The sequence below is a fragment of the Moschus berezovskii genome, chromosome 9, assembly GCF_049115385.1.
Source record: "Moschus berezovskii isolate FMDL1 chromosome 9, NW_MosBer_1.0, whole genome shotgun sequence".
Taxonomy (NCBI): domain Eukaryota; kingdom Metazoa; phylum Chordata; class Mammalia; order Artiodactyla; family Moschidae; genus Moschus; species Moschus berezovskii.
Genome location: NC_142468.1, coordinates 45,029,931 through 45,287,656, shown reverse-complemented (window position 1 = coordinate 45,287,656; position 257,726 = coordinate 45,029,931). Strand labels below are relative to the sequence as shown.

At 38.5% G+C, this 257,726-nt stretch overlaps 1 protein-coding gene and 2 pseudogenes across 1 annotated transcript; 1 reads left to right on the top strand and 2 right to left on the bottom strand.

Moving 5' to 3' along the window:
* Positions 1-50,740: 50,740 nt before the first annotated feature.
* On the top strand, positions 50,741-214,560 carry DMXL2 (Dmx like 2). Its single transcript, XM_055436246.2, has 44 exons — positions 50,741-50,964; positions 76,001-76,126; positions 78,857-78,928; positions 82,095-82,173; positions 82,989-83,124; positions 83,782-83,848; positions 130,487-130,665; positions 132,365-132,548; positions 135,010-135,184; positions 139,092-139,331; positions 140,040-140,311; positions 141,154-141,850; positions 142,186-142,307; positions 148,385-148,474; positions 150,891-151,008; positions 155,104-155,223; positions 159,211-159,438; positions 161,605-163,281; positions 166,257-166,367; positions 169,755-169,924; positions 171,821-171,918; positions 172,349-172,514; positions 173,744-174,008; positions 178,948-180,029; positions 180,431-180,622; positions 183,672-183,748; positions 185,738-185,865; positions 188,252-188,500; positions 192,575-192,753; positions 197,199-197,329; positions 197,789-197,874; positions 198,284-198,485; positions 199,493-199,610; positions 203,563-203,625; positions 204,419-204,505; positions 204,589-204,710; positions 205,887-206,025; positions 206,690-206,750; positions 206,841-206,968; positions 208,654-208,731; positions 210,035-210,126; positions 210,794-210,846; positions 212,223-212,440; positions 213,110-214,560. Exons 1-44 carry the CDS (start codon positions 50,878-50,880, stop codon positions 213,317-213,319), a joined length of 9,174 nt encoding a protein of 3,057 aa, XP_055292221.2. The 5' UTR covers positions 50,741-50,877; the 3' UTR covers positions 213,320-214,560.
* A 37,207-nt stretch (positions 214,561-251,767) lies between these two features.
* On the bottom strand, positions 251,768-252,199 carry LOC129563008 (large ribosomal subunit protein eL27 pseudogene; annotated as a pseudogene).
* A 271-nt stretch (positions 252,200-252,470) lies between these two features.
* Positions 252,471-253,844, bottom strand: LOC129563321 (TAR DNA-binding protein 43-like; annotated as a pseudogene).
* Positions 253,845-257,726: the final 3,882 nt, after the last annotated feature.

The window sequence follows — 257,726 nt, the reverse complement described above, 5'->3', positions numbered from 1 at the left end:
CTTGCAATCAGGGTCGTGGACATCATAGTCCTAACCTCCCAAGTAAATGTAACCTCAGGGACCAAGTGCCTTCTCTGCCTGTGCACCTGTTAAGGAAAGCTAGATAACCTTAGGCAAAGCGTTCTGCTTTGAGATTATTCTGGGATATCTTCTCCAAAAAGTCCTTTCCATTCCACCTCTATACCTAAAAGACAGATATAATTCTTATATTCTTAGAAAAGCTGTGCCTTTTGTCATTTGGGTTGACATACCAGGGCTCTCTTAGTGCTCTTGTCTCAGCTCTATGGAGTCTTTTTAATTGGGATATTTAGGGAACATTCTTTCAAATAGATTGCTGCAACACAGTCACTCTCCTAGATGCTGAAACAGAACACACACATCTTTGCTTGTTCCCCTAAGAGTGAATATTCTCAACAGTCAGGGGTAGGTGAGCAGCAGGAGGAGCCAATTTCGATAAAAAAAAAAAATTCCCTTTCTCACCATGGGAAACCCCTCTTCAAAGAAAGAAAGGGGAAACGGGGGCGGGGGGGGGGGAAGCTGCACTTCTGTAAAATTCTTCTGTGGGATTCAATTATGTCTAAGAACTTGGTCGTTCCAAGGTTCCTTGAAGAGACAGGATAGTCATGAAAAGCATTTTTCATCATAACCAGGTCAGGGAAGTGCTTCCTGTATTTTGAGAATATTTCCAGAAGCCTAAGATTATTGCATGAAAGGAGCTAGCAAAAAAGACTTTAAAATAATGAATACAAGCAACACTAATAATGTGAGCAGGGTGCTGAGTAAGTTGTTTAGTCTCTGAGTTTTAAACAGATCTTGGACCCTTTTCTTTGGACTGTGGCATGCTGGGAACTAGTCTGAATAATGACCACAGAGAAGAATTCAGCACAATCAGGCCTTTGATTTCTGTATCCCTGCTTTTCAAGGAGCAAGTTAGTTGTTCAAGTACCTAAAAATAAACAAACAAGCAAGCAAGCTAACAAACAAATCTCCCTCGTTCCGAAGGGTTTTGAATTTGGATATCACTCAAATACTTTAAGAATCTAAAGAGTACTTTGGATCTAGCACATACTTTAAACAAATAGTTGTCAAGAGACAGTAGTGCAACCTTGGGTGCAGGGTCCAGGTTCCCCCTCAAGGGAAACACATAATATATTTGAGATTTTCTGTAGAACTAAAACCCCCACCAAATTGAAGATGCTAACTACTTGAGGGAGCGCTCTTCATTCGAGAGAAGGTCACAGTTCTCCCATCATCACCTTATGTCCCCTTTGCCTGGCAAAGCAATAAAGCTATTTTTTTCTACCTTACAATAAATAAAGAAAGCAAGCAGTTGTTTCTTGGCAGTAATGACATAACATTAGTATCCTAGTAGGCCGCATTTGAAAAAATTAAATCTCCCAATTTAAAATCCTATCCAAGTGAAGGGTAAATTTCCTTATTTTCTTCTTCTTTAAAACAGAGGTGGCAGGCTCTGTTTACCTTGCAATGTAATTGTGGAGAACAGGTGAATACACATCTTTATCAAATCATTTTTTTTTTTTTGTTTTTTTAACTTCACAGTGTGGCATGTGGGATCTTAGTTAGGGATCCAACTCCTGCCCCCTTCTTGGAAGCACAGAGTCTTAACCATTGGACTGCCAGGGAAGTCCCTTGATCAAATCATTTTATACCAGGAATGTTTTGACACAGCCTAAAAATAAGTCATGAAGTATTTTTAGCTTTTAATAAACATTACCAAAAATTTGGTGAAATAGCCATTCATGGAGACTTACTCTATCGCTGATCTAATCCCTCAGCTTCACTCTATCCTATGTCCCATCCTTTAACTTGCCTCTCCTCACAATGTATGTTTGCAGAAGGAAATGGCAACCCACTCCAGTGTTCTTGCCTGGAGAATCCCAGGGACGGCGGAGCCTGGTCGGCTGCCGTCTATGGGGTTGCACAGAGTCGGACACGACTGAAGCGACGCAGCAGCAGCAGCAGCAGGATACAACTAAGGTAAGGGATGGCTATTGGACTTCCCTTGTGGCTCAGCTGGTAAATAATCCACCTGCAATGTGGGAGACCTGGGTTTGATCCCTGGGTTGGGAAGATCCCCTGGAGAAGGGAAAGGCTACCCACTCTAGTATTCTGGCCTAGAGAATTCCATGGACTGTATAGTCCATGGGGTTGAAAAGAGTAGATCGACTTTCACTTTCATGGCTATTGAGGACATTGCATTGCTTGCCAAAAATGAAAAAAGCATTTGGCTTTTCCCTGTCGTTTGCACTCAAAGTGTTAAATCTAAGAATGTGTTATGTTTCTGACCAAATGAACTGTGGAGCATGGGGTAAACTCTAAGGCATAAATTAATTTACATTTCTCAGTCTTATGGATGTTTTTTTACCAGACTCAGTATAGGTCTATGAATAGAGTAATCCTCAGTTTCATTTATTCATTCATTCACTTAAGGGTTATTTATTGAGCATTCAGAATGTACCAGGTATTAAGATAATTGCTGAGTATACAAAGATAAGTAATATATAGTCACTGCTGGTTTTATAGACTGAGAGAAATGACTGTGATTATAGCAAGCACCACTGCAACTATTTACTGAATGCTTTTCATGTGCTACACATTGATGTCACTTAAATATAAGTGAACAAATAAACACAAGAGTGTTTATGGGTTCCCTGTTGTATATGCAGAGTTCAGGTGCAGTGCCAAAAATGGAGTGAATGATCAGGAAAGGTTTCAAAGAGAAGATCTCTTGTCTCAATCATAGAAAGATTAAAATATTCAATTGTTATGTATAAGCACACCAGAAACATTGAATAATATAAACAAATATATGTTGAAGTTGCAAGACAAGTGTCATTGAAGCAGATCAGGTGATTGTGAAATAAACAACATACAAGGCACAGTAACTTCATCAGTGTTACACATGGATTGATCATTCACTGTAGAAGATGCCTTTTGAGCTTAGTCTTGAAGATGGAGATATTTGAAGTTGTTTAGAGGAAATTTTATATTATTATTGCATGTTGTATTGTAGAAAGTCTCATACAAACACAAAAGGAGTAAAAATATTGAAACAAACTCCATGAATTCATTACCCAAATTCAATAATCATTAACTCATGACCACTGTTTTTATTTTATATTCACCTGTAAAAGTCCCAAACTTCATATCATTTCACCCACAAGCATATCAGTATGTTTACCTAAAAGATAAGGGTTCTTTTTTCCTAGCATTGTTGTAATACCTTTATCATATCTCATAATAATAATACTTCACTATCATCAAATATCCAGCCAAAGTTCAGATTTCCCCACTTGCCTTATAAATATTTTTACAGATGGTTTGCTTAGGTCAGAATCCAAACATGGCCATACATTGTATTTGTTTGGCTTGTGAAAGACACATATCAGTATAAGATATTGCAAGGTTTTCATTTCCCAAGACATGTTAGTTGCTTCTTTAGAATACTGTGCACACTTACAATGTAGCATGCGTCTTATTGTGCTGCTCTTTGTACATGATTCTTTTCATTTCAAAAATAATAAATATACATTGAAGGAAAAATTCTGAGAATACAGTAAGCTAAAAGGGGAAAAAACATCTGATAGGGATAATCCCTGCTAACTTCTGGAATATCTCCTTTTGGTGCATGTATTTCTAAGAAAATATTTTATACATATGTTTATAAAATATCATTTCTCATTGTATACATATCTGTCTATCCCACTAATCTATGAACTCTTCAAGGGGAAAGGTCTTATCTTGCTCACCCTTCATTTCTCAGCCCTTCTTACAGTATCTGGAAATCTATTTGCTTAAGTAAATGAACAAAGTGAAGGAGGCTTGTCTGTTTACCTTTGCTCTTCAAATGCTGAGACCATGATGCCTGCCCCAAATTGAAGGATCATGACAGTGTTGCAGTTCCAGGAGCTGCCAGTTCCTTCAGGAGCTGTTAGCCACTCTGTCAGCATGATTATCCACTCAGCATTTTCTTAACAAAGAAGTAGTCTTGCAGAAGAGTTATTCACGAATGGACTAAGAACAGAGAGACAGAGCTGGCAAAAGCTTTTACAGCTACAGTTATAGGCATGGATTCATTGCTGTTGAAAAGACTGACACAGGATGCCAACACTAGAAGTGGCTGTTGGTGTGGCTCAGATGAGAAATGTGGAATCTGGAAGTTCACCATGAGATGGAAGTTGAAGTAATCAAGGATGATGAAAATGAGCAAATAAGACAACTGAAACAAGTGAGGACTTCCCTGGTGGTCCAGTGGTTGTGAATCTGCCTGTCAACAGGGACATGTGTTCCATCCCTGGTCTGGGAAGATTCCACTTGCTGCAGGGCAAATAATCCTGTTCGTCATGACTACTGAAGAGCCTGTGCACCAGAGAGAAGCCCTGCCGTGAGACGCCCACCTCATTAGTGAAGGGTAGCCCTCCTTCTCTGCAGTTAGAAAAGCCCGAGGGCAGCAGTGAATACCCAGCACAGCCATAAATAACTAACACCAGGAAAGTGAAAGCATGGAAATGAAAAACGATATGAATATGAATAAAGAAAATGGGTCCAAATGACAAAATGTGATAGGTCACCTACAGAGAGCAAAGTGCCAGCACTGAATTTGAGTGGGAAGGAGGAGAAGGTGGCTGGATGGCAAAGTTTTCTGTTGTTTGCTTACCTTGTTTGTATGATGACTAAACCAGATTGGGTCAATCATTTGCTCCAGTGGTCATGGGAGGAAGAAGTGAGTCATACAAAGGCTTTCTCCAAAAAAACAATGGTAGAGCAATTTCCCAGAAGGAATAGGGTGAGCGAGTAAGGCAAACAAAACAACAGATGCTCATTACATCACAGAACGTAGTATTTAAGATAGATTAAACATTCCTGAGTAAAAATATCAAGTTTCCTGTTAGCAGTATGATTCTTATCATAAAAAGTTGTATGCCTGTGTACATGTGTGTGTTCATAAATAGTGACTTGAAAATTTTATTTCCCATTATGTTTATCTCATTATGTCATTCCTAAAGGAAATCAGCCCTAAATATTCATTGGAAGGACTAATGCTGCAGCTGAAGCTCCAATACTTTGGCCACCTGATGCGAAGAACAAACTCATTGGAAAAGACCCTGATGCTGGGACAGATTGAAGGCAGGAAGAGAAGGGGACAACAGAGGATGAGATGGTTGGATGGTATCACCGACTCAATGGACATGAGTTTGAGCAAGCTCCGGGAGTTGGTGATGGACAGGGAAGCTTGGTGTGCTGCAGTTCATGGGGTTGCAAAGAGACAGACATGACTGAGCAACTGAACTGAACTAAACTGATTATGTTTAAAGTGGTTGCCAGGTTAGGACTTTTTCTTTGTTATTTAGGCAGCTGTAAATTCCTTGAATTTTCAACATGTGTATGTACTGGTTTTATAATCAGAAAAAAACTCAATAAAGCAATATAATCTATATAAATAATTTTATATACTAAAAGATATTCTATTATGTTTCAGACAATTTAAACGAATTATCTTCTGGGATGTGAAAATAGAACATGATAAGGTCAGCAAAAGGGAAATGAAAATTCATTGGGAGGGTTTTTTGTCTTTTATTCTGCTACTACTCAGTGCCATTCTAGATGATTTTCACAGTGTACGGTCATTGTTCGTATTTTCTTTCTATTGTGACCTCTTGGAGAGGAGTTGCTGATGAGGCCTCACCTTTCTATCTTAGTGCCTAGGGTACTGTAAAGGAGTCAGTTAGTGCCTGTTGAATAAATTTTATCACCTTATAAATCTAGCCATAGCAGTTCCTCTTACATGAGACTTGACACCTTTTCCTAAGCCACATGTATACCTCAAGTAGCCCAACTTTGCCAGACATCATCCCTCTCCATCAGTCCTGCTAATCCCCTCCCTTTCCAGGGGCAAAACTGCTAGCTGGTCAGGGTCATGTCTGAGGTGGGATAAGGCTTCCCAAGGACTCCTCAGGTTAGTGTCCGTCCTACGCCCTCCCAGGTCCTGCAGCTGGCTTCTGTGGCACCAGGATTTAGGGTTGGGGGTCATCCAGGCTTTCTCCCTGTTCTGTAGTGCAGGTTTGGGGTTTGTGGGAAAGGAAGATAAAGGATACAAACCGGGATTCCTTTCTATATGGTACATTCTAGGACTTGCTGAATTACTGAGAGCCTGTGCTTCCTTGTGGATCTTCAAAAGGTACTAGCTGTAGCATGTGTTCAGCTGGCATGAAGTCCAGGCCAATCTTGACTTCCACAAACACAGCAGGCCTACTTCTGCTGCAGAGCCTTTGAACTTATTTTCTCTTCTTGGAATGTTCTTCCTCCAAATAGTCCCAGGGCTTAATCCCATAACATAGATCATATCTTTGCTAGAAGTCATGGTCTTGGGAAGGCCTAGTGTCTCAGGTTGAGTTCCCTAAAAAACAGACTCTGAAATGGAGATTAGCATGCAGGATAGTCTCTGGAATCAACACTTATGGAAGGGGAAAATGAGAAGGATTTGTCAGTGGAAGAAAGTGAGCCATGACATAAAATCAGTGGAGGTTTTAGCCAACCCTGCAGGAGATCTAAAGATGAGATGATCCTTCAGAGCTGTCTGGAGTTGGGGCAAGAGATGTAGGCTTTTATACTCCTGAATAGATCAGTCATTGAGTATAGGCCTTACCAGGAAGCAGTCCGGACCCTGGATGAGGTGGTTCTTTTCAGCAGTTGCTGCTGCTGCTGCTAAGTTGCTTCAGTCGTGTCCAACTCTGTGAGACCCCATAGATGGCAGCCCACCAGGCTCCCCCGTCCCTGGGATTCTCCAGGGAAGAACACTGGAGTGGTTGCCATTTCCTTCTCCAATGCATGAAAGTGAAAGTGAAGTTGCTCAGTCCTGTCCGACTGTTAGCAACCCCATGGATTGCAGCCCACCAGCTCCTCTGTCCATGGGATTTTCCAGGCAAGAGTACTGGAGTGCGTTGCCATTGCCTTCTCCATTTCAGTAGTTGGGGGAATAATATTTTAAGTTCTGAAGTGGCATCTGAGCAAGGCATCCCAACCTTCACCACACATACCCTGACCCCCTTGTTTAAAGCTGTAGCCTCTGCCCCTGCATTCTCCCTGCCCTTCCTCTGCCTATATTTCTCCATTGCACTTACCACCTAACATACTGTATAATGCACTTGTTGATTTTCTTTGTTATCTTTCTCTCCTAACGAGACTGTGAGATTTTTGTGGACAGGAATTTTATTATTATTATTATTTTATTGCTGAATTCAAACACCTAGGATAGTGTCTGACATGTAGTAAGTGTGCAACCCATATCCATCCCTGGAATATGCTTTAAAACCTCAGGAATGAGAATTCCCTAGCTGTCCAGTGGTTACAACTCTGCACTTTTACTGTTGAGGGCCCTGGGTTCAATCTCTGCTGGGAGAGCTAAGATCTGGCAAGTCACTCAGTGCAGCCAAAAAACAACAAAAACAACAACAAAAGCCAAAGCAAAACCAAGATCAGGAAAAAATATATAGCTAGATTAAATAGAAAAAATAAGATTGGCCATTAATTGATCATTATTGAATCTGGGTAATGAGTACACATATACAGATTAAATATACTAATCTCTAATTTTGTATATGCTTGAAATTTTTCACAATAAAAAGCTTTAAAAGAAAAGGGTTATTTTTTATACAAGCAACTCCTGCAGCTCAATTCCAGAAAAATAAACGACCCAATCAAAAAATGGGCCAAAGAACTAAACAGACATTTCTCCAAAGAAGACATACAGATGGCTAACAAACACATGAAAAAATGCTCAACATCACTCATAATCAGAGATATGCAAATCAAAACCACAATGAGGTACCATTTCACGCCAGTCAGAATGGCTGCTATCCAAAAGTCTACAAGCAATAAATGCTGGAGAGGGTGTGGAGAAAAGGGAACCCTCTTACACTGTTGGTGGGAATGCAAACTAGCACAGCCACTATGGAGAACAGTGTGGAGATTCCTTAAAAAACTGGAAATAGAACGGCCATATGAGCCAGCAATCCCACTCGTGGGCATACACTCCAAGGAAACCAGAATTAAAAGAGGCACGTGTACCTCAGTGTTCATTGCAGCACTGTTTATAATAGCCAGGACATGGAAGCAACCTAGATGTCCATCTGCAGACAGAAAACTGTGGTACATATACACAATGGAGTATTACTCAACCATTAAAAAGAATACATTTGAATCAGTTCTAATGAGGTGTATGAAACTGGAGCATATTATACAGAGTGAAGCAAGCCAGAAAGAAAAACACCAATACAGTATACTAACACATATATATGGAATTTAGAAAGATGGTAACTATAACCCTGTATGCTGCTGCTGTATACTAACGCATATATATGGAATTTAGAAAAATGGTAACTATAACCCTGTATATGAGACAGCAAAAGAGACACAGATGTGTAGACCAGTCTTTTGGACTCTGTGGGAGAGGACGAGGGTGGGATGATTTGGGAGAATGACATTGAAACATGTATATTATCATATGTGAAATGAATCGCCAGTCCAGGTTCAATGCATGATACAGGATACTCGGGGCTGGTGCACTGGGATGATCCAGAGGGATGGGATGGGGAGGGAGATGGGAGGGGGGTTCAAGATGGGGAACACATGTACACCCGGGGCGGATTCATGTCAATGTATGGCAAAACCAATACAATATTGTAAAGTAATTACCCTCCAATTAAAATTAAAAAAGGGTTATTTTAAATTTACTGACCATCAGTAGAGACAGAAATAAGAGAGATTGTTCTTCTTTCTCCTAAAGGTGTATCTGAAAATACAATTAAACATCTTTCTTAGTGGAGCAGAAAATCAATAGCTTTGCTCTGGTGCTCCAAAGCCCATCCTCCAGCTGTCCCTGTAGGCATGCTGATGTCATGGGGACCCTGGATGACTTGGTTGCCCATGCACCTGAAGTGTTAGTGGTACAATTTCAGGTTTCTTCTCTTCAGATATCAGCATTTTATAGACATTGGAGAATGAGGCCAGTATTTTCTGCTTGTCAGACATCGCATAAACACAATTAGACAGGACTCATGCATTCTGAGAAACTAAAAGTGATTACTGGATTTCCCCTCCCATCAATCATGGAAGAGTGGGCACTAGGAGTGCTACCTCTCTCTAAAGTAGAGGGTGGGTTGACCCACAGAGGAAAGCAATTCGCTCTTCTCTGCCCCTTCTACTCTAAACAAACCTGCAAGGAAGCTCTGAATGGTCTGACTCCTGTAGCTCCCTGACCTTATTCCCTTGCATTCACCCCCAAGCCCCTGAGCTCAGTCTACTCTGGCCTCTGCTGTCAGGTACAGTCAGACATGCCCTCACATTGGTGCCTTTACAGCGCCTTCCTACTCTGCCTGGAATATCCTCTGCATGGCTAATCTCTTTACCTCCTCCAGACCTTGGGTCAAGTATCACCTTCTCTGTGACAGATTATTTATTTATTTATTTTTACAGTTCATAACTTTTATAAATAAAATAAATTAAATGTACAGTGAATAAGTTCTCTGAAATATTTCAATATTTCTGCAGGTTTAGTAACATCGTAAAATACATTTCAACTAAAATTCACAAATCTAAAAACCTGTTAGGCATTTTTAGGCGTTTTAAGATGGAAATGAAGACCAATGTTACATCGTAATATGCCAATTACAAATAGTACTTCAAATAGCAAATACTACAGTTTGTCCCAAACTTTAAAAACTATTCATGAACTCAACACTGAACTATTGATGGCTATGAGAATTGTTTCCTAGCCTTTTTGAAAATTTCAACCCATTTACATTTAAGGTAATTATTGATAAGTACGATCCCGTAGCCATTTTTTTATTGCTTTGTGTTCAAGTTTATACACTCTTTCTGTGTATCCTGTCTATAGAAGATCCTTTAGCATTTGTTGGAGAGCTGGTTTGGTGATGCTGAATTCCCTCAGCTTTTGCTTGTCTGTAAAGCTTTTGATTTCTCCTTCATATTTGAATGAGATCCTTGCTGGGTATAGTAATCTGGGCTGTAGGGTATTTTCTTTCATCACTTTAAGTATGTCTTGCCACTCCCTTCTGGCCTGAAGAGTTTCTGTTGAAAGATCAGCTGTTATCCTTATAGGAATCCCCTTATGTGTTATTTGCTGCTTTTCCCTTGCTGCTTTTAATATTTGTTCTTTGTGTTTGATCTTTGTTAATTTGATTAATATGTGTCTTGGAGTATTTCGCCTTGGGTTTATCCTGTTGGGGACTCTCTGGGTTTCTTGGACTTGGGTGATTATTTCTTTCCCCATTTTAGGGAAGTTTTCAACTATTATCTCCTCAAGTATTCTCTCATGGTCTTTCTTTTTGTCTTCTTCTTCTGGGACTCCTATGATTCGAATGTTGGAGCGTTTAACATTGTCCCAGAGGTCTCTAATATTGTCCTCATTTCTTTTAACTCGTTTTTCTTTTTTCCTCTCTGTTTCATTTATTTCTACAATTCTATCTTCTAGTTTGCTTATCCTGTCTTCTGCCTCTGTTATTCTACTGTTTGTTCCCTCCAGAGTGTTTCTGATCTCATCTATTGCATTATTCATTGTATATTGACTCTTTTTTATTTCTTCTAAGTCCTTATTAAATCTTTCTTCCATCTTCTCAATCCTTTTCTCCAGGTTATTTATCTGTAACTCCATTTTGCTTTCAAGATTTTGAATCATTTTCACCATCAAAATTTGAAATTCTTTATCAGGTAAATTCCCTATATCTTCTTCTTTTGTTTGTGTTCGTGGGCAATTATCTTGTTCCTTTACTTGCTGGGTATTTCTCTGCCTCTTCATCTTGCTTATATTGCTTTGCTTGGGGTGGCCTTTCACTCTTCTTGCAGTTTGTGGAGTTCTCTTTATTACGTAGTTTCTTCGCTGTGTGTGGGGTTGGACGGGTGACTTGTCCGGGTTCCCTGGTTAGGGAAGCATGTGTCGGTGTTCTGGTGGGTGGAGCTGGATTTCTTCTCTCTCCTTTAGAAGACAATGGGCTGCTTTTCTGGGAGCCTGATGTCCTCTGCCAGTATTCAGAAGTTGTTTTGTGGACTTTACTCCGCATTCAAATGTTCTTTTGATGAATTTGTGGGGGAGAAAGAGGTCTTGCCATCTTATCCCTCCGCCATCTTGTTCCTTCCTCCCCAGAACACTGGATTCTTATATTCCACTTGGTCGTGGAGTATCTCTTCCCAGCTGCTCCAGCAAGGCACAGCCACTGTACCTTACCTTGGACGAGGGGTATCTCCTCAAGGCCGCGCCTCCTGCTTTGAATGTAGATCAGCTCCTCTCGGCCCTCCGGTGCCCAAGCAGCCACCGCCTCCTGAACGTGGTACAGCTCCTCTCAGCCACCACCCTAACCCTGGGCGCGGGGTAGCTCATCTCAGCCACGATTCTGCACGTGGTCGGTTGCGCCGAGCCCGGCGTCTCCCGCGTCTGCCTGTGACAGATTATTTAAAATTATACCTACGTCTGCCACCCCTGTATCCCTACCCTATCACCTTGCTCTACTTTTTCATTATTTCTTGCCACTTTTCTGTTTTGACATACTATTTAATTTTTGATCTATCTATCCTGAATACCTAAAATAGTGCCTGGAATGTAAATAATCATCGAAAACACTGAATGAACGAATGAATGAGTGGAGCTCAGAGTCATGTGTTTCTCAGCCAGTGACCATACGTTAAAGATTTTCAAGGCAGTCCTGGTTTTAACTCTGTTCCTGATAGGATTTCTCTGCTTGCCATCATCTTTCTCTATAACTACAAGCCTTGAATTCATATTTCAAAACAACTAGAGTGATTTTTTAAAAGTTTAGGTCAGGGCCTTCCCTGGCGGTCCAGTGGATGAGTCCACCTTCCAGTGCAGGGGATGCAGGTTTGATTTCTGGTCAGGGAATTAAAATTCCACACGCTATGGGACTACTGATTCCATACACTCTGGAGTCTGTGGGCCACAGCTAGAGAGAAGCCCGCACATGGCAACTGAGACCTGACACAGCCCCCCAAAACTAAAAGTTTAAGTCTGATCAAAGGTATGGGTGGGGCTTGGGCAGAGCAACATGGAGAGGTGTAGTAGCCTGCACCTGGTCACAGGTGGGAGACATTACCACTAAGGCCTGAGCCTGGTGTGACCTGATAGGACTGTGGCCTTCGGTAGAGGATGCAGCCGAGAGGAGACAATCTATTAATAACAGGGAGGGAGCCAAGGAAATAAATCTCTTGGCACCACCTTCCTTTCTTCCAGTCATCTCCTACAAGTGTCCCCAGTGGCTGAAATCAACCAGAGACCAGAGGGCAAGGGAGTCACCAAGACAGTCCTTGGAAGTCAACTTTCTTGGGTACAGAGCAGGGCACACAGTGAATCCAGGGCAGGGGCGGGGGGAAGAAAATTGAAAATATCCATTTTATGTCTTCTTTCATGTTGCTCCAATCCTATGGCCCTTCACATTGTTCCCAGAACACGGCAGGGTTTCCCTTGACACAGGACTTTTGCACTTGCTTCTTTCTGGAGTGCTCCTTCACAGCCCCAGCTCCCTCTCATCCTGGTAAATGTCCCTTCCTTAGACAGGTCTTCTCTGATCAGTGTCCTCACTCAGCTGTCTCCTGCTACACCATTCTGTTTCTTTCTTAGCATTTATTACAACCTTTAATAAGTTTGTCTCATTGTCCATCTCCTCGTCCAGGCTATGCAAGCTCAGTAAGGGCAGGAATTTTGTCTTTCTTCTATTCTAACAACCGAAACACAGTCTGGCATCTAGTAGGTGCACAATAAATATTTTTTTAAATGAACAAAGAGATAACCAAGAAAATTCTAAAATAATATGAAGGGAAATGTCTTACACATACTAAATTATAAAGCTTCTGTAACAAGAACATTTTGACCCTGGCACGGGAATACAACACCATAGTCCAGAAATAGAACCACTGCAATAGCTTCCTGACTGTTTCCCCTGCAATATGGTGATTCATTATATGATAAAAGTATCACTTAAAAATCAGTGGGGAAAAGATAATTCATTCATAAATGATGTTGGGATAATTCACTAGCAGTATTTAAAATGATAGATGTATTCCTTATATCTTCACTGAAATAAGTTGCCTATAGATCAAAGATTTAAATATGAAAATATGAAAAATTGTGTGACTACTTTTATGATCTTGAGAAGAAAAATGCTATTCTAAATATTATAGACAAAACAAAACATAAAGGAAAAGAATGATACATTAACTACCTAATTAATTTTTTTATAAAGTATGTTATAACAAGTTTGAAAGCTGTGGAAAATACTTGCAAAAATAAATTTACATAATGTATAAAAAGTTCTTAATAGCCAATAATAGAATAAAAGAGGGCAAAGGACACAAACAGGAGCTGGCTTGAAGTAATTCCCAATTACAAGCTCACAACAATTTTAGCATCAAAATAAAGACACAGGAAAATTAAAAGTAACACACATGACAAATAAGCCGTGAGTCTAACAGATACTTAGAAAGGCATAGGAGGAGTTGAAATCCTTCTTTACAGAAGAACACAAGCTAACAAATTAGAAAAGAATAGTAGAACTAGAAAATCATCATTCTGCAACCTCATACTGCAAGAATTATCAATGAATTCTAAAACAATTAGGTGAGGACATTTCCAGGTTTCTAACATATTACTGCACAGATTACTTGCTAATGCAAAGAATATGTTTACCTTTAAGATGGATTTATTTGGTAGTTACCAGTTTAATTTGGTGATGAAACTTAGCATCACTCATTATGGGACTTGACATTATATGCCTCTTGAAGGGATGTAAAATTAAGTACACAAGCACCACCATCAAGTGTTCATACTATTTCTAAAGATGCTGATTTATTTTGCCTTGAGTAGAATCTGAACATTGGCACTGTAAGTGTTTAAAAATTTACTGTAGTATGCAATCAAGTTAGACAGAAAATCACTAAATATTCGAAAGGTAAATATTGATCTCTCTATGAATTATTTTGGAATTACATATGAGAGTCCTAAGAAGAACATTAGCGCAATGGAAAATCATCTTCCTGATTTTTGCAGAGTTTCTCAGTCAATTTATCTTTTCCAAAGATCATCTCTCTCCTCTTTTGCACTATTATAAGCTTTTAAATGAATATGAACCTTTATGTCATAAAAAGAAATTACAAGAAGTTCTATAGATCAAAGATTAATGTTATTAAGGATTTTTGACATAGTATTTTAATTAAAAAATGTGTGCATCTGTCCTCTCACTGTCTAATATGAATTTAAGTAATATTTGATGTGACAGATTACTTGCTAGTCATGGGGAAAGGAAGGATGCATTGTACTATGCAAGAATCTGGATGTCACCACATAGAGTGTGATTCTACGTGAAGTGCCTAGAATAGACAAATCTATGAGACAAAATAGACTAGTGTTTGCCTAGAGCTTGGGGCTGGTGGTGACTGGGAATTGGGGAGTGACTACTAATAGGTAGGGTTATCTTTTGGGGATTATGAAAATTACCTGAAAATCATTATGGTAATAGTTATACAACTCTGTGAATATACTAAAACCCACCGAATTATGCACTTTAAGTAGATAAACTGTTTAGTATATGAATTATATATCAATAAAGCTGTGATATTAAAAAAGAATCAGGCTGTTATTATCCAAATCTAGGAATAAATCTTAGCATCACAAACAGTGGAATAACCACGCATATGAATACTCTGTTATGATACGATTGGAAGTATCTCTGACATAGTCTTGGAAAAAATGGAAAAGGTGTTTATTTGAATCTAGTCAAGCTTTTAGATCTAAATTCTAGGGGATCTTTAATTCTAGGAATAAATTCTATATTTCCATGAAGAAGCAATGAGACACACCTAGATGGAGAAAAATTCTATCAGAAAACTCTTCTAGCCTCCTCAGCAAGTCGTTGTTACGGAAGGGAAAGTGGATGGAAATAGTTTCAGATTTCACAAGACTTACAACATGTAACAAATGCAATGGATGCTATTTTGAGCAAAACAACTAGGAAGAAGATTTTTGATACAATTGAAAAATTCAGGAATAGAATGGGTAGTTTATCATGTAAAAAGAAGAATATTACTAATTTGTTAGAAATTGTGGTTATATATACTTAATTTTTACACATGTCCACTCTAGTATTTAAGGAGTGAATGCCATAATGTCTGTAATTTATTTTTTTAAATCAGAAAAAAAAGATAAATATGGCAAAATATTTACTGTTAAATCTAGGCATGTATGGGGACTTCCCTGGTGGTCCAGTTGTTAAAACTCCAAGCTTTCATTGTAGGGGGCCTGATCCCTGGGTGGGGAAACTAAGATCCCAGAAGCTATGCCGCACAGCTAAAAAAGAAAAAACATTAAGTGTGTATATGGGGGTTCATTTTACTAGTTCCTCTGTGTTCCATTTGAAAATTGTCATTAAAAAACTTTTAGAGCCAGGAAATTGTGAAATCTGTAATGATAAGGCAAAAGAATTATCCAAAGATTTTTTTCTCAAGAAATATTTGAATAAGAAGTATAAATATTTTTTAGCAATTCTGAATTCTGTGTTAAAGTACAGGTGGTTGGGACTTCCCTGGTGTTCTAGTGGTTAAGACTCTGCTTCGAACTTTCCTGGTGGCACAGTGGATAAGAATTTGCCTGCCAATGCAGGGGACAAGGGTTCAATCCCTGATCTGGGAAGATTCCACATGCCATGGAGCAATAAGCCCATGTGCCATAACTACTGAAGCTGGTACACCTAGATCCTGTGCTCTGCAACAAGAGAAGCCACCCACAAGAAGAAGCTAAGGCACCGAAAGGAAGAGTAGCCCCCACTCACCACAATGCCCTGCTCGCTGCAACTAGAGAAAGCTCTCCTGGCAACAAGACCCCGTGCAACCAAAAATAAATAAAAATTTTAAAAAGGACTGTGCTTCCATTGTGGAAGGCATGGGTTGTTTAATCCCTGGTTGGGGAACTAAGATCCTGCATGCTGTGCCTCTCAGCTAAATAAAGTATAGGTGTTGTATCAACTTCGGCGGTAGACATGTACGTACAACCCAAATATTATTGAAATTTGTATTGCATTTCATAGAATACTGTTATTTTTTAAGTAAAGGGAATTTAAAATTTATGTAACTATGTAAAACTTCCATGCACATAAATTCACATACCAGGAAATGTCCTTTATCATATTATGATCCCTACATTGGGATCACAAAATACGGCAATGTTAACCACATGTTAAAAGTTAGAAGCACTGTATTCTTAAAATTTCAGTAGGAGTCAGCAGACAACAGTAAGAAAAAAGAAACTTGTTAATTTCTTCAGGTACTGATTTAGGGTTCCATAGTCCAATTGCTTCCCCTGTGCTGTCTACCCAAAGATTTCTGTCTCATTTCTGGTCTTTCTCTTATTTTTGGTCATGTCCTGTGGCTTGGGGAAACTTAGTTCCCTGATCAGGGTTTGAACCCGGGCCCTAGCAGTGAAAGCACAGTGTCCTAACCACTGGACCACTAGGAAATTCCCCATTTCTGCTGTTTCTTGTCATTTGGGTGACCTCGGGAAAGAAGAGGCACATAGATTCTTTCAGTAGGGTCAACAGCAAATCATAAACAAATAGTTATTTTTGTCCTACTTCCAGTCAAGCCATTGTTAGTTACACTTAAGGACAGATGAGGTGTGAAGCTAGTGAAGCATGCTTAAACTTGTACAAACTTCTTCTGAGGAGAACACCTTTAGCTTTTGTTCACATGCTGTGTTTAGTCTCAGTCGTGTCCCACTCTTTGTGACCCCATGGACTGTAGCCCACCAGACTCCACTGTCCATGGGATTTCCCAGGCAAGAATACTGAAGTGGGTTGCCATTTCCTTCTCCAGGGGATCTTCCTGAGCCAGGGAATGAACTAGTGTCTCTAGTGTCTCTTGCATTGCAGGTGGATTCTTTACCCGCTGAGCCATCAGGGACGCCTGATTTTGTAAAAATCTGAACGAGTTTTAAAACACAATTGGTTGAGACCTTTGTCTTTTTCATCAAACTTCTCCTCATACTGCATGTTGGGTCAGTGGCCATGGGCATTTCTGAAAGTCAGAGAAATAATTAGTAGTAATTCCTTATTATCATCCAATAAAGTCTTGCACAAAATGTGATGTGTGGGTTACTATGCTGGTCCATAAACTACTACTACCTGTCTGTGAAGAAATAAGTAAAGAAATTGAGAATAAGCATAACAATTTCATAAGATAATTTTATGTCTGTTGACTCTAATAATAATAAAAACTACAGACATTTGTTGTACATCTTTCTTTCACTTCATTTTTCTAGTAATTAAGTTTTGTTTTATTTTACAAATGAAATGGTCTGCAATTTGTTGGGCAAAAAAACTTAACTTGAAGAAACACTGATTAATACCCAGTCTATATTTAAATTTTCCCAGATGTTCCCAGTATGTCTTTTATGGTTGATTTACTCGAATCATTTGATTATTATGTCTTTTAAGTTTCTTTAATCTAGAGTATCCTCTTCTTCTTTTTTCATATCATTGAACAATTGCCTTGCAAAATTACAATCCCCCTCCTTTCTGATTTGTCTGATTTCTTTCTCAGCATTTTTGTTTTCCAATTAGTGATTTGCTTTTCCATTTTCTTAACAGTGTCTCTTGAGAGGCAAAAGATTTTAATTTTGATTAAGTCCAATTATGGATTTTTTCTTTTATAGTTTGTGATATTGGAGTTGTAGTTAGATAGGTATGGGTAAAATATAATAATAATAAGAACAACAACACAAAAAAACTCAAAACATAAATCCTTGAATCTCACATAGCTTAAAAAAGTTAACTCAAAATGGATCACAGAACTAAATGTAAAAGCTATAACTATAAAAATTTCTTTTGTTAGCTCCTTTAAATCTTTTTTAAAATTTTGTATTGGGATATAGCAGATTAACAATGTTGTGATGGTTTCAGGTTGACAGCACAGGGACTCAGCCATACATATACATGTATCTATTCTCCTCCTAACTCCTAGTTTCATCCAGGCTGCCAAACAACATTGAGCAGAGTTCCCTATACTATACAGTAGGTCCTTGTTGGTTATCCATTTTAAATATAGCAATGTGTACCTGTCTACCCCAAGGTCCCTAACTATCCCTTCTCCTCACCTTTCCCCCTGGCAAGGATCATTCTCTGAGTCTGTGAGTCCCTATTTTATAAGTAAGCTCATTTGTATCATTTTTTTTTTAGATTCCACATAGAAGAGAGATCATACAATATTTCTTCTTCTCTGTCTGGCTTACTTTACTCAGTATGACAATCTCTAAGTCTATCCATGTTGCTGCAAATGGCATTATTTCATTCTTTTTAATGGCTGACTATTATTCGGCCATAATAATATACATGTAATCATTTAGCCATTATCACATACACATAATTGTATATGTATACCACATCTTCTTTATCCATTCCTCTGTTGATGGACATGTGGGTTGCTTTCATGTCTTGGTTATTATAAATAGTGCTGCAGTGAACATGGGTGCATGTATCCTTCGGGATCATATATTTTTTCCTAGATATATGCACAGGAGTGGGATTTCAGGGTCATATGGTAGCTCTAATTTTAGTAAAACTATAAAATTTGAGAAGACAACATAGAGGAAAATCTTGGTGGCCTTGAAGTTGGCAAAGATTTCCCAAGGTGATTCCAATGTCCGGGCAGGATTGAGAACCATCAGTAATTCCATTCCTGATAACAAGCCAGGTCAGTGTGAGTTAAGGGGAAGTATCTCAGGCTACAGTGGTTCTCAAATTTTAATGGACATACAAATCACCTAGTTACTTAAAAAAAAAAAAGACTTAGTAGATCCCAAATTGTCTTCCCTTTGGTCTTTTAGTTATGTGAAAAAATATGTTATTTAAAGTTTAAGCCACATTTTGCTGGGTATACTGATGCATTGCCTGGAGGAGAGCAATGGCAACCTACTCTAGTATTCTTGCTTGGAGAATCCCATGGACAGAGAAGCCTGGCAGGCTACAGTCCACAGGGTCTCAAAGAGTCAGACAGACTGAAGCAACTTAACACAGCATAGTACTGATGCATTTATCTGAAAGTATCTTAACAGTCCCACTTTTATAATCTCATTTTTAAAATTTAAAAGCAGACACAAGTCATAAATGAACCACAAGTGTATGGAGCTGCTCAAAATAAGGAAATGTTATTTTACACTCTTCTAATATCAGTGTGGTACTCAGATTAGTTCTACTTTTCTTGATTATTTCACATCAAATTATTCCAGTTTTTGCCTTCTTAAAGTGGACATGGAAAAACAAGAACTTATGTAAGGATAATGAAGAACTTAAATGGAAAATTTAAAGATTGGAGAGACTTTTTTTTTTAATAAAGACTTACTCTTTAACAACTAAATTAAAATATTGGAAGCATTACCATTTAGACTTACTTTGTATAAGTCTAAAAGACAAAATGACCCAAGTTATTCAGAGGTATAATTTGACATCATATAACTGTAAGCATTTTAATGATTAGAGCTGTTGAATGATAAGAGTTGCTCTTGTGAGAAAGAGAGAACTCCCTGTCTTTGGAGTATTCAAACAGAGGATGGTTGTCTTGCTATGAGGAATATTGTAATAAAATGGAAAATCACAGGAGATGACCACTAGGGTTGCTTCAACTTTGAGATGCTCAGCTTCAGAGTAATTTTGCAGCTCCACCTCCATGCTGTGAGAGGCTCAGAGCTTCCTCAGGCTTCACACGGATGCCTTATTCCAGGTGCAGAGGGGACTGGGCAGCAACATCTCTCAGCAGCTTTTAATCATCATGGTAATGAATCAGAGCAGGTGTCCTCCAAGGTTATTTTTAGCTGTAGCTTCCATGGTAACAGTAATATTCACTGCTAAACATCCTAGAGTGAAATGAGATTACCAGTTTTTCAAAAGGATGAAACTCAGGAATAGCCAAATGGAAGAGAAATATAGGTCAAGGAACCGGGAAAGAGTGTGAAGCTTCCATGCTCTCTGAGCGCACCACTGTCTCCAAATCTCCACGCATTCACCAAACCAGAAGCTCTTATAATCTCATTTTTAATATCTACTTATTGAGTGGACATAAATTGGGTGTATCATTTTTTTAAAAAATATTAACACCGTGATTCCATAGCACTTTATTTAATTATTTACGGCTGCCCTGGGTCTTGATTGCTGATCGAGGACTTTCTCTAGCGGCAACGAGTGGGTGGCTACTCTTTAGTTGCAGTGCATGGGCCTTTCATTGAGGTGGCTTCTCTTGCTGCGGAATGCAGGCTTCAGTATTTGTGGCTCATGGGGCTCTAGAAAAAGAACTCGGCAGTTGTGGTGTGCAGGTTTAGTTGCTCTGAGGCATGTAGGAATCTTTCTTGACTACGAATGGAACCCACATCCCCTGTACTGGCAGGCAGATTCTTCCCTGGACCACCAGGGAAGGCCCAAGTATATAATTTTTTTAAGGATTTATTTTCTTGGTAGATTTCTAGGAGGGAATTTTCTGAGTCAAAGAATATGAATATTTTATATTGCCAAATTTCTTTGCATCATACAACCTGAAAACTACACTGTCTGGACATGAAATACAAATTAATTTAGGCTAAAATTTCTGATGTAATGAAAAGCAAATAATGGCATATTTTTCATAAATGACACGATTGTGTATGTAGAAAAACCAATGGATTTTGCTTTTGAAAAATGGAATAAGCGATGTTAGCAAGGTTGTTTCAGAAGGCAAGGTCAATAGTTTAAATGCTATTGTATTTCTACACACTTGTAACAGCTAGATAATGATTTTTAGAGGGCCAAATTTTACATATCCTTTATTCAAGTCAGTTAAGTCATCCAAATATTATTCTTAACTTTTGAGACAGTCTTTTAAACATTGAGACTTCTTTTATATCCAAAGATTATTTTAGAGAAAGAAAAGCCATCGTGCTTAAAGCTGGTGGAGTGAGCTCAGCTACACGTGGACTTCTGTGATACAGAGGTGACCTTTCAAGTACCAAGTCTGGTGTCTTTAATCCTTTCTCACAGTATGAAGTGATGGGGTACCTTTACCCAAGCCAGTACTGAATGTGTGTGTGTTCCTTGCCAGATGCTGGCGCAATTTTAGTTATAACATTTCTGCTAAAGTCTTTCTTTAGAATAATTAGAAATGAGCAATTCTGGTTGTTGTAAATGAACTAGACCATTCTAAATAGTAAGGTCCATATCCGGTTGTCGGCTCAAGATGCAGCTCTGTTCTCTCAGCAGGATTTGTTTGGTTTTATTTATTTATTTATGGTGTAAATAACTGACATAAAACATTATATTAGTTTCAGGTGTACACTACAAAGATTCAATATTTGTATACATGGCAAAATGATTACCGTGATAAGACTGGTTAGCACTCATCACCACACACAATTACAGAAATTTTTTCTTGTAAAGAGGACTTCTAAGATTTACTATCTTAGCAACTTTCAGACTGGCAATACAGTGTTATTAATTATGGTCACCAAGCTGTACATTAGATCCCCATTAGTTATTTATTTTACAACTGGAAGTTTATACTTTTGGACTCCCTTTACTTGTTTTACCCTCCCCACTCCCTGCCCCCGGCAATTACCAATCTGTTCTCTGTATCTTTGAGTTTGGTTTAGGTTGTGGTTGTTTAAAGACTCTACATATAACTGAGATCATCCCATATTTGTATTTTTCTGACTTATTTCCCTTAGCATAATGCCCTCAAGGTCCATCTATGTTATCACAAGTGACAAATTTAATTCTTTTCTAAGGCTGAATAATATTCAATTTGTGTGTGTGTGTACATGTATATATACTACACCTTCTTTATCCATTCATTTGTTGATAGACACTTAGGTTGTTTCCATATCTTAGCTATTGTAAATAATGCTGCAATGAATATGGGGATGCAGATATCTTTCCAAGTTAGTGTCTCTGTTTTCCTCAGGTAAATACTTAGAAGTGAAATGCTGGACCATATGGTAGTTCTATTTTTAATTTTTAAAGGAAACTCCATACTGCTTTCCATAGTGGCTGCACCAATTTGCATTTCTACCAACAGTGCACAAGGGTTTCCTTGACTCCACATCCTCTCCAACACTTGTTTTTTAATAATAGCCATTCTAACAGGTGTAAGATGATATCTCATTTCAGTTTTGACTTAAATTTCCCTGATGATTGGTAATGCTGAGCAATTTTTCATGTACCTGCTGGTCATTTGTTTGCCTTTGTTGGAAAAATGTCTATTCAGATCCTCTGCCCATTTTTCAATTAGATTATTATTATTTTTTTGTCACTGAGTTGTATGATTTCTTCATCTATTTTAGATATTAACACCTTATCAGACATATGATTTGCAAATATTTCCTTCTATTAAGTAGGTTGCCTTTTCATTTTATTGATGGTTCCTTTTGCTGTGCAGAAGCTTTCTAGTTTGATGTAGTCCTATTGATTCGTTTTTGCTTTTTTTATTTTTACTTTTTATGTTAAATTCAAAAGATCATCACCAAGACCACTCTTCTACTAGGAGTTTTATGGTTTCACATCTTAACATTCAAGTCTCTAATCCTTTTTGAGTTAATTTTTGTATTTGGCATAAGACTGTGGCTCAGTTTCATTCTTTTGCATGTTGCTGTCCAGTTTTCCCAACACCATTTATGAAACAGAGTATTCTTTCCCCATTGTATATTATTGGCTGAGATGTCAAAATTAATTGACCATATTTATGTCAATTGTTTTTGTTGTTATTCCAGAAAGGAATATAATATGCTAACAGATTATATTAATAAAAAATATATGATTTTCTCTATTAAAATTTTTTTCAATTTTTTAATGAGAAAAATTAACATTACAAGCTTTTAAAAAGAAGCTATTTGTTAAAGCAAGCCTCAAAATAAACTTCTAGAAATACCATACCACTGTACTGACCTAGTAAGCTTTTTCTGAAACAGTCCTACTTCTTTCCACTCATGTGACACTGGACAACACTTTATAGTATTAGGTTTACATGGAAAGTACTCTTGAAATAACAGAAGGTACTTATTTCATCCCAGATAATCTACCCAACATTTAGGAAATACTGCCACCCAGTGGACGGTAGGAATTTAGTTCCTGTTTCCCGCAATTTCGCTCCTGTTGCTTTGCTCGTGCTCAGTCACTTCAGTCGTGTCAGACTCCAGGCGACCCCATGGACCACCGCCCACCAGGCTCCTCTGTCCATGGGATCCTCCAAGCAAGAATACTGGAGTGGGTTGCCATTTCCTTCTCCAGTGATAAAGTATGAAGTGAGTGAAGTGAAGTCTCTCGGTCGTGACGGACTCTTTGCGACCCCATGGACTGCAGCCTACCAGGCTCCTCCGTCCATAAGATTTTCCAGGCAAGAGTACTGGAGTGGGTTGCCATTGCCTTCTCCGCCTGTTGCTTTAATTCTGTATAAAAGTCAAAAGACCAAAGGCTGTGTGTGTGTATGTCTGTGGAAACTTCAGAGACTTGGGTTGAACGAGGAGGGTTAACTCAAATAGCTGCTCATGTACTTACTTGTGAGCCAAGGAGGAAAGATGAAATCCCAACTAGAAGGGAGGCTGAAGTGGGAATCTTCAGGGGTTCAAGGGAATGAATTGTACACTGAGTTTACTGAGGAATGCACATAGTGCACTGAGTAATGCATCTTGGTTCCAATTTTAGAATCTATCCTAAGGAAATAATCATGGATGTGCAAAGATTTAATGTTGGTGTTTATAGTTTTTTTATAACAAGAAAGATAATGCATAGTCCTATAATTGAGGATTAATTGAATAAATTACAATACACCTCTGTAATTAAAGTGATCATTAAAATGACATTAAAAATGTGCAGAGACAAGATATTGAAAATCTATTTTTTAGTGAAAAATGCAGATCACAAAGTAGCATACATCACATACAGGTAACAGACCACAAATACATCAACATTTTAATAATGACAATAATAATTAACATATATTCGGTGATTAGTATGTGACAGGTAGATTAAAATAACTACTTTGGACCCACCTACTTTTTCTTTCTCTAACTTAATCCTTCTAATGCTTCTCTCTAATTCCATTCCTAGCCTTGCTGGGGCCCTCGAACTCTTTGGTAGCTTGATCAAGTGTATGGACTCCAGAATAATGTTTTTAAATACATAAAACACATTGTATTAAACAGGAAACAAGTTACTTTGAAACACAATTATTAAAGTATCTAAAAAACAAATTATGATATAGTAACATGTATATATATGTATAATATATATTTTATATTAAATAATATATCAATGTTATATATGTTTATTTATCAACATATTAAATGAGATGTAGTAGAAGGTATGGGCTTCCCTGGTGGCTCAGTGGTAAAGAATCCACCTGCATGGCAGGAGATGCAGGAGACGTGGTTGGATTCCTGGGTTGGGAAGATTCCCTGGAGGAGGGCATGGCAACCCACTCCAGTATTCTTGCCTGGAGATTCCTATGGACTGAGAAGCCTAGTGGGCTACAGTCCATTGGGTCACAAAGAGTCGGACATGACTAAGTGACTGAGCACACACACACACGTTACTAGAAGGTATAGTAATAATTTTCTAAGTGGAAATAGTAATGTGATATTTCAAGATAATTACAACTGTAATTTGATATGAAAGTATTTGGGATTTCTATTGGTGACAGTCATTGTGTTTTGTTGGTTGTTTTCATAACTGAAGGAAATGTTAAACTGCAGTTACAAACTAGCCATTGGGATGTACGGTAAGAACCTGGTCTTCCAGTCTATTATCTAGCCAGCTTCAGATCATATCAGTCCATTTTCAAACTCGCAAGTGGCTTCCCATCTCATTTAAAATCTTTACCCCAAGAAAATCTGGCTTCATAGTTTCCTTCCTGACAGCATTTCCTACCAGTCCCCTTCTCCTCCCCTGCCTTCCAGCCTTGTGTGCAATTCTTTTAAAAAATTCTTTACTGAATTTGTTGCAATATTGCTTCTGTTTTATGTTTGTTTTTTGGGGGAGGGCCCTGAGGCATGTGGGATTGTAGCTCCCCGACCAGGGATCCAACCCAAACCCCTTGCATTGGAAGGCAAAGTCTTAACTAACCACTGGATTGCCAGGGAAGTCCCCTGTGCAGTTCTTGGATTACAGTCAACCTCAGTCCTAGCCTGGTTTCAAATAGGGAAGGGAGTATGTCAAGGCTGTGTATTGTCATCCTGCTTACTTAACTTATATGCAGAGTACATCCTGAGAAATGCTGGGCTAGATGGAGCACAAGCTGGAATCAAGATTGCCGGGAGAAATATCAGTAATCTCAGATATGCAGATGACACCACCCTTATGGCAGAAAGCAAAGAAGAACTAAAGAGCCTCTTCATGAAAGTGAAAGAGGAGAGTGAGAAAGTTGTCTTAAAACTCAACATTCAGAAACTAAGATCATGGCTTCTGGTCTCATCACTTCATGGCAAATAAATGGGGAAACAGTGACAGACTTTATTTTTTGGGCTCCAAAATCACTGCAGATGGTGACTTCAGCCATAATATTAAAAGATGCTTGCTCCTTGGAAGAAAAGTTATGACCAACCTAGACAGCATATTAACAAGCAGACATTACTTTGCCAACAAAGGTCTGTCAAGTCAAAGCTATGGTTTTTCCGGTAGTCTCATATGGATGTGAGAGTTGGATAATAAAGAAAGCTGAGTGCCGAAGAATTGATGCTTTTGAAAGTTGTATTGGAGAAGACTCTTGAGAGTCTCTTGGACTGCAAGGAGGTCCAACAAAGTCCATCCTAAAGGAAATCAGTCCTGAATATTCATTGGAAGGACTGATGTTGAAGCTGAAACTCCAATATTTTGGCCACTTGATGCGAAGAGCTGACTCATTGAAAAAGACCCTGATGCTGGGAAAGATTGAAAGTGGGAGGAGAAGGGGACGACAGAGGATGAGATGGTTGGATGGCATCACCGACTCAGTGGACATGAATTTGAGTAAACTCCGGGAGTTGGTGATGGAAAGGGAGGCCTGGTGTGCTGCAGTCATGGGGCTGCAAAGAGTCTGACACGACTGAGTGACTGAACTGAACTGAACAGTCCTAGACTTTGCTTCTGCCATTCTCTCTGCCAAGCATTATTCTCATACATATTGGCAGTGCTTGCTCCCTTAGATCAAGGATTGACATTTTCCATAAAAGGTCAGAGAATCACTATTTTATACTTTGTGGTCCATATCATCTCTGTTGCAACTACTCAACTCTGCTGTGATAGTGCAAAAGCAGTCATAGACAATACATAAATGCATGGCTCCAATATATCTTTGTTTTGGACACAAATTTGAATTGCTTATGAATTTCACATATACAATATTTTTCCAAGAAGTTTTAAACCATTTACAAATGTAAAAACCAGGCCGTTCTTTACCACTGGCACCACCTGGGAAGCCCCTTAGCTCTTTGAGCTGTATAGAAACAGGCAGCTAGCTCATCAAATTTGACTCACAGATTGCTGACTGCTTCCTTACTTCTATCTACCAGATCTCTGTTCATATGTGCTTCTCTGGAGAGCTCTTCTCTGGCTATTTCATTCCACACAGCCTTCCCCATCTCTATTCGTTTGCTTTGCTTTGCTTTATTTTTATTCCTTGAACTCCTCCAGACCCAATATATATTTTTATTTGCTTATTTCCTATCTTCCTTCTAGAATATAAGCACCGTAAGGCAGGACCTTGGTCGGTTCTTTTTTTCAGAACCCCTGACAGTATGACAGAACCTGAAACAAAATAAACACTCAGTACTTCCTGAATGCATATTTTAGTGCTGGTTTAATATTGTAACTTAGGGAATCACCAATGGCTCAAGCGGTAAAGAATTTGCCTATGTGCAGGAGATGTAGGAGATAGGGGTTTGATCCCTGGGTTGGGAAGGTCCCCTGGAAAAGAAAATGGCAACCTACTCCAGTATTCTTGTCTGAAAAATTCCATGGACAAAGGAGCCATGGACAGTCAGTCCATAGGGTTGCAAAGAATCGGACACGACTGAGCGCACACACACACAACACACAGTAAGAAATAAATATTTGGTCTTCATTCCTGGTTTCTGGCACAGAGCTCCTGAAACTTGGAATTTCTTAAGCAATAAGAGTGACTAAAGTATCTATTATTATGTTAATAAAGTGACTTTAGGACTTAGGGTGTTGGTAGCCAGGAGAACCATGTGATTTTAAGGTTGGAACTTTCATCTCCACTTCCCACACTGACCCTTTTCCACAAGGGGGTGGAAAAGGGGCTGAAGTGTGAATAAATGTTCATGGCTAATGATTGACTCAATCATGTTTATGTAATGAAGCCTCCTTAAACCCCCCAAAAAAGATGTCTTTGAGAGCTTCTGGTTTGGCAAACAAATGGAAGTTGAGGAGCATGGTGATTCTCTGTGCCCTTTCCCTATACCTGACTGTATATATCTTTTATCTGGCTATTCCTGAGTTTTATTGCTTATGGTAAACTGGTAATCTAGTAAGGAGACTGGTTTCCTAAATCCTGTGAGCCATTCTAGCAGATTAATAGAACCCAAGGAGGGAGTCATGGAAACCTCTGATTTCTAGCCATTTCCAAAGCACAGGTGGTCTTAAGACTGGTCTCTGAAGAAGGGAGGAAGTGCCCTCATGTAGAACTGAGCCCTTCACCTGTGGGGTGTGATGCTATCTCCAGGTGGATAGTGTCAAAATTGAGTTGAATTAAAGGACTCTCACTGGTGGAGAAGTACTCGGTGGTGTGGGAAATCCCCTACACACATAGACACACACACCAGAATTGGGGGCAGAACCCTTAGCTGGTCATCTCTCTATGATATTACTCATTAGAATTAGAATTTCTTGTGGTGGTCAGAATTAGAAATTATTCTTAGATATAGTCTGAATCAATGCAGAGTAAAATAAAATGATGTTTCTATTAACACAGTGAATTTTTATAAAGCTGTATTCAAATGGAAATTATGCAAAATCAGATTTCTCTAAACCTGTACTTGTGATTGATGTTTTTTGGACCTCTGTTGAATTTTCTATACTTACATTGTTGGTTTGGTTTTGTACATTAGTCTGTTTAAATTATTTTGTACTTTGATAAGCCCTGCATCAGCTATCCTGGACAGCTACAAGTCTGACAGTGTTTACCATGTTCCTCCAGATAACGCAGAAGGGGACTGATTCTACATGACTCTTTCAGGTGGCTGGAGCGCCATTAACCCAACCTATGGGAAAATCTTGTAAGTGGTCCTTTAGGTCAGGATTACAGGAAAGTCCTCCACACATGAATTAGGAGTGGAGGGAAGGGGGACTTCAGATAATTCAACCAAAAGTCAATAGCTGAGGTATTCAAAGCATAGGAAATGTTCGTTGCTGTTTTTGTTCAGTCACTAAGTCATGTCTAACTCTTTGTGACCCCATGGGCTGCAGCACACCAGGTTTTCCTGTCCTTCACTGTTTCCTGGAGCTTGCTCAAACCCGTGTCCATTGAGTTGGTGATGCCATCCATCCATCTCATCCTCTGTCACCCCCTTCTCCTCCTGCTTCCCTGGTGACTCAGAATCCCTTGGGTAAAGAATCCGCCTTCAATGCAGGAGACCTGGCTTCAGCTCCTGGATTGGGAAGATCCTCTGGAAAAAGAGAATCACTACCCACTCCAGTATTCTCGCTTGAAGAATTCCATGGACAGAGGAGCCTGGTGGGCTATATAGTTCATGGGGTTGCAAAGTGTCGGGCACAACTGAGTGACTAACACTTTCAGTTTCAGGAAATGCTTAATATCAATATTAATATGTCTAAAGAGAGGATGTGTCTATCATAAGGGTGTGGAATCAGCTGTGGAGAAACAAAGGTGATCCTTGAGACCAATATCAGCCTCACTTCTCTAGCCTTCTGTGAAGCCTCCTGATAGAATATCTCTGTTCAAAGTTGGATATTTGGATCCCTTAACAAACTCTCTTTGTTATATCTGATTCCACATTCATATAGACACATTTTGAAGATTCAGCTACTCATGTGATAAACCCACAGGGAGAGAATAGGCTGCTAAGATTGACCCTACTCTATGGGCTTTTTTTCTGTGTGTAATTTCAATATAGCACTGTTAAAATGACAAAAAGCATTTGGTTTTAATCAGTTTCTCAGGGATTTTGTAAGCAGGAAGAGATCGAGTTTCTGAGTGAGCCAGGCTGAAGGTCAGAATCTCAACAATGGTGAATATACCAAGGGACTTGCCATTTTGCAGAGGCCAGTTTGGGACATTGATCAGCATGTGTATTTTGGCCTGATAATCCAGTAAGGGTTTTGTCAAATTTCCCTCTGAAACAAAATAAGTTATTTATGGCATTAGTTATACTGTTGAAAAATGAACATTAAATAAATTTGACATGATTTGTTCTTAGTGCGTGCCTGCTGGCTCTTGATAAATATATTCCTTTAAATAATTGCCACAAGATGTTTCAATATCTATTAAAGACTTTTCCAGGTTTACTGGTTTGAAGTTTTTGGTGTCTCTGCTACCCTCTTTATTTTATTTATTTGGCTGTGTCAGGTCTTGGTTGTGGTACTCAGGATCTTTAGTTGTGGTGAACTCTTAGTTGCATCATGTGGAATCTAGTCCCCTAGAAAAGGATCAAACCTGGGACCCCTGCATTGGGAGCATGGAGTCTTAACCACTAGACCAGTAAGGAAGTCCCTGAAGACTAACTTTGAAACACCATGCTCTGTCCTTGGATAAAAGGTGGTGAGGGGTGAGAGGTGGAGGTAGAAGGATATAACTGCACTGTTTCTCTGTTTAAAATGTCTGTGTGTTTATATCATGAAAAAAAGATATCAAAAAGTTCTAACTAGTTTATAGTAGTGTCTAATGTGTTCTAGATCCTAAACACTTATATTATTATATTTCATCCTTAAATCATATTTTTAGAGGTGTGGTTTTATTATTCAGATGAAAACACTGAAGATCAGAGAAGTAACCTGCCTAAAGCTAGCAGAGGCACCAAGTCCCTTTGATTCTAAAGCCTGTGTTTCTGATTGATTGATTGATTTTTTAAAAAATTTTATTTATTTTTGGCTGTGCTGGGTCTTCGTTGCTGTAAGGTCTTTCCTCTAGTTGCGGTGAGTGGGGGCTACTCTTTGTTGCAGTGCAAGGGCTTCTCATTGCTGTGGCTTCTCTTATTGCAGAGCACAGGCTCAATAGCTGTGGCGCACAGCTTTAGTTGCTCCTAGGCATGTCACCCTGCTTATTTAATTTATATGCAGAGTACATCATGAGGAACTCTGGGCTGGAGGAAGCACAAGCTGGAATCAAGATTGCCGGGAGAAATATCAATAACCTCAGATATGCAGATGACACCACCCTTATGGCAGAAAGTGAAGAGGAACTCAAAGGCCTCTTGATGAAAGTGAAAGAGGAGAGTGAAAAGTTTGGCTTGAAGCTCAACATTCAGAAAACAAAGATCATGGCATCTGGTCCCATCACTTCATGGGAAATAGATGGGGAAACAGTGGAAACAGTGTCAGACTTTATTTTTTTGGGCTCCAAAATCACTGCAGATGCTGATTGCAGCCAGGAAATTAAAAGATGCTTACTCCTTGGAAGGAAAGTTATGACCAACCTAGACAGCATATTAAAAAGCAGAGACATTACTTTGCCAACCAAGGTCCGTCTAGTCAAGGCTATGGTTTTTCCAGCGGTCATGTATGGATGTGAGAGTTGGACTGTGAAGAAAGCTGATCGCCGAAGAATTGATGCTTTTGAACTGTGGTGCTGGAGAAGACTCTTGAGAGTCCCTTGGACTGCAAGGAGATCCAACCAGTCCATTCTAAAGGAGATCAATCCTGGGTGTTCATTGGAAGGACTGATGCTAAAGCTGAAACTCCAGTACTTTGGCCATCTCATGTGACGAGTTGACTCACTGGAAAAGAGTCTGATGCTGGGAGGGATTGGGGGTGGGAGGAGACGGGGACGACAGAGAATGAGATGGTGGATGGCATCACTGACTCGATAGACATAAGTTTGAGTGAACTCCGTGAGTTGGTGATGGACAGGGAGGCCTGGTGTGCTGTGATTCATGGGGTTGCAAAGAGTCGGACACGACTGAGCGACTGAACTGAACTGAACTGAGGCATGTAAGATCTTCCCAGATCAAGGGTCGAACTCGTGTCTCCTGCATTGGCAGGCAGATTCTTTACCACTGAGCCACCAGGGAAACCCTTGATTGATTTTTAATTGATGTATAGTTGAGCTACAGGAAAACCTTTGTTCATACCTACATATTATATCAATCAAACAAGTTCTGGCCTATTCTTAAGATCATTTATTCCTCAGTGAGTACATCTTGAATCAGAGAAAAATAGAGCTGAGTGACATTTCCATTTCTGGTATTTTTTACAAATTTGAAATGTAAAACAAAATTATATTCTGTTACTCATTTGTTTAAGATCGTAACTCATCCTTAAGTTCTCTAAACCCCATTCATTAGTATCTGGATGTTAACTTGAGCCAGAGGAACCAGCAGGAAATTCTCCATTTACAAATCTGGAGAGAAGAAAAAACAAGGGAGTTTCAGTTCTACAGCAAAAATGTTAATTAAGTATTTCTTTTAGTATCAGGCATAGATATAATAGAGGGCTTCCCTGGTGGCTCAGTGGTAAAGAATCTGCTTGCAATGCAGGAGACATATGCAGAAGACATGGGTTCAATCCCTGGGTCAGGAAGATCCCCTGAAGGAGGGCATGGAAAATCATTCTAGTATTCTTGCTTGAAACATCCCATGGACTGAGGAGCCTGGCAGGCTACAGTCCATAGGGTCACAAAGAGTCGGACAGAACTGAAGTGACTGAGCATTTACACATGCATAGACATAATAATATAGTTTACAATGTCCCTAGACCCTAGCTAAACCCAGTGAGGGCAGAGACTGTGCATAATCCAGCTGCTTCACAGAGGTCCTGGGCCAAGCAAGGAGCTCAAATAAAGTCTGTGGAATGAATGAATGAATAAACAAAAGGCACTTACAAATCACAACAGATAAATTCAAATTGACAGGAGACTTCTTTACCCAACTGTAGCAAACTAGAATCAAGGGGTATCTCTTAATGTTTATGAGGTTAATATAGGCAAAATAAAACAACACTAGGTAAAATGAAAATAAAACAATGTAGAATTAAAACAACAACAACAACACAGAATTAAGAACAAAGCAAATCTAACCCCAAAGCCAAAAACAGTCCCTGGCCCTCCAGCAGCACTGAATCCAGTCATGTCCGACTCTTTGCGACCCCATGGACTGCCGCATGTCAGGCTTCCCTGTGCATCACCAACTCCTGGAGTTTAATCAAACTCATGTCTATCGAGTCAGTGATGTCATTCAACCATCTCATCCTCTGTCATCCCCTTCTCCTCCTACCTCCAATCTTTCCCAGCATCAGGGTCTTTTCAAATGAGTCAGTTCTTTGCATCAGGTGGCCAAAGTATTGGAGTTTCAGCTTTAGCATCAGTCCTTCCAATGAACACCCAGGACTGATTTCCTTTAGAATGGACTGGTTGGATCTCCTTGCAGTCCAACAGACTCTCAAGAGTCTTCTCCAACACCACAGTTCTAAAGCATCAATTCTTCGGCACTCAGATTTTCTTATTGTCCAACTCTCACATCCACACATGACTATTAGAAAAACCATAGCTTTGACTAGACAGACCTTTGTTGGCAAAGTAATTCTCTGCTTTTTAACATGCTATCTAGTTTGGTCATAGCTTTTCTTTCAAGGAGCAAGTGTCTTTTAATTTCATGGCTGCAATCACCATCTGCAGTGGTTTTGGTGCCCCCCAAAATGAAGTCTGTCACTGTTTCCCCATTTATTTGCCATGAAGTGATGGGACCAGATGCCATGATCTTAGTTTTCTGAATGTTGAGTTTTAAGCCAACTTTTTCACTCTCCTCTTTCACTTTCATGAAGAGGCTGTTTAGTTCTTCTTTGCTTTCTGCCATAATGGTGGTATCATCTGCATATCTGAGGTTATTGATATTTTCCCCAGGAATCTTAATTCCAGCTTGTGCTTCTTCCAGTCCCAAGGAGAGTGTTTATAAACAGCATTAAGCAGGGACTTCCCTGGTGGTCCAGTGCACTCCCAAGACTCTGTACTCCCAATGCAGAGGGCCTGGATTTGATCCCTGATCAGGAAACTAGATCCCATATCATGCAACTAAGAGTTCAAATGCCATAACTCAAGATCCTGAATGCTGCTGCTGCTGCTGCGAAGTCACTTCAGTCATGTCTGACTCTGAGTGACCCCATAGACAGCAGCCCACCAGGCTCCTCCATCCCTGGGATTCTCCAGGCAAGAACACTGGAGTGGGTTGCCATTTCCTTCTCCAAAGCATGAAAGTGAAAAGTGAAAGTGAAGTCGCTCAGTCGTGTCCGACCCTCAGCGACCCCATGGACTGCAGCCTTCCAGGCTCCTCCATCCATGGGATTTTCCAGGTAGGAGTACTGGAGTGGGGTGCCATTGCCTTCTCCGCCTGAATGCTTCAGTGAAGATCCAAGATCCCTAGTGCCACAGCTAAGCCCTGGAGCAACCAAGTAGATAAATATAAATGGATAAATGAATGAAAGCCATTTCCCTTATTATTATCCTTAAAAAAAATGGATAGAGCAGGTATTTCATGGACATCCAGAAAAGAAAAGGTAATGGGCCACACACGATTAGCACTTGATGGAAGTACAAGGCCAGAGTCTATGAATTCCATCGCTAATACTTCCTATTGCACTTTACTTTGTTTCCTGGTTCTCTGTAGCCCAGACTTTTGGGTTCATTTAGACATCATTGTTTGGCCTGCTCTTGTGCTCATGTCAATCCTATATTTACAAGACCTTTTAAGTCCTATACCCATCATGATTCAGCTCAGAGGCTCTATGTCCCAAGTTTACATTCCCAGCTAAAAGAATCTGATCTGCCCAGCCAGCAGATGTCGGTTCTCATTTGAATAGGTGTGGAACCCTGATCCAGCTAGCTTATGTAATTCTGCCTTTGTGGCAGTCAGATGGGACAAGAGTCATCAGTTAGTTTCCTTCTTTCAACAGAGAAGGTAGATGGAGACAATTTCAAAGAAGGGGTGTGGTTTAGATTGGCATCCCCAAATACGTCTGTTATATTTGGCACAATTAATTATTACTATGTAGTTCCTATTACCATTATTGCTTTTGTGTGACTATGTAGTTTTTGTATATTTTTCTTACTTCATTAGACTCTCAGCTCCTAGAGGGCAAGATTTAGCACTGTGTGACCTCAGTGTGCTTTGGTTTCCTCATCTATAAAAAGGGATTTGTTGGGGCCCAGGACAGTCTGCTCCAAAATACTCCTCAATGGCCTATTGATTATTTTTGAACTAAAGTTACTTAAGAAGTGATCAGTGCAGGAGGGACTTTGGTCCTCCTTGCTGTCTCCTGAAAGTAGGAAATAAATCTCTTATATGAAAGGTGCACTCTCTACTTCTGGAGTGTTGACTGAAAGAAAAAAAGTATAGCCTGCAAGTTGGGAATTATATTTTATTTGGTTACCTTAGTGAGGACTGTAGCTGGGATGGCAGCTTCTCAGACAGCTCTGAGGAATTGTTCTAAAGAGGTAAGGAAGGAACCAGGCTAAATAGGGGTTCTTGCTCAAAACAAAACATGCAGTCAAACATCAAAAGATTACTGCTAATTTCAAAAAACCAGCATCTCAAGTTAATGATTTTAGTGCTTCTCTATGTAGAGGAAGATGTAAGAGTCTGGACTTACTGAAATCATTCCTTAATATGCATCTTAACTTCTAGGGCCTGTATCCAGTTTTTCTCCATCCTGAATTCCCCTCAGGGCGCACCATCAGGGCCAACTCCAGTGATGGCTTTAGGACCCACAACATCTTTTGTTTACTGAAATGGCAGACAAACTTGAATATAAACAAACCTTCTTCTTTTAATTTATTACCCCAAGCCCAAAATTTGTTTAGATGCTTCACTGATGAAGCATTCAAAGCCTGATTTATTTATTCTGTTAATTCCTCAGAAATGTATTATTTCTTTGTCTAAAAAATATAAAAGCTGCCTGCTTTGAGCACTTCTTAGGTCCCAGTTCTGGTGCTAGTCGTAAAAGAACACACCTGCCAAAGAGAGATATGCAAGTGTTGTGGGTTTGATCCCTTGGTTGGGAAGATATCCTGAAGGAGATCATGGCAACCCACTGCCGTATTCTTGCCTGGAGAATCCCATGGACAGAGGAGCCTGGCAGGCTCCAGTCCATAGGGTCACACAGAGTTGGACACGATCGAATTGACTTAGCACTTCTGTACACACGAATTAAATTTGTTTCTTTTTCTCCTGTTAATCTTTCTTGGGTCAATTTTATTATTAGTCTAGCCACAAGATCTCAAGAGGCAGGATGGAAAATTTCCTCTCGTTCACAGATTCATAAAAGTATCTAGGTCATTAGGTGCTTGTAAGGGTTAAAGATAATGTGCTCAGTAAATATTACCTATCAATATTGTCTCCTCTTCTTTGTAGCTTCTTCAGTTTCCCTGTTCCCAACATACCAATGGTGAGTGGCATTCAAAAATTTGTGTGTGTGTGTGTTTGTGTGGTTGGACTGAATTCTTCTTTGGGAAATCACGAGTGGATTTTGCCTCAGGAATGAGTGGGATCACTTCTTTCTTAAGAATAATGCCAATTGTGCCTTTTCTTTCCCAGTTCTCTCACTGTTCCACTTTGTTGATATTGCAGATCAATTTTCCTCAATAATATAGCTCTTTTTTTGCCCTCTTTGACTGTGCCACACAGCATTAGTTCCCTGGCTAGGGATCAGACCCACACCCCCAGCACTGGAAGCCTGGAGTCTTAACCACTGGACTTCGAGAGAAGTCCCAACCATATAGCTCTTATATATTGTACATAAATTATCTGCTTACATATGTTTCAGTTCAGTTCAGTCGCTCAGTCGTGTCCGACTTTTTGTGACCCCATGAATCGCATCACGCCAGGCCTCCCTGTCCATCACCAATTCCCATAAGCTAAATACATTGCTCTGGGAAGATACTTTTCTGCCTTTGTGTCACATTTGTATCTGTTAAAATCTCTGCTTGGAGCTTGGCACAAAGGAGCTCAGTATTGAACAAGTATCTGAAGATCCAGCTCTGAGCTCTTATTCTAGCAGGCCTGTAGACAGATAACCAAGTGATAAAGTGTCAAGAAATAGTCAAGACTTGGAGATGGTCAAAAGAAATGATAGGATGTCCTTTCAGTAGAGTGTTGGGCATTGTCTGGGGGAACCTTAGGGATTATCTTATTCTATTTTACTGATTTTTCTATTGACTAGGCTATTTTAAGACTATGAGAGTAGAAGTTAAATTTTAGGAAGCTAATAGCAATACAAATAATTCACGTTCCTAGCAATGCAAACGAATTTTACCAGGCGGAACATATAAATCTCTCAGTCAAAATGAATTTGCTTTAACATCTTACTGGTTTTCTCATTAATGAGTGGGTTGAATAAAATCTTTGGCACAGTTTCATTTTGTATTTGCATGGGGATAGTGATTTTAAGTCTTTGAAAAAGTATACTTTAATAGAAATAATGTGATAAGTCCTGTAAAGGAGGCACAAAGACTGGGGAACACAGTGTGGGATCTATTTATTTGCCATCACTGGGGAGGGACGATTTCACCTAGGAGGGGACTTTTAAGCTGGAGTTTGAAAGAAGAGTTGTGTTGAGGTGAAATTGTAGTTGGGTGAGAAGATGGAGGGAAAGAAAAACTGCAGTCAAAACAAAATAACTGTGGGGTCTGTTGAGGGATTCCCCTTGGCTCCCAATGCTTAATGGAAAAAAAAACAAAGACTAGAGATATAAACCTTTATTTCACAATTTTGTCATAATTCACTTTTGAATGAGACATGTGCTGAGGACAGTTTAAAATACTGGGAACGTGAGATGCTGAATGTCGTCCAGGCAGGAGCAAAGATGAGGTCACGCTTGGGGCCTCAGGCAGCATGGATCAGATGCACCAGTGTTGTCCAACCCCAGTTTTACTTAGAGCCACCTCCTTTTTTGAGGGCCATTAGTCCTCATTTCATGCCAAATTTTCACAAGAGGCTTCCTATTCTTCCAAATGAGCCTTAGAGCTCTCACTGGCTCTTCAACCACTTTTCAGATGTGGGGAGACCTTGGAGTTAGCCCTCCTGATACTGTGGTATCCCATGGAAGTCATCATCAGCTCCAGGATCAAAGGGTCAGTAGGGGTTTGACCCCTTTAGGTCAACACACACTTTATGTAGATTTACTGGGGATTTAGAGCTTGTTGTTCAGTCAACAAGTCATGTACAACTCTGTGACCCCATGGACTGCAGCATGCCAGCTTTCTCTGATCTTCACTATTTCCTGGAGTTTGCTCAAATTCATGTCCATTGAGTCAGTGGTGCTAACTAACCATGTAATCCTCTGCTACCCCCTTCTCCTTTTGCCTTCAATTTTTCCCAGCATCAGGGTCTTTTCCATTGAGTTGGCTCTTCGCATCAGGTGGCCAAAGTATTAGAGCTTGAGCTTCAGCATCAGCATCAGCCCTTCCAATGAATATTTAGGCTTGATTTCCTTTAAGACTGACTGGTTTGATATCCTTGCAGTCCAGGGGACTCCCAAGAGTCTTTTCCAACACCACAATCAGGACTTATTCAGGATTTAGAACTGAAATGCTAATCTTCTTAACAAATTTAGACATATTTTTATTCATATTTGAAATTTTGTGTGCATGTGTACAAATTATTATATTTTAAAAATAGTGAAATATATCCCACAACCCCTTATTCTTATTGAAAATTTAAGTCTGCAATAGGAAAGCTGCCACAGATTAACTACATAATATTAATCATGAGCATGGTTTCCTAATTAAATCTATATTAGACTTGCTGCTGCTGCTGCTGCTAAGTCACTTCAGTCGTGTCCGACTCTGTGTGACCCCATAGACGGAAGTCCACCAGGCTCCCCTGTCCCTGGGATTCTCCAGGCAAGAACACTGGAGTGGGTTGCCATTTCCTTCTCCAATGTGTGAAAGTGGAAAGTGAAAAGTGAAAGTGAAGTCGCTCAGTCGTGTCCGACCCTTAGCGACCCCACGGACTGCAGCCTACCAGGCTCCTCCATCCATGGGATTTTCTAGGCAAGAGTACTGGAGTGGCTTGCCATTGCCTTCTCTTCTTAAATGCCATCAATTATATTTTTTCTCAATATAAAAAAATGCATGTATTCATTGTGGAAAAATTGGAAAAAAATGTGCAAAAAGATTAAAATTAAACTTGTTTTTCATAATTCTACCAACTAGACACAAGAACTGTTAATATATCTTCCAGGATTTTTTCTTTGTTCACACAGAGTTTGTTTTTTTAATTTACAAAAAAATGGCTACTTCTGTCTTTCAATTTTAAAAATCAATGTGAGATTCACACAACATAAAGTTAGCCATTTAAAAGTGAACAGGTCTGGGGATCTTGTTGCAAAACATTTTCATCACCACAAAAGGAGACCTGGTACCCATTAAACAGTTACTCCCCATTCCATCCACTCCCACCCCCTAGCTACTGCCAATCTGTTTTCTGCATCTCTGGATTTACCCATTCTGGCTACTTCATATAAACAGAATCATACAATATGTGACCTTCTCAGTCTGTCTTCTTTCACTGAACATACGTTTTCTGAGGTTCAGCACATTACAGCGTGTATCAGTACTTTATTCCTCATTGTGGCTGAATAGCATTTGAGTGTATGTATATATCACAGTTTATCCATTCCTCTGTTGGTGGATGGCTATTTCTTTTTATAATCTGCTTGTTAAAGTACATAATAAAACTTTAATACATCCTGAACATTTGTCCTTGAACAGTTTTTACAGTCTTGCTCCACAAGAGGTCACAGGAACACGCCTATTCAAATGCAAAATTTAGAAATAGATTAAAAGAGTTAAGTTAGAACTTCAGGCTTTGGATTAATACCTCATGCATATCAGTACACCCCCACACTGGCAAACACATACTGTGATTACCAATATCATTGGAGCCAGACCCTCCTGAGTTTCCTTTTTTGTTTCTGCCTTCAGATATGAATTCTTTCTTGAAGGAGGGGATATTATGAGGAAGTGCTGATTTCTGTCCACTGTCACCTCTCTTGAGGGGTGTGTTGTTAAGAGGCCCAGCCTTTCAATCATCTTGGCCCATCCCTAAGAGTGCTGTACAGTACTTGGTGGTCTCAATACCCTGCTGCTGCTGCTGCTGCTAAGTGCCTAGCTATTTGCATGATTGTATTCTTTTCCAGCAACCAGAAGAACATACTCAGTTCATTTCGTTCTCTAACTCTAGGACCAGATTAGTCCCTATTTAAACACCTATTACTGCCTATTTAAACACGTATTTTCTCAAGCCCCATGCCAGCAAACTCAATTCATTTCTCCAGAGGCATAGAATGGTCTGTGTATTCCTCAGCAGGCCACATCTAAGTTTTGCTAACTAATTTCAACTATTGTTCCTCATCTCAGAGCCACTGGCCTTTAGCCCCCACAACCACCATCTACCCCTCCCCATAGGATGGGGTATTTTGTTTTCTGAGGTCTTAGAAAGATATGTGAGCTCTATATTTGTCAAATTTTTACAAACTCAATTTACATAATGTACCCCCAATCCAGCTAATAACTACTTGGCTTAATAAACATTTCTTGAGTTCCTACTGTGTTCTAGGCACTCTGCCAGGCTTTAGGAACTAAAATAAAAGAGCTAAAAATATGAGTTAGGATTTGAAACAATTCTAACAGCATTCACAAAAAATAGTGGCTTAAACAAGACATATCTTTATTTGTCTCTCATGCAAAAATCCAGATGTAGAAACCCGAGGCTTGAAAGATGGCTCCACAGTTGTCTGGGACTGAGAGGAAAGTGTCCAACTTTCTACTCTGCCATCCTTGGGGCTGAGCCTCATCCATATGTGCCAAGACAGAGCTCCAGCCATCACATCTATATCCTAGAGGAACAGGAGGGAGGGAGGAAGGAGAAGGCATAAAGGCTGTGATGACTACCTTGTAAGGAAAATTTCCAGAAACTGCTGTACATCTTGTCTTCAGTTTATTGTTGTTCAATTGCTCAGTTGTGTCTGACTCTTTGCAATCCCATGGACTGTAGCACACCAGGCTTCCCTGCCCTTCACCATTTCCTGGAGTTTGCTCAAACTCATGTCTATTGAGTTGGTGATGCCACCCAACCATCTCATCCTCTCTTGTCCCCTTCTCCTCTTGCCTTCAATCTTTCCCAGCATCAGGGTCTTTTCCAATGAATTGGCTCTTCACACCAGGTGGCCAAAGTGTTAGAGCTTCAGCATCAGCATCAGTCCTTCCAATGAATAGTCAAGGTTGATTTAGGATAAAATATATCCTTGCTGTTGATGGGACTCTCAATTGTATTCTCCCACACCGCAGATCGAAAGCATCAATTCTTTGGTGCTCACTCAGCCTTCTTTATGGTCCAGCTCTGACATCCATACATGACTACTGGAAAAACCATCAGTTGAGTTCAGTTCAGTCACTCAGTCGTGTCCTACTCTTTTCGACCCCATGAATCGCAGCATGCCAGGCCTCCCTGTCCATCACCAACTCCCGGAGTTCACCCAGACTCATATGCATCGAGTCAGTGATGCCATCCAGCCATCTCATTCTCTGTCAGCTTTGACTACGTGAAACTTTGTAGGCAAAGTGATGTCTTTGCTTTTTAATATGCTGTCTAGGTTTGCATAGTTTTTCTTTCAAGGACCAAGTGTCTTTTAATTTCATGGCTGCAGTCACAGTCCACAGTGATTTTGGAGCTCGAGAAAATGAAGTCTGTCACTATTTCCATTATTTTCCCATCTATTTGCCATGAAGTAATGGGACCTGGACATGAGTTTGGGTGAACTCCAGGAGTTGGTGATGGACAGGGAGGCCTGGCGTGCTGTGATTCATGGGGTCGCAGAGAGTCGGACACGACTGAGCGACTGAACTGAACTGAACTGAACTGAATGGGACCTGATGACATAATCTTCATTTTTTGAATGCTGAGTTTTAAGCTAGCTTTTTCACTCTCCTCTTTCAAGTTCATGAAGAGGCTCTTTAATTCTTCGCTTTCTGCCATGAGGGTTGTGTCATCTGCATATCTGAAGTTATTTATATTTTTCCCAGCATTCTTGATTCCAGCTTGTGCTTCATCCAGTCCAGCATTTTGCATAATGTATTCTGCATATAAGTTAAATAATCAGGGTGACAATATACAGCCTTGATGTATTCCTTTCCCAATCTGGAACCAGTCCATTGTTCCACGTCTGGTTCTAACTGTTGCTTCTTGACCTGCATACAGGTTCTGCAGGAGGCAGGTAAGGTTGTCTGGTATTCCCATTTCTTTAAGAATTTTCCACAGCTTGTTGTGATCCACACAGTCAAAGGCTTTCACCTAGTCAATGAAGCAGAAGTAGGTGTTTTTCTGGAATTCCTTTGCTTTTTCTATGATCCAGCAGAGGTTGGCAATTTGATCTCTAGTTCCTCTGCCTTTTCTAGATCCAGCTTGAACATCTGGAAGTTCTTGGTTCATGTACTGTTGAAGCCTAGCTGGAAGGATTTTGAGCATTACTTTGCTAGCCTGTGAAATGAGTGCAATTGTGCGATACTTTGTGTCTTCAGTTAATATCCTATTTGTCAGAACTTTGCCACATGACCAAATAGCAAGGTAGCAGGCTGGGAGATGTGGGCATCTATTTTCCAGGTATAATGTGGGATTCTAGTGAGGAGAAAACAAATAATGGCGAAGGCACTCAGCCATTTTGTCATCAAGACACAGGACAGACAAGAGAAGGGATTACCTGTTGGAGTGCATGACAGAAGGATCCAATTCACTCTGAGCACAGCTCTCCAGAGATGAACTAGAGCAAACTTCAGGAGATAGAGAAAGACAGGGAAGCCGGGCATGCTGCAGTCCGTGGGGTCACAAAGAGTCAGACACTATTTAGTGATTAAACAACAACTGAGAAGGGAGAATAGAAACTAGTCAGGCAAAGGGTGTGTTGGAGGCGATGGTGACTGTGGTGAGGGAGTTTCTAGATGGGGGAGGTAGCCAGTTTCCAGAGGCTAGAAAAATCAAAGGAGTTACTAAACTGTCAGTGTGGTTGCAACATATACTTAGAGTTCAGAGCATCAAAAAATGAAACTAGAAAGATAAGCAGGGGTCAGTTCATGTCATGTCTGGTGTACTTCACATAGCAATTATTTAAATGGAAAAAACTAAAACCAAAAATATTAGTTTCCCTGTAAGCTCTCATTTAAATGAGTTTATGAAACATTGATATTTAAGGAAATAAGTTTTGTTTATAGAGCATTTTATTATTCACAGTAGAATCAAACAGTTTCTGCAAAGAAATGAACCATTTACTATAATTCCTCTAAGATGATGTGTCTTCTCAAATCCTAGCAACAAAAGAATCCAAGTAGATCAAAACTTACCTTATTCAACTGCTTATAAGATTCATCCCTATTCTTCAAAAAAGTGTTTAAAAATTGCCCTGTGTTTAATGTGGGGTTAGTGGTAAAGGCCCCACCTGCCAGTGCAGGAGACATAAGAGACTCAGGTTTGATCCCTGGGTTAGAAAATCCCCTGGAAGGAGGGCATGGCAACCCACTCCAGTATTCTTGCCTGGAGAGTACCATGGAGAGCCTGGCGGGCTATAGTCCATAGTCTTGCAAAGAGATGGACATGACTGAAGCGACTTCGCACACATGCACTGTGTTCAATGCACCCATATGAGAGATAAAAAGCTGAAAGCATAAGGTATGAGTAAATAACTAATATTCTGAGATACAGTCACCAAGAAGACAATAATTTGATGCTGCCTGGGCTTCCCAGGTGGCATTAGTGGTAAAGAACCTGACTGCCAATACAGGACATGTGAGTCGTGAGTTCGATCCCTGGGTTGGAAGATCACCTGGAAAAGGGATTGGTAACCCACACCAGTTTTCTTGCTTGGAGAATCCCATGGATAGAGAAGCCTGGCAGGCTACAGTTCATAGCATCTGTAATGGGGAATCAGGGCTTGCATTGCTATCCACCAAAGAAAATAGCATATTAATGTGTGTGATAAGAAAACTGTAAGGTCCCTGAAACTAGGGTAAACATTTAAAAATATGGGTATCAGACCCCTCAAACAAATGGACTCACTTGGCAAATTCAATATTTAAAACATATGGATAGTTCACCAATAAAGAACGGATAATAGGACTTCCCTGGTGGTTCAGTGGTTGAGAATCTGCCTGCCAATGCAGGGGACATGGGTTCAATCCCTGGTCCAGGAAGATTCCACATGCCTCTGAGCAACTAAGCCCATGCACTCTGTGCTCCGCAACAAGAGAAGCCACTGCAATGAGAAGCCCTTGCACTGCAACTAGAGAAAGCCCTTTGTGTAGCAATAAAGACCCAGTTAAGCAATAACGAGCAAAAAAAAGAACTGATAACAAACATATTAAAGATCAGCATTATAACACTCTAGGTTTACAAGTAGAAATTCCAGTTACCTCTGTAGGTAAGAATAAGAATGACAGAAATGATGCCCCCTAATGTTTGAAGAGAAAATCCTTGAGTTCCATGGCATGGTAGTCAGCCCCCAAGGTGGCACCCAGTGATTCTTATTTCCTGGTATTCACTGTTTTGGAAAATATTCTCCCACACCAAATCATGGTTTGCCTGTGTTTCTAATAAAATATGGTGGAAGTGATGGTGTGTGACTTCTGAGGCCAGGTTATAAAAGACATTGCAGTTTCCACCTTGGTCTCTCTCGGATCACTGGCTCTTGGAGAAGCCAGCTGCTATGGAGCGGACAATGCTATGGAGAGGACTGCATAGCCAGGAACTGAAGCTCCCCCGCCCCTCAACCATGGAGCCACCAGGATCAGATTGCCAGCCATCAGAGTGTGCTGTCTTGGAAGACGGTCCTTCAGTTTCAATCAAGTCTTCAGATGACTGTAGCCCTGGCTGACACTTCTTTTTTAGGATAGCTTTATGAGGCTACAGTTTATTTATAATAAAATTTACTCATTTTAAGTGTACAATTCAATGATGTCTAGTAAATTTACAGAGTTGTGCAACCATGACCACAGTCTATTTTTAGGATATTTTTGTCACACGCAAAGAAACCCCATGCCCATTAGCAGTTACTTCCCATTCCACCACCAGCCTCAGGCAACCATGAATCTTCTTTCTATGTCTATACTGCTACTGCTACTGCTAAGTCACTTCAGTCGTGTCCAACTCTGTGCGACCCCATAGACGGCAGCCCACCAGGCTCCGCCATCCCTGGGATTCTCCAGGCAAGAACACTGGAGTGGGTTGCCATTTCCTTCTCCAATGCGTGAAAGTGAAAAGTGAAAGTGAAGTCGCTCAGTTGTGTCTGACTAGTAGCGACCCCATGGACTGTAGCCCACCAGGCTACTCTGTACATGAGATTTTCTAGGCAAGAGTACTGGAGTGGCTTGCCATTGTCTTCTATGTCTATAGATTTGCCTTTTCAGAAAATGTAATCAAAATGAATCATGCAATATATGGCCTTTTGTGTCTAGCTTCTTTTATTATCTGGCTGACACTGGAGAACTAGAACCTCCCAACTAAGCCACTAATGAATTATTGAGGCACAGAAACTGTGTGTTTATTGTTGATTTTAGGGGTAATTTGTTACACAGTAATGGGTAGCTAGTGCACAAGAGTATGTGATTACTGCTGGGAAACTAAGTACCTCAGACAGCCAATATTCCATTAAACCCTAAAGGTACAGTATTTTTATTATTAAAACTTGTAGACTTATAGTTATGAAATAAATAATCATGTAAATGAAATGTACAGCATAGTGACTAAAGTTAATAATATTATATTGCATATTTGAAGTTGCTAAGGGAAGAGGTCTTAAAAGTTCTCATCAAAAGAAAAAGAATTTTTGTAACTATGTGAAGCCATGGATATTAGCTAAACTCATTGTGGTGATCACTTACAATGTGTATAAGTATCAAATCCTTATGTGTGTATCTGAAACTAATATGTCGATTATACTTTAAAAAAAAAAGCCAAAACTTGTGGACATGAGAAGCCATAACTTATAGTTGTATTGAAATATTTTGTTAATGTTACAAAAGTGATACTTTTTCTAATTTTTTTAAAAAAGGCATTCAGTTCAGTTCAGTTCAGTCGCTCAGTCGTGTCCGACTCTCCGCGACCCCATGAATCACAGCACACCAGGCCTCCCTGTCCATCACCAACTCCCGGAGTACACTCAAACTCATGTCCACAGAATCGGTGATGCCATCCAGCCATCTCATTCTCTGTCGTCCCCTTCTCCTCCCACCCCCAACCTTTCCCAGCATCAGAGTCTTTTCCAGTGAGTCAACTCGTCGCATGAGGTGGCTAAAGTATTGCAGTCTCAGCTTCAGCATCAGTCCCTCCAATGAACATCCAGGATTGATCTCCTATTACCAGATCAGAATAAGAATCCCCACTTTATTTTCAGGTCCATGCAAAAGGTTGATGAACTATGAAGAACTGACTGTAGACAATTAAAATGTAGTAAAGCTGTCCTAGTGGGTGGGCTACTAAGGAAACTTGCCATATTAGTCTAGAATGAGTTTTGATTGATCATATTGGACAACAAAAGGCTTGGCTGTGATTCTAGGAGACTTAACTAACCAGTTCCAACTTGAAGATGTTGCTTTGGTATTATGAAGTCATTTAAAGGATCCGTGAGGGAAAAGTAGAACAGGTGGATGCAGGCTTCAGATTTTCAGTTGATACCAAAAGGAAGAAGGACAAGGTCTCCAATCTCACAACTGTGTGACTAGGCCAAAACTTCATGGGATGTTGTAAAATGAGGCCAAAACTTCATAGGATGTTGTAAAACGAGGCCAAACTTCATGGGATGTTGTAAAACAAGAGCCATGGAATGTTGTAAAATGAGAGCCAATTTAAGCCAAAATGGTTTAAATACTGTGAAATTAAAAATGCTCTTGAAAATCCGAGTACAAGTTTTTGTTAGATAATGGTTTTGACTCATTATTTTTCTTTCTGGGCCACACTGCACAACTTGTGGGATCTTAGTTCTCTGATCAGGGATTGAACCTGGGCCTTGGCAGTGAAAGCCATGAGTCCTAACCACTGGACTGGCAGGGAACTCCTTGACTCAGTTTCTAATGCAGTGAAAGTTGAAGATTAAGAGATTCAACTAAAATCCAGTAGCAGCAATGGTTTCAAGCTTCGGAAATGTTTCTTTAAGTTTTGAGGGTGAAGATTAAAAATCTTTATGACACTTAGAAACTGTTCATTTCTTAGTATATAGCTATCATTCACTAAAACACTAGCTTCTATAACACATATTAATTTTCCCTGTTATTCAACATGTATTACTGTTTAGTAAAATATTTGCCTTATGTATGAACATAATGTTTGGATTTCTTCAAACCTATTAATCTGCTTATATTTTGTTCCAGTTTTTATGGAAATATTTGTCTCCACATATTAAACCTTCTTGTAAAGGAATTTATTTAAATTTACTGTATTTAGCTGCTTGCCTTATACCAATTCTTACTACTACATACTGTATATATAGGAATTATCCCAAATGTATTTGATACTGTGGCATGCTTTTCAGTTGCTAGTACCAAGATGCAGCACCAGTATTTGCCTTTATAGTACATCATGCATAGTACTTCATTTTTTGTGTGTACATTTTGTTGTCTGTGATATTTTCCCTTTTTTTAAAAAAAACGTGGCTTATTTCAGGGCTTTCTTAGTGGCTCAGTGGTAAAGAATCTGCCTGCAACTCAGGAAACGCAGATGTCATCCTTGGGTCAGGAAGATCTCCTGGAGAAGGAAATTACAACCCACTCCAGTATTCTTGCCTGGAAAATCCCATGGACAGAGGAGCCTGGTGGGCCACAGTCCATGGGGCTGCAATAGTTGGACATGATTTAGAGACTAAACAACAAAAACAACACTTATTCATGGTTAGTAATATACGGTTAAACATTAGTAAACGTTAGTAATATACGGTTAAATCCTATGATTTCCTGGAACCCAACATACTGTACATGGTATATGCTATTAACATGAGTATGTTATACTTCCACACAACCATTGAAAATCATTTAAACACTTTTCATTTCAGTTCAGTTCAGTTCAGTCGCTCAGTCGTGTCCGACTCTGCGCGACCCTATGAATCACAGCACGCCAGGACTCACACAAATAAATACATGTATACTGAAGTGAAGTGAAAGTCACTCAGTTGTGTCCCATTCTTTGTGACCCCATGAACTATACAGTCCATGGAATTCTCCAGGCCAGAATACTGGAGTGGGTAGCCTTTCCCTTTTCTAGGGGATCTTAACAACCTAGGGATAGAACCCAGGTCTCCCTCATTGCAGGCAGGTTCTTTACCATCTGAGCCACAAGGAAAGTCCAAGAATACTGGAGTGGGTAGCCTAGTCCTTCAACAGTGAAACTTCCTGACCCAGGAATTGAACTTGGGTCTTCTGCATTGCAAGTGGATACTTTACCAATTGAGCTATCAGGAAAATCCCATGTATAGTGACAAATACTTTTTTTCAATCACTATTAATACTTTATCTAGAATTATAGTAGGCATGGCTGATCTTCATATTTAAGCATTTTATTTTATTTTTTTTCACTTCAAAGATTGATTGATTTTTGGCTGTGTTGGGTCTTTGTTGCTGTACAGGGGCTTTCTCTAGTTGCAGAGAGCACGGGCTTCTCATTGCAGTGGTTTCTCTTGTTCTGGAGCACAGTCTCTAAAACTCTGACTCAGTAGTTGTGGCACAAGGGTTTAGTGACTCTGAGGTATGTGGGATCTTCCTGGAGCAGGGATTGAACCTGTGTCCCTTGCATTGGCAGGTGGATTCTCAACCACTGGGCCACCAGGAAAGCCCCTGACAGGTACTTTTTTATCCCATAAATTTTTCAGGAAAAATTGGGTTATCTTATTCACTTTAAAATCTTGTGTTTCAGCACAAATACAATACTATGACTCAGGCATCAAGAACATAGAGAAAATAAGATACTGATCCTGAATTGAAGTATCTACAACTCTAGTAGAAGAAACAGACACAAACCAAGACTGAAATCCGTATGTGATACATGTCTTTCAAGAGGGAGAAGCTTCAAGGTGTTTGGAAATAGACAAGAAAGGTTTTGAGGAACCGACTTTTAGGTTCTGGTTTGTCAGATCAACAAGGGGAAGGAGCAAGTAAAGAGCATGAACCCAGAAGCTTAAGAGAACCCAGTATGCCCCAGACACAGCAAATAGCTCTGTGGGGCTGGAGCATAGTGGGTGTGAGGGAACAGCCAGAGATAAAATAGGAAGATTAGGCAGAAGCTGTAGAAAGTGGAGATTTTAAGCAGAGGAATTTTTCCCTTAAAAAGGTTTCTCAGGCTGCAGAGCTGTGGATGGATTGGAGAGCATGGAGATGAAAGGCAGTCAAACCAGTTAGGAGGCTTTTAGAGTAATTACTTGAGAAATGATGAGGTAAAGGGCAGCAGGGATGATGAAGGGCATGAATTAGGGACCCGGAAAAGTGATCCTTGGATATGGACAAGAGAGAGAATGGGAGTGAAATTAGCTTGCAGTTTCTAGTTTGGATGACTGGGGGAACAGTTATGCCATTAAATGAAAATGAAAATAAAAGGCCTTAGGTCACTGGGAATTATCTTTTGATTCGTTTCACTAAACAGATTACCAACTCTGGCCAGGTTTTTGCCTGCAGTCTTCCCCAAACTTCTAATTATGCTCACAGTGATAACAAAGTCACCTTCCTAAAGAAGCAGAGGTTTATACATTTCTGCATTTGAAGCATTTTATGGACACTCCCATCCCCACCCCGCGAGATTCCCAGGTGGTTCAGTGGTAAAGAATCCACCTGCCAATGTAGGAGACAAGGTTCATCTCTGGGTGGGGAAGATCCTCTGGAGGAGGAAATGGCAACCCACTCCAGTATTCTTGCCTGGAGAATCCCATGGACAGAGGAGTCTGGCGGGTTACAGTCCGTGGTGGCAGAGTATGACTCGATTGAGTAAGCACACATTCCCCGCCCCACCCCCCACCCTCAGCCACACACACTGCAGGCAGATTGAAATCTAAAATCTAAACTTTTTAGTGGAACATTCAGGACTGCACGTTGCTCAGGCTGGCCACAAACTAACAACTTCTTGGAGGTATCCATCTCATGTTAACTACCATTCCTTTTCCCCACCCTATATATTTCAGACTTAAACATCAATCTAATCTTTGTTCCTCTAACCTGCCGGCTGCTAGGTCGCTTCAGTCGTGTCTGACTCTCGCCGACCCTATGGACTGTAGCCCACCGGCTCCTCTGTCCATGGGATTCTTCTGGCAAAAATACTGGAGTGGGTTGCCATTTGCTCCTCCAGGGGATCTTCCCCGCCCAGGGATCGAAGCTTCATCTCTTATGTCTTCTTACATTGGCACATCCTGTCACTTTACACTTCTAAGCCTTAGCTCAGGTTATTTCCTGTATTTGAAGGCAGTGTTTATGTCAGCCTCTTCCTAACACCCATCCTCTTCTGTGGTACATAGACTTTTGTGTCTCAATCCTAACACTTTTGGCGTTCTGCTTGGTTTTATAGTTGTATCTTGATCCCGTCTACCTCCTTGCCTCAGTGCCTTAAATTGCACACACAGTATAGGCTGAAAACCTTGTGACGGACAGTCTAGAAAAGTCAGGGAATCCATGACATCATTAATGAAAAAAAGAGTCTAGAGGAGTCACTCATCCCAGGGGGCCCCTTTCGATGGTCTAGAACAAACTCGTGACGAAAAGGGGGAACAAAATAATCTGCTGTTAGACGGCTTCTCTACATAGTTGCAAGATATTTTTACTGTTTACATCAAATAAAATATCTAATGCACTGTACTTTTAAAAAGCACTAAGGAATTTAGATTTACAGAGGTGAAATTTCCTGGTGACGGGTGTCCTCCTGAGGGCAACTGCACTGACCATCATGCAGTGTGCTTGGTAATGGATTAAAGACTCAGAGAAGGAAACACACCAGCGGTGCGTCTGCTTGAGGGATTGGGCCTGGGCCAGGAGCGGCCTCCGCCCCGCCCCGCGGCCACCCCGGCCCGCCCCCAGCGGCCACAACCGGGAGGCTCCAAGGGAACTCCCGCACGTCTGCGCGCGCAATCCCGGGACAGGGGTCCGCGAGGCGCCCGCTGTTGCCCAGGAAACCTCTGCGCGCGCACGCGCACAAGCGCGGCGTGAAGAGAAGGACCCTGCTGAGGGCTTAGCAGCGGGAGGAGGGGTTTACCCTTCCCCTCGTCCGGCGCTGCCCAGAGGGTGGACGCGCGCGCCGCCCACCTCCCTCGCGCGGAGCGTCTCTTCCAGCACGCGCCGGGCTCGCGTTCTCCCCCACCCCTTACTCCTCCCCCTCCCGCACACTCGCTCTCCTCCCGCATTTGTGCGCCGGTGCAGCAGGCGGTGGGAGCATCCGGGCATTTCCGCAGTCGAGCGGCGATCCGGGTGGCGGCGGCCGAGGAGCGCCTATGGCTGGGACGACGTCGGGGGGAGACGAAGGGGGGACGAGGCCTTAAGCCAGAGCCGCAGCGGGGTGGGTCCCGAGAGAGGCGGAGCGGCAAGCTCTCTCGCGGCCGGAGGAGGGACGCGAGCAGGGCTCTCTGCGCTCCTCGCGCGTTCGCCTCACCAGCCGGGTCTCCGGAGATGCATCTGCATCAGGTCCTCACCGGAGCTGTCAACCCTGGAGACAACTGCTACTCCGTGGGCAGCGTCGAGGATGTCCCTTTCACGGTGAGCGGGAGTCCGGGAGTCTGAGGGGAAGAGGCCGCGGGCTCGACGCGGGGACCGAAACACGTCTCCCGAGCCCACGCCTCCTCGGTAGGCTGCGAAGTGTTGGGGGGCCCCGCCCGCGTCCTCTTTGCACCCCAGCTTGGGGGGCGGGCCGTGGGACTGTGAGTCCTGCGACTGCTGAAGGAAATTACCCGTCTGGGGGAAGGTTTAGGAGCCCACCGTGCTGTCCGTCCTCAGCAAGCGGGCCTCTGGGGGTGACTGGACTAGAAGGTTCCTCGCCTAGGATGGCCCCCGGGTCTGCGGTGGAGGAAGGTGAAACCACTGAAAGCCCAGGGCGCCCGTTTCGCACCTGCTCTTGAAGGCGCAGAGACTCGGTCTGTCTCGGCGCGTGGAGGCGATGCTGCACCTGGCTCCCCCTGCCCGCGGTGTTAGGGCAGCGAGGAGCCGCTGGAGCCGGTGGCTTTAAGCCCGACCCTCTGCCTCCTGATATGCAGAATTCCCACACGAAAATGGAAAAATTAATTCTCTGCCACCGAGAAATTTAGAATAGAATAATTAGAGTGACAGAGGCCTGGAGAGCTGTTATTTATCTCAAGATCACGGTTTGGTAACCTCCCTAGATAATATTTTAATCCGTTTGCCAGGTAGGTTGGTTTGTTTGTTTATAAGATAAGGCAATGTGCACATTTTATGACAGTCTTTTTGTTTGTGAGGTTAAAGTGTATGTAAACAGTAATGTGTTAGAACCTCTTAAAAATCTGGGTGAAACAGATATGTTTCTCAAGGAGCATGGCTGAATTAGTCCCTTTGAGAATGGGATGTTGTTAGTATAGCCAATTCAAACCAAGCCCTGGAGCTTCTTTTATCCGTAGAGAGACTCCCATGGATTAATATGAGTTTTTTGTATTAAATTCGTCCTCTTCAGAACGAAATGTAGACGATGAGACCTTGACTAAATACACATTGTTATTAATAACCATTCTGCTTGGTAAAATTGGAAATAGTATAATGGTGTGCTTTTAATAAAAGGGAAACACTTTGCTTTCCAGAAGCATGGTTTTAAAGCTGCAGAAATAAGAAAAGCTCCTGCAAAACTGCAGAATCATTATGTAGCACAGTGCATTCTGGAGCAGAAATTATCTATTTTTGTGATGCATTAGAGATAACCCCATAATATTGCTTTTTGGGCACTTTAATTGTAAATGTAATCAACTTGTCTTTGTACCAGTTTAGAATGAACCATTAGAAAATATAATTTTCCTATGTTGTTATACCTCTCCCTGTCAATGTTGTCATCTGTGTTTTGTGTACTGGTGACCTAAAAGATCCATACGGTGTTGAACTTGGGGTTTAAGTGTGTAGACAGTTTGGGGGATGTAGAAGATATTTCCTTCTCCCCTCGTTTTGTGGCTGGAGAGGAAGTTCACCGGGGTTAGAAGAGCAGGCTTTCTCCGTCAAGAAACCAATCTGGAATCTTGGCTTATGGGGTATCTCTATAATATTGTGGTGGTGGTAGTTTTTAGTTTCTATCTAGAATAGAGCGGTGTCTTATTGTGAGGCTGGTATATAGGGCTAAACAGGTTCAGGTTCAGTCAGGAAAAGCCAGTTAATGCTGCACAGGTGTGGTTATACTGTAGGCCGCCCATGACCAGGTTCGTGGAAATCATTTTCAAATCTTTTTCGTCCTCCCTTGTTAGTCTGTTACCAAGTCTAGTTGACTCTCTGCAGCTCTCTGACTATCAGATTTACCCCCTTTCATGTCCTTAGCTTATTGTAGAACTTAATTTGTATTACTTAAATATTAAGGATTTCAAAACTGGATTTCCTGACATCTCTGATCACTTCAGTTCATCCTCCACAAAGCTGCTGGTATAATAATCTTCAGATACCGTTTTACCCTATTATTTTTGGCTCAGTAATACTTAGTTGTTCCTGATAGCTGTATTGTGAAATTTAAACTTGTCAGATATTCTTCTGCCCTCTTTGACTTTATATTTGAGTGTGTAGTCTTTATCTTGGCCCCTCTGCTACAGACATACTAATCTTCTTACTCCAGCTTGCATTTTTATGTTGCAACAAGAGAATCCTTTTTGTTTTTCCAAATAATGACTCACAATTTACCTGGTTTAGGATGGCTGCCTGTGACACTGGTCTTTTGGAATTTACACTCTTGTTGTACACCATCTCATTTTAATATCTTGGTTTTAAATGCACTGATCCAGCTATAATTTTGCCTTGAACTAGAAATGACCTTTTGGGCTCTGTAAAGAACAGAGTTGCTTGAAAAAAATGAGAACAAGCTATTTTCAAGTACTCAGGAATCAGCTACCAGTTATTTCAATGCCAGTGCTAGTACAGGGAAAAATGAAATTTAAAAAATTAAAAAATGAAATTAAAAAAACAAAACCTCCTTTATGTTAGTATGCCATTTGATTTGTACAGGAATCAGATGAAACAGCTCTAGTTCTGAGTCAGGTGACTACAAAGGGGACCAGCCAGGGCTGTAATGGAAGTCTTGTGACTTCTCATCTGGGGGGCTTTTTTCCTGTAGTATGTTTCTTTCCTGTCGGAGTGCTTGCTCTGAAGGGTGTGTTTATGTGGAAGGCCTAGACGTGGCTAGTGTAGAAGGAAAGACCGTCTTGGAGCTAGCCAGTAGTAATCTGAGGACCTTTTCAAAATTGGGCAGATCAATTATATCAGAGTCCACACACGAAATTTTTGAAAAAGAATTGTAAAAGAATTTTGATGTGTTCATGACATTGTAATTGAAAAGCAGTCATCTGTATGTATTGCACTGTGTGTGGTGGCTGTGTTGTCAGGGCATGATCTCTGCTCTGTTGACATGGTGGTGCAGTTTGTAGTGGACAGTCCCAGTGATGAGTGTACTTTTTAGTGCTGGCATGTGGGCTGTGATGCTTTTCACTTGTGTTTTGACAGTTTTTAAAACACTCCATTGTAATTTTATAAATACGTGAATGCCACCTTTAAATCGTTCTTTTCCTTTCAATATAAGTTCTGAGTTCGGAAATATTGTTATCTTGCAATAAGTCAGGTCCCAGATAGTTAAGGGTTGATCTTCTACCATGTATGAGCTTTGTTGTACTTTTATGATGCCATCAAGACATTTCCAACTACCTTGTTATAGATAGGTAGGTAGGTGGATGTTTAAGGCTTAATGCAGCAGATAGTGTAAATTTCTCCTTATTTAGGTTGTTTATTACTCTCTGAAAATAGTCTTTAGTTTTTTAATTTTACTTTTCTGTAAGTCTAGTCAAGGCTATGGTTTTTCCAGTAGTCATGTATGGATGTAAGAGTTGGACTATAAAGAAAGCTGAGCGCTGAAGAATTGATGCTTTTGAAGTGTGGTGTTGGAGAAAACTCTTGGACTGCACAGAGATCCAACCAGTCAATCCTAAAGGAAATCAGTCCTGAATATTCATTGGAAGGGCTGATGTTGAAGTCCAGTACTTTGGTCACCTAATGCGAAGAGCTGACTCATTGGAAAAGACCCTGATGCTGGGAAAGATTGAGGGCAGGAGGAGAAGGGGACAACAGAGAATGAGATGGTTGGATGGCATCACTGACTCATTGGACGTGAGTTTGAGTAAACTCTGGGAGTTGGTGATGGACAGGGAGGCCTGGTGTGCTGCAGTCCATGGGATCGCAAAGAGTCGGACAGGACTGAGTGACTGAACTGAAGCATTAGAATATTAATTAAAATAATGATGGTACATGATGATTATTAATATTAAAATATTTTTTCACTTAAGGGGTATAGTCTATATTTTCAGACATATAGGGGGTGTTGATGTTATTTATTCCATTCTGATATGAATTCAACACACTGAAAAATATTAACAAAAATTAGCCATTTCTAGCCTCAGGGAACTTAGACTGGCAGAGGTAAAAATGATGTACATAATTACAATATAAGGCAGATGAAAGGGATTACATGTAGTTGGGAAGATAAAAGATTTATTGGAAGATTGATACTTAGAAAGACAGAGAGTGGTATTAAGTGTTTCTGGGTGGCAAGAGCAACAAATGCAGTGCACGGGACATGGGTTCAATCCCTGGCCCAGAAAGATCCCACATGCTGCGTGTGACTAAGCCCGTGTGCCACAACTACTGAGCCCATGCACCTAGAACCCACGAGCTGCAGCTGCTGAGCCCGTGCTCATGACAACTGGAGAAAGCATGCGGGCAGCAGCGAAGACCCAGAGCAGCGAAGTCAAGGAGTGGTTCAGTATAAATGATGTACTTGTTTAGTTGCTCAGTTGTGTCTGACTTTTTTGTAACACTGTGGACTGTAGCCTGCCAGGCTCCTTTGCCCCTGGGATTTCCCAGGCAAGAATTCTGGAGTGGGTTGCCATTTCCTCCTCCAGGGGATTTTTCCCAACCCAGGGATTGAACGCGTGTCTCCAGCTTTGGCAGGTGGATTCTTTACCACTGAACCACCTGGGAAACCCAAAGGATGCATTATTGGGTGACTGTTCTTTAAAAAAGTGGTTAAAAAACAAAACAAGACTTCTTTATTAAATAGCAGATTCAGTTAGACTTTTGAGAAAAAGGATTTGCAAACATTACCTGTGGCTTTTTAAATTTCTTTGCTGCTCTGGGTCTTTGTTGCTGCCTGCGTGCTTTCTCTCGTTGTGGTGAACATGGACTGCTTTTCTAGAGTGTGAGGGCTTCAGTAGTTGAAGCTCATGGGTTCTAGGTGCATGGGCTCAGTAGATGTGGCACTTGGGCTTAGTTGCCCCACAGCATGTGCGATCTTCCTGGGTCAGGGATTGAACCCATGTCCCGTGCATTGGCAGGCAGATTCTTAACCACTGGACCACCAGGGAAGTCCTTTACTGATAGCTTTTTAGGAAAATGTATTTTCTGACATTCTTGACTTTTATTATTGTTTTTTTCCTAGTAATGAAATGAATGAAAAAAACCTTTATTTAAAAGTTAGAAGATAATATTATGTAATTTTTTTTGACATTTCAGTCGCTCAGTCGTGTCCGACTCTTTGCGACCCCGTGAATCACAGCACGCCAGGTCTCCCTGTCCATCACCAACTTCTGGAGTTCACCCAAACTCATGTACATTGAGTCAGTGATGCCATCCAGCCATCTCAGACCCTGTCGTCCCCTTCTCCTCCTGCCCCCAATCCCTCCCAGCATAAGGGTCTTTTCCAGTGAGTCAACTCTTCTCATGAGGTGGCCAAAGTATTGGAGTTTCAGTCTTAGGATCAGTCCTTTGACATTTAGATATATTTTAATTCTACTGTAGCAGCAGCAGCATAATAGTATTCTAGTCCTAGAATTACAGCAACACCAAACTTTGAAAATAATCACCTTGTTTATACATTTAACAGATATTTGTTGAGCACATGGGTGTGTGTGGCTCTGTGGAGATTTAAAAGAACAGAACATAGTCCTGATTTCAGGGAGTTTATTAAAAAGTGTAAGAACCTGGTAATCTACCAGGGGACTTAAGACATATACTTCACCACAGCAGGCCAGCTGTGTGGTATTGTGAGGTATTTAAGTTCTTGCGGGAATTCAGAGGAAAAAGAGATCACTTTTGGCCAGGGGAACTGGGAAGTTGGACAGAAAAACTGCTGCTATACTGACTGGTTATCAGCATGTATTAAGGACTTTACCTGTGCTGAGAATAAAGGGAAAGACAGAAATCAAGAATTTAGAGTGAACTTGTTTTCCAAGAGAAATTGGCCCATTTATTCTGGGAGAGTAGTTTCTTGTGTGTTTAAATTGATAGCTTTTAGAGTTTGTAGCCTTGTATTCTGGAGAAGGAAATGGCAACCTGCTCCAGTACTCTTGCCTGGAAAATTCCATGGACAAAGGAGCCTGGTGGGCTGCAGTCCATGGGGTCGCGAAGAGTCGGACATGACTGAGCGACTTCACTTTCACTTTTCACTCGCATGCATTGGAGAAGGAAATGGCAACCCACTACTGTGTTCTTGCCTGGAGAATCCCAGGGATGGGGAAGCCTGGTGGGCTGCCGTCTATGGGGTTGCACAGAGTCGGACATGACTGAAGTGACTTAGCAGCAGCAGCTTTGTATTCATCGTTAGCCTTTAGGTGAATACGAGGTTCTATAAGTTTTTACTTATGTCCCTGTGTAGATTGTTAATTAGCCTGCCTTTTAGAGAAGACTCTTAGCAGCTACCCTGAAACTCTGGTACAGCCCCAACTAGTGCCTCCCTAGAAATGGGAAGTCAGAGACCAACTACTCATAGGACCCTTGGTTAATTAATTCACTGAAACTTTTTTAGGGTTATCATTTGTAGAATGAGGTTCTTAAATTAGGTTCTCTTTAAGAATTCAGACCTTGGATGGCATTATATGAGTCTGACACGACTGAGCGACTGAACTGAACTGAACTGATAGAGATTGCCAAAGGGCAAAGAGAAAATGGAACCAGAAACATAATGTAACTGTGGTGAGGTTGTGGGACTGGAGTCTGTGTATGCTGCCCGTCCACTTGTATGTATGTACGAGACTGTTGGTCACACTTCACAGTCAGGGAACCTGGAGCTCCATTCTGGCTCAGAGAGTAAGCCATACAGAGCCTCTGTGAAGTAGTGGGTCGTCTTTGGGCTCACAGTTGAGAAGGAGGTTCTTGTTTATGATTGTATCCTCAGTATCTGGTCCATGGTACTGTCAGTGCAGGGTGGAATGGGAGACGGGGCCAGGGTGATGGTGTTCAGGGTCTTTATCCCGCTAGATAGATTTACTCCTTTACTTTTCTGTTCTTAGCTTTTTGGGTATTTAAAAGATGACTTTAGGAATTATCTCAAAAGATGATATAAATGAACTTATTTACAAAACAGGAATAGATTCATTTAAAAAACAAACATGGTTATCAAAGGGGATAGTGGGGGTGGGGGAGAAAAATAAGGAGTTTGGGTTAACATATACACACTACTATATATAAAATAGGTGAACTGGAAGGGCCTACTGTATAACACAGGGAGCTATACTCAACATCTTACAATAACCTACACGGGAAAAGAATCTGAAAAGGAATGCATACATGTGTATACACGAGTCATGTTGTTGTATATTTGAAACTAACATAGCATTGTAAATATGTAAATACTTCAACAAAAAAATTTTAATATCTTTTTAAACTTGGATCTTGAGACACTTAGAATAAATCAGTTTCAATATTTAATCATCAAAAAGAGTATAGGATGTTGGGTTACAGCCTCAAAGGCGCAGTGGAAAAACAAGTCATGCCTGACCAATTTAATTTCCTTCTATGATAGAATGCAAAGCAGTTTTTAAAAGGGGATACTAATAGAGGATATCTGTAATTCAGATTCAGTAAGGGTCTTCTAACTTGTGGCTTATTTTTTAAACAAGTTTGGAAACCAAATATTTTAATATTATGAGAAGTTTCAGGGTTTTCAATCTTTTTGAGTTTGTAGAATCCTTTTTCATTGTATTTTTGCTCTGAAATGCGAATTCGTGATATATTAGGACCGGTTATTGAGGAAGCAGGTGCAGGCTACACAGGTGGTGTGACTATAGCTCACGTAACCCTGGTGCTTGATATGTAACACAGGAAACCAATTGACTGTGCTTTTATTCTTAGTCTTTCTCATGTTATGATTGCTAAGGGCTCCTTTAATGCTCCCCTTTCCCTCCGTCCTAAACACAAAAAAATTATGGTTAGCTTACATCTTTTTGATGGAGAAGTCACTCAGTATAAAGGGGTCACTGGATAGAACCAGGCTCCTTTAAACATGGTACATGATAATTTGGTGTGGTGATTTGAAAGGCATAAATGACATTCTCTTAGATTATCTTTGGATATATGTTCCTTTAGGGGTATTCCTCTAACAACTGGACCCTTTCAGGAATAATGGTTTAATTCATACTAAGTCATGTTTTCTTCTGTGGTTTTAGAAGAAACCTAGGAAACCTGAGACTATTTGGGCATTATGCAAGGGGGCATAGAGAGACGCCCCCCCCCCCCAAAAAATAAAACTTTTGGCTCAGTCTGAATTCAGAGACACAGATAGCTTATATGGTAACTTCAGTTCAATAATAAGGCTGATATTTTTCTAGGCGTAATGACTTTGGTTTTGTGATATGCCAGTAGCCTCCTCATGTTTTCTCTGGCCTTGACTATGCCTCTACTTAAGAGAATCTAATCAGAAGGAGATATTCAAATTATTATCATGTACTCTAACCATAGCATCTTTTACATGGATAAATTGTCAGTGTTTCCAGCAAAGGCCAGTTCCTCTATTGGTACCGATGATCTTAAGTTGGAAATGATTTTACTCCACGTAAGGCATTTGGCAGTATCTGGAGATGGGTTGTTGGTAAGGTTGTGGGGGAAGGACTAGCATCGAGTGGGAAGATGCCAGAGATCCTGATCAGTATCCTATGCTGTGCATTACAGCCCCCACCCCTCTGCCAATGAAGAATTAGCCTAAATTGTCAGTGCTGCTGCCATTATGAGAAACCCTGGTTAATATCCTAGGTCCCATTTCCTCTTATCTACTCGAGGGTATTGCTTTAACAGTTTTTCTTTTGCTGTCCTATAAAATTGCTTTTTATTCTTCCTTGAAATAGTTTCTTCTCCTGGTTTTCTTTTACTTCCCTTAAGTACTTCTCAGCCTGATTCCAGATTGTTGTAACTAGCTGTTTGTTTGATATCTCCCTCTTGAGTGTAATAGCTATCTGATAATATTCTCCTCCTTCAACTTTCTCTAAGCCAGTAAATGACTGCCTTATCTTTTTTCCTCCCCCAGTTCCCTTGGAATCTTTTCGTTCATTTCCACCCGAGACCTAATGTTGGCAATTTCTGTTGGCTGTTCTTCAAAATGCATCCAGAATCTGCCCACTTATCACATGTACTGCTCCCACCCTGGTCCAGGACACTACCATCTTTTCAACAATTATGGCAATAGATTCTTAATGGCTCTCCTTCCTTGTTTGCCTTTAGTCTTATCCTTATTTAGTTTATTTTCAACATAATATTTGGAATGATCCTATTACTGTATAAATCAGATCTTGTTAGTTTCTTGTTCAAAATTTTCAAATGACTTTTTTTTTTCCCCCCAGAGAAAAGACCCGAGGGCCTTCAATGCCCTTTATTACTATTTCTTTAAGCCCACCTAGAACAAAAACTTGTTGGGAATAAAAAAAGTACCCAATAAGTTAATAGATGAAAAAGGACACCTTGGTATAATATGAAACATTCTTAAGTAAACGTGACCACTTTTATAAGATTATTTTATAATACTTTTGATATAGGTCAATGGCAATTAGGCCATATTTATATAAATGAGTTATAGGATGGGGGCAAGGAAAGCTCAGAGAATACAATCCAGGTATAAATCATTATTTATTGGTCTGGTTTAATCTGTGTGTGTGCATGTGTGTACTCAGTCATGTCTGACTCTTTGTGATACTAGGTACTATAGCCTTCCAGGTCATCTGTCTGTGGGATTTCCTAGGCAAGAATAGTGGAGTGGGTTGCCATTCCCTACTCTAGGGATCTTCCCAATCCAGGGATCAAACTTGCATCTCTTGCATCTCCTGCATTGGCAGGCAGATTTTTTACCCTTGAGCCACCTGAAGCTCCTGGTTTAATCTAAGGATGCATATTAATGTATTAAGAGGAACTGACAGATTTTGTGCCCATTAAGCAGTTCTAAAATTTTCACAGTTGTGTTTTTAAAAGACTCTAATACCTAAAAAATTAGAGATTAACCTAATACCTCTGTAGGGATTCTGTATTTTAAGTTACAGGTTTTAAAAAATAGCTGAGGTGGGGTGGGGCCTGAAATAGAAAATTGAGGAGTCCAACAAAGACTTGATTGAGGTGGTTGCCCCACGTGGTGGTAAATTGAACTCAGCCAAAGAAGTATTTCCGATTAGAAACAAGATTTTCCTTAGAAAGTAATTTTAAGAATGTTGGGAATTCCCTGGCGGTCCAGTGGTTAGGACTCCATGCTTTCACCTGGTTGGGGAAAGCCTTGGGGCACTGCCAAAAAAAGAGAAAGAATGTGCTAATAAATACACTCATGGAACATTTAAACATGGCTATCATTTTATGCTGAAAAAATTTTATATAGTCAACAGCCCAGTTTGGCCATTAAAACCAAAAGCAAACAAAAATCATTAAGAACTCGATTTTTTGTTTTAACATTATTAATATGGTATCTAGTGTTAAAAACTCAACAGTGCAAACAATGATGAAATATAGAAAGTGGAAAGGAGAGTTTCCTTTTCCCAGTAGAATGTTGTTTAGCCTAACCTCCTGGTTATCTTTGATTGAAAAAATGTTTGAGTGCTTAAGCATTGTGCGTACCCTCTAAGGCAAACCAGCTATTAAAAATGCACTGTTGTATACTGTTGGTGTGTATTGTTATAAGTTGTAAACTAGTAAAATTGCTAAAGTAGTTGAACAGTAGCTCTTCTTTCTGGCAATATTTAATAGTGCCCGTTGTATGTGGTTGATATATAGAAACAATTTTTTTTGAAATGAAAGGATTAATATTCATCTTGTATGTTAAAGTGGTATATGAAATGAAACATTTTACAATTTAGATCTAGTATAGGAATTTTGAATCTCAGAATTAAAGAATTTAGTCAAAGCCACACAGCAAAACCTGTGGTAGGATTAAGACTGGAACCAGTAAGCAGATGAGATCTAATTAAACTTAAAAGCTGTTGCATAGCAAAGGAAATCATTAACAAAGGGAAAAGACATCCTGTGTAATGGAAAATATTTGCAAATGATGTGACTGACAAAGGATTAATGTCCAAAATATATAGGTTAAAAAAAAATCAAAAAACAAACAACCCAATAAAAAAATGAGCAGAAGACCTGAGTAGACATTTTTTATCTATTTTTCCCAAAGAAGGCATACCTTCCAGAGAAGGCTAACAGGTACATAATTATCAATGCTAAGCAATTTTTTTTTTAATCAGAGAACTGCAAATTAGAACAGCAGTGAAGTATCATCTCACATCTATCAGAGTGGCTGTCATCAAAAAGTCTACAAATAATGAATGTTGGAGAGGATGTAGAAAAAAGGAAACCCTTGTAAACTTTTGGTAGAAATGTAATGATGGTATGGGTACTATGGAAAACAGTCTAGAAGTTCTTCAGAAAATTAAAACTATCATATAGTTCCATGCCAAAGTATATATCCAGAAAAAATGAAACACTAAATTGAAAAGACAGCTTCACCCCGATGTTTGTTTATATTATAGCTGGGATATGGAACAACCTAAACGTCTATCAATAGACAATGGATAAAGAAGACGTGGGGTATGTGTGTTTGTATTTATATATATACATATACATACACAATAAAATAGTATTCAGCCATAAAAAAGAATGAAGTTCCACCAGCTGCAGCAGTGTGGATGAATATTATGCTTAGGGTTGTTGATGTTTAGTTGCTAGTTGTGTTCCACTCTTTTGTGACGCCCTGGGCTGTAGCCTGCCAGTCTCCTCTGTCTACAGGATTTCCCAGGCAAGAATACTGGAGTGGGTTGCCATTTCCTTCTCCAGGGGATTTTTCCTGACCCGGAGATGGAACCCATGTCTCCTGCTTGGCAGGTGGATTCTTTACCACTGAGCCACCTGGGAAGCCCCATGTTTAGTGAAGTGAGTCAGGTAAAGATAAACACTTCATGATGTTACTTACATGTGGAGCCTAAAAAATAATGTGAACAAATGATATGCAAAAATGAAAACAGAAGCAGACTCAGATATAGAAAATAAACTAGTGGTTACCAAAGGGGAGAGGTAAGGGGGGAGGGGCAAATTAGGAAAACAGGATTAAGAAATAGAGTACTATATATATTGGGTTACCCAAAAAGTTTGTTTGGGTTGTTCCATAACCCAAATGAACTTTATGGGCAACCCAATAGAATAGGTAAGCAGCAGGGATATATTGTAAAGCACAGGGAATTATAGCTATTTATCTTGTAATAATTTTTAATGTAGTATAATCTACAAAAATATTTTTATATTTGCTGAAGAGACTCTTCTCTATTGTGTATTCTTGCCTCCTTTGTTGATCATTAATTGATGGTAGGTGTACGGAGAAGGCAGTGGCAACCCACTCCAGTACTCTTGCCTGGAGAATCCCAGGGACAGAGGAGCCTAGTGGGCTGCTGTCTATGGGGTTGCACAGAGTCGGACACGACTGAAGCGACTTAGCAGCAGCAGCAGCAGTAGCAGTGTCAGTTTATTTCTGGGCTCTCTCTTTTGTTTCATTGATGTATATGGCTGTTTCTGTGCCAATACCACAGTGTTTGATTACTGTAGCTTTATAGTATTGTCTGAAGTCCGGGAGGATTCAAATTATGTTTCTCCTTGATTCAGTTTTGGCAGGCTATATGTTTCTATAAACTTGTCCATTTCTTCTTGGTTGTACATTTTTATTTTTTGGCATTTAGCTGTTAATATTTTCTTATGGTATTTTGTATTTCTGTGATTTTGGTTGCTATTTCTCGTTTTTCATTTTTTATTTAGTTTATTTGGCTCCTCTCTCTTTTCTTCTCGGTAAGCCTGGCCAGAGGTTTATTTTTGTTTTTCTTTTCAGAAAATCAGATCTTGGTATTATTGACTTTTCTATTTTTTAATCTCTGTTTTATTTATTTCCTCTCTGATTTTTATTATTTCCTCCCTTCTATTGACTTTAGGTTTTATGTTTCATTCTTGAAAGACATTTTTGCTAGGTTGAGGATGGCACTATTTTCTTTTTAGCATTTTGAAGATGTCACTCCTTTGTCTTCTGGCCTCCACTGTTTGTATTGAGAAGTTAGCTGCCAGCCTGTTGCCCCTTTGGAAGTTGTATTTTTGCTTTTTTTCCCTCTAACTGCTTCTAAGATTTTTCTTGTCTTTCTGGAGTTTAACTGTGTTGCATCTAAGTGTGCCATTTTTTTTTTTTAAATCTTCTTTGGGACTTTTGAGATTTTTGAACCGGTGAGTTGATGTGTTTCATCAAATCTGGAAGTTTTTCAGCTAATAGCTCATTGAGTATTGTCTCTGCCCCATTGCCCTCATGAGACTAATATATTAAATATATATTAGACTTTTAGTTCTGTGTCTAAAACTATCTCTACTGTATTTTCATTGTTTTCATAAATTGTTTTTTTCTAAATCCATTTGCTAATCCTAGCTTGAGTAATACCTAATTTGCTCTACTGTACTTACTGCACTGGCTAGTCCTAGATTTTGTTTTTTGTATGTGCATTATAGGATTGAAAAAAATGTTCCTTTTTTGCTGAAAGTTTTTATCATGAAGACATCTTGAATATCATCAAATTTTTTTTCACTGCATGGTCATGTGATGTTTTCTTTAAGCTGTTAGTGTGATAAGTTACTTTGTGATATTTTGCAAATTGAAGTAGCCTTGTATTGCTGATATAAATCCCAGTTGGTTATGGTGTGTATTATCTTTTTTATATAGGACTGGATTTGATTTGCTAATATTCTGTTGAGTGTTTTTGCATCTATGTTCATTCTTGACCCATCGTCTTTTCCCCTCATATTTTTTGTTTAGTTTTGATATCATTGTAATGCTGGTTTTGTAAAATGAGTTTGTGTTTCTTCCTTTTCTATTTTCTGCCAGGGATAAGGTAGAATTGATATCATTCTGTAAGTTCTTTAACAGTTAAAGAACTATTAAGGTAATTAATTCATCTTGGGTGTGTTTTTGTAGTTTCTCATTTTGGAGTAATTAGTCTTTTCTTCTATTTCACTGTTAGATTTATGTGTATGGAGTTGTTTACAGTATTTTATCTTTTTAATGTTTGCAAGATTTTTACTGATATTCTTTTATTCTTGATATTTGTAACTTACGTCTTCTTTTCTGTGTATACTTCTAGAGGTTTATAAGTTTAATTGAACTTTTTCAAAGAACTGTATTTTAAAAAATAATTTATTTTAAATTTAAGGATAATTGCTTTACAATATTGTGTTGATTTCTGTCATATATCAGCATGAATCAACATAGGTATACATATGCCCCCTCCTTCTTGAATCTCCCTCCCAGGTCCTACCCCATCCCTCTGGGTTGTCAGAGAGCCTCATTTGAGTTCCCTGAATCATACAGCAAATTCCCATTGACCATCTATTTACATATGGTAGTGTATATGTTTCCATGCTATCCTCTCCATTTGTGCCTCCGGCCCTGTACCCACAAGTCTGTTCTCTATGTCTGCATCTCCATTGCTTCCCTGCAAATAAGTTCATCAGTACTGTTTTTTTAGATTACGTATATGCATTAAAATATGATATTTGTTTTTCTCTTTCTGACTTCACTCTATATAATAGGCTCTAGGTTCATCTGTCTCATTCAGTTCAGTTCAGTTGCTCAGTTGTGTCTGACTCTTTGTGACCCCATGAATCACAGCACGCCAGGCCTCCCTGTCCATCACCAACTCCCGGAGTTCACTCAAACTCATGTCCATCGAGTTGGTAATGCCATCCAGCCATCTCATTCTCAGTCGTCCCCTTCTCCTCCCTCCCCCAACCTTTCCCAGCATCAGAGTTTTCATACTAGTACCATACTGTCTTGATGACTGTAGCTTTGTAGTATAGTCTGAAGTCAGGTTATTGACATTTCTCCCAGCAATCTTGATTCCAGATATGCAGATGACACCACTCTTAGGGCAGAAAGTGAAGAGGAACTCAAACGCCTCTTGATGAAAGTGAAAGAGGAGAGTGAAAAGGTTGGCTTGAAGCTCAACATTCAGAAAACAAAGATCATGGCATCTGGTCCCATCACTTCATGGGAAATAGATGGAAAAACAATGGAAACAGTGTCAGACTTTATTTTTTTGGGCTCCAAAATCACTGCGGATGCTGATTGCAGCCATGAAATTAAAAGATGCTTACTCCTTGGAAGGAAAGTTATGACCCACCTAGATAGCATATTAAGAAGCAGAGACATTACTTTGCCAACCAAGGTCCGTCTAGTCAAGGCTGTGGTTTTTCCCGTGGTCATGTATGGATGTGAGAGTTGGACTGTGAAGAAAGCTGATCGCCGAAGAATTGATGCTTTTGAACTATGGAGCTGGAGAAGACTCTTGAGAGTCCCTTGGTCTGCAAGGAGATCCAACCAGTCCATTTCAAAGGAGATCAATCCTGGGTGTTCATTGGAAGGACTGATGCTAAAGCTGAAACTCCAATACTTTGGCCACCTCATGCGACGAGCTGACTCACTGGAAAAGACTCTGATGCTGGGAGGGATTGAGGGCCGGAGGAGAAGGGGACGACAGAGAATGAGATGGCTGGATGGCATCACCGACTCGATGGACATGAGTTTGAGTGAACTGTGGGAGTTGGTGATGGACAGGGAGGCCTGGCGTGCTGTGATTCATGGGGTCGCAAAGAGTCGGATGCGACTGAGCAACTGAATTGAACTGAAGTCAGGAAGGTTGATTCCTCTAGCTCCATTCTTCTTGCTCAAGATTGCTTAGACTATATGGGGTCTTTTGTATTTCCATACGAGTGGTGAAATTTTTGCTTCTAGTTCTGTGAAAAGTGACACTGGTAATTTGATAGGGATTTCATTGAATTTGTAGATTGCATTTGGTAGTATAGCCATTTTCAGAATATTGATTCTTGCAACCCAGGAACATGGAATATCTCTCCATCTGTTTATGTTGTCTTTGATTTCTTTAATCAGTGTCTTACAGTTTTCTGTATGCAGCTCTTTTGTCTCCTTAGGTAGATTTATTCCTAGGCATTTTATTCTTTTTGTTGCAGTAGTAAATGGGATTGAGTCCTTAATTTCTCTTTCTGATTTTGTTGTTAATGTGTAGGAAGGAAGTGATTTCTGCGTACTGATTTTGATTCCTATGACTTTACTGTATTCAGTGATTAGCTCTAGTAGTATCTTTAGGGTTTTCTATGTATGATATCATGTCATCTGCAAACAGTGTGAGTTTTACTTCTTCTTTTCCAATCTGAATTCCTTTTCTTTCTTTTTCTTCTCTGATTGCCATAGCTAGGACCTCTCTGGTGTTCTTGCCTGGAGAATCCCAGGGACGGCGGAGCCTGGTCGGCTGCCGTCTATGGGGTCGCACAGAGTCGGATACGACTGAAGCGACTTAGCAGCAGCAGCAGCAGGACCTCCAAAACTGTGTTGAATAATAGTGGCAGGAATGGGTACCCTTGCCTTGTTCCTGATATCAGAAGGAATGCTTTCAGTTTTTCACCATTGAGAAAAATGTTTGCTGTGGGTTTATCATATATGGCCTTTATTATGTTGAGGTAAATTCCTTCTCTGCCAATTTTTTACAGTTTTTATCATAATGGATGCTGAATTTTGTCAAAAGCTTTTTCTGCATCTATAGATTATCATATGATTTTTATGTTTCAGTTTGTTAATATGGTGTATCACATTGATTTGCTTATATTGAAGAATCCTTGCATCCCAGGGATAAACCAAACTTGATCATAGTGTAGAAGAGAGTCACCCAGTCGTGTCCGACTCTGCAACCCAATGGACTATACAGTCCAGGGAATTCTCCAGGCCAGAATACTGGAGTGGGTAGGCTTTCCCTTCTCCAGGGGATCTTCCCAACCCAGGGATCGAACCCAGGTTTCCCACTCTGCAGGTAGATTCTTTACCAGCTGAGCCACAAGGAAAGCCCAAGAATACTGGAGTGGGTAGCCTATCCCTTCTCCAATGGATCTTCCTGACCCAGGCATTGAACTGGGGTCTGGTAGATTCTTTCCCAACTGAGCTATGAGGGAATCCTGATCATAGTGTATGGTCTTTTTAATGACTTGCTGAATTTTGTATGCTAGTATTTTTTTGAGGATTTTTACATGTATGTTCATCAGTGATATTGACTTGTAATTTTCTTTTTTGTGTGTGGTGTCTTTGTCTGATTTTGGTATCAGGTTGATGGTGGCCTTGTAGAATAAGTTTGAAAGTATTTCTTCTTCTACAAGTTTTTGAAAGAGTTTTAGAAAAATAGGCATTAGCTCTTTAAATATTTGATAGAATTCACCTGTGAGGCCATCTGGCTGTGAGCTTTTGTTTTATGGAAGATTTTTGATTTCAGTGCTTATAATTGACTTGTTCATAATTTCTATTTCTTCCTGGTTCAGTCTTGGAAGGTTGAACTTTTTTGAAAATCTGTCCATTTCTTCCAGGTTGTCCATTTTATTGGCATATAGTTGTTTGTAATAGCCTCTCATGATCCTTTCAAAGAACTAGATTTTTATTTTGTTCATATTATATATTGTTTTCCTGTTGTCACAGGACAATGATTTCCTGTTCATTGATTTTTCCTTTTATCTTTATTATTTCCTGACTACTGCATGCCTTGAATTTGTTTTGCTCTTTTTCTAATTGATTAAGATGGAAGCTTATATTACTGGTCTGAGGATATTCATATTTCTTTGAGCATTTTTATAGTAGCCACTTTAACCATCTATGTGTGATAATTTCAAAATCTGTGTCTGTAGATTGTCTTTTCGCATATGAGATTTTCACAGCTGTTTGTATGCTGAGTAATTTTGCATTGAACCTGGGCTGTTTAAAATATTGTGTTATGAGACACAGTATTTAGGTTTTGTGTAAATTCTGTGGAGGATGTTACCTCAGCAGGCAGTCAGCTTATTTGGGTTCATGCCAAAAGGTCTGACTGGCCTCCTATAGGTTGTAGTTTCAGTGTGAGTTCCATTTTCAAGGGCCTTGCAGTGCTATTTGAAGATAACCTGTGTATATGCAACAAGTGGCCAGTAAAGTAAGACCTGGGAAGTGGTCTTGCCAGTAGTTCAGCTCCCCAGGGTGTTTATTCTGCTGTTTTAGGTATGATCTATGCATGTGCTGCCCAAGGATGAGCCCAGAAATTTATAAAAATAAACATTGGATTGTTCTTCCGAGCTCTTCCCTTTTTGTGATTTCTCTGTTACTTTCAGAAAACCAAGATCATGGCATCAAGTATATTAAAAAGCAGAGACATTACTTTGCCAACAAAGGTCCGTCTAGTCAAGGCTATGGTTTTTCCCGTGGTCATGTATGGATGTGAGAGTTGGACTGTGAAGAAAGCTGATCACCGAAAAATTGATGCTTTTGAACTGTGGTGCTGGAGAAGACTCTTGAGAGTCCCTTGGACTGCAAGGAGATCCAACCAGTCCATTCTAAAGGAGATCAATCCTGGGTGTTCATTGGAAGGACTGATGCTAAAGCTGAAACTCCAATACTTTGGCCACCTCATGTGGCGAGTTGACTCACTGGAAAAGACTCTGATGCTGTGAGGGATTGGGGGCGGGAGGAGAAGGGGACGACAGAGAATGAGATGGCTGGATGGCATCACTGACTCGATGGACGTGAGTTTGAGTGAACTGTGGGAGTTGGTGATGGACAGGGAGGCCTGGCGTGCTGTGATTGATGGGGTCGCAAAGAGTCGGACACGACTGAGCGACTGAACTGAACTGAAGGCTTACCTTGGTGGTTCTCTGGCTGGAAAGTTGAGAGTTTAGTTACCCTGCTCTGTGCTTCCTGTGACTGTATTTGTGTTCAGTGCCAAGTAGCAGTAGGACAGAGAAAGGAAAGTACCAGGGATTTCCCCAAGTCTTGTGGGATTATAGTTCCTCCTGTTGGAGCTCCAAGATTGCTTGGGGGCTGATATATGAGAAAATGGAGAAAAGAACAGAATAAATGGGGAATTTTCTCTCCCTGTCTTGGAAAATTGAGAGTCTCTTTTCCTACTTCTTGAGCCCAAAGTAAATTGATGCTCCTGGAGCTCTTTTTATTTGTGTGTTTTGCTTTCATCCTTACTTTAAACTCTCTGCTAGTACAGTAAATTTCAAATTTTGTTCTTTCCTAGTTTACCTGCTATCATTTACTTTTCAGAGTTTTAAAATATTTATTCCATGCATTTTGTCCATGTTTTAATAACTGCATTCAGTGGGAGAGACATACTGACATCCTTACTTGGACCTGAAACTATGATACTATTTTTCATATCATCAGAAAATATCAAGATCAGCAATAGATCTAATAATACATGTATAAGATTTCTGTGGGTAGAATTTAATAAGACTTTATTGAGGAACCTAAGTCACAGGAGGTAGATGCCATGTGTATGGACTGGGAGAATCAGTACTGTAAAGGTATTGATTATTTCCAAGCTGATTTATAACTTTGATGTATTCCCAGCCAAAAATTTAAGAGGATTTGTGAGATTTGATGAAATGATTCTAAATTTGATTAAAATAGATAGGGCCGAGGATGGAAAAGTCTTTAAGATGAAAGGACATCTGCCAGCCCAAGATTTATAAAGTGGTAGTCATTAAGGTAGTGTGGTGTTGGTAGTCTAAAAATATACCAAAGTAACAAAACAGAGCACCAGAAGCAGACTCACACATTCCTTGGTGCTTTTTTTTTTGGACCATGCTGTGTGACATGTGGGATCTTAGTTCCCCTGTTGGGAATCAAACCTGTGCCCCTGTGCATTGGAAGCTGTCTTAACCACTGGACCACCAGGGAATTCCCAGTTGATGCTTGATTTATGTCCAAGATGGCATGGTAAAATAGTATAGAATGGTTGCTTGTCTTAGTCAGTAGTACAGGGACATTTTCTTATTTATATAGGAAAAAAAAGAAACTTGGCCTCTATCTCACCCCATACACAAAAGTGAACTCCAGGTAGGTTACAGATCTAGTCTGAAAGACAGAACAATAAAGCTTTTCAGTTCAATTCAGTCGCTCAGTCGTGTCTGACTCTTTGCGACCCCATGAATCATAGCATGCCAGGCCTCCCTGTTCATCACCAACTCCCACAGTTCACTCAAACTCATGTCCATCGAGTTGGTGATGCCATCCAGCCATCTCATTCTCTGTCGTCCCCTTCTCCTCCCGCCCCCAATCCTTCCCAGCATCAGAGTCTTTTCCAGTGAGTCAACTCGTCGCATGAGGTGGCCAAACTATTGGAGTTTCAGCTTTAGCATCAGTCCTTCCAATGAACACCCAGGATTGATCTCCTTGCAGTCCAAGGAACTCTCAAGAGTCTTCTCCAGCACCACAGTTCAAAAGCATCCGTTCTTCGGCGATCAGCTTTCTTCACAGTCCAACTCTCACATCCATACATGACCACGGGAAAAACTATAGCCTTGACTAGATGGACCTTGGTTGGCAAAGTTATGGCTCTGCTTTTTAATATACTATCTAGGTTGGTCATAACTTTCCTTCCAAAGGCTTTTTTTTCTATAAATTTATTCATGACCTTCAGGCTTCAAAAGATTTCTTAAATAAAACACCAAATATACCACTGCTGCTGCTGCTGCTAAGTCACTTCAGTCGTGTCCGACTCTGTGCGACCCCATAGACGGCAGCCCACCGTCTGGGATTCTCCAGGCAAGAACACTGGAGTGGGTTGCCATTTCCTTCTCCAATGTGTGAAAGTGAAAAGTGAAAGTGAAGTCGCTCAGTCGTGTCCGACCCTTAGCGACCCCACGGACTGCAGCCTACCAGGCTCCTCCATCCATGGGATTTTCCAGGCAAGAGTACTAGAGTGGCTTGCCATTGCCTTCTCCGAAATATACCACAATTGTATATAAATAAATTTATTTTTTGATATGAACCAGGTTTCTCATTATTGAAGAAGGGAGTTAAAAATATGTAATGTTGGAAGGCTAGAATGAAACCTGTGGTGGGTATAATCTGATTAGAGGTGTCAGTGGGACCTCATATGTATATGTGTGTATCCATATATGTATATGTTATGTGTTTATAATGTGTAAATTTATGTATATATTTATATATATTTAGAGAGCAAGAGAGGGAGAGAGCATTGATATATAGGTATAGAGACATATAGGTATGGTGGGAATGTGTGTATGTCCTGGATGTCATTGCTTCTAAACCTTTCAATGGAGAGTTGAAAATGTATGTGGGTGTCTACATATGTACACACGTGCGTTTATGAATGTAAGCATGCATACACAGACATATCTGTTTCCTAGTCTGTCAGCTGAGAGGGGCCTGGATGCAGTAGATACTCCAGTAGCAGAAATGACTGGCATCCAGATCTTGGTTTCTAAATGCCATTTTCCACTAAGAGGAAACAGCGTTGGAGAAACATCTGATTCTAGATTGGATGATAAGCCTAGATGGAACCTGAAATCTCTTATGCCAGAAAGTAAGGAATTGCTCAAAGAATGGTGAGAATATGTCAAAAGAACGCAGGGCTAGCTTGAAAGATTCCTACTGGCCAAGTCTGGGACAACTGGAATATGAAAATAAGTGATGGTAGTAGATTATCACCCTTTGAGTGAGGTAAGAATCCATGATCTTTAATAAGTGCAAAAATCATCAGGAAAACTCAAAGGGAAGAGATAAATTAGGAATTTGGAATTAACATATACACATTACTATATATGAAACAGGTAAATACCAATGTCCTACTGTATAACACAGGTATCAATATCTGGTAATAAACTTTAGTGGAAAAGAATATGAAGAAGACTATATGTATGTATAACTGAATCACTTTGCTGTACACCAGAAACTGACACAGTGTTGTAAATCAGCTACACTTTAACTGCGGTTCAATTAAAAAAATAAGAGGAATTCCCTGGTGATTCAGTAGTTAAGACTCCATGCTGTCACTGCCAAGTGCCTAGGTTCGATGCCTAGTCAGGGAACTAAAATTCCATAAGCTGCTCAGCCAAAAAAAGAAAACTCTTCCTTGTAGAAGAAAGTCAACTAATAAACAATGAAATGATGGAATTAGAAAATTACCATTAGACAGCCATCATATTTAATAGTAATAACTGTTTAGGCAAGAATCATCAAAGGGATGCTTGCGGGAAGTGTCTTGCAGGAAGATATTTTGAGGTTGGAAGGAAAGTTATGACCAACCTAGATAGCATATTAAAAAGCAGAGACATTACTTTGCCAACAAAGGTCCGTCTAGTCAAGGCTATGGTTTTTCCTGTGGTCATGTATGGATGTGAGAGTTGGACTGTGAAGAAAGCTGAGCGCCAAAGAATTGATGCTTTTGAACTGTGGTGTTGGAGAAGACTCTTGAGAGTCCCTTGGACTGCAAGGAGATCCAACCAGTCCATTCTAAAGGAGATCAGTCCTGGGTGTTCATTGGAAGGACTGATGCTAAAGGTGAAACTCCAATACTTTGGCCACCTCATGCGACGAGTTGACTCACTGGAAAAGACTCTGATGCTGGGAAGGATTGGGGGCGGGAGGAGAAGGGGACGACAGAGAATGAGATGGCTGGATGGCATCACCAACTCGATGGACATGAGTTTGAGTGAACTGTGGGAGTTGGTGATGGACAGGGAGGCCTGGCGTGCTGTGATTGATGGGGTCGCAAAGAGTCGGACACGACTGAGCGACTGAACTGAACTAACTGAGGTAGGACCAAGCAATTTGCATGTTTAACAAGTTTCCTAGGTGGTTTTGATGAAGCCAGGTTTGAGAACTGTTGCAGTTCAGGAAGATGGCAAGATTCTCTACTGCTAAGGATCATGGTGCATGTCCTGTAGTAAAGGTCAGGCAGTTATGGCCATATGCTGCTGCTGCTAAGTCACTTCAATCGTGTCCTACTCTGTGTGACCCCATAGATGGAAGCCTACCAGGCTCCCCCGTCCCTGGGATTCTCCAGGCAAGAACACTGGAGTGGATTGCCATTTCCTTCTCCAATGTGTGAAAGTGAAGTCGCTCAGTCGTGTCTGACCCTTAGCGACCCCACAGACTGCAGCCTGCCAGGCTCCTCCATCCATGGGATTTTCTAGGCAGTAGTACTGGAGTGGCTTGCCAATGCCTTCTTCGTAGGGAGAAGTAAAAATCCTCTTCAGTGACTGAGCAGCAGGAGCCCAGGTCCGGAGCAGCAGTTGCTGGGGATGGCCCATCTTCCAGAGAAGCAACTTATCTGAACTATTTCACGTCTCTTTGACATGCCATGTAGGGAAAAGAAGATAAGAATTATAAGGACACGAATTTGAGTATCTTCTACTTACTAACTGTATAATTTTGGGCAAATAAATGAACTTGAATCTTTATTTGTATAATGATAATCTCTTCCTTTCAGGTTTGTTGCAAAGGTGTAAGAGGGAGTGACCTAATGTTTATTGAATGCCTTTTGTCTTCTGTGAGTAACTTAACACATCTCTCTCTGTTGTGGCAGTTCATCCTTTAGTTGTGATTGGTGATTCACTAGGTGATCTTCCCATTAGACTCACTGGGACCACATCTTGGGTTTTTGTATTCCCAGTTGCTAGCCCAAACTTGGGACATCAGGCACTGTTTTGTTTCTTTAATGAGTGATGTGTACTAAGCACTGTAAATAGATTTTCTACTTTAATTCTGTTATCCTATGAGGTAAGTACTGTTTCTTCCATTTTACCACAAGGAAAAGCTCAGAGAACTTTGGTAACTTGCTTAACATCACGTAGCACTGCAGAACAAACATTGAAAACCCTGCCTGTGGTGATTCCAATCTCTGTCAGGTTTTGCTCTTACTATCAATCTGCTTTGCTGAGGTAATGCTATAAAGCACTTTGGAAATTGTGAAATGTTTAAGGGTAAGATTATTTTTGTTATTTTAATAATGTAAGTGTAAAGACTTTCTGCCTATACTATTACCAATCAGTTTAGCTTTCTTGAATGTATAGTGTAGCAAATCTGCTTTGGGAGTGTATAAGTAGTTATTTCCTCCTGTGAGTGATTTTTTTTTCTCTCATGTTTCCTATGCTTAAAAATCTGTTTTTGTTATTCCATTTGGGAAACTTTTTGGTACACGTAAACACAGGAGTTGAATATAGTTTATAGAAGTTAGAGAAGGATTTTGGTAACATTGGAAGTTTTGGTAACAGGTAGAAATAGTGTCTGTCTTTCTCTCTGGTCTTTGCTTTGAGTTCCCTCTTTCATTAACAGCCGTATATGGACCTCACTGGCTTAGATGTTAACAGATGTCAGCCCTGGCTACTGGGTATCTGTATTTTGCAGGCTGTGACCATATTGCTTAAGGCTGTAGAAATAGTGGGAGGGGGGTGGGCAAACACCTCATAAACCTTATATTTATGGTGCTTTTTAATTTGAGAACTATCTTGTTAGGTGTTTTGAATATTTACTTGTAAAGTTGAGTTTGGAACAAAAAGAAAAATGTCCCCATCCTCTGCCCTTTGTGTCATCATAAAATTCATAAAGTTGCAAAACAGGAATAGCACACACCAAGAAGTGTGGCAATAGGAAGAAATATGTGGTTTTGCTCAGTATAGTTCTGTTGAACAAGGGAATTTTCCAGGAACTTGACTTTGTGTTTTGTTTTCCATAGCAAATATTTGTCACATTTTATATATTGGTTTGTTTTTCATTTTGTTTCAACGTGTGTGTGTGTAGCCGCTTTGAATTGGTTTCCTCCCTGTCTGTGTGTCTCTGTCTCTCTGTGCCTCTCTCTCTCTCTCGCTCTATCTATTGTGCTTGAGGGGAGGGGGCAGGCAGGCTTCATTATGGATTTATTTAGGCAGTTGAGTTTGCTTAGTGTTTGCCTGTAGTACATGTAATTCTGCCTGGGGGGGGTTCATGTCTTTTTAACTAGCTCTTTAAGCCATGTGGAATTGTGTTGGAAAATGCATCTGATTTCTGTCTTGATCTTCCTGAAGCCTGGTTTGAACACTGGGAACACAATTGCAGCCTTCAGTGCCTTATTTCTCTCAGATGAAGGTTTGATTTTTTCGGGTCTCATCTAATCTCTGAGATAAGCATCAGAGAGAAATTCCAAACAAAAGAATTAATGAGGTATAGAGGCTGTAATGTTTAAGACCTCGAAGAACCTTTTTTCCTGTTAGTAGCAGTTATTGAATGATAATGTATGGTGTATCATTCATTTGGTGTGACTTTTAATGTTCTGATTTGGAAATTGATATTTTTAATATTACGTTAACTATATTTGTAAGATATGTCATAGTATCCTTTGCAATAGCAACAAAAACTAAGATAAACTAATAATAATTCACAAGTTACATATTTTACATAATATAAAACTTTTCTTTTTAGGCGTATGGATCAGGCTGTGATATTGTTATTTTGGCAAGTGATTTTGAATGTGTGCAGATCATCCCTGGTGCTAAGCATGGAAACATCCAAGTCAGCTGTGTGGAGTGTTCTAACCAACATGGAAGAGTAAGGAATTTATTTACGTTATTAAATATCATCTTTTAATATATTTAACTATCTCAGAGAATATTCTTATGCTTCTATACATGGCTTGCCTACGATTTCTAATTATGTAGTATACCTTGCTTAGATGGCTACTAGTAGGAAAGGGTAATGATAGGTTGTATGCAAATTATGAAGAACTGTTAAGCTGATAAGTGATAATTGTTCTTCCTGTATATACTGTCTTAAAAGATCTGCAGGCTTCACATTCCTGTACCTATTGATATTCTGCCAGTTGATAATTCTGGCAGCTCTTATGCCAGTAGCAGGAAAGTAAACTTTTATCTTCTATACCTGACATACTGTATCTCTCTCAAATTACAATAATGTCAGATTTTTAGCAAGAAATATAGCAAGTTGTTAACATCTACTATAATATTTGTCATATAACTGATGCTTTGTAAAATTTCTGTTAATTTAATGAAACTGTTGTTTGAAGAATATTAAAGCTCATTCATTCAGATGTTGAACAGAGAATTTATTTTAAAATTACTCAAATTTCATCATATTTTGCTCTTCCCCCAAATTTCAAACATGATATACATCAAATTTCGATTATATGTAAAGTAAATATAGCATTTTTGCTGTATATTCTAGCAGTTCTTCAAGGCCAGTGTTGTGTAGCAGAGTTAAATGTTTTTATGAGAATATAAGAATGATATTTTTCCTGTAATAGTTTTAGTGTTCTAGAAATTTGTATTTACTGAGTAATAATAAATTTTGTTAAGTATATGTTTAATCAGAATATTTATGGTGCTACATAGTAATGCAAATTTATGCCAAACAATAAATTACAGTTATTGTACCGTTTCTACCCCTGCCCACCTGCTGGGTACCCACATCGTCCTACCTTCCTGTTTGTATCAAGCTTTAATATTTGTATGAATAATATGACAATCCAATAAAAAAAAAAATTGGCATAGTATAAAACACTGAATTTCCTGGTGTTTTCTGATACTTGTTTCTTGCTCTTCTGACTTTTTTCCCCGTTTGTTCTCCTTAAGTATTGTTTACTTTTTAGAAAACACTCCGTGTCAGATTTCTCATTAATTTTTCATTGTGTATCTCCCTATGCCAAGTGTGGTAGCTTTAAACCTGCCTAGAGCTTTTATGACAGTTGTCAGAGATGCGTTTTAAAAAGTTATTTATGTGCTGGTGATAATAAGAATAAGCAGATTCTCTGGAAGCAAAGTTTTTTTTTTTAATATAGAAGACCTTGGTTTTCATAACTGTGTTTTTACTTTTTCTAACGTGGTTGGAGGTAAAGAAGACCAAGTTGGGACATCCCTGATTCATTGTCTTTTATTGCCATCTTTTAAAATTTTCTTTATCCCTGTCCTTGTGATGGTTACTCTCATTTTAGTACTTTGTATTAGCCATGATAATCATTCGTTCATTCATGCATCTACATGTTGAATGTGATCATTCATAACACTTTCACCTGAGTGTTACCTTAGCCAGGCATTTTAAGTAGCTCTCCTCCTACCACTGTGGAGGGAAAGTTTTTTCTTGAAAAGAGTGTTAGATATTAAATAACAATTAAAATAACTTTTTTTTTTTTTTTTGCATTAGAGTGCCCTGAAATAAGAGTGGATCTTTTTGGTTGACCTTAAAAACCAATACCTAATTTAGCTTTATAGGTTAACTCATAGACCCAGAGGTGTGAGACGAGAGGGTTTTTGGTCTGTTCCCTGCAATTGATTCGCTCTTGCCAACAGGAGGATAAACTGGGAACTGGCTTTCAAGGAATTACTAGAGAACAGGCACTGATAGCTCATAGGGAAAGAGCAATTTGTGTGTCTTCTTCTTAGTTGTGTGACCTGGAATAAAGTCCTCTTGGCCCCCAGACCCTTGGCTTAAGTTCATTGGAGATGTCCACATCAGTTGTTTATCTTCTAGTTGCAGTGAATGTCTCTCTGGTTTCTCCCTAGTCCACTTTTTCTATTCCTTCTTCTCCATGGTGTTCCCAATTGGTAACTTTTTTTTTGTTTGATGATATCAGTTCAGTTCAGTTCAGTCGCTCAGTTGTGATCGACTCTTTGCGACCCCATGAATCACAGCACGCCAGGCCTCCCTGTCCATCACCAACTCCCGGAGTTCACTCAGACTCACGTCCATCGAGTCAGTGATGCCATCCAGCCATCTCATTCTCTGTCGTCCCCTTCTCCTCCTGCCCCCAATCCTTCCCAGCATCAGAGTCTTTTCCAGTGAGTCAACTCTTTGCATGAGGTGGCCAAAGTATTGGAGTTTCAGCTTTAGCATCAGTCCTTCCAATGAAGTTCATGTCATTTATTTGATATATTTTTAATACCTGTTGATCTTTGATGTCTTTTTCTACTTCTCATGGTTTTAATAGTATTTTCACTAGACTGTAAGGTTTCTGACAGATGTACCATTGAAATGTATCTTTGTTAGTAAAATTTTTTTCTGTATTTAAAAATAAAATTTTTATAGGAAAAGATGATTTCTTTGAATAGGTCAGCCTTATATTTGATATGTGAAATAAAGCCTACTGAATTTTTGAACAGAGAAGAGATTCTTAAGTCCAGGACTTTTCCAGTTATATTTATGGAAAAGAATAAACCATGAATACTGTGTTCAGATCGCATGTAATCAGTTTACACATTATTGTAAAAAGGAAGTTATTTTTTTCTTTTTTCCATAAATATTAATGCTTTGTTTATTCTCTTTTAGATTGCAGCTTCATATGGTAATGCTGTTTGTATTTTTGAGCCCTTGGGCATAAATTCTCATAAGAGAAATTGTGTAAGTATTAAATGGTAATAGAAGAGTTTTATAATTGAGTTTGGAATCCAGTTGACAGCAGTAAAGAGCTCCTTAGGAGCAGGTGCTGAAGGTGGGCTGGAATATCAGTGTGAAGTTAGTCCGGTGATTTATGGTAAGATCTTTTACATTCCCTGGGAATATATCCCTAGGCCTTTTAGAAACTCAGTTCTCTAGAATATTCCTAATTGAAATTGCCTTGTTAATTGGGATCTACCCTAGTTGAACTCTTATTTATTATTTCTTATCTAGATAACTAGACTAGTCTCTTATCTAATATCTATACCCATTGCCTCTTCTCTTAGCGGAGTAGATCATGACACTTTTCTGCTAAAAACTCTCTTATGGCTTCATATTTCTTACAGTTAAAGCCAGAAATTCTTAGAATGGACCACAGTCCTTCCTCCATCCCTTGTCTTGCCCCCACGTCTGTACCCATTTATTACCCTTCAGAGCTCATCTCCTATTTTTGTCCTCTCTGGTAACTCCAGCCATAGTGGCATTTTCACTGTTCTTTGGATAGTTGCCCTCCCAACTCAGGGCCTTTACATTGGTTGTTCTTTTGTCTGGAATGTCCTTCTTTCTCTAGATAGCTCCAGGGTCAGCTGTTACAGACCCTCTAAATTTTTGTTCAGTAGTACCTATTCAGTGGGATGTGCGTTGACTGTCCTTTTAAGAATTGCCACTTGCTTCTCCCACCTTCATTCTAACCTGCCAATCCATTTTTAACCTTTTTTCCATCGCACTTAACCTTGTTTATTTATTTATAGATTACCATTTAGTAAATAATGTAAGCTCCATGTAAGCTCCGTGAGGGTAGGGAGCTTTGTTTCTTTTGTTCACTGATGCCTCTCAAGTAGTTAGAACAGTATCTGGAACATTACTTCTACTCTCTGGGTACTGAATTATATTTTATGTTATTTAATACTCAGAAAATCCAATATGGGTAGAATGCTTTAAAAAATTAAGAATTACTATATGCATTGGGACTTCACCATCTGAGACATATTTTCAACTGCCAGTGTAAAATCTGAATGCCAGGATTTCACTTCTTGACATATTTACCAGTAATTAAAAAAATATTATTAAATGCAGTAAATAAGTGGTTTTGATATTTTTCATTAAATGTATGTATGTGAATATTACATTTCTTTTCAGAAGTACAAATTATATCAGTCTTTTCCCTCTAATAGTGTTATGAAATACATATCAAAGTTTTGGGTACTTAAGAGTCATTTAGAGTACATATTTAAAAATTTAGATTAAGTGAATAAATGATACAAATGACCTTATTTACAAAACCGAAAGAGAGTCAAACTTCAAAAACAAACTTACGGTTACCACAGGGAAAAGATAGGGGGAAAGTATAAATTAAGAGTTTAAGATAAACATCTGCACACTAATCTATGTAAGATAGATTATCAGCAAGGACCTACTGTGTAGCATAGGGAACTCTACTTAATATTCTGTGATAACCTATATGGAAAGGAATCCGAAAAAAAATATGTATAAGTGTAACTTTGCTGTACACCTGAAACTGACACAATGTGGTAAATAACTGTACTCCAATATAAAATAAAAATTAAATAAAAGGAAAAAGATTCAGATTCCAGACCTCACTTCCAAAATTTTTGCTTTGTAATTGGTCCACAGGTTACACTCTGAGGAAATATTAAAGGAAAGAATATTAGGGATAGCTCCAGTTTTGGGAATAATTTAATTAATTATTTTTAAATAGATCTGTTGAGTAGTATTTAAAATACTATTGTGACTTGTTGGGTTAGTAGAGATAGGGTTTAAAAAATAACCTTTTCCCTAATTAAAAAATATAAAATTATTTTTATATACTGAAATTCAGGTTTTGTAGTTGTATTTTAAAATTCCACTTCTAGATAGTCATGAAATCTTGAATAAGTTATTGTTACAAATATTTTTAAGGTATTATAATTAGAGAGGGTATTATCATTTATTAAGTTATTACTTGCCAAACAATTAATTTATAACTTGCCTAATAAAAAGCCTTGACATGGCTTTACGTTGAACCATACTTTCACAAAAGTACATTTTATGTTTGTCTACTGCAAAGAAATAGCTAAACTTTTTTATTGTATTTCATGTGAAAGGCCTTTGGCTTTTAAATTTATACTTTAGAATGAACACAGTGGGAAATTGGATGCAGATTACTCAAATATAATATATGTCAGCTTTGTGGGTTTTATGTATTACATAGTTTAAATTTGTTGACTTTTTGGAAGGTTGAAAGAAAAAGTGAAAGTCGCTCAGTCATGTTCGACTCTTTGCGACCCCATGGACTGTCCATGGAATTCTCCAGGCCAGAATACTGGAGTGGGTAGCCTTTTCCTTCTCCAGGGGATCTTCCCAACCAAGGGATCGAACCCAGGTCTCCCACATTGCAGCTGGATTCTTTACCAACTGAGCTATCAGGGTAGATCTAGTTTTATTTTAGACTTTGATGCCAGAAGATTATGTTAATTTGCACTTCATTCTAACGTGCATTTGCTTTGTTTTTGCAAATATTTATTGAGCACCTGTGTACTAGTAATTACCACATAGTCATTACCACACTCAGTACACAAAGCTCATTATGGCGTAATTCCTGCCCATCAATACCATGGTGCGTGTGCGCTAAATTGCTTCCGTTGTATTTGACTCTTTGCTACCCCCTGGACTGTAGCCCTCCAGGCCCCTCTGTCTGTGGGATTCTCCAGTCATGAATTCTGAAGTGAGTTGTTACAGTGGTATAATGCAAGTAAAAACTCCTCTGAGTGCTGCCAGAATGTCAGAAGAGGCTTCACTGGAGAGGTAATGGGTTAGCTAGATATTGATGTAACTGTAGGAGTGTGCAGGTAGAGAAGAAAGGATACCCTAGGAATAAGAATGTGTTTATAGACAAGGAAGGAAGCCTGGGAGACATGCTTTGACTGGGCATAGCAAACATTTTTATATGGTAGAATAGTAAGTGGAACCACTGGAAATGATTTTTAAAACAGTATTTTGAAAATAGTAGTGAAATATTTATATCTTTGTTTCAGATCATAAAGTCTTAAGTGGAAGAAAATGATAATATAGTAGTGTTTGTGGATATTATTTTGAAAATGTGTCTTTTCTTTTTCTTTATATATTTCAGCAACTCAAGTGTCAGTGGCTTAAAACTGGGCAGTTTTTTTTGAGTTCCGTGACTTACAATTTAGCATGGGACCCTCAAGGTATTTAGCAATTATCTTTAGAAATTATGGAAAGTTAATTGTTTTAAGTGTATGATTACAATGTGATATAGCCTCCCACAATAAGAAAATGATCAGTAATATTCTTTTTTTTGCTACTGAATGAGTGTACTCTTTTCTTTTTCATAGACACTGCTTTGTATAGTGCTTAATTTACTATTAGTTCTGTGCTTCCTCCCCCTACTTTTGAATGTTTTGTTCCAGGAAACAATGATGATTTGTTTCATTAGTTAATGTGCTGCACTTTACTCTTATTGTATTTATTAAGAAATAAAATCAGGAATAAAACAAGATAAAAAAAACCTATCTCATTTTGTTATTTGTATTTCAAGAAATTATGGTCTTTAATATTGAAAGATTAGAAACTTCTAATAATAATGGTTATTGTCCCTTTTTACCTTCACAGTTAATGAGGATGATTTTGATAGTCTGTGTAGAAAAACAAATTTTATTAATCTTTAGTTATGTCTTATAGCCCGATAATATCCTGTGTTGTATATATCAGAGTTTTTTTGGATTTGTTTGTTATTCTACTTTGCTGTTATTTTTCTTCTTCTAGATTTTACCCGATAGACAATGTCTCTGTAGGCTTTTTTTGTTGTTGTTGTATTTCTCTCAAGTTTTCTTATCTAGTGGATTCATGCAACTTTTTAAGTGGATATACTCTACAAGTGTTTTTCATAGACAGTTTTGCTTATTTTTCACAGAACAGTTTAATAGACTGAAGTAGATGCCCTCATGTGCATTTTTTTCTCCAGATAATCCTTGCTTATTACAGAACATTCTTTAATTTTCAGATAACAGATTGTTGACAGCAACTGATTCTCTTCAGTTGTGGGCTCCTCCAGGAGGTGACATTCTGGAAGAGGAGGAAGAAATCAATAATAAAATTCTTCCTGTTTTAAATGATTGGAAGTGCATCTGGCAGTGCAAGTTAGTGTCTAACTCTGTTGTTCATTAATTTAAAAAGTGCTTCCTAAACAAAATTGCCTTTCATAATGATCTTAGAAGCCTAGAAGATAGACTTTTTCTAACCAAAACCCATTATAACATCATCCTCTAATGTGTGCTACAATAGATTGTTTAAAAAAAAGAGATTAAAATATTTTCATAGTTAATAACCTCAGGACTTGGGTTGAGAAGTTTGACAGAAAGAATTATTCATTAACGCATAAACTATAGATGGGATAGGCAGAGGGAAGATGTGGTGAAAGGATGACTGTACCGTTGACAACACAGATTATATGAAGGGATGCAACTAGCCAGGGAAAGTGACGAGCTTAGTTTTTAAAATGTTGCGTTAAGATGTTGGTGGAGCATGTAGGTTGTGATATCATTTAAGCATGTTAATTGCATTCTTTGGATCCCCACAGTGAACCTTGGGTTAGTTTTAATGAGTTAATTTGTATTTTTAGGGAGGTGAAATATTTAAACTTATTTTTAGAGAGGTGAAAACACTCTTTGTTTTGATGATGTTATGAAAAATCTTATTTTGACCATTTATATATATATATATATGCACATATATATACGCATATAAAAGGTGTTTTAGATTTTAAAAATGCTAACTGTTTAACTTTGTCTTTTTAGAACCTCAGTATCTGTACATTTGATGGAGTGGTCCCCTGATGGTGAATATTTTGCTACTGCTGGAAAGGTAAAAGACCAAACAATACATAAACAGGAAAAAACAAAAGAATTAGAAATATTCCTCACTCATTCTCATTTTCAGATCTTTCATCTGTAAAATTGGAAGGATACTACATTACAAAGCTGGCCTGAGGAATAGGTGATAGCTTTGTAAAATATCTGGTATGTCTCCCATAGGCAGTTGGCATTTGGGGAATAGTGGCTATAATTTTTATTCTTATTTGACCATTGCAAAAATTTACTGTTTTTTAAAATAATTTTTATGTTTAAAAATAGCATATATGCATAATTTAAAAAGTAAAATAATGCTTCTAGATTTGCAATGGAAAGATGCATTCCCTTCTTCCCACTCGTAATTCCTGTGTCCTAGAGGCAGTGATTTGTAAAACTGCATATTTAAATACTTCTTTCCATATTCTTAAGTAACTTGCTTATGCGCCCATTGTTTAATTTTTTTTTCTTTTTGGTTTTATGTGTCATCTCTGGCCTCGCTACTATGGAGGCTAAGACTGGTTCTCTAGCTGATGTCCCCAGCTCCATTGCGACTTAACCACACATATGTGTATTCACTTCCCTTCCTCCTATCTTTCTGCTCTAAGTGTCTCATAATGTTTGGGAAAACCAGTATTTATTATTCACATTATTAGGAGTATGTAAAAGATTCTTTATGGAATAATTACTTTGATGTTAATAATTATTATGTTTTACTGTTTGCATAGTTTTCTGTGTACCTAATTCATCCCTCACATCTCTGACGTTCTTTTTTTTTTTTTTATTGGAGGCTAATTATTTTATAATATTATATTGGTTGGTTTTGCCATGCATTGACATGAATCCGCCCCGGGTGTACATGAGTTCTTCCTCCTGAACCCCCCTCCCACCTCCCTCCTCCCTTTATCCTCCCTCTGGGTCATCCCCGCACACCAGCCCCGAGCATCCTGTAACATGCATCGACCCTGAACTGGTGATTCGTTTCACATATGACAACATACATGTTTCAATGCCATTCTCTGACGTTCTTTGAATCTCCTCTCAGTATAATTCCCGGTAGAAGGTATCCTGGAAATGTGTATTCTCTTTGCTCTGGCTTAGTTGCTCAGTCTTTCTTAGTTGCTCTTGGAGTCTAATATAGAGCTCTCTGTTCAGGATTTTCTTTTACCAACCTCAGGGGATTCTCTGCCCATCTCCTTTGTTAAATTCTCTGTTTCTTAGAATCGTTTATCTTCTTTCCTTCTTTTGATGGAGATATCCTCTAGTAGGTTCCTGAGCAAAGGCGAATGGGAAAAAAACATGTTAGAGGCCTCTCAAGTCTGAGCAATTCTTTCTTCTGCTGTTATGCTTTATTTGATTGGGCATAGAATTTGGTGGGAACTAATTTTCCTTGCAGGGAGATCCAACCAGTCCATTCTAAAGGAGATCAATCCTGGGTGTTCATTGGAAGGACTGATGCTAAAGCTGAAACTCGAATACTTTGGCCACCTCATGCAATGAGTTGACTCACTGGAAAAGACTCTGATGCTGGGAGGGATTGGGGGTGGGAGGAGACAGGGAGACAGAGAATGAGATGGCTGGATGGCATCACCGACTCGATGGACATGAGTTTGAGTGAACTCAGGGAGTTGGTGATGGACAGGGAGGCCTGGTGTGCTGTGATTCATGGGGTCGCGAAGAGTCGGTCACGACTGAGCAACTGAACTGAACTGAATTTTCCTTGAGAATTTTAAATGTCATGGTTCTGTTGCCTTCCAGCTTCCAGTGTTGCTATTTGAGAGGTACAGTGCCATTAAGACCCTGCTCTCCCAGCTCCATCCAGCTTGTAGAGGTTTTAAGAATCTTCCCCTTATCCTGGTGTTCTGAAATGTCAAGATGTGGTGGAATGGGTCAATCAGCTGTAAATATTTACATACAAATATATATATATATATATACACACATAAGGGATACAGACTCTTTTTGTGTAGGTAATTTGATGTACCCATTCAGTCTGAAAGCTCATGTTCTTCCGTTCAGGGGAATTGCTTTATATTATTCTTTTTGTGTTATCTCCTTCCTTTCATGTTCTCTCTTCTCTCATTCTGAATCTCCCCTTATTCAGATGTGGATCCTTCTATACTGATCCTCTAATTTTCTGTGGGACCCTCCATTGTTCTTTTGTTTGTTTAAATTCTGAGTTTTTTTTCAGCTTTAAGTTTGAAGTAATTTTCTCCTACTGTCACATTTTTTATTTTCAAGAGTTTTTTTCCCCTAATTCTATGAATGCTCCTTTAAATTTATGTAGTATTTCATAAGTATAAAATGATAATTAAACACATGCAATGTATTTACTTGTATTCAGTTGTGTATGGAATTAAAATTTCCATATTACACTTCACAAGGCAAGGATAGGTTTTTCAACAACATCAGAATTCACCCAAGGCTCTTTGAGTTAATCTTTAGTTGTAGAACACTCAACTGTTTTGTGGTTGAATAATTATTTGGCACAGAAGTAATTAGTTGCTCAATAGTTGATGACATTATAGACAGGAAGACTGCATAACATAGGCAGAAAGACTGCAATTGTGTGCAGTTTAGCAGTAAACTAATAAATAACTATTTCAAAGAATATATGTAATAGTAAGACATCTGTGATTTCTTTTAGACACAAAGTCACAAGTACCGTTAATACCATTTTGGTATGTTGTTTATACTCATAACTGAAATTTAGCATTTCCTTCAGTTTGCAGTTATGAAAATAGAGAAGTAATTATTTTCCCTGACTCAAGTTCCTGGTAACTCTGGATCTTGGTTTTCTTGGTTTCTCAAGAAGCAGCCTCCCAGACAAGGATTCTAGTTCAAGTCATTAGTATGGGTGGTGCTCACAAAGAAATATACTGGATTTGAGGCAGGGAAGTAAAGGTGCTTTAAAAAGACTGTGTTTACAGGTGATTAACAGGCTTAAATCTCTGGGTAACTCTGGGAGCCAGCGCTTCTTGCAACATTATGTTCTTCACACTCTTCACACACATCGCATATACACACATTAGTTAAAGGCTAGTGAGGGCAGAACATTGGTTCTCAGCTTTTATAAACAGTTTCTGAAAAACTCAGGCAAAGTTATGTAGATACTGTCAATTGGAAATGGCTCACTGAAATGCTAAGGCATGAGAGGATACAGTTGATGTATCAAAAATACTTTTTTTATCTTGAATTCTATCCGCAGGTGCCTTGGGTTGGAAGACCTCAGAACCTCTGGTCTAAACCTGGATATTTTATTAATTTTTAATTGAAGGATAATTGCTTTACAGTATTGTGTTGGTTTCTGCCAAACATCAACATGAATCAGCCATAGGTATACATATGTCTTCTCCCTTTTGAACCTCCCTCCCACCTCTCTCCTCATGCCACTTCACTAGGTTGTTACAGAGCCCTGGTTTGAGTTTCTTGAGTCATAAAGCAAATTCCCATTGGCTATCTATTTTAAATATGGTAATGTAAGTTTCTATGTTACTCTCCCCATACATCCCACCCTTTCCTCCCCCCAACCTCTGCACTGAGTCCATAAGTCTGTTCTCTGTGTCTGTCTCCATTGCTGGCCTGCAGATAGTTTCATCAGTACCATCTTTCAAGATTCCACATGTATGCATTAGTATACAATATTTGTTTTTCTGACTTACTTCACTCTATATAATAGGTTCTAGGTTCATCCATTTCATTAGAACTGACTCAAATGCATTTCTTTTTATATCTGAGTAATATTTCATTGTATATATGTACTGTAGCTTCTTTATCCTTTCATCTGTCAGTGGACATCTAGATTGTTTCCATGTCCTGCTGCTGCTAAGTCACTTCAGTCGTGTCCGACTCTGTGACCCCATAGATGGAAGCCCACCAGGCTCCCCCGTCCCTGGGATTCTCCAGGCAAGAACACATAGTGCTGCAGTGAACTTTGGGGTACATGTGTCTTTCTGAATTTTGGTTTGCTCAGAGTATATGCCTAATACTGGGATTGCTGGGTCATATGGTGGTTTTATTTCTAGTTTTTTAAGGAATCTCCATACTGTCTTCCATAGTGGCTGTATCAATATACATTCCCACCAACAGTGCAAGTTCAAGTCGACCAGTCATGTCTGACTTTGCAACCCCATGAACTGTTTGTAGCCTGCCAGGCTCCTCTGTCCATGAATTCTCTAGGCAAGAATACTAGAGTGGATAGCCGTTCCCTTCTCCAGAGTATCTTCACAACACAAGGATCGAACCCAGGTCTCCTGCATTGCAGGAGGATTCTTCACCATCTGAGCTACTAGGGAAACCTAAAAGTACTGGAGTGGGTAGCCTATCCCTTCTCCAGATCTTCCCCACCCAGGGATCAAACCAGGGTCTCCTGCATTGGAGGCGGATTCTTTACCAGCTGAGCTACGAGAGAAGCCCAACAGTGAAAGAGGGTTCCCTTTCTCCACATCCCCTACAGCATTTATTGTTTGTAAACTTTTTGATGATGGCCATTCTGACTGGTGTGAGGTGATATCTCATTGTAGTTTTGATATGCATTTCTTTAATAATGAGCGATGTTGAGCATCTTTTCATGTGTTTTGGCCATCTGTATGTCTTCTTTGGAGAAATGTCTGTTTAGGTCTTTTGTTCACTTTTGGATTGGGTTGTTTGCTTTTGTGGTGTTGACTTACGTGAGCTGCTTGTATATTTTGGAAATTAATCCTTTGTCAGTTGTTTCATTTGCTTTCATTTTCTCCCATTCTGAGGGTTGTCCCTTCATCTTGTTTATAGTTTCCTTTGCTGTGCAAAAGCTTTTAAGTTTAATTAGTTCCTATTTATTTATTTTTGTTTTTACTTTCATTACACTAGGAGGTGGGTCATAGAGAATGTTGCTGTGATCTATGTCATAGAGTGTTTGGCCTATGTTTTTCTCTAAGAGTTTTATAGCTTCTGGTCTTACATTTAGGTCTTTAATCTATTTTGAGTTTATTTTTGTGTATGGTGTTAGGAAGTGTTCTGATTTCATTCTTTTACATGTAACTGTCTAGTTTTCCCAGCACCACTTTTTGAAGAGGCTATCTTTGCCTCATTGTATGTGGTTGCCTCTTTGTCAAAAATAAGGTACCCATGGGTGTGTGGGTTTATTTCTGGGATTTCTATCTTGTTTCATTGGTCTGCATTTCTGTTTTTGTTCCAGTACCGTAATGTCTTGATGACTGTAGCTTTGTGTTACAGTCCGAAGTCAGGAAGGTTGATTCCTCCAGCTCCATTCTTCTTTCTCAAGATTGCTTTGGCTATTCAAGATCTTTTGTGTTTCCATAAGAATTGTGAAATTTTTGCTTCTAGTTCTGTGAAAAATGACATTGGTTATTTGATAGGGATTGTATTGAATCTGTCGATTGCATTTGGTAGTGTAATCATTTTCACAATATTGATTCTTTCAATCTACGTACACAGAATATCTCTCCACCTGTTTATGTTGTCTTTGATTTCTTTAATCAGGGTCTTAAATATTTTTCTGAATACAGCTCTTTTGTCTCCTTAGCTAGGTTTATTCTTAGATATTTTATTTTTGTTGCATTGGTGAATGGGATTGATTCCTTAATTTCTTTGATATTTTTCATTGTTATTGTATAGGAATGCAAGTGATTTCCATGTATTGACTTTGCTTTGCTAAATTCACTGATTAGCCCTAGTAATTTTCTGATAGTATCTTTAGGGTTTTCTATGTACGGTATCGCTTCTCTGGTGGCTCAGACAGTAAAGTGTCTGTGTGCAATGCTGGAGACCTGAGTTCGATCCCTGGGTCGGGAAGATCCCCTGGAGAAGGAAATGGCAACCCATTCCAGTACTCTTGCCTGGAAAATCCCATGGACAGAGGAGCCTGGTAGGCTATAGTCCATGGGGTCACAAAGAGTTGGACACGACTGAGCGACTTGACTTTACTATGTACAGCATCATGTTGTCTGCAGAGAGGGAGAGTTTTACTTCTTTTCCAGTCTGCAGACAACCTGATACTGTACATAGTAAAGTCAAGTCTTTTTCTTTTTCTTCTCTGATTGCCATAGCTAGGACTTCCAAAACTATGTTGAATATTAGTGGTTAGAGTGGGCACCTTGTCTTGTTCCTGATCTTAGAGGGAATGCTTTCAGTTTTTCACCATTTAGAATAATGTTTCCTGTTGGTTTATCATTTATGGCCTTTACTGTGTTGAGAATTCCTTCTATGCTCATTTTTTGAAAAGTTATGTGTTTTTTTAAATCAAAAAAGCCTTTGAGTTTTGTCAAAGGCTTTTTTTCTGCATCTGTTGAGATAGTATATTAAAAAGCAGAGACATTACTTTGCCAACAAAGGTCCGTCTAGTCAAGGCTATGGTTTTTCCCATGGTCATGTATGGATGTGAGAGTTGGACTGTGAAGAAAGCTGATCACCGAAGAATTGATGCTTTTGAACTGTGGTGCTGGAAAAGACTCTTCAGAGTCCCTTGGACTGCAAGGAGATCCAACCAGTCCATTTTAAAGGAGATCAATCCTGGGTGTTCATTGGAAGGACTGATGCTAAAGCTGAAACTCCAATACTTTGGCCACCTCATGTGACGAGTTGACTCACTGGAAAAGACTCTGATGCTGGGAAGGATTGGGGGCGGGAGGAGAAGGGGACAACAGAGAATGAGATGGCTGGATGGCATCACCGACTTGATGGACATGAGTTTGAGTGAACTGTGGGAGTTGGTGATGGACAGGGAGGCCTGGCGTGCTGTGATTCATGGGGTCGCAAAGAGTCAGACACAACTGAGCGACTGAACTGAACTGAACTGATTGAGATTATCATACGGTTTTTATCTTTCACTTTTTTAGTGTGGTGTATCACATTGATAAAATCTGGATATTTTATTTTTTGTCATCCACATTTAAATCTAAAATCCATGTACAAAAATTCTGTGGTTTGAGGAAGAGGTCAGGTTTCACTTTTTCCATATGGATATCCAGTTGTGCAGATAATTCATGGAAAAGCCTCTGTGTTGCCACCTTTGTCAAAAGCAAATATCCAAACTAGTGTGACTCTGTTTCTGAATTCTTTTCTCTGGTCCATTGGTCTTTCCTTGTAGCAATGCCACCTTCATTTCTATAGCTTTTAAATTGTTTTGATGTGTGGTAGAACATATCTTCACATCTTGTTTTTCTTCTTCAAGATTATCCTATCTACTTTTGGCCATTTATATTTCAATATAAATTTTAGAATGAGTATGATAAATTTTATAAAACCAACAGAAAACCTCTTGTGATTTTGATTGATATTTCATTGATTCTGTAGATCAGTTTTGGGAGAATTGACATCTTTACAGTTGAGCCTTCTCATCTATGAACATAACATAGTCTTTCTTTTAGATTTTTTTACTTTTCTCGGTAATGTTTTATAATTTTTTGCAGCAGTCCTAAATATCTTTTGTTGGATTCATTGCTAGGTATTTGATATTTTTGATGTTGTAAATGATATCATTTTATAATTGTATGTAGAAGTGCAATTAATTTTTGGTTTTATATCTAGCAGTGTTAATAAACTCAATACTAACAAGTCCTCTGTAGATCTTTCTGTATTTTCTGTGTGCATAATTCTATTATTTGTGTATAATGACAGTTTTATTTCATCTTTCCTATCTCTTAAGTGTTTTAATGTCTTTTCCTTTTTTTACTCTAGTATCTAGAACCTCCAGTATAGTGTTGAGGAAAGGTCTGAGAATGGTTATCTTTTCCTTGTTCCCAATATCAAAAGGATACCTTTCACAGGGTCACCATTAAGTATGATATTTACCATAGGTGCTGACTATACTCTTTTTTAGATAAAAGAAGTTTCCTTCTTATTTGTAGATTGCTAGAATTTTTAAAATAACAAATGTTGAATTTTAACAAATACTTTTTCCGCATCTAATGATATTGTCATTATTTTCTTATTTTCTTTATTAGTGAGATGAAATTTGTTGGACTTATTTATATAAGTCTTGTGTTTTTGAAATAATCTCAACTTGATTGTAATGTGTTGTCCTTGATGGATTTTCTTTGTTAATGTTTTATTTAGGATTTAGGAGAGCTTTCTGTTAGAGTGAGACTTGGCAAATATTTTTTCCTTTTTTGTACAGGTATACCTGGTTTTATTGTGCTTGGCTTTGTAGTTAATGTGTTTTTTAGCACTTTGAAGGTTTGTGTCAACCCTGTATTGTCAGATGATGATTAGCGTTTTTAGCAATAAAATATTTTAAAATTAAGCTGTATACATTTTAAAAGATGTAATGCCATTGCACACTGAATAAACTACTGTATAGTGCAAATGGAACTTCTGTGTGCACTGGGAAACCAAAAAATTCGTGTGGACTCCCTTTATTGTGATAGTGTTTGCATTATTGTGGTGGTCTGGAACTAAATCTGTAATATCTCTGAGATGGCCTGTAATGATTTTGATTTCAGTGTCATGCTGGCCTCATAAAATGAATTGGATATATATTTTTAAAATATAGTCTATAGAATGGGTTTCTGCAAGGTTGGTGTTTTATTCTTAAATGTACTGGTGAAGCCATCTGGACCAGGAGTTTCCTTTGTGGGATTCAATTTTTTAAATAGTTAAAGGGCTATTTAGATTTTATATTTCTTTTTTATGTCAGTTTTAGTAAATTATATTTATATAGAATTTGCCAGTTTTAACTAAATTTTCAGATTTATTGGTATAACATTGTGCAAAACATCTTTTTAATATCTGTAATATATATGTGATGATTTTTTTCATCTTATAAAGAATTTATCAATTTTATAAATCTTTTCAAAGAACTGACTTTTGGTTTTGTAGGCTTGCACATTGTATGTCTGTTTACTCTTTTATTAATTTGTTTGGTTCTGTTTTTTTCTCAAACTTTTTTAGATGGATGTTCAGCATTTTTTATTTCTTTGCTTTTTTCAGCATTTGTTGTTTCTAACGTGTACATTTAACACTGTAGATGTCCCTTTAAGCTTAGCTTTATCCCATAAGGTTTTTTATTCCATAATTTTTGACATGTATTATTTTCATTATTATTCTAAATACAGATTTTTCTAATTTTCAGTGTGATTCATTTTTTGACTCATGGGTTGTCCAGAGTATGGATTAGAGCCTGGTTCAGTTATGTTGGGTGGTGGTGGATGGTATAGAAGTGTTTTCTTGGTGGTGACAACTTTTATTTTGCATTACTAAGTAAACTTTAATTGGTTGTTAAAAAACTAGTGATAGTGTTATAATAGCGACTACTAGCAGTTGACAGTTATGTACCAGAAACTGTGCCTTCAAAAGCTATGGGGCAAGTGTTTTACAGAAGGGGAAACTGCAGTTTCACAACTTGCCTGAGAATACAAAGGTAGTCAGAAGGTAGAGCTGGGATTTTAACCCAGATGTTCTGGATTTCATACCCAAATCAGCTGGCTTTGTATTTCATGAACAAATACTTATTGCAAGTGCATTTGTGTGGATGCTTCGAGGCTTGAGTTAAGTTTGCATTCTTCTAGGAAAGGTGTGTATAGTTTCTACTAGGTGCCTAGGAAGCGAAAGAAAGTGTTAGTCGCTCAGTCATGTCTGACTCTTTGTGACCCCATGGACTGTAGCCTGCCAGGCTCCTCTGTCCGTGGAATTCTCCAGGGCATGGGTTGCCATGCCCTTCTCCAGGGGATCTTCCCAACCCAGAGGTCGAACCTTGGTCTCTTACATTGAACACAGATTCCTTACTGTCTGAGCCACCAGGCACCTGGGGACATGCCCAATTCAAACTAAATTCTCAGCTTGGCAGTCTTACCATACAGTGTGTGCTTGGGTCTCATGAGACCTGTTTTGTGGGTGCAGATGCCCAGCAGAGACTTCGTCCTCCACTCAGAGTCCAGGTGCAGGAGAATCCTTCCTTACCATACTCCTTTTCAGAGAGGGTTTTTTCTTGATTTTACCCTTTCATTTAGGGATAGTCCTTAGGGTTTTTTTTTTTTTTTTTTGTCCCTTTCTTTCTTTTTTTTTAATGGTGTTATGAAAGTACCTCTGGTCTGACTTCTCACCTTGCATGTACACTATGTGCTGTCTCTGTGTAGCTACTGTATTTTATTTTTAAAATTTATTTTTAATTGAATCATAATTGCTTTACAATATTGTGTTGGTTTCTGCCATAACAGCATCGTGAATCAGCCATAAGTATGCATTTGTCCTCTCCCTCTTGAATTGCCCTCCCACCCACCACCCCACCCCTCTAGGTTGTCAGAGAGCACTAGATTGAGCTCCTTGTGTTATATAACAGCTTCCCACTAGCTAGCTATTTCACCTACAGTAATGTATATGTTTCAATGCTCCTTTCAATTTGTCCCACCCTCTCCTTCCCCTGCTGTGTCCACCACTCTGTTCTCTATGTCTGCATCTCTATTCCTGCCCTCTGTAGGTTCATCAGTACCATTTTTCTACATTTCATATATATGTGTTAATATACAATGTTTGTTTTTCTCTTTAACTTATTTCATTCTGTGCAACAGGTTCTCTATTCATCTACCTTGCTACAACTGACTCAGATTTGTTCCTTTTTATGGCTGAATAATGTTCCTTTGTATATATGTATCATAGCTTCTTTATCCATTCACCTGTTGGTGGACATCTAGGTTGCTTCCATGTCCTGGCTGTTGTAAATAGTGCTGCAGTGAACATCGGGGTACATGTTTCTTTTATATTATGGTTTTCTCAGGGTTTATGTCCAGTAGTGGGGTTGCTAGGTCATATGGTAGTTTTATTCCTGGTATTTTTAGAAACTGTTATATTGTTCTCCATAGTGGCTAGATCAATATACAGTGCAAAGAGGGTTCCCTTTTTTCCACATCCTCTCCAGCATTTACTTTTTGTAGGTTTTTTGATGATGGCCATTCTGACTGGTGTGAAGTGATACATCATTGTAATTTTAATTTGCATTTCTCTAATAATGAGTGATATTGAGCATTTTTTCATGTGTGTATTTGCTATCTGTATGTCTTATCTGAAGAAATGTTTAGATCTTCTGCCCTTTTTTCGATGGGTTCTTTGTTTTTCTGTTACTGAGCTGCATGAACTGCTTGTGTATTTTGGAGATTAATCCTTTGTCAATTGCTTCATTTGCAATTATTTTCTCCTGTTCTTAGGGTTGTCGTTTCCTCTTGTTTACTGTTTCCTTTGCTGTGCAAAGATTTTAAGTTTAATTAGACCCCATTTGTTTATTTTTGTTTTTTCTTTCCTTTACTCTCAGGTGGATCAAAGAGAATCTTGCTGCGATTTATGTCAAAGAATGTTCTGCCTATGTTTTACTCTTAAGAGTTTCATAATTTCTGGTCTTACATTTAGGTCTTTAATCTGTTTTGAGGTTATTTTTGTGTGTGATGTTAGGAAGTGTTCTAATTTCATTCTTTTGCATTTACACATAGCAGAAGAGTTTTCCCATCACCACTAGAAGAGAATGTCTTTTTTCCATTGTGTATTCTTACTGCCTTTGTCAAAGATAAGGTGCCCATAGATGTGTGGGTTTATCTCTGGGCTTTCTGTTTTGTTCCATTGATCTATAGTTCTGTTTTTATGGCAGTACCATACTGTCTTGATTACTATAGCTTTTTAGTATAGTCTAAAGTCAGGAAGGTTGATTCCTCCAGCTCTGTTTTTGTTTTTCAAGATTGCTTTGGCTGTTGTGTTTCCGTACAAATTGTGAACTTTTTTGTTCTTGCTCTGTGAAAAATGCCACTGGTAGTTTGTTAGGGATTGTGTTAATCTGTAGATTGTTGTGAGTAGTAGAGTCATTTTCACAATACTGATTCTTCCAATCCAAGAATGTGGTATATCTGTCTGTTTGTTTTGTCTTTGATACCTTTCATCAGTGTCTTATAGTTTTCTGCATACATGTCTTTTGTCTCTTCACAGATAGGTTTATTCCTAAGTATTTTATTCGGTGAATGGGATTGTTTTCTTAAGTTCTCTTTCTCATTTTTTGTTGTTAGTGTATGGGCATGCAAGGGATTTCCATGTATTGATTTTGTATCCTGTGACTTTACTAAATTCATTGACTTTAGCTACTGTATTTTAAACTGAAGCTGTATTCCACTGGACATTGGTAGAGTCCCTTATGACAGTTGATGCTCCCACTGTAAGCATTTGAGCAAATAAATGTAATCAGAAGAGAATTTTTATAAACTCCCACTACCTACCTACCCCTGTCTGTGACATCTGTGCCAGTTTGTTCTGCCTTCCCTTGTGTTGCCATGGATGAACTATCTGCTTTTATACAAGTCATTTCTTCCACTTTTGGGCTGATTCTGTTTGTCCTGGCTTCCTCAGGGACCTCACTGTTGCAATCCTTTCCTCTTTTCTCAGTTTCCCTTCTCCATTGGGGCATCGTATTAGCATACGTTTAGGACTGAATATTTGTGTCCCCCCCTCAGATAGCATTTTGAAAAGCAGAGACATTACTTTGCCAACCAAGGTCCGTCTAGTCAAGGCTATGGTTTTTCCCATGGTCATGTATGGATGTGAGAGTTGGACTGTGAAGAAAGCTGATCGCTGAAGAATGGATGCTTTTGAACTGTGGTGCTGGAGAAGACTCTTGAGAGTCCCTTGGACTGCAAGGAGATCCAACCAGTCCATTCTAAAGGAGATCAATCCTGGGTGTTCATTGGAAGGACTGATGCTAAAGCTGAAACTCCAATACTTTGGCCACCTCATGCGACGAGCTGACTCACTGGAAAAGACTCTGATGCTGGGAGGGATTGGGGGTGGGAGGAGACGGGGACGACAGAGAATGAGATGGCTGGATGGCATCACCGACTTGATGGACATGAGTTTGAGTGAACTGTGGGAGTTGGTGATGGACAGGGAGGCCTGGCGTGCTGTGATTCATGGGGTCGCAAAGAGTTGGACATGACTGAGCGACTGAACTGAACTGAACTCCCCATTCATATGCTGAGCCCTAACCCCATCCCCCAGAGTGATGGTATTTGGAGATGGGGCCTTTTGGAGGTAATAAGTTTAGATAAAAAATCATGAGGGTGGTCCTCCTGGTAGGAATAGTACTCTTTTAAGAAGAGATACCAGAGAGCTTGTCCTCTCTTGACTACATGAAGACATACCAAGAAGGTAGTTGTCAAAAAGCTGGTAAGAAAGATCTCACCAGAACCTGACCATGCTGACACGCTGATCTTAGACTTCTAGCCTCCAGCACTGTGAGAAAATAATTTTCCGTTGTTTCAGTCACCCAGTGTATAGTATTTTGTTATGGCAGCCTGAGCTGACTAATACAGCATAGCATACCAAACATGCTGTATATAATCTTGCCCATTCTAAAACAGACGACAGTTAACACAGACCATCTCTTGACCTTCTGTCTCAGCTTCAGTTAGTTTCTTTGATTCATTATAGCACTTCGAAAGGGTTTCTTATAGCTGCTGTCTCCAAGTTTTTCTATTTTCTCATTTTCTATTACAGTTGTTATTCTCTTAACCCAGGAAAATGCTTTCCCCAGAGACCTGCGTGGCTTTTCTCCTTAATTTCTTAAATGTCACTGTCTCAGTGAGGCTCTCCCTAAGCATTCCTTTTAAGATTGCATCTCACCTACCACTGTACTTTCTTTTCCTTTTGCCTGCCTTAATTTTACTCACAACCTTATCACTAGGAGTTTGTTTTCTTTTATTACATAACAAATTACCACAAACTTAGCAACTTGAAACCACACATTTATTATCACAGTTTCCATGGGTTAAGTATCTGGATGCAGCTAGCTGGGTGTTGTGATCAAGGACTCTAAAGGCTGCAGTAAAGGTGTTGCTGAGCTGAATTCTTACCTGGAGGCTTGACTAGGGCAGAATCCTCTTCAAAGCTCTCTCAGGTTGTTGAAGGATTTCTTCCTTTGTAGCTGAATGACAGGGCTGGTAGTTGATTTTCTTCATATATTTTAATGTTTCTGTTTATCTCCTTTTGCTTACTGAGTATATGATGTTTGCCTCTGCTGTGTGTTACATACAGCTGGCTAAGCTGAGACTATTTTAGGATATATGGTCTTTTGACAGGGTCACTTGGTGCTTTAAAAAATACTAATGAGCCATGTAAGATGAATATTATCCATTGTCTGAACATCTTCTGATTATTTGAACTATCTCCTCTAATGAATATGAAAGATATCTTTGTGCTTCAGACAAAAATAAGTAATAAGACTAAAAGGTATGTCCTCGTAAAGGAGTCAGCTAGATTTTAAGCTCCTCAAAGATGAGTCTTGTTTGTGCATTCTGTAATGCCTCATACCCTTTTTTCCCCCTGAATTTTTATTGCACACAGCCTTAGTGATTGATTGATTGATTTTTCCATTGTGTTAATCACATTCCCTTAAGTTTTTAATGTTCAATTCTCCTGAGAGCTAAGTGCTTTACATTTCTTAGCGAAAGATAAGAACAGTTTTGGGATTGACATATGCACACTACTGTATATAAAATAGATAACTAATAAAGACCTACTGTATAGCACAAGGAACTATATCCAGTATTCTATAATGATCTATATGGGAATATAATTTAGAAAACTGTGGATATATATATATCTGATTTACTTTGCCATATAGCAGAAACTAACACAACGTTGTAAATCAACTATATCCTAATAAAAATTAATTAAAAAAAGAATGCCTTTGGGGGTTAATAAAGTATGTCATGGATTTAAAAAACTTACTTTTTGAAGAAGATAACCACATCTGATTAAGATTATCTTGATAAAAGAACAGAAGCTGACATTGTAATGGTGTCTCTCCCTCCTCTTCAGTCTGTTCTGCTGCTGTTAGTAAAGCCAAGTTTGTCTGACTTGATGAAACAGATGGTGCCTGTGATCTACCACTGGAAGGCATTTTCCACCGCCTCTGCTGCACATGACAGGATTTCAGTTAGGGGCTTTGGGGACTAAAATTCAATTGATTTCAGGATTTCTAATATTATAGTTCATTGAGTAATTTTGATGGTAAGATCTATTTTTTAAAATTTATTTTAAATGAAAGGTGAATATTTTTAATGATAAAAGGTGCAGTTCACAAAGAAGATAGACATCATAAACTGCTAGATACCTAACAACAAATAACAGAGATAAATAAAAAATGAAGAAATGTAAGGGAGAAGAAAAAACAGAGAGAGACATATTAACATTTCTCTGAGAATATTTTATCAAGTGAAGAAAAAATAACAGCATCTTGAATGATGTCATTAATAATTTAAATATAGTGGACTTACATTTAATTAGTTTATATTAATCTTGTATCCTACACAAGTATATTTAAAATTTTGTATCTCATACATTGTTATTAGATATCCATAGGACATTTAGAAAAACTGGCAAAAAGACATTACTAAATTTCAAAAAGTAGAATTCTTTTTTGTGTATGTGATTCTTTTTTGTATATGTATACACATATATTATTTTTGAAATAATTTTCCATTATAGGTTATAACAAAATATTGACTATAGTTCCCTGTGCTGTGCAGTATACCTTTGTTGCTTGTTGCATATCTATTTTTTTAAATTATAAATCCAGCATTCTACTCATACTAAGTCAAACAAGTGGAATCAAAGTGTCATAAATTTTTTAGTTAGGCAAAAATTCATAAGCTTTCAAAATATGTATATTATACATATTATTTATATATATGCATACAGAAGCTTTTCTTCTATACTTGATAACAGCTTGAGAGGACCTCAAAAAAAAAAAGGAGAAATTGGAAAATACAAACTGAAATGGGAGCACTGAATATCAAATAGAAAAAGTGAAACAAATTAGATAAAAGTAAAAAATAGTCCAGTTGTCTTTAACATGGCTGCTCATTAGAAACGTATCTGGAGCTCTGGAGAAAAAAAAAGCAATACCTGGGCTTTTGTATTTTTAAAAAAATTCCAAGGTAATTCTGATATGCGTCTGGATTTTAAAGAGTGATTACAGGTTTTTCTATTAAGTAATAGTGTTAGTGATATAGAATTCTATTATTTTTCTGTTGACCAATCATGAACAGTGGTATTAAGTGAGTAATAGTTATATAATCACAATAGTAAAAGATATTTATGTTTTCACAATCAATAACCAGACAAAAAATAAAAAATGATTACAATTGCAAGCCATAATGGGAACATGATTAACCTAACATGCATCCCTGGTGGCTCAGACATAAAGAATCTGCCTGCATTATGGGAAACCTGTGTTTGATCCCTGGGTTGGGAAGATACCCTGAATGAGAGCACGGGAACCCACACCATTATTCTTGCCAGGAGAATATGCATGGACAGAGGAGCCTGGTGGGCTGCAGTCCATGGGGTTGCAAAAAGTCAGACACTACTGAGCATCTAGGCAGGCACACACATAAAATAATTACTTAGAATGGGTATGGCGTGGGTCAAGCAGAGAGATGGGGTAAATTGGAAGTGCATATATGCCTGTATTTTCGTTGCTCAGACAGTCTCTAGGTTGGTGCATTTAATGTACTTATTGATATATATGACCCTGTTATCATTTTCTTAATGTTTTGGGTTTACTTTCTGTAGGTCTTTTCCTTCTCTTGTTTCCTACCTAGACAAGTTCCTTTAGCATTTGTTGTAAAGCTGATTTGATCGTGCTGAATTCTCTTTAACTTTTGCTTCTCTGGAAAGCATTTGATTTCTGATCTGGAGTCTTGCTGGGTAGAGTATTCTTGGTTGTAGGTTCTTCCCTTCATCACTTTAAATATATCCTGTCATTCCCTTCTGGCTTATAGAGTTTCTGTTGAGAAATCAGCTGATCGCCTGATGGGTATCACATCCCTTGTATGTTATTTGTCATTTTTCCCTTATTGCTTTTAATATTTTATCTCTTTTAATTTTTGTCAGTTTGATTACTATGTGTCTTGGTGTGTTCCTCCTTGGGTTTATCCTGCCGGGAATCTCTGTGCTTCCTGAACTTGATTGACTATTTCTTTTCCTATGTTTGGGAAGTTTTCAGCTATTATCTCTTCAAATATTTTCCCAAGTCCTTTGCTCTCTCTTCTTCTGGGACTCCTCTAATGCGAATGTTGTTCCATTTAATGTTGACCCAGAGGACCCTTAGGCTGTCTTCATTTCTTTGCATTTTAATTTTTTTCTATGTTCTGTGGCAGTGAATTCCACCATGATTTATCCATGGATTCTATCTCAGGTCATTTATCCATGGTTCTATCTCAGTTATTCTGTTATGGATTTCTTCTTGTGTATTCAGTTCAGTTCAGTTGCTCAGTCATGTCCGACTCTTTGTGACCCCATGAACCACAGCACGCCAGGCCTCCCTGACCATCACCAACTCCTGGAGTCTACCCAAACCCATGTCCATTGAGTCGGTGGTGCCATCCAACCATCTAATCCTCTGTTGTCCCCTTCTCCTCCTGCACTCAATCTTTCCCAGCATCAGGGTCTTTTCAAATGAGTCAGCTCTTTGCATCAGGTGGCCAAAGTTTTGGAGTTTCAGCTTCAACATCAGTCCTTTCAATGAACACCCAGGACTGATATCCTTTAGGATGAACTGGTTGGATCTCCTTGCAGTCCAAGGGACTCTCAAGAGTCTTCTCCAAAACCACAGTTCAAAAGCATCAATTTTTCGGCGATCAGCTTTCTTCACAGTCCAGCTCTCACATCCATACCTGACCACTGGAAAAACCATAGCCTTGACTAGACGGACCTTTGTTGGCAAAGTAATGTCTCTGCTTTTCAATATATTATCAAGGTTGGTCATAACTTTCCTTCCAAGGAGTAAGCATCTTTTAATTTCATGGCTGCAATCACCATCTGCAGTGATTTTGGAGCCCAGAAAAATAAAGTCAGCCATTGTTTCTACTGTTTCCCCATCTATTTCCCATGAAGTGATGGGACCAGATGCCATGATCTTAATTTTCTGAATGTTGAGCTTTAAGCCAACTTTTTCACTCTCTTTCACTTTCATCAAGAGGCTCTTTAGTTCTTCACTTTCTGCCATAAGGGTGGTGTCATCTGCATATCTGAGGTTATTGATATTTCTCCTGGCAGTCTTGATTCCAGCTTGTGCTTTCTCCAGCCCAGCGTTTCTCATGATGTACTCAGCATATAAGTTAAATCAGCAGGGTGACAATATACAGCTTTGACGTACTCCTTTTCCTATTTGGAACCAGTCTGTTGTTCCATGTCCAGTTCTAACTGTTGCTTCCTGACCTGCATCCAGGTTTCTCAAGAGGCAGATCAGGTGGTCTGGTATTCCCATCTCTTTTAGAATTTTCCACAGTTTATTGTGATCATTTCTGTTTGTTTGTTCTTTAGTTCTTTTATGTCTTTGGTAAACATTTCTTTCATCTTCTCAATCTTTGCCTCTGTTCTTTTCCAGAGATCCTGGATCATCTTCACTGTCATTATTTTCTGGAAGATTGCCAGTCTCCACTTCATTTAGTTTTTTTTCTGGGGTTTTATCTTGTCCCTTCATCTGGGACGTAACTTTCTGCTTTTTCATGGTTGTTGATATTCTGTAATTGGTTTTGTTTTAGTTGCTGTGGGATTGTGGTTCTTCTCATTTCTGTCTGCCTTCTGGTACAGGAGGCTGAGAGGCTTATGTAAGCTTTCTGATGGGAGGGACTGATGGTGGGAAAGACTGGATCTTGCTCTGGTAGGCAGGGCCTTGCTCAGTAAAGCTTTAGTCTAGTCATCTGCTCATGGTTGGGGATGGGCTCTCTCCCTGGTAGTTTTTTGGCCTGAGGCGACCCAGCCCTTGGGGCTGCTTCTTGTTGTTGTTCAGTCCCTCAATCATGTCCAACTCTTTGAAACCCCTTGGATTGCAGCATGCCAGGCTTCAATGTCTTTCACCATCTCCCAGAACTTGCTCAAACTCATGTCCATTGAGTCAGTAATGCCATCCAACCATCTCATCCTCTGTCGTCCCCATCTCCTCCTGTCTTCAGTCTTTCCCAGCATCAGGGTCTTTTCTAGTGAGTCAGCTCTTTGCATCAGGTGGCCAAAGAATTGGAGCTTTAGTGTCAGCATCGGTGCTTTCAGTGAATATTCAAAGACTGATTTCCTGGAGGAGTGACTGGTTTGATCTCCGGACTCTCAAGAGTCTTCTCCAGTACCATAAAAAGCATCAGTTCTTCGGCACTCAGTTTTCCGGTCCAAGTCTCACATCCATACATCACTACTGCAAAAACCATAGCTTTGACTATACACTTACGTTGGCAAAGTGATGTCTCTGTTTTTTAAATATGCTGTCTAGGTTGGTCATAGTTTTTCTTCCAAGAAGAAAGTGTCTTTTAATTTCATGGCTGCAGTCACCATCTGCAGTGATTTTGGAGCCCAAGAAAATAAAGTCTGTCGCTGTTTCTATTGTTTCCCCATCTATTTACCATGAAGTGTTGGGACTGGATGCCATGATCTTCCTTTTTCGAATGTTGAGTTTTAAGCCAGATTTTTCACTTTCCTCTTTCACTTTCATCAAGAGGCTCTTTAGTTCTTCTTTGTTTTCTGCCATAAGAGTGGTTTCGTCTACATATCTGAAGTTACTGATATTTTTCCCAGCTGTGTTGGTTCCAGCCTCTCATTTTGCATGATGTACTCTGCGTAGAAGTTAAATGACCAGGGTGACAGGATACAACCTTTATGTCCTCCTTTCCCAATTGAACCCGTCTGTTGTTCCATGTCTGGTTCTGTCTGGTTGTTTCTTGACCTTCATACAGGATTCACAAGAGGCAGGTAAGGTGGTCTGGTATTCCCATCTCATTAAGAATTCTCCATGGCTTGTTGTTCCACGCAGTCAAAGGCTGTAGTGTAGTCAGTCACGCAAAAGTAGATGTTTTTCTGGAATTCTCTTGCTTTTTCTATGATCCAACGGATTTTGACAATTTGATCTCTGGTTCCTCTGCTTTTCTAAATCCAGCTTGAACATCTGAAAGTTCTCGGTTCACATTACTGTTGAAGCCTAGTTTAAAGAATTTTGAGCGTTACTTCGCTAGCATGTGAGATGAGTGCAATTGTGTGGTAGTATGAACATTCTTTGGCATTGCCCTTCTTTGAGATTGGAATGAAAACTGACCTTTTCCAGTCGTGTGGCCACTGCTGAGTTTTCCAAATTTGCTGGCCTATTGAGTGCAGCACTTCAACAGCATCGTCTTTTAGGATTTGAAACAACTCAGCTGGAATTTCATTACCTCCACCAGCTTTGTTCCTAGTGATGCTTCCTAAGGCCCACTTGACTTCACATTCCAGGATGTCTGGCTCTAGGTGAGTGATCACACCACCATGGTTATCTGGGTCATTAAGATTGTTTTTGTATAGTTCTTCTATATATTCTTACCACCTCTTAGTATCTTCTGCTTCTGTTAGGTCTGTACCATTTCTGTCCTTTATTGTGCCCATCTTTGCATGAAATGTTCCCTTGGTATCTCTAATTTTCTTGAAGAGATCTCTAGTCTTTCCCATTCTATTGTTTTCCTCTATTTCTTTTCATTGTTCACTTAAGAAGGCTTTCTTATCTCTCCTTGCTATTCTTTGGAACTTTGTGTTCAGATGGCTGTTTTTCCTTTTCTCCTTTACCTTTTCTTCTCTTTTCTCAGCTATTTGTAAGGCCTCCTCAGACAACCGTTTTGCCTTTTTGTGTTTCTTTTTCTTGGGGATGGTTTTGACCACAGCCTCCTGTACAGTGTTACAAATCTCTGTCCGTAGTTCTTCAGGCAGTCTCTCTATCAGATCTAATTCCTTGAATTTATTTGTTACTTCCACTGTGTAATCGTAAGGGATTTGATTTAGTTCATACCTGAATGGTCTAGTGGTTTTCCCTACATTCTTCAATTTAATCTGAATTTGGCAATAAGAAGTTCATGATCTAAGCCCCAGTCAGCTCCCGGTCTTGTTTTTGCTGACCATATAGAGCTTCTCCATCTTTGGCTGCAAAGAATATAATCCATCTGATTTCAGTATTGAACATCTGGTGATGCCCATGTGTAGAGTCATCTCTTGTGTTGTTGGAGGAGAGTGTTTGCTGTGACCAGTGCATTCTCTTGGCAAAACTGTTACCTTTGCCCTGCTTCATTTTGTACTCCAAGGCCAAATTACCTGTTACTCCAGGTATCTCTTAAATTCCTACTTTTGCATTCCAGTTCCCCGTGATAAAAAGGACATCATTTTTTTTTTTTTTGGTGTTAGTTCTAGAAAGTCTTGTAGGTCTTCATAGAACTGTTCAACTTCAGCTTCTTTGGCATTAGTGGTTGGGGCATATTCTTGGATTTCTGTGATATTGAATAGTGCCTTCGAAGCGAACTGAGATGATTCTGCCATTTTTAAGATTGCACCCAAGTACTGCATTTTGGACTCTTTTGTATGAGGCCTCTCCATTTCTTCTAAGGAATTCTTGGCACAGTATTATAATGGTCATCTGAATTAAATTCAGCCTTTCTGGTCCATTTTAGTTCACTGATTCCTAAAATGGTAATGTTCACTCTTGCCACCTCCTGTTTGACCATTTCCAATTTGCCTTGATTCATGGACCTAACGTTCCAGGTTCCCATGCAGTATTGCTCTTTACAGCATTGGACTTTACTTTTCACCACCAGACACAGCCACAACTGGGCATTGTTTCTGCTTTGACTCAGCCTCTTCATTTCTTCTGGAGCTGTTTCTCCACTCTTCTCCAGTAGCATATTGGGCACCTACCGACGTGGGGAGTTCATCTTTCATTGTCATATCTTTTTGCCTTTTCATACTGTTCATGGGGTTCTTAAAGCAAGAATGCTGAATTTTTTTTGCCATTTCCTTCTCCAGTGGACCATGTTTTGTCAGAACTCTCCAGTATGACCTGTCTTGGGTATCCATACATGGCATGGCTCATAGTTTCATTGAGTTAGACAAGGCTGTGATCCATGTGATGAGTTTGGTTAGTTTTCTGTGATTATAGTTTTTATTCTGTCTGTCCTCTGATGGATGAGTATAAGAGCCTTGTGGAAGCTTCCTAATGGGAGAGACTGGCTGTGGGGAAAACTGGATCTTACTTTGCTGGGCAAGTCATGCTCAGTAAATCTTTAAGCCATCTCCCCTTGGCTTCTTTGTCTTTGTACATGGGTTATCTTTTGTTTTCCCGAGGCACCAGCATCCTCCTGTTGATGGTTGTGATTTTGATGCCCTCACAGGAGGAGATGAGTGCATGTTGTTCTACTTGAACATCATCTTGAACCTGAAGCTAATATCTATATTTTTTAATGTGTGGTAAATTAAATTTGTGGAGGGCTTATGAGTATTTTAACTTTTTATCTATGCTAGAGTCTTACTTATTAAAGAGCCCTTTCCCCCAGGAAATACCCAAGTAAATCTTCAGCTCAATAATTGTGTTTTTTCTTTTGTTTCCTTGATAGGTTTATTTAAATTCTGTATGTATTTCCATATAAAATTTGAAATTATTTGTTCTAGTTCTGTGAAAAATGCCATTGATATTTTGAGAGGGATTGCATTGAACCTGCAGATTGCTCTGAGCCCTAACCACTGGACTGACGGGGAATTCCAAGTATGGTCATTTTAACAATATTAATTCTTTCAGTTTAAGAACATGGCATATCTTTCCATCTGTTTTTGTCATCTTCAGTTTGTTTCATCACTGTCTTATATTTTTCCGAGTACAGGTGTTTTGCTTCCTTCAGTTCAGTTCAGTCGCTCAGTCGTGTCCGACTCTTTGCGACCCCATGAACCACAGCACGCCAGGCCTCCCTGTCCATCACCAACTCCTGGAGTTCACTCAAACTCATGTCCATCGAGTCGGTGATGCCATCCAGCCACCTCATTCTCTGTCGTCCCCGTCTCCTCCTACCCCCAATCGCTCCCAGCATCAGAGTCTTTTCCAGTGAGTCAACTAGTCACATGAGGTGGCCAATGTATTGGAGTTTCAGCTTTAGCATCAGTCCTTCCAATGAACACCCAGGATTGATCTCCTCTAGAATGGACTGGTTGGATCTCCTTGCAGTCCAAGGGACTCTCAAGAGTCTTCTCCAGCACCACAGTTCAAAAGCATCAATTCTTCGGTGCTCAGCTTTCTTCACAGTCCAACTCTCACATCCATACATGACCACTTAGGTAGGTTTATTCCTTGGTATTTTATTATTTTTGATATGGTGATAAATGGGATTGTTTCCTTAATTTCTCTTTTTGATACTTCATTGTGACTTTTAGAAATGCAACAGATTTCTGTATATTAATTTTGTATCTGGCAACTTTACTGAATTCATTGATGAGTGCTAGTAGTTTGCTGATAGCGTCTTAAGGGTTTCCTGTGAATGGTGTCATGTCATATGAAAACAGTGTGAATTTGTATTTCTTTTATTTCTTTTTCTTCTCTGATTGCTGTGGCTGGGACTTCCACAACTATATTGAATATGTGTGATTAGAGTGGACCCCCTGTCTTGTTCCTGATCTTAGAGGAAATACTTTCAGCTTTTCACTGTTCAGTGTAAAGTTAACTTTGGGTTTGTCATATATGGCCTTTATTATTTAGAGGTAGGTTCCCTCTGTGTCCACTCTCTGTAGAGGTTTTAGTGTAAATGGCTGTTGAACTTTTTAAAAAAGCTTTTTAAAATTTATTTTTTAATTGGAGGATAATTGCTTTACAATCAGTCATAATTATATATATAAATCCCCACCCTCTTAAGTGTCCGTTCCCTGTTCCATCCCACCCGTCTAGGTGGTCATAGAGTGCCAGGTTGGGCTCCCTATGTTACTTAGCAGCTTTCCACTAGTCATCTGTTTTACATATGATAGTGTATATATGTCAATGCTACTTTCTCAATTCATCCTATCCTCTCCTTTACCCATTGTGTCCACAAGTCCGTTCTCTAAGTCTGCATCTCCTTTCCTTGCCTGTAAATAGGTTCATCCGTACAGTTTTTCTAGGTTCCATATATATGCATTGATGTAGAATATTTGTCTTTCTCTTTCTGGCTTACTTCCCTCTGTATAACAGTGTGTGTTCATCCATCTCACCACAACTGACTGAAATTCATTCCTTTTTATGGCTAAGTAATATTCTGTTGTATATTTCTTTTTATATATCTTCTTTATCCATTCGTCTGTCAGTGGATATCTAGGTTGCTTCCATGTCCTTGTTGTTGTAAATACTGCTGCGATGAACATTAGGGTACATGTGTCTTTTTAATTGTGGTTTTCTAAGGGTATGTGCTCAGGAGTGGGATTGATGGGTCATATGGCAGTTTTATTGGAATTTCCATACTGTTCTACAGAGTGGCTTTATCAATTTATATTCCTACCAACAGTGCAGTAGGGATTCCCTTTTCTCCACATCCTCTCCAGCATTTACATTTTTTTTTTTTTGATGATGGCCATTCTGAATGGTAGGAGGTGATACTTCATTGTAGTTTTAATTTACATTTCTCTAATAATGAGCAATGTTGAGCATCTTTGCAAGTATTTATTGGCCATCTGTATGTCTCCTGTGGAGAAATGTCTATTTAAAAGCTTTTTATACATCTGTTGAGATGATCGTATGGCTCTTATACTTCCTTTATTAATGTGATGTATCACATTGATCTGCAGATACTGAAAAATCCTTGCATCCCTGGGTTAAATCCCGTTTGATTATGGTATATGAGACTTTTAATGTACTATTGAATTTAGTTTGCTAATATTTTATTGAAGATTTTTGCATCTATATTCATCAGTGATATTGACCTGTAATTTTTTTGTGTGTGTGTGTGTGATGTCTTTGTCTTGTTTTGGTATCAGGGTGATGTTGGCCTCATAGAATAAGTTTGGAATTATTCCTTCCTCTGTAGCTTTTTAGAATAGTTTCAGAAGAATTGGTGTTAAATCTTCTCTGAATGTTTGGTAGAATTCACCAGTGAAGCCATCTGGTCCTAAACTTTTGTATGTTGGGAGTTTTAAAATTGCTGATTCAATTTCATTATGGATGATTGGCCGGTTCATATTTTCTATTTCTTCTTGTTTGGTTTTTGGAGATTGTACCTTTCTAAGAGTTTTTCCATTTCTTCTAGGTTATCCAGTTTATTGGTATATAGTTGCTTATAGTAGTCTCTTACGATCCTTTGTGTGTCTGTGGTGTCACTTATAACATCTTCTCTTTCATTTCTGATTTTACTGATTTGCGCTCTCTGTGGTGTGCACACACACACAAACATGCTCTGTGGTGTACACACACACACACAGTGAAATGCTGTAGCAGTGTGGATAGACTTGGAGGGTACTATGCTAAGTGAAATAAGTCAGACAGACAAATACTGTATATTACTTATCATGTGGAATCTAAAAAATACAACAAACTAGTGAATAAAACAAAAAAGGCTCACAAATATAGAGAAAAACCTCTATAAATATAGAGATAAACATAAATGTTGATAACAGCGGTTACTGTGGGGAGTGGGAAGTGGGGAGGGGCAATATAAGGGTAGAGAATTTTGAAAAGGGGGTTATTATGGGATTATATGAAATCATGTGTGTGAAACTTGAAAATTATATAGCACTATAGATTTTAAAGGATCTTTCAGTAAAAACAAATTCTGTTCATGTTTATGAAGTTTATATCTAAACACTTTGTATAACAATTGGTTATTTTTTAAAATTTGAAAGTAACTTAAAATATCTTGTTTTTTTTCAAAAACATTTTTCCTTAATAGAGGATTACCCATTGAGAAAAAAACTGGGCTTTCTCAGGGCTAGAGTGAGAAGAATTTTTGAAGAGGATGATTTTGGCAGGAAGGGAAGGAGCAGGCTACAGAATGTTCCCTGAAACTTTTCCTCTTCTTGAGAGTGCTCCTCTTTACCTAGATTTACTGTTTTGGTTACTTAAAGATTGGCTTATTGACCTTTATTTCCCCTTTAACATGGAAATATCTTTACTTCTTTAGCATAATATGTATTTATTATTAAGAGAAACATGCAAAGAAAAAGAAAATCCCCTGCCAAATAGCCCTACCCCCAGTAACAAAACAAAACAAAAAGGCCACTGTTCTCTATTTAATATATATTCTTTTAGACTTTTTGATGCCTTTGTAAACCATGCAGACGTGTATGTGTGTACATACTCTTTAAGCTGATTTATTCACTTAATGTATCAAAGACTAATGTGTCAATACACATATATCTTTAAAGGTTACATAGTTTTCCATTATATGAATGAATGTATATCACAGTTAATTTAACCAGATAAATATTAATGAACATTTAATAGTTCTAATTTTTTTCTGTTGCTATAAAGAATGAACATCCATTTGTGTAAATCTTGTCCCTGTATTTTTTTATAATTAACTCTATATGGTATAATTATATCATTTAGGTGATTAACCTAAAAGGTATAATTAGCATAAAATGAAATTATATTTATACAGTTCAAATTATTTTAATAAATTTAGAGACCTGTGTAATCAGCACATGATCAAGTTATTAGACAGTTCCATCATCTCAGAAGGTTTCCTTTTACCTCTTCCCAATTAATCTTCACTCCTATTCCTAATCCCAGATAAGAAATAGCTGCTCTCCTTTCTGTCACTTAGATTTGCCTTCATTAGAGTTGCATGTGAATGAAACTGTATAGTTGAATACTATATAAGTATATATATCTATTGTGTATGAATTCTTGCACTTAGCACAATATTCTGTGATTAATCTATGTTGTATGCATCAGTAATTTGTTCTTTTATTTCTGAGTTGAATTCTATGACTTGGATATTTTGTAATTTGTTTATCCATTTATCTGTTGATGGACATACAGGACATTTGGCATTTTAGGCTAAAATGATCAAAGCTACTGTGACCATTCATTTGCAAGTCTTTGTGTAAAACATTTTATTTCTTATGGTTGGAAAAATACGTAGAGGTGAAATTGGTGGATCATATGGTGCTTTACAGAAAGGTATCAGATACTTTCCAAAGTTGTACCATTTTGCATGCTCACCAACAACTGAATAGTTTCAGTTGCTTCACTTGCTTGCCAACATTTGATATTGTCAGCCTTTTTAATATTAGCCATTGTAATAGTTTGTGTAGGTGGTATATTACTGTTGTTTTCATATGCATTTCTCTGACTTCTAATGATGTTGAGCACATGTTTATTGGGTGTCTGAATCCTTTTCTTGGTAAAGTGTTTATTTGCCTTTGCCAGTTTAAAAACATTGGGTTGGTTTTCTGATCATTACAGAATTGTGAGAGTTCTTTGTAAATTTAGTATAATTGAAAGATAAAGGAGGGCAGGAAGATGGTGAAAGAATAGGATGGGGAGACCACTTTCTCCTCCACAAATTCATTGAAAGATCATTTGAATGCTGAACAGATTCCACAAAACAACTTCTGAATGCTGGCGGAGGACACCAGGCACCCAGAAAGGCATCCCATTCTCTTCAAAAGGAGGTAGGACAAAATATAAAAGAGAAAAAGAGAGACAAAAGAGTTTGGGACGGAGACCCATCCTGGGGAAGGAGTTGTGAAGGAGGAAAAGTTTCTAAACACCAGGAAACCCTCTCACCGGCTGGTCTGTGGGGAGTTTTGGAATCTCAGAGGGCAACATAACCGGGGAAAAAAAAAAAAACACCCCCACAGATTACTCACCTAACCACAACTCCCAGCAGAGAAGTAGACGCTTTTGTCCACCAGCAGTAAGCCAGGGCTGAACAGGGAGGCGCCAGCTACATGCTTAGGGTAAGGACAGGGCTTGAATGCCCTGAGGACAATCTGAGGAAGCTTAGGGTGAGATAGCAATCCAAACTGTGGGATAGCCAGAGAGAGAAAAAAAAAATAAGAGAGAAAAGCTCTAACCTGAGGCACAGCCTGGCCCACTCACAGTACAAAGGACTGAGCGGATAACAGAGGAGAGATGGCTAACTGCAGACCGGCCCCTCCCCCTACTGGAGGCAGAGAGGTAGGCGGGTGACAGCCTGAGCTGGAAGGTGAGGGGCAATCTTGCTCCCGGAGATGGCACCCTCTACCAAACTGTGAGTGGGCTCCTAGTTGCTAACCAAGTCTTCCTGGAATCCTGGACAGTTAACATCTGTTAGGAGGATCACAGTCAGAGATCAGCTCCCCAGAGGGGAGACACAGCACACCTGAGACAGCGCTCTCCTGGCGCAACCAGGAAACCAAGTGGCTGGGACCTAGGAGGTGATGATGCACCGCCCACCTGGGGAGAGTGTGCTCTCCAAGCACTTGGTTGCCTGAGCGGCTCGGACCTGGGAAGGGCACAAAGCGCAGGCCCAACCAAGTCTGTGCCTTTGTAGAGTACCCAAGAACCTGAACCTGAGCGGAAGTGCACACAACCCAGGGCCCGCTTTAGGCAGTTCCCCTGCAGAGCCACCTGGAGCCTGAGCAGTATAGACTGAGAAAGCAGACACGTGAGTGGGGGCAAACCCAACATGGTTCGAATACTGCGAGCACTCCTCAGATACGCCAGTGATATTTGTTTGCAGTGTTCCTCCCTCCCCACAGCACAACTGAACAAGTGAGCCTAAATAAATGACCAACTTCTTCCCCTTGTGTCAGGGTGGAAATTAAGACACTGAAAAGACTTGCAAACGGAAGAAGCCAAATAAACAAAGAAGAGGGAACAGCTTTGCAAGTGACAGGTGCAACAGATTAAAATCATGTAGTTAGCACTGACTACATTGGAAGGGGCCTATAGGCCTTAAGAAGTATAAGCTGGAACAAGGAACTATCTGAAGCTGAACTGACCCCACACTTCCCTCAATAGCTCCAGAGAAATTCCTGGATATATTTTACTATTATCCTTTTTAAATTTTAAAATTAAAAAAAAATTTTTAAGTTCTTTATTACTCCTTTAATTTTCATTTTTAAAACCTACTAGTACCTTGCAAAAAAAGACCCTATTTTTAAAGCAAATTTCATGTATTTTATAATTTTTGCAATTTTGTTTTGTTTTTTTTAATGTATTTTTGAGAGTCTAATCACTACTCTAGATTTTTAATCTTTGCTTTTTGGTCTTTGTTATCAATTTTGGAATCCAATCTTCAGTACCCATTTTTACTTAGGAGTGTGATTACTGGCTTGATTGCTTTCTCCCCTTTTGACTCTTTTTCTCCCCCAGGTCAACTCTATCTCTTCCCTCTCCCTTCTCTTCTCTGCTTAACTCTTTGAATCCACTTAGGGAACTGATTACTGGTTAGATTGGTCTCTTCTTTTGACTCCCCCCGCCTCTCCCCCAGGTCACCTCTATCTCCTCCCTCCCCATTCTCTTCCCTGTGTAACTCCGTGAACCTCTCAAAGTGTTCCAGACTATGGAGAGCAAATAGGGAATTGATTACTGACTGGATTGCTCTCTCCCCTTTTGATTCCCCCTCTTCTCCTCCTCGATACCTCTGTCTCCCTCCTCCCTCTTCTCTTCTGCTTGTAACTCAACCTCTCTGGGTGTCCCTTACTGTGGAGAACCTTTTCACATTAACCTAGATGTTTTATCATAAGTGCTATACGGATGGAGATGTCTTGAGGCTACTGTAAGAATAAGACTGCAAACCAGAGGCAGGAGGCTTAAATCCAAAACTTGAGAATACCAGAAAACTCCTGACTCCAGGAAACATTAATTGACAAGAGCTCATCCAAGAGCCTCCATACCTACACTCATACCTCCAAGCTCTACCCAAGAGCCAACAGGTTTCAGAGCAAGACATACCAAGCTAATTCTCCAACAACACAGGGGCATAGCCCTGAGCATTAAAATTTAGGTGGTCAAAAGTCACACCAAACCCATAGACACCTCAAAACTTACTACTGGATACTTCATTGCACTCCAGAGAGAAGAGATCCAGCTCCACCCACCAGAACACCCACACAAGCTTCCCTAACCAGGAAACCTTGACAAGCCACTCTTCCAACCCCACCCACAGGGAGGAACCTCCACAATAAAGAGGAACCACAAACTTCCAGCCTACAGAAAGGCCACCCCAAACACAGCAATCTAAACAAGATGAAAAGGCAGAGAAATATTCATCAGGTAAAGGAGCATGATAAATGTCCACCAAACCAAACAAAAGAGGAGGAGATAGGGAGTCTACCTGAAAAAGAATTCAGAATAAAGATAGTAAAAATGATCCAAAATCTTAAAAACAAAATGGAGTTACAGATAAATGGTCTGGAAAGTAGGACTGAGAAGATGCAAGAAAAGTTTAACAAGGACCTAGTAGAAATAAAAAAGAGTCAGTTAATAATGAATAATGCATTAACTGAGATCAAAAGCACTCTGGAGGGAACCAACAGAATAACAGAGGCAGAAGCTAGGATAAATGAGGTGGAAGATAAAATGGTGGAAATAAATGAAACAGGAAAAAATAGAATTAAATGAAGACAACTTCAGAGACCTCTGGACAGTGTTGAACGCCCCAACATTCAAATCATAGGAGTCCCAGAAGAAGAAGACCAAAAGAAAGGCCTTGAGAAAATTCTTGAGGAGATAATAGTTGAAAACTTCCCTAAAGTGGGGAAGGAAATAGCCACCCAAGTCCAAGAAACCCAGAGAGTCCGAAACAGGATAAACCCAAGGCAAAACACCCCAAGACACATATTATTCAAATTAATGAGGATCACATACAAAGAACAAATACTAAAAGCAGCAAGGAAAAAACAACAAATAACACACAAGGGGATCCCCATAAGGATAACAGCTGATCTTTCAGTAGGAACTCTTCAGGCCAGAAAGAAATGGCAGGACATACTTAACGTGATGAAACAGAAAATCCTGCAACACAGATTACTATACCCAGTAAGGATCGTATTCAAATATGAAGGAGAAATCAAAAGCTTTACGGATAAGCAAAAGCTGAGAGAATTCAGCACCACCAAACCAGCTCTTCAACAAATGCTAAAGGATCTTCTTGAGACAGGAAACACAGTAAAGGTTTATAAACTCGAACCCAAAACAGCAGAGTAAATGGCAATGGGATCATACTTATCAATAACTACCTTAAATGTAAATGGGTTGAATGCCCCAACCAAAAGACAAAGACTGGCTGAATGGATACAAAAACAAGACCCCTATATATGCTGTCTACAAGAGACCCACCTCAAAACGAGGGACACATACAGATTGAAAGTTAAAGGCTGGAAAAAGATACTTCATGCAAATGGAGACCAAAAGAAAGCAGGAGTAGCATTACTCATATCAGATAAAATAGACTTTGAAATAAAGGCAATGAAAAGAGACAAAGAAGGACACTACATAACGATCAAAGGATCAATCCAAGAAGAAGATATAACAGTTATATACACACCCAACATAGGAGCACCGCAATATGTAAGGCAAATGCTAACAGGTATGAAAGGGGAAATTAACAGTAATACCATAACAGTGGGAGATTTTAATACCCCACTCACACCTATGGATAGATCAACTAAACAGAAAATTAGCAAGGAGACACAAACTTTAAATGATACAATGGACCAGTTAGACCTAATTGTTATCCTTAGGGCATTTCACCCTGAAACAATGCATTTCACCTTTTTCTCAAGTGCACACGGAAACTTCTCCAGGATAGATCACATCCTGGGCCATAAATCTAGCCTTAGTAAATTCAAAAGAATTGAAATCATTTCAAGCATCTTTTCTGATCACAGTGTGGTAAGATTAGATGTCAACTACAGGAAAAAAAAAACTATTAAAAATACAAACATATGGAGGCTACAAAACACATTTCTGAATAACCAACAAATCACAGGAAATTTAAAAAAATCAAAATATGCATAGAAACGAATGAAAATGAAAACACAACAACCCAAAACCTATGGGATTTGGTGAAAGCAACACTAAAGGGAAAGTTCATAGCAATACAAGGTTACCTCGAGAAACAGGAGAAAAATCAAATAAATAACCTAACTCTACAGCTAAAGCAACTAGAAAAAGAAGAAGTGAAGAAACCCAAGGTTAGTAGAAGGAAAGAAATCATAAAAATTAGGGGAGAAATAAATGCAAAAGAAACAAAGGAGACCATAGCAAAAATCCAACAAAGCTAAAAGCTGGGTTTTTGAGAAGATAAAATAGACAAACCATTTGCCACACTCATCAAGAAAAAAAGGGAGAAGAATCAAATCAAGAAAATTAGAAATGAAAATGGAGAGATCACAACAGACAACACAGAAATACAAAGGATCATAAGAGACTACTATCAGCAACTATATGCCAGTAAAATGGACAACTTGGAAGAAATGGACACATTCTTAGAAAAGTATAACTTTCCAAAACTGAACCAGGAAGAAATAGAAAATCTTAACAGACCCATCACAAGTACAGGAATCGAAACTGTAATAAAAAATCTTCCAACAAACAAAAGCCCAGGACCAGATGGCTTCACAGCTGAATTTTACCAAAAATTTAGAGAAGAGCTAACATCCGTCCTACTCAGACTCTTTCAGAAAATTGCAGAGGAAGGTAAACTTCCAAACTCATTCTATGAGGCCACCATCACCCAAATACCAAAACCAGACAAAGATGCCACAGAAAAGGAAAACTACAGGCCAGTATCACTGATGAACATAGATGCAAAAATCCTTAACAAAATTCTGGCAAACAGAAACCAACAACATATTGAAAAGATCATACATCATGACCAAGTGGGCTTTATCCCAGGAATGCAAGGATTCTTCAAAATTTGCAAATTGATCGATGTGATATACCAGATTAACAGGTTGAAAGATAAAAACCATATAATTATTTCAATAGATACAGAGAAAGCCTTTGACAAAATTCAACATCCACTTATGATAGAAACCCTCCAGAAAGCAGGCATAGAAGGAACATACCTCAACATAATAAAAGCCATATATGATAAACCCACAGCAAACATCCTCAATGGTGAAAAATTGAAAGCATTTCCCCTAAAATCAGGAAGAAGACAAAAAAGCCCACTCTCACCACTACTATTTAACATAGTTTTGGAAGTTTTAGCCACAGCAGCCAGAGAAGAAAAAGAAATAAAAGGAATCCAGATTGGAAAAGAAGTAAAACTCTCACTGTTTACAGATGACATGATCCTTTACATAGAAAACCCTAAAGACTCTACCGGAAAATTACTAGAGCTAATCAATGAATATAGTAAAGTTGGAGGATATAAAATTAACACACAGAAATCCCTTGCATTTCTATACACTAACAATGAGAAAACATAGAAATTAAGGAAACAGTTCCACTCACCATTGCAACGAAAAGAATAAAATACTTAGGAATAAAGCTACTTAAAGAAACAGAAGACCTATATATAGAAAACTATAAAACACTGATTGAAGAAATCAAAGATGACACAAATAGATGGAGAAATATACCATGTTCATGGATCAGAAGAATCAATATAGTGAAAATGAGTATACTATTCAAAGCAATCTATAGATTCAATGCAATCCCTATTAAGCTACCAACGGTATTTTTCACAGAACTAGAACAAATAATTTCACAATTTGTATGGGAATACAAAAAACCTCGAATAGCCAAAGCAATCTTGAGAAAGAAGAATGGAACTGGAGGAATCAACCTGTCTGACTTCAGACTACACTACAAAGCTACAGTCATCAAGACAGTATGGTACTGGCACAAAGACAGAAATATAGACCAATAAAACAAAATAGAAAGCCCAGAGATAAATCCACACACTTATGGACACCTTATCTTTGACAAAGGAGGCAAGAATATACAATAGAGAAAAGACAATCTCTCTAACAAGTGGTACTGGGAAAATTGGTCAACCACTTGTAAAAGAATGAAACTAGAGCACTTTTTAACACCATACACAAAAATAAACTCAAAATGGATTAAAGATCTAAATGTAAGACCAGAAACTAAAACTCCTAGAGGAAAACATAGGCAAAACACTCTCTGACATAAATCACAACAGGATCCTCTATGAGTTGCCTCCCAGAGTAATGGAAATAAAAGCAAAAATAAATGGGACCTAATTAAACTTAAAAGCTTTTGCACGGTGAAGGAAACCATAAGTAAGGTGAAAAGACAGCCTTCAGAATGGGAGAAAATAATAGCAAATGAAGCAACTGACAAAGAATTAATCTCAAAAATAAGCAACTCCTAAAGCTCAATTCCAGGAAAATAAATGACCCAATCGAAAAGTGGGTCAAAGAACTAAACAGACATTTCTCCAAAGAAGACATACAAATGGTTAACAAACACATGAAAAGATGCTCAACATCACTCATTTTCAGAGAAATGCAAATTAAAACCACAATGAGGTACCATTTCACGCCAGTCAGAATGGCTGCTATCCAAAAGTCTACAAGCAATAAATGCTGGAGAGGTTGTGGAGAGAAGGGAACCCTCTTACACTGTTGGTGGGAATGCAAACTAGTACAGCCACTATGGAGAACAGTGTGGAGATTCCTTAAAAAACTGGAAGTAGAACTGCCATACGACCCAGCAATCCCACTGCTGGGCATACACACTGGGGAAACCAGAATTGAAAGAGACACATATACCCCAGTGTTCATCGCAGCACTGTTTTACAATAGCCAGGACATGGAAGCAACCTAGATGTCCATCGGCAGACGAATGGATAAGAAAGCTTTGGTACATAAACACAATGGAATGTTACTCAGCTATTAAAAGGAATGCATTTGAATCAGTTCTAATGAGGTGTATGAAACTGGAGCCTATTTTACAGAGTGAAGTAAGTCAGAAAGAAAAACACCAATACAGTGTATTAACGCGTATATATGGAATTTAGAAAGATGGTAACGATGACCCTATATGCGAGGCAGCAAAAGAGACACAGAGGTAAAGAACAGACTTTTGGATTCTGTGGGAGAAGGTAAGGATGGGATGATTTGAGAGAATAGCATTGAAACATGTATATTATCCTATGTGAAATAGTTTGCCAGTCCAGGTTTGATGCATGAAACAGGGTGCTCAGGGCTGGTGCACTGGGATGACCCTGAGGGATGGGATGGGGAGGGAGGTAGGAGGACGATTCAGGATGGGGAACACATGTACACCCATGGCCAATTCATGTAAATGTATGGCAAAAACCACCACAATATTGTAAAGTAATTAGCCTCCAATTTAAATAAATTTTAAAAAATCTGAAAAAAAGAGAGATAAATGTATATTTCCTCCCAGTCTATGACTTGCCTTTTTATTTTTTTTAAAAATGGTGTCTTTTGATGTGTGTTGTTCAGTCACTTAGTCATGTCCAGCTCTTTGTGATCCCATGTACTGCAGCTTGCCAGGCTTCCCCATCCTTCACCATCTCCTAGAGTTTGCTCAAACTCATGTCCATTGAGTTGGTTGTGCCATCCAACAATTTCATCTTCTGTTGTCCCCATCTCCTTTGATGTATCTCTGCATCAGGGTCTTTTCCAGTGAGTCATCTCTTCTCATTATCTGGCCAAAGTTTTGGAGCTTCAACTTCAGCATCAGTCCTTCCAGTGAATATTCAGGGTAGATTTCCTTTGGGATTGACTGGTTTGATCTCCTTTCTGTCCAAGGGACTGTCAAGAATCTTCTCCAGCACCACAGTTCGAAGGCATCAATTCTTTGGCACTCACCCCTTTTTATTGTCCAGCTCTCATATTTGTGCATGACTACTGGAAAAGCCATAGCTTTGACTGTACAGACCTTTGCAGGCAAAATAATGTCTTTGCTTTTTAATACGCTATCTAGGTTTGTCTTGCTTTTTCTTCCAGGGAGCAAGCGTCTTTTAATTTCACGGCTGCAGTCACCTTCCACAGTGATTTTGGAATCCAAGAAAATAAAGCCTGTCAGTGTTTCCATTTTTTTCTCCATCTGTTTGCCATGAAGTGCTGGCATAAATCATATATTACAATCTTGTGATGTGTAGAAGTTTTTAATTTTGAAGAAATCCAACATAAATTTTTAATATTGGTTTGTGCTTTTTGTGGCCTAGATTAAAAAAATTCTTTGTCATTTAAAAAAAAACCCAACTTGTCTATCCTGAAATCACAAAGATATTTTACTATGTTTTCCCTTAGAAGTTTTGCAGCTTTTTAAAATATATATATATATATATTTTATTGAAGTACAGTTGACTTACACTGTTTCAAGTGCCCAGCAAGGTGATTCAGTTATACAAATACACATATATTATTTTTCAAATTATCTTCTGTCATAGGTTATTATAAGATATTGACTATAGTTCCCTATGCTATACAGTAAACCTTTGTTGCTTTTTGCATATCTATTTTTTAATTAGAAATATAGCATTCTATTCATACTAAGTCAAACAAGTGGAATAAAAATATCTTAATTTTTTTAGTTAGGCAAAAATTGATAATTTTTCTAATATATAATTGTACATATTTATATATATGTATATAAAAGCTTTACTACAGTTGAAAAAGGATTGAAAAAGAACAGCAAAAAGAATACATGGAGAAATTGGAGAACATAAACTAAATGAAATGGGAGCAGTGAATATGAAATAGAAAAAATGAAACATACTAGATAAAAATAAATGATCATCATATACTCCAGTTGTTTTTAAACATGACTGTTCATTAGAAACATACCTGGAGCTCTGGAGAAAAAAAGCAGTACCTGAGTATTTGTATTTTTCAAAAAATTTCAAGATAATTCTCATACGAATCTGGATTTTAAAAAGTGATTATAGGCTTTCTTATTAGATCCTAGTTTTGGTGATATAGAGTTCTTATTTTTCTGTTGACCAAATGAGTCCGTGGTATTAAGTGAGTAGTAGTTACATCATCACAATAGTAAAAGACGTTTATCAGTTTTCACAGTAAATAGCCAGACAAAAAATAAAATAATTACAATTGCAATTCGTAATGGGAACATGATTAACTTAACAATATAAAATAATTACATACAGTTTTGGGGGGTGTCAAGTAGAGTGTTGTGGTAAGTGGAAGTGCATACATGCATGTGTTTTCATCTCCCAGCCAGTCTGTGTCTTTCGGTTGGTGCATTTAATCCATTTACATTTAAGGGAATTATTGATAAGTATGATTCTATTACCATTTTCTTAATTGTTTTGGGTTTACTTTCTGTAGGTCTTTTCCTTCTCTTGCTTCCTGCCTAGATAAATTCCTTTAGCATTTGTTGTAAAGCTTGTTTGGTGGTGCTGAATTCTCTCAAATTTTGCTTCTCTGGAAAATGATTTCTCCATCAAATCTGAAGGAGAGTCTTGCTAGGTAGAATGTTTTTGGTTGTAGGTTCTTCCTTTTCATCACTTTAAATATATCGTGCTATTCCCTTCTGGCTTGAAGGGTTAGTTTCTGTTGAGAAATCAGCTGATAGCCTGATGGGAGTTCCCTTGTATGTTATTTGTTGTTTTTCCCTTGTTGCTTTTAATATTTTATCTCTGTCCTTAGTCAGTTTCATTACTATGTTTCTTGGTGTTTTTCTCCTTCGATTTATCCTGCCTGGGACTCTCTGTGCTTCCTAGACTTGATTGACTATTTCCTTTGGGAGGTTTCAGCTATTATCTCTTCAAATAATTTCTCATTTTTTCTCTCTCTTCAATCTTTCTCTTTCCCTTTCTTTCTCTCTTCTGCTTCTGGGACCCCTCTAAAGCAAATGTTGTTGCATTTAATGCTGTCCCAGAGGACTCTTAGGCTGTCTTTATTTCTTTGCTTTCTTTTTTTTTTATATTCTGTTCTGCGGCAGTGATTTCTACCATTCTGTCCTCCAGGTCATTTATTCGTTCTTCTGCCTCAGTTATTCTGCTGTGGATTCCTTCTTGTATATTACTCATCTCTGTTCTTTAGTTCTTCTAGGTCTTTGGTAAATATTTCTTGCATCTTCTCAGTCTTTGCCTCTATTTTTTTCCCAAGATCCTGGATCATCTTCACTATCATTATTCTGAATTCTTTTTCTGGAAGGTTGCCTATCTCCTCTTCATTTAGTTGTTTTTCTGGGGTTTTATCTTGTCCCTTCATCTGGGACATAACTTTCTGCTTTTTCATGCTGATTAATTTTTTTGTAATACAGTTTTTGTTTTAGCTTCTGTAAGACTGTGCTTCTTCTTGGTTTTTCTGTCTTCCCTCTGATGGATGAGGCTGAGGCTTGTGTAAGCATCTTGATGGGAGGGAGTGGCATGGGAAAAACTGGATCTTGCTCTGGTGGGCAGGGCCTTGCTCAGAAAAGCTTTAGTCCAATTATCTGCTGATGGGTGGAGCTGCACTCCCTCCCTGGTAGTTGTTTGGCCTGAGGTAACTGAGATCACTCAGTCCTTGGTGTTTCTGCTGTTGGCTACACTTTTCAGTGCATTGACTGGTTTGCCATGGAGTCTTTATAATACTTTTGTGATAGAAGAAAAACATGGTTTCAATCAATAGGTAAAATAGAGAAGGCAAATGTTCTCTTTTCAGTGTGAAGATCTTTTGTGCTTTTGTCCTCTGCTGGTAGTAATTAAAACATAATTTGCTATTTTGGAGAAGGAAATGGCAACCCACTCCAGTATTCTTGCCTGGACAATCCCATGGACAGAGGAACCTGCCAGGCCACAGTCCATGGGGTCACAAAGAGTCGGACACGACTGAGTGACTAACAACAGCAGCCAAGCTCTGGGGTCTGTGGGCTCTGTGGTTGGGTTAACGGTGAACTCCAAAAGGGTTTGTGCCAAGGGAAACCTTCCAGTGCCCCTGTCCTTGTGGTGAGCCACGGCTGACCCGTGTCTCCACAGGAGGCCCTCCAACTCTAGCACGTAGTTTTGGTTCAGTCTCCTGTGGGGTCACTGCTTCTCTCCCCTGGGTCTTGGTGCGTGCAAAATTTTGTTTATGCCCTCCAGACTGGAGTCTCTTGTTTCCCCAGTCCTCTATAAGTCCTGTAATAAAATCCTACTGGCCCTCAATATCAGGTTACCTGGGGATTCCAGTCCCTTTGTCAGATCCCTAGGCTGGGAAGCCTCATGGTGGGTTCAGAGCCTTCACAACAGTGTGAGAACTTCTTTAGTATTATTGTTATCCAGTCCGTGTGTCACACACCTGTCAGATATGGGATGTGATTTTATCGTCACTGTGCCCCTCTGACCATCTGCTGTGGCTTCTTTGTCTTTGGTCATGGGGTATCTTTTTTTGGTGGGTTCCAGTGATGGAATTCCAGTTGAGCTATTTCAAATCTTGAAAGATGATGCTGTGAAAGTGCTGCACTCAATATACCAGCAAATTTGGAAAACTCAGCAGTGGCCACAGGACTGGAAAAGGTCAGTCTTCATTCTAATCCCAAAGAAAGGCAATGCCAAAGAATGCTCAAACTACCACACAATTGCACTCATCTCACACGCTAGTAAAGTGATGCCCAAAATTCTCCAAGCCAGGCTTCAGCAATATGAACCATGAACTCCCAGATGTTCAAGCAGGTTTTAGAAAAGGCAGAGGCACCAGAGATCAAATTGCCAACATCCGCTGGATCATGCAGAAAGCAAGAGAGTTCCAGAAAAACATCTATTTCTGCTTCATTGACTGTGCCAAAGCCTTTGACTGTGTGGATCACAATAAACTGTGGAAAATTCTGAAAGAGATGGGAATCCCAGACCACCTGACCTGCCTCTTGAGAAACCTGTATGAAGGTCAGGAGGCAACAGTCAGAACTGGACATGGAACAACAGACTGGTTCCAAATAGGAAAAGGAGTGCATCAAGTCTGTATATTGTCACCTTCCTTATTTAACTTATATGCAGAGTCCATCATGAGGAACGCTGGGCTGGAAGAAGCACAAGCTGGAATCAAGATTGCCGGGAGAAATATCAACAATCTCAGATATGCAGATGACACCACCCTTATGGCAGAAAGTGAAGAGGAACTCAAAAGCCTCTTGATGAAAGTGAAAGAGGAGAGTGAAAAGGTTGGCTTGAAGCTCAGCATTCAGAAAACAAAGATCATGGCATCTGGTCCCATCACTTCATGGGAAATAGATGGAAAAACAGTGGAAACAGTGTCAGACTTTATTTTTTTGGGCTCCAAAATCACTGCAGATGCTGATTGCAGCCATGAAATTAAAAGACGCTTACTCCTTGGAAGGAAAGTTATGACCAACCTTGATAATATATTGAAAAGCAGAGACATTACTTTGCCAACCAAGGTCCGTCTAGTCAAGGCTATGGTTTTTCCCGTGGTCATGTATGGATGTGAGAGTTGGACTGTGAAGAAAGCTGATCGCCGAAGAATTGATGATTTTGAGCTGTGGTGTTGGAGAAGACTCTTGAGAGCCCCTTGTACCGCCAGAAGATCCAGCCAGTCCATTCTAAGGGAGATCGATGCTGGGTGTTCACTGGAAGGACTGATGCTAAAGCTGAAACTGGAATACTTTGGACATTTCATGTGACGAGTTGACTTACTGGAAAAGACTCTGATGCTGGGAAAGGTTGGAGGCAGGAGGAGAAGGGGACGACCGAGAATGAGATGGCTGGATGGCATCACCGACTCTGTGGACATGAGTTTGAGTGGACTCCAGGAGTTGGTGATGGACAGGGATGCCTGGCGTGCTGTGATTCATGGGGTCGCGGAGAGTCGGACACGACTGAGCCACTGAACTGAACTGAACTGAGTGTCCTCCTGTCGATCATTGTTCAACAGCTAGTTGCTATTTTGGTGCTCTCACAAGAGGAGATGAGTGTATGTCCTTCTGCTCCACCATCTTGAACCAGAAGCCCTTAAGAGTTTTGATTTTTACATTTGGGGATCTTTGTTTTTTGCATTTGAAGTCAGTTTTTTCCCAAAGGGATATCAAGATAATTCCAGTTATATTTTGAAAAGGCAATTCATTCTTCATTGAATCTCCTAGACAACTTTGTTGAAAATCAATTTTTCATGCATATGTGGATCTGTTCCTGGCTTCCTTATTTTGTTCCCCATATAATTTAACACACGTTTGTGTGTGTGTATGTGTGTGTGTATGCCTTTATGCTAATGATATGTGTCTTGATTACAGTGGCTTTATAGTTAGCTTTGAAATCAAGTAGTATGACTCCTCTAATTATTTTTTCCCCTTTGGGAATTATATTTATTAAATTACTTCTGTGAACATATATACTCCTCAGCTGTTCTTTTTTTTTTTTGAACTTTTTACTTTGTATTGGAGTATAGTCAATCATGAACTCCTTATTGCCAAATTCAGACTTAAATCAAAGAAAATGGGGAAAACCACTAGACCATTCAGGTATGACCTAAATCAAATCCCTTATGACTACACAGTGGAAGTGAGAAATAGATTTAAGGGACTAGATCTGATAGACAGACTGCCTGATGAACTATGGACGGAGGTTCATGACATTTTACACGAGATAGGAATCAAGACCATCCCCGAGAAAAAGAAATGCGAAAAAGCAAAATGGCTGTCTGAGGAGGCCTTACAAATAGCTGAGAAAAGAAGAGAAGTGAAAAGGAAAGATACACCCGTTTGAATGCAGAGTTCCAAAGATTAGCAAGGAGAGATAAGAAAGCCTTCCTCAGCGATCAATACAAAGAAATAGAATGGGAAAGACTAGAGATCTCTTCAGGAAAATCAGAGATACCAAGGGAACATTTCATGCAAAGATGGGCTCAATAAAGAATGGAAATGGTATGGACCTAATAGAAGCAGAAGATAGTAAGAAGAGGTGGCAAGAATACACAGAAGAACTGTACAAAAAAGATCTTCAAGACCCAGATAATCACTATGGTGTGATCACTCACATTCACCTAGAGCCAGACATCCTAGAATATGAAGTCAAGTGGGCCTTAGGAAGCATCACTACGAACAAAGCTAGTAGAGGTGATGGAATTCCAGTTGAGCTATTTCAAATCCTGAAAGATGATGCTGTGAAAGTGCTGCACTCAATATGCCAGCAAATTTGGAAAATTTAGCAGTGGCCACAGGACTGGAAAAGGTCAGTCTTCATTCCAATCCCAAAGAAAGGAAATGCCAAAAAATGCTCAAACTACTGCACAGATGTACTCATCTCACATGCTAGTAAAGTCATGCTCAAAATTCTCCAAGCCAGGCTTCAGCAATACGTGAACTGTGAACTTCCAGATGTTCAAACTGATCTTAGAAAAGGCAGAGGAACCAGCGATCAAATTGCTAACATCCGCTGGATCATTGAAAAAGCAAGAGAGTTCCAGAAAAACATCTATTTCTGCTTTATTGACTATGCCAAAGCCTTTGACTGTGTGGATCACAATAACTGTGGAACATTCTGAAAGAGATGGGAATACCAGACCACCTGACCTGCCTCTTGAGAAACCTGTATGCAGGTTAGGAAGCAACAGTTAGAACTGGACATGGAACAACAGACTGGTTCCAAATAGGAAAAGGAGTATATCAAGGCTGTATATTGTCACCCTGCTTATTTATCTTATATGCAGAGTACATCATGAGAAACTCTGGGCTGGAGAAAGCACAAGCTGGAATCAGGATTGCCGGGAGAAATATCAATAACCTTAGATATGCAGATGACACCACCCTTATGGCAAAAAGTGAAGAAAAACTAAAGAGCCTCTTGATGCAAGTGAGAGAGGAGAGAGAAGAAGTTGGCTTAAAGCTCAACATTGAAAAAATGAAGATCATGGCATCTGGTCCCATCACTTCATGGCAAATAAGTTGGGAAACAGTGGCTGACATTTTTTTTCTGGGCTCCAAAATCACTGCAGATGGTGATTGCAGCCATGAAATTAAAAGACGCTTACTCCTTGGAAGGAAAGTTATAACCAACCTAGATAGTATATTAAAAAGCAGAGATATTACTTTGCTAGCAAAGGTCTGTCTAGTCAAGGCTATGGTTTTTCCAGTAGTCATGTATAGATATGAGAGTTGGACTATAAAGAAAGCTGATCGCCGAAGAATTGATGCTTTTGAACTGTGGTTTTGGAGAAGACTCTTGAGAGTCCCTTGGACTGCGAGGAGATCCAACCGGTCCATCCTAAAGGAGATCAGTCCTGGGTATTCATTGCAAGGATTGATGTTGAAGCTGAAACTCCAATACTTTGGCCACCTGATGCGAAGAGCTGACTCAGTTGAAAATACCCTGATGCTCGGAAAGATTGAGGGCAGGAAGAGAAGGGGACGACAGAGGATGAGATGGCTGGATGGCATCACCGACTCAATGGACATGGGTTTGTGTAGACTCTGGCAGCTGGTGATGGATAGGGAGGCCTGGCATGCTGCGGCTCATGGGGTCGCAAAGAGTTGGACACGACTGAGCAACTGAACTGAACTGATAATCGATTAGCAATGTTGTGATAGTTTCAGTTGAAAGTGAAGGGAACTAGCCATACATATATGTGTATCCATTCCCCTCAAACCCCCCTCCCATCCAGGCAGTCATACAGTTCTGGGTGCTATACAGTAGGGCCTTGTTGGTTATCCATTTTAAATATAGCAATGTGTACATGACCATCCCAAACTCCCTGTCTCTTCCTCTTCAGCAACCATACGTTCTGTTTGTAAGTCTGTTACTTCTCTAACTTTTTTCTTTTCTTTTCAGATATTTTCGGTGGTGCCAGTCCTTTGATTTCTCTACAGATTTTGTCAGTTTCTACCAAAAAAAAACACAAAACCTGTTTTTGATAGTGTTTACATTGTATCTCTACAGATCAACTTGAGAAGAATTGTACATTAGTAATAGTTGGTCTTCTTATCTACAAATGTGGTATACTTCTCTTTATTTTTAGGTTTTCTTTCTCTGAGAAGCAGTTTCATCATTTTCAGTGTATACAATTTATCTTCCTTTTTAAAATATATTTACAAAAATTGCATTTCTAATTATTGATAACATACAGAAAAGGGTTGATTTTTGAATTTTGAGCCTTAATATCATGACCTTGCTTATCAGTTCTAGCAGCCTTTTTGGGTTGTTTTCTTAGGATTTTGTTAATAAAGACAGTTTTACTTCTTCCTTTCTAATCCGTGTGCAGTTTATTTTTTTCCGTTACCCAGTATATCGCAAGTACTAGGTCATCTAGTACAATTTGTTGAATAGAAATGATGAGAGCAGATGTTCTTCTGTTGCTCCTAGTTTTACAGGAAAAGCATTGCATTGTCTTTCACCACTGTATATGATATAAGTTGAAGGTTTATGGTAGATTCACTCAACTTGATCATGTGATGTATATTCCCTTTTATTTTTCCTATTTCTGTCTGTTGAGAGTGTTATTTTTCCTCTATGAATTAGTGTTTACTTTTGCCAAGTGCTTTTTCTGCATATAGTGAGATAATTATGTAGGTTTTCTTTTTCATTCTGTTATCAATAATATGATGAAATGCGGTTACTGATTTTTCCAATGTTAAACCCATTTCTCTTTGCTGGGATAAACCCCACTTGGTCAAAACTTGGTTTTTAACATTCTGCTGGATTAAGTTTAAAGGTGTTTACATCTTTGTTTATGAAAGATATTCACGTATAGTTTTTTTAATGTCTTTGGTTTTGGTGTCTGGCTAATAATAATGCCCTTATACAATGAGATCATTTTTTCCTTAATTTTCTGAAACAGTTTGTGAAGGATTGGTGCTATTTCTTCCTTAAATGTTTGGTAAAATTCAACAGTAAAGCCATCTAGGCTAGTATTTTAGTTACAGTTTTAGGGTTTTGTTTTGTCCTTTGGTGAGAAAATTTCAAATTGTGAATTCAGCATCTTTAATAGATGTAGAGCTATTCAGGTTTTCTATTTCCTCCTTTGTCAGTTGTTTTGAAATTATCTTTTAAGGGATTTAACATACATTGTTGAATTAATTGGGATAAAATTGTTCATGATATTCCCCAGTTCCTTTGTTGTTTATGGGATCTGTAGTAATGTCTTATCTTTCATTCTTGATAACAGTAATTTGTGTTTTCTCTAAATATTTTTGATCACTCTAGATCATCAATTTTATTGATCTTTTAAAAAATAGCTTTTGGATTCATTGATTTCTTGATTTTTTTTTCATATTTCATTGGTTTTTATTCTTTCTCTTATCTCTTTAATGTGAGTTCTCTTTGCTCTTCTTTTACTTGATGCTTCAGGTTGAAGCTTAAACCATTGATTTGTGACCTTTCTTCTTTCTTGATGTATAGCATCTAAAGCTATACATTTCCTTCTAAGCACTCATGTAGCTACAACCCCCCAATTTTGATGTTTTGTTTTTATTTTCCTTCAATTCAACATATATAAAATTTTCTCTTGTAATTTAGAAGCGTTTTTGATTAGTTTATAAATACTTGAGAATTTTCTCTCATACTGATCTCTAGTTTAATTCTTTGTGGTTTTAGAGTTTTAGATGGTAATATATAAAAGTGTTGAGGCTGCCTCACTTGAGGGGGGATGCTAGAGGGAATGGGAGAAGGGGCTAGATTGCCTTGGTTGTGGAGGCTTTCTGACTTTCCTTTTTGACTCCTTAGGGGCTCTCAGGTATGTTAAGGGTTTTTATGGTACATAATCTGAAACTACTGACATAGATTGTTCAGTAAATTTTGGAAGGTGAAAATGATGCTAGGTGAAGAAGGTACTTGGAAGAAAGCAACTAGTGCTTTGATTAAGTGCTTTGTCTTAGCGTAAGTACTTAAAGAGATCTGTTGTGTAAATCAGATATCTGAATAAACTAGCCCTCAGTAGAAACAAACATTATGTAGTATAGATTGAGAATGAATACTAAGATGGAAAAGAGGCAGAAGTGTTTGTCCAATTCATATGAAAATATTTGCACCTACGCACTTTTCAGAAACACATAATTTCATTGTTTCTTAGAGATTGAGATTTTTTTCTGTAAATGTTATTTTATTATTTTCCTTTATAAATTTTTCACCATTGAGGATGAAGCACTGTAAAAGAGTTCCTATTAAATAAGATAAAGTCGTTTAGGCCTTTTAACAAAATTCTTCAGTTCAGTTCAGTCGCTCAGTCGTGTCCGACTCTCCGCGACCCCGTGAATCACAGCACGCCAGGCCTCCCTGTCCATCACCAACTCCTGGAGTTCACTCAAACTCATGTCCACAGAGTTGGTGATGCCATCCAGCCATCTCATTCTCTGTCGTCCCCTTCTCCTCCCGCCCCCAACCTTTCCTAGCATCAGAGTGTTCGCCTATTGGTATGCCTGTAAATATCTTAAGTGGGCACAAAGGTGGTTCCCAAAAACTGCTTAAATGCCTTCTCATCATAAGAACACACTATGGCCCATGAGCCAAGAATGGATTTTACATTTTTAAAGGGTTATAAGAAAAAAGAAAACCACACAAAACCAAGAAAAATCTGTATCAGGGGCTGTGTGGTCCACAAAACTTACTTGGCCCTTTACAGGAAAAGTTTGCTGCATCCTGACTAAGAATAAGAAGCAATTTTTTAAAAAAGGGTTGTCTCATCCTTTCAGCTCTCTTCAGAAAGAAGAGGATAACAGTGCCAGATAACATGGCTTCTTTCTTATCCAAGCTATCGTCTGGTTTCAGAGTCTTTTGAGTCTTTTCTTTACAGGGAGGACCCTGGTGTATTGAAGTAGGGGAGTTTGACTTCAATCTCTATTTGTAAACCACCTTTGTGTAGAGAATATTGATAATGAGCGCATGGTTCATTTATCCTTTATGAATGGTATCATTTAGAGTAATAAGCATCATTTTATTAATAGATTTAGATTTAGTTCTGTACTATATATAAAAACTTTATATGTATTTTTTTATATATAGGTTAATTTTTTAAAGCTTCGTTCAAACCACTTAAATTTTGAATTGTGTGTGTACAAATTATTTTCATATTGGCCTATATATTTTTACAGGATGATTGTCTTTTGAAAGTGTGGTATCCTATGACTGGTTGGAAGTCTTCAATTATACCTCAGGATCATCATGAAGTGAAAAGGAGACAGGCGTCTACTCAGTTTTCCTTTGTGTATTTGGCACATCCACGAGCTGTAACAGGTTTTTCATGGCGTAAAACTAGCAAGTATATGCCCAGGTTAGACACGTGTGTCATATAACTTCATTTTGTATACTTATATGTTTATAAAAATAATGAAAACAAAAGTTCTTTTGATTGATATGATGACAGTTAAGAGCATAGATTCTGAGTGTCAACTGCCTGAATTCAGATTCTGCTGTTGTTATGAGTTTTGTGAGCTTTTGACTAAATTTTTTAAGCTCTCTTTGCCTTTGTAGATGAGGTTAGCAATAGTACCTACCTCGGAGAGTTGTGTGAGACTAAAATATGTGAGTGTGTGTAAATGCTTATACAGGCCTTTGCACATTGTGTGTGCCCAGGCAGCATTAGCTAGTATTGTTAGTATTAGCAGCAGCAATGGATTCTAAGAAGCAAACGTTTGCAGGTAACAGAAAAGCACACATTAAGGAAGAATAAAACATAATAATAAACTGTTAGTAATCCACATGCTGGGAAAGTGTAATCACATACAGTGAATAAAGTGTCCCAATTTTTTCTTAAGGCTAGCAACAGAAATTTAACAAATTTTTCCTCATTGTTACAGCATCTTTTAAAAGCATTTAAAAGATTAAGCAAGCTATAAAATATCCTAAACAAATGATTCTTGTATTATATGTAAGTTCTAAAAATGCTTGCTTAGAAATCTGTATTCATTCTTGAGGAAGGATTGTTTCATCTGCTAAGTATATCTGAGCACCATTTGCCCTTGATGGGAAATATAGCACACTCAGTGTGGGGCTCAGTAAATGATAACATGGGGAACGTATACAGTTTTGGAATCTAAATAAAAGGCTATTCTAACTTAGTCTGCTTAAGTTATTTGCATCTATGGAAAACATTTGCAGAATACTTTACCTTTGACTGAGTCAGATTCTGTGTAAGCATTTTTTAACAGGAAAATTTTTTGCGCTTTTTTTCCCCATGATGAGCGGTTAAGCCACTTCAGCTGCTTGATACTGTGACATTTCTGCTTAACTTAATGGAAATTGGTTTATAGTTTGAAATTATAGTCTCCTTACAGTTTTATTAGTACATTTGTTTCCCTATTCGTAACTGTTTAGATTATAAGAAAGATAAAGCGACTACTTTGATAAACCACATAGTTATAATTAATGATCTTTTATTATGTTCATTCTATACTTTGTAATGACAGAAATGTAGGTTTCCTTTTGCTGTCTTGCTTGTTTTGTTTAGGAGATACTAATCTTCCAGAGCCTTGTTTTCAAGCCGCACATGTATATAATCTGGCATTAATTTGTTTCCTTTGTACCCCCACTCCCTAGTTTTTATGATGTTCAGGAGTACTGTGTGTGATTTCAAGCTTTTTGATTGATACTTTTTCTCCACACAGTGTAACTTCTAAAACATTTGGACGCATACTATAATGTCATTTAGTTTAGCTCTTCAGAGTTTAAATTTACTGAATTAAGGTGAGTGTCAGGCACAGTTAGGTTGTTCTTAATTTCATGGTAGCAGATTGCATTCTGAGTCCAGCCTGCCACGTTGCAGGTCTGAGCAGGTAATAAATGGGTGTTGGTGGGAGTGTGAAATAGTAGAAATCCATTATCATTATTGGAAAAATAACTGCAGATAGATCATACTGTTAGTTTTGTACTTAATGTCGTCTTTAAGCATGAGGAACTAAGTATGAATAGCCTTTAATTTTTGATGGCATTGGTATTCATAGTAACTTTTGTTTATTTCTCTTTATCATTAGAGGTTCTGTGTGCAATGTGTTACTAACTTCCTGCCATGATGGTGTCTGCCGGCTCTGGGCAGAAACCTTACTTCCAGAAGACTGTCTTTTGGGTGAGCAGATTTGTGAGACTACCACTTCCAGCGTTTCCAGCAACCTTACTCATGCTGGAAAACACAAAGACAGAATACAGCATGCTCTTGAGGTACTATATTATATAAAACAGTAAATGAATCTTGAAGATAATGTGTCATGTAAAGTCCTTGAAATTGGTTGTAATTAAAAATATTTTGTGGGGAATTCCCTCATGGTCCAGTGGTTAGGACTAAGTGCTTTTTCTGCCAGGGCCCAGGTTCAGTCCCTGGTCAGGGAAATAAGATCTTGCAAGCTGCATGGCACAGCCAAAAGATAAAAAAATAAAATACCTTTAAAACATAAACAGAAATATTTTGCTTTTGTTTTGTGAGGATTGAATTTTACTAACTAAAAGTGACTTAAAATTAAAAAATAAAGTTAAAAATGACTGTGAATAAGAATAAAAGTGTTAAGATATTAAGTGAACTTATATAATTGCATAATTTTCATGGTTTACTATTTTGAAAGTGAAATAATTTTTCTAATTTTTAAATATACTATAAAAGTGCTTTCTAAGAAATTAGATTTTTATAATATAGTGTGAACTGTTGTGCCCATTATGATTAGGGAATAAAATGAGATAAACATATTACTTATGCTTATTCTAAAATTAGGAAAAAGAAAAAAAATGTGGAGTTTATAATCCAACTCTTCCAGTATGTGTGTTTGTGCATTTTTTTCTTTATTTGTAAGATTGAGATTGTAATAATGTTTTATAACTTGCTTTTTATACTTAATGTGTTATAAACATCTCTCTACATTACTAATTATACTTTTACATTGTATATTTACATGAACACTTTAATGGTTGCATAGCCAAAATGGTTTTTGCATTTTCAGCAGGCAGAAGTATTTTGAGGGTTTGATAGGCTTCAGGATGTGGTCCTTTAAAATTTTATATAAAGTAGTCCTGCTCTGATACTATCTGTGATTAGCCACTATTTATACATTTTTTTCAACATTTAAATCATAAATGAAATTAAAAGCAGAAGTCAGAACAGAGTTATAGTATGTTTTGATATTGATTGCAATTTAGTAGGGAAAAGTACTTTATTTACTAGATGTTTACAATAATTTATATGTACTTGTGTAACATTTTATCTTTAAATTATGTATAAGCTTTTGGAGGCTTAAGGATTTTTAGATATTTTTGTATCCTGCATGTTACCTAATATATTGCTTTTCAAGTATTTGTTAAACTTAATTACTGCCACATACAATAAAAGCAAAAATGTAATAAGTAATCAGTGATTAGACAATTTTGCACTCTTTAATAAAATGTTGTTCAGTAGTAGTGTTAAAATTGTTTAATAGAGAAAGCCTGATTACCTGACTTATAAGCTATTTTGCTTTCTAACATCCTTTCCTACAAAACTTCTAACTGTAAGGTCTATATAATTCTATATATACTTAAATTATACTTTTTGTTTCTAGGAGAAAATAACTGGCCTTGCCAGTCTAGTTTAAAATAATGATAAGTGTCAAAGATCGAGTGAAAATAATTTGATAGGTATAATCAAAGAAATAAACAGGGAGACCAGAGACAGAGGACACAGCATAAAACTGATACTGTTTTTCACACAAAAAGGGACCAGAGCTGTGGAACTGAAAGGAAGGTGCAGATATTTTACCTTAATACAGAAATAACTGAGAGGATGCTACATTTTATTTAACTGAATGTGAGGAATAAATGAAAAGAATGGTATATTATTAAATATTATTAAGCATGGTTTTGGGGGTGGTTATGTGACTCAATAAGGAAGTGCCATGAGGTGGAGTTATGATGTGGAGAAAAGATGGTGCCAAGAGTTGATATGGCCCCATATCAGAATAGTTCAGATGATGGGGTATGTCAGTACAGAATTTTTTTCATAGATACCTATCACAATTTAAGCAAATTCCACAGGTTATTACTTTCATGAGGTCTTTTCTGGCTACACTAAGTTAAGGTTTCCCGTTGTTATTCTATATTTTTGTACCGTCTTTTTGTCTTTATAATAGAGGTTATATATGATTATTTGCTGACTGTGTAGTCTTTGGGTCTTCCCTGGTGGCTCAGAAGGTAAAGAATCTGCCTGCAATGCAGGAGACCTGGGTTTGATCCCTGGGTCAGGAAGATGCCCTGGAGAAGGAAATCACAACCCACTCTGATATTCTTGCCTAGAGAACAGTGAGAATTTTGAGGAGGAATATTCTTTCTGGTAGGAAGATTTGGAATTTTTTTTACATTCATATGACTAGTAAATTTCATCTCAGTACTGGGATATCCCCCAAAAACTAGACTTTGGATTCCTAATCTTTATAGCAATTTCTGTAGATAATAAGTGTTTTTGAGCAACTGCTGCCTTGAACTATAAAATTTGCAAGGCCAATGGAGAATATATTCAGAGTTGTTCTATTGCAGTTAAATTTTCCTATAAGATAGGTTTTACAGAAAGGAAAATTGTAAGATCCTTAATTATCAAAAGTACTTTGATTAGCATTAGTTAGACTTCCCAGACTTAGATTTAGTAATTATTTTTCTGTTTTAGACAATACACCATTTGAAAAATTTAAGAAAAGGACAAAGGAGATCTTCTGTTCTTGTAACTCACACTGAATTAAAGCCTGACCAGATGGCAACACATGAAGTTCAAAGACATATTTCCCACCATGCAAATGCACTGTGTCATTTTCACATTGCAGCAAGCATCAACCCCGCCACAGGTAAAGGATAGTAAAGTTTTACTTACTATCTGCTGAAATAAGATAAATAAATAGAAAAGTAGGACTGTTTTTTTTTTGGACTATTTTTATAACCTGTTTTTAATTTTATATTAATACTCCATATTTCCTTTTAAAATACTTCTTAATTAGAATAGAAATATAAGATGCCATTTCTTAAATTGAGACTGTGATTCTCAGGGAATAATTTTGGATAAGTATTTTGAATACCTTTGTTTGTCCAGAATATAGCATAGTTTCTAAGTAAATTAGCTTTAGTTGAACCTGGGGATAAACAGAAGTGGCAGCTTGGTTAATTAGTGTGATATTTCTTCTTTCTGTATTTTCACTATTATTCTCTCTTCTCAACTCTTCTTTATAACTTTAAGTATATTTTTGTATAGTTTCCTTTATATTTCAGCATATCTTGTTTTATACTCTCATACACTTTCTTGTCCTGCATTCGAGATAGTTTTTCTTCTAACCTTTATATTTTATTTTTGCTTTTTTCTTCCCTTGTAGTTGAGAAGTATTTTGAGACAGGTTCATTGTTGGCAAGAGCATATTTAAAGCTTCTGTTTAAGATCATTGTTTTCTTTCTGCATGAAAAACATATGATAAGGCCTAGGAGTTTCATATTATATTGCTAAAGAACTATATTTGTACAAAGTTATAGGAGGGATTTATCTGGGCTTCCCAGATGGTGAAGTGAGTAAAGAATCCACCTGCCAATACAGGAGACACAGGAGATGTGGGTTCAATCCCTGGGTCGGGAAGATCCCCTGGAGGAGAAAATGGCAAGCTACTCCGGTATTCTTGCCTGGAAAATTCCATGGACAGAAGAGCCTGGCAGGCTACATCCATGGACTCACAAAGAGTCAGACATGACTGAGCATGCACACATGTGGTTATGGGGCTTCCCTGGTGGTTCATTGTTAAAGAGTCCATCTGCCGATGCAGGAGATGCAGGTTCAATCCCTGGGTTGGGAAGATCCCTGGAGAAAGAAATGGCAACCCATTCCAATATTCTTGCCTGGGAAATCCTATGGTCAGGGGAGCATGGTAGGCTACAGTCCACGGGGTTGCAAAAGAGTCAGACGTGATTTAGCAAATAAACATAATTATGTTTTATTGAAATGGCAGTCTGTTGCTTCAGGGTGAAGATAGAGGATTTTATTTTTAAATATTTGTTTATAAAAGATGATACTTAGCAGATGGAGTTGCGAAAAAGTGACCTTTAGATGCTTACCCCCTTTGTATTGAATAGTAGTGGTTATAGGTGTGTGTTGTTCAGTATGGTGGCCATGAACCACATGTAGCTGTTTGAGCAATTGCAATGTAGATAGTCCAAACTGAGATATGCTCTAAAATACACACTGGATTTTTAAGACTTTAGAAAACAATGAAATAATGTAAGATCTCTTATTAATAATTTTATTTAATATTGATTACATGTTGAAATGATAATATTTTACATATATTGGGTCAGATAAAATATATTATTAAAATTAAGTTTACCTGTTTATATAATATGGCTACTAAAATAAAAAATATGTATTGGCCTGTATTTGTGGTTTGCATTATATTTCTATTGAGTAATAGAAGTTTGCTGTGCTACCTGATTAAATGTTTTTTTAATATATTATCTTTTCTGACCTAACATCTTAATTGTATTCTAAGATTTATAACACCACTTGTTTTCAAAATGGTGGTGGTTTTGGATTTTTATAGATTTTCAACCTTTGTAAAAGAACCTTATCTTGCGTTATTGACTATGATGAATACTTAACTTCAAACAAAAAACAATCAGTGATAGTATGCAGATACTCTGTTAGAAAGCTTTGCTTTTTACCTGTGTATACTGTTCTAATCAAATGAAATAGGATCACAGGATCATTCATTGTGGATAGGCATTCTGTTACATCATTTGAGTCTAAGTACTAGATGTGTTCTTGTGGCCATTAGGCCTTGTCTTCTAGTATTTTTATTAACTTTCACCATTTTAGCCAATTTTAACCATCTTCACCATTACTTATCTACACATTATTTTAAAAATTATTTTGTACAGATATTTAACATCATGTGTTTATAGGTACTGTTTGTAAAAAAAATACATTTAGGTTGACCTAAGACTCTGATGCTGGGAAAGGTTGGGGGCGGGAGGAGAAGGGGACGACAGAGACTGAGATGGCTGGATGGCATCACCGACTCGATGGACGTGAGTTTGGGTGAACACCGGGAGTTGGTGATGGACAGGGAGGCCTGGCGTGCTGTGATTCATGGGGTCGCAGAGAGTCGGACACGACTGAGCGACTGAACTGAACTGACTGAATTGTTTGTTAAATAGAAATAACTTTATATTGCAGGACTTCTCCGCCATTTTTTTTTTTAAGGAAAACCTCTCAAATTTAGAGTAAAGCTGAAAGCATAGTATAGTGAATACTCATGTGCTCTTTACCCAAATTCAGTCATTAACCTTTCACGTTTGCTTTTATTCTCTCTCTTTGTGTGTGTGTCTGTGTGTCTGTATGTGTGTGTGCGTGTGTGTGTACCTTTGCTCCCTTCTCCATTATCTTTGGCCGAGCCATTTGAATGTAGTCACTGACATTTTCCTTCATCCCCTAAATATTTTACAACATTATCTAAATATTTCAAAATGTATCTTCTGATAAAAAGAGTATATTATAATGTTACAGTTCCTATTAACGTCTAGATTCTTTTTTTTTAATGCATTTGTTATTTCTCTTTAAATACAACTAATTTATAATAATCACTCTTCAAAAAAAAGTCTCAAGACAGTTATCTCTCATTTATCTTTTAGGATGTCTTACAGTCAGAATATTTGTCCATGATAAGATTTGGGTTGAGATTTGGATTTTTACCTAGTACATAGGTATGTAGGGATGTGCTATTTCATAGGATTGTTAATTTACATTTCTTATTTTATTTGGTTTGTTTCATTTCTGTTAGAAAACCAGGCTTGTAACCCAGGAATTGGAAAAAAAAGAACACTTTGGAGCTTTATGTAACATTGATATTTATGAATAAAACACTTCTAGACTATGTTACTTCTTTCATCTTTAGATTCTCACTTCTTTTGCAGAGGACAGTCTTCTTTCTATTGAGTGGATTCTTTATAATTTGATTTGGGATTAAGGAAATTGTTGTTGTTTTTGAATTATACTATTTTGTATCAACTGATCTGTAGCATGAATTTCAGTTACCCCACATGGAGCAAATCTGCTCTACTTAGAAGTTTGCTTGCCTTCCTACGTTCTTTCTTAGCATTATTTGCCTCAATAAAGCAGTCAACAGAGTTGAAAGAATAGTACAGTGAACACTCATTTCACCCACTTTGATTCAACAGTTGCTAACATTTTCCCAATTGCTTTATTCTCTCTGTGTATACACACATATGTATGTATGTGGGGGGGAGTGAAATTTTTTCTTAATGTTTTCAAAGTAACACATCATAGCACATTACCCTTACATAATTTAGCAAGCGTCTCCTAAGAATAAGGAAATTCTCTCACATAATCACAATATCATTATTGTACCTAAGAAAATTAGAAATAATTCCATGGTCTCTAATCGTCATAGTTAAATTTCAGTCATCTCAAAACTGTCTTTTAGAGTTGCTTTTCTTTCTGTTCCCTTGTCCCCAAACCAGGATTCAACAAAAGTTTGTGCATTTGGTGTGTTTGGCTTTTAAATGATTAATTCCATGTAAGTCTATGCCATTAATTCATTTACCATTAAATTTGATTAAACTTTCAAATCCTGCTAGGGTTATGTTTACTTTTTGTTTAGCACATTTTTTGTGTAATTGAATTAGTCTTTCTAAGCACATGTAGTATTTTAAAAGATGTTAAGAATTAATACAGAAATTTTATCTTTTTTGATCCCACAGATATTCCAAATGTCTTGGTTGGCACTGTATTTAACATTGATGATGGAAATGGGGGCTTTGTAGTTCATTGGTTAAACAACAAAGAATTTCATTTTACATCCTCTACTGAAATATTCATGCAGCAATTAAGAAAGCTTTCTGAAAGGCAGGTAGATCATGAAAGTGACGAAGGTGATAAAGAAGATGAGGAACGTTCACAGGAGGAAAGAGAGAGGGGTTTACATATGAAACTAGATCATGGTGAGTATGCTGTATTCAGGCTTTTCTTTTTTTCAGGCTGACAGCTTTTTGTGAACTCACTTTTGGTTTGTAATCTTTCCTTCCTCCTCTCCTTCCTTTTCACTTTTCCATTCATTCCACAGGTCTTTTCTGACCATCTAATAAGGACCATCTACCATCTAACTTTGCTTTCTTATTATGTATTGCTTTGAGTAATGTGTTACTTTGCAAGTCATGTTTTTTGGTGAGGACGGGGGGACAGGTTTTGCTAATAATAGAAATGATAATGTGATAGTATGAATGAAATTTTGATTTATCTAAAACTAAGAAATGTAGTAAATTTCAGTTCAGACCAGAAAATAATTTTCTTCCTTGTTTTTTTCCCCCTGGCCATCAATTTGGAAAGGGATTCATGACCTCTAAAGATAGTATGCTGTTTATTGATTGTCTAGTATGTAAATAGGCTTCCTTGGTGGCTCAGAGGGTAAAGCCTCTGCCTGCAATGTGGCAGACCTGGGTTCAATCCTGGGTTGGGGACATCCGCTGGAGAAGGAAATGGGAACCCACTCCAGTACTCTTGCCTGGAAAATTCCATGAAAGGAGGAGCCTGGTAGGGTACAGTCAATGGGTTTGCAAAGAGTCGGACATGACTGAGCAATTGAATTGAGTATGTAAATGAATTTTTATAGTATTATTAGTATGTACTGATGAATTTATTTTCTGACTTAGAATTATCCCTAGATAGAGAATCTGAAGCAGGTACAGGATCATCAGAACATGAAGATGCTGAAAGAGAGGGAAGTCCTAGAACCTGTTCACGGCCTATTATATCAATGCCACTGCCTACGGTCCTGCTTGATCGGAAGATCGAAATGCTGCTAGCTGAATGGAATAAGAATCCTGACATGCTTTTTACCATACACCCAGTAGACGGTACCTTCCTAGTGTGGCATGTAAAGTATTTGGATGAATATAATCCTGGAATATTTAGACAAGTCCAGGTATATTTTACTAATGAAGCAGTTTTTACATTTCTTAAAAAAGTGAAACAGATGCCATTCAGATTTAGCAGTTTTTCAGAAATACTTAACCAGTTTAGTTTTGATAAGCAACTGAGAAGAGAATAACTTTCTCCCAAAGGGGATAAATAATAGCCAATTTTACAAACTTGATTAATTCAAGTAAAGTTAATTTAACTATGAAATGCAACAGTGAACATCTGAATATGTGTATATTAGGTTTTTTCCCTAGGAATTAACAGTATTTTGAATAAACTTAAGAAACTACCCTAGCGGGCTTCCCAGGTAGCCAGTGCAGGAGACATAAGAAATGTGGGTTCACTCACTGGGTGGGAAGATCCCCTGGAGGAAGGGATGGCAACCCACTCCGGTATTCTTGACTGGAGAATCCCATGGACAGAGGAGCCTGGAGGGCTGCTGTCCATAGGGTCACAAAGAGTCGGACGTGACTAAAATGACTTAGCCCTTAAGAAATTATCCTAAAAATGTGACTCAGGATGAGTCCCCCCACTTCTCCAGTTTTAGTCTTTAAATCTAGCTATCTTTATCTGTTACCTTTCTGAACAATATTTGTTTAGATTTGTAGTTGTTGTCATTTAGATGTAGAGGCAAGACACCTGCAACTATTTCTTCACTCTTCTCATAGGCTATGAATAGAGATGATATTATATGAATAGAGGAAAAGAATTAGAACATAATGAAGTTGAAAATGATATTTTTTGCTAGGAAGCTGAGGTTTGACATTTTGAAAATTAAAGTATTTTTAGAAGACTTTGAGAGGAGGCAAACTACTTACACTGAGTCATAATAATTGTGTTTTTCAGGTTTCTTTTTCTTCTCGGATTCCTGTTGCATTTCCATCTGGTGATGCAAGCTCTCTTAGTAAAAATATCATGATGTATGCCTGTATAAATACCGTGAAAGATTCTCACCACACTCCCTTACACCAAGACATGCTGGCTGAATGCAGTCCTCGAGGATCACTGATGCACTCTGGATCACACAGTACAAATATGAACATTTTAGCTCCCACAGTAATGATGGTCTCTAAACACATAGATGGCTCTCTCAATCAGTGGGCAGTCACATTTGCTGATAAGTCTGCCTTTACCACAGTTCTAACTGTATCTCACAAATTTAGATATTGTGGTCATCGATTTCACCTCAATGATCTGGCATGTCATTCAGTTTTACCATTATTATTGACATCATCTCATCATAATGCTCTGTTGACTCCTGAATCAGATTTTCAGTGGGACTCTGACAGTAAATTAAGTAGACTGATAGATCCTGTAAGACACATAAAGGGTTCCTTGAAACAACCTCTCAGAAATGCAGCAACACGTACATTTCATGACCCGAATGCCATCTACAGTGAACTTATTCTGTGGCGTGTGGACCCAATAGGACCCTTGTCATATACTGGAGGAGTGTCAGAGTTGGCACGAATTAACTCTTTACATACTTCAGCCTTCTCTAATGTTGCTTGGCTTCCAACTCTTATTCCCAGTTACTGTCTTGGTAAGTGTTCGTTTTAATAATAAAATTAATAAAAGCTTTAAAATTGTTATTTATATATAAAGTAATTTATATTTATTATTATTAGGGGGCTTTTAATAAATATTCAAATGTAGGTATCTGACTTTAGACTTTCTCAAAGTTTGTTTTTAATTTTTTCTCTCATAACTTATTTTCTATTGAATTTTTTGTTGATAATTTTATATTTATTAATTGTATCCATTTCATTGTGATTCTGGACCATGGTTATACCTAAAAAGAGAAGTATGGAATTTTTTTTCTGTACTTCAGTCAGTAATAAAAATATACATTATAATGCAGGGTGTTTACTTTCCCAGGCACGTATTGTAATTCTGCTAGTGCTTGCTTTGTTGCTTCTGATGGCAAAAATCTGAGACTCTACCAAGCTGTAGTAGATGCAAGGAAATTATTGGATGAACTGTCAGATCCAGAATCTTCAGTAAGTATTTCCTAATCTTTATTAATATATCTAAGCTAAGAAGCCATTCTCTTTTGTCTAGGACTTTCATTTGTTAGTAGGTGTTCAGGGAGTAAGCATCTGTTCTGGGCTCTCTGTAACTAGTTTGTTTTTCCATAATTTGTGTTTCAAGGTAAATGAGTCAAAATTACCATCTAATGATGCCTTCACTGCTGTGGCCCAGATTCAGTCACTGGTCGAGGAACTAGAACCCCTGTGGTCCAGAAAAAAAATTACAGTTTATACATCACACATCAATTTTGCATTTAAAGAAATAAATATGAATTTTTTCCCTAAAATATCTTTTTTTCTTGACATTTTTCACTCTCGTTTGGTTCCATTAATTTTTATTTGTTCAAGAAACGTTTTAAGGGAGCTTCACCAAGCTCTATGTTTAGGTTGGGAAAATTTGAACCTTTCTTAGCTTGAGTCATTATTTTAAAAAGTCTTGTGGTTAGAATATGTTTTCAGTGGGTGGCAGTATCTCATTCCACTCTTCTGTATTTCAGCTGGAAGTCATGCATGTTAGTTAATACTCAGATTTGAATGGTGAATTTTCCATTTAGTTATGAAAACATGGCTTTTTATAAAATAACTGTTCTAACAAAAATGCTCCCAATATTGAAAATCAGTGACTGTTTTTGGATGCCTGTCATGTGTCCCTAGATGTATAGGGAATACAGTGTCTGCCTTTAAGGAGATTTAAATTTAGTTGAGAAGAGAAATTATTAATAAAAGGTTAAATAACAGTTTAAGACAGAATAGGTGTCTGAAGGTGATATATAATCAATTGGCAAACATTATTTCGTAATTCAGAGGCGAGAGAGATCAGATTAGGGTAATCATACGTTTTTATTAAGGACAGTATTTGAGTTCATTTTTGATACATGGATAAGATTTAGAAAGATAGATCCTTAGTCTTTGTTGAGTGAGAGGATGGCCTGAAAGTGGATACAGGAAAGTACATGTCTAAATAAGTCTTGTTCCAAAAACAGTGATAATTGGATTGGAGTCACAAGGTTGACATAGAGAAAGTCTAGAAAAGTAGCATCTTAAAATTATGGAAGATTTGAAGTTCCCCTAGTCTGACTAGCTGTCTGATGCTTTGTTTCCCTCTACCATATTCCTGCCAGCTTATCTTCCGACTTCTGAGGAGGGAAACTTCACTCTAAATGCAGCACATTCAGTCTTTGAATTACCATCACAATTATATTGAAATTAAATTTGTAATCCTTAAATTCTACTTGTTAGCTGTTCAGTTCAGTTCAGTCGCTCAGTCGTGTCCGACTCTTAGCAACCCCATGAACCACAACACGAAAGGCCTCCCTGTCCATCACCAACTCCCGGAGTTCACTCAAACTCACGTCCATCGAGTCGGTGATGCCATCCAGCCACCTCATTCTCTGTCGTCCCCGTCTCCTCCTATCCCCAGTCGCTCCCAGCATCAGAGTCTTTTCTAGTGAGTCAACTCGTCGCATGAGGTGGCCAAAGTATTGGAGTTTCAGCTTTAGTGTAAGTCCCTCCAATGATCTCCTCCAGAATGGATTGGTTGGATCTCCTTGCAGTCCAAGGGACTCTCAAGAGTCTTGTTAGACTTGTTAGCTGTAGTTTCATTTAGAATAAGTCTAATGTTTCTTATGGGCTTCTCAGGTGGCTCAGTGGTAAAAAATCTGCCTGCCAGTAGTGCAGGAGACATGGGGTCAATCCCTTGATCGAGAAGATCCCCTGGAGAAGGAAATGGCAACCCACTCCAGTATTCCTGCCTGGGAAATCCCACGGACAGAGGAGCCTGGCGGGCTACAGTCCATGGGATCTCAAAAGAGTCGGACACAACTGAGTGACTAAATAACAATATTTCTTACACGAGAGATCACCTCAGATACCTATCTTGTAATCCCCAAATTTGTTCCCTCAGGCCAGACCTGCTGCTCCTCTGCCCATAAATTTATCTAACTGCTTTGTATTTGACCCTGGTTGCTGTTCTGAGCAACTTTCAGTTTGTTTATACACTGGAAATTGTAGGATCTCTAGAATACAGCAGTATTATGCCCTCTCTCAGTAGATTATGTCTTGTCAGTCATGCCACATTCTTTGTATGTAATTAATTCATATCGTGCTTTCAATTAAATATCAGTCTTTTATTTATTTTCTGCTAGCAAGCCATCTTATATTTGTGCATTTGAATTTGGGACTCAAATATAGACTTACTTCCCTATTACATTTCACTCAGTAGTATAGGTGTTTAGTATCTTTTTGAATCCAGATTCTTTTATTTGTGTTACTTCTTTATGACTTACATCATGAGCCTGTTTGATGAATGTTGTTCTGCGTTTTCATCTAAGTCAATTAGATGAAATTTAGATGTAATTTCTGGATTTCATTACAGAAATGTTAAATGTACTGGACTGAAGAAAGGACCTAGCAGTATACATTTGAAATCTTTCTCCATTTTTTATTGTCTAGAATATTTCTTCAGCTTATCCCAAGTATTTGCATGAGTCAGCTTGTCATGCAAATAAAGTATACCCTGTCTGCCAAATCTCTTGTAGTCAAAAAGGGAAGTCAGATTTGTATGAGATTGTTTTAATGTGTAGTAGATTGTGTGTACCCTGATGTCTTTTGATGACTAAAATGTACTAAATAGGCATCAGGCTCTTTATTTCAGCTTATAGAGGTATGCTGTTTTCCTTTTTGAAAATTATAACATTTGGCTGCTTTTTGTCTTTTGGCTGTGGCAATCCCCATAATTTCTCAGAGAACATACTCTGTGGTTCTTCTTCTCACTGGCAAAATGTGTCAATAACCTGGGCATTATTTTTCTAGGAAAATAGAAATTTAATTTAGAGCAGGTTAATACGTTGTTGGAATTTTAAAATTTATCTTGGTTTTCTGCTCCAGTGTAGTTACAAATGTACTCTTTTATTAAACCTTCCATTTTCTTTTTTTTTTTTAAGTTAAAATGTACTGTTTATTCATTGTAGAAAATTTTTCACCCTTTCTACTTCCATAAGCTAAATTCTTGAACAGAAGTCCCCAGAGACAGGACTTCCCTGGTGGTCCAGTGGTTTAAAATCCACCTGCCAATTCAGGGGACATGGGTTCGATCTCTGGTCCAGGAAGATCCCACATGCCCTGGGGCAACTAATCTGGTGTGCCACAGCTACCAAAACCCCACACTCTAGAGGCGGTGCTCTGCAATAAGAGGAACCCCTGAGTGCTGCAACAAATAGCCCTCACATGCAAAATTAAAAAACAAAAAAAAAGAACACATTCAAACGTTGTGAAAAAAATCTACTTATCTAATTTTCTCTATTTGAAATTTTCTGTTTATAAATCTGTTTCTTATCAGTTGAGAGTTGTGACTTAAAATGAATAAGAGGGAGAAACTTGGAAAGTAGAAAGTGTGTTTTGTGGGGATAAAATTTTAGCAAGATGTGTGAAATCCGAAGTGAATGGGAAAAAGTTGGAAATACATGATCAGATGTGATATTAATTATTATTAGAAAAAGTGCATATCAGATAAAAATTGTTTGTTGATATCTGTGTTAGTTTCCTACTGCTGATGTAACAAAATTACGCAAACATGGTGACTTAAAACAACACATTTATTATATTATATCTTTGAGGTCAGAGGCTCTAAAACCAAGGTAGAGGAGAGTTTTTTTTAAACCTTTTCCAGCTTCACAGGCTACCTGCATTTCTTGTCTTTCTTCCCCATCTTGCCTGTTGAAGATAGCAACATAGTATATAATATTTTCAAATCCTTTTCTCTTTCTGGTGTCTGCTTCTCTTGTCATATCTTTTTCTCCAAATCAGACCATATTTCCTCTCTTTTTATAAAGATTATATTGGACATAATACAGGATAACTCTTCATATCAAGATCTTTAATCACATATGTACTTTTTTTTTTTTGCCATGTAAAGTAACATATTCATAAGTCCTAAGAATTAGAATGTAGACATCTTTTGGGGCCATTCTTCTGACTACTACAGCATACTATTTTCATGTTCAAAATGAAGATATGAAAAATTAACTGAAATGCTTTAGATTTTGAATTGCTCACTGGAGAAAAATAATGTTATGTGGATAATCTTGTTTACAAAAACCCGTCACTGACTTGGTTTTTAAATATTTTAATAATTTAAGTCTTATAGAAATTTCATCTGAAATAGTTTTAAGTGACATGTGTCACTTAAAATGTGTCAGTAATTTGTAATATAAAGTCAGCATTGTATTTGGATTTTCTAGAACCAATTCACAAATTTTGCTTAGTGCAGTCTTATCTATACTTAGAAGTGGACTTGGGAACTTAAAAAAAAAATCCAGTCACAATGTTGCCCTGCAGAAAGAAGTTTTGGTTAAATTATTTTTGGTAAAAATAAATTTAAAATGATTTTGTGAGTTTCAGTATACTACCTTTCATTTTTTAATGTTTTCAACCACTTTAGTGTTCTGAAAAAAATTAACCTTAAAAAAATGTATGAAAACATGTCTGTGCAGTTTTACTTTTTGTCTTAGACTCCAGTATGGCTCATCAAGACACTGTTGGATCCTGTATTAAAACATTTGCTACTTTTTCTTCATTATTATTTATTGTATTAATTTTTATTTAAAAATATTGCATTAAGAATTTATTTATCTCGATTTTTGAGCTTTTGATGCCCCCTTAAAATTGAAGATGACATTGAGTGGGATCCTGTAGTGTTGAACAAGGCATTCAGTATATTTGTTAGTTATAGTGCTGGCAGATAGATATTCCTGCGAGGGGATCCCAACCATGGCTATATGTTGGATGCAGCTGAAGAGCTTGTAAAATGCCTGATGATCAGATTGTACCCAAGAACCAATAAGTCAGTATCTACAAGTGGGACCTAAGCACCAGAGATTATTAGTTCAGTGTGCTGAGAACCATTGTTCATAGTTGAACATAGTTCAAGGCTGAGAACCATTGATCTGTAACAGTACTTAAACTTCAGCATGCCCATGAATCATCTGGAGAGCTTATTAAAATACACATGTATTAGCATTGGAGTCTAAGAGACTACATTTGTAAAAAGCTGCTGCTCCAGTGACCACATTTTTAAGGAGCAAAGATTCATGGTGTGTTACAGAAATTCCAGTGTTCTAACCTCACTAATTGTAGGTCACAGTTGAGTCCAGGTTGGCAGCACATCCAGGTGTCTTAACTAACATTTAAAATCCTGAATCTTGGGTGAATGTACCCATAACAATAAATTCATCCCTACCCAAGCACTTATTTTGTCTTTGTCTAATAACCCTAGAATCTGTTCCCATGCACGCCCTCTGGAATTCTGCTGATATAAATTGGAAAGATCCTACAACTCCAGTGTATATTGCTACTTTCCCATAGCTAACCTTGTACTTACACCCCTGGCTAAGCTGGGATCTTACTACTCTTGAGTGCTCTGAAGGCAGTAAGAGTGGAGGTAGTACTGAGGAGAATGGGCATCTCCTTGAGAAGTAATTGCTTCAGGTGAAGTTACTGAAAGGTTTCTGTGCAAGAGAGGGCTGCTTGGAAGGTTAAAGAAGGAAGACTGCGTTTTATTTATTTATTTATTGTATTTTTTAGCAGAAATATTTTGTGGTTTGGGGATCCTCTGTTTGCACATCTCCATCCCAAGTCACAGAGTCTGACTTCTTCTCATCCTTTGCCTCTATCGTTGAGGGGAAGTACAAGCTCTAGCAAGATTGTACTTTTAAATAGCATTGTAGATCTGCAGCCATCCACATAGGCATAGGGCCATGTCCTCAGCCAGCTCTGTGTTGGAGCATTAAGATTGCTAAATGAAGACATGTTCAAAGAACTAGATGTCTTGAAATTGTATACTGCTTATGTAATCACTGTAGGTTTTTCTGCCTAGTTAATTTTAAAAAAGAGAAGGAGTATAGAAAGTTGAAATATTTCTTTGAATTTGTGAATTGCCATTGTAAATCAGTGAATATTAAGAAGAGCCTTAAATATCCAAGATGCTGTGTCGTATTGACAGTAGATTCATATATTGACTATGAACCTTTTCTTTCTTTCTTTTTTAACAGAAACTTATTGGAGAAGTGTTTAATATTGTGAGCCAACAGTCAACTGCTCGACCTGGCTGTATTATTGAACTTGATGCAATAACCAACCAAGTAAAAACGTGCTTGTGAATTGGTGATACTAACCTGCTTTATCCCAGAGTGCTTTATGAACATATGATACACAGTTGAACCTTGAAGGTGGAAATTAGGGGCACTGACCCTTCTCACTGTAGAAAATTCACTTATAACTTAACAGACGGCTCTCCACGTCCTCAGTTCTACATATCCAACTAGATCATGTAGTACTGTAATATTTACTATTGAACTGTAATATTTACTACTGACAAAATTCCCACTGAAGTGGACGTATGTCATTCTTATGTGTTGTTCAGAGGTCAACTGTATTTCATTCAGAGAATAATTCTGTTGTTTGATACTAAATGTAGCCAACCTCTTTTGATTTCCATAGTGAAAATTAGCAATGATTTATGTACAGTCCAGCTGCATAGAGGCTCAGTTTGTGGTTTTTCTTTCTGTATTATTGCCTTTGGAGTGTTTGGCTTGTTAAGCTGAGTATTATGTATTTTTTGTGAGATCCATTAAAATGAAGATAGAAGTAGGATCAAAGCATGCATTTACTCTCTAATCACAGATCTTTGATGTGGGCACTGTTCTTCCCTAGTTGACTTAGGAAAGAAGGAGAATGCTTTTGTCTATGGGGAGTTTGTAAATCCTATCATAACCCTCAGGATATTTGTTTCTTCAGGGTCGTGTTTATGGACTGAAGGGGATAGAGCAGTATATTCATTCCAAATATGAAAAAAGGTTACTTTGGTGAGGAAGTTGCCAACAGTTTTCAAACAAAGAAATGGAGAAAGAGCTGACCATATTTAAAAACAAATACAGAGTTAGGTCATTATTTTTTCATAGTCCCTTGCACATTATGTCAGGAAAAATTTCCACCACTGTAGAGAAATGACCACATCAGCTCTTGGCAACAGAAATGTGGCTGCCAGACTCAAGTTACTAATTTCAGGAAACCCTTAACCTATCATTTCCTTTTTATACTCCATAGGGATATGGGAGAAGAGTGTATTAGCTTCATTCCCATAAATGTCTTAATTTTTAGTGAATTGGCTGTTCATTTTCCCAGTTTACCCCCTTCTCTACTCTTCACTATGGGATATTATTACAGACCTTTTTCACTTAGCATTTTGATTTTTACTTCATTCTTATTGAAGATTTTTTTCCCTTTCCATTTGTGGCTATCTTTATCACAAGGGCTGGTAAACTGTAAGCACTGACAAATGGCTTATGCTTATAAATTACAAACTTTAAAACTCATTCTACATTTTTTTCCAGTGTGCTGTATTATTTCTGTATCCATAAAGGCATCACCCTTCCCTTTTCTCACATTTGGGCATCCTTGGTGGCTCAGTGGTAAAGAATCTGCCTTCTAGTCAATCCCTGGGTTGGGAAGATTCCCCTGGAGAAGGAAATGGCAACCTACTTACTCATGGACAGAGGTGCCTGGCAGAGTACAGTCCATGGGGTTGCAGAAGGTCAGATATGACTTAGCAACTAAACAACAACAGCAACATTCTTCTTCCCTGGAGGAGATGACTGTTTATGCTTTGACTGTGAAGGGATTTTTTTTTTTAGTGTTTCTATATAGAGAGACATAAAAATACCTTAATAATTTTCATTAAAAATTTGTTGGTCAATCTGATCAATAGTCCTTTAATTTCCTTCTACTATGAAAGGAGGCTGATTTGCTTTTTTCCCTAAGATTGTAGCCCATCCACTGAGTGCCAGGTTTATCACAGCTGCTTCCCTTCCTTGAAAATCCATGGGACAGCCATCTAATTAACTGTCTTGACTTACTTCCACAATAAGTTTTTGTTTGGATTTAGCCTTTCTTTGAATTTCAGTTCACTTTTGTGATTCTAAGGAGCTGTTTGTGATCATCTTTACTCTTCTCTGTGTGGTCCCACATGATTATTTAGCATCAGCTGATTGTGATGTTTCATCCATTCTTTTAGAAATCCTACTTACTTAAATGTAGATACATTTTTTCACAGATGTGTCATTCCCACTGGCTGTTGTGGGATCCTTCATAATTCCTACTAGACATATTTTTTTGAAGTACTTTGAGGGATTTTCTTTTCCTGGTTCTCAAGTGGAATAAGAAAAAAGGAGTCTGTAGTAGTGTGCTTAATATGGTCTGCATGGCCTTCTCCATCTGGTCTTGAAACCTGTTTTTTTTTTTTAATTTATTTTTATTTTTTTCTGAGATGCAGACCTGTTGACTTGTTTTTATTAGTTTCACAGTTATGCTATTGACTAGAATATTTGAAAGTAATTTATCTAATGATTTTTTTTTCTTGTTTTTCCCACTATACTTAGTTCTTCTATAAAGAATATAAGTTGTTGGATTTATTTCTTCTACATTAGGGTTCTTGGAGAGGTAGTGAGTGGAAGATATGGAATTGCAAAGATAAAACTTTACTTTTTTTCATATTTGTAGTGTGGCTCAAATACACAGTTGCTTCATGTGTTTCAAGAAGACTTCATTAGAGGATATAAACCACATAAGGAAGATATGGAAAAAAAGGAAACAGAAATATTTTTTCAGCCATCCCAAGGTACTTTTAAAAAATAGTCTTGAGTTTGATACCTTAATCTTAAAAAAACTCTAAACTTTCACTGAGTGTAGGTCTTTTTATCAGAAGTCATCACTCTCATGATTTTTGACAGATACACCAGTTCTGTCATTACTGTTTTTTTCTGTGTAAAGACAATATGTGGGTAAAAATTGGATATATTTATTTTTAAATTAAACTTTTAATTTTGTTTTGGGATGTAACTGATTAATAATGTTGCGATAGTTTCAGGTGGACAGCAAAGGGACTCAGCCATACATATACATGTACCCATTATCCCCCAACCTCCCTAAAAATTATATTTTGAAAGATACTTTCACTGGTGACATAGCCTTTTGCCAAGAAATGTTATTTATGGAATCTAGTTTAATTGTTTAAAAACTTAACCTTGATTGTTCAACACTACAGTTAAATTATTTTGATTGGTAGTAGGTATCCCTGTGGTATCTTAAGGAAGCCAATTAATTATAGTATAAGTTACTAAAGATGATTGATGACTGTAGAAGGAAGATATTATGTTGTATGGTATACCAGGAAGCTCAGGTACTCTGAGCATTAAAGGTACTGTCTCATAGATTTCCTCTCTGAAGGGTTGATTTCTTTCTTCTTGAGAGAAAGTAGTTCTCCTAAGGCCATTCAGGGGTGGGATGGGGAGGGAGGTTTTAGACGGAGGAGACATATGTATATCTAATGGCTGATTCATGTTGATGTATGGCAAACACCATCACAATATTGTGAAGAAATTAACCTCCAATTAAAAATAAAATGTAAACCATATGCTGTTTAAACTTTTATTATTTAGCTTAAAATATTCCTTTTAGAGATTACAATTTTGTAATTATAAAACTTTTCATGTTCTATTTGAAAGTGAGATTTGAAGATACAACATACCGAGTAGAATACTTTCTGCTTGAAGGTAGGAACAATATGTCCTACTTTAAGAATTAATTTTCTGTGATGAATAGTTTTTAATTTTCAAAGAGTTTCCAGATACTTTATCTGGTTATAGCTTGTAAGTATTAGAAGGTCATACTTTATTTTCTGAGTATAGCTTTTGACACAGAATCATGTATAGACTTTTAAGGAAGACATTTCTACTTAATTCGTATGGTTAATTTCATTTCCTTTAGCGGAAAATCAGAATGAGTTCCTGTACTCTGTGAGGCTAGCTCAAACATCATCTCAACCCTCAGACTAGTAATTTTTTTCTTTCATATATCAGAACTTTTCTTTTTTCTAAGTTATTATCATGTTCAGTTTTATTTCATTATCACTGTAGCATAATAGTACTTTGGGTTAAAACTTTTTAATATGCTTTCCTGCAAATGGAACTATCCGATTATCATGCTATTTCTAATGGAGTACATGCCAACCTACTAGAAAACAGTGCTTATATAAGGTTGGTATTTTTTTTTAAGGTTGGTGTTTTTAAAGTAATATTTTTAATTGGAAAACCTGCATTTAAAAGTATTATTTTATTTCTCTTTTGAGTTTTTTTTTTATGGCTTGTTGGATCTTAGTTCCCCCACTGGGGGTTCAATCTCAGCAGTGAGAGTGCTGAGTCCTAACCATTGGACTGCCAGGGAATTCTCTTGATACTTCTTTATGTCACTGTGAAATCAGGCCAGGAGATTTCCCTATGCTTTTCTTTGTTTTCCTTTATTATTATTTTTTATAGTGACCCTATCACCATTTATTATTTTAAAAAATTTTTTGAATATAATTGCTTTATAATTCTGTGTTGTTTTCTGCTGTACATCGGCATGAATAAGCCATAGGTATACATATGTCTCCTTTAGTTTTTGTACAGTTTCCTCAATATTCTTGATTTTATAGCTGTTTTCTTAAGGGACTTGAAATGTATGTTTCTCCTCTTCCCTTACCCTTCCTGCATTTTATACACTGTTAAGTGTTTTGTTTTTGGCTGTGCTAGGCCTTTGTTGCTGCATGGGCTTTTCTCTAGTTGTGGCAAGTGGGGGCTACTCTCTAGTGGTACATGAGTTTCTCATTGTGGTGGCTTATCTTGTTGCAGAGCACAGGCTTTAGTAGTTGCAGCACACGGGCTCAGTAGTTACAGTTCCCGGGCTCTAGAGCACTGGCTCAGTAGTTGTGGCGCATAGGTTTAGTTGCCCCATGGAGTGTGGGTTCTTCCCAGATCAGGGATGAAACCCGTGTCTTTTGCATTGGCAGACAGATTCTTTACCATCGAACCACCAGGGAAGCCCAGCATTGTTGGTTCTTAATTTGTTTGGATCCATATCCATATAGAGTCCACACATAGTGTTTCATTTCTAGGAGTCTTTTAAGCTAAAGTAATCCCCCTTTATACTCTTATCATGCCACTAATTTGTTTTAGAGAAAGTTATTTTATAGCAGTTTTTCTGACCAGTTACTTGTGGATGTCGTTTCAAATTTTTCCTGTGAAGTGCAAATGAGCTCTTACGTCCATCACAGAAGGACATAAGAAAGAACATAATGTTAGGATGTCTCATTTTTAGTGATGTTAGGATTCAGAAAGTTCACCTGGTGGCGCCAGTGTAAAATATGCCAGCAATCTATTATCTCATGGTTTCTTCCATTGATATTGTTGCTTTTCAGTCGATTATTTCATTAAGGATTGCTCAAGTATGATTTTCTAATTTTATCAATTCTCATTTATTTATTAGCAGCTGGAAAGCATTTGTAAGGAAAAGCTTTTCCTTATCCATGAGAGCTTTTTGGCTTGAAATAGAGTTCTTTCTATTACTCTAAGCAGAGTAAGTGCTTAGTTCTTTCTCTTTAATTGATGATTTCAAAGGACTTTGTTCCCAGGTTCCTGCTGGTGGTTATGGATGAATGTTGTTGTCTTTCTTTTTATTTTGTGTGTCATTATGAACCCATTTTAGAAAAACTCTTTATTGAATAATATGCATACAAAGATATATCAATCATTAATTTTTATATACTTAACATATTTCAGTCAGTACAATTATAATTTTATTGTTCACATTGTCCTGTATTAGACTGGTGAAGACACTTTCAGTTGGTCCTGAATCCTTTTGACACAACCCCATTAGTTTTGATAATTTGCTTTCTTTCAGGCACAGCAAGATATACCAGGCTTCTCTTATAAATAGCCTTTGCAAGGATGGAGTCATTCCCCCCCGCCGCCCCTGCCAAATTGTTCCTTCCCAGGGAGCATGGTATTGAGAGGCCATACTTTGCGTTTTAGCAGTGCTCCTTGCAATGAGTTGCCATTATGACTTTCATTTTTTTCTATTCTCTTTTTATTGAATGAAATATTCTTTAAATTATGTGGTGCTTTACAGTTTTCAAAAGTCTCACAGCCATAACTTCATATAATGTACAGGTTTACATTTCTCAAGAAAGTTTTTGCTGTCCTTTGTAGATCTCATTATCCTATATGAAAAATGTAATTGTCAACAGGAAAAATTATGTTCACAAATAATCTTTTCATTAAAAAAAAATGTGTAAAATTTCTAAAAAGTTTCTTCTGTAACACCACAATCAGCCCTCCATCCATGACTGTTAATATTTTTTTAATGCTGTCTTACATATAGAAAAAGCAGAATATATGTTTACTTCATTCTTTGCATTTAATTTCCAGTTTTCCATTAAAGGAGTTAGTGCCCCAGTTACTTCCAGGGGCATCCAGTGCAGCTGACCTGCTCCTGGGCTTCTTTGCTTCCTCTCTTGCTTTCTCTCTCTCTCTTCCTTTCATTTCTTCCTTCTTGTCCTTCCTTTCTTCATCTATTGTTAAGTGCCCTCTCATTTTGGTATTTTTATGAATGTGTTTTAATAAATTGTATTCATTTTTATTCTTTGTTGCTCAGATGGTCCCATCTCTGATCGGTAGGCATCCATTCATGTTGGCTTTTGTAGTTAATGACATAGCCCCATTAGTCTTTGATAGCCACTTAACTTTTAGCACAAAAGATATAAAACTGTTTCTAAACATCTTTTCTTCCTTTTCCTTCCAGCTTCTATACATACCAAGAGATTTTGTTTAAACAAATGTCTTTCTCTTAACCCTATAGAAACATGTTAACTTAAATATTTCTTTTCCTTTAACAATAGGGTATCGGCCACCACCATTTTCAGAAAAGTTCTTTCTAGTAGTAATTGAAAAGGACAGCAATAATTGCTCTATTCTCCACATGTGGCACCTTCATCTTAAATCCATACAGGCATGTTTAGGTAAGTAATTATATAACAATTTTATGTAGAGATAATGTGAGATAAATTCATTTTTACTGGACATGCTTTAGGTTGGTTAACTCTTTAAAATGATGATCCAGTGAACTGTAAATTGAATTGCTGAGTTGAAGTATATATATGCCAAACTTTTAATTATAGGGCCATAAATTGTTAATGAAGCAGGTTAATCTAAAAACAAACCAAATGGATGCATTAGACATATTGAATTATAAGTTTGATTGATTTTTAATTAGTATGTACTAAAGGTCTATTATGACTCTGTTCTAGATATCATGTCTTTATAAGTCAGTTTTGCCCATAAAATTAATATTATACTTTTTTGTTGATTAATACACACTATTATGACCAACCTTGATAGTATATTAAAAAGCAGAGACATTACTTTGCCAACAAAGGTCCGTCTAGTCAAGGCTATGGTTTTCCCATGGTCATGTATGGATGTGAGAGTTGGACTGTGAAGAAAGCTGATCGCCGAAGAATTGATGCTTTTGAACTGTGGTGTTGGAGAAGACTCTTGAGAGTCCGTTGGACTGCAAGGAGATCCAACCAGTCCATTGTAAAGGAGATCAATCCTGGGTGTTCATTGGAAGGACTGATGCTGAAGCTGAAACTGCAATACTTTGGCCACCTCATGCGACGAGTTGACTCACTGGAAAAGACTCTGATGCTGGGAAAGGTTGGGGGTGGGAGGAGAAGGGGACGACAAAGGATGAGATGGCTGGATGGCATCACCTACTCTGTGGGCATGAGTTTGAGTGAACTCCAGGAGTTGGTGATGGACAGGGAGGCCTGGCGTGCTGTGATTCATGGGGTTGCGGAGAGTTGGACACAACTGAGCGACTGAACTGAACTGATCATCTGATACTGTGCACATTTGCTGTAGCATCTCTAAAAGAAGCAGATTTGCTATTTAGAAAAATGTGATTCTGAAGTTCAGAAGGGTGGAACTGATTCTGTGGAATATTAGGAAATGCAGCAGTGATGAAAAAAAACATTTCAGCCACACTTTTGCCATTCATATTCATATTGATGTTTTTGCAAACCAGAAGATGTGTAATACGAAGTACAGAAATTGATTATGAATCTTTCTTTTTAAAACAAGCTTTGACTTTCTGAGACAGAATTTAAATGAATAACTGCATGGTTAGCCTTATCAAACTGAATCTGCCTTAAATTGATTAATCCAAAATTTTTGAGAATTTTGAAAATTGATGATTGTATAATTTTAATGATTTTATACATACTAGCTGGATGGCATCACTGACTCGATGGACATGAGTTTGAGTGAACTCAGGGAGTTGGTGATAGACAGGGAGGCCTGGCGTACTGTGATTCATAGGGTCGCAAAGAGTCGGACACGACTGAGCGACTGAACTGAACTGTACTGAACTGAAACATTACAGAAAAATACTAGTGTATATGTTTTTTGTTCCCTTGGTAATCAACATCATCATGTAACTGTGTAAATAGCAATTCTAATTGGGCCCTGAACTGGCATTGAGAAAGCCAAATGATTCAGTAGAACCTTTACCTATACCTGGTTGAACCTAATCCTCTTGTGGTAGGAGGAATCCCCAAATCTTTTCAAAGCCTTTGGAGTTAATTCTTGGCATAATGTGTTGTTCCACAGAAATGCAGTAGTAGAGGGATCTAAAATCTTGTCAGGAAGAGAATTTTATTTCTTTTTTTTAAATTGAGGTAACATTGGTTAATGGCATTATATGAGTTTCATGTGTACAACAGTTAATTTGACTTCTAATACACTACAGTTTCAGTTCAGTTCAGTCGCTCAGTCGTGTCTGACTCTCCGTGACCCCATGAATCACAGCACGCCAGGCCTCCCTGTCCATCACCAACTCCCGGAGTTCACTCAAACTCATGTCCACAGAGTCGGTGATGCCATCCAGCCATCTCATTCTCTGTCGTCCCCTTCTCTTCCCGCCCCCAACCTTTCCCAGCATCAGAGTCTTTTCCAGTGAGTCAACTCGTCGCATGAGGTGGCCAAAGTATTGCAGCTTCAGCTTTAGCATCAGTCCTTCCAATGAACACCCAGCATCGATCTCCCTTAGAATGGACTGGTTGAATCTCCTGGCGGTACAAGGGACTCTCAAGAGTCTTCTCCAACACCACAGTTCAAAAGCATCAATTCTTCGGCGATTGGCTTTCTTCACAGTCCAACTCTCACATCCATACATGACCACGGGAAAAACCATAGCCTTGACTAGACGGACCTTTGTTGGCAAAGTAATGTCTCTGCTTTTCAATATATTATCAAGGTTGGTCATAACTTTCCTTCCAAGGAGTAAGCGTCTTTTAATTTCATGACTGCAATCAGCATCCGCAGTGATTTTGGAGCCCCAAAAAATAAAGTCTGACACTGTTTCCATTGTTTCTCCATCTATTTCCCATGAAGTGATGGGACCAGATGCCATGATCTTTGTTTTCTGAATGTTGAGCTTCAAGCCAACCTTTTCACCTTCCTCTTTCACTTTCATCAAGAGGCTTTTGAGTTCCTCTTCACTTTCTGCCATAAGGGTGGTGTCATCTGCATATCTGAGTTTATTGATATTTCTCCCAGCGATCTTGATTCCAGCTTGTGCTTCTTCCAGCCCAGCGTTCCTCATGATGTACTCTGCATATAAGTTAAATAAGCAAGGTGACAATATACAGCCTTGACGCACTCCTTCTCCTATTTGGAACCAGTCTGTTGTTCCATGTACAGTTCTGACTGTTGCTTCCTGACCTGCATACAGGTTTCTCAAGAGGCAGGTCAGGTGGTCTGGTATTCCCATCTCTTTCAGAATGTTCCACAGTTTATTGTGATCCACACAGTCAAAGGCTTTGGCGTAGTCAGTGAAGCAGAATCACCACCAAAAGTCTGGTTTCCATCTGTCACCATAGAGTTGACTCCATTTACCGGTTTCACCCCCTCCCCTCACAGACACACACCCTTTTTCCCCTCTGGTGACTGCCAATCTGTTCTCTGTTTCTGTGTTAGTCTTTGTTTTGTTTGTTCATTTATTACTTAAAAAAAATATTCCACATATGAGTGAAACCATGTGGTATTTGTGTTTTTCCATCTGATTTATTTCACTTACATAATACCCTCAAGGAAGAGAATTCTTAACCTACCAGAAAATATAGTATTTTCTCGAGATGGGCAGAGAGGGTGAGATGAACATACAAATATAATAAATAAATGTTGCAGAGTATCTCATACATGTCGCAGAAGCACAAATAACTGAATCTGCTTAGAGATTTTTCACTTCACCTGAATGTGAAAGCCAGAAACTTTTTAAACAAAGATCAAGATCACTGTGCTTACAAAGCCATTCAACTAGTACTGTCTGAAGTTTGTTTGGAACTTTCCTGTGTTCTTGAAATCATGTTTATTGTTTCTGTTTCAGCATTTGATAGTTGATAGGCTGGTATTTTAGTGTCTTCTTTGCCACTAGCTAATTATAGGGGCTTAGGAAAATCATTAAGCTCTCCAAGTTTAAATTTCTTCGTCTCTTAAGTGAGTCAGTACCTTGTTATTTGTCAGTTTGATTTATGATCTGTCTCTTTCAGAAACACCTCGGCTGCTTATTAATTCAGATTTCTGGACTCTACCTTAGAACAACTGAGTCAGTGTTTCTGTGTTTAGGCCTGAGAATCTTCATGTTAAAGCGTCCTCAAGTTTTTGATGTGTCTTCAAGGTTGAAAACAGTGAAACTAGGGAACTTAAGTTTTATTTCCCTATATCTTACATGTTGTGCTTCTTCAGTGACAGTATCCCTGTGATGTAATTGATGATGCTAAGAAAGGGTAAAATAGTTTAAGAAAATTCTCTCAAGGAACATTTTAAACTTGATCTTGTCTCCAGAACACTTTGAAGAAACTATATTTCTTATATTATAACAAAGTATTGTTCTAGTTCACGTACACAGTGATGATAGTAATGTATTTCATAATTTGTTTTCAAAGCTAAAGCTTCAGAAGGTGTTTCATCAGAGCGTCTACTTTCAGTCCCTGGACAGAAGCATGTAGACTCTTCTCCAGAAACCTCTCCTAGCGTGAGCCCCATGTCACATTCCTCATCAATTGCCAACCTTCAAACTGCTAGTAAACTGATTCTGAGTTCTAGATTGGTATATAGCCAACCTCTTGATCTCCCAGTAGGAGTTGAAGTAATAAGAGCAACACCTTCAGCAGGTAAGATGTTAAAACTGGACACTTGTAGCTCAGAGCAGTCTTCAGTGCATAGGACGGATGAACTCTTCTGAAACAGGTGTAAAGTTGACACTAAAAGTTTTGTTTTCTAACAGACTCACAGACTTAGAAAATGAACTTACGATTACTAGTTGGTGGGGAGGATGGAGGACGGGATAGTTAGGGAGTGTGGGCTGGACATGTACACACTGCTGTATTTAAAATGGATAACCAGCGAGATCCTACTGCATAGCACAGGGAACTCTGCTCAGTGTTATATGGCAGCCTGTATGGGAGGAGAGTTTGGGGGAGAATGAATACATGTATATATATGGCTGAGCTCCTTTGCTATCCACCTGAAACTATCACAACATTGTTAACTAGCTATGAAAAGTAAAAGAAAGTGAAAGTGTTAGTCTTTCAGTCATGTCCAACTCTTTGTGACCCCATAGACTGTAGCCCGCCAGGCTTCTCTGTCTATGGAATTCCCCAGGCAAGAATATTGGATTGGGTAGCCATTTTCTTCTCCAGAGGTCTTCCTGACCCAGGGATCAAACCCACATCTCCTGCATTGCAGGCAGATTCTATACTGTCTGAGACACCATTGCAGTATAAAATAAAAAAAAGAAAGATTTGTTTTCTACTAATGATGCATCTTTTTAGAAACATGTATATATTAGAAATTACTTCCTGTGATAAATATCATCAGCTTGTCAGATTATGATGTGATTATTTTAATGCAAGGTTTCTTGCCTGCACTGTGGTTTCCAAGGAAGTCTCCAGACAAGAATACTGGAGTGGGTACCCATTCATTCCCTTCAGGGGATCTTCCTGACCCAGGGATCAAACCCACTTCTCCTGCATTGAAGGCAGATTCTTTACCATCTGAGCTACCAGGGAAGCCCCCTATAAATAGGAATACTGTGATAGCAAAATTGCAAAGAACATATATGTTCATATATGAATTATTGAAGCTTTTTTTTTTTTAAAAGCTTCATCCACGTGCTATTATTAAGTATGTTTGAACAGGAGTTGGCAAATACTTTGGAGGGAAAATACAGGATACAAGTTTATAGTTTGGTTTGCCTAAAGTGATACTGACTTTAGCAAGGTGGATAAAATAGTTCAGAGAGCAGGACTGACATCTGAGTTTAAAATGATCTGTCACTTGTGGAATTTGTGGTTGAGGAGTTCCTAGAATAATGTTTTTGAAGAATCAAAATCAGAGGTTCAAGACTACTCCAGTTACTGGTGAATGATTTTGAGTATGAGATTGTCTTACTCATCCCTAACACAGGGCTTGAATTAGAGTTGGAAAGACCATGTTAAGAGTTTACTCTGGGCTTTTGTGGCAGGTGCAGATTTAGGTCAGCTTTTGAAACTTTCAAAGTATTTGGAAAGTTTAGGATATACTCAGATATGTTTATTAGAATTAGTAATGATAAATTCTGTTTTGCAGGGACTTTATAAAATGCTTTCAAACATTTTACTGGACAGTAACACTCCAAGGGAAGTAGTAACATAATCCCCATTAGATAGGTAGAACAGGCTCAGATGTTTAACTGACTTTCCCACTGTTAGGAAGGCATTGATAGACTGGAACTTGAATCCAGGCTTTCTGATTTCAATCTTAATCACTGTTACCCATCATGTTATAGTTGACAATAAATGGGAAGTGTTAATCTTTTGGCCATCAGGAATAAATATGATCGTTCTAGTTTAGTGTTAGGAGAGCATGAATTAAACCTGTGAAATCTAATAGACATTAGGTGAGATCTAATGTCTATTTGGTTGACTGAAAGCATTTGGTGGAGTAGATCTAGTGTCTGGATTATTTGAGGGCCAGTTAGAGGAATTTGAAGGGCAAATTCTAATGACTGTTAATGTATTTATGATGAAAGTGATAAACGATATAGCATGAAGGTCCAGTGAAGTGTGTGTGTTAAAGATGTAATTTATAGCAGATAACAGGTTTATTGATTGATTAAACTTTGACTTGTTTAATTTATTTTGAGTTTTATTTTAATGAAATATTTGATTTAGTAAGGGATTACAGAGTTATTCTGAACAAGCTCATAGTGGATTTGAATTAATCACATCTAGACTTTGAGTATTAGCATATTATTTTGTGATTCTCTTATTATGATGACCTACTTTTTCTTTTTAAAGGCCATCTGAGTTCCTCTTCAATTTATCCAGTGTGCCTTGCACCTTATTTAGTTGTTACAACTTGTTCTGACAATAAAGTACGCTTCTGGAAATGTTGTATGGAAACCAACCTACAGTGTAAAAATGATGAGAAGGAAACCTATCATTGGAGAAGATGGCCCTTGATGAACGATGAAGGAGAAGATAATAGCAGTACAGTGAGCATCGTGGGAAGACCAGTTGCTGTTAGCTGTTCATACACGGGTCGCCTTGCAGTGGCTTACAAACAACCGATCCACCACAATGGTTTTGTTTCTAAAGAATTTTCCATGCATGTTTGCATTTTCGAATGTGAATCTACAGGAGGGTCAGAATGGGTTTTAGAACAAACAATTCATCTTGATGATTTGGTTAAAGTTGGGAGTGTACTTGATTCAAGGGTCAGTGTTGACAGTAATCTCTTTGTGTATAGCAAATCAGATGCACTTTTAAGCAAGGATAGATACCTTATTCCGAATATCAAACATTTAGTACATTTGGACTGGGTATCAAAAGAAGATGGTTCCCACATTCTCACAGTGGGGGTTGGTGCTAATATCTTCATGTATGGGCGGCTTTCAGGAATTGTGACTGAGCAAACCAATAGTAAGGATGGAGTAGCTGTCATTACTTTACCGCTAGGTGGAAGTATCAAGCAAGGAGTTAGGTCACGATGGGTTCTTCTAAGATCTATAGACTTAGTGTCCTCTGTTGATGGTACGCCTTCATTGCCTGTCTCTCTCTCTTGGGTAAGAGATGGGATCTTGGTGGTAGGAATGGATTGTGAAATGCATGTATATGCACAGTGGAAGCACGCTGTCAGATTTGGAGACGTTGACACTGATGGTTCTGATGCAGACGAGACAGCAATACAAGATCATTCTGCCTTTAAATCTAGCATGTTGTCAAGAAAAAGTACTGTTGAAGGAACAGCTATTGCTGATGATGTTTTTTGTTCACCAACTGTCATTCAAGATGGTGGCTTATTTGAAGCTGCACATGTCCTTTCCCCTACTCTCCCGCAGTATCATCCCACCCAGCTGTTGGAATTGATGGATTTAGGGAAAGTTCGTAGGGCCAAAGCTATTCTCTCTCATTTAGTAAAATGCATTGCAGGAGAAGTTGCAATCGTTAGAGACACTGATGCTGGGGAAGGAACTAAGCGACACCTCTCTCGAACCATTAGTGTAAGTGGCAGTACAGCAAAGGACACAGTCACCATCGGCAAAGACGGTGCTCGAGATTACACTGAGATAGATTCCATTCCTCCACTACCTCTGTATGCACTGCTTGCCGCCGATCAAGAGACAAGCTACAGAGCTTCAGAAGAAGGTACCAAAGTACCACAGAGCTGTGAGGATCATGCGGAAAGTCAGCCAGAGGGCCAGTACTCAGAGCTGTTCCAAATCCAGGATATAACAACGGATGATATCGACTTAGAGCCAGAAAAAAGAGACAGCACATCGAGAGTCATAAATCTTTCTCAATATGGACCAGCTTACTTTGGCCAAGAACATGCTAGGGTACTTTCTAGTCATCTCATGCATTCAAGTCTACCAGGCCTTACCCGTTTGGAGCAGATGTTCCTTGTAGCTTTGGCTGACACAGTGGCTACCACCAGTACTGAGCTTGATGAAAACAGAGATAAGAGTTACTCAGGTAAATACTCTCACTAAAAATTTATAAAGTTGTCGTCAATAGAATGGTCTGTGTTATTTATATAATAACTCACGTATTAAATTGCAATCTTTCTTTAAACCTTACAGGGAAATGTCCTCTCTAGTTGACAGTTACTATTACATAATATGATCAGTTATGAAAGAAAACACAATTTGGGTAGACTCTGACTTATGCTTGTAACTTTATGTATTTGTGGTATCTCTGTGCATCCTCACATGAGTTTTTATCCTGAAACTCTTATATCATTTTGGACATACAGTCTCATTTTTTTTTTTTAGCAGATTGAGTCCAATGGTTTATTTTTATTTTGCTTTTAGTGATAAAAATGGCCCACTTGTTAATTTTACTGTTGAACCACCAGGTTTGTAAGGAGCAACCCCCCCAACTCCCCCGGCACAACTTGTTCATCTTCACATTTCTAGGTACAAATAATTTTTTTATAATCACCTAATTTTCTCCAAAAAGTCTTGAGAAAGAGGTTTTCATACATTTTAATGTAACGTGTGTCTTGCTTAATTCATTCTGTAACCAGAAAAATTTTGGCTACCTTCTGAAACTAGATTCCATTCTTTTTTATGCAGATAGTTGAAGGTAATGGTGTTGATTCTAAATGATGACATTAGCAAAGGAAACCGAAAATGATTGATCATTCATTCAGTAAATACCGTGGAGGAGTGAACAATTGCTATTTGCCAGGAGCTTCATGTACTTTATCATATTTAATTATCACAACAAACAGTGGCTAGTAGGTAGCCACTGTTATACTTGATTTTTTTAGATGAAGACACTGAGAGATTCAGGAACATATAAGATCTCATAGATAGTAAATGGCAGAACTGGGGTTCAGATGTGAATAAATCGTTGCCTCCAAGCCTGTACTCTTTTAATTATTTCACAAGATTTGTAAGTTTGAGGAAAAAAGTCTGTTCCTCAAAGCTACCTGGAATATTTCTCTTCATATAGACTTATGCCCTTGTAATGTATCTCCAAATTTTTTTGTATATTAAAATAACTAGTGACTTTTAGAGGATTTTGCCTATGACTTATTTTATAACTCTAGTAATTAAAAAGTTTTGAATCATTATGAGGTTGTGTGCAGTAGAGCAGGATTCTTCCCAGAAGAACCTTAAGCCTTTGTTGCAAACTTAATATTTATTAGTATATATTAGAGATTTTACTCTGAGGTATTAAGAAAATAGCTATGTCATAATCTGTGAAAAATAGTTTAAATTTTCCGATATGAAACTGTATCGTTAGTTAGGTAATATAAAAATGGTTCCTCCTATCACAGACTTTCATGAGGTAGATAAGGCAGGAATGAATGTCTCCATTTCACAGGTGGGAAACTGAAGCTCAGAGATTAAATAGTAACTTATCTCAGTTGATGGATTCTAAGTAAATGAATCCCTCCATTGTACAGGTGAGACAACCTAGAGGTATTCTGGACTCAGCTTTCTCTCACGCCCCAGTCGAGTCCATTGTCATATGCTGTTAGTTCTACTGTGTGGAGACTCCAGACATTTCTCATCACCTCTCCTCTTACCACTCTGGTCCAAGTTACTGTTGCATCCTGCCTAATTATTGACAAAACCTCCTAAAACTGGTTCATTCATGTTACCTCAGTCTGTCCCTCACATGGAAACTAGTGATTGTTTTAAAACAAAAATCACCTTAAATATCTCCTCTGCTCAACAAACACTGGTGGCTTCCCATCTCACTTTAGAAAAAAAGCCAAGTCCTTCAGTGGTCTGCAAGGCTGCAGGTGATCTGTATTCACATCACTGTACTTCAGTGGCTTCCCTGCTGTCCTACAAAAACACCAGGCACAGTTGTCTCAGCATCTTTGTATATACTATTTCCCCTGCACAGAGTACTTGGTTTCCATATTTAGGCACCCTTCATTCCCTGACCACCTCAGATTTGCGCTGAAATATCATCTTGGTGGAAAGTTCTTCCCTGGTTGCATATAAAATAGAACCCTCTCACTCCAGCACTCCCTTTTCTCCCAGTCCAGCTTTATTTCTCTCTGTAGCATTAATTTTCCACTAGACACATTACTTCTTTGTTGTTTGTCCCTGTCTGCTAAGATGTAAACACCCTGGAAGTAGGGACCTTGCCTTATTCCTGCCAAATCTGCAGTACCTAAACTGTGCCTCTGATGTAACAGATGCTTAATTTGTTGAATGGATACATGAATGAGTGTATGAACAAATACAATTAATGGGAAGTAGAGCTGGAACTTTGACAGTTTAAAATGTTTTATTTTCTTCAAGAAAATATTTGATTCAGTACTCTTGAGTACTTCCTAAGTAGCAGTTACTGGCCTAGGTGCTGTTAGTATTTTTCTGTTGCTTTTATCCAACGGTGGCTGTAATTTTGAGTAAACTTATCATGCTTTCATACCTCTGCCTAACTTTTGACTAAGAGCAAATTTGTGAAATCAGAATTGGAGTTCAACCTTAACTTGGTAACACTAGCCTGAGGAGTCAAATTTCAAATATGGATAGTAATGTATTTCATTTGAGCTAACCAATCTAGAAAATATTACCTATTATATAATAAATAATTTTACTTTATTGTGTAATTCCTAGTTTTTGAAATAGGAAAAATTCACATAGGAAGTATTTTTAAAAATTATACCTAACTAGCTATAACTTTTATTGGATTTCAAGATTTCTTTCCTTTTCATTTATTATGAGTAGCTCTAAGTACTATTATTACCTGTACTGATAGGTGCTTATAGTTTTCTCAAATTTTTTCTTTTGACAATTTTATTATATACATGTACTTATTGAGAAGCTATATGTATTGATAAAGATATTGAAGTGTTCAGAAAGGAATACACTAAAAATATGTATTTTTTGTAAGTTAGTATTTATTGTTTATTTTCTAATTTCCCATTGGTTTGTGACCTGTTGCATTCCTTTTTCCTTAAATTTATTTCCTCTTTAAAGGAAGAGACACATTGGATGAGTGTGGTTTACGGTACTTACTGGCAATGCGCTTGCACACTTGCCTTTTAACATCGCTGCCTCCTTTATACCGAGTACAGCTACTTCATCAAGGTATTGTTTGAACCTTTGTGCAACTTTTATTTCATATTGAAGTGGTTGGTATATTCACTGTTGTGTATAAATGTTAGATAAATCATCACATGCATACCCCTCACTTAGATCTTCCTGTCACAGGGTACCCACTTACCCTTTTACTGAGTTATTTTTCAGCTGTACTCTGTGACTTGCTCATCTGTCTCAGTTTCTCAGACTTCAGTCATCAGAAGTCATAGTAGTTTAGGAGTAAACTGGGTAGTCTGGTCTTATAGCCTAAAGTGGTCCTGAATTTCTGTGATATCAGATACCCTTTCTTTAAAAATTTTACCCTATGCATTGTTATTTATGTTTATTTTATCTTTTTAAAATTTTAATTGGAGGCTAATTACTTTACAATATTGTATTGGTTTTGCCATACATTGACATGAATCCGCCCCGGGTGTACGTGTTTTCCCCATCTTGAACCCCCCTCCCACCTCACTATAAGCATTATGTTCTAAGTTACTTACTCACAACTAAAGCCGATGTTTCAGGAGTATCTGCCATATAGTAACCCAGTAGATTTGCATACTTCCAGCACACTGCCACATACTCTGATTTGAGATATATAGATTTATATCAGCCCCCTAACTTAGAGATTAAAAAATCAAAACTATAGAGTTTAAAGTGACCTGGCAAGATATAGGCTGTTTATTATTAGAGTTTGAATTAGAATTCCAGTGTAGTGGGCTGTGTCCCTTTTGAAACCAGCATCTTGGATACAGCCCTATAAAATATGCTTTAGTATTGTAGGACCTAGAATATCAGGCTTTATAGTTCATTATTCTTACCCATAGTACTTACCCTTTACCGTCAATAAATACGTTTTGAAAATATGATTCTAACAGCTGTCTGATAGTCTATCATGTTTTAAAACTATAATTCATTTATCCTTTAATTTTTTTCTAAAAATAAAAATTTTGCTGTTTTTTCCTTAAATTATCATGCTACTGAATGACCTTACAACTTTACATGTAAATATTCATATATATCTAATTACTTCCTCAAATTAGTTTTCTAGTGGTGAAACTACTGAATCAAAGGACTTGAAAATTCTTAACACTTGATAAGTATTGCTACTCTCAGAAAGACTGTGCTAACTTAAATTCCCAGAACCAATGTTAATGATGCCAAAACTCAACTCATTGCAGTACTTGATATTATCATTTAGAACAATCTATGCCATTTGGAATAGGTTATAAAATGGAATCTCAAATTTTAGTTTTAATATTTTAAATTTTAGTTTTAAATGATGGTCAGATGGTACTGAATCACTTAATGACAATTATGTACATTGCCTAAGGAGACTTAAAACACCTCAGATTCCTAAAGCTTTGTCAAATTCCATTTACCCTTTAGTACACTTAAAACACTGGAGATGAGAAAAGTGACTGGTATTGTTGGTGATGGTCTGGGGAACAGTTTTCAGGGAAAAACTTAAGTAGCTAGTTGTTGTTCAGTTGCTAAGTCGTATTTTGACTCTTGCCCTGTGAACTGCAGCACACCAGGCTTCCCCATCCTTCACTATCTCCCAGAGTTTGCTCAAACTCATGTCCCTTGAGTTGGTGATGCCATTCAGCCATCTCATCCTCAGTTCCTCCCTTCTCCTCCTTCCCTTAATCTTTCCCAGCATCAGGGTCTGAGTAGCTAGTAGACAAGCAGAGAAGAACAAAGATATATTGCAAAGAATAGCCTGACGTTGGTAGACAAAAATAAGTGCCTGTTGGTGTGCCTGGTTTTTCCTTAATACCTTTTTCCACTTCTAATAGTTAGGTTTCCAAATACAGTCACTGCTCTCTTAATCTTATTTTTGAACCAGTTTCATCTGACATGCCCGTGTATATTTTGGTTTCCTTTTAGTTATATAAAAAATTTAATCAATGAAATTCATTTAAGGGTATAGGGTATATTTTATATTGTTATTTTATATTAAAATGTTTATGTCAGCAAAAGTATGCATTTTGCATTGGCTTATAATAGCAATTTCTAAATCAGTGTCAATTTTTTTATAGTTATTTCATACACTGACTATTTCTTAAACCAGACAGATTTGGTGGTGGTGGTGGTTTTGTTGCTAAGTCATGTCCAACTCTTGTGAACCCATGGACTGCAGCCTGCTAGGCTCCTCTGTCCATGGGATTATCTAGGCAAGAATCCTGGAGTGGGTTGCCATTTCCTTCTCCCAGGAATCTTCCTGACTCAGGAATCGAACCCAGATCTCCTGCATTGTAGGCAGATTCTTTACCAACTGAGCTGTGAGGAAAGCCCCAGACAGATTTAAATGGAGAATTAATCTGCATTTTAGGGTCTGACAAAGTACAAATTGATGTTTTTAAGTTTTGTTCATTTTCCTCTACATTCATAGTGACAGTTAAGGCTTTTGCATTGATTTTGTGATATGATTTCAAACACAGTTGTATATAAATGTTAGCAATGAGAAATAGTGTTGAGAATCCTGTGTTGTAATGTGACTATCAGCCTGTCCTTGGTCTCAGGCATTTCTTTGTTTCCAAAGGGATTCTTCCGGATGGCTGATTTGACTATCTGGGCTGCTTTCCTGGGATCCTCAGGGTTCTTCCTGGTAGCATTCTCACTGTCTCACATCACTCTGTGGTTCACTTCTGTCATGTTTCTTTTTCACCTGCTCTAAGTGGAGTAAAACCAGTCATTCAGCTGTTGACAGACTCATGGAGGGTGTCACTAAATCCATTTTGTTTCCTCTAATACAGTGTAGATCCCTGTCAGTTTTTTCTTATCAGGGCAAAAAGAAGTATTCGCTGTATACCATCAGTAATTAGGCAGCTTTAAACTTTTTTTTTTAAAGGAGACACCGAAGACAGAGGAATGTGCCTCCTAACAGTTCTTCCCTGGGGCTGTCCTTAAGGTTAGAGTTTGCTTTCAGGTAATAAGCATAGCTTCTTGGCCAGAGGGATGAATAGGGCAGTTTTCAGTGTCCAGTAGTGATGGATATGGTCTGCAAGCAGGTGGCACTATAAAATGAGACCTACATGTTCATGGAGCATATAGACTTGACCAGACCTTTTATTCTTGGTTGGTTTGGTATATGTGCAAACATATGAATGGCTCAATATTCAAATATCTTTCTTTCTAGTGATTAGGTTTTAATGTTTCCATTCTTCCAACAAATACATTTCAGAAAAAGATTTTGGTTTTGTGTTTCCTGTGAGTGATCTTGTATTTAGATACTTATACTATAAAAGTCTGAATGAAGAAATCCTTTCATACTTTTTTTTTCTGCTTGAAAATTCTTTCCAGGAGGAATAAATACATGAGTATGTAGAAAATTATTTTTGTTTGTTTTGATAGGGTTCTGATGCTTATTATTTTGTGTTTCTAATTTAGGTGTATCTACTTGCCATTTTGCCTGGGCTTTTCATTCTGAGGCTGAGGAGGAGCTGATTAATATGATTCCAGCAATTCAGAGAGGGGACCCTCAGTGGTCTGAGTTGAGAGCTATGGGAATAGGTTGGTGGGTCAGGAATATCAACACTCTTCGAAGATGCATTGAAAAGGTAAGTGTATGTCATTGCATTTTGGAGTTAAGTCTTTTCTTACAGCATAAAAGATATCTTCCAGAAAACCTGTGGTGAGGGATTCATCTGTACATCTTGAGATCTTGAGAACTTCTTAAATAAAAATTTTTGGACATTTCTGAATCTTAACCTTTATAAACTCTCCATTCAGTATAGTAGTCTTTTGCCATATAGACTAAGTATATAATACTTATGAAATATAGTATCTTCTGCTGTCAGTTGAGATGTGTCCTGGTTTAGGAAAATACAAACTGTATGTCAGTTATATACATTAGATAGAAAAAACATTGTTTTTGTAAAACAGATTCTCTGCATGGCTAGGTTAATACATAACAAACTTCCTTTGCACATTTAAAATACCATTCAAGAAGTTTTGATTTGTGGCACTTGAGGAAGATACCTATGGCAGCAAATGAAACATGCTGTAAATTTTAAGATGGGTTTTTGAAATCAGTTTTCTAGTAGAAAAAAAAAGTTAAAAATTTTTTATCAGAATCTGAAAGTTATTTCAGTGTTGGTAGAAACTAACCATGACTGAGCACTTTTTGTGTACCAGGCTTGGTTCTAGTTGCTTTTCATAAATGATTTCATGTTATCTTCTCATTGGCTGCATGTTACTATCTTGATTTTTCACCTGATAGAACTGCAACTCAGAGAGGTTGGGTAACCAGTTCACTGAAGTTCTCAGAAGTACAATTCATGATACATTTGTGGAGTATGAATTCATTTCTTTCAAGAGGAATTTACTCCTCTAAAGTAGTAGTTCTCAAATTTTAGTGTCTGAAGAATCACCTGGCAAACTAATTTGAAACACACATCCCTCACTTCCACTCTCAGAAATTTGTTTTGTTTTGATTTTTGGCCGCACTGTATGGTTTGGGGTAGTTAATTCCCAGACCAGGGATTGAACCTGTGTCCTCGGCAGTGAAAGTGGCGAATCCTAAGCACTGGACAACCAGAGACGTCCCCGTTAAATTTTTTCCATATCCTGAAGCAAAGGAAAAAGAAGAGATCATATTTTCTCTGAAATGTTCAGATGTTGCCTACAAAGTCTCTTTAGTTTTTTATCAATAGTGTGTTTTGTCATTATAGAGTATTTCTTATAATATGTATAATTAATTTCCGCAAGTAATTTATCTCTTAAAATTCAATCAAAAGGATATGTAATATTTTTTCTCTTGAAATGTATGTTATAAATCATTAACTGAAGATGAATAAAAATTCTTGTAAAAATTATTAAATATTGAAGTAGTAAAATAATTGAAGGCAGAGAAAATGCTTAAAAAGGGGAAAGAGAAATAAAAGCATTCAAAGTAAAGCATTTTTGTGATGTGACTTTTAGATCACATGTCTCTCCCATGCCTTGGTAGCTTTCTACTCTACCATCAGGCAGTGCTAGCTGAAAATACGTTGTTTTTTATCCTTATGCTTCTTAACTTCCGTTCATTTCAGTTCAGTCGCTCGGTCGTGTCCAATTTACCACTATCTGGTTTCTAATATCTTTTGCACCCCTTATTTACTGTGTGACCTTAAGTAATTCGGTTAACCTCTCTGTGTCTCAGTTGCCTTGTGTAAAATGGGGATAGTAATAGTACTTCTTGGATCATGGTGATTCAGTAAGACAAATGAAAGGTGCCCGGTACATGGTAAGTAGTCAGTAAATACTAGTTGCTGTTACTGTTTTTATTGTAATTACAGGTATGCCAAGGGTTGTCTCTAGGAGCATGTGTTATAAGCTACTGGAGATTGTGGAAGAGAGTCAGTTCTTCCCATCTTCATAGTTTCTGTCAGCCATGGAAGTAGTAGGGAGACATTAATTGTTGTAATTCTTTTATCAAATAGTTAATTCAGTATAATTTTTTATTGACCATTTAGGTTGCCAAAGCTTCTTTTCAACGTAACAATGATGCCTTGGATGCTGCATTATTCTACCTTTCAATGAAGAAGAAAGCAGTTGTGTGGGGTCTGTTTAGGTAAATTGCTTCAACACTTAATACGATTTAATGGAATGACGATTGTGCTGTGAATCGAAGATGTAACACTTTTGAAAGTACTTGGATAAATCAGTTTCCTTATTTGTGCCTTGGTTCCTTTATTTGAGAAAAATAAGCACCGTATTATTTGAGCTTAACTAAAGAGTGGGATATTGTTAAAAATAAGTTGATGAAAACAATTGGGAAAATAGAGTGCTCTTGCTTCCTACTTACGTGTATGTATTTTGAGTTTTCTCCTTATTAGAAGAAATGAAGTGAAGCTTGATAACAAATACATCTCACTGAAGTTGTTGTTGTTCTTTTTTTAGCTGGCTGTTTGAGATTTTCATTGTCTATTTTCATATATTCTGTAAAGGATTAAATATTTGAAATTTGGTTTAACCACTTATGTTTGTACTCTGGTACCCAGGTCACAGCATGATGAAAAAATGACAACATTTTTCAGCCACAACTTTAATGAAGATAGATGGCGTAAAGCTGCTTTGAAAAATGCTTTCTCTTTGCTTGGCAAACAACGCTTTGAACAATCTGCTGCTTTTTTCTTGCTAGCTGGTTCATTGAAAGATGCCATTGAGGTATGATTGAGAAAATGTGCTCTGAAATACCTGTAAGAGCTTGGAGACCTGGTAATGTTTGGTCATGTGTTTGTAAGGATAGAGGGTAGAGAATAAACACAGAGGTTACTAACTTAAATAGTGGCACTGTGACAGTGGAATTATAAACAGATGCAAGTGAGAAGCATAAATGAGACATTTTATATAGAAAATACTGCATTTCAAGGTAAGTATATGCATTTCAGTTATAAATATATAGAAAAAATGGTTTATGAATATCTTCTTCCTGGCCATCTTGTGATTCTAAACTATTCAAAGTATGCACAGGTCAGAGTACACTTACTTGGTATAGACAGGCAGATATTTTAAGTTCTTTTTTGTCTAAATGAAATTCATAGCTAAAGAACTGAGATCACAGTTTGTACTGTTTTGTAATGTAGTCATTTTAGATATTGGAGGGTGAGTGGGAAGAGGTGAAACTTTGCATTTTTGGATATAGAATCTTGATAGCTGATTAAGAGAGTAATTACAAATATTTCTATTTATGAGATATTCTTTTTAAGATATCAGTTATAATGAATAATCCAAACAGGTGAAGGAAAAATGTAGTTGGAAATAATACATCATAGAAAATATCCAACAAAGTGAAAGTACTCTATGTATAGAATTAGTCCTATTTTCAAAATTATCTGAAGGTGTGTAATTTTTCAAAATAAAAAATATTTATAATTTTCAAATGGGAAGTTTAGCCTAGAAAATACTCAGGCAGGAAGAGAAATATTGATTGAGATGCTCATATTGCCTGAAGGACCTCAAATTACCAGATGAGTAGTTACTTTAGAATACAAACCTCAAGAGAGAGTAAGAATAGCGTATGTAGCTTTATTTCTTAAGCTACTTGCTATGTAAATAGAAGATTCTTTTAAAATAGTAATAATTGTGTTTTTATATGGGAATATATTTGGAAATTAAGAGGAACTGATTATATAAAGTCAAATATCACAGGTGTTATTTAATTTAAAAATGAACCTTGTATAAATTAATCCAAGTCTGAGACGGTACTGATATACCTTCTTTTATGCTTATTTTATAAATGAACTTTCTAGGTTGGAAGCTACTAAGTTCTAGTTTTTAAATTTCTTGCTATTTCTTAATCACTAATAGTGGATAATTTCAGGAGTTCAGTGGGATATTTCATATCTTTAAATAATTATCATTAAATAAGTATTTCTTAATATTTAAATTTATAGGTATGTCTTGAAAAAATGGAAGATATCCAGCTGGCCATGGTAATTGCCCGGTTATATGAATCTGATTTTGAGACTTCTTCCACTTATCTGTCCATCCTAAATCAGAAGATTTTGGGTTGCCAAAAGGATGGCTCAGGATTCGATTGTGAAAGATTACATCCTGATCCTTTCCTCCGTAGTCTTGCTTACTGGGTAATGAAAGATTACACCCGAGCATTGGACACGTTATTAGAACAGACACCGAAGGAGGGTGATGAACATCAAGGTAGGGCATATTGTGGGTTTCTCTTTTTTAAAAGTCAGTTTCTGAACTAATGCTCACTTAGATAATACGCACACACACACAGACATACACATAACTCATCGTTGCCAGATTTACTTTTCAGCTTTGAGAAATCAGTATCAAAATTTTTTATGTGTCTAGAGGTTCAGTCACTTACTCCGTGTAATTGAATCTGGCATTTTGTTATCATAATTTTAGTAGTACTAAGAAGACCACACACGTTTTTACTCTCATAGCTATATATCAAGGTATATAAGACTACCATACTATTCTAATTTCATATATATTAAAGTGAAGCATACAGAATGTTCCCACATTACATAGCTCTTTCCATGTATCATAATAGCCAGTTTTCTAAAAAAGTGTATATTTTGGTTGTTACACATAGTTGGTATGATGTATGGGCCTACAAAAACTTTATTCTTGTGTGATGAACTTTGTTTTACTCTTAGTTATCGCAAATAATTTAGATTCCTAGAAGCATTTGGAAGGTATCTATTACCATTGTTTGCAGTAACCATAAAAATGGAACATTTTTAAGTATTCGTCAAGAGAATAGTTAAATAAATTATAATGTATCCATACTGTAGAAACAGTGTGCTGTTAAAAGTGAGGTAAGTGAGGTAGAGTGATGTATTAATGTATGTTGTATTCAGTGAAAAAAGTAAGGTATAGAACAGTATGGTCCTGTATTAAAGTTTTTCTTTCTAACTTACTTCACTCTGTATAATAGGCTCCAGTTTCATCCACCTCATTAGAACTGATTCAAATGTTTTCTTTTTAATGGCTGAGTAATATTCCATGGAATTTAGAAAGATGCTAACGATGACCCTATATGAGAGACAGCAAAAGAGACACAGATGTATAGAACAGTCTTTTGGACTCTGTGGGAGAAGGCAAGGGTGGGATGATTTGAGAGAATAGTATTGAAACATGTATATTATCATGTGTGAAACAGATCACCAGTCCAGGTCTGATGCATGAGACAGGGTGCTCAGGGCTGGTGCACCGGGATGACCCAGAGGGATGGGATGGGGAGGGAGGTGGGAGGGGGGTTCAGGATGGGGGACACATGTACACCCATGGCTGATTCATGTAGATGTATGGCAAAAACCACCACAATATTGTAAAGTAATTAGCCTCTAATTTAAAAAAAAAAACCAATATGATCCTTGTTGTATTTATGTACATATGTCACACATATACATACTGTGTGCACACACATAACTGTGTCTGGTTTCCCACTCCCTCTCCCTTTTTTGTTTTCTGGAACAAATCATAAACTAAATTGGCGCTGGTTACCTTTTAGGAATAGGAGTGAAGAGATACAAGCTTTTACTTTTCATTTTGTACTTTCCTTAGTTATAATTTTCTAGTCTCTTATTTTTATTATGTGTTATTTTTAAATACTTAAAGAGCTTAAATGAATAAAGAGATTCAGGCTCATTTTTTACTTTCTTCTTTACAAAAAAGAAATGTAATAATTTAATACAGTTGTCCCCTCTTATCCACAGGGATTATGTTCTAGGACCCCCAGTGGATTTCTGAAATGGTGGATAGTACCACATCCTATATAAACTATATTTTTTCATATATAAGATAAAGTTTAATTTATAAATTAGGCACAGTAAGGGATTAACAGCAGTGACTAATGATAAAAGAGAACAATTATAACAACAGTATATTGTAATGAAAGATGGGAATGTAGGTTTTCTCACTCAGAATCTTATACAATTTTAATGCCTTTTCCATCTTAACAAAGCACTTATGCACTGTGCCCCTAAGTTCTGCAGTTTGAGATGTGACAGAAAAACTAACAAGAATTTCTTTTACGTTCTTCACAATTTTGTAGATAGATTTTTTTCTTACCATAGATCATAGTACCCTCAGCTTATGAATTTTTTGCTTTTCTTATTAAATAGAGAACTTTCAAATTTTCATATAAAGGAAGCACTTGCAGCTTCTCTTTGGCATAGATGAACTGCCAGCATCACTACTCTTGCATAGAGGGCTCTTTGTTATTAAGTAAAATGAGGGGGATTGAACACAAGCGCTGTGATGCCCTGATAGTGGATCTGATAATTGCAGTGGCTACTAAGTGACTAGTGGGTGGAACACTCTGGACAAAGGATGAAGATCCCTGTCCTGGGGAGGATGGAGTAGAATAGTGCGAGATTTCATCTTACTTCTCAGAACAACTCACAATTGAAAACATGAATTGTTTGCTTCTGGAATTTTCCATTTAATATTTTTGGACTTCATTTGACCTCGGGTAACTGAAACCGTGGGAAGCAAAACTGCAGGCAAGGGGGGAACAATTGTAAATATTTAAGAAAATTTTTAAAGCAAAGGAAATAAAACCTTTAGAAGAAAAATATCTGAGCTACCCAAGTAATTTTAATAAAAGATACACATTTTTACAGAAGGAAGATTCTGTTTATTTCTTAATATTTTCCGGGTTAACTTTTAAGACGTTGTTATTGGGGAAATTTTAATGTATACATAAAGAGTTATACCCATCTAACACAATCAGCTGTATTAATACTGCACTGTAATAGATTTATATTTTTCATACAAATAATACATAAACAAACAAAAATAATAATAAAACATTTTAAATTATACAGTATCTTGAAAAGTGCACCAAACATGTGAACTAACATGTGCTTAGACATGCAAATGCCTGTTCACGTCTTTGAAAGTTTGCCGTTTGAAGATTTGTATGTAGGGAACTTACTGTATAGATATATTTTGAAGCAAACCCAACAGATCATTTAATCTGTAAATATTGCAACATGCATCTCTAAAAAAATAAAGACTCTAAAAAACATAGCACATATCAATTATAACACATAACACAGTTTTGTGAGTAATCAAATCCTCAGTGTTCAGATTTCCCTGGTTGTCTTATAAAATCTTATACAGTTGATTTGTTTGACCCAAGATCCAGATGAGGCCTGTATCATGTGATTGGTTGAGGTTCCTCTTATGTCAGTTTTGATCCATATTTAGTTACTGCAGCATGCCTCATCACCCCAGTTTATTTGTTTAAAAAAGTCAGATTGTTTGTCCTGTAGTTTCCTGAGTTTTAGATTTTGCTGGTTGTATTGTTTCATTTAATGTTTCCCCCTTCTCTGTTTGTCTGTATTTCCTGTAAATTGGTAAGATTTTAGAGGACTTTAGTAGTTTTTTTGGCAGAAATATTTAATAGATGGGTAGAGCACTTCCACCAGGGAACTCATTTGAAAGTGTTAGTTGCTCAGTTGTGTCCGACTCTTTTTGACCCCATAGGCTGTAGCACGCCAGGCTCCTCTGTCCATGGACTTCTCCAGGCAAGAATACTGGGGTGGGTTACCATTCCATTCTCTAGGGGATCTTTTCATCCAAATGATTGAACCTGGGTCTCCTGAATTGCAGGCAGATTCTTTACCGTCTGAGCCACCAGGGAGACCCCCAGGGAACTCATAGTGTCAGCTTATTTTGCTTTTTGTGGACTTAACAGCTGTCAATGACTGCCATCTACATCCCGTATTTTATTAGTTTTTGTAAAATGATAATATTCTAAGTTTGTCATTTTATCCTTACTTTTTGAGCTGGAATTTTTCTCTAGAGTCCAGTCTCCCTTGGCAATGGCCTGATTACTGAATTCCAGTCGTATACATAGTAAAAGGAATATAAATGTTTGATTCTTCTTCATTTACTAGTTTTCAAAATAATAGCTTGGTTCTCTAGCATCCTAGAAAGATGACCAATTAGCTTTCATTTTTTAATGTTATTTTGAATTTAATTTAATTTAGAGTTGTGTTTTAATCCATTGCAGATTATTATTATGGATGCTCAGATTATCAGAGCCTCTTTAAGTCCTTGAATTTGACATTTTTATTTGATAGTTTCTTTGCTTTCTGGTATGATAAGATGTTTCAGGCTTATCTTATACATCTCCTGCCCAAGACCTGAAATGACCAGTCCTCCAAAGAATCCTGGTTCCTTTTAGTTGGGAGTGATATTTAGACACCACAGCCTGAACACAGGGATCCCCATTGCTACAGGTGTGGCCATTGTTCTTAGGCTATTTCAATGAATGAAGCTAGGAAAAGTTTTCCACCCTGAGATACATGTGTTCATACTGACATTTCTAATTTCAGATATAGAGTTCTGATAACTTCAAAAATGTATATCATGAAAAGCTTGGATTCTTATGACATTAACATAATTATTTGCTGTTTTATAAAATAGTTTCAGAGTAATGATGCAGATATTTTTGTAACAGCATGGTTGCTGAGAACAGTTTAAGCGTTTCATTTTTTCTTTTTTTCAGTTTTTTGTTTTGATGGTATATCTGACTTAGGATGGTCAGTCATATTACTTATTTTTAAGTCACTTTTTAGTTCCTATCTTGTGACTATGGTACCAGCTTGATGCAAAGAATCAGTTGTTTAATTTTGCTTTTATTGTAAATTTTTAAAAAGTAAATTTCCTTTTAGAATTATATAAAACGTTAAGTGGTTTTGAAATAAAATGAAAGTATTTTTAGAGGAATCTATCATCTTTCCTCATCTTTTACCCTGTTTTACCCTCCCTTTTTAGGGGACCAGTTGAAAAAAAATTGTGTATTCTTTTTCTATTAAAAAAAATGTGTGTGTTTATGTGTATAGATGTGTTTTTAATTTTTCTAATTTTTTAGATAAAAGATGGCTTACTATATATACTATTCTGCATCTTCTTTCACTTAATATATTCTGGATATCACAGGGAAATTTTAATTTCAGTTATATTGTGTGGATGTACCGTAGTTTAACTAATCCTGGGTTAATAATTAAGTTTCCTTTATTTTGAGGAAATGCTGACACACTTTATTCTTTTGTAACATAATTGCAAATTAACATCATACCTTGCAATTGTCTCTGTTTGATTTCTATAGTTATCATCAAGTCTTGTAACCCAGTGGTGTTTAGTTTCTACAACTACCTTCGAACTCATCCTTTGCTTATTCGAAGAAATCTTGTCTCCCCTGAAGGAACTTTGGCAACTGTAGGTCTCAAAACTGAGAAGAACTTTGTTGATAAAATTAACCTCATAGAAAGAAAATTATTCTTTACTACAGCAAATGCTCATTTTAAAGTTGGATGCCCTGTTTTAGCCTTGGAGGTACTCTCCAAAATTCCAAAAGTTACCAAAATGTCTGCATTACCCTCAAAAAAAGATCAGCCTGACTTCATTTCTAAAAAGATGGATGATGTACCTTCAGAATCAAAAACTCTGAGTGACACTGATAGAAGTTTTGGCATTGATTGGTCAAATGTCACTTCATCTCAGATTGACTGGAGTCAGCCAGTGGTAAGGATAGAAGAGGAACCTCTTACTCTTGATTGGGGTGAAGAGCATGATAGTGCCTTAGAAGAAGAGGAAGAAGATACTGTTGGTTTAGTAATGAAAAGTACAGATGTCGGGGGAAAAGATAGACAAGAAGATCAGAAAACTCCAGACCCTAACGTGTTATTGACCCCTCAGGAAGAGGATCATCTTGAAGGTGATACTGAAGTTGATGTGATTGCTGAACAACTAAAATTCAGAGCTTGTTTAAAGATCCTTATGACTGAACTAAGAACATTGGCTACCGGTTATGAAGTAGATGGAGGAAAACTCAGATTTCAGCTCTACAACTGGCTTGAAAAGGAAATTGCCGCCTTGCATGAAATATGTAATCATGAATCGGTTATTAAAGAATATGCTAGTAAAATGTATTCCAAAGGAGAGAGTGATCTTCTCGATCAGGAAGAGAAGGTGGACAAACCAGATATTGGCTCCTATGAGCGGCACCAGATAGAAAGGCGGAGACTCCAGGCTAAACGAGAGCACGCGGAAAGACGGAAGTCATGGTTGCACAAGAACCAAGACCTCCTTCGAGTGTTTCTTAGTTACTGTAGCCTCCATGGAGCCCAAGGTGGTGGTCTGGCCTCAGTACGAATGGAGCTCAAATTCTTGCTACAAGAATCACAGCAGGTATCAACCTTAAATTTGTTCTCAGTCTTGGTTATTTAATAATTTCAGTAACTCTTTCATTTACAGTTTTAAAGCTCTTTCTACCAGTTAATTTTAACATGATCAGCTCCTCTATTCATAGAAGCAGATATTTACACTGTGCATACATATTTTTAGACAAAAATTTTGATAAATAGAAGTAGGCTAAAAGCTTGAGAGCACAGCTGTGTCAAACTCATCTGTATACCTTCTGCATCTTGCATAATACCTGGTACGCCAGTTTTTGTAGAATGAGCAAGTACATTAACATATTGCTTTTACTCAAATGTTTACTGCCAGTATTTTTATCATATAACTTTTAATTGCTTTTTTCCGCCTTCATTTTAACCACTTTGGAAAAAATAACCTACTGTCACTTACAGGAAACTACAGTGAAGCAGCTTCAGTCTCCCCTACCACTGCCTACCACTCTACCTCTGCTTTCAGCAAGTATTGCTTCAACAAAAACAGTCATAGCTAATCCTGTATTGTACTTAAATAATCACATCCATGATATACTCTATACTATTGTTCAGATGAAAACACCACCTCATCCCAGTATTGAAGATGTGAAGGTAATGTAAAGTTTATGATCATTTGGTATTATACAGATTGAGAAGGTAAAGAAGTTATACTTCTCTTCTGGTTTGAACTTAGAAGAAATATTTAAAGTATTCTTATTTGCTGCCTTCTGAGTCTGATCAGTTCAAGACTGTTTGTCCAATGAATGTAATTTGAAAGTAAGCATTCTTGAAATTCTGCTGTTTGCCACACTGGATGGAATATTATGCTAAGTAAAATAAATCAGATAGAAAGACAAATACTGTGTGTTATCACTTATATGTGGAATCAAAAAAATAAAACAAATGACTGTATGTAACAAAACAGAAATGGACTCACAGACATAGAAAACAAACAGTGGTTAACACACTGTGCATATGTGTATGGGGGCACGTTAGGGGTAGGGAGTTAAGAGATACAAACAACTAAGTGTAAAATACTTAGTATAAAATAATTAAGCAACAAAGATATAGCGCAGGAAAATATAGCCATTATTTTAGAATTATCTATAAAAATATTGAACCACTATGCTGTACACCTGAATCTAATATAATAGTTTCTTCTTACTTGTGAAAAAGTTACTGTCTTCCTTTAAGACAGGCAGATACTTTTTTGGTAAAAGTTAATTCATTTTCTATACAGTATTCTTACCACATATTCCTTTAGATCCCCATCTTGTTTAAGTGATCATTATGTAGAAATATTTATAACTGTTCCTTACATGCTTGGATATTATGAAAATGTAAGTTCAGAAAGTATCTTGGGGAAAACCATGATTGATTAGAAGTAGTCCCAGCGAAAGTACTCTCATTGCTATCTGCCTGAGGATTTTGTTTTGTTGGAAACTGTTCAGTAGTTCAGGGTAACGAGAATATGGACAGAATTCAGTTCAGTTCAGTCTCTCAGTTGTGTCTGACTCTTCGTGACCCCATGGACAACAGCACACCAGGCCTCCCTGTCTTTCACCAGCTCCTGGAGTTTACTCAAACTCATCTCCATGGAGTCGGTGATGCCATCCAGCCATCTCTTCCTCTTTCATCTTCTTCTCCTCCTGCCTTCAGTCTTTCTCAGCATCAGGGTCTTTTCCAATGAGTCAGCTCTTCACATCAGGTGGCCAAAGTTTTGGAGTTTCAGCTTCAACATCAGTCCTTCTAATGAACACTCAGAACTGATCTCCTTTAGGATGGACTGGTTGGATCTCCTTGCAGTCCAAGGGACTCTCAAGAGTCTTCTCTAACACCACAGTTCAAATGCATCAATTCTTCGGTGCTCAGCCTTCTTTATGGTCCAACTCTCACATCCATACATGATTACTGGAAAAACCATAACCTTGACTAGGCAGACCTTTGTTGGCAAAGTAATGTCTCTGCTTTTTAATAAGCTGTCTAGATTGGTCATAACTTTCCTTCCAAGGAGTAAGCGTCTTTTAATTTCATGACTACAATCACCATCTGCAGTGATTTTGGAGTCCCCCAAAATAAAGTCAGCCAGTGTTTCTACTGTTTCCCCACCTACTTGCCATGAATTGATGGGACCAGATGCCATGATCTTAGTTTTCTGAATGTTGAACTATAAGCCAACTTTTTCACTCTCCTCTTTCACTTTCATCAAAAGGCTCTTTAGTTCTTCACTTTCTGCCATAAGGATGGTGTCATCTGCATATCTGAGGTTATTGATATTTCTCCCAGCAATTTTGATTTCAGCTTGTGCTTCATTCAGCCCAGTGTTTCTCATGATGTACTGTGCATATATGTAATAAGCAGGGTGACAATATACAGAATTAACTACCCCAAATTAAAACTATATCCTATGCTGAAAATGTAAAAGCAAGTAGATGTTAAGAAACCCTAGGGAGGATGGCAGGATCTGGAGAGTTGATCAAACTTCCTCTGTGCTAGCCTAAGTGTATTTGTCCTGTGCTTTTTCCAGTTCCAGTGGCTGATGTCATTTCAGTTCCCCAGCATTTTTTCTTTTAAATTTTCTTGTATGAAATGCACATTCAGTCTCCGGTAGTGTGTGCTTCTGAAGAACTCAAGATTTACTGGTCATATCATCCTATTGCATGCATGCTAAGTCGCTTCAGGTGTGTCCAACTGTTTGCGACTCTGTAGACCGGAGCCCACCAGGCTCCTCTGTCCGTGGGATTTTGCAGACAAGAACACTGGAGTGGGTTGCCATGCCCTCTTCCAGGGGATCTTCCTGACCTGGGGATCGAACCCATGTCTCTTGCATCTCCTGCATTGTCAGGCATGTTCTTTACCACTAGCGCTACCTGGGGAAGCCCCTGTTGAGATTACTTAAATTATTTGATAGGTGAATATGGAAAAGTAGGAAATTCATTCAATGCTTATAATTAAGTTAGCATTTAATTTAATCTAAGTTAACATTTTTAGTTCCTGGAAATTTGGATAAGCTTTGAAAAAGTATGAAACTATTTCTAAGATCCTTTCAGATTTTAAGATTGTATGAGTCAAAGTGTTGATTCAACATGACATTGTAGGTTTTTATATTGATAATTTTTTAAACTATCAAAATTTAAAATTTTCAGACTGCGTTACTTCTAAGTGGATGTCTTGCTTTCTGGAAAATTAACCATTTCACACAGTGATTGATACATTTTCTAAACATTTAATTAAGTCTTAGTGATCAGTTCTTCAGTTTCATCAAGGGGAATTTCATAAGGCAAGTTTAAATAAAAGCTCTGAAAATTATCTGCTAATTTTGGTTCTGTTTTTTTTTGAGTATTACTATTTAAGCTATTCATGAGCAGGCTAGGGCAGTTCCAGCAATGTGAATGTTGACACTTTGCTCAAGGCCTGCAAAACGGCAGGCTCACAGTAACAAATATTTGATAAATATGTGTATAAATCAATTAACTTTGTTGTAAGAATGCATATTAAATTAGGTGTTATTTTAGAAGCTTTAAGGCAGAGTTAGTAGTCTCATGTAGGATCTAGTCTTATTTATGATATTGCTAGTTTCTTGGATATTTTCTGATCTTTAACCTACTGCTGTTTGTAGAAATATTAGTACAAAATGTAATTGTGGTTGTTTTGGTTTTAGGTGCACACACTTCATTCATTAGCGGCATCCCTTTCTGCATCAATTTACCAAGCATTATGTGACAGTCATAGCTACAGGTAAAAAAAAAAAAAAATCACCCAAATAATATTTATACAGCAAAAACATTAAACTGTACCACAGTTATATTAAAGTTCTGCTTCCAAGGGACTGAAAAATCCTGGAATATGACCACCGTGTGTACTTTATAAGAATGAGAAAATAATTGTTTAGCAATCACCTAGTCACAACAGAGACAAATAGAAAATGACGGATAGTAAAGGAAAATTATCATCATCATCTTCTTTTTGTTTTTAAGAAAAGAAGTATTCATTATCCAAAGTAATTTATAATATGAAGTTTTCTAATTTTTTTCTCCCTCAGGAACTATTCCTTTAGCATTAGATTAGTTCCTGTTTGTTTTTCAGTTGAAAGAGGAAAAGCTTTTGAAAAATGATAAAGTACATTCCTAGCATTGAATTAATAAAATCAATTTTACTTACCTATTTCGGTATCAGTCTTTAAAAGTGATATCAACAGATGTAATGGTTTGAATTTTTGTTAAATGTCTAATTGCCTTCATCAGTGTATACTTTATATTGTAATGACCAGGGCAATATAGTAAGAAATTGAATCAGTCAGAAAGATGACCTAGACTTAAATGAATTATGTTAATAAATGAAAAGTTTGTAATATAAATCACATAAAATGTATATTAAACTTGTATCTAGATTTTTTTTTTCTTATAAATTCAGCAGCCTCTTGTGGAAAGACTATTATTGCATAAGGAGTTAACTCTCTCAAAATGGCCTAACTCTGATGTTAGCCTAGTAAGGCCATGTCTAAGTTAACTCTCAAAAGTTGGAAGTGTAAATAAGAAAAAGAGTTTATTTAGTTGACAGAGATCACCTTAATGATCAAAGACAATTTGTTTGATATCTGCTAAGCTAAGTCACTTCAGTCGCATCCGACTCTGTGTGACCCCATAGACGGAAGCCCACCAGGCTCCCCCGTCCCTGGGATTCTCCAGGCAAGAACACTGGAGTGGGTTGCCATTTCCTTCTCTAATGTGTGAAAGTGAAAAGTGAAAGTGAAGTCGCTCAGTCGTGTCCGACCCCTAGCGACCCCACGGACTGCAGCCCACCAGGCTCCTCCATCCATGGGACCTTCCAGGCAAGACTACTGGAGTGGCTTAACAGTCACTGCTTAAAATGGTGCCAGATGAGAATCCAAATACATTTTGTTTAAATATATCTTTTCTAGTTCTTAGGCTGTGATTGACTCTCGGAGAAGTCAGATTTATTTTCTTCTTTTGTGTTTCCCCCACTCCATAAAGATGAGGAAAGTAAATATTTGGGCATATTTGACTTTAGGATTAGGTTTTTCTAAAATAGTTTCCTGCAGATTTTAGTTGACCTTTTAATTCAGAATTGAGCTTGCACAACTTGGCAGGACTAAGAAATGCAACAAAATAGTTGCTGAAACTTTCTGTTATTCCTGGTACCAACAGTAATCTCCTTACAGCAGACTTTTAAAATACAAATAAGTGAATATGGAAAAGATTTTTAAGTTTTAAGCGGCATTTGGGAAAGGTTTTAAAGACTAAATGTCATCTGCCCAAATAGAACATTTGGTATTTTGTTTTAAAAAACTATCAATAAATATTTGTAACTAATTTTAAAAACTTTCTGAAATAAGTTATTATTGGAACATTGAATTCAGTTTTAAGAGTTTTGTTTTTGCTACAGTTATTCAGAGGGAGGATAAAGGGAGGAGGGAGATGGGAGGGAGGTTCAGGAGGGGGAACTTATGTAAACCCGGGGCAAATTCATATCAATGTATGGCAAAACCAACCAATATAATATTGTAAAATAATTTGCCTCCAATAAAAAATAAATTAATTACCTAAAAAGAAAAAAAAGACAGTATGCAGTCTAGGCACAATAGGTCTGTCCTGTGACTGCTTTAGCAGTATTTCATCTTTAAAAAAAAAAAAAAAGTGTGTTTAAGGTATATTTGCTTATTACCTTTGTGGACGATAAATAATGGAATTTTGTTTGGTTCGGCAGTCAAACAGAAGGAAACCAATTTACAGGAATGGCTTATCAAGGGCTTCTTTTAAGTGATCGTCGAAGACTAAGGACAGAAAGCATTGAAGAACATGCAACACCAAATTCTTCTCCTGCTCAATGGCCCGGTGAGAACTTGAGTGCTGTTTTATTTTTGTATAAATTTTCTATTTGGAAACTCCTTTTTACAAAACTACTAACTGGTTCCCTGATGGTTATTGTTTGTGGATTTGGTGAATCACTTTTTATTTGTTTGTTTTTGATGATATTTTCTGCCATGGATTAACAGAGGAGCCTGGTAGGCTGCAGTCCATGGGGTCACTAAGAGTTGGATATGACTAGGCGACTTCACTTTCACGCATTGGAGAAGGAAATGAGAACCCACTCCAGTGTTCTTGCCTAGAGAATCCCAGGGACGGGGGAGCCTGGTGGGCTGCCATCTATGGGGTCGCACAGAGTCGGACACGACTGATGCTACTTAGCAGCAGTAGCAGCAGGAATTTTAAGTACTGTAATGTTGTCTGAAGATTCAGAAAGTTAAGGCTTCAAAAACCAGCTGTGCTGACTAGCATAAAAAAAGCAAGGTTTCACATCTTTCCCAAGGGTGAGCACAATTGTGTTTCTTATCCTTAGACATCCTGAGTTAGAGTCTTAGAGAGCCAGTATCATGCAGGTTTTTTCACAGATGTATCAGAATACAGTTATTCTCAAGAGTGTCGGTATATATGTAGGACAGGAGTGACCGCCCTGTGACACATGTCATGGTGTCTGCCAGTCCTTTTCCTCTGGTTAGTGCTTTCTCACTCTCAGTTATTTCAAACCTCTGCTCTCAACATCCTTTCTTCATTTGCCATGTCATTTAATTGTTACTGTAGTTTTATAAATTTCTACTCTTAATCTATATCTATGATTACATGTTAATGATCTTTGTAAAGAGGGGCAGTAGAGGAAGTGACAGACTCAGAGTGTGTATTTAAAATTCTTTTATACATAAGTTTCTCAAAACATTGTTGTTTTGACTTTTTATTGAAGTAATTTCAAACTTGTAAAAGTTTCAAAAATGGTACAAAGAATTTTTATATAATCTTCACCCAAATTTCCCAGTGTAGACATTTTACCATACTTGCCTTATCGTTCATTCCTCCTCTCCCCCTTATTGTGTGTCTGTGTGGATATATGTATAATTTTCTCTGAAATATTTGAGGATAAGTTGTAGACATGATGCCCCTTTATACATATCAGTCTATCTTTCCTAAAAATAGGCATTCTCTTATTAAACATAGCATTGTTACCAAAATTTAGGACATGTTAGGAAATTCAGCATCTTAATATTGATACAGTGCTGTTGTCTAACCTGTAGGGTTTCTTTTTTTGACAGTTTCACCTATCATCTCACTGAGGTCTTCCATGTTGTATTCTTAGTTGTATTGTCTCATGAATCTCCTCTAATACGCAGTCCTCCTTTCTTTGTCTCTCATGACTTTGACACTTTCAAAGAGTACTAGCCATTATTTTTTAGCATGTTCTTATGTTTGGGTTTTTCTGATGTTAGATTCAGGTTATGAAGAGAGATTGTACCCTTTACAGTGCAGAATAGCAAGAGGCACATGATGCCACTTTGGTCCCAGCACTGGTACCATTAACTTTGACGACTTTGTGTAGTAGTTTCTGCCAGATTTCTCCTATGTAAAATTATTCTCCTTTGCAATTCATAAGTATCTTTTGAAGACAGTGTTTGAGGATTGTGTAAAATGTCATACTTTTACCTGCTAATTATAACGTTCAGTGATGACTCCTGCCTGAATGAAATATAGCTGTGGAGATTACTCGGTGGTGATTTTCTAATTCTATGCTTCCTTCTACTTATTAGTTGAAATTGTGCTCTAAGGAAGAGCTTTCTCTTCTTTTTGTTTATTATTTCAGTGTGGATGGATGGATTCTTGTTTTATTCTGTAGGTTATAAACCATTTCTATCATTTATTTTGTTGTTCAAACTATGGATGGAGATTTAGTCACTAAGTCGTGTCCGACTCTTGTGACCCCGTGGACTATAGCCCACCAGTCTTCTCTGTCCATGGGAATTTCCAGACAAGAATACTCAAGTGGTTTGCCATTTCCTTCTCCAGGGGATCTTCCTGGCTCTGCAATTGAACCCAGAATCTCCTGTTTTGCAGAAGATGTAAGAGATCTGGGTTCAGTCCCTGGGTTGGAAAGATCACCTGGAGAAGAAAATGGGACCCCGTTCCAGTTTTCTTGCCTGGTAAATCCCATGGACAGAGGAACCTGGTGGGTTACAGTCCATAGGGTCGCAGAGTTGAACATGACTGAAGCAACTGAGCATGCATGCATACGTGGACTAAAACTATGGATATATATATCTCCATGTGTGTATATTGATACTATATATATAGTATAATATAGATACATAATTGTGGGTTAATTGCAGATTTGGGTTTGTTTCCCTTCTGGAGCTTTATGCTGATATACTTCTTTTAATATTATATACTCTTACAGGTGTGAGTTCACTTATTAATCTCTTGAATTCAGCCCAAGATGAAGACCAGCCAAAATTGAATATTTTGTTGTGTGAGGCTGTTGTCGCTGTGTACTTAAGTTTATTGATACATGCTCTTGCCACCAATTCCTCCAATGAATTGTTTCGACTTGCAGCCCACCCATTAAACAACAGAATGTGGGCTGCTGTTTTTGGAGGAGGTGTGAAACTTGTTGTGAAGCCTCAGAGACAATCTGAAAATATTTCAGGTAAGATAAATTTGATAACAATAATGTATATAAGTATAAATAGTTTCTTATATGAAAATTAAAGTTTTTTTAATGTTTTAAGAATTTTTGTTTTGAAAATCAGTGATATTTAATGTGTAATCACTCTTAGAATAATAACTAATCTCATATTAGAATAAAGAGTACAGTTTCAGTTTAACATTTTTTGATAAATTTGAAAAGAATAAAAAAGAAAAAAGGAAAGGTAAAGTTAAGTGAGGAGATAGTGTTGAGGAATGAGGTCATGGAAAAGGATAGTTTTTATTTTTTATAGTTTATTATGGTGATTTTGAGTTTATAAAAGCTTTCTTAATAAGTTTTGGTCATTATCATAAATAACTGGGCTAAAATTTTTGGACTTTCCTTACTGCACAAAATTGAGTTAGATCTGAACTCATTGCCATGATATATAGGCATACATAATAAAACACTCAAGGTTTGTTGATTGAAGTAAGTAAAAGCATTAAGGGTGTTATCTGTAACATAGCATGAAAAGTTAAAGATTTCTTAACTGTGGAATAGGAAGCTAATTTGTATCCTAGTCAGTATTCTTTAGAACTTTCTTTAGCAATGTGTTTGTTTAAAAGGTAAAAATATTAATTGAGAATTTTTTTTTGCCACCCACATTCTTTTCTCAGCTTTTAAGATATCACACTTATTTTTTAAAAGTTTTTTAGAAAGTTTTTAAGTAGAGAAGATTTAGATAAATCCTCATAGTTCTTACAGAGTATACCAGTGGTTGGCTTCAGATTAAGTTCATGATCATACTCAGGCTGTTCCAATCATGCACATGGTTTTTGAATTCTATTTTCGGTGCTCTTTTTTTTTTCTTATGGATGAGAATATATTTTTAGTCCACTTTTTAAGATGGTAGGTTGGTAAGATATAGACTGATGCCATGGGAACGTTCTCTACCTTGGTGCTGTAACACAGAAATTGCCTGTCTTAATTCATCCATAGAAATGGTCATGTTCCAGATGATGAGATAGTGGCTCAGAGAACCACTAGCTAAAGGCACAGGTTCTAACCTGTGTCCTCAGTGCCCAAGATCGAATCAAATGAATAAGTTCCCATGTAAGTCAAAGTAAGGGAGATGATCTTACTGACTCCCATTGTCTCCACTCCTGTTACATATGGATGACTCATCTGCATCTTCCTATCCAGTTGTAATCCACTGTAAATTTAAAAGTTTTCCTCCCAGATCACTTATTTTCTCTTCCTGAGTTTTCTATTATTATTTCATGGTAATTCACTCATCAAATCATCATGCTTAAACCTCTGAGGACATATTCACGTTTACATTCACTTACACCTGCCATATGCTAGGCTTTTGGGATATGGTGAACAAAACAGACAGACTCCCTATTTTCATGAAGCTTACACCTAGTAGAGGTAAACACACAATTAACAAATGATAGTATTTCAGGTATGGTAAGAACTACAATAAAAATATAACGGAGTGAGTAGACAGAGAATGATGAGGGAAAAGGGGGTGGGAAGAGTTTAGTTAGGGTGGTCAGAAGACACATTTCTGAATAGATGACAGTTGATCAGAGTCCTGGGGAAGTCAGGGATCAGATTGTGCAGATACCTGGGGCCAGAGCATTTCAGGCAGACGGAGAAGTGAGTGCAAAAGTCATGAGGTTGGACTAATTTGACTTTTTCCAGGAACTGTCATGCTGGCCAGATGGCTATCCTGAGCCAGGGAGTGTAGTCAGAGATGAGATAAGTAACTGGGAGCAAGGTCACTTAGGGCTTCATGGGTCATTTATTATCACTGCTGTTCTAAAGGAAGGTAGGAAACTACTGGAGGGTTTTAAGCAGAAGAATGATGTAATCTGATTTAGATGTTCAAAAGACCCACTCTAACTGCTGTGTGGAAAATAGTCTGTGTGAGAGAATAAAAGTAGGGAGCCCATGTGGGACGCTGCACGAATAGCCCACTTAAAAGATAATTGTGAAGAATAAATTTGAATCAGTTCCAGTGAGGTGGATGAACCTAGAGCCTATTATACATAGTGAAGTAAGTCAGAGAAAAACAAATATAGTATATTAACACATATGTATGGAATCTAGAAAAATGCTATTGCTGAACCTATTTCCAGGGAAGGAATGGAGATGCAGATGTAGAGAATGGACTTGTGGACACAATGGGGGAGGGGGAGAGTGGAATAAATAGAGAAAGTAACACCAACATATATACACTATCAGGTGTAAGATGGATAGCTGGTGAGAAGTTGCTGTGTAGTACAGGGAGCCCACTCTGGTGTTCTGTGATGACCTGGAGGGATGGGGTAGGGGGAGGCTAGGGAGGGGAGGGGATGTATGTATAATTATGGCTGATGTGCGTTGTTGTGTGGCTGAAACCAACACAGCATTGTAAAAATTAAAAAAAAAACAACAACAAAAGTCTTCTCCCAAAAGAAAGATAGTTGTGGGTTACCATCAAGAGTGAATGGATAAACAAAATGTGGTATATAAGTACAATGGAACGTAATTCAGCATAAAAAAGAGTGAATATTAACACATGCTATAACCAGCATGAACCTTAAAAATATGATGCTCAGTTTAAGAAGTCAGACACTAAAGGTCACACAGTGTGTGCTTCCATTTATATGAAATATTCAGAATAGGTAAATCCGTAGAGACAGAAAGCATATTGGTGGTTGCCATGGGCTAGGGGGAGGGAGGAATGGGGAGTGATTGTTTGATTAGTGTGGGGTTTTCATTTGGTGTGGTAAGAACGCTTTGCAACTAGATAGGGATGTTGGTTGCACAACAGTATGAATGTACTAAGTGCCACTGAACTGTACATTGTAAAATGGTTAATTTTGTGTAAATTCCACCTCAATTAAAAAAAGATAAAAGTGGTGTAGCCTAGTGATGGACAGAGTGAAAAGTGGTCATGTTCGTCAAAGAGAACTTGAGATAGAATTATTATTTTCTGTGACAGGGAGCCCCAGGAGAGGACCAGGCTGACTTCTTCCTGGCTATCTCATAACCAATTAGTCCTGAATCCTTTTGATATTCCTTTTATGTATTTCTTACATCTAACCCTTCCTTTCGGTCTTTACCACCCACTGTACTAGTTCAGGCCGTTCCATCCTCATTGATTGTGCAGACTTTGCCTCATCGCGTGCCTCATTCAAGATGCCTTCATGAGAATGGCCCACAGGATGAGCCCCCAGCTTTCTACCCACAGGCTAGTCCATGCCTAACTCTAGACTATCCTTGTTACTCCCTCCCTGACTGCCTGTCTCGCAAAAGAAAGTTATTCCTCATTTAGCCAAGCCATTGATCATTTGTTTCTGCTGTCAACTTCCTCTTTTCACATTGAGCCTCTGCTTTTCTTTTAAGGCATGCTTTATAGAGTCCCTTGTACTGCAAGGAGATCCAACCAGTCCATTCTAAAGGAGATCAATCCTGGGTGTTCATTGGAGGGACTGATGCTAAAGCTGAAACTGCAATACTTTGGCCACCTCATGCGACGAGTTGACTCACTGGAAAAGACTCTGATGCTGGGAAAGGTTGGGGGCGGGAGGAGAAGGGGACGACAGAGAATGAGATGGCTGGATGGCATCACCGACTCTGAGGACATGAGTTTGAGTGAACTCCGGGAGTTGGTGATGGACAGGGAGGCCTGGCGTGCTGTGATTCATGGGGTCGCAGAGAGTCGGAAACGACTGAGCGACTGAACTGAACTGAACTTATATCCTACATATTCATTCAGTGACTCTTTCTTGAACAGCATCTTTACTACTTGTTGAATATATGTCATTTATTTGATACATTGTATATAGAATTGCTTGAATCCTTATTCTGTATATTAATGGCACATAGGCTGCTTCATTGCAAATTAATCTTTTATAGCTCTGTCATGATTGCTGGAAAACTGATGCAGTGACTAGAAAAGTTTACAAGCACAGATACAAGTAATTTAGTGTAAACTAAAAACATGGCAAGAATGTTCTTTTCAAGGCTGAAAAGAAAGGTTAACTCTTTGAATTAATAATGGAAAATAAGAATGGGATTTTTTTTTCCTGTCTTTAAATTCAGCACCTCCTGTTCCTTCTGAAGATATAGATAAACACCGTAGGAGGTTTAACATGCGAATGCTGGTCCCTGGAAGACCTGTAAAGGACACTACCCCACCACCTGTGCCTACAGAAAGACCATCTTACAAAGAAAAGTTTATTCCTCCTGAACTTAGTATGTGGGATTATTTTGTTGCAAAGGTAAGGGGCCTGCAGAACATATGCTTTATGTGTTTCTGTTTGTCTCACATAGGAATGATGGGGCAGCTTCTGGGTTGAATCACCATAGTTTAGACATTTCATCTCTCAATTCCAGAAGCTGAATGATCATTCAGGAATGATCAGACACTTGATATGGTTGAGATAAATTAAAATCATATGGGACTTAGGTATAAACCAGAACTCAGTTTACTAACATATAATCAGCATCATCCTTTTCTAGGGACTGGAATACTTGTATCTAGCATCCCTTCTGATTGTCAGTAGTTACCTTGGTCAGCATGAAATTAGAGCAGGAGATGGTGGATGGATATTTGAGAGTTTCATCAGACCATGGGTTTCATGGGGCCCCATGACATAGCTGGAGAAGGAAATGGCAACCCACTCCAGTGTTCTTGCCTGGAGAATCCCAGGGACGGGGGAGCCTGGTGGGCTGCCGTCTGTGGGGTCGTACAGAGTCAGACACGACTGAAGCGACTTAGCAGCAGCAGCAGCATGACATAGCTATTCCTCCAAAGCAGAGGGAACTTCTCTGGGGATCAGAATACTCATAGTGACTAGATCCTACATAGTCCCATTTTGTACAGTGCTGGGTGGGTGCTTTTCTGTACTTGGTTTTTTGAGCATTTCACATTCTATTGATAGGTTTCCTTCTTTACCTCTGTTGCATTATAATTCTTCCCACTCCCAAGATTGTTTGGGAGCAAATCTAAACATGAAATTTCACTCATAAATGTTTCATTATGTATTTTTTAAAAAGAAGGGTTTTGAATCAGTAACACATGAGCATTCTCTCTCTCTCACACAGACACGCACATAAACACACACTCACATTTATATACACACACATTCACACATGGTTCTTTACTATCAAGTATCCAGAGAATGTTCACACTTTCCCCCGTTATACCTTAAATGTTTTTGAACGGTTGGTTTGTTAAATCAGGATCCAGAATGATTCATATATTACAGTTGGTTGATATGTCTTAAGTCTCTTTTAATCTGTAGGTTCTACCCCCACCTCACTTTGTTAAATTTACCCCTGCCCCTTTTTTGCCCCAAAATTTGTCATTTAAAATTTTTCAGCAGCTTGCTGATGGCATCCCCGTGTTCCTCTGATTTTCTGTTTTTCTGTAAAGTGAGAGTTAAATTTAGAGACATTATCACATTCCTTTCTGATTAGATAGGGAAAAGGGAGTAGAGATTACTTCATAGGTGGTTTTGTGTATTTCCACCAGGAAGCATTCTTTTTTGGGATGTTAATTGATGATCTTTGCCTGAATCCATTATCGTAAATTTGGGGAGTTTTAGTTATTTGCTGACATACTTCCTTATTCATCCTATTTGGTTAACCTGAAGTGCATTTTGAAAGAGAAATACAGAATAAATGCTTTATTCTTTGCTTTTTGTACCAGTTTTCAAAATGATGAGTTGATTCTCTAGCATCCTTCAGAGGAAGCAAGTGCTTTTGTTATTATGGATTTAAACATGTTTTATGTATTGAATATTTTAATCCACTGCAGTTATCCTGTGTAAACATTTTATATTTTGATCCCAAATTAGAGAAAGTACCTCCGTGAATAGATGCATTTTATAAAACTGAGATTTTTATAATTCTGGAAGCAAGTTAAATTTCCTCATCAAGTATCCAGCTATTTCAAATGTCAAGGGCTTGAAGCAAGGATCTGCTGGAAATTTTATAATGCAAATCAAAACTCCAATGATGTATCATCTCACACCAGTCTGAATGGCTATCATCAAAAAGTCTACAAACAATGAGCACTGGAGAGAGTGTGGAGAAAAGGGGACCCTCCTACACTCTTAGTGGGACTGTCAGTTGGCCACTATAGAGAAACAGTATCCCTTAAGAAACTAGGAATAAAACTACCATATGACCCAACAGTCCCACTACTGGGCATATACCCTGAGAAAACCATAATTGAAAAAGATACATGTACCCCAGTGTTCACTGCAGCACTACTTATGATAGCCAGGACATGGAAGCAACCAAGGTATCCATCGACAGATGAATGGATAAAGAAGTTGTGGTACATATATACGATGGAATATTACTTAGTCATAAAAAGGAACACATGCAAGTCAGTTCCAGTGAGGTAGATGGACCTAGAGCCTATTTTACAGTGTGAAATAGGTCAGAAAGAGAAAAATATCTTGTATTAATGCGTGTATATGGAATCTAGAAAGATGTTACTGATGAACCTATTTGCAGGCCAGCAGTGTCTCCATTGTTTCCATAGAGAATGGTCTTGTGGACGCAGTGAATGAAGAAGAGGGTAGAATGAATGGAGAGAGTAGTATTGAAACATATTACCATATGTAACATAGATAGCCAGTAGGAATTTGCTGTATGGTACAGGGAGCTCAAACTGGTGCTCTGTGATAACCTAGAGGGTTGGGATGTGGTGGCAGGTGGGAAGGAGGTTCAGAAGGAAGGGGGCATTTTTATTTGCCCTACAGATTTTAAGTTTATTAGTTTGAGGCCAATTTTGTATGTTAAAATCATTTATCATTTTGAAGTTTTAAAAATACTACTTTGTCAATTATAGATTTTCTCTTTTCTGGTAAGGCTACTTCAGATATAAAAGGTATCAAACTGCACAAAAATACTTTGGAGCTGTTGCTTCATAGACAGTGTGTCCTTTTAAAGGATCACATTTTGACTTAGCTGATAAAATGTTGAATTTTTAAAAATTATCAAAAATTAGGTATTAAGAATCTATCTCAAAACGTGAATCATGTGAAATAACTATTCAGTTTGATGAGTATGTTATAGTTTACATAACCATTTTCCTATTAGCCTTTTGCTATATTTATTTTTTCATTTTTATATATAATGCTGAGATTCATAATCTTTTTTGAAAGCCTATTCATTCTGATTATGTAATTAAGAAGTACTGAGTCAAAGACTTTTGATATATATCTCCAAATTACTGATCTATACTCTGAGAATAGTGAGCACACATATGACTTTACTTTTGTTAAGTATTCCTTTTTATTTTTGTTAATTTGGTTAAATTTTTATTTCCTGTTAGTGATATAAAAATGTTAATGAATCTACAGCCATTAGGTTTTCTACTTTGAGGAACTGACTGTTCATGTTCTTAACTAAATTATCTATTAGAACTGTAATATTTTTCTTACTTTTAATGAATTACTTATTAAGGATATTAGCAATTTATCTTGTGATACTTTTTCCAGTTTATTTGCCTTTTAATTTTGTGTTTTTAATATACAGAAGTTTTAGGAAGTTTATTTAGTCATGGACTGATGCTAAAGCTGAAACTCCAATACTTTGGCCACCTCATGCGATGAGCTGACTCACTGGAAAAGACTCTGATGCTGGGAAGGATTAGGGGCGGGAGGAGAAGGGGACGACAGAGAATGAGATGGCTGGATGGCATCACCGACTCGATGGACAAGAGTTTGAGTGAACTCCGGGAGTTGGTGATGGACAGGGAGGCCTGGTGTGCTGTGATTCATGGGGTCGCAAAGAGTTGGACATGACTGAGCGACTGAACTGAACTGATCCATACTTTTATAAAAATGATGTTACATTGTTTTTAAGTGAAGTTCTTCCCACTAATAAGTGTTTGCTTTTGTTATCTTCTCCTCTTCCTTTGTTCCCTCCTTCTCCTCCTCCTCGTTCTTTGTAACTTTTAACTCCCCTGTTCATCTAGAGTGAAGTGAGAATCAGACTTTGGTGCCCTCCTTATCGTTCCCACCCTTACAAGTAGTTGTCTTTCCTTGCCCTCCCAGCAACTTAAGATGTTACCTTTGTCATACATTAATTTCTTATCTACGTACTCTTCTTGGACTATATTTTCCATCAATCAATCGCTAGACTACACTTGTTTTAATTCCTGATTTTAATGTTCACCAAGAAACCTTATCTTTCACTTTAGACAGATTTCTCAGCTAATCTTACCTATTTTTCCTTCCCTGTGAACTTTACAGTCATTATCAAGTTTCAAAAAAGGAAAAGAAATCCCTATGGAAATTTTTATTGCAATTACCTAAAACACATAAATTAAAGAATCATTATTTTTAATACTTCAGTCTCCTTATTTAGATTTTGAAGGGATTTGTAATTTCCTTCACCGTAGCTCTCACAGTTTTCATAAAGTTTTTCCTTTGGTATTATGTTTCTTAATTACCTTTTTTTCTTCAGAGTTTTTGAACTAGTTATTGCTGATATATAAGAAAAAGACTGTTAATTTTAAAAATATTTGTGTTGTATGTAGCTATTATTGAATTTGAGAGTTTTAACTTGGTTTCTTGACTTTCCCAGGTCTAGTATCATTATCAAAAGAAAATTTTAATTTAGATTGACACCACTTTAAATGTTCATTATTAAGTTAGGATAAAAATAATTATACATTCAAAAATAACTTCACATTTTATTGCAGCCATTTCTCCCTTTGTCTGATAGTGGAGTTATATATGATTCTGATGAAAGCATTCATAGTGATGAAGAAGAAGATGATGCTTTTTTTTCAGATATACAGATACAGGAGCACCAAGATCCTAACTCCTATAGGTAAATGAGGCTTTCTTCTTTTTCCTTCTGCCTTTTCTTTTGTAAAAATTCCTGATATTACTGGTTTTAAGCAACATTACTATTATATCATGAATTTATACAAGAATTGACTTATATTTTCAGGTTAGGAATTCTTTACTTTTGAGGTAAATTGCTAGATAGTAGAGTATTTCACATCTTGTTTCAAACTGGCACAAACATTTTTAGTGAGGAAAAAAATACATAATTTATTGATATGCTGTTAGATTCCATGTGGCTATGTAATAAAACCCTTTCCATTGTTGCATATCTTTTATTTTCAGAGACTGCAAAAGTACTATTTTTTTTTTAATAGTAAATGGTTAGGAAAAAACAGCTTGTTTTCTGGGTGGGAGATTGGGCCAAAAAATTGACACAGTACTATGTTCTCATGATTTTATATTTCAATTAAGGAGAATTTTTTTTATCCTGTTTGAACAGCTGGGCTCTTCTACATTTGACAATGGTTAAGCTTGCACTTTACAACATCAGGAATTTCTTTCCCATTGCTGGGTTGGAATTTTCTGGTAAGTTTGGAATTTGAAAATTAATGCTAATAATTACCAAGTTTCTTGTTACAAGATCCATATAAAAGAACTGAAAAAAAAAAAAAACTGCATTGGAGATGTTATGAGGTGTCTTGTTTATCTTAGGTTCCAGTGTGTGGTTTTTAGTTCACATGGCAAGAATTACTGACTACCTGGAAGGTTGGAAGTAAAAGCAGGAAAACAGCCTGTAGAAGTGGAACATTTTCTCAGCTCATGTTAGAAAGCTGGTCTTTTGTTCAAAGCATTAATAGTCCAAATGATGTTAGATTAACATTTTCAGATTTATTTCTATTTTCAGACGTTTCGGCTTTAACAATTTGGATTTTGTAAATAGGTGGGGATGGTCAACATCTTTAATCAAAGTGAAATATATCCTATTACATTTTAGAGTTGCCTGTAACATCACCATTAGGTATTGCTGTGATTAAAAACTTGGAGAATTGGGAGCAGATCTTACAAGAGAAAATGGATCATTTTGAAGGTCCTCCCCCCAACTACATCAACACATATCCAACTGACCTTTCAGTTGGAGCTGGACCAGCTAGTCTTCGAAATAAAGCGATGCTAGAACCTGAAAATACTCCATTCAAGTAAGAATTCTCTTATAATGCTAATAAGAGTAGCTCAGCTTAACCTTTCTGGAAGACAGTGTGGCACAATATTATGCCAGTAGCCTTTTAACCATGCATGACTTTGAAGTTGCAGTCCTGTTTCTAGCAGTATATGCCAAAGAAAATATCTGAATTCTGGATAGAAAATTATTTTTCCCCTATTACATATACTTCAGTAGACAATTTTATAATCAGGAAGAAACCTTTATTTTTGTCATCATTTTAAGAAGTCTTAAATGCTTTGGGATAACAGTCTATATATGCAAATAAGATGCTGCTGACCTTTTGTCTGTAATTTAATGCTAAACACAGTGAGGTTTTTTAATTGATGTTTTGATCTTCTATCTGTTTATCTGTGTGCTGTGTGATTAAGTCACTTCAGTCATGTCCGACTCTTTACTAGGCCATGGACTATAGCCCACCAGGCTCCTTTGTCCGTGGGATTCTGCAGGCAAGAATACTGGAATGGCTTGCCATCCCTTCCTTCAGGGATCAAACCTCTTGTTTCTTGTCTTTTGGCAGATGGGTTACCACTAGTGCTCCCTGGGAAGCCTCTTTTAATAAGTAGCATCCTGTTTTTGAGGCAGCTGGCCATGATGTAGAGTATAGCTTTTAAACTTGAAAGATCAAGGCTTTTTAGTTTGTTAGGCTGTTAAAAATTAAATGTGGGACTTTATATTCATTGGTGATACGCTATAACCAGCAGACCCAACCTAAAGGATAATTTTAAAAGAAAATAAAGAGATTCATTTGACTCTCAGCTCAGCTTGTCCATTTGGAGAATCAGTAATTAGAGAATTAATTGCCAGATGAAGGAACGATTTATAGAACTGAAAATTCAAAGTGAAACATTAAATTTTGTTGAGCTTAATGCTATATTTTCTTTGCAATAATGGAGGTTTTAAAAAATTATCTGCAAATAATGAAACATTTTCTATATACTAAAATAGTGTGGTACATTGTTTTTTTTGTTTTTTTTTAACTAGATCCCGGGATTCTTCTGCACTTCCAGTCAAACGACTTTGGCATTTCCTTGTTAAACAGGAAGTACTTCAAGAGACATTCATGAGATATATTTTCACTAAGAAAAGAAAGCAGAGTGAGGTATTTTGGGAAAAGAAATTCTCTCATAATTTTCATTTGGTTTTCTTTAACATTTCTAATGAATCTAGTGCTTGATTTATTTGAAATTTACTTTTGGTTTGAACTCATTATCTTTCATGTATCATAGGTAACATTTTACCAAACTTTAGAGAATTTTTTTAAGATAAAAACTTACAATTTTTATTTCATAACAATGAAACAACATAGGTCCTTGGATAAATCCTGTATAATCAAATGAAAGTTGATATATCCTTTATAATATTTGCCATTGGGATTTTACATGTAACAAACATTGTGAGGGATGGCTTAGGGAATTTAATATATAAATGAGTATACTCTATGTTCAGTTCAGTCGCTCAGTCGTGTCCGACTCTCCGCGACCCCATGAATCACAGCACGCCAGGCCTCCCTGTCCATCCCCAACTCCCGGAGTTCACTCAAACTCATGTCCACAGAGTCGGTGATGCCATCCAGCCATCTCACTCTCGGTCGTCCCCTTCTCCTCCCGCCCCCAACCTTTCCCAGCATCAGAGTCTTTTCCAGTATCATTTAACTGAAAATGCAGCATAACCCTTTATTTACTTAGCATTTAGAAATGAACAGGATAAACTGTAGAGGCAACAAATTCAAGATAATTTTTTGAGGGAGATTCAACTACAGAAATACCAAATGTGAGATGAAGGAGATTACTTTTAAAAAGTGAGGCAGAGATTCTACATTGCGTAGTGATTTTTAAGCTAAATATAAGTTAGTAATGTAATGCCATACAGGGTTCAAGAAGAATCATGAATTTGAGAGAGTGGCACTTTCGACCTTAAAATGATCTCATTATAAAATGAGGGGTATGCAGATGGTTTATATAAGCATTTCAGTCCATTTGGCTATTTAATGAGGTAATGAGCAGTTTGAAGAGTGTTCAGAGTGTAAGATGTGATTAAAGATTTGGCAAACAAAAACAGTGAGAAAAGAAAAATGAATTATATTTCACACCAAGAGGGACAGTCTATGTGGTTCAGTTTCCCAAGGTAGAAAATATAACTGCCTCTCAGATGTTCCCCATGCCTACGGCAGCAGAACCAGACTCATTCTTTTCACTAATCATTCACTCACTTGGATGGCCATTGTGGTCAGTTTTGGTCAACAGTCATTTATTTTTTATGTGGATTTAAAAATTATGTACTTAAGTGAGGAACTGGAGGAATGAAGTATAGGGATTCTTTTGTATCTTACAAGCTTTTTTTGATAACAAAAGACCCCAATGGTATGAAAATTATTGATGTAGGGTTTTGTTGCGGGAACCCCAGAGCTAAATTCGTTTCCTCTCATTTAATCTGTTGTTTACTGCATTTTCTATAGTGATACTGAGTCCAAATCCCATAAAATAAGATATAGAAAGTCTAAGAAATAGATGTAAGATAAAAGATATTGCTCAGTTAGAGCTGTTATTCACAGAAAGCCAGTTCAAGGCAGTTGATTGAAGGATCAATTTTCTGAGTGTTAGTTCTTCAAATTATTGACTGATTTCTTGAAAGTATGCTTTAGTTGTTCATAAGGTTTCTGGCAGTTTTGTTTTGTTGAATCATCAGAGCCTCAGAGTGCTGTGGGAAGCCAGGGTCAAGGTTGATTGGACCCTCAGTACTTGTCTTGCTATTCAGGTCTGTTGTCTTCTTTCTGGTTTCCCTCATTCTCAACACAAGTCTCCCCGATTCTGCCCCTTACCCCCTCTTGTCTATGTCCCTCCATCTCTGTGCTCTTGGAATCAGCAGCCCAAGCTGTGTGTATTTTTCTGTTTTTCTCCCAGAAGAGGGTCTCCAGGTACAGGGACGTGGGACAGACATAAATTGAATGTTTCTTAAAATGCTGTTTATGTAACTGTTGGTTGGTTCCAGCATGGGAAGTACGTGCCTGGGGGTTTGCCTGGAAGAATTTTTATCATGTACCCTTTTGTACCTTTGAATTTAAATTGTTGAAAGAAATCAATATCTTGTTTGTGCTTTGTGTTCAGTTGCTCAGTTGTGTCTGACTCTGACTCCATGGACTATAGCCCACCAGATTCCCCTGTCCATGGAATTTCCCAGGCAAGAATACTGGAGTGGGTTGCCATTTCTTCCTTCAGGGGATCTTCCCAACTCTGGATCGAACCCCCATCTCGTGTGTCTATTGCATTGCCAAGTGGTTCTTTATCACTGTGCCACCTGGGAAGCCCAGTGTCTTGTTCAATACTGTCCAGTAGAACTTTCTGTGATGGTGGAAATTTGTATCTGTTCTGTACAGGATAGTAGTCATCAGCCACATGTGGTTATTGAGCAGTTGAAATATGGCTAGTGTGATTGAGGAACTGAATTTTTAATTTTGTTTAAACAGTCACATGTGGTTAGTGGCTACTGTGTTGACTAGCACAGATCTGCTGGAAAAATGGTTTTCATTTATGAAAAAACATTATAAAAACAGTGTTAAGGCTGTTAGGACAAAATAAAATTGGCCATTTAGTTCAGAAATATGCAAAATTTATTAAAACTACCCATATAATAAGAGTGGTTTATCTTTTTAGATTATTAAATAGGATATTGGTGGTCTATATGTTTGGTAAATCTAGGGAATTAATTACCAAAATTGGCAAAATAATCCTAAGAATGCTAAAATGTTGGCTAATTTTTTTTTAAATCACTTAATAAAAATAAAATTCTGAGAAATGCTGAAATTTTAGAATCACTATGAGATATGTTTACTCACTGAGTGTGTTAGAGACTACTCTACAGAACAAGTCTTTGTGAAATCAGTAAATGTGGGAAGCTTAGCCCCTGATTAAAGGTAGATAGGGTCTTCAGCCGGAGAAGGCAATGGCAAGCCACTCCGGTACTATTGCCTAGAAAATCCCATGGATGGAGGAGCCTGGTAGGCTGCAGTCCATGGGGTCGCTAAGGGTCGGACACGACTGAGCAACTTCACTTTCACACATTGGAGAAGGAAATGGCGACCCACTCCAGTGTTCTTGCCTGGAGAATCCCAGGGACAGGGGAGCCTGGTGGGCTTCTGTCTATGGGGTCACACAGAGTCGGACACGACTGAAGTGACTTAGCAGCAGCAGGGTCTTCAGCAGTTGGCTTCTGCTGAGTCACCCTCTGCACACATGTCCCATTCCTTCAGCATCAGCTGCAGCAGCCCTCGGGCAGTCACAGAAGGTGTGGGGTTTTGGGCCTGTTGGCTGAAAGAGAAATAGGCATTCCAGGAAGTTTTGGTATTAGGATGAAACCTTCAGAGGTTTCCACAGCAGAGCAGAAATACCACTGATTGTAGGTATCCCTAATGGCCCCGTTATCAACCAGGAGCAAAGTTATTTGTGTGATTTCTTTCCCAAGCTTCATCTCATCAAACATGTTCTTTAAGGAGAAAAATCCTAAGATTATGTGTAGTAAATGGTTGTTGTGAATTTTAATCCTTGAATCTCTCTTCATGGATATATTCCTTCTGAGTAAGAATGAAATAATTATCAGTACTTTTAATCTGTGTTTAGAAAAAAAAAGTTTTCATTTTTTACTTGAAATAAACCCCTATAAGGATAGGAATCTATAATAGTAGAGAATGCATCTGCTTGTATAAATAGGTTTTATTTTTCAAAATTTTGGGGTTTTTTTGAGTTTACAGTTAGAACTTCCAAGTTATATAACAGTATAACTTCCAGTTATACTGACATACAAATAATGAATTTAATGAATTTTTATTTTGAAATTGCTTTTAAATGCATAATACATAAATTTTGCCTTTTTGTGTTGTGTTTTATTTGATGATATCACATTTTATTCAGTTTAATTCTTAATGTTGTGCTTACAAATTCATTTTTACCATCTTTAAGTGATGGAGTGTCCATTTCAATTTGAAGATTTCTTTTTTTTTTTTATAATTCCGTTTCATGTGTGTGTTTTGCATTTGTGACGATGTGGTGTTGTTTAAGTCTATAGAAGAACATGTGGAGCAGGTCAAACAAAACTGCGTAGCAGAAGATTACCACATCAAGGTAGTGTTCCATGCTCTCAAATTTAGCTCATTCTTTAAAGTTCAAGGAGCTAACCCCTCATCTCTGATACTAACCATGATCTTCCCAGCTGGCTAACTAGTCGGAGTGCTCACTGCTCCCACACACCTCAGTGGCACAGGGTAGGAGATGCTCCACTGTGTCAGGCTTGAGCTGTCTTGCAGTTGGTTCTTTTCCTTGTTGCTTCCTGTCCCATCTTCACTTCTGTCCCTTTTCAAAATCTATTCTAAAGCATGATTGTTTTGTTTCCTCCGTCTTGATTCTGCCTCTTGTTTCCTTCCTGTCACCTTTGACGCTAAGCAGAACACTTTCCTCTCATCCATCTTCTTCATTCCTTTCTAACTGTTCTTCTCTCCAACTTCTTACTCCTATCTCATCACCCTTATTTAAAAATGCTTCATTTCTTACATGACTCCATTGTCTTTCTGTGTCTTTTTCTCTCATATTCTTGCTGCTGTATCTTTGTGCACTTTGGGAAGAGACAAGAGACACATTTTCTGTTATAAACACTAATGAAAATTATGTTAGCTAATCTTTTGTGACAGTTACTCAGTATCCTGTAATCAAAATGGAAATTTTGTAATTGGGGTGATTACAGGGCATCAGAGAATCAAAGCTAATTCCACATTTAATTATCAACACATTAAAATTACTGGTACCTTCTTTCTTGCTGCTGCTACATTTTCTTCTTGTCCTTTTTAAGTTTTGTGGGATATATGTATATCTTTATAGAGCTGTGCTGTCACGACTAAAACTGCTGGCGTGTGTCTTGTAGGTTGAAGCAGATCTGGGCTATCCAGGCGGAAAGGCAAAAATCATTCATAAAGAGTCGGATATGATCATGGCATTTTCCATTAATAAGGTAAATGCTTCAGTCATTATGAAGAATGTAGTACTTTGATTTAGTGAAATTGCTTAGTTATTGACTCTGCCTTTGCTTTATAGGCAAACTGTAATGAAATTGTTTTGGCTTCAACACACGATGTACAAGAACTCGATATTACTTCTCTACTGGCCTGTCAGTCATACATATGGATTGGAGAAGAATATGACAGAGAATCCAAAAGGTCTGCTTACCTTATGTAGTCAATTTATTTTATTTATTTATTTTTAACACCAAAACATTTTGCATGGGGTATAGTAGTCAATTTTAAATGCAGCTTTCTTCAAAGAGTCTATTAAATGGTTATGCTTGTGATTTGAATTGTCTTGAAAACTACGTGTCTCTCTCTCCCCCTTCATTTGGGAAGGAGACAAACATAATTGGTTTAGCTGCCAATAAAAGGCTCTCCTTTACTTCAGTGTGCAGATTACTCCTACTTCTTCCATTAGACCCTGAGCTATTCCTAGGGTTTGAGTCAGAATAATCCTCAAAGCCTAATGCTAATTACTGACATTTAACTCCAAAGATATGTCAGAAATTTACACAATGGTAAATAAATTTAGCTGATTTGGATAATTACTGTAAAAAGCAGAATACACAAATATATTAAGTAGACTGAGTCATATTTACTAATTTTCAGTGTTTCTTCTCGCTTATATCCTTATAAGCATACCTTTCTTTTTTTTTTTTAAGATAAAAATGTAGACAGCCTTACTTTGCAGTAAAACTCTGGACACTGCACCAAGAGTTCAGGAACACTTTCCTGTTTTGGGGTGTCTCCTCCACGTCTGCCCTCCCTCTTCATTTCTCCAGACTCTTGGAAATTTTATGTACTGGGAATGCTGCCAGGATAGCCTCTTCCACTGTTCTGGTTCCCGCTTGTTAGTATAGAATATAACTAAGTTGCAGTCATACTTCAGGGTAGATGGAACTGTGTTATATAACAATTAAAAATTAACATTTTAATGTGATAACTAATACCTCACTCTAGGAAAACTTTTAACTAAGATTTCTTTAAAATGTATGAATTTTATAAATGGGTATCATACTTGAAGAGAACATACAGTCTTTTTCTATACAGGATAAAAAGCCAATCTGTGTTAAATACTTCAAAACAAACATTTGCTCTAATTTGTACAACAAAATTCCCCCAAACATTTAACTTACATTTTGCCTAAATGCAAAAAGTTAACTAGTACTAAAATTGGCGATGATTAGGAATCTAAGTTTTCCTCATGGATACTTATTCATTCTATTTTTTTAAAATAAAAATTGTCCTTTGGGTAGATAAAAAGGTCTGTAATTGGAATTTGTGTTGAAAAATGGAACTTTCACAGTAACACACGAATATTTTCCACAGTTCAGATGATATTGATTATCGAGGTTCCACTACAACTCTTTATCAACCCACTGCAACATCCTATTCAGCAAGTCAGGTGCATCCATCTTCATCTCTGCCATGGCTGGGCAGTGGACAGACTAGCACTGGAGCTAGTGTGGTATGTCATTTACTATTAGGTATGGTTGCTGGATATGGACTCGCTCAAAAATAGGTTTAAATCACTTTGACATAGGAATGGTGGGCTGAAGATCTGAGGCCCTGACCAGTAGTTAGTACACCATAAGGACAATAGCTAACGTGCTATGAGCTTGTGTCAGGTGCATGCTTTTTTTTTCTCATGACAACCTACGTGATTTTCATTTTATAAATGAGCAAACTGAGAAGCACATGGCAGTAAACAGAGATGGAAAGGAATTTGTGTCTACTCTGTGTTTGAAAAGTGTACCAATAACATTATTGTTAATCATGGTAGTTAAGGGGTCCCATTCTCATGTTCTGCTCTGAAGAATCTGGAGATAGTTCTGATTGTCCTCAGGGACGGGCACTTGGAGGAGAGTTCCCTTTATCCCTAGATGAAGCTGCTCGGTGTCCTCACAGTCCACACAGACCAGGGCCAAGCCATCAAGTGACTGTGCTTCCCCAGCCTGTTCAGACAAGTGTCATGTATTTAGGGGGTCAGAAAATCCACAATAGGGTTTATTTTAGTAATAATCCAGTGTGAGAGAATAAATGTTATTAGAATTAGATGTGGCCTGAAGCATATCCTTCCTTATCTCTTCTGTGATGCCACAATATAAATTCATTTTCATCATCTTTTAAAGCTTATGAAAAGAAATCTCCATAATGTTAAAAGAATGACGTCACACCCAGTCCATCAGTACTGTAAGTGTTTTATTCATTATCAAAGAACTGTGAGTGGCCTCTATCATTTTGAAGCTGGCTTAACTTTTTGCTTTTCCTCATGTGTCTCAGATCTTACAGGGGCTCAGGATGGCAGTGTACGAATGTTTGAGTGGACACGACCTCAGCAGCTTGTCTGTTTCCGCCAAGCTGGCAATGCAAGAGTCACCAGATTATATTTTAATTCACAGGGCAACAAGGTTAGTTCTAGGGGGTTACTACTAAATTCATCTGAAAATAATTGTGGATATTTATGAATAAGTGGCTAGTAAAGCTACATCTAAAAACAAGTTCAGTCACTATAGATTTAAACTTAGCAGGCAGTTTGGAATGGAAACAGTGAGAGATTTTATTTTTGGGGGGCTCCAAAATCACTTCAGATGGTGGCGGCAGTCATGAAAGTAAAAGACACTTGCTCCTTGGAAGAAAAGCTGTGACCAGCCTACACAGCGTATTAAAAAGCAGAGACATCACTTTGCTGACAAAGGTCTGTCTAGTCAAAGCTGTGGTTTTTCCAGTAGTCATATGTAGATGTGAGAGTTGGACTATAAAGAAAGCTGAGTGCAGAAGAATTGATTCTTTTGAACTGTGGTGTTGGAGAAGACACTTGAGTGTCTCTTGGATTGCAAAGAGATCCAACTAGTCCATCCTAAAGGAGATCAGTCTTGGGTGTTCATTGGAAGGACTGATGCTGAAGCTGAAACTCCAGTACTTTGGCCACCTGATGCAAAGAAATGACTCATTTGAAAAGGCCCTGATGCTGGGAAAGATTGAAGGTAGGAGGAGAAGGGGACGACAGAGGATGAGATGGTTGGATGGCATCACTGACTTGATAGATATGAGCTTAAGCAAGGTTTGGAAGTTGGTAATGGACAGGGAAGCCTGGCGTGCTTCAGTTCATAGAGTCGCAAAGAGTTGGATACAAGAGAGCAATTGAACTGAACTGAGGCAGTTTGGTGTCTGTTTATATAGCCCTTTGGCTCTCAATAAGAGCATAAATCCACAGAATTTTGTGTGGATCAATTAATCATCCACTTACAGATACACTAAGTGTTCTGTGATTATAAAGAATTCTGTTTTTGTGTTGATGGTGCCCCTGTGTGAAGTCAGGCACCTGAGAGAAACCAGTTTTTTTTTTCCCCCTAAATTATATTACAGAAATTTGGAGTAAAGCAGTGAACTAGGCGTGGAAAAGCCTTTAAAAGGTGGCTGGATATTTGCAGTACTTGGGGTTTCTTGAGACCAACCTGGGTAGCATATTAAAAAGCAGAGACATTACTTTGCCAACAAAGGTCCATCTAGTCAAGGCTATGGTTTTTCCAGTGGTCATGTATGGATGTGAAAGTTGGACTGTGAAGAAAGTTGAGCGCCAAAGAATTGATGCTTTTGAACTGTGGTGTTGGAGAACTCTTGAGAGTCCCTTGGACTGCGGGGAGATCCAACCAGTCCATCCTAAAGGAGATCAGTCCTGGGTGTTCGTTGGAAGGACTGATGCTAAAGCTGAAACTGCAATACTTTGGCTACCTCATGCGACGAGTTGACTCACTGGAAAAGACTCTGATGCTGGGAAAGGTTGGGGGCGGGAGGAGAAGGGGACGACAGAGAATGAGATGGCTGGATGGCATCACCAACTCTGTGGACATGAGTTTGGGTAGACTCCAGGAGTTGGTGATGGAGAGGGAGGCCTGGTGTGCTGCGATTCATGGGGTCGCAAAGAGTCAGACACGACTGACCGACTGAACTGACTGAGAACTACAGCAGCAGGAACATCCGTACAGGCAGGATGTTGATAAAGTGACACTGAGTGACTCTCCTTTTGATAAGTGATTTTACCTTTGACATGGCTACTCAGAAGCTGTGTTTAATATTCACACTATTCTTACAGTGTGGTGTTGCGGATGGAGAGGGTTTTCTGAGTATCTGGCAAGTAAACCAAACTGCATCAAATCCTAAACCTTACATGGTAAGTATCATTCAATACTCCCGGGGTACATGCAGAGGCTGCCTTGTTTGTGAAGTGTTTGTTTCAGACAGCAATTACCACTGGTAGATCTGTTGGGAAAGGGACCGCTCTGCCAGGAACCGCAGCCCAGCACCCATCATTGCCCTCATTCTAGATCAGAATAACCAAAGACTTTGGTTTTTACAGCTTGAAGGATGACCATTGTATTTGAAAATTTTTAGGGGCCTTCCCTGTGTGTAGTACTATTTAAGATACATTTTTATTATACTTTTATCCATTTTGAAATCTCTAACTTCTTAATGATAGAATTTTATAGTGATTCATTTTAGGTACTGTAATAAGAACCAGACAGGTTCCATGCATGCCAATTTGCTCCAGAATATCACTACTAGATTTTAAAATAACCAATCCCCATAGGTGACTTCATCCATTAATCCAAATCCTGTTTCAGTCATTTGATGATGCAGATGAGCATGTCTGGAGATGTTTCTCTTAAATTAATACATTATAGACTGTGTCATAAAGTCTTTATAGAAGTGGAAGTGACCTTCAGTCTACCCTCTGGCCTTTGTCATTTCTGTAATATACCAAAATAATTCCAAACAGAAAAACGTCTATTTTATTTTAAATACCCTGCTCCCCCTCCTGACTCCTCACCTCCGAGTTTCTGCTCTTCCATACCTGATCCAGAAAGGAGAGTCATGTCTGTCTCAGTAAGTGATTTGCTACAGCTCTGGAACATCCTCAAACCTGTGGATTATTTTGCAGGACCACTTTTGACTTTGTTTTTTATTATTGCTCTTTACCTGGAGTGAAGGCAGGGCCCACAGAGGTGATAAGGAAGGTAGATAACTATATTAATGGTACAGTTTGACTTGAGTCCTTCAGGTCTAAGACTAGATGGGCATGTAGGAGTTGTTCCTCTTTGGATGGTGGCTGTTTGTTATGATTTAGTATTATTAAAGCTTATTAAATGTATTTGAGATAAGCACTAAAATTGCCTGGACCCTTAATATAATTAAATTGCTTGCTTAAATTTATGTACTTGTTTTATCCCTTTGTTACATAATCTAAAAAAAGTCACCTTTAATTCCATGTTTTTATCAACTTCTTTAAGTTTGGTATTAGCCAAATAATGTGCAGATGACAGCAAATCCTATCATTTATTCTCTATTCTAGAATTTAGAAACTGTCTACAGTTTGTGCATGTAGTAAATGATTAGCAGAGCTGTGTGTGTGTGTAATGTACCACATTTTACTGGGTTCTGAGATAACAGCAGCTGCACTTCTGCACTTCCCACAGAGCTGGCAGTGCCACAGTAAAGCCACAAGTGACTTTGCATTTGTTACCTCTTCAAGCCTAGTTGCCACATCTGGACACTCCAATGACAATAGGTAGGTTGACAAAGATGCAAACCAGAAATAAGCCTGTTTTAGGCAGAAAGGCACTCTTGCTAGAAAGTATGGATTTCTATACTTAGGTTTTTTCACCTCAGAAATACAAAAACTTTGTTACAAATTCTTTTGAGCAGTTTTCCTTATCAGAAAGAGGCCAAAATTACTCCCAATGTAATCTACTAATAAGTATGTGGAATTTTTTTTTAACCGCTGTTAAATGCTGGCAGATTTTTGAGACTCTGTAGCATTCTCAACATTTTCTTTGCCTTCAATTGTTTTCATTGGCAGCATGTGCCCATGAATGATACCTCTCATTTCCCTGTGGTGTTGATGCCCAGGGATAGAGAAACGTCTCTTCTACTCAGGAAATAATGTCTCATTTTCCCTGGAGTAATAATGAAGAAAGAGGGCCAGGAGATAGATGGGGATGAGTCAGGTGGGACCATGTGAGACACAGAACCCTGTAGTTTGAAAAGGATAGACTCTTGGAAGAGATATATCCTCAGTCCTAACCTCTACCCTCGTCCTAGTTGAGAATCACTGCTTTATAAATATAAGTGAACCAAAAAACCATAAGACTCAATAAGTAAAAATATTTGATGTAAAGACATAGTTTATCCCAGTGATGACTTTGAAAAACTTGGCTATGATGTATTTTTATTAGAAATGTATGCCTCTGGGACACATTGATAACACCTGGAAACAGCCTCATTCATGGTGAGTCAACTCTTCGATTTTCATTATGCTATGAAAGAGTGCTTTCCCGGTTTTAACTAGTAAATTCAGTGTGTATAGTTTGTTCACGGGTTAAAAATGGAGAAATATATAGAATGAGTAAAATTCTAAAAGTTAACTAGAATGCTGACTGGCTTGCTGAGGTAAATATGTATGGTCACAGACATCCAGCTAGGCTAGAATAATCCTTGTGTTGTATTCCCTTCAGAAAATATGGTATGGGGCGTGGTGCTCGTGGTAAGGAACCCACCTGCCAGTGCAGCAGTCACAGGAGACCAGAGTTCGATCCCTGGGTTGGGAAGATCCCCTGAAGGTGGTCATGGCAATCCACTGCAGTGTTCTTGCCTATAGAATCCCATGGACAGAGGAGCCTGGTGGGCTCCAGTCCATATGGTTGCAGAGTCAAGGCTGTTGAAGGAGTTAGTGGCAAAGTATTTATTGAGCTCAACATAAATGAGATCATATTTTAAAGAATTAAACCTAACCATGAAATAAAAGTTAACCTTGTGATGAGTTAGAAGTATTCCTTTTGTGACAATGTTTCCAATTGCCATCCTAAAGACCAGTCTTCCTCACAATGCCACCGAAAATGCTCGAAGCTCTAGTAAGTTTTGAGTTAAACAAAGCTGGGTGGACTTAGAAAAAACAAAAAAGATTTTACAGTGAAGATGTATTATTTGAGAGATGTAATTTTTAATTTTGATTGAAAAATTCTCCTTTTGGTGAATAATTATTAACATCTTTTAAATTAATTTAAGGCTTTAATCATATTAGAATGCAGAGGGTCCCAGGAAGGATAGCTTCTTAATTTGTAGCTGGCAGTTTTCACACTAGTGTAGTTTTAATTACTTCTCTAAGAAGAACTTTTTTTTTTTTTTGAAGTATAGTTGATTTACAGTGTTAATTTCTGCTTTATAGCAAAGAGATTCAGTTGCACATACATTCTTTTCCATTAGGTTTATCACAGGACATTAAATATGGTTCCCTGTGCTCTAGACAATTTTTGATGAGGCTTTATGTATGGACAGGGACTGTGAAAGGGTAAATGCTTGTCATTGGGGTATTAGAGACATCGAGTATCACTGAGAACCTTGTTCTCTGCATTTTGGCTTCTGCATTCTTAGGAGACAGTATAGCTTAGTTAGGGCTTAAACTTCCTGTGTATATGTGTGTTTTCATACTGAGGTTATGAATAAGTTTCTTTTCTGTCAGTGCTTGCAGTCTTTTTACTTTATGATTATAGAAATTTAGAAGGGAAACTGACAGTAATTTCTGTATTACTGAAATGTGTATTTAAAAATTACCAGCAGTGTCAAAGTAGATATGGTTTGGGAAAGGCTCTTGATGTTTCTCTTCAGGTTTCACATGCCATGATCATGGTGCCACGGTGCTTCAGTATGCACCAAAACAGCAACTTCTCATATCTGGAGGCAGGAAAGGATACATCTGTATTTTTGACATCAGGCAGAGACAGCTAATGCACACATTCCAGGCGCATGACTCTGCTATTAAGGCACTGGCCCTCGACCCCTGTGAGGAATATTTTACTACAGGTTCAGCAGAAGGTAACATCAAGGTGAGTCGGTATGAGAGATGTGCACATGTGCTATTATGTTTATCTTCTGTCAAGGCTGATTGGGAAGGGAAACCAAAGCAAAAAACTCACCACCCTCTTCATGCGAACACTGTCTCTTGCTTCCTTCCTTCCTTCTGTGTGGTTCTTGTTAGGACCTAGGAAACCAGATGAACTGAGTATACTCTCAGGTCATTAAAAAGCTTTAAAGAACTCTGTGTGTTTAATTAATGCATGGAGTTTCTGGGGACCTGCTCCCCTCCCCCCACCTCTGTCTTCAGTCTCTGACTCTATTTTGTACAGTTGAAGTTTCCAGATAAGTGAGGCGGTACTGTTCTTTTATACTACCCCAGGGCCAAAGCTTAGTATGTTAGGAATGTATTTAATTGAACTGGAGATGGGGTTATATATGGTTAATTTGAAACAAGAGGGTGTGAATAAAAGGAATTTGAAAGAAGGTACAAGGAACTGTAAGGATAGTAAATGAGCCCTGTGAGTGGTGTTATTTCTAATTAAATAAACTGTTGGTAAAGAGGTAGTTGAGGGGAAGGTTGGGCTTTAAAGAGGTCATTTGGGCTGGGAGAACACAAGTGAAGGCTGTGTTTTTGAAAGTTTCTCATCTCTTTCTTAAAAGACTCACACTTTTTGTTTTCACGTTTTCCTCTAAACTAGGTTTGGAGATTGACAGGCCATGGCCTAATTCATTCATTTAAAAATGAACACGCTAAACAGTCCATATTCAGGAACCTGGGGGCTGGAGTCATGCAGATCGACATCACCCAGGGCAACCGGATCTTCTCCTGTGGGGCAGACGGGACATTGAAAACCAGGGTTTTGCCCAGTGCTTTTAACATCCCTCATAGAATTCTTGACATTCTGTAGGCTTAAAGGTTGGGGCATTATTTTTACAAACATTTCAGTTAAAAACACCCTGCAGAAATTATTAGGCATTTCTGCTTTCCAAGCAGTTGTTTACCCATTGAAAACAATACAGAGAATCTCTGTGTAGAATCTGATCCAAGGTGAGTGTTAGGCCGAGTTGTGCCTATGTGGGCTGGTAGAATAACTGTGCATGTAACCTTTTATCATGCTGACAATATTTAAATAAAACAAAACCTAGTATTGTATGAAGGGTAGCTATTCTTTACAGCATTTAGCAAACCTGACTCAGAAAACAATCAAGGTTAGAAGTTAACCTGTAACTAAGTTATAATAATGAGAAGGACTTTTACACCAAATCTAGGAAGAAACTGTTGCTGTTTCAGGTTTTTCTTCCTATTCTTACCACCGATTGTAGCATGCCTGCAGTCTCCTTCGTTGAATGAAGAACAGTCCTAAGGAGTTAGAAGCTCCAGGTCACCAGAAACACTCTAAGCTTTGGACCCATGTGCAGTGACTAGTTCTCTGCTGTGAGAGGTTGTTCCCATTCTTTCCTGCTGAATATTCTTCCTGTTAGTGTTTATACTGAGCTAGTACTGTAATTTGCAAATGAGTGCAAATTTAAATGCAATGTTTTCCTCACAATTTGCACATTCACATTTTTTGGACTGCTGGTTTTTCTATTTAAATATTTGCCTTCATGTTAGGAATGTAATAGGTGGACATGACATATTTGTAGTTAACCAAAACATACCAAGTTAATACTTCCTTTTTTTAGTCCAGTTTAGTACTTTTTCTTTTCACTATTCAAGGTTAAACACCCACATTTGAAGACTATGTTGAAACTACACCAGTAGAACATTTCATATCATAATTAAAATGAATGTTAGGCTTTTTGTGGCCAATTAATAGTTGATGAGATTGGTGATATTATTTATTATCACAGCCTATTGTATAAACTATGCAGAGTTAAATATTATTTGCTTGAAAAATATTAGCCAATATTGTCCTATTTTGGTGTACTTCTTGGTTATAACCAAAAATATGTTCTTGAAATATTGAAACCAGTGTCTGTGTGTTTAAATGTTTACCAGCAAATTGTCTCATCATGTTAATGAGAATGTTTAATGCCTGTGCAGTAAATAGTAAAATATAATGGCATCAAAGCACCTTTCTCTGAAGGCAGTGTGGTATCTAAGCTGTGAAATACATATGTAAAAGAAAAATAAATGTTATTTGTTAGAGTTTTATCTCAGTTTGGTGTGGCACTCTTTAATAATATTTATAACATTTGAGATCATTTTAACTTTAATAAAACTTTGGTTAACTATTGGAAAATTCTTAAGATATTAGGCAGTTCATTCATTTACAAATATTTATGAGTACCTTCTATATGAGAAGCCATTTTAGGAAACGGGATATAGAGCTGACCAGACAGAAGGCATGCAGTGTTGGGATTTAGTAGGGTAAGAACTAACATTACTTTATCTTCTTGTTGATTGAAGTTAGAGTGCATTTTGGTGTCCACACTGGTGAAGGAGCTAAGCTGGGCATGGTGCTCATGTGGACTGCTGAAGGAAAGAGGAGGGAGAATGCCTAAATACATAGAAACACAAATGTAACAAAAATTGTAAGCATACACATACACTTACCGGGGTTTTCCCGAGTGGCTAAGCAGGTAAAGAATCTGCCTGCAACGCAGGAGACAAGTGTGTGACCGTGGGTCAGGAAGATCCCCTGGAGGTGGAAATGCAACCCACTCCAGTATTCTTGCCTGGAAAATCCTAGGGACAAAGGAGTTTGGTGGGCAGCAATTCATGGGGTCACAAAAGAGTCGGACATGACTGAGCATGCATGCACATACACTTACCACAGTTCTGCATACAGTAACTTCTATATGTTGCATTCTCTCCATCACTGTATGTATTATACTAAAATAGTACCTGGTGATTTGGTCAACGATTTGATGGATGTGAGTTTGAGTGAACTCCGGGAGTTGGTGATGGACAGGGAGGCCTGGCGTGCTGTGGTTCATGGGATCGCAAGGAGTCAGACACAACTGAATGACTGAACTGAACTAAACTGATTTGGTCAATCTGTAAGATAATAGAATTTTTCAAAATTGTAGATGATTTACAATACTGTGTTAGGTGTGCAGCAAAGTGATTCAGTTATATATATTTTTCCAGTTCTTTTCCATTATATTGAATGCAGTTCTCTGTGCTATACAGTAAATCCTTGTTTATCTATTGTATATATAGTGGTGTGTATCTGTTAATCCTGTACTCCTGATTTATCCCCCATACCACCTTTCCCCTTTGGTAACCATAAGTTTGCTTTCTGTCTGTAAGTCTGTTTCTGTTTTGTAAATGAGTTCATTTGTATTATTTATTTTTTAGATTCCACATATAAATGATATCATTTGTCTTTCTCTGAAGGTTTACTTAGTATGAAAATCTGGAGGTCTATCCATATTACTGCAAATGGCCGTATTTCATTCTTTTTAATGGCTGCATAGTATTCCATTGTGTATATATACCATATCTTCTTTATCCATTCATCTGTTGTAAACAGTGCTATTATGAACACTGGGTGCATGTATTTTCAAATTAGAGTTTTCATCTTTTCTGGATATATGCCCAGGAGTGGGATTGCAGGATCATATATGCTAAATCTAGTTTTAGGTTTTTTTTTTTGAGGAACCTCCATACTGTTTTCCATAATGGCTGCTGGAATTTATATTCCAGCCCAACAGTGTAGGAGGGTTCCCGTTTCTCCACACCCTGTCCAGCGCTTATTGTTTGTAGATTTTTGTTGATGGTCATTCTGATCTGCGTGAAGTGATACTACTCCTGGGCATATATCCAGAGAAGACTATAACTGAGAAAGGTCCATGCATCCCAGTGTGCATTGCAGCACTGTTTCACAACAGCCAGAACATGGAGGCAACCTAAATGTTCATCAAAAGATGGATAAAGAAGGTGTGTATACACACACACACACACACACAGCAGAATATTATGCAGCCATAAAAATGCATTTCCAGCAACATGGATGGACTGAGAGATTGTTATACTGAATGAAGTCAGAGAAAGATAAACAGCATATGATATTGTTTTCATGAGGAATCTAAAAAAGGATACAAATGAACTTATTTAACACAACAGAAGTAGAGTTACAGATGTAGTAAACAAACTTACAGTTACCACGGGGGTAAGAGAAGGTAGGGATAAATTGGAAGATTGGGACTGACATATACACAATACTATATGTAAAATAGCGGAGAAGACAATGGCACCCCACTCCAGTACTCTTGCCTAGAAAATCCCATGAATGGAGGAGCCTGGTAGGCTGAAGTCCATGGGGCTGGTAAGAGTTTGACACGACTGGGCGACTTCACTTTCACGCATTGGAGAAGGAAATGGCAACCCACTCCAGTGTTCTTGCCTGGAGAATCCCAGGGACAGGGGAGCCTGGTGGGCTGCTGTCTATGGGGTTGCATAGAGTCGGACACGACTGAAGTGACTTAGCAGCATATATAAAATATAAGGACCAACTGTATAGTACAGAGACCTCTACTCAATACTCTAATGGCCTATATGGGAAAAGAATCTAAAAAAGTGGATATATTTTACTTGTTCTGAAGTCTATTTTGTCTGACATTAACATAGCTATTTTAGTTTTCTTTTGATTCATGTTAGCATAGTTTACCTTACTCCATTTCTTTACTTTTAATCTGTGTCTTTAAAGTAGGTATTGGGTCTTGGGTTTTGTTGTTTTTTTCTTTTTTTAAATCCTAACTGTCTTTTACTGGTATATTTAGATCATTTACATTTAAAGTGATTATTGATAAGAACATGGTAAATATTAATGCAACTATAACTGTTTTCTCTTTGTTGTACTTTAAAAAAATCTGCCTTCTCTTGTGTTGGTTGAGCATTTAATGTGATTCCACTTTATCTTTTCTTATTAAATCTATTATACTTCTATAAAAGGAATTTAAGTGGCTACTGTAAAATTTTTCTTATACATTTGCCACAAGTTTAAGTTACTTTCAGGTAACGTTATACTGCTTCATAGATAGTACAGGTATACTATACTGTTTCCAGTTCTTCTCTGCCACTTCTATGACGTTGCTATCATTGACTTCCATTTTCCATCATCTCAGTACATAGTCTCTGGAAATCAATTATGAAGAAAAAAATAAGATCTTACCTACATTTATTTCTTCTATTTCTTTTCCATTCTTTATGTAGAAATGAGTTTCTGATCCATATAATTTTCTATCTCTTGAAGAACTTTAACCATTTCTTGCAAGGCAGACCTGTTAGTGAAAGATTTCCACAGTTTTTGCTGGTCTGAAAGACAAAAAAAAAATCCAGTAAAATTCTTTTCCTTGTTTCTTTCTTTCCTTTTTTTTTTTCTCTATACCACATGGCTGGTGGGATTTTAGTTCCGTGACCAGGGATTGAACTCAGGCCATAGCAGTGAAAACATCAGTGCTAGAACCCCTTTGGCATTGTTTTTATTGTTAGTGATAAATAGATTTCAGAATCCCTGTTTTATAGGTAAGACAGTTGAGACTCAAATTAAATTATAACTCTGCAATGTAAGAATTCAAATGAGTTTCACCCCTGAGTTCAAACCCACATAGCCCTGCATTGTTTTGTAAATATTGCCTTCAGTTCAGTTCAGTTGCTCAGTCGTGTCCGACTCTTTGCGACCCCATGAATCACAGCACGCCAGGCCTCCCTGTCCATCACCAACTCCCGGAGTTCACTCAAACTCATGTCCATTGATTCGGTGATGCCATCCAGCCATCTCATCCTCCGTCGTCCCCTTCTCCTCCTGCCCCCAATCCCTCCCAGCATCAGACTCTTTTCCAGTGAGTCAGCTCGTCGCATGAGGTGGCCAAAGTATTGCAGTCTCAGCTTTAGCATCAGTCCTTCCAATGAACACCCAGGATCGATCTCCCTTAGAATGGACTGGTTGGATCTCCTTGGGGTACAAGGGACTCTCAAGAGTCTTCTCCAACACCACAGTTCAAAAGCATCAATTCTTTGGCGATCAGCTTTCTTCACAGATACCTAAATCCTTCTCACAGATTCCCATGGACTCTGTGAAAAATATATGGTAGGCATATTACTAATACTAGATATGTCTTTGGACTTCATGGTGGATTCTTCAACTTAAGCTACACACACACCCCCACACCCCACCCCCCCAAGTTAAGGGAGTTAAGAGTATGCATGCTGACACAAAGAACTAGAGGAAATAAGCTTGTGAGAGACTCTTAACCAGTCCCTAAAGGAAAACTGCCTCAGGCTACCTGTATAGGACAGGATGTGTCACATGTCTGTCAGTCACACAGTTGTGTACAACTCTTTGCGACTCCATGAACTGCAGCACACCAGGCTTCCATGTCCAGCTCCTTTGATGAGGCCAGGGATCTGATTAGTCTGGTGGTCTGGCATGCAAAGCATCGGGGGAAGTCACATAGAGAGCAAGACTGAGAAGTTTTCCTTAGGCCTATTCCACTCAAATTCAGACCTAGGAAGCTAGTTTTGGCTAAAGCTCTGTTTGACCCAGGAACCTGAGGTGGGCAGGAATAGTGCTGTAACCTTGTGGACACTGCCTGTAAGTATAATGGCACCACACTTGCTTAGGGGCACCTGTAAGTCACAAGGCTTAGGGAGCTGTGAATGATAACTGCTGTTCTTAGGACCTGTCCTGCGACAGGTATTGGAGAGCTATATTCCAGACACTTTGGACTTTTAGGTGACCAACTGCACAGGTAAATTTTCCAACATACACTGGAAGGAACAACGAAAAGCACATAATACCACACTCAAGGCAAAAGACTCAAGATCCCCAATTCCTGAAGGAATACCAGTCAAAGGGACAAAGAGACATCAAATCCACCAGGCAAGTTAGACGTTGTCACGAGGCTATAGGCACTAAGTGCGGGAGAGGGGCTGGAGCAAAGGGAACCCCTGACACTGTCGGTGTGAAGGTTCACTGGCAGAAGGTGAACCTTCACTGAAGGTTTTCTGTCCCAGAAAAATGGACAGTCTTAGAATGCCTGCCAAAAAGTTCTCAAGAGAGGCTAAGCTTAGGCCCTGACAGTCCCACTCCTGGGCTTAAATCCGCAGAAACCCATCATTCCGAAAGAGACGTGCACATCCACATGCACCACAGCAGTGTTCACAGGAACCAAGACAGAGAAACAGCAAAATCCTCACCCATATGTTAGAGCTTCAACAAGATGTGCTGCCTATAAGGGATGGACTATTACTCGGCCAGAGAAAACCCCACCGAGAGATGGGGATGCTATGCCCCTGGAAGCCACAGGGATGGAAATTGAAGGATCCTATGCTCCCCAGACTCAGCCAGACAGCGGAAGACCACAGGGCACATGATGTCCCCCTCTGGACTGAAGAAAAATAAACGTAGGATCGAATTTACACCCCAAAGAGAGATCCTGAAAAAGTTCTATCTCGTACCAAGGGAACCAGAAAAGAAAAAGAGATCCAGAAGTGAAGAGGGTGGGGATGAATTATGGGGTCCAGGCTAGCAGAAATAGAGAAATCGGTATCCATCATAGATAATCCACCAGAATTATCAGCTTGCTTGCTTTCTTCTTTCGTTTGTTTTTCACATACACACAGAAGTTTCTACCTCTGACCCGACCACAGAAATGGTGGTCTCTAAAGCTGATTGCCGAAGAATTGATGCTTTTGAACTGTGGTGCTGGAGAAGACTCTTGAGAGTCCCTTGGACAGCAAGGAGATCCAGCCAGTCCATTCTAAAGGAGATCAATCCTGGGTGTTCATTGGAAGGACTGATGCTAAAGCTGAAACTCCAATACTTTGGCCACCTCATGCGACGAGTTGACTCACTGGAAAAGACTCTGATGCTGGGAAGGATTGGGGGGCGGGAGGAGAAGGGGACGACAGAGAATGAGATGGCTGGATGGCATCACCGACTCGATGGACATGAGTTTGAGTGAACTCCGGGAGTTGGTGATGGACAGGGAGGCCTGGCGTGCTGTGATTCATGGGGTCGCAAAGAGTCGGACATGACTGTGTGACTAAACTGAACTGAACTGAAAGGTAATCCACAGAGATCGTCTCTTGCCTTCCTCATATACACTGAAAACTGGGTCAGACACAGATAATCCATAAGGACCTTGTGCTCAGCAGGGGGCAGGACCTTCTGCAAGAAACTCTGTGACAAAAAAACCAGAAACATAGATATACCCGATAGTTACCATCATACCTGTATCAAAGGTCTGTACACTGACAACAAGCACAGAATAGCCAATCAACTATACAACATGGGCACGATATCAAAGGAAAAGAAAGAAAAGCAATTCTTACTGTATCCCCTCGAACTTACTTTATTTGACGTTTCTCCTATACCAGGAGTCTATGCAGGCTTGTGTCCCAGGTTGGGACAGGGTGAGGTTGAGACAGGCTGGCAGGGTGCCCTTCCTGAAGACCCCTTTTCAACCTCTAGTGTCTACTCCGCTCTGGCGGGGACCAGAGGCCGGAGTGGAATCAAGGCCTGGAGGATCTTGGAAGCAATAGTCAACTGACCTCCACCTTCTCCTGGTGCTAAGCTCAAGCTTCCTTGCTGAGAGTGCAGCTTCCTAGGCACCTTGGTGTCTAGATCTGGGTGCTCTGGCCCTGTTGGGATTAGGTAAAGCGCAGGAGTCTATAGCTTTAAGGAGAGGAAGTCGTGGAACACAAGCCCCTAGGTGTTTGCTCAGACACATTGCACCGGAAGGCACAGTCCAGCAACCTGACATTCCCTAAGGCTCTGGTTGCACTAGGAACCCAACGTGGATGTGGAAAAGTGCTACCCACTTGTGGACATGTCCTGTCAGTACAACTCGACAGCCAGGGCTTAGGGACACCTAGAGTGCACAGGACATGGGGGGCTGTTAACCATAATGGCTGCCCTTAGGACTTGTCCTAACGGGTATTGCAGAAATAAATTTTGGGCAAGATGGAACTTCAGGAAGTCAATTGCTACAGCTATATTATCTTCACACCTTTGAAGGAAAAATCAAAACCAGAAAACTTAAACCTCAATAAGAAACCAAAATGCTTCCGCATTCCTAATGATTGCAGGCATGTCCATTAGAAGGGCGACAAGAAATCAAATCCCACTGGTCTAGTTAGCATCCTCACAGGGCTACAAACAGTAACTGTGGGAGATAACCTGGAGGAAAGCAACCCTGCTACCCATCCCTGGGAATATACACGGTTGATGCCCAGAAGAAAGAACAGCCTCCAAATACCTACCCAAACACTGTCAAGAGAGGTCAGTCACGGATCTGACGTTTCTACACCTGGCTCTAGATTCTGAAAAATCTATCATTTAGAAAACACAGGGATACCAACATGCACTGCACTTCTAATCACAAAAGCCCCTCTATTCTTTCTGTAGCTATTTCTCCACTCTTCTCCAGTAGCATATTATGTACCTACCGAACTGTGGAGCTCATCTTTCAGTGTCCTATCTTTTTGCCTTTTCATACTGTTCATGGGGTTCTCATGGCAAGAATGCTGAAGTAGTTTGCCATTCCCTTCTCCAGTGGACCACATTTTGTCTAAACTCTCCATCATGACCCATATGTCTTGCTTGGCCCTACACACGACATGGTCATAGTTTCATTGTGTTAAGGTTGTGATCCATGTGATCAGTTAAGTCTATATGTGTATATGCCATATGTGTATATGTTTACACATATAGATCAGTTAGGTATATGTGTGTAATCATAGAGCTGATTCAGTTTCTCTACAGAAGAACATTGTAAACATTGTAAAGCAACTATACCCCATTAAAAACTAATAAAAAAATGAAAAGTAAAATAAAACTCCCCAAACTCAGAGAACTGGTTGGTAGTTGCAAGAGGAGGTTTTTGGTAGTAGGGGAAAAAGAAGAAAGTGGTTATAAGGAACAAACTTTCAGTTATAGATTAAGTCTTGAGTATTTAAGTTACAGCATGCTGAGTATGGATAATATAGATGATAATACTGTATTGTTGTAAGCTGATAAGAGAGTAGGTCTTGGAAGTTCTCATCACAAATTTTTTTTTTTTTGCCTATGTCAGATGTTGGATATTAAGTAAACTTACTGTGATCATTTCACATTACATATATACATAAAATATGTATAAAATCACTGTGTTGTATGGATTAAAATTAACATTACAATTATATGTCCATAAAACTGGAGGAAAAATCCAACCAACAAATTGATTGCCTGCCCCCCTAAACATGAAATGAAGTCTCAAATATGAAAATGGTCAATTTGTCAACTGCACATCCATATAGAAGAAATGTGAAAGGAATGTAAAGGAATCAGTCCTTCAAGCCAAAAGAAAATGGTACCACAGGGAGGTCTGGACCTACACAAAAGACCTAAGAACACCAGTACATATATTGGGAAATTATATAAAGACTTTGACCTCACTATTTACCTCTGTTTAAAAGACAATCAGATTCCCTGAAGCAAAAATAATACAAACACTTCTGGTTTTATAACATATGTACTGGTGAAATACATGACACCAATATCAAAGAAGCCAGGAGAGGAGAATGAAAGTATGTTGTCAAATACTGCATATAAATGGCATATTGTTGAGGTAGACTGTGATAAAGATACAGTTAAACTAAAGTGAAAGAACACAGAAAGAACTTACAACTCCTAAGCCAGAAAGGACATAAGGTGAAATTACATAAAAGTTTTCACTCATCCAAAAGATAGCAGCACAAGAAGAAAAGGGTGCAAAGCACACCTGAGACAACAGAAAGACAGTAGATGTAAACAAAACATATTAATCATTACATTAGATATAAATGGTGTAAACTTACGGGGCCAAAAGGTAAATGGTTTCCTGTTGCAAGTTATGAAGTCTCTGTTGCAACTACATGACTCTGTTGTTGTAGCACAAATGCAGCCACAGTCTGTACACAAAGGAGTGGATATGGCTATGTTCCAATAAAATAGTATTTTCAAAAACAGGCCATAGTTATTAGTCCCTTCAGTTCAGTTCAATCACTCAGTCGTGTCCGACTCTTTGCAACCCCATGAATCACAGCACTCCAGGCCTCCCTGTCCATCATCAACTCCCAGAGTTCACTCAAACTCATGTCTATCGAGTCGGTGATGCCATCCAGCCATCTCATTCTCTGTCATCCCCTTCTCCTCCTGCCCCCAATCCCTCCCAGCATCAGAGTCTTTTCCAGTGAGTCAACTCTTCACATGAGGTGGCCAAAGTATTGGAGTTTCAGCTTTAGCATTAGTCCCTTAAGTACCTCAATTCAGAAGTAAATATGGGGCAGAAGTAAATACAAGGCAGAAGTAAAGTGGGGAAATAGCATGCTGTCTACAAAAAATATTTCAGTATGATACCCACAGATTAGAAGTAAAAGAATAAAAACATAGATATACTATACTAATGTTGCAAGAAGAACCAATTCTGACTCCATGTTGGAACTGTTTCTTTGACTTGTTTTGGTTGCTGTTATTATAATCATACGTAAAGCCCTGCCTCAGTAAACCAACCCCTCAGCCTGAATGTTGGATTAATGTGCCTTTGTTCAGCCCACAGGCAGATAATTTGACCCCCTACCTGTTAATGGCTGCAGGAAAGACGAGATTGTTGGTGCTGTGTCTGCTCAAAACTGTTTGACGCTTTGCCACCTAGTGGACTATAGCGCCGCAGGCTCCTCTGTCTGTGGAATGTTCCAGGCAAGAATAGTGGAGCGGGTGCTCATCCCCTTGTCCAGGGGATCTTCCCTACCCAGGGACTGAACCAACATCTCCTGCATAGCAGGTGGATTCTGTGCTGCTGAAGGTCCAGGGGAATCCATTGATAGAGAAACACAAATCAAAACCCCAATGAGGTATCCTCTCACACCAGCCAGAATGTCAATCATCAAAAAGACTACTAACAATAACTGATAGAGAGGGTCTAGATAAAAGTGAGTCTTCTACACTTGGTGGATATGTAAATTTATACAGCCACTATGGAGAACAGTATGGAAATTCCTTTAAAAACTAGGAATAAAACTAATATATGACCAAGCAATCCATTTCTGGCCATATATCCAGGGAAACCCATCATTGTAAAGGACACATTTGCCCCAAAGTTCACAGCAGCACAATTTACAATAGCCATGACATGGATGCAGCCAAGATGTCCATTGACATCTGCCTTGACAAGCAAGTTGTGATATATATACATACAATAGAGTATTACTCAGCCATGAAAAGAAATGAAAGTTAGTGTATGAGGTGGATGAACCTCATAGAGTATGGCATGCAGAGTGAAGTAAGTCAGAAAGCGAAAAACAGATATTAATTCATATATATGGACTCTAGAAGAGATATATATATACTTCTGAATCTATTTTCAGGCAGGGCAGGAAAAGACAGGCAGTGGGGGAAGGAGAGGGTGGCATGAATTGAGAGAGTAGCATTGGTATACACACACTTACTCGTATAAAATAGATGGCTTGTTGGAAGCAGCTATGGAGCACAGGGAGCTCAGCTCGGTTCTGGGTGATGACTTAGACAGGTGGGATGGTGGAGATGGTGAGAGGGAGACTCAAATGGCGGGAATGCTGATTGACATTGCTGTACACCGGAAATCAGCAAGATATTGTAAAGCAATTATACACCAACTAAAAAATATTTGTACCACCAAGAAATTCTGGACAGAGTGTGGAGAGAAGGGAACTGTCCTATGCCTTTGGTAGGAACATAAATTGATACAGCCACTATGGAGAAATGTACGGAGATTCCTTAAAAAACTAGGACTAGAACTACCACAAGACCAAGCAATCCTGCACCTGGGCACATACCTGACAAAAAGTATCACTGAAAAAGCTACATCCACGGTAATGCACACTGAAGCACTGTTTACTTTAACCAGGATATAGAAGCTACACAAATGTCCATCAGTGAGGAACAGCTAAAGAAATCATGGTACGTATACACTGGACTATTACTCAGTCATAAAAAAAGAATGAAATGTGCTATGTGCAGAGACGTGGATGGACCTAGGGATAGTCATACAGAGTTCAGTTAAGGCAGAAAGAGAAAAAGAAATATTGTATATTAACATATGTGTGGAACCTCGAAACGTGGTATAGATGAACTTATTTGCAAAGCAAATCTAGAGAAACAGAACAAACCCTACAGACATCAAGGTTAAAAGGGACATTGGGAAGAATTAGATTTGGATTGACAATTTATACTATTGAGTCTATGTCTAAGACAGATAACTAATGAGAACCTACTGTATAGCTCAGGGAACTCCACTCACTGCTCAATGATGACCTAAATTGGAAGGATATCCAAACAGAAAGTTGATTCACTTTCTGTACAGCAGAAACTTAAACACTGTAAAGCAACTATACACCATTAAAATAAAAAAATCCCAAACTCAGAGATACACAGAACTGATTGGTGGTTGTTAGAGGAGTCTCTTGGTGGTGGGAAAATTAGGAAAAGGTATTGGAGAAGGAAATGGCAACCTACTCCAGTGTTCTTGCCTGGAGAATCCCAGGGACGGGGGAGCCTGGTGGGCTTCCGTCTACGGGGTCACACAGAGTTGGACACGACTGAAGCGACTTAGCTGCAGCAGAAGCACTGAAAAGGTACAAACTTTCAGTTATACAATAAGTCTTGGTGATATAATGTTCAGTATGTTGAGTATAGATTATAACACTGTATTACGTATTTGTAATCTGCTCTGAGCGTAGTCTTAACATTTTTACTAACTTTGTTTAACTGTGGCAGGTGATGTATCTTAACTAAACTTATTAGGATGATCATTTTGAATTACATATGTATACACATATATAAAATCACTATGTTGTACACTAATAAATGGAGGATTTCCTGCCATACCAATAAATCAGGATCACAGTCATCAGTGATTCCAGCCCACCTAATGTGAACTTCTGAGCCCAGAGGGCACCCAGGAAGAAAAATATCTGCTATTCAGCAGCCATCAGCCACTACCCAGGGTGAGCCTTGAGGAGCTTGGGCGAGGGAGAGAAAAAGTCAGGATAGTGGCTTCTGATAGCAGAGATGCATATGATAGGAATGATTTCAGTTAGCCCAGACTCTTGCATCTTCCCATACATAGAAATGTGTAAAATTCCTTAACTTGAGATATCTGGTTTTCCATAATTAACAATAATATTTTGATGTTCAGACTACCTGCCCTTTGTTGCAAACTTCTATATATTCTGACTCTTCCCCAGCCTCCTTGGAGTTTCCTCAGGGTCACTTGAGATGGTGTCTCCTGGGCTTGAAGTCCTAAAAATTCCCACCAAATAAAATGTCCTCTTAACTTTTAGGTTGTGACTATTTTTCAAGTCAACACACCTAAAACGAATATGCCAATTATACTTCAATACTACTGGAGTTAAAAAAATCCAACTAAGAAACAACTGATTACCAAATATGCCTAAACATTAAATGAAATCTTAAATATACAGAAGGTCAAACAATGTGTCACCTACAGATCCAAACAGAAGAAATGTGAAAGGAATGTAAAGGAAGTCAGTCCTTGAAGCCAAAAGAAAATGGTACCAAGGAGGTCTGGATCTACAGCAGAGTAAACTGCGTCAGTAATGGTAAAACTATTGTTATTTATATATAAAGTTTTTTACTTCACTATTTGCCTGTCTTCAATAGATAATCAGATTGCTTGAAGCAAAATAATACAAATATTTTGGTTTATAACACATGTACTTATGAAATACATGACAAAAATATGTAAAAGCCCAGGAGAGGGGAATGAAAGTATTCTGTCAATGTTTTACACTGTGTAAAATGGTGTATTGATTGAAGGTGGACTGTAATAAAGATGCACATTATAAACTAAAGTAAAAAAAAAAAGAAGTTATAACTACTAAGCAGAGAAAGGAAAGAAGGTGAAGTTATTACAAAAACCTTCACTCATTCAAAAGACAGCAGCAAAAGAGGAGAAAAGGAACAAAGGGTACATGAGACAAGAGCAAGACAGATTTAAACCAACCATATCCATCTTTACATTAAATGTAAATGGTATAGACCTTTTCTTAAAGGGCCAGATGATGAATAGTTTCCCTTTGCAAGTTACGAAGTATCTGTTGCAACTTCATGACTCTGTTGTTGCACAAAAGCAGCCACAGTCAATGCATAAAGAAATGGACGTGGCTATATGCTAATAAAACATTATTTTAAAAAACAAGCCATTGACCAGGCCATAGTTTACATATGGCCATAGTCAACAAGATCATAGCTCCTGTTGTAACACCTCAATTCAGAGGCAGAAGTAGACTGGGGGAAAAAACATGACCTAAATATATGCTGCCTAAAAAAATGTATTTTAACAGTATGCATAGATTAAAAGTAAAAGAATAAAAAAAGTATACCATGCTAATATTGTAGAGAAGAGCCAATTCTAACTCCATGATGGAATTGTTTCTTTGAGTAGTTTTAGTTGCTGTTGTTATTATACATAAAGCCCTGCCTCAGTAAACCCAGTCCCTCTGCCTGACTGTTGAACCCAAGTGCCCTTTTTCAGTCACAGGAAGATAATCTGACCATGCTGACCTAAGCATAGTTTCAGGAAAGAAAAGATTGTTAGTGCTGTGTCTGCTGTCATGTCTGACTTTTAGCCACCCAGGGGACTCTAGCGCATAGGCTCCTCTGTCTGGGGAATTTTCCAGGCAAGAATACTAGAGTGGGTAGCCATCCCCTTCTCCAGGAGATCTTCTCTACCCAGGGATCAAGCCCACAACTTCTGCATTGCAGGCAGATTCTATATTGCTGAACCTCCAGGGCAATCCAGTTGTTCAGTTCAGTTCAGTCGCTCAGTCGTGTCCGACTCTCCGCGACCCCATGAATCACAGCACGCCAGGCCTCCCTGTCCATCACCAACTCCCGGAGTACACTCAAACTCATGTCCACAGAGTCGGTGATGCCATCCAGCCATCTCATTCTCCGTCGTCCCCTTCTCCTCCCGCCCCCAACCTTTCCCAGCATCAGAGTCTTTTCCAGTGAGTCAACTCGTCGCATGAGGTGGCCAAAGTATTGGAGTTTCAGCTTTAGCATCAGTCCTTCCAATGAGAAATGCAAATCCAAAGCTCAAGGTATCATCTCACATAGTCAGAATGGCTATCATCAAAAAAGCTACAAACAACAAATGATGGAGAGCATGTGGCAAAAAGTGAACCCTCATATGCTCTTGGTGGGAATGTAAATTTATATAGCTACTACAGGCAACAGTATACAGATTCCTTAAGAAACTAGGAACCATGTAACCATGCAATCCCATTTCTGGGCGTATATCCAGAGGAAAACATCATTCAAAGAGACACATGTATTGCAGTGTTCACAGCAGCACAATTTACAATAGCCATGGCATGGATACAACTGAAGGTCTATCGACATCTGCCTCCACAAATAAGTTGTGATATATATACACAGGGTCTTCCTGAAGGCTCATATGGCAAAGAATCCACCAGCAATGCAGTAGACCAAGGTTCAATCCCTGGGTTGGGAAGATCCACTGGAGATCGGAATCGTATCCAGCCCCATATTCTTGCCAGGAGCATGCCATGGATAGAGGAGCCTCATGGTCTACAGTCCATGGGATTGTAAAAGTTGGACATGACTGAGCGAGTAACATTTTTCACTTTTCATATATATACAATGGATATTATTCAGCCATGAAAAGGAGTGAAATTGTCAGTGTGCAAGGTGGAGGAATGTAGAAGACAGTCGGTCACAGAAAGTTCAGTAAGTCAGAAAGAGAAAAACAAATATGGTATACAAATACATGTGGCATCTAGAAACATGGTATAGAGGAACTTATTTGCAAAGCAGACATGGAGGAATAGAGAGAATATACCTATGGACATCAAGGTTAAAAGGGGCGTTGGGAAGAATTGGGTGATTTGGACTGACAAATGTACATTATTGAGTCTATGTCTAAGATAGATAACTAGTAACAACCTACTGTATAGCTCAGGGAACTATACTCAATGCTCTATGATGACCTAAATTGGAAGGAAATCCAAAGAAGAGGGGATATATGTAAATATAGAGCTGATTCACTTTCTGTACATCAGAAACTAAAGCATTGTAAACCAACTATACACCATAAACAATTCTAAAAAAATAAAAATAAAAACAACCCCCAACCTCATAGATTACAGAGAACTGCTTGGCATTTGCTAAAGGAGGCCCTTGGTGGAGGGGAAATAGAAAAAGGTGGTGTATAACTTTACTGGGAGGTAATGTACAGCATGCTGAGTATAGTTTTTCATACTGAGTTACATATTTGTAAGCTGCTTTGAGAATAGGCCTTAACTTTTTAAAACTATGTCAGATGATGGATGTTAACTAAACTTACTGCGATCATTATTTTCTATTACATACTATATATACATATATAGATAGGTAGATAGAATCACTATGCTGTACACTGAGAAATGGAGTATTTCCTGTCATATCAGTAAACCGGATGTCACAGCCCTCAGTAATTCCAGCTGTACAAATGTGAATTTCTGAGCTCAGAGGGTGCCCATGAAGAACAATACCTGCTATATGGCAGCCACCAGCCACTCCCCAGTGTGAGCCTTGAGGAGCTTGGGGGTGATGTGAAAAAGGCAGGATAGTGGTCCCTGATAGCTGAGATGTGTATGGAAGGAATAATTTCAGCAAGCCCAGACTCTGGCATCTTCTCATACGTAGAAAAGTGCTGTATTTCTTGAGATATCTGGTTTTCCTTAATTAACAGTAATATTTTGATGTTCAAACTACCTGCCCTTTATTGCAGACTTCTGTATCACCTCACTCCGACGCTTGCTTTCTTGGAGCAGTTCTCCCAAAGTCACTTGAGATGCTGTGTCCTGGGCTTGAAGTCCTAAAACTTCGCACCTAATAAACCATTCTTCTCAACTTTTAGGTTGTGACTATTTTTTAGGTCGACAACACCTAAAACTAATGTTACAAGCCAATTATATCTCCATAGTATTGGAGGGAAAAAAATCCAACCAAACAACTGACTACCTACTCTCCCTAAACATAAAATGAAGTCTTAAATATGCAAATGATCAAATGATTTGTCACCTGCACATCCATATGGAAGAAATGTGAAAGGAATGTAAAGGAAACCAGTCCTTGAGGCCAAAATAAAATGGTACCTCATGGATGTCTGCATCTACACAAAAGGGAAGAACACCAGTAGTGGTAACTATACTGGTAAATTATATAAAGACTTTTACCTTTCTACTTACATCTCTTTAAAAGACAATCAGATGGCTTGAAACAAAAATAATATAAAACATTCTTGTTTCTATAATGTATGTACTGATGAAATACATAACAACAATATAAAAAAAGTCAGGAGAAGGAAATGAAAGTATGTCAAAGTTCTCACACTTCGTTTAAAATGGTGTATTGTTGAAGGGAGACTGTGATAAAGATACACAGTATCAGTTCAGTTCAGTTGCTCAGTCATGTCCAACTCTGCGACCCTATGAATCGCGGCAAGCCAGGCCTCCCTGTCCATCACCAGCTGCCAGAGTCTACCCAAATCCATGTGCATTGAGTCGGTGATGCCATCCAACCATCTCATCCTCTGTCGTCCCCTTCTCCTCCTGCCCCCACTCCCTCCTAGCATCAAAGTCTTTTCAAAAGAGTCAGTTCGTCACATCAGGTGGCCAGTATTGGAGTTTCAGCTTCAACATCAGTCCTTCCAGTGAACACCCAGGACTGATCTCCTTTAGGATGGACTGGTTGGATCTCCTTGCAGTCCAAGGGGCTCTCAAGAGTCTTCTCCAAAACCACAGTTCAAAAACATCAATTCTTCTGCACTCAGCTTTCTTCACAGTCCAACTCTCACATCCATACATGACCACTGGAAAAACCATAGCCTTGACTAGACGGACCTTTGTTGGCAAAGTAATGTCTCTGCTTTTTAATATACTATCAAGGTTGGTCATAACTTTCCTTCCAAGGAGTAAGCATCTTTTAATTTCATGACTACAATCAGCATCTGCAGTGATTTTGGAGTCCAGAAAAATAATGTCAGCCACTGTTTCCATTGTTTCTCCACCTATTTGCCATGAAGTGATGGGACCTGATGCCATGATCTCAGTTTTCTGAATGTTGAGCTTTAAGCCAACTTTTTCACTCTCCTCTTTCACTTTCATCAAGAGGCTTTTTAGTTCTTCTTCACTTTCTGCCATAAGGGTGGTGTCATCTGCATATGTGAGGTTACTGATATTTCTCCCAGCAATCTTGATTCCGGCTTGTGCTTCCTCCAGCCCAGCATTTCTCATGATGTACTCTGCATATAAGTTAAATAAGCAGGGTGACTATATACAGCCTTGACATACTCCTTTCCCTATTTGGAACCAGTCTGTTGTTCCATGTCCAGTTCTAACTGTTGCTTCCTGACCTGCATACAGGTTTCTCAAGAGGCAGGTCAGGTGGTCTGGTAGTCCCATCTCCTTCAGAATTTTCCACAGTTTACTCTGATCCACACAGTCCAAGGCTTTGGCATAGGGAGACTGTGATAAAGATACACAGCATAAACTAAACTAAAACAACACCATTAGAATTTATAACTGCTAAGCCACAAAAGGAAATAAGATGAAGTTATAAAAATGTTTTCACTTGTCTAGAAGATAGCAGCAAAAGAGAAAAGAACAAAGGACATATGAGAGAATAGCAAAACAGCAGATGTAAAACAACCATATGCATCATTACATTACATATAAATGGTGTAAACCAAAGATCAACAAAAGCAGAGACATTACTTTGCCAACCAAGGTCCGTCTAGTCAAGGCTATGGTTTTTCCCGTGGTCATATATGGATGTGAGAATTGGACTGTGAAGAAAGCTGATCGCCGAAGAATTGATGCTTTGAACTGTGGTGTTGGAGAAGACTCTTGAGAGTCCCTTGTACTGCAAGGAGATCCGACCAGTCCATTCTAAAGGAGATCAATCCTGAATGTTCATTGGAAGGACTGATGCTAAAACTGAAACTGCAATACTTTGGCCACCTCATGCGACGAGTTGACTCACTGGAAAAGACTCTGATGCTAGGAAAGGTTGGGGGCGGGAGGAGAAGGGGACGACAGAGAATGAGATGGCTGATGGCATCACCGACTCTGTGGACATGAGTTTGAGTGAACTCCGTGAGTTGGTGATGGACAGGGAGGCCTGGCGTGCTGTGATTCATGGGGTCGCGGAGAGTCGGACACGACTGAGCGACTGAACTGAACTGACTGAAAGATCAACAAACCTTTTCAACAGAGTCAGAAGGTAAATAGTTTCCCTTTGCAAGTTATGAAGTCTCTATTGGAACTACATAACTCTTTTGTGGTAGCACAAAATCAGCCACAATTAATACATAATGAAATGGATATAGCTATATTCCAATAAAATATTTTTTTAAAGTCCCTGTTTCAGTAGATCAATTCAGAGGTAGAAGTAGACTGGGAGGAAAGCATGATCTCAATATATGCTGCCTACAAAAAATATTTTAATGTGACAGCCACAGCTAAAAGGAAAAGTCTAGAAAAGATGTACCTTGCTAAGTTTGCAAAGAAGAACCAACTCTGACTCCATTTAGGACTGTTTCTTTGACTTCTTTGAGTGGTTGTTCTTATTATGATCTTATATAAAGCCCTGTCTCAGTAAACGCAGTCCCTCTGCCTGACTGTTGGACAAAAGTGCCCTTGTTCAGCTCACAAGGATATAATCAGACCCTGCTTCCCTATGAATGGCTGCAGGATAGAAGAGATTGTGTGTGTTGTATGTACTCAGCCGCTCCATCCTGTCTCACTTTTTGTGATCCCATGGACCCTAGCACACCAGGCTTCTCTGTCCATGTAATATTCTAGGCAAGAATACTGCAGTTTTTAAAGGACCAACTCCAGGGGACCTGCCCATCCAGGGACTGAACCCACATCTCCTGCATTCCTGGCAGCTTCTTTACCACTGAGCCACCAGTGGAGTCCACTTATTAGAGAAATGCAAACCAAAACCATAATAAGGTATCATCTCACATCAGCCAGAATGGGTGTCATCAGAAAGGCTACAAACAATAAATGCTGAGAAGGTGTGTAAAAAATGGAACCATTCTACATTCTTGGGAATGCAAATGAATACAGCCACTATGACAAACAGGATGGACATTCCTTAAGAAACTAGGAATAAAACTACCATATGATCAAGCAATCCCATACCTGGTCATATAACCCAACAAAAACTATGATTGTAAAAGATACACCACTACAATATTCATTGAAGCACTATTTACAATAGCCAGGATACAGGAGCTACATAAATGTCCTATCACCTGAGGAATGGATAAAGAAACCATGTTTCATACATACAATGGATTTTTACTTAGTCATGAAAAGGAAAGAAATTGTGCCATTTGCAGAGACATGGATGGACCTAGAGACAATCATACAGAATTCAGTGTTTCAGAGACAGAAAAGCAAATGTTGTATATTAACACATATATGTGGACTCCAGAAACATGGTATAGATGAACTTATTTACAAAACAGACCTAGAAACAACAGAGAAAACAAACCTACGTACATCAAGGTCAAAAGCTGTGGAGCAAAGAACTGGGAGATGTTTATTGACATATGTACACTACTAATTCTATGTCTAAGATACATCACTAATGAGAACTTACTGTATAGCTCAGGGAACTCTACTGAATGCTCGAGGATAACCTAAATTGGAAGGCTATCCAAGAAGAGGGGATATATATAAACGTATAGTTGATTCACTTTCTGTACAGTAGAAACATATATTATAAAGCAACTGTTTAGTTGCTAAGTTATATCCAACTCTTTTGTGACAGCATGGGCTGTAGCTCGCCAGCGTTCTCTCTCCATGGGATTCTCCTGGTAAGTAAACTGGACCGGGGTGCCATTTCCTCCTCCAGGGGATCTTCCCCAAACAGGGATTGAACCTGCGTCACCTGAATTGGCAGGCAGATTCTTTACCACTGAGCCAGCCATGACACCTGTGAAGGAACTATACTACGTTAAAAATTTAAAAACAAAACAAATGCATAGATACAGAGAACTGATTGGTGGTTGCTAGTGGAGGCCTTGAGGTGATAAATATTAACCAAACTTACTCTAATAATCATTTTACATTACATATTATATATATAATATGTGCGTGTCTGTATATATATATATATATATATATATATATAAAATCACTATGTTCTACAAAGAGAAATGGAGTATTTTCTGCCATATCAATAAACTGGATGTCAAAATCATCAGCGATTCCAGGCCTCCAAATGTGAATTTCTGAGCCCAGAGGGCACCCAGGAAGATCAATATCTGCTATCCAGCAGCTATCAACCACTCCCCAGGGTGAGCCTTGCTGAGCTTGTGGGGGATGTGAAAAAGACAGGAAAGAAGCCCCAGATAGCTGCAGTGCATATGAAAGGAATTATTTCAGTGAACCTAGACTCTTGCATTTTTTCCCCACACATAGAAAAGTGCTGAATTTAATAACTTGAGATATCTGGTTTTCCTTAATCAGTAATATTTTGATGTTCAGGCTACCTGCCCTTTGTTGCAAGCTTCTACATAAACTGATTCCTCCCCTCACCTCCTTGGAGCAATTCTCCCAGGGTCACTTGAGATGCTGTCTTCTGGGCACGAAGTCCTAAAGATTCTTGCCATGTAAAGCAGTACTTTCAACCTTTAGACTGAGATTATTTTTTAAGTTGACAATACCTATAACTAATATACCGAGTATACCTCAGTACTACTGGAGTAAAAAAAAAATCCAACCAAGAAACAACTGATTGGCATATCTGCCTATACATGACATGGAGCCTTAAATATACAAAATGTCAAACAGTGTGTCACCTGCAGACCCAAACAGAAGAAATATGAAAGGAATGTAAAGGTAGTCAGTCCTTGATGCCAAAAGGCAATGGTACCACATGGAAGTCTGGATCTACAAAAACAGTGAACAGCACTAGCAGTAGTGAGATTATTGGTAATTATATAAATATTTTAAATTTGCTATTTACCTCTCTTTAAAAGACAATCAGACTGCTTGAAGCAAAATAAAACAAAATTTCTGATTTTATAACATATATGGTGAAATATATGAGAACAATATCAAGAAGGCCAAGAGAGGAGAATGAAAATATATTGTCAATGCTCTTACACTGTGTATAAAATGATGTATTGCTTGAAGGTAGACTGTGGTAAAGTTTATTCTTTGTCATCTGAGGCACCAGGGAAGCTCCAAAGATACACATTATCAACTAAAGTAAAATTTAAAAAAAAGAAGTTATAATCACTAAACCAAGAAAGGAAATAAGGTGAAGTTATAAAAAAGTTTTCACTCGTCAAAAAGACAGCAGCAAAAGAGAAAGAAAAAAAGGACAGACACATGAGACAATAGCAAAACAGTAGCTTTAAACCAACCATATGCATCATTACATTAGATGTAAATAGTGTAAATCAAAGTGCAGCAAACTTTTCTAAAAGGGCCAGATGGTATAAGTTTCCCTCTGCAAGTTACGAAGTCTCTGTGATAACTACATAACTCTGTAGTTGCCTCACAAAAGCAGTCGGGTCAACACGAGAAATGGAGTTCAGTTCAGTTCAGTTGCTCAGTCGTGTCCGACTCTTTGTGACCCCATGAATCACAGCACACCACGCCTCCCTGTCCATCAGCAACTCCCGGAGCCCACCCAAACCCATGTCCATTGAGTCGGTGATGCCATCCAACCATCTCATCCTCTGTCGTCTCCTTCTCCTCCTGCCCTCAATCTTTCCCAGCATCAGGGTTTTTTCCAGTGAATCAGCTCTTCGCATCAGGTGGCCAAAGTATTGGAGTTTCAGCTTCAACATCAGTCCTTCCAATGAACACCCAGGATTGATCTCCTTTAGGATGGACTGGTTGGACCTCCTTGCTGTCCAAGGGACTCTCAAGAGTTTTCTCCAACACCACAGTTCAAAAACATCAATTCTTCTGCACTCAGCTTTATAGTCCAACTCTCACATTCATACGTGACCACTGGAAAAAACATAGCTTTGACTAGACGGACATTTGTTGGCAAAGTAATATCTCTGCTTTTTAATATGCTGTCTAGGTTGGTCATAACTTTCCTTCCAAGGAGTAAGCATCTTTTAATTTCATGGCTGCAGTCAGCATCTGCAGTGATTTTGGAGCCCAGAAAAGTAATATCAGCCACTGTTTCCACTGTTTCCCCATCTATTTGCCATGAAGTGATGGGACCTGATGCCATGATCTTAGTTTTCTGAATGTTGAGCTTTAAGCCAACTTTTTCACTCTCCTCTTTCACTTTCATCAAGAGGCTTTTTAGTTCTTCACTTTCTGCCATAAGGGTGGTGTCATCTGCATATCTGAGGTTATTGATATTTCTCCCAGCAATCTTGATTCCAGCTTATGCTTCATCCAGCCCAGCGTTTCTCATGATATACTCTGCATATAAGTTAAATAAGCAGGGTGACAATATACAGCCTTGATGTACTCCTTTCCCTATTTGGAACCAGTCTGTTGTTCCATGTCCAGTTCTAACTGTTGCTTCCTGATCTGCATACAGATTTCTCAGGAGGCAGGTCAGGTGGTCTGGTAGTCCCATCTCCTTAAGAATTTTCCACAGTTTATTGTGATCCACAGTCAAAGGCTTTGGCATAGTAAATAAAGCAGAAAGTTGTTTTTCTGGAACTCTCTTGCTTTTTTGATGATCCAGTGGATGTTGGCAATTTGATCTCTTGCTCCTCTGCCTTTTCTAAAACCAGCATGAACATCTGGAAGTTCACGGTTCATGGATTGCTGAAGCCTGGCTTGGAGAATTTTAAGCATTACTTTACTAACGTGTGAGATGAGTGCAAAATGGCAGCCCACTCCAGTGTTCTTGCCTGGAGAATCCCAGAGACGGCGGAGCCTGGTGGGCTATCATCTATGGGGTCACACAGAGTCGGACACGACTGAAGTGACTTAGCAGCAGCAGCAGCAGGCTATGTTCTAATAAAATATTTTCAAAACAAGCCATAGTTTACTAGTCCATTGTTTCAACATCTCAATTCAGAGGCTGAAGTAGATTGGGGGAAAAAGCATGACCTAAGTATAGGCGAAGAATTGATGCTTTTGAACTGTGGTGTTGGAGAAGACTCTTGAGAGTCCCTTGGACAGCAAGGAGATCCAACCAGTTCATTCTAAAGGAGATCAATCCTGGGTGTTCATTGGAGGGACTGATGCTACAGCTGAAACTCCAATACTTTGGCCACCTCATGTGACGAGTTGACTCACTGGAAAAGACTCTGATGCTGGGAAGGATTGGGGGCGGGAGGAGACGGGGATGACAGAGAATGAGATGGCTGGATGGCATCACCGACTCTGTGGACATGAGTTTGAGTGAACTCCGGGAGTTGGTGATGGACAGGGAGGCCTGGTGTGCTGTGATTCATGGGGTCACAAAGAGTCGGACACGACTGAGTGACTGAACTGAACTGAAGTATAGGCTGCCTACTAAAAACATTTTCATATGATAACCACAGATTAAAAGGATGGAAAAAGATATACCATGCTAAAGTTGCAGAGAAGAACCAATTGATTCCATGTATGAACTGTTTAACTCGATTTTTGTTGCTGTTGCTATTATAATCATTCATAAAGCCCTGCCTTAGTAAACCTAGGCCCTCTCCCTGACTTTTGCACCAAAGTGCCCTTGTTCATCTCATAGGGAGATAACGGATCCTGCCTAACTATGAATGGCTATAGGACAGAAGAGTTGATGTGTTCTGTGTGCGCTCAGTCATGTCTGACTCTTTGCGACCCTATGGACTGTAGCACATCAAGCTTTAGGTCTGGGGAATTTTCCAGGCAAGAATACAGCATCGAGTTGCCATTTCCAACTCCATGAGATCTTCCCCACCCAGAGATGATTCCACTTGTCTTGCACTGCAGGTGGATTTTTTTTATGCTGAACCACCAAAGATGTCCAGTTGTTAGAAAAATCCGTATCAAAACCACAATAAGATATCAGCTCATACCAGACAGAGTTTGAATGAGTTTCATCAAAAAGGCTACAAACAATAAATGCTGGACAGGGTATAGAGAATAAAGAATCCTCTCACTCTTGGGAATGTAAATAGATATAGCCACTATGGAGAACAGGAATGAGATTTCTTTAAAAAGTAGGAATAAAACTACTGTATGACCATGAAACCCCATTTCTGGTCATATATCAGAGAAAATCATCATTCAGAAAGACACATATACCCACTGCTCACAGCATCACGAACTATAATATCCAGGACATGGAATCCACCATTGATAGATGCCTGGATAAAGAAGGTGTGACATATTTTATGTATTTTTATATATATGGGTTTTCCTGGTGGCTCAGCTGGTAAAGAATCTGCCTGCAATGCAGGAGACCCCAGTTTGATTCCTGGATCAGGAAGATCCCCCGGAGAAGGGATAGGCTGCCCATTCGAGTATTCTTGGGCCTTCCTGGTGCCTCAGATGGCAAATAATCAGCCTACAATGCAGGAGACCTGGGTTCGATCCCTGAGTTGGGATGATCCCCTGGAGGAGGACATGGCAACACACTCCAGTACTCTTGCCTGGAGAATCCCCATGGACAGAGGAGCCTGGTGGTCTACAGTCCATGGGGGTCACAAACAGTCAGCCACAACTGTGGCTGTGTACAGCACAGCACATATATATACATACATATATACACATAAACATATACATACATTGCAATATTGTTCAGCATAAAAAGGAATGAAAATTAGTGTGGTGAGGTGGATGAACCTAGGTCTGTCTTACAGAGTGAAGTAAGACAAAAAGAGAAAACTAAATATGATATATTAATGCATGTATATGGAATCTAGAAAAATGGTACTAATGAACCTAGTGAACTTGTGCTCATTTCATATGCTAGCAAGGTAATACTCAAAATCCTTCAAGCTAGGCTTTAACAGTATGTGAACTGAGAAATTCCAGATGTACAAGCTGGATTTTAAAAAGGCAGAGGAACCAGAGATTAAATTGACAACATCCATTGGATCATAGGAAAGGCAAAGGAATTCTAGAAATACATCTACTTCTGCTTCATTCACTACATTAAAGCCTATGACTGTGTGCATCACAACAAACTGTGGAAAATTCTTCAAGAGATGAGAGTATCAGACTACCTTACCTGCCTCCTGAGAAATCTATATGTGGGTCAAGAAGCAGCAGTTAGAAATAGACACAGAACAATGGAGTGGTTCAAAACTGGGAAAGGTGTACGTCAAGGCTACATATTGTCACCTTGCTTACTTAACTTTTTTGCAGAGTACATAATTCGAAATGCCAGGCTGGATAAAGCACAAGCTGGAATCAAGATTGCTGGGAGAAATAACAACCTCAGATATGCAGCCGATACCACCCTACTGGCAGGAAGCAAAGAGGAACTAAAAAGCCTTTGATGAAAGTGAAAGAGTAGAGTTAAAAAGCTGGCTGTAAACTCCATATTAAAAATACTCAAGATCATGGCATCGGGTCTCATCACTTCATGGTAAATAGATGGGGAAACAATGCAAACAGTGACAGATTTTATTTTCTTGGCCTCCAAAATCACTGCAGATGGTGATTGCAGCCATGAAATTAAAAGATGCTTGCTCCTTGGAAGAAAAGCTATGACAAACCTAGACAGTGTATTAAAAAACAGAGACATCACTTTACTGACAAAGGTTCATCTAGTCAAAGCTATGGTTTTTTCAGTAGTAATGTACAGATGTGAGATATGGATCATAAAGAAGGCTGAGTACAAAAGAATTGGTGTTTTTGAACTGAAGACTCTTGGACTGCAAGGAGATCCAACCAGTCCATCCTAAAGGAAATCAACCTTGAATATTCATTGAAAGGACTGATGCTGAAGCCTCAATACTTTGACCACCTGATGTAAAGGGCCGACTTATTGAAAAAGACCCTGATGCTGGGAAAGATTGATGGCAGGAGGAGAGGAGGACAGCAGAGGATGAGATGTTTGGATGGCATCACTGACTCAATGGACATGAGTTTGAGCAAGTTCCAGGAGATAGTGAAGGATGAGGGAGCTTGGCTTGCTGCAGTCCACAGGGATGCCAAGAGTCGGACATGACTTAGCAAGTCAACAACAACAACAATGAACCTAATACAGAGCATAAAAAGAGACACGGAGATAGAGAACAGGTTTGTGGACGCAGCAGGGGAAGGAGGGTGTGGCACGAATTGAGACAGTAGCACTGACATGTGCACACTTAAATGTGTAAAATAGGTAGCTAACAGGAAGCAGCAGTAAAGCACAGGGAACTCAGCTCAGTGCTGGGGGATGACCTAGATGGGTGGGATGGTGAACAGGTGGAGGTTCTGAAGCGGAGTCTCAGAAAAAGGATATAAATATGCCTAGAGCAGTCCGTGGGGTCGCTAAAGGTCGGACACGACTGAGCGACTTCACTTTCACTTTTCACTTTCACACATTGGAGAAGGAAATGGCAACCCACTCCAGTGTTCTTGCCTGGAGAATCCCAGGGACGGGGGAGCCTGGTGGGCTTCCGTCTATGGGGTCACACAGAGTCGGACACGACTGAAGTGACTTAGCAGCAGCAGCAGAGCTGAAGAGTTGAAGTCTCCATTGCAACTACATAATTCTCTTGTAAAACAAAAGCAGCCACAGTAAATACATAAAGAAATGTATGTGACTATGTTCCAATAAAATAATATTTACAAAAACAGGCCATCTATCAGGCCAGTTTACTCCTCCCTTTTTTCAGTGCTTCAATTCAGAAGCAGAAGTAGATAAGGTGAGAAGCATGATCTAAATATATGCTGCCTACAAAAAATATTTTAATGTGATACACACAGATTAAAAGGATAGAAAAAGATATATCATACTAATGTTGCTAATTCTGACCCCATGTTGTAACTGTTTCTTTGACTGCTTTGAGTTGCTGTTTTTATTATCAGTTCAGTTGCTCAGACCTGTCTGACTCTTTGTGACCCCATGGACCGCAGCATGCCAGGTTTCCCTGTTCACCAACTCCCGGAGTTTACTCAAACTCATGTCTATTGAGTTGGTGATGCCATCCAGCCATCTCTTCCTCTGTCATCCCCTTCTCCTCCCACCTTCAATCTTTCCCAGCATCAGGGTCTTCGCATCAGGTGGCCAAAGTATTGCAGTTTCAGCTTCAGTATCAGTCCTTCCAATGAATATTCAGGATGGATTTCCTTTAGGATGATTGGTTAGATCTCCTTGCAGTCCAAGGGACTCCCAAGAGTCTTCCCCAGCACCACAGTTCAAAAGCTTCAATTCTTTGGCGCTCAGTTTTCTCCACAGTCCAACTCTCTCATCCATACATGACCACTGGAAAAACCATAGCCTTGACTAGACGGACCTTTGTTGGCAAAGTAATGTCTCTGCTTTTTAATATTCTGTCTAGGTTAGTCATAACTTTTCTTCCATGGAGCAAGTGTCTTTTAATTTCATGGCTTCAGGTGAAGGAGGAAAAAGAACAGGCTCCATCTTGAAAGTAGGACTCCATCTTGGGCCGGACTCTGGACTTTGAGCTATATGCCCAGTATCTATGGAAACGACATACCAACTGGAAAACCAGACCCCCCCCCCCCAGATGGAAGAGCCCCAGGGCTCGTACCTAGATTCTCCATCACCTAAAAGAATACCCTAATTATCTGTGTAACCAAATAGAATCATAAATTATATTATGCTTATTGGGGTATTTATCATAGGCCTATTGATAAATGTCCACTGTTAACTACCTAGGCCTAAGGCATATGAATCACGGGTTAACTTTGATTGTATCTTTCTTTTCCTTTGTTCAGACTAGTTTCAGAGAATTTGGGGAGGTGGGTTTGGGCACGTACACTTAGGGTATATAAGGTTTTCACAAAAATTGGTCGGGGTCCTTGGCTAAGAGGGGACTCTGCCTGGGGCCCACCAGTGTAATAAACTGCACTCCACTATCTGCATTGTACTTCTGAGTGAGTTTGTTTCCCGGAATGAGTGGCTACAACAAAGTCATCATCTGCAGTGATTTTGGAGCCCCCAAAAATACTCTGTCACTGTTTTCATTGCTTCCCCATCTATTTGCCGTGAAGTGATGAGACCGGATGCCATGATCTTAGTTTTCTGAATGTTGAGCTTTAAGCCAACTTTTTCACTCTCCTCTTTCATTTCATCAAGTGGCTTTTTAATTCTTTGTTTTCTGCCATAAGGGTGGTGTCATCTGCATATCTGAGGTTATTAATATTTCTCCCAGCAATCTTGATTCCCATATACAGAACAACACTAAATTTCTTGAGATATACTGTTTTCTTTAATTGACAATAATATTTTGATGTTCAGACTACCTGTCTTTGTTGCAAACTCCTATATAACCTGACTCCTCCCCCTTCTTCCTTGGAACAGTTCTCTCAGGGTCACTTGAGATGCTATCTCTTGGGCTTGAGTCCTAAAAATTCCCACCAAATAAAACTTTACTCTCAGCCTTTAGGTTGTGACCACGTAAGTTCAGTTCAGTCGCTCAGTCGTGTCTGACTCTTTGAGACCCCATGAATCACAGCACGCCAGGCCTCCCTGTCCATCACCAACTCCCGGAGTTCACTCAAACTCATGTCCACAGAGTCGGTGATGCCATCCAGCCATCTCATTCTCTGTCGTCCCCGTCTCCTCCCACCCCCAACGTTTCCCAGCAGCAGAGTCTTTTCCAGTGAGTCAACTCGTCGCATGAGGTGGCCAAAGTATTGCAGTTTCAGCTTTAGCATCAGTCCTTCCAATGAACACCCAGGATTGATCTCCTTTAGAATGGACTGGTTGGATCTGCTTGCAGTCCAAGGGACTCTCAAGAGTCTTCTCCAACACCACAGTTCAAAAGCATCGATTCTTCAGTGATCAGCTTTCTTCACAGTCCAACTCTCACATCCACACATGACCACTGGAAAAACCATAGCCTTGACTAGATGAACCTTGGTTGGCAAAGTAATGTCTCTGCTTTTTAATATACTATCAAGGTTGGTCATAACTTTCCTTCCAAGGAGTAAGCGTCTTTTAATTTCATGGCTGCAATCAGCATCCGAAGTGATTTTGGAGCCCAAAAAAATAAAGTCTGACACTGTTTCCACTGTTTTCCCATCTATTTCCCATGAAGGGATGGGACCAGATGCCATGATCTTTGTTTTCTGAATGTTGAGCTTCAAGCCAACCTTTTCACTCTCCTCTTTCACTTTCATCAAGAGGCTTTTGAGTTCCTCTTCACTGTCTGCCATAAGGGTAGTGTCATCTGCATATCTGAGGGTATTGATATTTCTCCCAGCAATCTTGATTCCAGCTTGTGCTTCTTCCAGCCCAGCGTTCCTCATGATGTACTCTGCATATAATTTAAATAAGCAAGGTGACCATGTAAGTAGACAACACCTAAAACTAAGGTTATATACCAATTATATCTCCATAAAACTGGAGGGAAAAAATCCAACCAACAAAGAACTGATTGCCAGCTCTCCCTAAACATGAAATGAAGTCTCTTTAACTATGCAAAAGGTCAAAGAATTTGTTACCAGTAGATCCATATAAAAGAAATGTGAAAGAAAAGTAAAGGCAGTCAGTCCATGAAGCCAAAAGAAAATGGTACCACAAGGAGGTCTGGTTCTACACAGAGAGAAGAGCACCAGTAGTGAAAGCTATATTGGGAAATTATATAAAACTTTTACCTCACTATTTAGCTCTCTTTGAAAGAGAATCACCTTGCTTCAAACGAAAATAATACAATGCAAACATTTCTGGTTTTATAACATGTGTCCTGGTGAAATACATGACAACAATATCAAAAAGGCCAGGGAAGGGGCGTGAAAGTATGTTGTCAAAGTTCTTACACTGAGTATATAAAATAGTGTCTTGTTGAAGGTAGACTGTGATAAAGATACACAGTATAAACTAAAGTAAAATAACACAAAAAGAACTAATAACTGCTAAGTGAATGAAGGAAATAAGGCGAAGCTATAAAGAAGTTTTCACTTGTCCATAAGACAGCAAGTGAGAAAAGGGGAAGAAAGGACGCACTAGACAACAGCAAGAAGGTAGATGTAAGCCAGCCTTATTGATCAATACATTAGATGTAAATGGTGTAAACCAAAGATCAGCAAACCTTTTCTTAAAGGGCTAGAAGGTAAATAGTTTACCTTTGCCAGTTATGAAGTCTTTGCTGCAACTACATAACTGTTTTGCTGTAGCATAAAAGTAGCCACAGTCAAAACAAAGAAATGGATGTGGTTATGTTTCAATAAATTATTATTTACAAAAGCAGGGTGTCTGCCAGGGTATAGTTTACTAGTCCCTTGTTTAAGTACCTCAGTTCAGAGGGAGTAGTAGAGTGGGGGAAAACCACAACTTAAATACATGCTGCCTACAAAAAAGTATTTTAGTATGATGTCCTGTACTGAGTACACATGCTCCCATGTCCAGCTCTTTGGCAACCCCATGGACTGTAGCTCACCAGCATCCTCTGTGAATGGAATTTTCCAGGCAAGAATACTGGAACAGGTTGTCATTTCCTTTTCCAGTGTATCTTCCTCCTCACAGATTAAAAAAGGATGGAAATGATATACCATGCTAAAGTTGCAGAGAAGATTCAATTCTGATTCCATGTTGGAACTGTTTTTGACTTGCTTTTTGGTGCTGTTGTAATTACAATCATATATAATGCAGTGCCTCAGAAAACCCAGCCCTTCTGCCTGACTGCAGGACTAAATTGTCTTTGCTCAGCTCATAGGGAGATAATCTGACCCTGCACATCTGTGATTACCTACAGGAGAGAAGAGATTAACTCCTTTCAGAAGTTGGCAGTTCCTGGAGCTGCTTTGCAAGTCTGATTGCCCCTTTTTACTTTGCTTCTTCACTGTCTCTCCCTCTGCATTCTGCCTTTTTACTTTATTTCCTCACTGCCCCCCAACCCCATCTCTGTTCTATAAAAGAGCCTGGCATCCTGACCCTGATAAATGGGAATTTTGAGACACTAGTCTCTCATCTTCTCAGTCAGCCAGCTTTCCTACTAAAGTCATATTCCATGCCTCCACACCTTGATTGGGTTAGTTGGCCTGGCGGCTGTGTGGCATAGAGATTGAGTTTGGACTCAGTGCCTCTAACAGGAACCAAAGGGAAGACGGAGGACCTATGTTTACATCAGCCAGAGCACACCTAGAGCAAAAGAGGGGTAGGGTAAAGAGAAAGAGAGAAATCAAACAGAAAGATGGCTACCTCTTCTGCCGAATGAAGCAGGTTGCCGGTATTTATTTCATCTCCAGACTCCTAGGAATGAGACTAACCAAAAAAGACAAGAAAGGAATTGCCGAACTGCTATCATGTAGCTGTGCCTTTAGCCTTTCTACTGTACTGGAAGGATCAAAGGAGCTAGAAAGAATGGAGGGATCCTAGGCTTTTTCTTTTTTTTTTGTGGTGGCAACAAAATTTTTATTCAACTTGTTCAGAAAAAAATTTTGGAATGAATGCATTTAGATAACCAAATACATTTTAGAAACAAATCTTTGCCAAATAGTTTACTTCTAAACTTCAAAACAATTTTTTTTGTAATGTATAATTAACTACCCATAACTATGTCATAATATAAACATGCTAATAGATGGCTGTTCTCAACATTCAAATCTTTCTAGACTGGGAAACAGATTGACACAAGTGTTCAGTTCAGTCGCTCAGTCGTGTCCGACTCTCCGCGACCCCATGAATCACAGCACGCCAGGCCTCCCTGTCCATCACCAACTCCCGGAGTTCACTCAAACTCATGTCCTCAGAGTCGGTGATGCCATCCAGCCATCTCATTCTCTGTCGTCCCCTTCTTCTCCCGCCCCCAACCTTTCCTAGCATCAGAGACTTTTCCAGTGAGTCAACTCGTCGCATGAGGTGGCCAAAGTATTGGAGTTTCAGCTTTAGCATCAGTCCTTCCAATGAACACCCAGGATCGATCTCCCCTAGAATGGACTGGTTGGATCTCCTTGCAGTACAAGGGACTCTCAAGAGTCTTCTCCAACACCACAGTTCAAAAGCATCGATTCTTCAGCGATCAGCTTTCTTCACAGTCCAACTCTCACATCCATACATGACCACGGGAAAAACCATAGCCTTGACTAGACGGACCTTTGTTGGCAAAGTAATGTCTCTGCTTTTTAATATATTATCAAGGTTGGTCATAACTTTCCTTCCAAGGAGTAAAAATAAGGGATTAAAACCATGACCTTGACAAAGTTAATTTACCCTGAGCTCTTTGACGGTTTGTCTGTTTAGTTTTTGGAGGTCCCTGAATATCATTTTAAGTATTAGCATGTTACTTCTGCTGGATAATAGTACAAGTGCTAAAATGTAAAAATCACATAGTACAAGGTTTGGAAATCATGCAGTTTAGAAGCAGAAAAAAGTTAAAGCAAGGTCCTTTTACTGAGGAAACTGAATAAAACGATGTGGTGACTGTAAGTCTGAAGGATGGCTTCATTTATAAAACTTTAAAACATGTAACTTATAAAATGACAAGTTTATTTACCATAATCTAATTAGATAAGAGCATTAAGTAAATTATCAACACAAAAACTGTCATTCTTCCATTTGAAAAGGAGCTCGACTCTCACAGAAGTTAGTTACAATTTAAGTACAATAGAGAAGCAATATATTACTGCTTTTATGTACTTAACAATACATCTAGAGTGTCTGAGTTTTATAAGCTATTTTATCAATATTGTTGGCTTCTCAAGTGGCTCAGACAGTAAAGGAATCTGCCTGCAATGCAGGAGGCCTGTGTTGGATCCCTGAGTTGGGAAGATCCTGTGGAGAAGGGAATGGCAACCCACTCCAGTATGCTTGCCTGGAGAATTCCATGGACAGAGGAGCCTGGCAGGCTATAGCCCACGGGGCTGCAGAGAGTCAGACACAACTGAGCAACTAACACATTTACACCTTTATCAATATTACTGTATTTCCTCACCTTTGGAAGACAAAGACCATTTTGCTTAACACTTCCATAGATAGACAACCCACCTTGCTAGTTCTTAAAGCTATCAGCCTTCTTGACAGATTTCAGGCACAAGATAATTTGTGGTTTCTTCTACTTTATCCTTATTGCAATTAATCCCCAACAAGAAAGGTGCTGATATTCCTTGCATTTCAATTGACAAGCTTTGCTACAAAACATTTAAAAATAATTAACACTGTTTTGCCCACTCCTCCAAATAAGAATATTTTTAGAAGTCATGATTTCTCAAAGGAGATTTATATAGGCCGTGCAAATAGAACATCACCCATATGCACAGAGGCACTAAGAAAAAGCTAAAGGGTACTGCTTACCATTTTAGCTGCAGTCACCTAGACTTGTTACAAACTAGATTTGAAAAAGCAGAACAAAAACTTTTCACTTTGGGCAATGCAAGAACAAATAGCAGTTGAATCTGGGTATCAGCTGTCTATGTATGACAAGTGATAAATCCATTTGACTTCAGACAACTTTTCAAATAAGTTTATTTGAAGCAAAATAAACTATTGCCAAGAAACTTCATGAAAATTTCATCTCAAAAGGGTCAGAAAAGGAGAATTAACTGCTTTGAATTCTTTGCATTCAGGGCTGCAAACCAAATACACATTATTACTTAAATCAGTTTTATTTAAGAATTTCCAACATTGACAACTCTTATGGAAAAGCATCCAACCACAGGAGACAGAGCTGCAGCACACAGCATTCTTATGGGTAAGTAACAGACATCAGAACTTCCACCTTACTTGGAGACGCCGTGAAGCCTCTAGTGAACTCTGCTTCCAAGTACTCCTGCAAAGTACACCATAAGCTCAGTACGTGTTCTCAGCCCCTCAGCTTCAGTTCACATTACCACACTTACAGATCTGTGACAGAAGAGAACACACACCACACAGCATTCACAGTAGTTGACAAAAAGGTTCAGTTCGGTTCGGTTCAGTCACTCAGTCATGTCCGACTCTTTGTGACCCCACGAATCACAGCATGCCAGGCCTCCCTGTCCATCACCAACTCCCAGAGTTCACTCAAACTCATGTCCATCAAGTCGGTGATACCATCCAGCCATCTCATTCTCTGCCATCCCCTTCTCCTCCTGCCCCCAATACTTCCCAGGATCAGACTCTTTTCCAGGGAGTCAGCTCACCGCATGAGGTGGCCAAAGTATTGGATTTTCAGCTTTAGCATCAGTCCTTCCAATGAACACTAGGATTGATCTTCTTTAGAATGGACTGGTTGGATCTCCTTGCAGTCCAAGGGACTCTCAAGAGTCTTCTCCAGCACCACAGTTCAAAAGCATCAATTCTTCTGCTTTTTAATATACTATCTAGGTTGGTCATAACTTTCCTTCCAAGGAGTAAGCGTCTTTTAATTTCATGGCTGCAATCAGCCTACAAAAAGGTAGGGGAAATACAAACATCATTTCACTTAACACATTCAACTAATGTAGGTTAACTAAGAACAAAACTAAAAGTCTTCCAACAGCTGCAGATGTCCTTTGAATGCAAAAAACATTTGTATGTTATTTGCTATCCCTGCTCTCGGCACACTTTCTTACCAAAGCCACAGGACTAAGAGACATATCTTGTCAAGTTAACAAATATCCATTCAGTTCAGTTCAGTCGCTCAGTCGTGTCCGACTCTCCGTGACCTCATGAATCACAGCACGCCAGGCCTCCCTGTCCATCACCAACTCCCGGAGTTCACTCAAACTCATGTCCACAGAGTCGGTGATGCCATCCAGCCATCTCATTCTCCGTCGTCCCCTTCTCCTCCCGCCCCCAACCTTTCCCAGCATCAGAGTCTTTTCCAGTGAGTCAACTCGTCGCATGAGGTGGCCAAAGTATTGCAGTTTCAGCTTTAGCATCAGTCCCTCCAATGAACATCCAGGATTGATCTCCTTGCAGTATAAGGGACTCTCAAGAGTCTTCTTCAACACCACAGTTCAAAAGCATCGATTCTTCGGCGATCAGCTTTCTTCACAGTCCAAATCTCACATCCATACATGACCACGGGAAAAACCATAGCCTTGACTAGACGGACCTTAGTTGGCAAAGTAATATCTCTGCTTTTTAATATACTATCAAGGTTGGTCATAACTTTCCTTCCAAGGAGCAAGCGTCTTTTAATTTCATGGCTGCAATCAGCATCTGCAGTGATTTTGGAGCCCAAAAAAATAAAGTCTGACACTGTTTCCACTGTTTTTCCATCTATTTCCCATGAAGTGATGGGACCAGATGCCATGATCTTTGTGTTCTGAATGTTGAGCTTCAAGCCAACTTTTTCACTCTCCTCTTTCACTTTCATCAAGAGGCTTTTGAGTTCCTCTTCACTTTCTGCCATAAGGGTAGTGTCATCTGCATATCTGAGGTTATTGATATTTCTCCCAGCAATCTTGATTCCAGCTTGTGCTTCTTCCAGCCCAGCATTCCTCATGATGGACTCTGCATATAAGTTAAATAAGCAAGGTGACAATATACAACCTTGACGTACTCCTTTTCCTATTTGGAACCAGTCTGTTTTTCCATGTCCAGTTCTAACTGTTGCTTCCTGACCTGCATACAGGTTTCTCAAGAGGCAGGTCAGGTGGTCTGGGATTCCCATCTCTTTCAGAATGTTCCACAGTTTCTTGTGATCCACAGAGTCAAAGGCTTTGGCATAGTCAATGAAGCAGAAATAGATGTTTTTCTGAAACTCTTTTGCTTTCTCCATGATCCAGTGGATGTTGTTAATTTGATCTCTTGCTCTTCTGCCTTTTCTAAAACCTGCTTGAACATCTGGGAGTTCACGGTTTACATACTGCTGAAGCCTGGCTTGTAGAATTTTGAGCATGACTTTACTAGCGTGTGAGATGAGTGCAATTGTGTGGTAGTTTGAGCATTCTTTGGCATTGCCTTTCTTTGGGATTGGAATGAAGACTGACCTCTTCAATTCCCCAGGTCGGTAGGTGCCCAGTATGCTACTGGAGCTCAGTGGAGAAATAACTATAGAAGGAATAAAGGGATGGAGCAAAAGCAAAACCAATACCCAGTTGTGGATGTGACCAGTGATAGAAGCAAGGTCCGGTGCTGTAAAGAGCAATATTGCATAGGAACCTGGAATGTTAGGTCCATGAATCAAGGCAAATTGGAAGTGGTCAAACAGGAGATGGCAAGAGTCAACGTCAACATTCTAGGAATCAGTGAATTAAAATGGACTGGAATGGGTGAATTTAACTCGGATGACCATTATATCTACTACTGTGGGCAGGAATCCCTTAGAAGAAATGGAGTAGCCATCATGGTCAACAAAAGAGTCCGAAATGCAGTACTTGGATGCAATCTTAAAAATGACAGAACGATTTCTGTTTGTTTCCAAGGCAAACCATTCAATATTACAGTAATCCAGGCCTATGCCCCAACCAGTAGCGCTGAAGAAGCCGAAGTTGAATGGTTCTATGAAGACCTACAAGCCCTTTTAGAACTAACACCCAAAAAAGATGTCCTTTTCATTATAGGGGACTGGAATGCAAAAGTAGGAAGTCAAGAAACACCTGGAGTAACAGGCAAATTTGGCCTTGGAGCACGGAATGAAGCAGGGCAAAGGCTAATAGAGTTTTGTCAAGAGAATGCACTGGTCATAGCAAACACCCTCTTCCAACAACACAAGAGAAGACTCTACACATGGACATCACCAGATGGTCAAATACCCATTATGCACCACCAAATCTCTGCACATGCTCTCGCCTTTCCTCGCTCATACTGGCACCATAATCGATCCCATACAAGGTTTCAAAAGTTTTAACAGGCCTCTGGTTCCATATCACAGTCTTGCATTCACAGCATTGATACAAGTCCATGAAATAAAGAGTAGTGTATAAAAATGAGACACTAACTATAAAAGACGCAGACTGTGCAGCATGATAAGAATTCTTGAATGAGAAATCATGTAGACAGAAGTATTCCTTTGGTAGAATTATTTACAGCAGTACTTTCAGTAAAGTGCTTCTTCCATAAACATTGAAATGAGATGAACTGCAAAGATTAAATGAAGGCTTTGTATTGTACTTTTGCATATGAAGGGAGACAAGTGTTAAAAAACAAAAACAAAAGAACTAAGCACTGTGACACCATGTTCTCCAAAGAGGAGATTGAAATTCTTTCCAAAGAAGGAAAGAAATTGATATGGTGGGGTTCGAATGAAAACAAGAAGAAAAGAATGTAGTTCTAATTAATGGTTTCCATTTTGAGCATGCAAAGAATTCACTTCACAAGTCCATGGATAAAATATTGCAGCAGAAACATTTTTTTAAAAAAATATTTTTATTAACTGAGACAGACCTAAAACTGCAGCTTCTGGAAGAACCATTTGTTCTTGCCAGTCTTGTATCTCTCCTCAGACTTGACCTTTGCCTCTCGTCGGGCCTTGCATTTGAGAGCAGGGTCTCTGAAGACATCCTTGTTGACAACAGTTTTGCCCAAGGGGATATCCACAGAGTACCTTGTGGGCATGAGGTAATTATAAACTTTCACAAAAGACTTGATCTTTGACCTCTTGGCGATTTTCTTCTTGCCCATGGCAGCTGACACTTTGCGGGGATAGTGATCAATTCCAGCCACCAGAGCATGGCTGTAGGGTGGGTCTGAGGTGCCGTCATCAATGTTCTTCACGATGACCGCTTTGTGTCCGGAGTAGTGACCGGCCAGGGCCAGCACCACCTTCCCGGGTTTCATGAACTTGCCCATTTCAGCAGCTACCACTCTGGACTACAGCAGAAAAAGGAGAAACATTTTGATATCAATTGTAGTGTGTTGGTTTATCAATCAGGTTAATAGCAGTTCACTTTCAAACACTCAATACTTCAACCCTTTATGTAATAATACTTAAAAAATTCGTGTAGCTCTTTTTCTAAAGAAAAATGCCAGATATACTGCTGAATATACTCCACACTGAACAAGCCAATTTAAAAAATTTTGAATACGTATTTTACAATATACTTACCATGTGTTTAGAAAAATTTGAATTCCCACCAGTTTACACCAACTAACCATAACCCAATGTTAACATTCCTTAGCCAGAAGATTCAGAATCCATGCTTGGGCCAAAGCCTACATTAAAACCACTGCCTGACCCTGCATTTGATGCTGATCTCCAACCAATTGCTACACCTGAATTAGAACCACTCTAAGAGTTATTTCCAGTACCAAAAGCCTGACTCGGCTCCCTCTGCTCTCCTTGGCTTTGGTTGTGACCTGACAGGCCTGGCTGGTTCTGATGACTGGCTAACATGCCCATCATACCCCAGCTGCTGTGCAGAACTGCCTGGGCTGCAGCCATCATTGCTGGACTAATGCTAAAAGCACCAACATTCCTCTGTCTGCCCATATTACTATCTGGATTATTTCCCAAACCAGCTCTGCCCTCTCTAGTGCTGATCTACCGAACCCACCCTGACTCCCAAAGCCACCTGAATCACCGCCACATCTTCCACTGCTGTCTGTTGCTACCATGTTTAGGCTCAGCCTTGGATATATGTATGCCGATTCCTTTAATGGTGACGTCCTTTCCACAGAGAGACTGGGCAACCTGATCATTTGCAAACGGAACAAATGCAAAAGCCCTGAACAGCATGGGATTGATGACATCTACCACTTCCCCATACTGGGAAAAGAACTGCGGCAGCTCATCAGCAGTCATGTCCTCTGTACAGCCCACAGTAAACACCTTTCTGCTTCCCACAAAGTCTCCTCTGGGCTTTGCTTAGGATTTGGAAGTTTATAGTCACACTGTTGTCCATCTATCACATGTTGCTGTGTCATGACTTTCACCTGGGTTTCATATTCCGTAAAATGAACAAAGTCAAATCCTTTCAAATGACCAGTTTTTAGAATATGCATTTATTTGGCTGTGTCAGGTTTTATTGGTTGCGGCATGTGAACTTTTAGTTTTGGCATGTGGGGATCTATTAATGATTCCCTGAACAGGGATCGAACCCAGGCCCTCTGTATTGGGAGTGCAGAGTCTTAGCTAACACTGGGCCACCAAGGAAGTCCCTGAATGATCAGTTTTAGTTTCTTTCTTGACCTGAACCCTAAGAACCTCTCCAAAGGTACAAAATACCATGGGAGACCCAACACTATTTCTGGACTCCTTTTCTCATGTTCGCTGCTGCGGAAGCATCCATTTTTCTTTTGTTATTGTGATAGTTGACATCATACACCAGATTCCCTCAGCCAGCATTAGGGGCATGTAGAATACCTTCTACCAGATGGACACCTCCCATATACCGAGACACCGGCTTCCCGTAGGGCAGACTGTGTGCCCCTAGAAGCTGGGCTGCATTGTCCCGTCATTTTATCACAGTATTCCAACAGGCTCATCATTTTCATCTTTGGTTACTCGAATATATTCAGACATCTTTGCTTGCCTTTCTGCTAGGGAGCCCGACAAGGAAACTGAAGCAGCGAGGAATCCTAGAGCAGTCTAGCTACCACTTTGCTACCACACCCCTAGGCTTCTTTCTGAGAGGCAGGAAAGAGCAGTTACTCACAGTGTGGGTTCTGGTATCTGACTTCTCAAATTTGAATCTTAATTTCACCATTTACAAACTGAGTTAGAGTGAGTTTCTTAATATCTTTAATCTGGAAAAGGTGGATAACATTTATACCTTATGGACTTTCTATGAGAATTATATCAGACAATACATGTGAGGCATTTGGTACACATCTCACAGTCAGCACTCAAGTGAACTCTGATGACACTGATGTTGCCAACCACCGTGGTATTCCTTTGGAGAAGATGAAGTATTGTATGCTGTTTGTGCAACAATTTTCAAGTTGACACAATGACCTCCACCCTCTAGCAATAAAATGTTCTTAAATATAAGTACCATTTGAACATAGATAAATAATAAGGACTGACTACGGTAGCACTCTGCTCAATACTCTGTAATGACCTATATGGGAAAAGAATATAAAAGGGTGGATCTATGTATGTGTAAAAAAGAAAAATTACCATTTGGGATAGCATGACTTAACCCAGGTGAATAAAGAGAAAACTCAAGTTTTCTAGCTTTCTCTTTTACTTTCACACTACAACAAAACAGAGTACTTCTGACACCAGATGTGTGGGAGTTTTCTTGCACTACAAAGTTCTTGGATATTCGTTGGTGTCTTAAAATTCTACTCAGTTCTGACACCATCTGCCTGGAGATAGCACAAGAGCCCACAGGCTAAGGGCTCAGTCCTACACAGGTACTCCTGCTTCAGACGCCAAACCCAAGTCCATGTAGTTTCCTGTGCTTCTGAAGTTCCAATGACTTCCTCCTTGGTTGAGATTAATCTGCAACAGCATCTCACAGAATTCAGAGGAACGTTTTCCTTACTAGATTACCATTACAAAATGATAAAACTCAGGAATAGCCAGATGGAAGAGACGCACAGGGCCAGGCATACAAACAGGACTCGGAGCTTTCATGCCTCCCTCGCCCCCATATCGCCACATGTTCACCAGCCTAGAAGTTCCCCAAACCGTGTCCTTTTGGGTTTTTATGGAGACTTCATCAAACAGGCATGATTGATTAAATCATTTGCCACTGGTGATGATTCAACCTCCAAGTCCACTCCCCTCCCTGGAGGTTGGGGTGGGACTGAAAAGTTCCAACCCTCTAATCATAGCTGGTTATACTGGTAACCAGTCCCTGTGTTTGTATTACCTAGGGGCTTTCCAAAAGTCACTTCATTAACAACAAAAGACACTCTTATGACTCTCATCACAGGAAATTTTGAGGTCTAGGAGCTCTATGCCAGAAAGTAGACAAAGACCAATATATATTTCTTATTAGAAATCATGAAATTATATCAGGTTTCAGCAACCTGAAACTAGGTGTAGGTCAAATCCAGCCCACACCTTTTTTGTGCAGTCTGCAAGCTAAGAACAGTTTTTACATTTTTAAATAGTTAAAACCAGGACTTCTCTGGTGGTCCAGTGGTAAAGAATCCCTGGTCCAGAAAAATTCCACACTTCAAGGGACAGATAAGCCTGTGAACCACAGCTGCTGAAGCCCATGGACCTAGAACCCATGCTCCACAGCAAGAGAAACCATTGCAATTTGAAACCCGTGTACTGTGAGGAAGAGTAGTTCCTGCTTGCCACAACTAGAGAAAGCCCATGCACAGCAGTGAAGACCTAGCACAGACAAAAATAGATTTTTAAAAGTCATCTTTAAAAAGAATAGTTAAAACCATTTTGTGTCACATAAAATGATAAAATTCAAATGTCAGCGTCCATAAACAAAGCTGTATTGGAATCAGCCATGCTTACTCATGACCTACTGTTTGTGAGTTTTCTAGCCACAGCAGCAGAATTCAGGAGTTGCAACAGAGACGGTGTGGCCCACAGAACCTAAAATATTTATTATCAAGCCTTTTACAGAAAATAAATTTGCCAGCAAACTTGATCTAATGCATCCTTGAATTTCCCCATTTTTCTAAATGACCACAAATGGCAACTTGGAAACGGCTGACCCGGATAGCCCCATCCCAAACGGCAGAGTTCCAACCTTTTCCTGGCCAGGTCCTCACCTTGGTGTGGCTACCTTCTTTTGTTGGGAGTTTAATTTTCTTTGGAGCTTGGCGAAAAGCTTCTTTGGAGCTGATCTTCAAGTCCGCGGTCTGGTCTTCAGTATTCTCTGCCTTCCACTGCAGGAGTCAGGAGCCTCTTTGTGTGCAAAGGAGGCCCTGGGTTTTCCAGGTAGCTTTCAGTTGGCAATTTCCCTCACCTGTTTATTATCTTTTTTCCTTAGCAAGAGCCACCTGATTTCATGATCCTCTGATTCCCTGTTTCTTCATGATCTCTAACACCTGACATAACACTAGCTGATGCATTCCTTTCCACTGCTACACCATTCCAGTTTCCCACCAGTGAAAGCTTTAATGATTGGACCATCTCGTCTCACTGGCTATTTTTGCTCAGTGAGGTCCCTGTTACAAACAGGGTGGTGGATGTGGATGATTCAGCTTCAAAGCTGCATCGGCGGCTTCTTTCTGGGACCACTTCAGGTTAGGGGTGCCAGATTTAGCAAATATAAATACAGAAATCCCAGTTAAATTATGAATTTTGGATAAATAAAACTTTTAGTGTAAGTATGTGCTTAGTCGCTCAGTCATGTCTGATTCTTTGCAACCCTTTGGACTGTAACCATGGACTGTCCATGGGATTTCTCAGGCAAGAATACTGGAGTGGGTTGCCATTTCCTTTTCCATGGGCTCTTCCTGACTCAGGTACTGAACCCACGTGTCCTGCATTACAGGCAGATTCTTTACCCACTGAGCCATCTGGGAAGCCCCTATATCTGGGACATGTTTATATTTAAAAATTTTTGTTCTTTATCTGAAATTAAAGTTTAGCTGGGCAACCTGCATTTCACCTGGCAACTCTACAACAGGTTCCTTGGGAAGCAAATCCTGAGATGGAACTTAGTTAGCAGGGTGTCATTAAACAGTGCCCTTACTATCAATACCTTTGGGAGGATTGGAGGAGAAGGAAACAGCAGAAAGAAAAGTCTGTGATGCAGGCCAAGTGACAGGTCTGGCTGAGCTATGGGGATCTCTGGTACTGGAATGGCCCTTTACAGCAGTTTCAAGTTGGCCTGAGTTGTCCAAGCATTTATACTCGCACTGATCCATCACTGGATGAGGAGGTGCTTCTTGGGTGAAGCAAGTCTCTGCAGACAAGGCAAATCCTGAAGGCTCTGACAGCTGAAGGCTATATGCTGACAACACTCCCAGCAGCAGGGGCAGAAAGTCTTTCCTGACGTGGAATCCATGTAGTGGGTACATCACAGTGTTTACTATGCTTTGAGAGAGGATTAAAACATTGACCAGAGAGAGTAAATGATATTTAAGAAGGATATCAATGGACATGAGCTTGATCAAACTCTGGGACATTGTGAAGGACAGGGAAACCTGGCATGCTGCAGCCCATGGGGTCGCAAAGAGTCAGACACAACTTCCTTCCTTCCTTCCTTTCCGTCGCTCAGTCATGTCTGACTCTTTGCGACCCCGTGGACTGCAGCCTTCCAGGCCTCTCCATCCATGGGATTCTCCAGGCAAGAATACTGGAGTGGGTTACCGTTTCCTTCTCCACGACACGACTTAGCAACTGAAAAACGACAACAAGGACTTTTCCATTTGCACATCTATGATGCTCAAGAGAAATAATGAAATACCGTGATCCATTGCCTAGAAAAGACCATGACACATAGATGGTAAGCACTAAGCAGCAGTTACGTTGATGTCT

Bases quoted from the DNA above. Each gene is read 5' to 3' on its own strand.
- DMXL2 (XM_055436246.2), top strand. From the start codon at position 50,878: ATGCATCTGCATCAGGTCCTCACCGGAGCTGTCAACCCTGGAGACAAC. The intron at 169,925-171,820 runs GTAAGTGTATGT...TTGACCATTTAG, and splicing joins TTCGAAGATGCATTGAAAAG to GTTGCCAAAGCTTCTTTTCA. The intron at 172,515-173,743 runs GTATGATTGAGA...TTAAATTTATAG, and splicing joins CATTGAAAGATGCCATTGAG to GTATGTCTTGAAAAAATGGA.